Consider the following 288,358-nt stretch of genomic DNA (forward strand, 5'->3'; position numbering starts at 1 on the left):
ATATACTTACATTATTCGGACGATAATTGCAATTTTAAGGGGTGATGCACTTTCTCCGAACACCAGTGTATATACTCAGTACTACACCGTGCACTAATTACTGATGGACACCTTTCCCCAAAATTCTATTTTATTGCTTTTTATTTACATTTATTTTAATGCTTTTGTTTCTTGTTGTTTGTTAATTGTTGGCGCCTCAGCTTCTGTGGCCATAATGCACCTCTCATGGTTTTGTAATTTTTAAGTGTGGTCTCTTGCAATAGTAGTTCACATTAATGCCCAACTTTACTTGGAGATGAAGTTCAGTTGTGTTCATTTTTTTTTTATATCTGATTATATAAGCCTATTAATCTTAGGTAATGAAAGATTTCTTTCATTACCTAAGATCTTGTATATTACTTTCTTCACTTAATGTTTTCGAAAACAAAAGCATCTTGAATATTAGTTTTGGACTTAAAGGCTATTTTTCTTTGGTTTATAAAAGCTGAACAATCTACTAGTAAATGCTCAACTGTTTGTTGTACATGGCATTGATTACAATGAGGCGTTCTTCGGCTCTAAATAGATAGGAATGAGTAAGATGCGTGTCCTATCCTTAACCTGGCAAGGGTTACTTCTTCTCGGACCTGTCTTTCACTGGTTTTCCACTGTTTTAAAACTAGTTTAATTTGAAAAGGTTTATTATTGGTTTGTTTGTTCCATATTTTTTGCCATTGTTCCTTGCTATTCACTTTGATGCGATATCTGTAGTCTGTAAATGGTACTTTGGTTGATGGTATGATGCCTGTTGCCGTCTTTGCTGCATGGTCAGCTTGTTCATTTCCTTTAATTCCTGTATGTCCAGGAATCCAACAAAAGGTAACATTTTGTTTTCTTTTAATCAGTTTATTTAGGGTGACTTGAATTTGTCTCAAAGTTGGATGGAAATTCTTTGAGTCGCACTGTATTGCTTGTATTACACTGAGGGAGTCCGTAAAGATTAGACTATGGGTTAACCTTTGGTGCCATATTCGGTCCATTGCTAACTTCACTGCCTGTAGTTCAGCTGTAAAGATGCTACATTGTTGGGAGAACTTGGGTTATTGTAGTATCAGATAAAACTACTGCCGCACCTACTTGTATCAGTTTTCGATCCATCTGTATATATTTGTGTATAGTGTGGATATTTCTTTAGATAGGTATCATGTAGTTGTTGAAAGCTGTTTCCTGTTAGGGAATGTCTTCCCCAGTTATGGAAGTAGGTATCACAGACTGGTGATATTGTATCCCAAGGTCTTGGTACATTTTGTATGACAGCTATTTTTTTGAAATCAAGAGATCAAATTGGGAGTAGGTCCTTGACGCATATATTTGCTGTTGGATGAATTCTGTACATATTTTCCTATATTGGTGTATATAATGTTTTGCATACAGGATGATTTGGGATACACTTTATTTTAGCAGCATAAGATAAAAGTAGTACCTGTCTTCTGAGGTGGAGTGGTGGTTCATAGGCTTCAGCATAGAGACTTTGGATCGGAGAAGTACGATACACTCCTAGGGATATACGTAGTGCATTATGGTGTATAGGATCTAACCATCTTAAGGCACTGGGTCTTGCAGAGCTGTAAACTGGTGCTCCGTAATCCAGTCTGGATCTTATCAAGGTTCTATACAGATGTAACAAGGTGTACCTGTCTGCTCCCCACGTCGTTGCAGATATGACTCTCAGGATATTCAATTTCTTTACACAGTTTGTTCTAAGGCATTTGATCTAAAAAAGTCAGTTTCTTATCAAGGGTTAGTTCAAGAAAAGTTGTGCTGGATGATATTGGGATTAGTTGTTCTCCTAGCTTTAGTTCTGGGTCTGGGTGTAAGTTTCTTTTTCGACAGAAGTGTATTCCAACTGTCTTTTGTTTAGAGAGTCGGAAGCCATTGTTTTGGGTCCATGCTATTACTTTATTGATTGCAGTTGGCATTCTACTGTTCGCATATTTTGTGAGTGACAAGAAATGCTGAAATCAACATAAAGTGCTGCATCTATGGAACGCAGTATTTGTTTAGCTATTGAGTTGATTTTTATGGCAAACAGGGTAGCACTGAGTACTGATCCCTGTGGGCACTGCTTGTATAAAGACCTGCAATAATGTGGTTAATATCCTAACTTGGAAGGTTCATTATTGCAAAAAATTTCAGATATATATTGGAAAGTGTCCTCTCATTCCAAAATCATAAATTTTTTTGAGTATTCCATATCTCCATGCAGTGTCATTCGCCTTTTCTAGATCAAAACATATCAATACTAGATGTTGTTTTCTGCTTTAATCATTAAGTCTAAAGTGGACCTGTTCTTTCTGAAACCACATTGAGCTGTATTTAATAAGCTATGGGTTTCTAAAAACCACATTAGTCGAGCATTTACCATTTTTTCCAGTATTTTTCCAAGGCAGCTAGTTAAGGCTATTGGGCAATAGTGGTTTGGATTTGTGGGATCTTTATTTGGTTTTGGAAAGGCTAAGACTATTGCATGACGTCACTGCCTCGGAAAGGAATTTTCTAGGTATATCCTGTTATACAACAAGAGTAACAATATATGAATGATTTCCCATCTAATTGTTGTACCATTATGTATACTATTTCATCTGGATTCTGCTACACTCGTGCCTCATCTCTGAAATGGCTTTATTAAGTTCTCTGAGAGTGAAAGGTTTATTACAGGATTCTTTACTTTTACTGGAGAAATTTAATTTATATGTTTCTGTATTTGCCTTGTTTTTGGAAAGCTGGTTCATAGGAGTTGCTGCTTGATATTTTTTCAAATGTCCTACCAAGAGCATTGGCTGTCTTCAGGTTTTGATATATTTTTTCCATTCCATTTTATAAAAGGAGAAATTCTTTGGTATTTTATTTATCTTGTCCCAAACCTTCCTGCTGTCTGTTTTTCTAGTAACTGTAGATGCAAAACGAATCCAACATTCTTTTTTATTGATCTTAGTAATGTTTGCCCTTGCTTTTTTGAATTGAATCAGGTTAGTTGTGGTAGGGTATCTTCGGAAATTATTCCATGCTTCGATTTTCTCTCGTTTCCCTAGAGCACATTCATCGTTCCACCACGGCTTTGAATGTATAGGAAACTTTGAAGAGGTTTTTAGTGTTGTTAGTTTTGCAACCTGGAGGAGTTTATCAGTCACATATTTCACAGCAATGTCAATTGACACCTGATGGATTTGCTGTTCTTCTAACATAGCCAGCTGCTTATATCTTGCCCAGTTTGCCTTATCTAATCTCCACTTTAGAGTTCTTTCCGGTTGACAAGGGGTCGGTTCATTTAAAGTAATCTTTACCAGAAAATGATCACTATCTAGTGGATTACTGTGAGCTGCCCACTCCAGTAGATCTATTGCTGTGCTAGTTTCTGTGGATAGATGTATATATGTGGGTGTGCCGTTCATTTAAGAGTGTTAGGTTAAGCTTATCTAGTTTTTTTAGAATTTGACCTCTTTTATCTATGTTTACATCTCCCCATAGAGGATGATGGCCATTCATATCTCCCATGATACATAAAGGAAGGGGTAGTTGGACTATCAGGTCTTCAAGTTCCATATTACTTATATCTTGGTTTGGTGGCAGGTACATGGAGGCAACTGTTACATGAAAGTTTACTGCAATGACCTCTAAATTGGTCTGCAAGGGAACCTGTTGGGTAGGTATACTGGAATTTAGTAAGATTGCTACTCCACCATGTGCTGCATTGTTGGTAATCCTGTCCTTTCTGTATACATATATTAATGTTTTAGTATTATTTTATTTTGAGGTTTAAGATACGTTTCTTGCAAACAGACTAATCGGATTGTACTGCAATAGGAGATTGTGGATATCTTCAAAATTGCTGCGGAATCCTCTAGTTCCAATGTAAAAATGTATTCATTATTTGGTTTTGTTAGTATTTTCAGCTTGTTGGCTTAGGGTTCTCTGATTGTCTTCCTTTTTTAGGGAAGTATGGCTTTCCAGTATCCATCTCTTCTTCCTCTGCAAAAATTTCTAGTATCTTTCTTCTGTCTGATTCTTTTCTTCTACTTCCATGTTGTCCATTTTATTCCCATTTACTTCAGTGGTTCTGCTTTTTGTTTTGGTTTTGGTCAATGAGCAGTGAACATACCCAATCTGACGTGGACTTTTTTTGGTGGGATCGTTACTTCTGTCTGTGTTTCTATTGTTTTATAAGTTTGTGTTACTTGTGCATAAGATGGTCTATTTGTTCTTTTAGCTTCTTGATGCTACATTGTTTTCAACTTTATATTTCCGTATTCTCTTTTCTCTCTTCACATTCTTTCAAGTAGGCATTATGTTCTCCTCTGCAGTTGGGACATCTTGAATTTTGTGCTGTACATTTACAGTACAGCACAAAATGCTCATGACCTGCAAAATGCAGGTCACGAGAACATACCCAACAGTCTTGTTGGGTATGTTCTCGTGACCTGCATTTTGCACAGATAGCGAAACATCTGTATACTGCTTGAGAGTGTCCGTATTTCTGACACTTAAAACATTGGACAGGATTTGGTATGTATGGTCTCAGTGGGCAGTTTAGATATCCAGCTTTTAGTTTTTGGTGGTTTTGGAGTGTTGAAGGTCAGAATTATATTCCTCGTTTGGGATAATTTCTCTGTCTCTTTTAATTGTTATTCTTTTGACTTGTATAACCCCTTGATCTTTCAGCTGTTCTTTGATTTCATCTTCGGGAACGTTGAGGATAATTACTCCTCTCGAGGTATTCAGAGTGGAATGGGAGTAACTGTTATTGGAATATCACCAAAAGTTTTTGCTTTCATTAGATGTTCAGCTTGTTTTTGGTTTGTCATCTCTACTAGCAGATCCCCTGACTGTTTTAGGGGAACTAGCTATGCTTTCGAGAGTTTGCTGGATTTGAAATGGTGACAAACTTCCTATTGATTGTTCATTCTTGGAATGAATAATTAAGAACAGCGGTGCAACTAGAGGGAGAGTGTCTTTTATCGCTTAGCTGTACCTACTTCATCTAATTTACTGCTAGTTTTAGTAGCAGAAACATGGCCCTTGGCTGGAGGACTTTTCTGCCAAGATTTTTGGCCCCGCCACGGGGAGGCAGGGGCAGTGCCGCTAGGAGGCCAAGCGGTTAAAGTATTAGTTGGTTAGTGCTACAAAAATATATGGAAAAGGAAAAGAAAGGTGAATTTCCTTTCTGCGTTCTGACTTGTAGTTTTCAAGTACGGAACTGAAAAATAATGTTATTCACTTATCAAAAAGCACTCTAAGTCGCAGTAATGTCACTTGGCACCCGGGGCCTTTAATGCTTATATATATATTCCATGACCATTATTGGTCTCTTGGTCCTCTGTCGATATGGGGCATAATGGTGAGTTTTTTTGTTTTCTTTTAGTAGTAGTTCCCTTTTTGGTGATATTTCACGTCTTTCGGAACTGGTACCTTTTGGAGGGGGGGAGGTTACCGCTAAATTATTATATAATTGGCATTATTATTAATTGGATTTAAAGCTCTAAATTATTTGGGGACTTTCGGCTACGGTTTCTGTCTTTTTACCTTTATTTCCCCTTCCTGTTGATTTATTTTTTATGTTAACTTTCGTTCTACAGTTTTTTGCCATACTACTGGCTTATGTTTTATTTTTATATACTATATATATATATAATTACGAATAATAAAAATAAAAATAGAGAAGCTGTATGGTATGTGTGGGGGAAGAAAATTAAGATTTAGATGGATTAGAATTGCGATAATATGAATTATGGATCAGGGACACTGCAAGCGCAAAGGTACCCTACAACCATAATGTATACATAAAATTATTTTTATGTGTAGAAAATATAGTAAGTATACATTATAAGTATCGAATTTAACTAATGCTACTAATGAAAATACGGTGTACCCTGGGAGCGATATGTTGAACAAAGGGTGGAAGAAAGGAAAAGAAAATAAGTGTAACGATATAAAATGAAAAGAACCAAAATGCAAATTTTGAAAAAACAACGACCAAGGTAGAAATAGCATTGCAGTATCTTTCATAATTTTTGTGTCTTCTTCAGAGGTCATCCACCAAAATTATGAAAAGGACAGCAATACTCTTACTTCTGTTTCTGACATGTTCTGTATGTCAAAGAGCACGTGTAAGAAAACACGTGGTAAAATCTAAAAAGAATTTTGAATAAATAATTAAAATCAAGTTATGCAAAACTATTTTTTGCATAACTTGATTTTAATTATTTATTCAAAATTTGTATTCAAAATTCTTTTTAGATTTTACCACGTGTTTTCTTACATGTGCTCTTTGACATACAGAACATGTCAGAAACAGAAGTAAGAGTATTGCTGTCCTTTTCATAATTTTGGTGGATGACCTCTGAAGAAGACAAAAATTATGAAAGATACTGTAATGCTATTTCTACCTTGGTCGTTGTTTTTTCAAAATTTGCATTTTGGTTCTTTTCATTTTATATCGTTACACTTATTTTCTTTTCCTTTCTTCCACCCTTTGTTCAACATATATCGCTCCCAGGGTACACCGTATTTTCATTAGTAGCATTAGTTAAATTCGATACTTATATGTATACTTAACTATATTCTACACATAAAAATAATTTTATATATATATATATAGTAGTAATATACAACTGTTAAGCAGAAAAAGGAAATTAACCAAAGTTATCGTATGTCTAATGCTCCAAAATGCACAGTGCAGCAGTAAAGGAAGCAAAAGGATATAAATAATATGTTGTTTGTAAAATAGTGTCTGTGAAAATGGAAATGAAAAGTACACGGTGCTTGAACTAAGAGAAGTTTCGGGGATAGTGGAAGTGAAGTAGTGGTTAAACAGGTGAAAGAATTTGAAAAACCTGGGGAAAAAAAAAAAAATAATAATAAATAAATATATATTTATTTTAATAAAATTTACCTTAAACCAGTCTGTTGGTTGATACTAGAAATTATAGTGATAATGTGGGTAACTAGGGATTAAAACAGCAGGTAGGACTCATTGATAGAAATATGGAAAAGATGCAGATATTATTGTTTAGGCCATTTGAGCACAGGACTCCCTTTGACAGAACTGGTTGAACGTGCTTGTGGCCGGTGCTGGATCAGTTTAACAAGGTGAGGCAAAAAGAAACCAGATTTAACAAATTCCATTCCTCTTTTGTCTAGAATCTGTTCTCATATTTGTTGTATAACTGATGTAAGTCACTTACTTTAATGTAGAATAGAATTACAGTGGATTTTCTTAATTGTGAAGCTATTTACACAGCTGTTGAACCTGTAAATTTTACAAAATAGAGGATAGCAGGAGTTCTGTTCGTGGTGGCGGCATTTGTTGAGACCATAGCAGATACAGTAGATCTCTTGCATAGGCATAATCATTAACTGAAATTTTGGATAAACTACCTTACACTGTGTAATAATGCATTAGTTAATATTGCAGGTAGTCTATACCATCATTAAAATATGACATTGATTTTGTCAGTTTTGTACATATACATCAGGTAACAAGTTCGAAAAACCCTGTTTAATATCTTTTTAGCAGAGGTGCTTAATGTTCTCCACTATGGTTTGCAGAGAATATTTTAGCATTTCCTACACAATTTCCCAAAAATAGTTCCCTTGTGTGTGTGTGTGTGTGTGTGTGTATATATATGTCATTTCTTCATTTTATCAATTGGTAAAGAAATGTTATTTCAGATTTTGTTTCAACTGAAATATCTTAGAAAGTGAATTTAATCACAATAAGCCTGAATATTTCAAAGAACCAGAAAAATACAATGCAAAAGTGTTATGTTCTGTGAAAGGCATGTGGAAATTAATAATTAAATTTCAAAAGGTAAAAAAGTAGAAACTACTGTAACTATATCTGCAAAACAAATGGTTTAATTGATTGTTATCCAGAGGTGGAAAAGAGTACTTCCTATACAAAGTGGTGTTCACTAAATCAAGTCACTTTTGTAATCAAAGTGGCATAAAAAAAAAAAAAAAAATTTGGATTCTGCCTTGGGATTTCTGTTCTTAAGACAAGCTGATAATAAATAATTTTGTCTCAAGAATGGAATCCAAAACATTGGCATAAATTGCAATTTTATTCAGTTAATTGAACATGTGGCCACTTTAAGATACACCCACTTAATAGCAAGTAAGCTTGGCCTGCCCCCCAAGCCCTTTTAACAGCTTGCATTTGTCATAAAATGGGCTCAGTGTGGTGTTAAAAATTGTGCTACAGTGATGCTAGCTCACTTTCCTCCCAGTTATTGGATGGTTGTAGATCTCTACTCCAAAGACTTCCTTCCATCCCATCGGTACTCAATTAGATTGAGATCTGTTGACTGGGGAGGCCACTGCAGCAGACTGCATTTTGGAATAAGTTCTTTATAATTTTGGCCATGTGGCATGATGTATTATTCTGTTTAAAGTATCCATTAATAGATGGATATGCTGACTGCATGTTCCTGGTCAGAAGCAACTTCCAGGTTGACCACAAAGATAAAACATTCATTGGCTCAAAATAGCAGGACTGGGGATCCTTCAGACAAGGCTGCATTTTTCCATTTCTCCACTGACCAGTGTCTGCGTTTTTGAGTCTTGTTTTTTGTTGATAGAATAGAATTGGGTTCAAATATAGATTCTATGCCCCACCTACAACAAGGTACTGAGTTGTGTATTCAAAAATGTCACTTTTGTAATCAAAGTGGCTTTTTTATATATATATTGAACTGCTATCTGACAGACTGCAGCCTTTCTGTTACCAGGCACAGGTCTTGGGCACAGGATTGCCATTTCCTGGATGTTCTTTGGCAATTAGACCAGTCTTACTACACCCCAAAACAGTTGTGTAAAACCCCACTACGATTGCAGCTTCTGCAGAACTTATACCATATCATGTTCAAAGTCACTTTTTGTTTTTACCTTTTAAAATTTAAGCAAAAATGTTATTTTTTTATTTAAGGCTTTGATATTGCTTAAGTTAATTTATACAAGTCTTTATTTTAATATTCTGCTACGGGTGAAAAATTTTTTTGATACTACACAAAAATTTATAACTAAAACTTCCATTGTTTACTTGAAGCAAAATTTTCAATTATTGAAAGACAGTCTGATGTCTACAAGAATCTTGTGCGTGTTAGAGTAAAATGTTGTTCTGCATCTTATAGTATAGAGCAGGAATTAACTTTTTATATCACTGAAATGCACAAATTGCTTTTTTTGGAAATATGAAGCAGTTTCCTTTTCGTTGAGGAAAATTTTTAGATTTTCTGACAGTAATTGTACCTTAACTGTAAAATACTCTTTGTATATTTATCATTTAATGTGACCCAGTGTCGGTAAACATAAAATCACTTTCTGAAAAGCACAAAATAAAATAGGTCATTTCTGATGGATCATCCCTCATGCAGAAACCTGACACATTCCTGTTTCAGGAAGAAGGCAAAAAAGCAGAAAAATACTGCCAAGAATTTTCTTTTAAATGTGCTATTGTACTAATAGTTTTTATTATCATTCCATACTAAAATTTGTGAAGTTTCTATACTGTGATAGTATGTGTAACTAATGTTGCGAGTTCTTGTATAAGCTACGAAATCAAGTATTTACATCTGTTTGTAGGATGTATCATGTTATAAAAATAAAGTGTTGTTTGAAAGCTATTTATTTATTATAAAGGCTACATAAACATATCTACATTGGTCTGTTTTAGAATTTTATAATGCACTATCAGGAAAATACAAGCTTCTACTCCATCCAAACCATGTTGATTTATTTCCTTTTCCCAGAGATTATAGTAGAAATATCAAAGTCTTTGTCAGCAATATTAAGCATTAGTGCAGATGTATTTAGATATACTCTATTCTGAGATGCAGCAATCTGGAAATTAAAAAAATAACAATAAATAAATATGGTTACATAAAAATTTAGTTGCCAAGCATACTAAGATGTGGAAATTTATAATTACCTTTTAGAAAAAGTAAACTTAAAATTCAGCATGATTTGGACCATTAAAGAAAACTGCTAATCTAAAAGAGTGACTAGATCATGTGCAAGGGGAATTCAAAAGTTTTTGGTGATAAAAGGAACAGCCTAATTCCCTCCCCCCCTCAATTTTGAAGAGAGAGAGAGAGAGAGGAAACAACTGAAGGAAAAAAGTCTTTGTTCTCATCCCTGATAAAATTATATATACCTTTGAGATTTACATCCTTTTTATATCGGGGGAGGGGGGGGGGGCAAGTCTGGACTGTAAGGCGGGTGGTTTAACTCCTGCAATCTCTCAGAACAGCAACCTCTTCATAAGATATTGCCACAAAGAAGCAGGACAGCTTATGCTGATTTCCTTCTGTGGCCCTTTTAAATTTTAAAGAAGTGGCATAGGCACCTTGGCTGCTTGTTTTTATGCTGAATGCAGTCTATCTAAAAAAATTATTTTCTTATTCCATTATATGGTAGCAATGATGAGGAGCACGGAGTCCTTAAAGCGCCACTGCTTGGGGACTCTTGCTTTATTTCTGGATCTTAATGATGAAGCGGTTTCATAACCAGTTAAAGTTTGTAGGGGGGAAAACACTCATGCATGTATAAACTTTTGATGGGCTCTTAATCTGGCCTCCATTGTTTAAGGCAATTATATAACACTGCATCTGATTTACTCGCACATCTTGGAACAGATAACAAAATTGACTAATCTCCAAGTATCTCTTTAAAACATTATCTAGTAAACCAGTTCTTTGTTGCTTTTTTGACATGGCCATAAGAATAAAAGAATTTAACGAGTATGTTTCATTAATGCAATAATCTAGCTTAATATCCTCTTACAATACTGCCATGATAAAATCTTAAAATTGCAATAACAAGCTAATTTGTTACACTTCTACTGGCACTTTTCTTTTTACCACCAACCCACTGCACCAGTTCCTTTTAAATAGCACATGGAAGTTCATCATGGTGAGATTAACAAAGCTCAAGACTGAAAGTTTGCAAACTAATGAAATTTGTCCAATGCCAGCATTTTACATAGGTGGCCCATACTATATTTATATAGTACAGAGTAATTACTTCCTCTCTGGAAGAATCTTCCATGTTTTAGACAATCATCATTATTTTGGTTTAACTGATAAAGAGATAGATGGCAGGGCATTTCAATCCCCACCGACCTTTTTAAAGCATGTTTTGCAAGCTAAAACTGCTGTCTCAATTTCTCCAATGAATAGGGTTAAAATGACTAGAAGCACTTGAGGGTTAAACAATGGTAATTTAGATACCCATCCTTTGATATCTCAACGACTGTTGAAGAATGAGATGTAAATGCAAAACCTCATTAAAGTTAAATGTTTTGTAGAAAAGCTACTGAGATTAAAGAAAGGCAAGGCTCCAGGGTGGTTGATGGCATATATTCAGTTATAATTAAAAAAGCTAGATGTAAACATATAAATTGTTTGGGAAAGTTAATGACAGCATGATCAGACTCCAAGTTGACCCCCTGTACTGGAGAAATGCTAATGTATCCCCCACTCTACAAAGGTGGTTCTAAAGAGGCATTAGGTAATTATAGTCTAGTGAGTTTGACTTCTGTGGTAGGGAAGAACGGAATCTATGTTAAGGCCATGACTCAGGACCATCTCAACAAGAATAGTGTCCTGAACCGATCCCAGCATAGCTTCATTAAGGTGGGGGGAGAGGTCATGCTTGATCAATCTGGTAAATTATGAAATCATTAAACAGTTGGATGTCAGTAAGTTTTGACATCTTCCAAGTTATCATCTAGTGTACAGGTGTTCGAAACTGTGGGCATGTGCAGCCTGTAGCCAATCTTTGGGTGTTATGCATTGACCTGTATCTTGATTTTAGTAAAGCTTTTGACTTTGATTTCAAGCATCTTACAATTTCTCCGAGGTCATATAGTTTTTGAATTTCTATATTTTAGTGCTATCTCATGTTCGATAAACTTTGTAACTTATCCCAAGCTCCTGCAACTTACAGCTATCTGGCCTATCATATAGTGCATGTGTGAGCTAGTAGTGACCAGCTTGAAGACACTTTATAACAGATGAGGGCAAAGGGAGATACAAAATGCCCAGTGTAGATACAGATGGAAAAATGTATACTTCAGTAAATCTGTGGTTAACTCTATCATAAATAGCAACTTACTGACACACAAATGATAGATTCAACTCCACGTATATTCCTTAAAATAAGTTATTTTTTCCCCTGAGGCACATTCATTATATTTGTCTGATACTATACCAAGCATAATTTAAAACTGAAATTACACTATATGACAATAGTTGCTGTGATTTTGTTTGTCATTTGCTTACATTTAGCAAACTGAACTATTGTTTACATCATCACCACTAGCACACTGCCTTCAGAAATTCAGTGCTTAATGCTCATTGTAATGTATGTTTTAACGGAACTGCTCAACTACTAGATATGTACTGTATCTCTAAATCCCTGAGATTCCAGATTTTAAAAAGTTAACTGTGAAATATACAGAAATGTTGATGTAACACTGCCTATGACACATGCCTAATAAGAATAAAAAAGGTATACCATGACTATTACTGCACTAAACACAACAATACCAACTGTGCTAGCTTAAAAGTAAAATTATAGACGTTACTTACTGTTCTAGCAATATTCTGGGCAGCACGAATCTTTCTTAATTTGAGATATCCAGGATTCATCATGATTGCTTCTCCTAAGTAACTTTGTTAAGGATTTACGTTACATAAATGGCTGAACTGTTACTATGCTTCACTTAATCACTAAGGCAGTCCATATTAGAATATGCATTTCTCATAAAAATTCAAAAGTGAAACAATAATTACTACAATATTATAATTTATAATATAAAAAAGGAGGGGAAAAAAAAATTCAAATAAAAAGCAGTAAGGATTTTTTTTTTATTTATCATTATTGATCACTCGGGAGTGAAAGTCACCACCACATCAATGAGCTTTGAGCATATGATCAATTATACAGAGTTATATGTTAAATGAAGTCTAACTTTATAGTTTGCTCGGTATCGGTATAATGCATAAATTTATTTTTTCTGTGGTCAACACTATGCCTAATTTAAATTGTGTTCATAATCCCAATGGTTAAAATTATAAATAAGTTATAATAACATTCAAAAAACCACGTCCTAAAAGTGGAGTTACATGTGAATGCACTGCGTTATTTTTTCATTGGGTCAACAATGCCATAACATTTAAAATAATTTTATAAATGCAATTATATTTTTATTTTATAACAAGTGATTGTATAGACTGATTTTTAGACATCAAGATTTAAAGCTTATAACATGCTTGTTTATCATCAACTCTCTCTGAACATACCCCCTACCCAACCCACCCCTGGTTAAGCATGCTATGGTGCAACAAACACAGATACAAGAGCAGATCATTAACACACCTAATATCTTTTTCTAGTGTTTTTAGATCTTAAAATATGGATGGACAAAGCGGCAGCCATTTCCAGCAACAGTGTGTTCAAATCGGGTGATCAGTGGGCCACATCTATCCATTGAAAACTTGGCAGACTAAGGGGATTAGACAATTGATCAAAATAATGTCTAGAAGTGGCTCAGAAATCATGGACAAACCAAGAGCTGGAAGACCAACCCAACCTCTGTTACAAACAGCGAAAATGAAGAACTCATTGACCAGCTCATTCGAAATGACAGACAATGCAATATGTCAAAGGGAAGTGTTTTGACCATCATCAACAGACTGGGGTACAAAAAAAAAAAAAAAAAAAACTTCTCAGTGGGTGTCTAAGATGCTCATACAAGAGATGATGGCTGTGAGGAAAGAGATCTGTGAAGATCTTTTGGAGAGGTTTGGTGCTGGAAGTCCTGAGTGCTTTGGAGAGGGCTCTCATTATGACACACAAACCAAATGAGAGACCATGAAACGGGCACACCCAACATCACCTGTAAACAGAAAGCCAAAACTTTCCAAATCAACAGAACCCATGGCAATATTCTTCAGGGATCAAAATGGCATTTTTATCAATTCCTTGTAAAGTGGAACAACCATCAACAAAGAAAGCCAAAACAGTTGGAATCAAGTAGCAGGACATCATTTCACCAGAACAATGAAACTTTTAACCCTATAGCCCTGATCTTGCCCCATCACTTTTTCTTCGGTGGACTGAAGGTATACTTGCATGGTAAGGTGTTTGAGTGATATAGAACTGATTTCCAATATTAACTATTGGTGTAAACATCAGCCTCCTGATTTTAAGGAAGTGCATTCACTGCCTGGAAAGAACATGGAGAAAGTGCAAGTATGGCAGTTCTTACACTGTATGGTTACAATATCTGAGATAATGAAGATGCTACAGCTTATTACTTATTGATCTGCCCTTGTATAATTCCCAAAAGAGCTCTTTTGGGAATTATATTTTTGTTTTCTGAGCTTTAATCCATTTTGCAATTGATCAAAGTTCTCAGAGGTACTGTAACATACTGCTGAATAATAGATGATTTTGTTGTGATGTAAAGGGTCTAAGTAATTTTGTATCAACCTTTAAACCATAAGAAATTTAGTAAAATAATAGATGTTTATAGGTCTTTTCAATTTTAAAATTAATTTATCAGCACATAAAACCATGTATTATATAGAATTTGGCTTGTCAGTTTTTGAACTTTGTTTATCCCATATTTACACTTTACTCAACCATTTGATGTACTTAAATATAACTGTAATGTTAAAACAAATGTTTATTATGCTTGCCTGCTTTCAAAAAAAAATAAAATAAATATATATAGAAACACCATCAGATTACTAAAGAAGTCTTCATAGCTTCACCGGCCACTTTATAAACTACACCCCCCACCTAACCACCTATTTAACACCCCCCCCCACATAAAAGTGTAGTACTCTCTTTTACTAGAATGGCAAATACTTCAATGTACTCTATACTATAAAAAAAGAAAGTATTATTGATTTATGTCTGCGTTTACTGCACAAAGGTGTTATCTCCAACTAAGTACCAAGATTCACAGACAATACTTGCTCAGGTATGTGGCCAGTGGCTGCAGAAGCTATAAATCATCATTTGGTGTACAGTTTTATGGGTTGCATGCGAAAAACATCCTTAAAATATTCAGTAGTTGTTTAGAATGATTTGGCACGTGATTCATAAAATTACACAAAATTATCAAAAACATGTTTATCTCTAGATCTCAGGAATGCCTATTCTCCATTCTCTTAGAAACTACAAAAGTTTCCATGAGTAGTTCCCCCCTGGTAGAAAGTTGGTCAGGGGTGAAGATAATAATAATAGTTAAGGGTTCTAATTTATTTGAGGACACATGCAATGCCACTTAGTTCTAATTCTTGGTAAAATGTTTTACAAATTTCTGACGATAACTCCTAATATCTAAATTAAAATGAAACCTTTCAGAATTGTTTGTTTATTGACACCCCCCACAGGACAGGATTTTGGTTCTACAAGATAAATTACAAAGAGAAAAAATATATATATAATAAAATAATTGAAATTAGAAATTTCAAATTTATATGATAGTACTTAACTATTGTACTAACTACTTAATATAATAGTTAAATAACAAAAATTAAACTTAGCCAAATGTTATCATTAATACATGTTTTAAATGCACACTATCTGGAAAAATATAGATTTATCTGAGAATTTCTGCTTATAACAGCCTCATTGGAAACTACAGAATGAACCTAAAATATGGCTGCATTGAGCACGACTACCTGGTATTAAAGAAGGGGGGGGGGAGGAATTATTTCAGGTAACTTAAAATGCACAATTTTTTAATAAAAGGATATCATTTTTGCAGCCTCAGCTTCTCCCTCTGCCTGGACAATTTTTTGCTGCCTTTCTTGTTTAGCTTGTTCTACAACAAATGCCGCTCTCTGGGCTTCTTGTTGAGCTACCTATAAGTCAAAATTATCTAGTTACAACTGATATTATTTCTGAATTACATTTCAATTGTAGCACCATCATAATATTTTTAAAAATTGAAATCTTTTCTGTAAAGCATTTAAACATGTTTTTTATAATAAATCAAAATAATATATAACTGTTAAGACTAAGTGGCAGATGTTTGCTTTGATTAAAAAATAATTATTTTTTAAAACAAAATATTTTAAAGATTTTTTAAAAATTAAAAAAATAATAATAATAAAAAGTTTTTGTAGTTTTGATAAACATTTCAAAAAAAAAAAAAAAACCCCTAATGTATAATGCTAATAAAGTAATAATTATGTAATTGATGATGCTAAAAAATCAGCATCAGCAATTATGAAGAGGAATAATGGGCAACTACTATGAAGGGAGAGCTTTCTAATCAAGGTTCTATAGTAGAAATGAGTTACAATCAGTCAAGCCAAACAAGATCTCTTAAATTTCAAAATTAATCCTCAGTATGTTACTTCTTGTTTAGTAATATACTGAGGATTAATTTTTGAATTTGTGAGAGTAACATGACAGTGGGTGGGGAGAGTATTTCAACAGAACAATAAATAGAGAGAGAGAGAGAGAGACCTTGACAGTATCTCTGAATAAATAAAACACTACTAGCATAAATGCTTAGGAACAGACAGCTATTTTAAATATTAATATTACCTGTTTAGATTCTACAGCTGCTGTATATTCTTTACCAAAACTCAGTTCTGTAATGGAAACGTCATCTAAAATTATGTTGAAATCACGTGCCCTTTCCGTCAACTCTTTTCTCACCAACAATGATACTTGCTGACGCTGAGTAATAAGTTGAGAGGCATTAAATTTTGCCACTACACTCTTTAAAACCTGAGAAGAAAGGAAGGTATGTTCAGCAAAACTGGTTCAAATTTAGCAACTAAAGAAGTATATTATTAAAAATGGCTATTAAAATAATTTTCAAATTTTTAATTAAAAATTATACTGAATAAGTATAACAATACATTGATAAAAGGTCAAGCATTGGTGTACTCTAAGTGGAATTTAAAAAGAAAAAAAAAAAAAAAAAGACACCTGTCAGATGCCACATGACTGAATTTATGATGTGGATGGTGACCTGAGCTGAGTTTCACACAGAACACTTGTTCTGCATTCATATTGAATGCTTTAAGACTTTAAACACTGAAAATTGTATTAACTTACTTGGAGTTAAGCAGTAAAGAAAAGATTCTTTTGATTGCTAAAGTCAAGTAAGTAATTATCATAGTTCTCAGTGGTTGAGGTCATAAGTCTACTTTAGTTTCAGTTAATGTCTATATTTTTGAGATCCCAACAAAATTTGGTTTTAAAATTTACTAGAAAACTACCTAGTACTATTTGTAGAACAAGCTGATAATTCAGTCACTGGTAAAAGACTAAAGTGAGCACATGAAAGGATTGAATGAGGCAGAAGTATCACAACAATAACATTGAATTCTACTGCCTTTGACCAAAACTGGAGATTTATGAATAATGCCACCTACAATAATCTGCTGGAGGATTGTTTTCACCCAGTATTCTGAATAGGGAAGAATATTTTTTCCCCCCAATCTTGGAATACAGAATGCATTTGAATAATCCGGAATTTCTGTATGGTGTAAAAGGGCAGTGATCATAACCACTGAGGTGTAGTAATAGAGTTCCTGGACTGGTCGAACACAAAGTGACTGAGCTCAAAAATGGTTTTATTTTTATTCAAAGTAATCACCACCTGCTCAATGTACCATTACAGTATTCTAAAAGTTTCTAAAAAGAGTGTGAAGGTGTCCAAAAAGAAAATGTTTCATTCAGTGGTTACTTTTTTTCTTTGTCTTCAACTTGCTGAAATCTCTTTCCTTTTAGGGCAATTTTCACCTGGGGAAAGAGGAAGAAGTTTGCTGGTGCTAGATCAAGAGAGCAGGGTGGAAACAGTTGATCTGTACAATGCCACATTTCATCAGAAATATCTTTACAAGTGCGGAATGGGTGGGGTCATTGTTGTGCAACAAGGACCAATTGCCTTTCTCTAAAAATTTGATTGCACCTGGGAAATGCACTTCAATAGTCTACTGTACATAGAATGCAACGTTGACTCTTTCCCTGTGATAATTTTGAACTTCACTGCATGCTCTGATGCTTCATCTCTGGCTCTTACTGAAACACTCATTTCCAGTGACAATACAGTCGAGGAAATTAGGATTGTTTGACAAGACTGGACGAAGTTTTTGCATGATGACATTCTTTGTTGCTTCTACTCAACAGCGAGGCTATGCAGCACAAATTTTGCACAGACCTTCTTTTCCCCCAAATCTTTATGCAGAATTTGGTAAATTGTCTCCTTATTCATAATCTGACTCATCAGCCATCATTCTGACAGTCAAACAACAATCTTTTGCCACAATTTCCCAAAATTTTGCAACTCTGTCCTCATTTTGAGAGGTTGAGGATGTCCACTTCTTGGATCATCTTTCACATCCTCATGTCTGTCTTTGAACTGCTTATATCATTCAAACACACTGGTACAACTTAACATAGCCTCATAAACAGTTTTTAATGTTTCTGTTGCAGAATCACCTTGTACAGCCTCTGAACTACAATGTACCACTTCTGTTTATTTTTAAACTCGTCAAACATGGCTGCAACAGCACCAGTCCAGTAAGTTTATTGCCACACCCTGTATAATGCTATTAAACACAATGATCTCACAGAAAAATGAACTTTGCCCTTACCACAAGTTTCCTTGGTATTGCACTACTATTAAACAAACAGCATTGCCAAAAGATTAACTGCTATTTACTGAATATAATCAGATAATGTTATGTCAGCCTGTTTTCCCCAAGCCAAAACAGCATCAGTTATTTTATAATTTAGAAGCTTCACATACTGTATGGTAGTTCAGTGAAAACTTAATAATCACTGTTTTAACAGAGAATTGCAACTAGAGGCTATCTGATGATGAAACAGTAAGTTTAGGCAAGCTGTCTCATCTTTCAAATAAACAGAGATTACCATTTGACAATAACATGTTTAAAAGAGGTACAAGGTAGGGGCAAAGTTCAACCGTGTTATGCTGTGAGCATAACGCCATTGCATTATGAGGCAGTTTAAATCTTGAATGCAACAAAACATAAGAGAGGGTAAGGCAGTCCTACTTTTCACAATAGCTTAGGACTTCATTTATATAAATATAGTCCACTGGTCACCAACCTTTTTGAGAATGCAACCCATTTTTGACAATTCAGTAGGACTTCATGACTGAAGTCAATTCAAAGCTGGGATAGGGGATCCCCTCTGCTGAGAAAATTTTTTAAAAATTATAATATCAAGCATGCTAAATGAAGGGTATTTTTATTAAGCCAAAAAAAAAAAAAAAACCAAACTCTTAAGTGGATTGCGTTTAATATTTAAATCGAAAATTCAACTAGTTTTAGCAAATCGATGGGAAGCAAAACTATGCAAAATTTTAGCAAAACTATGCACATGATGCATTGCATCCTTTCCTCTCCTGCTATAATTAGCAAAGTAAACCCATACTTGATGTATTTACCAACATCTTTTTTTTTTTGCTGGTCATTTTTTAAAATAAAAGGTGAAATAAAATTTACAATACACTGCTATACTAATAATAAAAATATGCATAATTGCATGAAGCAAATGTCAGATTGCCTTTACTAATGAAAAATGCATGTACATGCTACTTCTATGCCATTACGGTTTAGCTAACAAAAAACAGTTGTACATGCATGTTGCAACTAGCAGCTCTACTCTAGTGTGTTTTATTAAATATATACTTTTGCAGCACTAAGCAAGTGTAATAGTGACCTATAGGTTGGGAGCCACTGATATAGCCTCATGATAATATATTGTACAAATGAAGTCATAAAATCAGAAACCATCTAACAATGGAAGTGGCAACTTTCAGAGGAGACAACATGAATGCTGGACCTTTTTTTTTTCCCCACGTTTGGGCAAAGGTGTGGTATTTGCGTGTCCCACCACTTAAAAGACTAAATATCCAAGCATTTAAGTACACATATACATATGTCCTATGATTATGCAATTGTAAAAACATTTAATATACAAATATTCTTTTACACATATTTCTATAAGTTTTATTAATGATCATCATTAACAATTGTGCAATAAATATAACATTGATGTGAAATTATGTATGCATTCTGCTTATCAATACAAATTCCTATTATAAGCAGTTCCTGGCTCAGAATATTTTATAAAAAAAAATTTGAGAGCTAGACTGGTAAGTGTCTACTGAGTTAAAAATGAAAGTGTTCTTATGTAGTTACCCTTCCAAGACTAACTGTGTAATGGTGTCTAACTTCAGTGATCAGATAATAAGAGTCTGTATATTCAGAAAAATGACAGACAGCCAATTACAACAACTCACAATGGTTTCATTTATGATGGCTACTACGATCACATGACAGCTTTGTTTCTTTTAAGCCTGACCCCATTCACATTTTGAAAAAACTCAAAAAGAATAAGAAAATCTAGGCTAAGTGAGAAAAATCAGTTTAAGATCTAGATGCCACCACCTATTGATGTACAGAGTGATTAAAGTAAGATTTTTTAAAATTTTTATTATGTTCATAATAAACTTTTTTCAAAATACTTCATTTTCATGCTACCGGTTACAGAACTGTCATTGTCATCATTCAAGACATTCCCTTCAACCAACAATAAGATCTGTGCTGTAACAGAGCCCATCACTGCAATAAGGCCTCTAAGGTTGGAATTATTCATACCACAAATTTAAACATATACACCAACCGTTTATAACTGATTTAATAGTAGAATAAAATAAAATAAAATGATACAAAAGACTGTAAAATAATATTTACAAAAATATGATTATTTACAAAAAACTAATTTACAACAAAAATAAAATAAAATAAGTAAATAAGTTAAAATGCATTAAAATATAAATTTAAAAGCGATAAAAACACTATTAAAGCTTTCGGAGGTGTCTGCCTCCTTCCTCAGCAATAATGAAATTTTTTAAGCAACACATCCTTAAGTACCAGGTTCACGGCACACGTGGATGACCAGGCGCATACTCGGTATTTCTTTCACTTGTACCAGAACCGGAAGTGGTCTGGGGACGTGGAAAACTAAAACGTTTATCTCTGGCAAAAACCACCGCCTCAAAAACGGGGTGAAGCCTAACTCCCCTGTTCATGCTATTGTTGCCAGAGGATCCAATCCACAGACTTTCCAGCCACTTGCGGTCCCAGATACGGACCGCAGAGCTCAATAAATCCGCCATTGCCGAGCACTATTGGGAAAAACAACACCAAATCTCCCCTGACAACGCTGTCATACTTGACCGGGCGCATAGATTCTGGGACTGCAAGTGGCTGGAAAGTCTGTGGATTGGATCCACAGGGGAGTTAGGCTTCACCCCCTTTTTGAGGCGGTGGTTTTTGCCAGAGATAAACGTTTTAGTTTTCCACGTCCCCAGACCACTTCCGGTTCTGGTACAAGTGAAAGGAATACCGAGTATGCACCTGGTCATCGACGTGTGCCGTGAACCTGGTACTTAAGGATGTGTCGTTTAAATTTCATTATTGCTGAGGAAGGAGGCAGACACCTCCGAAAGCTTTAATAGTGTTTTTATCGCTTTTAAATTTATATTTTAATGCATTTTAACTTATTTACTTATTTTATTTTATTTTTGTTGTAAATTAGTTTTTTGTAAATAATCATATTTTTGTAAATATTATTTTAGTCTTTTGTATCATTTTATTTTATTTTATTCTACTATTAAATCAGTTATAAATGGTTGGTGTATGTGTTTAAATTTGTGGTAGAGCCCATCACACTGCCTCTTTATTTAAAGTTGCCTTGATCCTTTGCGAGATAAGATCGCCACAATTGCAAAACAAAAAGAATTTGGCATCCAGCCCTGCTACTGTAAGACGGAACTGTAAAAAAAATAAATACCACAATTTTTTAGGAACAGTGGCAATCTGGTGTGCAGATTGCCACAGAGCAGAGCAGTACCACCAAAGATACACTGAAAAAGAAGAAAGTGAGAGGAGAGAAGGAGGGGGAAAAATAATATTTTAAATATTCATTTCAAGAAGATAAGTAAGTATATTAAACCACTTCAATATATATTATGTTTATGATAATACAGAGGTTTTTTGTGGACTGTGCACAGAGATGTGATGTAGGCTACCTTAATGATGAGTGGTAATGCATTGCTTGCAGGCATTTTTACTCTGAATGAACAACTGACTGTTTTATGGAATGTTACTCTGGAAAATGAACGTGCTGGCTTCTCTTAACCGCAAATTAGAAATAAAGTTTATATTTTTCATTTTCCTAACCTAACTAAGTGTAACAGTTAAGATAGGTTAGGGAAAATAAGAGGCCTCTTGTTTCTTAATTATTTTAGGGAACATTACCACTGAGCACACAATGGGAAAGCAGTTTGCTGACAGGATATTTGTATACTCTTTATGAAGGACGGAACATACAGACTGAATCCTTGCATAGAAGTTGGAGAAAAAACATTAAATTTGCAGTTGCTAAAACATCCAGCAACCAATTACAGCAAGTGAACCTCAAGAATTCTTTCTATTGGTTTCATATTATATAAAGGCATATTTTTAATAAAAAAGATAAACATGCTTTAATTTAATAAAATTATTTGAGTTTTTGTGTTCGACTTTATGTTCTTTATTAGTGCCTTTTAATGAACATTATCTGAAATATATTTTACATACCTCATTACAAATTGAAGGAAGTACTCTTTCGTCATAGTCTGTTCCTAACATACGGTAAATATGAGGCAAAGCTTCAGCATCTGGACGTGCCAAAACTCTCAATGAAATATTCACCATCTGTAAATCTTAAGAGAAACAGTTCCTAACCTTTTTGAGAAATATAACAGTTTATACTCAATTTATCAAGTAAAATCTATATAGAATCTATGTATAGTTAAAAATACTATTTTCTTAGGGGGGGGGGAGTCGTATTTGGCTTTACAGGTCCTACATTGCCTGTAGCCCAAGTTAATGAATGTGGTTCTTGAAATTTCCATTCATTCTTAAAAATAAGCATTAAGGGAAAATACTTTTAAATAAAGGCAGAGGCATATATAAAATAAGACTGAAGAAAAGAAACACATGTAAACCACTCTTCCACCAGAGAATATAATCCCCAATGACAGTATTGTCACTTGACTCATTTGGAGACCAGAAGAATTCTTAAAAGAATTATTCAATCAGGGTTATAGTTAGCCAATCTGAGGTGGAGGAAATAGAGCTTTCCATGTATGCTGCTCCAGGTTTTTCATGCCACAAACACTTTTACATAATACACGATAAAGATCATGTGTAGCACTATATACACTATGACCACAGTGATGTACCAAGGAACCTTACAAAATAAAACAACCCAGAGAATGCAATCTGGGTACCAATTTCATTTAGAGCTCTACTGGTCTTGTCCTGATACCAATTTTAATCCTATTGTTCGGTTTAGATGCATGGATTCTTCTATAGACAGCAAGTGTTTTTGTATACAGTAAAACTTGCCCTGCACATCATCATCTGCTGTATATAGAGAATAAAAACACTTTGCCACTCAAAAAGACAGAATACCAAAATATAATAGTGTATTTTATTGTACTTACCAATTGTGTGGAGTGGAGAGCATAACATTTTAGCATTGATGCATAGCGGCAACTAATATGTATCATGATTTTAATGATCACCACACAAATAGTTATTTACTGAAGTGAACAGTGACCACAAGTATTTCACTGTTCTAGGTCAGTTTCACTTCTGAAAAAAGTTTATGTTGGAACATAACTACCAGACATAAACAAAAGTATGAATCGCAGGGACTACTGCAGTTGCAGCTTTAACTGAAATGACTACATGATACAAACTACAATTTAAGTGAACTTGTTTTATAGTGTTTTGTGACAAGTAATTGTTAAATTAATATATACAGGGGTCCCCAGTATCCAAGTATTCATCATCCGAGTCCCTACAGTTACGAGGATTTGAAAATTAAAGAATTAAACTATATAGAATCTATGTATAGTCATGAGATAATTGACCAAGCATGAAGTTAAAGACATAACTAAATGCTACAACACAATTTTATCTGAAAAATACGACCCAACAAAAAAAAAAAAAAAAAAAAAACGAACAACTCTGAATTCATTCTTTATTCGTACAACTGAAAAATAGTGTAACTTCAATAAACTACTTAACCTTACGTTGCATAACATATTATAATAAAAAATGACAAATAATTTTATAATTTTTCAGTTCATCCATTTTTTACTATGTACAAGTACATAATAAACATTACTATATAATATTGGTGTAGATACACCATATCTACTCATCCTTCAGAATGCCAATTGCCAATGTACTGCACTACCTCAAATAAGTAAGGCTTCATTTGCAATACCATGGTACCTGCCCACCTACCGATGAAAAGCCAACTAGCTTTGAAACGGTGCTGTCTGGGTGGTGGCACCCACATAGAATAAGTAACAATAGTTTTCTCCAGTGCTTTTTTTGTAAAAAAATAGGTGCTGGTACTCATTCTTTGCTATGAGGAAAAATTGAAAATTAAAAGGATATGAAAAGTACTCTGAAAAATTTTTTTTCCTGATATTGTTACTTTAGTAGTAATGTTTTTAGTTAAGAACAACAAATTTAGTATATTAACACAGTTTATTAAGCATAAATTTATTATTCAAGTATATAAAAAAAATAATTAAATGCGAGTAAAATAAGTAAATAAATCGGTCAACTACTGAGTGCCAGGCACTCCGGATGAAAGGTCCGTAGTCGCGAATGGTCATTAGTGTAGTATCTCAAATAGAGAGCTTTGTGGTAACTGAAAAAAAGTTTCCAGTAACCCTGCTGGCCTAAAACCAAGTAACTAACAAAAACGTCTATTAGTGTTTCCAGTTGTTGTGAATGAAAAGGGTGGGAGAAACAACTCCGACTCCTTCCTGGAGAAGGGACTGGCAGGTAAGGGCCATGCAGGGCTCCGCACAGGTGCCTACCCACTACCGGCGCCTCGACACTGGCTCTGAGTATCTCCTTGCCGGGACAACTCCGGCTTTGACAATTTTTAAAAAATACTTTGTCTCAAAATTTATAAATGACCTTTATAGAATTATTAACTAACTATTTAGCAACCTTTTTGTCACCAAAAGGAGAGTTACTTAGTACAAAGAAGCTCGCTATTGAAGTACATTTTTTTTTTTTTTTTAAATTTTAACATAAAAGTAAATGATAGATTTCAATCAGAATAGTTTTCCCTTGATAAGCATCGAATAACGCATAGTTAATGTGATTTTTAAATTTTAGCGACGGAAATAGGGGGGGGGGGGAGACACAAAAATTACATTTTCCTGTTTGGCGCCACCATTTTTTATTTTAAAATTATATTTTAAACCTACTAGTTGAGCTCTTTCCAGCGGTGTATAATAAGCTATAGGTTGCCGACAACATTTTTGTCCCCCCAGATTTTACCCCTCCGTTTTTCAGACAAATTTTTGTCAACAACGATCAATATGGCATTATGTTGGCCCACATGATGTACAAACCCATGCAAAATTTCAAGTCAACAGGTTGAGTGGTTCCTGAGATACAATGCTGCGACAGACGGACAGACAGACAACCGAGTGACATTATAAGGGTCTTTCGTTAGACTACAGACCCTAAAAATAATAAGTAAAAATAAATAACATAAGTAAAATTAATTTCATAAAGTTTTTGTAGAATATTCCAAATTTTGATTAAGTTCTCATCCAGCACCCTGTGCCAATTTCTTTTCTTTCTCTTTGTGTGTTGTTGCTGAATGACATTTCCAAAGCAGCCACGAATTGACCTATTTTGCTGGATCGAAACGAGTCAGCGGGGGCCTGCAATTTTAAGAACCAGTAGTGAAGAAACTGTTTTTGTCGTTGTTGTTTGGTTTTTAGGAGCATTAGCAACTAAGGCCATATTGCTCCGGGATATGCGGTGGTCATTCCCTGACCCGTCCGCATCCACTGTATTTGGTGGTGATGGGCTCAAACCCCGGTCTAATCAAGAAGCATGTGCTAAGCACTGCTGCTCCTTCCCACCTGGCTACGGAGGCGCCACTGTTTTTGTCATCAACGAAGCTCTTGTTGGGCTGGCGATAAGATTCATTTGTGAAAATCCTCTTTCAGAGCACTGCTGCTCCTTCCCACCTGGCTACGGAGGCGCCACTGTTTTTGTCATCAACGAAGCTCTTGTTGGGCTGGCGATAAGATTCATTTGTGAAAATCCTCTTTCGCATTGACTCGATGAAATTGGTATCGTACTCGGAGCGTCCATCAAATGCAATTAGGTATTCCCGAAATCCACGAATCGTATATCTCTTTCATTTAACTGTAACCTAATTGACAATTTTCTAACTTCATTTTCACCAAATGGCAACAATTCTTGTTTAGAAGGTTTAAACCTTCTTTGTCCTCGTTTTCCTTCTCTTGTCATCGATGTTGTCATTAGTTCCTAAATCTGAATCTTTTCTTCTTTCTTTTTTTGAAACTGTCCAAAATGTCAGTGTCATTCGGATATTCAGGTACTGTGATCGTGTAAACAGAGATAGGTAAAATTTACGGAAAAATGTCGATAACGCACATCCGCCAAACAACAGATGATTATTTTTCAGGGTAAAAGAAAATCGCTCTCTCCTAATTCTCGAATGGGGCACTTACAATTGATTTACAGCTGTGTCCAACCTATGGTTCGCCCGGAAAGTCAACTTAAATTGGCATAAAGAAATCTAACTTTCAATTTTTTTTGAATATGGCCCCTGTATGGGAAAAGTTTGGACACCACTGCAATAGAAGGTGGACCAGAGGCCATTGGGAATACCCCCTGATCTGCTCACTGTTGACCAGCGCGACACCTTCTCCGTATGTGGGACAGGATTTATCAGGTACCACCAAGTTGTAGAATGGTAATTCCCCTTTAGCTCTCTTAATTCGCGCAGCACACTAATTGCCTAAATTGCCTGAAGGCCAGAAAAGCGAACAGTGCATACCGAGTTAATTCTCTCTGTTCACTGTATGAAAATTTTCTTCGCTCAATGGAAAGTATTTTAAACATTACTTCCAAGGGGAATTCAAAATGATTCGGTATAAAAGGACTTCGTTAAACAGAGGTCCGACTGAGTAATTTAGAATTATGAAAACGGTTATACAGTCTTATGTAGAAAATATCTTAACAATAGACAGTGAAAAATGCAAATTTAGTTAAATAATTTTAAGCCTATTTGAATAGTAGGTAAACGTGAAAAAAATTTACGGAATACTGTATTACAAATTCTAAATGGGAAGCATTCAAGGAAGTAATCTTGGAAGCTACTAGGCTTTTTGTTCCAACTAAGAAATATTGCTCTAGGTTCAGACCCAAATGGATATCAGATGAACTAATGAGACTCTTGGCAGAGAAGAAAAATGCATGGGATGCACATAAATTGTCAGACGACACAGAAGCCTATGGTAGATACAAGCTAGTCTGTAATCAAATCACAAGAGGTTAGACAAGCAAAGGCAGATTGCGAGAAATCTGTGGCAAAGGATACAAAGAAAAACAGCAAAGACTCTTCTTTACTTATATAAACTCTAAAAGGAAGGGGATGAATCAGATTGGTCCTGATATCAATGGTTTGACTGTAGATGATCATTTTCAGATAGCTGCCGAACTAAATGAGTATTTTGCATCTACATTCACACATGAATAGTTATTCAAGGAAGAGAGGGTCAGATGTTTATCAAACTCTAACAGGGAGTTAAATGATTTTGTAATAACTGAGAGCAAAGTGGAAGAGAAATTGTTGAAGTTAAACATAAGAAAGGCAGCTGGGGTGGATGGGATCTATCTGGTTATATTAAAGGAGGCATCAAAAGAAGTAAGCAAACCCTTAGCCATAATTATGAGAGCATCCTTAGACTCGGGGGAAGTCACCACAGACTGGAGATGTGCAAATGTATCTCCAATTCACAAAGGGTCACAAGAGTAATTACAGACCTGTTAGTTTGACTTCTGTTCCAGGGAAAATAATGGACTCACTGGTTAAAGAAGCATTGCAGGATCATTTAGACAAGACTGCAACAATAATTCAGACACAGCATGGGTTTGTCAAGGGGAAGTCTTGTCTAACCAATTTGATTGGATACTATGATGTGGTCACAGAGGAACTGGATGCAAAAAATAATTTTGATATCATATACAGTGAAACTTCCCTTTAAAGGACAGCCATGGGGAACGAAAATGTGTCCGTTAGAGAGAAGTGTCCGCTAACAAGAAGTCTGAGGGAGAAAAAAAAAAAAGAAAGAAAGAAAAATCGTTAAACGTTTAATGTAAAATTAAATTAAAATATATACAGGTTTTGAACAATATTTTTGTAAATAATATACAATTACATACACAAGAGATAAAGTAAAATCGTTAAACGTTTAATGTAAAATTAAATTAAATTATATACATATTTTGCACAATATTTTTTTGTAAATAATATACATACAATTGTGCTATGCATATTATGACTTTATCTTAAGAAAAATACATACAGTAATCACTTATTTTCTTCTGCACCTTCTTCCGGCTGATAATTTTGTTTTCAACATTTGTTTGAAGTGAAGAAACCATCGAAAGTCCCTTCAGTACCTTCTTCAGCGGCGAAAAACATTTTTAAACGATTGATTTGTATGAGCGCTTCTTCTATTTTCATCGGTGGTTCGTCGTTAATATGTTCTTCGACAGAATGACCTCCTTCCATTTCTTCATCCTCACGAGGAACTTCTAGAAAAATATCGATGATAATGTCGTTGATATCTAGAGCACCATCTTAAGTAGTGAGGTTCGAGTCTATATCTTTGTAGCCAGGGTCACTTGTAGCTGAAGTATCGTACATTATCAATAGATGTTGAAGTTCTTGTTCTTCTTGGTGCTCCACATTGCTGTTCACAACTTCAATTTTTGCGTTTGAGAAGCCACACTTTACAAAACAGTTCACGACAGTTTGTTTTCTAATTGTGTTTACTGAAGAGGAAATCCATTGAATCAGCATCTAGGATGCTGATTTTCTTTGCAAATCACTCGCACACGTTACATCGTTCATGTTTGCAATGAGATGTCTTAAAACACGTTTTCTGTAGTGAAGTTTAAAATTTTTTATTATCCCTTGATCCAAGGGCTGACACTCTGCAGATGTGTTTGGTGGCAGAAAAACGATTTGAATGTTGGACAATTCAATGTGCGGGTGAGATGCAGCATTATCCATGAAAAGAATAATTTTTCTGTTTTGACGAATCATGTTTTGGTTAAAGTGACTTATCCATTCGCTCATGATATCTCGTGTCATCCACGCTTTTTTATTAGACTTCCAGTCAACATCCAAAAGATTCAACTTTATGCCCTTGAAACAACGAGGATTTTGTGGGTTTCCTATAACAAGAGGTTGTTCAAAGTCTCCCAGCATATTTGTACACAATAGTACAGTCAAGCGTTACTTAGAAATTTTTCCGCCCTGGCACTTTTCATTTTTAAGACTCATTGTTTTTTCAGGAAGAGCTTTAAAAAAACAACCCTGTTTCGTCACAGTTGCAAATATCCCTAGCTTCAAAATCACTACATAAATCTTCCAATTTGACGGTCCACTCTGTTACAACCCTAGTATCAACAGATCCACCTTCACCACTTATGGTTTTCCAAGAAATTTTATGCCAAGTTTTGAACTTGTCTAGCCATCCCACAGAAGCTTTGAGCTCATTTACTCCCATAGATTTTGCAACCTCCAAAGCCTTTTCCCTAATAAATATGTACATTAATGGGAATTTTTTTAGCACATGCGCGACAAATTTGAAGTCCAACAGTTTTCAGGAATGATTTTTGAACCTGATCATTTACGTGTTGTCAAAATTGTTCGAGCAGTTCATTTTTTTTCTTTAGGATGTCGTCTTCTCGATTTTGAATTTTGCAGCGAGATTGCGAACACTTTATTTTTTTTGCCGATCATACGCATTAATGAGTTCGACTTTATCTTTTAAAGTTAAATGTTTACGAGAAGACATTGTGCACTTCACACGACACTGAACAAAACTGAAAACGGAAACTGAAAAGACGAAAGGCCGACAAAATCCCCTCCCCCGCACACACCGAATTCATCAGAAGTTTTACACGTGCCTTAAAATTCTTGAAAAAGGGTTTAGAACCGCGACGTAAACCTTGATAAAATTCAGAGAATTGGAAATAGAAAATAAACACACGATTGAGGCAATACGTGGAAGAAACGTTCCTAGAAAAAGGGCCGTGCGCTCGCCCGCTGTCCGTTATGGGGAGATCAAATTAAGTGCTAATCTAAACGAAACAGTGCAGATTGCCTGTCCGCGTCCGTTACAGAGAATGCCCGCTAGACAGAAGCTGCAAACACGTTAAAACCAATGGAGGTGAGTTGGGGAATTTGAAAATGTCCGTTGTAGAGATATGTCCGTTAACGAGAGGTGCCCGTCAGGAGAAGTTTCACTGTATATGGATTTCAGGAAAGCTTTTGATACTGTTGCACATGGAAGACTACTGTACAAACTGGAACAGTATGGCATTAAGGGTAAGTTGCTACAATGGATAAAAGGGATGGCTGAGTGGGAGAAGACAGAGTGGCGGTCAATGGGTACTGCTCTATGTGGACTAATGTTATTAGTGGTGTCCCTCAGGATTCAATGTTGGGCCCATTGTTGTTTTGTATATTTATCAATAATATTGATAAAGGTATATCAAGCTTAATATCAAAGTTTGCAGATAATACAAAGGCTGGCAGTGTTGTTAATAACAGTAATGACAGTATGCTGCTGCAACAGGATCTGGAAAAGTTGGGTAGATGGGCTGAGAAGTGGAAACTGAAGTTTGGGTAACAGTAACCCCAGAAAAATGTAACAACTATGTGGTGTTATACTCAGGGTAGTGGAGAATGAAAGACCTTGGGGTAATTGTGCTGTCAGATATGAAGTTTCCTGAGCAGTGCAGACAGGTTGGGGTCATGGGGTCTTGTCAATGATATACAGAAATTTTGCAAGCAGGGATAAGAAGGTGATTATCCCCTTGCATAAGGCAATGGTCAGGCCACACCTTGAGTACTGTGTACAGGTCTGGAAGCCTCATTTTAGGAAGGATGTAGAGTTGCTAGAATGATTGGTTGGTTGGTTTGGTTTTATTGGCGCATTAGCTACTAAGGCTATAATGCGCCAAGTGCTAGAATGAGTACAGAGAAGGGCAACAAGACTGGTGAAGGGAACAAAGGGGTGCTCTTATAAAGAAAGGCTTAAATTCTGCAAATTGCAGCTTTTGGAGACTACGCACCTGCAAGGCAATCTGACTGAGGTGTATAAGGCCTTGAATGGATCGAGCAGGTGTAATGCTGAGGGGATTCTTCTTGTTGCTCAGATTACAAACCTAGGGTGACAGATTCAAACTGAGGAAAGACAGTTGTAAAATAGATGTACGGAAGTTTGCCTTTAGCCTGCGGGTAGTTAATTGCTGGAACAAACTTCCATCTGCTATTGTGGAAGTTGATAGCTTAAATAAATTCAAGGCAGAAGTAGACAAACATTTGGAATGAATGGATCTGTGAAATGGGAAAGGGTTTTTTTTTTGGCTGATGCTTTATAAGCTTGCTTTCTTGCATCATGTGCCTCTACTAATGTAATGATTGCTGAATGTCAGTTTTTTCAAGACCACTTTATCCCCATAACTGAAATAAAGCAACAATGAAAACAAGCCTTTATTGGTTATTACATAGCATAGTAGAAGATAATTTACAGTGACTAAGTCTCTTGTGCAAAATCCAAAGTCTGGAAAATCTGGTTTACTGTAAAAGTCTGGTTTACTGTAAATAAAATTCTTTTAGAATTGCCTGTTATCAGCACCATAGGTTGCTAACCCATGACCCAGATGGCCTATCAGCTTTTGTTTAACGACTACCAAGTGGAAATAAATTTAAGCACACTTTTAAATTAAACAAAAACACATAAACAGAATTCACTGACAAATGATCAGATATTTCAGGATAAAAATATTTTTTTAGTCACAAAGGCAATGTAGCTAAACACCAACATAGAGAAATACAAATTTATGCATGTGTTTATTACAGAATTTACAAAATGCATGTAAATGTAAAAAACAGTACTTCTAAATATTTTATAATGAAAATATATAGAAACACTGGTTCCTTGTCAAAGTACAGCCACTCCCTAGTTTACGTAATACTCAACTTACAGAAATTCGACTTTATGCAAGCTTTTGCCGGATAGTGCAAACTTAACCATATCCCCGTCCGCTGGGGTACGTACCAGCCCCAACTGGGTTCAGCAAGTTAATTCTATAATTTTTACTCTAATTACAGAGCTGAAACTCGCTATAGTTGGAGCCAGAACTGTTTTCTTGACTTTTCCCACTTAAAATTTCAAAACCTTCTATTGAATTTCATGCAAATGACAAAAATGTGACATCAAGTATGCAATTTTTTAGGCCTTTTCAATTAATTTTTTTACCCCCGCCCTAACCAGCCTAGAGCTTATGAAACCCGACACTTGATTCGTTTCTTGGTGTAAAGCGCGCGAATTTCTTTTTACGGAGAGGAGCAGTTCTGATAAACAACTCCGCGTGAATACGAGCGAAGCGTGGGAGGTATATATCACGTTACCAGTACAAATACATCGAGACGGTAAGGGAGAAGTGTAAATAAACAAAAGACAAACAGGAGCTACTGTTTTTGACATAAGAGGCAATAAAGCCATACAGTACCAATAACAGTTTATGGAAGGTGAACAGATCGTATATCCTATCTTCAACATGTATTGCTCCTACGAACAGAAGATCAAGGAAATTCATCTGTTGGAAACGGGAAAAACTGGTGTAAAACTGATATTTCACTGCATTATACTGATATATCACAGATAACACTGCAATGCGCATTTGATAAAAAAAAAAAGTTCGCTTTATTGTAATTGTTTTTAGTAAACAATATCAGAACAGCAGTTTCCATCTTCTAACCAAATTTCGAGAAAATATTTCCACCCATAGCTACGTTATAAACTTCTAAACTGGTGCATCAAAAGAAAGAAAAACAAAATCATCCGCTATGAATTTCTTTCTTTCTTGAAATGTGTATTGTTCATATTTGTGAACTGTAATATTTGTAACAATACAAAGCTAACAGATTACAACTAACGGCTGCTCAAAAGTATCGTTAGAAGATATTTGCTTGTTACGCTTTGATGTCATAATGTTAGAAAGTAAAAATGTGAAATATTGTTCTCTAAAACAATTGCAGTTTCGGCATCCTAGGATGAAGCTGACTTAGAGCTGCAATGCTGTTTTTTTTTTTTTTATTATTATTATTTATTTTCTTTATTTATTTTTTGTTTTTGTATGGGCGGCTCCTAGAACAAAAGTTCATCTCGGCCTCGTTGCTCTGTTCAGTTTTTACGCATTGTCAGGGTAAGGCCAGTGTGTGTCGTGAAAAAAAATAAATAAAAAAAAATCATCCCGCTTAGGAATATCCCATGTTGGATGAAGACAGATGAAAAGGAAGGCAAGAGAGAGAGAAAAAAATTTTTCATCCCGCACTGGAGAAAGTGACAGGAAAGAAAAACTGTTTGTGAGCTTATGTGTGTGTTCTGTATTGTGATGTTGTATTTGGGCATTCTGGCTACCTGGAAGCAGCGATCACCTGGACAACTGCCTCCAGGTACTCGCCCCTAGCAGGAGGGCAAGATCTCCCCTACTAACTGCACGCCCTCCTCCCTGGGGAACGACTAGTAGTAGTAGTAGTAGTAGTAGTGGCATGTGATGCAAGAAAGCAAGTGTATGAGCTTATGCAGCATCAGCCAAAAAAAAAAAGTTCCCAGGGAGGAAAGAAAAACTTGTATAAGATAGAGAGGGAAGGAGAAAAGAGGAGAAGCACTATCCCGGCCCAGGGAAGCCCCAATCCAGGATGGATTGCTAGAACAACACAAGGAAAAAAATAATAATAATAAAATAAAATAAAATAAAATAAAATAAATGAAAGTTAGCGCTCTGGACCTTTGACGATCTCTTGGCCTTCTCCCCACCAAAAGGGTATTTTTTATTTCTCTCTCTCTCTCTCTCTCTCTCTCTCTCTCTCTCTCTCTCTCTCTCTCTCCAGGGGACTAGAAAGGGTGGACTCCCTCCCCTAAGGAGTTTTTTTTCCCCCAAGTGAAAGAAGGGAATTGGAAATTTCATGAAAATGAACCCTGTTTTTCTTCATTCGGTGAACGGCTACTCTGTCAGCGCAAGAGAAGTGAAATTACATTTGCGGCTCAGAATGGAATTCAAACATTGAAACACATGACATTTTATGGTGAATTTTTCGGGCGTTGTGTGATAATGAAAATTCAATTTTTCTCTGGAAATTTTTTGATGATATCAAATGCATATCAAGGAAATATTGAAGTATTCAATAACAATTACTTACAATTTCCCAATCCCTCACTACGAGTAACGGATTGTTCTCACAATCTGTTACTAGCTGCGCATTTTTTTCTTCGTTTGTACACCAGTGAGATGCATGTGAAGTCCCTTCGATATCAGTTTTCGAAGTTTATAACGCAGCTACGAATAGAAATACTTTCTTGAAATTTCGTAAGAAGATCAAATATACATCCATGAAACTGCTGTTCCGATTTAGTCCTCTAGAAACAATTACAATAAAGCGAACTTTTTTTTTTTTATGAAATGCGCATTGTAGTGATCAGTTTTACGACAGTTTTTTTCTTTCTGCTTCCAGTAGATGAATTTCCTTGATTTTTTTTTTTAGTAGATAATACACATTGAAGAAAGGAAATGCAATATTTTAGTTTTTCAAAACCAATTTGTTGCAATTCTTTCGTACAACAATTACGAAAAGTAATAAAGCTACTGTTGTGAGTGAGCCATGCAAATTAGTGTTCGCAAATAATGATGCTCAACTGTTTGTTTTCCACGAAAGTTGTTTACAGTTTCATTTTCTCCTTGGATCACCTTGGTAACGCTAATGACGTAAGCTTGACCAGTCAATTATCTCTCTGCGTGCGTTGATTCGTTTTAGCCAGAGGCGCCGAGCTGACGCGCGAATTTTGAACTAATGAAGTAACGCGTTTTATTTTCAAAGCTTGGATCTTGTTTTGCCGACATCAAAATTTAATAAATTGAAATGTGATCGTACATTTTTGCTGTTTTAGAGTGAATTAATAGTTTTTTCTGTGCGCTAAAGGTAGGAAATCAAAGAATATACTTCTGTCTATGTATTGAGAGTTTCAATTTGGAAAATTGAGTAGAAATTATGAAAATTATTAGTTTTCTTCGGGGGGAGCAACTTTCGAGTTAGGGTTAAAAATTAGACAAAAACAGGGCGGACCAGGCTCGGGTTAAAAAAAAATCATGGAAACGTATTTTGCATCCCGTATGAATAAATGGAGGTATCGTGAAAATATCGTAATGTGAACCCAATAACACTTTTTTGATAATTCGTTCCAAGACCTCGGAAGTTGAAATTTTCGCTATATAACTAAGCTATTTATCTCTCTAAAAGGTCATTTTTATAATGGAAATTGAACTACACTTTCATCGTTATCATATGTTCCGTTATAAGAATCAATTTTGAACGCATTTGTGATATTTTTCTAAATCACATTTCTGGAGGTCATTACGATAAAACAATAAAAACAATCTGCACCTTCCAGTTTATTGGGCTTTTCTGTTAGCACAATCTATTATAAATGGGTAGTAAACTCGATCTTATTGCATTTGCGATAACTGGAATTCTGTGGGTTTTTATGTTACGGTATTATGGTGAGATGAGTTCCCCTTCACTGAAATCTTAAATCATATAAAAAACATAAATAAATTTTCAGAATCTTCTCTTCATTCCTATTTACTTATTATAATGGTGAAGGGAAAGGGATCAGTGGAAAGTGTAAAGTGCAAAAAAAACAGCAAAGACTTCTTTACTTATATAAACTCTAAAAGGAAAGGTCCTGGCAGTGTTAGGAAACAAAACAAAATTGATTTAGAAATGAAATTACGAAGCAGGACAAAGTTCGTCATCTATTGCACAGAATTAGGTCTTGCTGCTTCAACAACGAATACTATATTAAGGGACAGCGCACATATAAAAGATCATGTTAAGGGATCAACAGTGATCACAAAACAGCATTCAGGTGTTATATCAAAGATGGAAAAGCTATTAATAATATGGATGGAAAATAAGATTCAGAAGCAAGTGCTGCTTCTGAGTCCAATGGCCATTCAAGCAAAAAGTATTTAAGATATATGGTGAACCCCAAGCCAAGTTCATGGCAAGCAATGGGTGGTTTACTAGGTCCAAGCATTGCACTGGTTTCCAAAACATTAAAGTATGCGGCAATGTCGCCAGTGCCAATTCTGCGGCTGCAGAAAAATTTTGTGGTGTTTTGGAAAAAACCCTGATTAAATCTCCACAGCCCCTCAACTTCTGCAGTGACGTACTTATCAGCTGGAGAGTTAATTCTGGCAACGATGCTCGAAAGGTAAAACTTGCTGACGTTATGCCACAAACATTTCAAAGAGAGGAGACCTCTCTTTGAAATGTTTGTGATTTTGTACACTTTTATAATTTTTCCTGCGCATGAGATAAAAAAATTGAATAATTCTATTTATATGTTCGTCGAACGTTTCTTTTTTGCTTCAAACAAATTTGCAAGTGCTGCATAAGCATTTAAGGAAATTCTGAATTATGTAGAGTTCTGCGAAACACAACCCTTACATAAGTCGGGGAGTGGCTGTATAAGGATTTAACTCCCATAAAGACACGAGGTTAAACTTCTCAATCAGTTATAAACCTCTATCTCAGCATTTCCCAAACTTTTTTAGTCACGGAATACTTTTCATCTCACAATATATTTATGGAACACTTACGAAACAGAAGTTTAGTGGGAGCCAAAGAACTGTTTGTTAATGTTTTATTACATACGACGCACTGTGCATCAGGAGCATCTTTATTTCCAACACAATGTAAAGCAGAAATTCAAATAACCATCACCATACTTTCGTTTTGGTCTTTTATTAGTTGGTTCCTGTTTTTTCACTTCGGATTTTTGGGGAACAAAACGCTGCGAGCTTTCATCCTCAATTTGAAGTGTGACAATACTGTGTTTGTTTTCATCGACCACAGTTGCACTACTAAAAGTACTTTGCTTTTTGTTTTAAAGTTCCTTTTTTCAACCACAAATCCATGGTCATTTATTTTAATAATAATAATATTTCGAAATACTGATAATTATAAAAAAAAAAAAAAAAATTATACAAGAAAGTGAGTTAAGTTATGATATCGGTTCGCTTCCCTCTCTTCTTCAACCCATGTACTCCAGGCCAAATTGCATATTAGATCACTACACTGCTACTTTTTCATAGATGCCATCAACTAAAGGCGCTGTCACCAAAAGATTCCTCCCTGATGTCAGGGCCTCCTACCCCCTCACACCTGTCTGGTTTTCACCAGGACTCTATGCTACCTACCTCCTCACTGGACATGGCTACTTCCAGAAAAAACTACATGACTTCAGAATTTCAGACTCACCCCGCTGCCACTGTGGAGGATCAGACGTGGGAGCACCTTGCCCACAGCTGTGAAATCTACGAGGACTTCAGGAGGATCCTAATAACAAAACTACACTTCAACTACCAAAATCAAGAACACCTCACCCTACAGAATCAAGAAACTTACCGAGCTCTGAGTCAATTTGCAATGGACTTATTTACCAGGCAGAAAGCGCTACCACCACCTTAGTATCCGAATCAATAGGTCATAACAACCATGACTGCCAATTGTTGCTACGCATCATTGAGCCATGGATGCTAATGCCTTGGACCAACTTGCACAAGACTTGACCAGCAGTGCAATAAAAGACAGGGTCCGCACATACCTTGACAAATTCCTCATCATCGATCCCTGGACAAACTTCTCTTGACCAGATGTGACACATCTCATCAAGAAGAGGCCTAGCATCGATCCCCGGACTTGACCATCAATCTTGGACTACCGGTTTTGACCACCCCCACTGTTCGTTCTGATGGACTACTGGACCAGCCTTCAGTCTGGATGCGACACAGACTCACCAAATGGAGTCCCAATGACGGCACCTGAACTAGACCTTACTGAACATGACCCATCCACCATAGTAGCACTCACACTGCTGGATTTCCAGTAAGTTGTTGGCTCCAACTGACTGGCCGTGCTAGCTGTACCTACCCTGAACTTGCGGGGTATATCTCTCTCTCTCATTTTTTTTTTTTTTCGGCTTCTTTCTTCTGTTTCCTGCCATTACTTCCCCCCCCCCATTTTTCTCTTACAGAATGATTTTTTTTTTTTTTTGTTGTGGGGTGGTGGTTTTCGTCCACCCACCACCCCACTCCTCTCTCTGGTGAGGCACTGGGCATGCCACACTGTCATCAGGGGCCATCTTCCCTATTGCCCCCTTTCTTCTGTTTCCTACTCTCCAGTCTTCTGCCTTCCTCCCTTACTTTTCTCTTGCACGTTTTTTTTTTTTTTTTATTTAGTTTATATATATATATATATGTGTGTGTGCGTGTGTGTGTATATATATATATTTATATATACACACACACGCATGCCCCACAGGTCTAAATCTAAAAACATCAAAATTACTGCCCAACCTATTTGGCCCTAGAACAAGTTATCAGTGAACAACCCTACGCTCTGTTAAAATTACAACCGTTGCTCAAGAAACAGCGATCATCTCATTCTCAAATCTGGTCCTAGCCACTGAAATCCCAGGAAAGTAGGTGGCAGGACCCGCCAGAGTACTCTAGCTACAGTGGTACACCCGGTCAGCCTCCCCGTGGCATGGTGTGGTAACGTCGGGTCCCACTAGGGGCTCAGCGGCTAATAGACCGGAGGAACAAAGGGCACAACACAATATACAGCACATGACCCCCACACACTTCAAATCTCTGGCCCCAATACAATGTACACCCGCGGAGATGGGAGAAATCCCAGGAGCCGTTAGACACTAACATACCTTATACCTCTACACATACTTCTCTATGCAAAAGCCCACCAAAATAAAGTGTTCCGCGGTCTATGTGATTATTAGTCTATGCTATTATATTAATAACCGGAAAAAAAATAATGTTAAAAATTATAATGATACAAAAGTGGTGTACGCTACAAATATGAAAAATTTATTTTTTTTTTTAAAATCATTAATTACAATTTTTCACAGAACACAGTTTGGGAAATGCTGCTCTATCTTATTGGGGGAAGGGGATCAAAATTTCTCTCAGTAAAAAAAAAAAAAAAAAAAAAAAAGCAATAAGTTACCTTTGCTTCCAGTTGGGGAAGAAATCTTCCTTGGTCTTGCCCGAATATCATAAATTATAGGATAGTTAAACCATGGTATTCTGAAAAGTACATAACACGTAATAATAAATACAAAGTTGACTGACATATGGTAAGTTTACTAAACCTAAAAAGTTATATTGTCAGAATGCAGCATAACTTTTTAGATTATACTGAAAGTTAAAACTGAAACTAAAGTTTCAGCTTAACTTTCTTTAACATCTAGGCAATAATGTAAATATTCATATTCAGATTTAATTTTTGACATTCATAAGATTTGACAAAAGACAGAAAATGTTTTAAATCCCATTCAGGGAGATTTTCTTCTTGATAATAATTTAAAGAATTGTACTGAATCGTCATGTCTCAGTATCCTACTCCTAAACATCACTGCTCCTTTTATGAAAACCCAAACACAAAAGTATTAGATCCTATAGTACCTAATACTATGCATGGGTTGAAGGTTGAGAATACGTGTTGACATTAGACTTGAATTTCTGTATACCATAATTTTCAGGAAATACACGTAAAGGAGAAATTTACCAACTTCTGTTTCAAAGAAAAGAAGTAGGAGGAATAAATGAGGAAGAGAAAAAATTAGTTCTCTGAGTTTGGAGTTGGATAGTAAATGGATGTTGACTGGTTGAGGCACATGTTCAGACTGGTTTGGAAGAGAGTGGGGAAATTACAGATGTCAATTGAGAACAGCACAATGGAAGTATCTATAGAAAAGGCACATGCAGCAGAAAATGAATATTTATGAAACAGAGTGGGGAGACTTTGTAAGAGATGAGTTTTAATTAACCTGACTATCCTCTTTTCAATAATCTAGGAGCTTGAGAGAGGAGGCTTTGGGAACACACTCTAAATGTGGGAATAATTCCAAGATAGGGCAGACTTGAGATTTGTACAGTCAGCAGTCTGTTTAGAAGAAAATTAATGTGTCATATTAATATATTTGTATTATATATGATGCAAGTAGAGTAATTCTACTCAGGTAGAAACAAGGCTGATGAGCTTGTAAACAAGTTATGGTAATTCAAAAAGATTTCTTCTTCTTCTGTGTGCCATCTCCTAACACACGTCGGCAACCACCACGGCAAATGTCTCTGGTAGTTCTGAACAGCTACTGTGTTCAGTCCTGTCCAATTCTTAATGTTATCAAGCCACAGTGTATGTCTTCTCCCAAGCTTTCTTCTTCCTTCCATTCTCCCCTCAATAATTAGCTGTGGAATTGCGTATGTTGTTGTTCCTCATCAGGTGTCCAAGACACTGTTTTTCTTTTCCTTTTGTCCTTCAGCAATTCACAGGTTTTTCCAATTCTCTGCAGGACATTCTCAATGGTCACTCTTGCTGTCCACGGTACCTTTAGCATTCTTCTGTATGTCCACATTTTAAATGCTTCTAGTTTTTTTGAGGTGTTAGTTTTCAGTGTCCCTGTCTCAGCACCATACAAAACTGACAAAACGTTAACATATCATCACAAGAAAATACTGCCTGGCCATTTCAATCCTTGCTTTTATTTCCACATCCAGTTTGTTTTTGTCATTGATCCAACAGCCTAGATATTTGATTTTTTGTCAATTCTCTCTATCAGCCTTCCGTGTAACGTGATGGGAGGTGTTGGCGTTGCCCCATTAAGGACCATGAGCTTAGTTTTGTTGATATTAATCCCAAGGCCCATTCTTTCACTTGCTTCACCTCCTTTTCATTTAGGCGATATGAAAGAGATTGTTTATGCATATGGGTATGGCACCTCCATCATTTCGACTACCCAGGTAGTATGAATGCATTGTTTATTCATATCTCATATTGTGAACACCTTCACAACAACTTCTTTCATACTCTTAGACATTCAGTCAAGAAATATTTTTCGATTAAACCACGCATACCATCAAGCATCTCTCATATTGTGGAGTTATACTTCATAACTTGGTTGTCACTATTGCAACAGGGTACCTGCCCACCCACTGATGATGAAGCCAACCAGCTTCGAAACGGTGCCGTCTTGGTGGTGGTGGTGTCCATATGAGAATAAGTAACAGTAGTCTTCTCTACTAGAGAAGTGTTACTTATTAGAAGTAGTGCAATAGGCAACTTGTTGTGAAGGTGTTCACAATATCAGATACGAATAAACGATGCCTTCATACTACTTGGGTAGTAGAAATGATGGAAGTGTCACATCAATGCATAAACCTTTTTCATAGTCTTAGACATTCAGTCAAGAAATATTTTTTGAATAAAATAAGTGAATTTGAATTGCTGGTTAGGACAAGTAACGCTGACATAATAGGGCTTACAGAAACGTGGTGCCACCCAGAGTAAACCCCCGCTATTCGCGGTCGCTGATTTAATATAAAATGAAACCTAAAAAAATGTGAATTTTAAAGCGCCGTGAACATTTTCCGCCATAAAAAAAAACATGGGCGTGGCTAAAATTATCTTTCCCGGTCAAAACAGTGCTCAGCGGGTGGGGGGAGAAGGGTGACAAAATCGTGAGCGTGGATGTTTCTCGCTAATCCTTGTTCAGTATGTGTTATGCACTTGTCATGGAAGGTTTCGTCGTTTGCTTTTAATTTATATGCTTATAAATTGAATAAATTTATCAATTTGTAAATTGATATGCTTACAAAAGTGATAAATCTACTGTTTTGCAGTGTAAAACAGACTTTTTCGAGCGTGTTAACGGAAGAAAGTGACTTTATTGTGGACAAGTTCTTTCTAACCCGTACAAAAATATGGCTACGAATAACAAGGGAAATGTGAAAAGATCAAAGGTGATGATATCAGCGAATAAAATTGAGTTATTAGACAAAATTTCTAATGGTGAAAGTGTCTCCTCAGTGGCAAAACATTATAAAATCAATGAGTCAACGGTACGATCAATCAAAAAATTTGAAGAAAAAATCCGCCGTAGTGTCCGTGAAAACGCGCTAATTGCTTCAAAAATTTGCTCTGTAACTCGCGATGTTAAATTAGAAAAAATGGAAAAGGCTTTAAATCTGTGGATAGAAGACCGAACTCATAATAAAATTCCGTTAAGTTCACTCATCATTCGTGAAAAGGCAAAACTCCTTTATCAACACTTTAGCGAAACTGGTGATAGCACTGGCGGGATAAGTTTTTTAGCTAGCAAAGGCGCTGGTTTGAAAGATTTGTTTGAAATTTCTAATAAATATTACATTTAATATTAAAGTGTTTCTTATTTTCATTTCGATGCCATATGCTTGCATTTCACTATGCACTGTCTATGTACATAGTCATATTATGAAGGTACATATAATACATACATAGACAAAATTTTAGACTAGTTTTTCTTATATATTTTATACTTTGGAACGGAACCCCTTTATTACTATGGGAGCCATAACTTAGTATTCGCATTTTCGATATTCGCGGCATTTCACAGGAACATAACCCCCACAAATAGCGGGGGTTTACTGTATAATGTATTTAGGAAGGATAGGGAAGATAGAAGAGGGTGGGGTCATGCTTCTTATCAAAAGCAGCCTGAGCGTGATGAAAGCTATCGCGGATTCAGACATTTTGCATGCTAGTATAGAATCTGGTGTGAGGTAGTTGGAATCAAAGGTATACTGAGAGTGGGAGTAATCTACAGGCAGGTGATTGTGAAGATTATGAGAGCCTCTACATGCAAATGAAATGGGCAAGTAAGCATGAATGTCTTATTATGGATGATTTTAATTTGCCTTTAATTGATTGGAGCAAATGGGAAGGAAACTCCATATGGGAGACAAAATTTTTAAATCAACTGATGATGATTGCCATTTGTATCAACATGTCAGGGAAAGTACTAAGGAAAAGAATAATCTAGACCTCGTCATCACCCATGAATCGGATGACATAATAGGGCTGACAGTACAGGAACCAGTAGTAGGAAGTGATCAGAGTTCTACGGTGGACGATGAAGAGAGAGAGATGTATCAGTAGTTAAAGGCAAAGGAATAGGTTATAATTTCAGGAAAGGAAATTATGACGGCTTAAGAAGCTACATGGCCTCTATTAATGGGTAGACATCTCACAGAGAGCGAATACAATTGAATTATGGTATACCTTTAAAACATTAATTGCAGAAGCCTTGAACGCTTATATACTATTAAAAAAAATCACGAGGAGAATTCCAAGTTGGATGAATAATGAAGTTGCCAGCTCAGTTTTTCTGCTCAAATTACTTGAGCAGAAAAAGGCAGCATGGAAAAGTTACAGAGCAATAAAAAGTACTAAAGCCTATCATAGCTACAAATTGATCTGTAATAGTGCCACAGAAAAGGTTAGGCTGGCAAAGGCAGATTATGAGAATTCGCTGGCAAAGAGCAAAGGAGAGGGATAAGGAATTCTTCACATATATCAGAGCTTCCCAACCTTTTTTGACTCGTGAACCCCTTTCAATGTAATATTTTTTATCGCAAACCCCTTTCAACATAATATTTTTAATGTGAACCACTAAGAATATATTTCTCTGAAATCGTATAATATTTCTGAATTTTTATTATAAAATATTTCCAGTACTAAGTTTTTATAAATGACATTGCATAATATTATTTATACTTTGTAAAGCAGTTATTAATCAGACCAAACTATATTTCAAACAGGGTAAGAGTAGAAAACTTGTTTCTTGTCCAAATAGTAGCCGAGCATTCTGGTCTCTTGCCAAAGATATTGGCCTCAATTTTTGCCCATCTATGTTCCCACCTCTGACAAAACCAGATGGTGCTGTTGCCACAACAGCCAAAGATAAAGCTGACCTGCTAGCATCCTGTTTTTTTTCCAACTCATGTATTGATGATCTTGGTAAATCACCTCAAACCATTCCATTCAATGCCTCCTGTGGTCTTCTTCAAAAGGATTTTGATGAATATGATGCTAACAAAACCTCAGGTCCTGATGGTATTTCTCCACTTGTTCTCAAAATCTGTGCCCCTGAACTTACTCCTGTTTTGTGTCATCTTTTTTCACTTTGTTATTCCAAAGGTGTTTTTCCTTCTGCTTGGAAATTTGCTCATATCCAGCCAGTTCCTAAAAAGGGTGACAAATCCCTTCCATTCAATTATCATCCCATTGCGATTACTTCTAGTCTTTCCAAAGTAATGGAGAAATCAATTAACTACCAACTCTTAAAAACTACCTGGAAATCTTTCATCTGATCAAGATTGCCAGTATGGATTCTGCCAGTGTTGTTCCACTGGTGATATTCTGGCTTATGTTACACACCTATGGACAAATTCAATGGAAAAGTTTGGTGAAACCCAAGCCATTGCTCTTGACACTTCAAAAGCTTTTGATCATGCTTGGCATAAAGGTCTTCTAAATAAGCTTCCATCCCATGGTTTGCCAGCTGTTCTTCATAGCTGGGTATCCAGTTTTCTCTCTGATCACTCACTGCGGGCGATGGTAGATGGCACTCTGTCTTTTAACTTCTCCAACTAATGCTGGTGTTCCCCAAGGTTCAGTTCTTTCTCCCAATCTTTTCCTCTTATATATTAATGACCTTCTCCCATTGACTGGAAATCCTATCCATAGTTTTGCTCATGTAGCACATTGCATTCCACCTTCCAGTTTGAGAAACATTGCTCTGCTCAAACAGTTTCAACTTCGAGTATCCACTGACAAATCCTTAAATGCTGATCTCTAGTGGGGCAAAGATAACTTAATTTCAATCCTTCTAAAACTCAGTCCTGTCTTATATCTCGGAAAAAAGGATTCTTCTGCTCCTATGCTTATCTTTGACACTCCGACTTCTAGGCAAGATCTTGGGGATTACCCTGACTTCTAATCTCTCTTGGCATAAAGCATTACAAATATTGCTTCCTCTGCATCTAATAAACTAGGTTTTCTCTTTTGCTATTGGCATTATTTTTTTACCAAATAGCTGTTGACTGTAGAAATCGCAAATCTGCCCTACAATGGAATATTGTTCCCACATCTGGACCTCTCTCAAGTTTTTATATTCCATTCAAAAGAGGACAGTTAGGTGAATTAATGTCTCATCTCTAACAGAGTTTCTTCACTCTGTCTCATAGACTTTGTTTCTGCTGTATGCCTTTTCTATAGATACTTGCATAGGCATTGTTCTTCTGAATTGGCTTCTATAATTCCCGCTCTCTCTTTCAAAGAAGTCCGAAAACATGCCGCACCAGTTAACATCCTTTTATTGTCCAACTTCAAAATCACAGAACAAACTTCTTTCATACGTATTTTCTGAAAGTTACAATCTACAGAAATTCAAGTCTAGTGTCAACAAGTATCTTTTTTCAACCTTCAACCCATGCACAGTACTAAGTACTATAGGTTCTAAAAAAAAAAAAAAAAAAAAAAAAAAGTACCTATACATAACAATGATCCTTGAGAATGAAAAAAAAAAAAAAAATTAGTATGGAAAACATTCATTTAACATGATATGCTATAATATAGCAAACTAATTATAAGGAATTGTGGGAGACGGGGTTTTTTTCTTTGACAATACTTTTTATTTAGTTTTATTTTACTTTATTGTTTATTATTAATTATATTTTGTAGTTTACAATAATATACCTATGTAAATCTAAGCAGGGGTGTTCACGTGTTGTTGTGGCAGACCCCAGGGTTTCCACCATTAGCCTGTAAATCTTAGCAGACGCCATTACAGAATTTTTAGTGCGAACCCCGAAACACTTTTACAAACCTCTGGGGGTTCGCAAACCGCTGGTTGGGAACCACTGACATATATAAATGCAAAGAAGAGAAGGACAAACCAGATCGAACCTTTATGTAATGGATGTGGGACAGTATTATATTATTATTATTAGCTATATGGTGCAAGGAAGCCTGAGGCTTATGCTGCACCAGCCAAAAAAAAAATTCCCCAGTTACCCTGAGCTCAGGACCCTGGGTGTGCCAAAGCCATACTCACCAGATGTGAGCCCGGTGGAAGTTGCAGATGAACCCAACAGTTACTTTGCATCGATATTAACAGAAGAAAAACCCTTTACATCAATGAGAAATTATGGGAGTGTAGTTTTAAAAAAAAATGTAATTAATGACGTTGAAATTTCACATTTATTTAATGAAAAACCTTTCAAGCCTACAGGTCAGTAAGGCTCCTTTGCCTTTGCTGGCTAAAGGCAAATTTCCACACATCTATTTATTCTACAACTGTCTTACCTCAATTTGAATTTATGTCCCATTGGGTGATTAATCTGGGCAAGAGGAAGAATCCCATCAGCATTGAGCTTGCTCAAACCATTCAATGCCTTATACACCTCAATCAGATTCCCTTGCAGGTGCCTGGTCTCCAGACTGCAATTTGCAGAGCTTAAACCTTTCTTCTTAAGAGAAACCCTTTCTTCCATTCACCAATCTCATTGCCCTTCTCTGTACTTGTTCCAGCAGCTCTAAAATGAGGTCTGCTGACCTGTATACAGTACTCAAGGTGTGGCCTGACCATTGCCTTATACAAGGGGATAATCGCCTTATCCCTGCTAGAAAAATTCCTGTATATCATTGACAAGACACCATGAGCTAGTCTTGCAGACTCTGAACTGCACAGAAAACATATCTGACTGCAGAATTACCCCCAGGTCTGCAAGAGTAGCTTATGGGGTCTATTTACACTTAGGGTAGTACCACACAGTTGATATGTCACTCTGGGGTTACTGCTACCCATATACAGTACTTTAATTTGTCAATGTTAAACTTCAGTTGCCACCTCTCAAGCCGATCTGCACATTTTTTCTAGATCCTGTTGCAGTAGCGTACCGTCATTAGGGTCATTAACAACCCTGACAATTTTCGTATCGTCTGCAAACTTGGATATTAAACCTAATATACTTTCATCAATATCATTAATAAATAAAGAAAACAACAATGGGCCCAACACCGAACCCTGGGGGACTCCACTAATAACATTAGTCCACAAATAGCAGTGTCCATTGATTACCACTCCGTCTTCTGCCACTCAACCATTCCTTTATCCATAGCAGCAATTTGCCCTTAATGCCATACTGCTCCAATCTGTACAGTAGTCTCATGTCATTACTTGATAAAATATCAGCAGAAGAATGCACAGGTGTATTGTTTAACAACAACAATGCCTTAATGTTTCCTTTTAAATGATTTGACTTCTTTTATAAAGTGATTGTGAAACTGTTTTGAAAAAATCTGACACTGTACCATTAAATTCTTGTTAGGAAAAATCTTTCTGCCTAAATAAAATGCATAAAAATAAAACAGAAGGTAGTTTGAATTATAGAGGATCCAAATTAGTGAGGTTTTACTGTATATTAAGAGCTAACAAAAATGTACAATGCAACCTCAATTTATCTTTTACTCACTATCTCAACTAAGATGTCGTCAATTCACACTTATCAAAAACTAGTCCGCCTGAACTGCAATAATCTATAAAACAGTATATAGAGATATAGTTTTTCCATTTCTCATCTATAATTCTGTAAATAATGCATTTCAGGTACCACAGGAGAACTAATCTGATATATTTCTGTGAGAGTAATAACAAGATTCTGTTAAACCCACAGCTTTTCTAACCATTTGAACAATATTTTTCAAAATATTACTGAAACAGATAAGCTGCTAAAAAATTCCTGAATATCAAGCAGAAAAATCAGAGCACACCAGATGTGTATAAATAATCCACTAGAAATACAACTTTACACAAAGATAATAAAAGTAAATCCTCTTTGCAGAATTGTTATGAAGTGGTTACCACACATTTTAAAGATTAATGTAAAATTGTGAATTCAGCAGAAAAAATTAGAAAAATACAACACCAACAAAATACCATACTTACCTAAAATGCAAGCCTTCAGCATAAATTGCATTTTTTATTCCCCCAATACGACTAAAGATAATTGACCTATGACCACCATCCACTAAAAAAGAAAAAAACTTCCTCAATTCCATTATACTTAAGAAAAATTGATAGAACAGTGCTATTTTCAATTTGTCATTCTGTGTTCAAATAAAAATCTTTAAAACAACAACAAAAAAAAAAAAAGTGCTGATTAGGTAACATAAGAGTCTAAGAAATAAGAAACTAGTGCACTTGGAATATTCAAGATAAAGTAAACTTATTCTGTGAGAAAATGTATTAGGGAAGGTTAGTCCAAAAAAATATTAGGTTAACTCCAGATACATATAACTATAACGACAAGTAGATGAGGTTTCATGAAATCAGATGACCCCCCCCCCCAGATGCCCACTTTCCACACAATGTAATAAACGAAGTGTCTCTCTCTCTCTCTCTCTCTCGACAAGAATATGCCACTGTGCCCTAAACCACATTAAAAAATGTGATCTCCAAAGCCTGCAAATAGCCTAACTATTGCTTTATATATATAGGAATAACCACCGCTTTGTCTCTATTGGAAAAATTCCCCTATATCTATCATTAACGGAATCCCAATTGTAGCCTATCTACAATTTTCAAAAATCTACATATCGATTATATAGTTAATCCCTAGTTCTTTTCATTACCAATTATCTCGAGTTTGGTCCTACCTACAGGGTACTTTATTCTATGATTACTCTAACCTTACTTGTGCATATATCCATTCTGATATTCCCTGTCAGAGACTTGGTAAATTAGAATCTCCCCTTTTCAATCTCCTCTGGCTTAAAAACTCTACCTCATTGTGTCAAATTCATCTGTTGTTTCTACCATTCTGCCAACTCCACTAATCACTTGGAACTATTTGACTTCCTCTCTTTGCAACTTGACTTTCTCCAGTCCAACTTTCCTAGCAGTGAGGTAATTTTCCTTGGTGATTTTAATGTTCACAACTCCATCAGGCTTCCGTTTTCTAGTCACACAGACGCAGCTGGTCGAGATGCTGAGACTTTTGCAACGATTGTTCATTTACCTACCAAAATACTGGACAATCCTAACCATACAGCCACTTCAGCCAAGGATAAAGCTGACCTGCTAGCATCCTATTTTTCTTCCAACTCTTGTATTAATGATCTTGGTAAACCACCTTCCACCATTCCCAGCACACTCCATTCAATACCTCCTGTGGTCTTCAGTCAAAAGGATGTCAGAAGGATTTTTACAAATCTTGAAGCTAAGAAAGCCCCGAGTCTTGATGGTATTTCTCCACTTGTTCTCAAAATGTATGCTCCTGAACTCATTCCTGGTCTTTGCTGCCATTTTTCACTTTCTTATTCCAAAGGTTTTTTTCTTATGCTTGGAAATTTGCTCATATCCAACCAGTTCCTAAAAAGGATGACAAATCTCTCCCATCCAATTATCGTCCCATTGCAATTACTTCTACTGTTTCTAAAGTAATGGAGAAATCAATTAACCGCCCACTAAAACTATCTATAAACCTTCCACCTGATCAACGATCGGCAGTATGGATTCCGTCAGTGTCGATCCACTGGTGATATTCTGGCTTATGTTACCCATAGACGGGCAAATTCAATACAAAAGTTCGGTGAAACACAAGCAGTTGCTCTTGACATCTCAAAGGCTTTCAATCATGTTTGGCATAAGTCTTCTAAACAAGCTTCCATCTTAGGGTTCACCAACTGTTCTCTGTCTTCTAACTTCTCCACTAATGCGGGTGTCCCCTAAGGTTCAGTTCTTTCCCCCACTCTTTTCCTCTTGTATATTAATGATCTCCTTCCATTGACCGGAAATCATATCCATAGTTTTGCTGATGATAGCACATTGCGTTCCACTTTCTAGTTTGAGAAACCTTGCCCTGCTCAATCAGCTTCAACTTCTCGAAAATCTGCTACCAATTCCTTAAATGCCGATCTTCACGTAATTATCCAGTGGGGCAAAGACAGCTTAGTCAATTTCAATCCTTCTAAAACTCAGTCCTGTCTTATATCTCGCAAAAAATGATTCCTCTGTTCCTATGTTTATCTTTGGTGACACTCCAAGTTCTTGGCAAGATGATATATCTCTTTTGGAGATTACCCTGACTTCTAATCTCTCTTGGCACAAGCACATTTCAAATATTGTTTCCTCTGCATCTAAAAAACTTGGTTTCTCTTTCGCTCTCAGCGTTACTTTTCTTCCAAACAGCTGTTCACTCTATACAAATTACATATTCGCCCTACCATGGAATATTATTCCCACATCTGGGGTGGTGCCCCCAAAACCTCTCTCAGACTTTAGATTCCATTCAGAAGAGGACATTTAAGTTAATTAATGACTCGTCTCTAACAGAGTCTCTCCACTCTATCTCATAGACATTCTGTTTCTGCTGCATGCCTTTTCTACAGCTATTTCCATGGGCACTGTTCTTCTGAATTGGCTTCTGTAATTCCCCTTCTCGCTTTCAAAATAGTCCGAACACGTGCTGCCAGCAGCCAACATCCATTTACTGTCCAACTTCAAACTCACAGAATCGACTTTTCATCTTTCTTATTTATTCGTTCAGCTGCCGTTTTCTGGAACAACCTTCCTTCATACGTATTTCCTGAAAATTAGTCTACGGAAGTTCAAGTCTGAAGTCAACAAATATCTTCTTTCGTCTTCTCAACTTCCAACCCATGCACGGTACCAAGCTATAGGTTATACGGAGGTATTATGGAGGCTCTCTGTAATACCTCTCGTATTTGGGGTTTTCATAATTAAAAAAAAAATAAATAAAATAATAAAAAAATCCAAATGTAAACATTTTCCAGTGTTAAACCTTGGCAGGCACTTCTCATTCCATCCAAATAATTTATCTAGTTTCTGTCAGTAGCGTACAGCAGTTATTGTCATTAATTGCCCTACCACCTTTGTATCATCAGCAAACTAAGACATTGAACTTTAAATGTATACATCAATATTATTAACAAATATTAAAAACAGTAAAGTCCAGCACAACACCAACAACAGTAAAAATTAAAAACAGCAAAGAGAATGATTTATACTATTTCTCCTACTACTTGACCATCCATCTATCCATAATAGCTACTTGCCCCTAATACTACATTACTCCAATTTACACAATTTATATAAATATCAAAGGTTTTACTCAAATCTAAGTAAACTTGGTCAATATTATTCTTTGCATCCAATTCACTAGTGACAGTAGCTAGTTAAATCAGCCAGAAATGATCTCCCCTTTTAGCATGATGTGATTCTCTTATAATTCTATTCCTGTCTAGATGACTCTGCATTACATCTTGATAATGACTTAGTCAGGACTACATGGCAAGAAGTTAAACTCACAAGTGGGTAAGTCTGACTTTTAAATTAGGTAGTTTCTCCTTTGTGAGTAGGACAGCCATTTGCAAATTTCCAACCTAGAGAGAGAGAGATGTCACCTGAATCCAAATCTGCTCTTATTATAACAGCAAAAGAACTGATAACCTTTTTTGCTGCTTTCTTCAATATAATTGGAAATCTCGTGAGCTTCCACTGCCTTGTTCACTTTTAATTGTAGCAACTTTACTTGTTTCCATTTCAGTTATCACAAATCATTCAAACCCCATTCCTTAAGTTTAAAGACTTCCTCTCATGTTAATGTGGCTGCAAATATTTAGTGTATTAGCAGAGAGTTCACCAATACCATTGCCATAAATATAAAGCAGACTAATATGGTTGACTTCTTTTTTAGCTAATGTAAGCAAAGAATTCCTTAGTTTTGCATTCTTAGCTAAAGGCTTCTTCATAATCATTCTTAGCACATCTGACCTGTTGAATAACTTTATTACAGACTAATTTATTGACTGTAGGATTCAGGGTCCCCTCAATTTTCAATTCATCCCATGTATCTTTCTTCTCTGATGCTATAGTCATCAGTTCTTTTTCATCCATTTTAGTCTGTACCTTAGGCAAGATCTTTGTGTTCCTATAAAAGACTTGGATGCTACCAGAATAACTTCCCCAAACATTTCCCATTTAGCATTTGAACTTGTTAAAATTTCCATTTGGCCTGACTGAAAAATAGTTAGAAAGTGTCACACATTATTGCTTCAAGTTTCTTAATGCTCAATGAATAAAATCCTTACTGATAACCATATTGAGAATTCTTTCCCTTGTGACATTTCTCTAACATGGAATATTTAATAAGCAGTTCCAGTCAATATCTAGAAAATTAAAGTTTACCATAATAAGGCATTCTGATTAAACTGGCCTGCTAAGTTGTTTGTAAAGATGTTCATTATCACAGTCATCTGATCTATTAACATACTCCTACTTGTGTGTGTGTGTGTGGTTTTTCATTGCTTACACAAAACAGCAGACTGACAATGTAGTTATCTGCTGAATATTTTCAAAAGTTCAAAAAGTTAGGTTTTGCTTGTTTGGGGCTGAATAATAGTGGGGTGTGGGGGAAGGAGCCCCCCAGGAGGGGAAAAAAGTCACCTGATGAGCTATCTAAGTGGCTGATTAGAAATATGTAATTTCCTACATTCAGTTTTTGTTTGCCTCCATTGTGTGTAGATGCCTTCGTGCCATAGCCAAGTGGTCATGTGTGCAGGTGCATAAGTACATGTGCCTTGAGTGGCCCGGGTTCAAGCCTGTGACTGCTGAATACGGTGCTGTTTCTTGTATTATCTCTACCTTATAAACTCCTCTGACCGTGTGGTCGTCCCGGAGTATAAACAGAAAATTTATTTTCCCCAATGTCATATCAGAGATATACAGGCCAGCAGTTGATGACAGTGATTGATTGAGGACATTGCACTGGTTGAGTGTTTTTCTCTTTTTCACGTGAAATTGCCCAGTAATGTATGGGCAAAAAAGCAAGGATTAGGGGACGATAGCCACCAGCAAAAAAATGGGGGGGGGGAAAGCAGCCATTTCTGTTGTTGACTGGCATCAGCAATTCTCGTTGTTAATGCTCTAGTAATGTTCGGGCATAAAAGCAAGGGTTAGGGGACAGCAGCCCCTCCCCCTTGTTTTTCAAATTTTGCTTGGGAAATCGTCTAGTAATGTATGGCCACAAAAGTAGGGGTGTACATACAGCAGCAATTCTCATTGTTAATGCTTGTGAAATCCTCTAGTAATGTACAGGTGAGAAGAATCAGTGGTTGTGTGTGGTATGAATATTTGTTACTTGTTTTTAAAAACACTGCAATTTTTGCTGTTTCTTTTTCTTCATTTTAGTTCCAACATATTGTGATCCTGAATAACGTGCATTTTTGTTAATTGTTTTTTAAAAAAATTGCCATTCCTTTTTCTTCGTGTCAGCTTGGACATGTTGCAACATCACATGACATCTGCCTGTAAATGTGCAGTTGAGGAGAACAGGGGAAAAGCAGTGAGTGGGCGAGTCACCACCTGTCAATCACTGCTTTCCCCCTCTTCTCCTTGCTGCCATATTGAAGAGTGCACCTATCTCTGAATCTTTACCTAGTACCCTAATACATATAGAGGCTATTACTTATTTTCAAAATATATGGGTATATAGTTTCCTTCTTTCATGTATTCACACAAGATATAATAACATATATATAGGAATTTTGCTAGCAGGGAGAAGGAGGTGATTGTCCCTCTGTACAAGGCAATGGTCAGGCCACACCTTGAGTACTGCGTACAGGTCTGGAAGCCTCATTTTAGGAAGGATGTAGATTTACTTGAGCATGTACAGAGAAGGGCAACAAGATTGGTGAGGGGAATCTTACCAAGAGAGGCTTAAGTTCTGCAAATTGCAGTGGCTGGAGACTAGGCACCTGTGCAGTGATCTGATTGAGGTGTATAAGGCCTTCAATGGGTTGAGCATGCTGAATTCTGATGGGATCCTTCCACTTGTTCAGATTACGAACCTAAGGGGGCATAAATTCAAATTAAGAAAGGACAGATGTAGAATATATGTGTGGAAATTTGCCTTTAGCCAGCGGGTGGTTAATTGCTGGAACAAACTTCCATCTGTTGTTGTGGAAGTTGATAGGTTGAATAAATTTAAGGAGGAACTGGACAGGCATTTGGAGGGAATGGTGTGATTTTTTTTTTTTTTTTTTGGCTGATGCTGCATAAGCTCATACACTTGCTTTCTTGCATCACATGCCACTACTACTACTACATACCCCAGGGGGCTCACATTTGGTGGGTATAGGCTTGGCACACCCAGGGTCCTGAGCTGGATATCATCATTCTTCTCTTTCTTGGTGATTCCCTTCTATTTCTCACTCTTGTTTTCTCTCTCCCTCTCTTTCTCTCAGGGTAATTCAAAATAAAAAAATTTTTTTTTGGCTGGTGCAGCACCATACGACTAATATATATATTTTTTTTTTTTTTTTTATCCTCGCCTTTCCCCATTATTATATGGGGTCAGCATTTTTGTTTTGGCATGCAATTTTTTACGATCGGATGCCCTTCCTGGACCAACCCTCACCCTTTATCCGGGCTGGGAACCATATGGCTAATAATAATAACAGATTAAAATATTTGACTGTAAAAGAATTTAGGTCAAAATTTCTATACTTTTCATTTGTTAATAGAGATCACAAAACAGTATACAATATTGCCTTAACTAAATGAAGATATAGTTGACCAGGTGGATACTTTGAATAACTAAAAATTTGGTTAATGCAAAATATTATTAGATTAAGAAATCTTAAAAAAAATTTATATTTTATTTAATTTAAAAAACAACATAAGATTTTCCTGTGGTAGCCAAGAGTATTCACAGTGTTATATTTCCCACTGTTTTTATATGATAGTGAGGGGTAAAAAAGTTCCATCAAGGTATTAAAATTTTCTTTACAAAATCTTTTCTTTATTTAAAGAAATAAATTTAAATTTATTCTCTAGACAACTGAGGCCAGAAGGGTACACAGAATCAAGCTACCATTAACATGGTAGCCAGATTTTCAGTGCTACGGCCACAATGAGCTGTTTTGTGGTGTTACACAGGCTAAAACCTGCAGCCCTATTGATTGCAGCCAGCCTGTGGTTCACCATCATGTATGGTGGTGAAAGTTACTTTTTTTTTTTTTTTAATTGTAAAGGATGCAAAATAATATGTTGAGGGGAAAAAAATTAATTTGAACAATTATGTAAACTGGAATTCACATCTGGTGAGTATGGGCTTGGCACACCCAGGGTCCTAAGCTGGATATCATCATTCTTCTCTGTCTTGGTGATACCTTTCTACTTTCTTTCTCTCTCTCTCAGGATAACTGAGGAATTTTTTTTTTTGGCTGGTGCAGCATAAGCCTCAGGCTTCCTTGCACATATGGCTAATAATAATAATAATTATTATTATTATTATATAGGCAACCTCTGTATAACACAGTACTTCTACAACATGGTTTCGCTCTAACACAACTGATAAATTGCGACATATTGAGAAATCCTTCTATTTTATTTTTTTGGGAAATTCCCATGTTACATTCTGTACCATTGAACTTGTGGAAAAATCTAGATTTCAAAGTTTTATTACTATTGGATAGCACACCAAGCCATCTAAAAGATTTAAGTCATCCAAACTTTGAAGTTGTGTTCCTACCGCCACAGTTGTACTGGGTTAATACAGCTTCTTTCATTCAGTCGCTAGATAAAGGCATATCCACCTTTAAAACTCATTACATCAGAAAATTGTTACAATGGATTTTGCAAAAAAGTTTATTCAGAACCTATTGAAGTAATGGAGGCACGGAAACATTTCTCAATTGTCAACTGTATCAGAATCATAACTTTATTGCTGAAAGAAATAAAGCCATCAACATTAAATGCATGTGGAAAAATGTATGGCCAGAGTCAGCTCATTCAGGAAACATGATCGAAAGGGCAGAAAACATAATCAGTGAGATAGCAGAACTTGCTATGTCGGTAGGAGAGGAAGGTTTTGATGATATGACTACTGAAGCCCTTGTGGGTAGCACAGTTGATTGAATTGCCCTCCTCCCCACACCAGCTGGAAAAGACCTGAGTTCGAATTCAGTCGATGAAGGCAGGAAGTTTTATGGGTCTTTTTCACAATGTGGCTGAGTTAGTCAGGCTTGGGTGAGGGTAGCATGGTTTTCCCCCCCTGGAAACTGGTTTTTCATCCAGCAAAACAGAAAATTGACCTCAGGACACATGCAATTTATTGACAATATACACAGAGTAACATGGCCTTAGATGGCAATGCTCCTAAAAAAATAAAAAGATATAATTACTGAAGATGTTCAAGGATTACTGGTAGAAAAAGAGGCCGGCATAGCGGATTTCGTACAAATGGCATCAGAGGTAAAACCAAATCATTTCAGATGATGATAGCGCAGATGAAAATTCTAAACTTCCAAATTTTATACTAAAAAGCATAGGGGAAGGCATAAAATTAGCCGAGCAATTAGAATCTTATTTTTTGAATGCAGATTCTTGAATGAAAGGAGTCCAAAGTTCAAAGGGGAGCTTCAAAAATGCTTAGTTCTATACGATAAAATTCACAAAGATTTATCAAGCAAAAGCAAACAAATCTAGATTACTGATTTTTTAAAGAGAGCAGAAGATGCAAAATCTAGAACGGTGTATTTTTGTTAGTTTTGATAACATTTTGTTAACGAAAAAAATAGTGTATTTTTGTTAGCTTTTGAAACGTAACCACCCCTTTTGTACTTTTTCTTAGTCCCGTATAACACGGTTTCGCACAACACATTTTATAGGAACATAATAACCATGTTATACGAGGGTTACCTGTAATTATATAATAATCAGTATAATAATAGTATATATTATTATAATTATAATTAATTATAATATAAAACATTATTATTAAAATATACAATAATAATAATATTATTATATAAAAATTATTATAATAAATATAATGATATCTCCTGCAATCTTGGAAAAAATCAAGCAGGACGTGAGCGATCAACTAAAAATGATAAAGAATACGGAACCAGAGGAGGAAGAACATACCACCACCGAACCAGAGGAAGAGCAAGAAAAAATACAACTCACAGCAGCTGGAGTGGAAAGAGACAAGGTCATGATATCCAGCATAGAGGACGAGTGAAAGAAGGCCCTAACAGAATTCGAAGGAATGGACCCCACAAAGACACACGTGATACCGAAGCAGAGGCCCAATAGAACCTTGTGGAGAGTCACAGACCACCTCAATCGACAAACAATACCGCATTACTTTGACAACAATGGTGCAACACTGGAGGCCATCCACATAGCCGTGTATAGCCGAGTCTGGGTGCGAGGTTAGCCTGTGCAGACATTGCTCCTTAAAGCTCTTCAAACAGAGAAGTTTTTCCTGATTTATTTTCTGCTTTATTAGTTTAAATTGTCATATTAACTTATTTTCTAGAGTAGCTTTATATTCCTAGTTACGATACTTAGTTTAAAGTTTAACTTAGACAGAGATTTCGTAGATATTACTTAGTATCGGTAACGGTATCAAATCCACGTGTCACAAATTGAACGAGAGGTCTTTTAACCAAATTTAGTCGATTTATTAACCAATTGTTATATCAAATTATCTTCTATAAGTAGATTATAGACCTAGTCAGGATCCTTAGTTTATTCTAAATTGAGATAGCGAGATTTCGAAGCTAATCAATACTTACGAGTCCGTAGAAATACCGTTCGTAAATTCCCGCCATTTTTACACGATAGCATAAGCTTAGTGTAGTATACTGCATAATATAATATTGTCAATTAATCAGTAAATCTATTAATCTTGATAAACTTTATTGTCAATTAAATTGTATTTTTAACTCTATAAATATATATAACGACTTAATCGTAACAAATAATTAATACATAACTATAGTGGTACACGTGATACGGAAGTTGTATAAAGGGAACACTAGATACCGAAAAAAAAAAAAAAAAAAAAATATATATATATATATATATATATAACATAACTGTTTTGGGATATAACTTAAGGATTTAATTTTTGTTTTAAATTTTATTGAATTAAATTGGAATCATGACTCTGACCAGAGCAGCAAAGCAAAAAGCTCAAGCTAATGGGAGTGCTGTGGTTCAGGGGAGAACTGGGGGGGACAGTTGCCCTCTGAATCACAGTCTATTAAAATGCACTGTTTGCTTGATGTTTGCGGAGCAGTCGGGTACGGGACATGATACTGCCAAGGGGGATGTCTCTGTGTGTGCACGATGTAAGGAGTGCAAGGAAATCAGGCGACAACTCAGCGTTGTTATGGGCCTTTATGAGACCTTGAAGGACAGGGTGGATGCCCTCGAAGGAAATAAATTGAGGGGCCCATCAAGCTCTCAGCTGCCCACATCAACGCCAGAGCTTGCACTTGGTCATCAGGCAACACAGGGGCAGCCCCCTAGGCAGAATGCGCTGGTCCCACAGGAACTAGTAGTTGTTGGTGACTCTATTGTCAGGGAAACGGGGAACATGCTTTGTAAAAAGGATAGGTGGAATAGGACCAGGGTATGTCTGCCAGGGGCAAAGGTTGATGACGTTGTAGAGCGGATATCATCTTTTAAGGGCACAAAAGGTGATATAGTTGTACACGTTGGCACTAATGATATTAAGAGTAGGAGACCGGCGGAATTACTTAGCAAGTACAGGTCACTGTTGAAAAAAAGCCGTGAATTAGGGTTGAACTTGAAAGTGTCTGCAATTCTGCCCAGGCACAATAGGAGGGAGTATATGATGAGAGCCTTGTCGATCAATTCGGCCCTGGAGGGATTGTGCAAGGCTCAAGGGGTAGAATTTTTTTCAGCCTGGACTGTACTTGTTAACAGGAGAGATTGCTTCTACAGGGATGGAATACACTTAAATAGAAAGGGTGCAAGAATTTTTGCTGATGCTGTCGAGGCAGTGTTAGGTGGGTCGGAAAACTGCTAGTTGGGGGGGATACAAGGACTAATAGATTAACAGTAGCCACTGGCAGAGGTGGAAGTGATTCTTGCACTGCTTCTATTCAAATGAGCAGAAGTCTGAAAAACAAGATGCAGGATATTTCAGAGACTGCTGGTAGTCATTGCGTTACAAGTAAACACATGGGTTGTGTTAGGGTAGCTAAGAATAGAAACAGGTGCATGTATACCTGCGTGTACACCAATGCTAGGAGTTTGGTAAATAAATTTGATGAATTTGAGGTATTGCTCAAAACATCAAAGGCAGATATTGTTGGGATATCAGAGACGTGGTGTCACACAGATATAAGTAATGCGGAACTGGAATTTGGGGAATACAATGTATATAGAAAGGATAGACAGGACAGGAGGGGAGGAGGGGTTATGCTATTAATTAAGAAACACATAAAGTCAAAGGAAGTGAAGCCAGTTGACATCGATGGACAGGGCAGTGTCGAGTCAGTTTGGTGTGACATAAGCATAGGGAAATCAAAATTGAGAGTAGGAGTGTGCTATAGGCCTAATGACTCTGATGAGTATAATAATATATTGTACAGGGAAATAGAGTGGGCCAGTAAATCAGAGAGTCTTATAATGGGGGATTTTAATTTCCCAGATATTGACTGGAATTTGTGGGTTGGTCACTCGCACACTAGCAAGGCTTTTGTGGATTTATTGGATGATTGTTTTCTACATCAGCATGTTCGAGAGGCAACAAGAGGGAGCAATACTCTTGATCTGATTATCAGTAGTGATTCTTCATGCATCAAGAACCTGCAGATAAATGAACCACTAGGTGGCAGTGATCACAGTGTGTTGAAGTGGGATTTACTCAAGGAGGTAACTACCATCAGAGGTAAAGGGAAGGGTTTTTGTTTTCGTAAAGGCGACTATGATGGTCTGAGACAGTATTTAAATTCTATACAGTGGGACCAACTGATGATGTTACCAACAGCAAACTCAAAATGGGAAGCATTCAAGGAACTAATCTTGGTGGCTACCAGGCTTTACATACCAACTAAGAAATATTGTTCAAGGTTTAGGCCTAAATGGTTGTCAGATGGACTAATGAGACATGTGGCAGAGAAGAAAAATGCATGGGATACATACAAATTAATGGGTGACATGGAAGCCTATGATAGATATAAGTTGGTCTGTAACCAAGTCACAAAGGAGATTAGGCAGGCAAAGGCAGACTACGAAAAATCCTTGGCAAAGGATGCAAAGAAAAACAGAAAGGAGTTCTTTACATACTTGAACTCGAGAAGGAAAGGGATGAATCAGATTGGTCCACTGGATATTGATGGTTCAACAGTTGAGGATCCTGCTCAGGTGGCTAACAATCTAAACGAGTATTTTGCATCTACATTCACGCATGAGGAGTTATTCAGGAAGGAGAATGATGTAGGTAAAGTAAACATTGGCAGTGAGCTGGATGATTTTGTAATAACTGAGAGGAAAGTGGAGGAGAGATTGTTGAGGATAAACATAAAAAAGGCACCTGGGGTGGATGGGATCTATCCAGTTATATTAAAGGAGGCAGCAAAGGAAGTATGCAAACCCCTAGCCATAATTATGAGAGCTTCTTTGGACTCAGGGGAGGTACCCATAGACTGGAGATGTGCAAATGTAACCCCAATTCACAAAGGAGGATCAAAGGCTGACACAAGTAATTATAGACCTGTTAGTTTAACTTCTGTTCCAGGTAAATTAATGGAGGCACTGGTTAAAGAAGCACTGCAGGATCATCTAGACAAGAATTCAGTTATAGCTCAGACGCAGCATGGTTTTGTTAAGGGCAGGTCTTGCCTGACCAATTTGATTGGATACTATGATGTAGTCACAAAAGAACTGGATGCAGGGAATAACTTTGATATTATATATTTGGATCTTAGAAAGGCTTTTGATACTGTTGCACATGGAAGACTGCTGCACAAATTAGAGCAGTGTGGCATTGGAGGCAAATTGCTGCTTTGGATAAGGGGATGGTTGAGTGGCAGAAGACAGAGAGTGGTAATCAATGGACACTGCTCAACGTGGACTAATGTTATTAGTGGAGTTCCTCAAGGTTCAGTGTTGGGTCCATTGTTGTTTTCGGTGTTTATGAATGATATTGATGATGGGATATCAAGTTTAATGTCTAAGTTTGCAGATGATACAAAGGTTGGCAGGGTCGTTAAGGACACTAAGGACACTACTGACGCTATGCTGCTGCAACAGGATCTGGAAAGGTTGAACAGATGGGCTGAGAGGTGGCAAATGAAGTTTAACATTGACAAATGTAAAGTACTACATATGGGTAACAGTAACCCCAGAGCAATGTATCAACTCTGCGGTACTACACTGACAGTGGTGGAGAATGAAAAGGACCTGGGGGTAATTGTGCAGGCAGATATGAAGTTCTCTGAGCAGTGCAGACGAGCTGCAAGAGTAGCTCATGGTGTCTTGTCAATGATATACAGGAATTTTTCTAGCAGGGATAAGGAGGTGATTATTCCCTTGTATAAGGCAATGGTTAGGCCACATCTTGAGTACTGTATACAGGTCTGGAGGCCTCATTTCAAGAAGGATGTAGAGCTGCTGGAACGGGTACAGAGAAGGGCAACAAGATTGGTAAATGGAACAAAGGGTTGCTCTTACGAAGAAAGGCTTAAGTTTTGCAAATTACAGAGTCTGGAGACTAGGCACCGGCGAGGTGATCTGATAGAGGTGTATAAGGCTTTGAATGGTTTGAGCATGCTCAATGCCAATGGGATTCTTCATCTTTCTCAGAATAATCACCTCAGAGGGCATAAATTCAAATTGAGGAAGGACGGATGTCGGATAGATGTGCGGAAATTTGCCTTTGGCCAGCGGGTGGTTGGTTGGTGGAACCGACTTCCATCACTTGTTGTTGAAGTTGATAGCCTAAACAAATTTAAAGCTCAACTGGACAGGTATTTCGAACGAACGGAGGGGTGAAATGGGAGAGGGTTTTTTTTTTTTTTTTTTGGCTGATGCTGAATAAGCTTGCTTTCTTGCATCATATGCCTCTACTAATGCTAATGCTAATGTATTGTGCTAGAGAGCAACCCTTTGTTCCATTCACTAATCTTATTGCCTTTCTCTGTACTCATTCCAACAGCTCTACATCCTTCTTGAAATATCCTATGGGATATTTCAAGCTTCACCTCCTTGGATTTTGTGTTTCTTAACTAATAGCATAACCCCTCCTCCCTTCCTATCCTGTCTATCCTTTCTGTACACACTGTATTCCCCAAATTCCAGTTCTGCATTGCTTATATCTGTGTGACGCCAAGTCTCTGATATCCCAACAGATATCTGCCTTTGATGTTTTGAGCAATACCTCAAATTCATCAAATTTATTTACCAAACTCCTAGCATTGGTGTACACGCAAGTATACACTTGCGTGTACACTGCAAGTATACACTTGTGTATGCACCTGTTCCTATTCTTAGCTACCCTAACACAACTCATGTGTTTACTTGTACCGCAATGACTCCCAGCAGTCTCTGAAATATCCTGCATCTTGTTTTTCAAGCTACTGCTCATTCCAATAGAAGCAGTGCAAGAATCACTTTCACCTCTGCCAGTGGCTACTGTTAATCTATTAGTTCTTGTATCCCCACAAGCTAGCAGTTTTCCGACCCACCTAACACTGCCTTGATAGCATCAGCAATAATGATAGTAGAATCAAAGTGTGGGTATGCAGAGGCATGTGACAACTTGCTGCCCTCTGTAATTGTTAGCAAGGATACGAGGCACAAAGTTGGCTGAAACATGTTTCATTCCCAAATCTTGTATTAAAATTGATAGTATTTCCCATAGGATATATCAATTTCACTAGCAACTAGATGGATAGTTTAATGTCAATCACATCTAATCGATCATGAAAACAAGCAACTCAATCATTGGTTTTTTGAAGTTGTAGATGGTCAGAGTGAGGATTAAACTTCAACAGACAACCAATCCTCTTTAAATATTGCAAACCACTATAAAGTCTTTGTCTCAAAAAATTCTTAAAAAACCTTCTCAAGATGCTGTTTTTAACAATTTTTTGGGTTTCTGTTATACTTTTCCTTATTTGAAACAAAATTTGATGCAAATTTGCTGCTGAGTAATGTAAGTTCACTCAATTTAAAATGCAACAAAACACATTCTATTCAATGCATACTAATTCAGACTGACTGCAGAATAAATAGGTTATTCAAGCATTACCATGTGAAAAAGTGACTGAGTGTCTCACACCTCAAAGCTATACTGCACAAGACAAAACATTTTGCAGTTCATATAAATACAAATTTGTGTCCAATGTTTAAAAATTAGTCAAACTTAGTATGGGCTTGGCACACCCAGGGTTCTGAGCTGGATATTATCATTCTTCTCTTTCTTGATGATTCCCTTCTATTTGACTGTTGTTCCCCGCCCCCCTCTCTCAGGGTAATTCTGAAAAAAAAATTTTTTTTTTTTTTGGCTGGTGCAACATATGCCTCAGGCTTCCTTCCACCATATAGCTAATAATAAAAGACTGGTAGAACTCTTTATAAGTATCTTTCACTTATAATAATGATTGGATATTTACTGTATTTTCCATTAAAATGCACATTTTACCCCCTGGAAATGTTGTCTAAAATTCTCCTACATCATATATACCAAAGTGCATACAGTATGTTTTATTTATAGTTTTGGCTAAAGAAAGTATGATCAAAATACCTAGGTGGCTCTAGATCTAGCCATTTCTGTACACAGACAGCTCAAATCATGCATAACGGACAAAAGAGAAAGGTGGTTGCTGAATTAAATGTGTAATTGGCTGTGAATCCAGAAGACCTTAGCTGCAGTAACTGGACATTACATTAACAAACCACATTCACTACTGGCTGATACATATATGTGTGAAGGGGTTTTTAATCCACCTGGATAAAAAAACCATGTAACTTTAAGAACCAATTTCTTCCAGGTTCCAACATGGTATCATCCAGAAGAAAAACCAGATATTTTTGTCAAGCAACCTTCACCAGAAGTAGACTAATTCAGCCACAGTGAGAGGAAGTGCACAAATGTCTCTGCTCATCCCAAATCTGGATTGACTCAATCCTGTGATTTCTGAATCTGGTGCATTAAGGTTGGAGGTCAAGTTGGCAGCTTTATGTCAAAATAATTTCTTATATTTTGTAGTAGTAGTAATGGCAAATGATGCAAGAAAGCAAACTTATATAGCCTCTGCCAAAAAAATAAATAAATAAATAAAATAACCCTATACAGTTCACTCATTCTTCAAGAATTTGTCTAGTACTTCTTTGAATTTTTTCAACCCATCCATTCCCACAATAGATGGAAATGTGTACCAACAATCAACCACTTGCTGGCAGATGGCAAACTTCCACACATCCATCCTGCAAACATCATTGCTCAACTTGAAGAATTTATGCCCCCAACCCAAATCGTGTGTAGTCTCAGCAAGTGGAAGAATGTCTAACATTCAGCTTACTCAATCCATTCAAGGATTTAAACACGTCAATCAGATCTCCCTGCAGGTGCCTAGTCTTGATACTGTAATTTGCAGAATTGAGGTCTTTCTAGATAAGAGCACCCTTTTATTCCCTTCACCTTGACAAAACCATGCTGTGATTGCAGTATAATTGCATGCCTGTCCAAATGGTCCTGAATTACTTCTTTAACTGGTGATTCCATGAGTAATTAACAGGTCTCTAATTACTCATGTTGCCTTTTGATCCCTTTCATGAACTGAGTATATATTTGCTCTTCTCTAGTCCATAGGGACCTCTCCTGAATCCAAGGATGCTCTCATAATTATGGCTAAGGGTTTGCTTACCTCCTTTGTTGCCTCACTTAATATAACTGAACAGATTCCATCTTTCCCAGGTCCTTTTTTATGTTCATCTTGAACAATTTCTCCTTCACTTTCCTTTCAGTTATCACAAAGTCATTTAGCTCCTTGTTAGAGTTTGATAAACTTCTGTCATCCCCTTCTCTAAAAAATCCCTCGTGTGTGAATGTAGATGCAAAATATGTATTCAATTTGTGTGCAACCTGAGCAGGGTCATCAACAATTAACCCATAGACATCAAGTCGCCCAATGTGATTCAACCCATTCTTTCTGCTGTTAATCTAAGCATAGAAGTCTTTGCATTCTTTGTGACTTGATTACAGACTAATTTATATATACTATAGGCATTTGCTGCTCTATCGCCTCATAATTTATATATATACCATGCACTTTTCTTCAATGTCTCAATAATTAATCTGGCATCCATTTAGTTCTAAGCCTTGAACGGTATTTCTTCGTGGGTATGAAAAGCTTAGAAGCTTCTTTGATTACTTCCCATTTAGAATTTGCTGTTGGTAACATCATCAGTTGGTCCCACTCAATGGTATTTAAAACCTGAGATCCCTGTAGTCACCCTTATGAAAGCAAGTATCTGTCCCTTTATCCTTCACAATAGTTGTCTAATTAAATTACACATTAGTACAGTGGTATCGCTGCCATCCAGTGGATCTTTTACCTGGAAATTCTTAATACATGAAGAATCACTGCTGATAACCAGATCAAGACTATTGCTTTCTCTTGTTGCCTCTCTAACATGCTGCTATAGAAAATAGTCATCCAAGAAATCCATAAGTCTTGCTAGTCTGAGTGACAAACCCAAAAATCCCAGTAAACACCTGGAAAGTTAAAATCACCCACGAGACACTGATTTGCTGACCAACTCTTATCTCTGTATAGCCGTTTGGTATACTTATTACAGTCATTAGGCCTATAATACACTTCTAATTTCAATTTTGTAATCCCAGTGCTTATATCACACCAAACTGAATCAACATTGCACTCATCACCCATGTCAACTATGCACTGCCTTAGATTTAATATGCTTCTTAACAAAGAGCATAACCCCTCTACCTCTCCTGTCTGTCCTTCCTGTATACACTGTACTCCCCATATTCAAATCCAGCATCACTTTTGTCTGCATTTGATGACTTAAGACTTCAAATTCATCAAATTTATTTACAATGCTCCTACTCTTAGTTACTCTAACACAGCCCATGTATTTAATTGTTCCATGATGACCTACAGCAGGGTCTGAAGTTGTAGACACCTAGCTTTCCAAGCTGCTGCATGTACCACTAGTAGCAGTGCAAGAATCACTTTCAACTCTGCCTGCGGTTCTAGTTAAGCTACTAGTCTGTATTCCTCCAAACTAGCAGGTTTCCAACCCACCTATCACTGCCTCTATAGCATCAGCAAATATTCTTGCACCCTTCCTATTCAAGTGTATCTCATCTCTGTAAAAACAGTCTCTCCTGTTAACATGTACGGACCAAGCTGAGAAAAATTCTACCCCATGAGCCTTGCACATTCTCTCCATGACCGAAATGATTGACAAGGAGCTTAATATGTACTCCCTCCTATCATGTCTGGACAGAATTGCATGCACTTTCAAATTCAATCCTAACTCACGACTTTTCCCCAAATTACCCTGTACTTGTTAAGTAAGTCCTCAGATCTCCTACTCTTAAACATCATTAGTGCCAACAAGTTCAACAATATCACCTTTTGTGCCCTTAAAAGATATCTTCTCTACGTCATCTACTTTTGCCCCTGGCAGACATACACTGGTCCTATTCCATCTATCCTTCTTGCACAACATATTTTCCATTTCCCTGACAATAGAGTCACCAATAATAATCATCTCCTTTTCAGACCAGCACATTCTGCCTTGGAGATTGCCTGATGCACAAGTGTGAGCTCTGGCATTCAGTTGGGTAGCTGACAACTTGATGCTCTCCCATTTTAATTCCTTTGAGGGCATCTACCATACTCTTTAAATTCTCATAAATGCCCATCAGAATGCTGAGTTGCTGGCTAATTTCTTCACACACTCTGCACCCAGCACACACATAAAGACATCCCCCTTGGCTGGATCATGTCCTGTTCCAGAAAGCTCTGGACATAATTCACAAGTTGCACATTTTGTTAGGCTGTGTTATGTTGAAGAATCGTCTCCTTCGGTTCTCCTGAGCCACAGCACTCTTGTTACTTTGTGCCAGTTGCTTTGCTATTCAAACTTAATTCTTTGCTATTCTATTCTAAAATTATTTAAATATAATTTTATTTATTAACAACAAAAATTAATAAATTTAAAAAGCTGGAAGAATTTACAGCAACTAAACAATTTTATTAAGTTTGGGAGTCTGTGGAAAAATTTTCAAATTAATATCACTAAAGTTTGAGAACTGTTGCTTTAAAGCATTCATGCACAAGAAGTGGACCAACTGGATAACACCGAATCACAGAAAACCACGTTATCTGCAAAAGTAAAGACGTGATGATCTGAATGATGAGTAAAAGCTTCTTTCTACACTGGCATTTTGATTAGTAAGCACTTGAATTTGTCTGTCAAATATATGTAATAAAATACTTTTTCCCCAAAATTTGGCTTCTAAAATGTTCGTGTATCTTATCATCCAGTAAAATTACAGGAATTAGTTTTTGTTTTTATAATAAAAACATCCTTATTAAATCTGAACATATTTTTGGAAAATAACAGAAAATAGTTTCCATCATCACCATCAGCCATTTTCAATCCACTGCAGGATGAAGGCCTCTCCAGCAACTTTCCAGTTCCTTCTGTTTTGTGCAATGGTCATCCACCCACAAACTCATGAATTTCATTTGTCCATCTCTGTCGTTGTCTTCCAGGTTTTCTTCTAGCTCCTCTTGGGTACCATTCTGTTATTTTCTTAGTCCATCTCTCATCGTCTTCGAGCTATGTGTCCTGCCCAAGACTATTTTAGTTCTTTTGTTTTATTAAGAACGTCCCTTAGTTGAGTTTGCTGCCTAATCCATGTGTTTCCTTATCAAATAGTCTGATTCCCAATATAATTCGTTCCATTCTTTACTGTGTAGTTCTCAGCTTCTCTTCCATTCTTTTGGTGAATGCCAAGTTTCACCCATAAGTTCATTGTTTTACGCTTCAGACAAATTGGGATATTGCTCCTCAGTATTGACTATATTTCCTGAATGCTACCCATCCAAAATTTATTCTTCTCTTGACTTCCAGCCATTTATCATTCTTACAGCTATGACTTGTCCCAGGTAAGTATATGACTCCACCTTTTCAATTACTACTCCTTTTCCTCTAATTCTTTGGGATTGTGGGTTATGACCACAATGTCATCTGCAAATCATAAATGGTTTAGGTACTCTCCATTCACATTGACTCCTTTCTGTGACCAGTCTAATCTTCTGAAAGCTTCCTCAAGGGGCTACCCAGTAAACAACTTCGGAGATATGGTCTCCTTGTCGAACGCCTCAATTTTAAATTTGCTACTGTCTTTGTCTAGTCTAATAAAAAAAAAGGTAGCATTCTCATATATTTTCTTCAGAATCATAATATATGGGGTATCTATGCCTTGTCTTTCCAGTGCCCGAAACATTGCCTTATGCTGTATGGCAGGGGTGGCCAACTTAATTTGTGATGCAATCTACTTTATTTCTTCAAAATGTGATGCAATCTACCATTTCAAGAATTTCATTGCACATGGGTAAAAAAGTTAATCAACATATATTGAAAAATGTTGCTTATAAATTTTAAAATTAAATATAATTCAGAATTCTTATTTTAAATTCATATGTATTTAAATTTTTACTTTATGTGAAGTTTGTGTCTCCGTGTCATCTGCAAAATCTTTCAAAATCTGGAATATCTGTGTAAGCTTTCAAAATCTGGGATATCTTCTGTCCATAAGAGTAGAGCCATTCTTTGCCTTTGTTTGTTTCAAATAAGAAAAGGCCGATTCACATAGATATGTGGAACAAAACAGGAATTTAAAAGTTCACTGCATTTTTTTACATTTGGGGACTTTTCTTGGCAAACATATTTCCAAAGGTCTTTTTTGATGATCTGGCTTTTAGGAAGATATCGTTTCGCAATGTAATAATTTCATTTTCAGCTAATATTTTCTCCATGTGAAAAATCTCAGCGATTTTTCTGCAATTTGTTTCATATCTAAGTTGACATTAAATGGATAAGAAATATATTGAATTTTTTTCCTTTGAGATCCTTTAGCCATTGCCAAAAATTGATATTGATATGCAGAAAAACTACTAATCATGTCACCCACATTTTTATTTTTTCCTTGTAATTCCAAATTCAGATCACTTAATTTACTGGTAAAATCTGTCTAAAAAGCCAGATCAAACAACCACTCTGTACCTTGTAGCTGCCGATAATTATCTCTCCCTTGATCAACAATTTTTTTTAATTTCATTCAGCAAATTTCGGAATCTCTGTAGAAACTTACTCCGACTCAACCTTCTCACATCTGTGTGTAATATCAGATCTGGTTCTTTTTCATCCAGTTGCATTTTGAAAAGCCTCCTTTGATTAGATTGTCCTCTGTTGGAATTCACAATTTTGAAAGCTATGTCCATAACACTTTTAGTGTTTAAGCTTTTGCTGGTTAAGACTTGTTGGTGGATGATACAGTGGTAACTCAAAATATCGAAATTCATCACCCTTTTGGGTCAATTTTGGCTGTGCGTTGACAAGAATAGTCACGTGGTTCAACAGATTTGTAATAAGCGTATGCAGTGGGGCGCATAATAATAACATTTAGATTTTGACTAATCTACTTTTTAATACATATTTAAAATTCGTTGTGATTGACCGAAATTAAAGCCACGATCAACTGGTAGATCGCAATTGACTTGTTGGCCACCCCTGCTATATGGAGTCAATTGCCTTTTCATAATCCACAAATGCCAGGCATAATGGTGTTTTATATTCATTTGCTTTCTCCATTAGCTGTGATATTATGTGAAGGTGATCCATGGTTGAGAATCCTGTCCTAAAGCCAGCTTGCTCTTTCGGTTGATTATCAAGCGATTCAGAAGCCTATGGCAGATATAAGCTAGTCTGTAATCAGGTGACAAAGGAGGTTAGGCAGGCGAAGGCAGATTACGAGAAATCCTTGGCAAAAGATGCTAAGAAAAACAGCAAGGATTTCTTTACTTATATAAACTCTAAAAGGAAGGGGATGAATATGATTGGCCCACTTGACACTGATGGTTCCACTGTTGATGATCCTGCTCAGATAGCAAACAAACTGAATGAGTATTTTGCATCTACATTCACACATGGGGAATTATTAAGGTTTGAAAATGGCAGAAGGTTATCAAATTGTAGCAGGATACTTAATGATTTTGGAATAACTGAAAGCAAAGTGGAGGAGAAATTGTTGAAGTTAAACATAAGAAAAGCACCTGGGGTGGATGGGATCTATCCAGTTATATTAAAGGAGGCGGCAAAGCAACTAAGCAAACCCTTAGCCATAATTATGAGAGCATCCTTGGACTCAGGGGAGGTTCCCACGGACTGGAGATGTGCAAATGTATCCCCAATTCACAAAGGGGGATCGAAGGGTGACACGAGTAATTACAGACCAGTTAGTTTAACTTCTGTTCCGGGTAAAATAATGGAGTCACTGGTTAAAGATGCATTGCAGGATCATCTAGACAAGACTGCAGCAATAATTCAGACACAGCATGGGTTTGTTAAGGGAAAGTCTTGTCTGACAAATTTGATAGGATATTATGATGTGGTTACAAAGGAACTGGATGCAAAAAATAATTTTGATATCATATATTTGGATTTCAGGAAAGCTTTTGACACTGTTGCGCATGGAAGACTATTGTACAAATTGGAGCAGAATGGTATTAAGGGTAAGTTGCTACAATGGATAAAAGGATGGTTAAGTGGGAGAAGACAGAGGGTGGTAATCAATGGGTGCTGCTCTTCTTGGACTAATGTTATTAGTGGAGTCCCACAGGGTTCGGTGTTAGGTCCACTGTTGTTTTGTATATTTATCAGTGATATTGATGAAGGTATATCAGGCTTAATGTCAAAGTTTGCAGATGATACAAAGGTTGGCAGGGTTGTTAATGACAGTAATGGCAGTGTGCTACTGCAACAGGATCTAGATAATTTGGGCAGATGGGCTAAGAAGTGGCAACTGAAGTTTAACCTTGACAAATGCAAAGTACTGCATATGGGTAGAAGTAACCCCAGAGAAACGTACCAACTGTGTGGTACTACACTTAAGGTGGTAGAAAATGAAAAAGATCTGGGAGTAATTGTGCAGTCAGATATGATGTTTTCTGAGCAATGCAGACAGGCTGCCAGGGCAGGTCATGGGGTTTTGTCAATGATATATAGGAATTTTGCTAGCAGGGAAAAGGAGGTGATTATCCCTCTGTATAAGGCAATGGTCAGGCCACGCCTTGAGTACTGCGTACAGGTCTTGATACCTCATTTTAGGAAGGACGTAGATTTACTTGAGCGTGTACAGAGAACGGCAACAAGATTGGTGAGGGGAATGAAGGGATCCTCTTACCAAGAGAGGCTTAAGTTCTGCAAATTGCAGTGGCTGGAGACTAGGCACCTGCGCAGTGATCTGATTGAAGTGTATAAGGCCTTGAATGGTTGAGCACGCTGAATTCTAATGGGATCCTTCCACTTGTTCAGATTACAAACCTAAGGGGGCATAAATTCAAATTAAGAAAAGACAGATGTAGAATAGATGTACGGAAATTTGCCTTTAGCCAGCGGGTGGTTAATTGCTGGAACAAACTTCCATCTGTCGTTGTGGAAGTTGATAGGTTGAATAAATTTAAGGAGGAACTGGACAGGCATTTGGAGGGAATGGTGTGATTTTTTTTTTGGCTGGCTGATGCTGCATAAGCTCATACACTTGCTTTCTTGCATCACATGCCACTACTACTACTACTACTACCCTTGTGAACAACTTGTAGATGTGGGATAACAAGCTAATTGGTCTATAATTTCCAATTTCTGATTTATCTCCTTTCTTATGCAGCAAAACTGTGATTGCATTATTCCACTCCTTAGACATCACACCTTTTTCTAATGATTTTGTGAAGAGTCTTGCCAGTTTTTGTGTCATGTCTCTTCCTCCCAATTTTAACAACTCTACGGTAACTTCATCTTCCCCCAGGACTTTCTGATTCTTCATTTTCTTCAACGCGTGTTCTACCTCACCAGGAAAGATATCGGGTATGTTGTATGTGTTACTAATTTGCGATCCATCTTTCCCACTGCTGGCATCATTCCCTCACTCCTTGTATAATTCTCTGTAGTAGTCTAGTCTTCCATTTGAATTATGCCTTCTCTGCTATTTATAAGTATACCAATGCTATTTTGTTTCAGTATCATTTGTCTTTCTGTATTACTGCTCATGGCTGCTGATTTAAGTTCTTTGTTTTCCCTTAATGCTTGTTCTACATTTCTTGTGTTAAATCTTCTTATGTTCTCTCTGAGTCTCTTTCTAATGGCTTTGCAAAACTCAGTATACTCAATTTTGTCCTTGTCAGTGTTTATCTTGCTCTTCATTTGTCATCTTCGGTTCATCATGACAAGTGTTTCTTGACTAATTTTTTCTTCTTTGGATTTCTTTTTACTTATAGGTTTCTTGGGCTTTATCACTTTCAGAAAGTTGTAATATTCCTCGTCAATATCTTGGTCCTGAGCAGTCTGCAGAAGCTCAAGCTTCTTGTTAATTTCCAGTACATACTGCTTTTTCTCCTCTTCTGTTATCTCAAAGACCTTCGTATTATTTACTCGAGTCAGTTTTTTCCCTTCTTTTCTTACATCTATATCAAGTGTGCATCTTAGTATTCTGTGATCACTTCCAACATTATTATTATTAGCCATATGGTGCAAGGAAGCCTGGGGCTTATGCTGCACCAGCCAAAAAAAAATTCCCGAGTTACCCTGAGAGAGAGAGAGATTGGTTGATTTAAAATTTTAATAGCGCATTAGCAGCAGTGGCTATTATGCGCCAGAGAGAGAGAGACTATGTTCAGGACAATAACATCATTCATATATCTTCTGTTAGTGAGGACGAAGTCGATTTCATTAGTTGTTAATCCATTTGGGCTCTTCCATGTCCACTTTCTGTTCACCCTTTTCTTGAAAAAAGTCCATAGATATAGATCCTCTTATTTCCAAAAATTTATCCCGCCCCCAAAGCCAGGCTCTTCTCTGAAAATACAGGACAGGTCGGGAAGGAGCCTTTCTTTCCGACTGCTGATTCGCAGGCTTCCTGGGGTTTGCCGATCCCAATATTTTTAAAAAGAAAAAAAACCCAAACCTATAGTTTTCAAGAAAACAAAAATTACTAATGTATAGCAAAGAAAGAGTATTACTTTTACAGCAAAAATATTCCAAATATCTTAAATCATAATTTGTTTTTCCAACTCGAGATATATATACTTTTCGCATAATTTTTTTTTTTTTTTTGATAATGGCGAACAGAAAATATCATACCTGTATAAATGGACTGACTCAGCCCATATGCAAGACCACCTGCCGCAACCAGAAGTTTCAGTCCAGTAGTAATTCCACCACCCCCGCCTCCACCTTTAACGAATCGCCCTACTAAATCTTTAAAACTATCAGCCATAACTATAACAAAGACAAACCAAACGCTTTCATACACATGGACTTAACGACTTTCACACATCATACCCCATGAAACATGCTGTGTAGATCAGCGTCCCCTATCGCGCATAAAATTATAGTCTAGTCTCCTAGCCTATAAGGAGCCAATGTTTTAAGGAATCACATATTTAATAAGGAATTACTCATCACGTAGGGTGTATTGCAGCAAGATTTATTACTTTCCATATACGTACCGTTAAAGACTGTTTACGAGCTAGTTTTTTCACAGCTTAATGAGTGAATTGTTGGTAGTAACTATTTCATCCCAGTACAGCTCATAAATGGTCTTCACTCACAATGAATACATTTAACCTGTGCATAAAGACACACCTTTAACGATTCCTACAAAAAAAACCAGCCCAATTCCCATGGATGGCATATTCAGCCAGGTTAATTCCTGGTAAATTCGCTGTCTTGTCTACATGAACATTTGGATTATCATGCACACACGCACACAAAATGTCCGTTCATTGTACCGCTGCGTTTGAACGTTACCTCATTTGACCAAACAATCACGCATCCTTGTCTACCTTTCCTTTAACTCATCACAAAACTAAACTCAGAGACCGAGATCATCTGCATTCATATCGTGTGGCAATTTTAGCTTTTTTGAAAATCCGGTTTATACTTGCTTTGTTGATATCAGTCTCACTCGCAGCTGTTGCAGATTTTTGTGGTGATTATGCAAATCGTCTTAAGTTATCTCGAATGCAATACATGAAATTGTTCTTCCTAATAGTGGTTTTATGAAAAGTTTACGTCTCCAGTCGTAATTCGGATTTTCAATCCTTTAAATTCAAACCTTCACCGCTTAGCTAATACCAATGTGTGGGATCACAAAACGTAAGCATAAAGGCCACTACTACCGAGATCTGTATAATTCCTTAAGGTAACAGCATTACGCTATTATTATTATTATTATTATTATTATTATTATTAGTTATATGGTGCAAAGAAGCTGGAGCTTTTGCTGCACAAGCAAAAAAAAAAAAAAAAAACCAATTTACCCAGAGAGAGAAGTAGAAGGAAGTCACCAAGAAAGAGAAGAATGATGATATCCAGCTTAGGAGCCTAAGTGTGCCAAGCCCATACTCACCAGATGTGAGCCCCTGGGGTTGTCTTACGGAATTATTTACCATTTTCGAAATCAGTTGAATGCAATCATTTTTACAGCTTAAATTTTCTACTGTCAATAATTGCACAACACAAATATTTTGTAACCTTTCCTCTCTCAAAGTAAACCAAATTTATGTGAAATAACTGACTAAAATCTATCCGGTGAAAATGTACGAGATGCAAACCAAAAGTTACCGAACTGGCCGCATAAATCGCTAACGTGTATTGTAGCAGTGCGCCGTTAGATACCGCTGAACTAATTCCATGTGTGTTAGCGTGGCGCGTTTCTGTTGAGTGTCTTGAGATTTTGTAGCTGAGTAAAGAAAAAATGAAAAAAACTGTCATATTAAGGCAGCTCGATAATCATTTCATCTATCCGTCTATATTATGTAAGTAAATTGAGCATGTAACAGCAGCAATCGTGTCTGTAAATTGAGCATGTAACAGCAGCAATCGTGTCTGTAAATTGAACATGTAACAGCAGCAATCGTGTCTGTAAATTGAACATGTAACAGCAGCAATCGTGTCTGTAAATTGAGCATGTAACAGCAGCAATCGTGTCTGTAAATTGAGCATGTAACAGATAGAGGAACCATTGCAGATGTTCAAATTGACCATTTGCTGAACGAAAAACCAGAGTTTACGGGAGAGAAAACTTTGCTGTCTCGCCTGAGACAGACTAAATCAGCCACTGAGTGAAAAGTTCATGAAAGTTCTTCGAGCCATTGACGGAATTCGAACCTGGGCCTTTTCCACCAGGTGTTGGGAGGATGGTGGCTATAACCACTGTGCTACCCACAAAGATGGACGTAAGGAACAGCAAATTTTCATAAAATTTTGTCATAAACTTGGGAAAACATTTTATTTATTATTATTATTATTATTAGCTATATGGTGCAAGAAAGCCTGAGGCTTATGCTGCACCAGCCAAAAAAAATCCCTGAGTTACCCTGAGAGAGAGAGAGAGAGAGAGAGAGAGAGAGAGAGAGAGAGAGAGAGAGAGAGAGAGAGAGAGAAAGCTAGAAGGGAATCACCAAGAAAGAGAAGAATGATGATATCCAGCTCAGGACCCTGGGTGTGCCAAGCTCATACTCACCAGATGTGAGCCGGAGACGTACGAAATGCTCAAACATTTGGTGATGATAACATGGATAAAACACTAAGTTTTCACAGTATTCGCATTTTTCCCAAAGTGGCCAAACTTCGGTTGAGTATTTCAAGCACTCAAGTCTCCCATCATCAAACTGGACAAGAAAATGTTGAAAAAGTGCATCCATGAGGGCAGGAGGTGTATGATTAACGATATTTCTGACATTCTAAGCCGATAATAGTGCTTGCCCACGCATTTCAGCTGAAAATTGAAACATAGAGCACATTGCAGCAAAATTTGTGCGCCATTTGCCGAATAATGAACAGAAACAGAACCAACTTTCTGTATGGAAGCATCCACAAACTTCATTCACATGCTCATAACAGAGGATGAAAACTGACTTAATAGTTATTACCCAGAAACAAAGCAGAAATACTCCCAGTGGTAAAGTCCATCATGCCAATCTCCAGAAAATGCAAGGCAAGTCAGATCAAATATCAAGTGCATGCTGTTTTTTTCAGCAATGAGGGAATTGTTCATCAGGAGTTCCTTCCTCCATGCAAAACTATAAATCACTAGTTCTACCCTAAAGCAGTTGACAAAGGGTGTCAGGAGATGCCTAAATGCTGCATTCAGCATCATGACAATGCACCAGTCCACACAGCTCTGTTTGTTCAGCAGTTGTTAACCAGAAACAAAATGCCAATGGTCTCACATCCTACTGCACTGGGTCCCCTGTGACTTCTTAAAATAAAAAAAAAATAAATTTTCCGTTTATACTCCAGTACAACCAAATGGTCAGAAGAATTCACAAGATAGACAGAATACAAGAAACAGCACCATATTCAGCAGTCACAGGCTTAAACCCTGGACACTCAAGGCATGTGTACTTATGCACCCATGTGCTTGACCACTCAGCTACGCTTTCTTGTTCTCCAAAATGAAAATCCAATTAAAAGGATGAAGAAACAAAGTAATTCAAGCGACAGCATTACAAAATAGGAGTTACAGGGATGTTTCAAAAAGTGGGAGAAATACTTGGAGCAATGTATGAACTCTGGGAAGGGGACAATGTTAACATGTAATTAACATAAAGCTAAATAAATTTTATTTCCCTAGTCCAGAAACTTTTGGCTTGCACCTTGCATAAATAAAACAATCATTGTATTCTAAAAGCATACAGGTCTTTTACAATGACATTTGTACTACACTGAAGTCAATTGACAAAATATTGTTGCATTTAACTTTCTTAGTACAAGCCCTGGTCTAATTAGGAAAAAAAAAAGTGAAAGTGTAGTCAGGTTCTGGTTGACTTTTGGCTGTTTTCTTCATTAAATTGAAAGGGAAATCAAAAATTGTAGAAATTGCATCCTCCTTTCAGCCAAATGCTTCTAAACGTTTTACAACCAAAGCATTCTGCTTTAAAATGTTTAGAACAAACTTTAGAATATACCAAGCTTTAACAAAGAACAGGAGATGCAGAAGCCAGCAAGGAGCTGCTTGATGCCACTGTATTGCAGTGTGCTATGATCCTATGAGATCATCTCACTCTGGTTGTTGGCGGATCCATTTTTGCAGCACGATTAGTGCTTGTTGAGCTAGGTTGTCACCTACTTTGGAATCTCCAACTACAAGGCCAGCACTCTGCCCATAAATACATGGACTCATTATTCATATGCAGGTCATATGCTTTGGAGTGGTTGATCATGCAAATATGCCTATCTGAAGTCTAGTGAGGGACATCCCACATGATCTTACTCCCAGGAATTTGGCCCAGGATCCAAGGTTTTATTTTTATCTGGTGTTCTTTGAGCCAAAGTGCTAGCTTCCTCTTGCTGACCTATGTAGCATCCTTCAGCTATGTGGATTTCTCCTTTGCCAGTGAGTTGATATTTAAGGTGGTGTTTCAAGGACTCGGAAGCAATGAACTTTGTTTTAACACGCCTTTTTTGTTAATCTTTTTATCACTGATCTCTGCAAAAATGGCATCACTTCAAATTGTTCCTGGGCTAAGCCAGAGTATTTGCTGGTGGTTCTGATGAGATGACAGGGCAGCTTACTTAAACTGATTCAGGACTTTACCTGTTGCGAGATGAAGGATTTAGAATAGCCATTGTTCGTAAATATTATTATTATCATTAGCTATATGGTGCAAGGAAGCCTGAGGCTTATGCTGCACCAGCTAAAAAAAAAATATTTCCAAGTTACCCTAAGAGAGAGTCAGAAGTAGAAGGGAATCACCAAGAAAGAGAATGATATCCAGCTCAAGACCCTGGGTGTGCCAAGCCCATACTCACCAGATGTGAGCCCCTGGGGTTAATATGGTCTTCATGATGGCAGTTTGCTCTGAAGGGCTATGCCATTACAAACTGAAGGCCCTAATCAAGGATTTTAGAATACTGGATTAGGCAATCACGTCTGATTTCAATGCTTTTTCCCCCCTTCAGGTCTTGAATATTCTTGATTTTGGATTATCCTTAGGGTGTCAAGAATGACTAAAGATAGTATTTCCATTATTCATATGGCATGGATTGCCCTGAACATTCTCTGCTGCTGATGGTGGGCCTGGCAACACGTAGGTCTGCCAGGCCCACCATCAGCAGCCAAATATAAATGGCAGTTCACAATTGGCTTTAAGTTGGATGGTCTCTGGGTTTTTCCTTTTCAGAGAGGAGTGTTTGAGTTTGATTCTGACTGTTTTGGACTGTTCATGTGCAATTGTTCCAGATTCTGGAGTATACTTCTTGGTCTTCCAACAGAAAGTCAGAATAATTTCTGATTATATACTGGGGCATAACCAGAAATTCATATTGGTCAGGGGAGAAAAAGTTTTTCTGTTAATAAAAAAATCTGTGATTACTTGCTATATTATGTATCACACATAAAAAAGCCAACCATTTCCACTTACAAAACTAAGCAATTTTGCTTTGAGTACCTTAAAGTGGATAGTAATAAAACTAAGCAGACACTGATAATAATCAGAAATAATGTACCAATTTCTTGGGGGTCAAACTACACCCTCCTTCCAATTGCACATGGTTTATACCCATGCAAGCAATCTTACTTAAGTAGTGGGACATTAATAAATAAATATTTTATTGTAGAGCACTAACATAGCCAATTATAAAAAAAAGAGGTTGCAGGAGCATAATTGAAAATTGATATGCCATTCAGAAAAGAGATCAGTGAATCAGAATGCAGATGGTGGGAGCACCCTAGGGCAGGGCTTAATACATTACAAATTTCAGTTTTTCAACATTCTGAAGAGCTGTATTAAACATGGTACACAAGAGGAAAGAAGATGGAAGAGGTTAGCTATCAAACATGCTTGGGGTGTCATTAAAATTAGGTTCCACTTTTTTTTTTTTTTTTTGCTTTGCTTAAATGCCTGTTATAACATAGCCAGTTTTCCAAGTTAGTCAAAAGCAGAAATTTTCTTCTAATTGGTTGTAATGATCAAGGCATTTTATGCATCCACATTCAGTGTCACAATGCAAAAATTGCCTACACTACTTTTTTTGGATATATGATAGATAATTTTAGCTTCCAGAGTCATTCTAAAAATTTATCGCTCAGCTTATGAAAGTGGCTTTTTTAGCATTACTCAGATTTACTTAGGATTGAACAGATAAATAATAGGGATAATTTTTTCTTGAGACCATTTCTTTCTTAAAGTCAAGAGTTATTAAAAATGTAACCACTATGCTTTAAAAATTAATTTCAGACTGAAAATGCCAGCTGAACTACAAAAGTTAAGACACTGGCATAGGAATTATTAAAAACAAGCTTTAAAAAGTTAATTGGAAACATGAGACATTCTGAACAAAAATAAGATGACATTGAGGGTAAAAGTTAAAAGAATTTAAGTTACCTTAAATTCTTTTAACTTTACCTTTTACTTTTAACTGATTTTTGAACTGAACTTTCTATCATGCTGGGAGGAGGAGGGGGGGGGTCATTCCTACAGTTAAAATGAGAGAGAAGACAAGAGATATGTGAAAGCATTTTATTAACTGGAACTTTTTACTTGTTTCTTTACTCTTTCATTAGGATTGACACACATATTTGTCATGGCAAGATCACAGATTCTTTTGATACATCCTGAGTGCAAGTGATATCAGAACATTAATTAAATAACTTTTCACAACTTAAGGTTATAGTAACTCACCTATGAATGTCTGCTTAAATTTCCATGTGACAGGATAAAAAAAACATAATAATAAATAAAAATACAAATGTGTTTAAAGTTTTTTTTTTTTCCTTCTTTGTTTTCATTCTTTTAATTTTATGTCCCATCTCAGGTGTTTTTAGACCTGACATGCTTGGTTGAAATGCATTTCAGAAAAATGTCTTTTTAATGTTTACCTAGCCTTCACATTTTTATCTTTTTTTATTTTTAATCCTTTCATGTGGGAATTAAATAAGTAGACATTCAGAAGTTACTTAAAGCTGTTTTTTGCTATACACCTTGGTATTCACTTTATACACATTCCACCTTTTCAGTCAATTCATCTTTGGGGCTCATTGCCTTTACTGGCAAATAGTTTCACAGTTAGATTAAAGTTTGAGGCCCAACATCCCAGATAATATTTTGGGTGACCTCATAACTCTACAAAAGTTAAAAATTCATTAATAAAATAAAATAAATATTATTATCTACAGCCCCAAATGGGATGCAAACTAATACACAAATAGGTATTCCTCGTTTCCTCCAGTCAGTCATTCTGATATAAACCAGAAGCAGCTTTTGCTTTTTATAAGCACCACTTTCATTATATATGTTCCTATTTTAGTCATTTTATTAATAACAATGCATAAAATAAAAACACTATTAGTTATTATATTAGGAGTTATTATCTTTGTAACAACCCAACTTGCTTTTCTGTTAAAAAAAAAATTACAAATCAGATTGATTCTTTGATATTTAACACAGACCATATTTACTACAAAGAATTCAACTGTTGCAACTCACTGCGACAATACTGAAAACAGTTATAAATTTATTTCTCTTTGGATAATTAAATATGTACAATTGAAAAATAATAAAATCCTAACCATTCAGATCTCACTCTTGCCTCTATTCTGCTAATTATATGAACCATAATCTTTAATTATAATAGTTGGTCACCTTATTTTAAGCACAAGTTTAGACTAAGGTGACCTATACTGTACCCGATTAATCTGTACCCAAGTAGTATTAATAGTCCCTAGATAGCAAAATTCTGAGACAGGAGTCCTTAACTCTCCTCTCAGAATTCTGCTACTTGTTATAACAGACAACTATACCTATTATACTGCAGTATTTCATGTTTTCTTCAAGGAAAAGAGTACAGTGTGAAAAATAAGCATTTGTAATTTTTGCTTTTACAAGCTTCATCTCTCTATAATCTAAAACTTATACTTTATAATGGTCACTGTTATACAGAATATATTTGGAATTATGTCCATTTGTGTGACATGTTGCAAAATCTAAATAGTTATGTCATGTCATGTCAATCTGGTAAACTTGTAAATTTCTTGCAATTCATTAAAGGTTTTTTGTTTAGGTGAGGCACTACAGCAAGTTATCATTCTAAAATTTTTAACAGCCTAAATAGACTTGTCTGAAACTTTCAGAGTGTTATATTTCCATGCTGTTAGTAGATGAAACATAATATAATTGTGGAGAAAGCCAACATATTTGTTGTTTAGAAACCTTTTAACATAACGTTTTTGAAATTGAGTGTAGTCTATTTTATAATATTTCAATTTAAGTATAAAATATGTTGTTTCACTTACTTTAATTATAAAATACAAATCAATGTGAAATTTGATAATTACCTGAAATTAATTAACAATTACTTTCAAATTATTTTATCTAAATCTTATAGTTGCAACTGTCAGTAAAGAAACAACAAAACCTAAACAATGTAGAATAGTGATATAACTGCTTTTGGATCTTATTAAATGGTGTGAAAAACACAACCTAGCACTTTATCATAAACAAAACAAAAATTTTATTTGTATTTTTTTACAGTAAAATATTTTAAAAACAATAAAAACCGTCAAAAAATTAGAAGGGAATTCCACAGATCACTTATCCTTAGTATATAAGATCCTACTTGCAATGGTTCCACTTTTATATATCACCAGAACAAAATATTTTAAATACACAATAGCAGAATAATCATGGTAACTTAATACAGTGCCATTCATAAACATGATACCAAATATCATATAAGTAAACCAGACACACATAGTAATGGAACTGTAAGGTGGGGAAGGAATTTAAATTAAAATTTTTAATTTGAAGATTATACATTGATTATGTTACAAGAAATGTGATATGTATAAGTTTTACATCTGTATGTTTAAAAATGGAGAATTAACCTCACTTGAGTACAGATTATGCAAAATTAAAAGTAGATGTATAGGCTCAAAAATATTTCCAAGACTGGAAAAGAAAACTATTTTTAAAATTTTATGAATAAAGTCTTGTATAACATAACAAATAGAGCATAGATATTGCAGAAAATGAAGCCATATCGAAATATCCTAACCTGCGGTTGACTTTGTTTTAGCAAGAATCTGCTTTTAAAGTGCCCGAGTTCTGAGAACAGGTATATTCATACACAACATACTTGAAATTCTCAAAATATGAAAATTTAAGGTAAATAACATAAGCACCATAATATTTTAAAGTTGAAATAACATATTTACACAAATAACAGACAAACAAACAAACAAACATATATTTATACAATATAAAGTATATTTAGGTCCCTCCAGTAATTATCACTGATGAAAATTTCCAAAGAGCTGGATAATTTTTAAAACTATTTTCTGCAATAATTCCTGTTCTTTTGAAATTCAGCTATTGATGGGGCTTAAAGCAGAAAGGTAATAAGTGTATATTTTGTATCATGCCAAATATTTTTATTACTTATATACAAAAACTGAAGAAGCTGCTGAGAAAAATAAGAACTAGCTCCTATTGCACTTCCTGAATTTCTTCCCATTTCCTTCTGAAACAATGAAGATAATGATACTAATAATGCAGAATGAATAATACATATGGATAATACATAATGAATAATACATAAGTTCAAGAGCTACTGCTGATATTATGAATTCCCCATATTAAAACTTTATCAATGAACTCAGTTCACACTATGCACATGATGGGGCATAAACTCAAATTGAGGAAGGATGACTAAAGATTGGATGTGCAGAAATTCACCTTCATCCAGAGGGTGGTTGATTGTTGCAACAAAACCTCATCTGGTGTTGTAGAGGTGATCAGTTTGAAGAAATTCAAGGAAAAACTAGATAAATGGTTAGGGATGGATGAAAGGAGAAGTATAGGTTTCCCCCCCCCTCCTGGTCTGTATAAACTGGCATTCTAGCATCATTTGCTACTACTACTAATAAATAATAACTAAAAACTGAGAGGCAACAAAACATAATGTCCTCCAAGACTAGAGAACAATTAGATATTGTAACTAGAGAAACTGTATAAACAATCACGCCACATTTAAAATAAAAAAATAACCATCCCCACCAGATTTCTGTTAAACAGCATTCCATATATGGGGAGGGGGGTAACTACTTCAACTATTCACATTAAATAAATCAGCATTTTTAGTACCATTATTGAATTTTTTCAGAAATGAATTTACACATAATGAAAATATCAGGGCTCATAAGATGTTTACATTTATACACATTGCAACAATTTTTTTTTTGTTTCAAATTTAAAGTATATGAAACAGAAGAAAAAAAAATATTTACAGCGGCATGTAACTATTTTTAAAAAATCTAATACAGTGAAGGAATATTTACATATTTAGGTAACTGTATTGGTTAGTACTTGATATTTTATATGTGCATTATTAGCATCAATAGAAAAAAATCCCCAACAGATTAGCGAGCCTTTTTCCTCCTGTGGCGAGGGGTTCCACTGTTTGTACTAGGAGAACTAGAAGCTCCAACTACAATATGGCCTTCTTGTATCTCTTGTCTAGTGGCATCCGGAACTTGCTGAAGCTTTTCCTGAGCTTCTAAATAAAACATTAAGTCTCGTACCTGGTCCCGCAGGTCTTGCAATTCCTTAAAATAATTTTAATATAATATTTAAAGAAACAATATGAATTATAAATTTTAACTCAAAAATAAATTTTTCAAACCCTTCAGCAATTAGGTTATGTTTAATAGATTAAGAATGTAATTAAATAATTTTTTTATTGCATAATTATGTATTCTATACTGTAATAAAAGTCAGTGCCAGCCAGGTAAGAAATAGAATAAAGGTATTAATAAAACATTAGAATCACTATGAAATAATTGCACACAACTATTTTGAAAAATTATGAATTCAGGACTAATTAAAACTGTCCTGAATTCATAATTTTACAGTTATTAATAACCACATTGTTTACACATAGTTGGACAAATCTGGATAATTCTAAGCCCAGAATTTTTTTCCCCAATGCAGATCTAAAATTAGACAGGGTTTAATATTTAAGTTTCAGGACTGAGTCCACTGCATACATGTCCATGGTGCAATGTCATTTGCACACAGTTGTTTTAGAGCTGATGTGTCATTCAAGGCATTATCATTATGTTAAGCTGATGGAATAAAGAGTGAACATTAAATTTAATGTTTAAAGCTGAGGAAAATGGCAACTGAAACCTACAAACTGCCCAATCAAGTGTATTGGTAATAATGCTTTAATACTCATGTTTTGGTAACAATGCTCTAATGTACATATGTTTTTCACTGGTTCTACGTGTAATACATCTTACTTTTGGTTTTTCAAAGAAATGTCTAGTTACAGTAAGTCTTGCCAATTAGTAATTAAAAATTTTATTATTAAACTTCAGTGATTACATCAAAGAATACAAAATTAGTGAAAGTAGTTTTTCCAACTAATAGCCAGCATAATGTTATGGCATTATAAGATATCATTAAAAGAGTGGAAACAGTGCTTCCTCAACTGTGCATGACTATTGTGTTAACAAATCAACAAATTTATTATATATAAAAAAAGCCAATGATAAAATCAGGGCAGATGCAGTTTTAAGCATAAAATTATAAGAGTAGAGGATTGATCTTATCTGGATTACTAGTAAGTTAACAATATAGTTGCAGTATTTTAATTTGAATAACCAATATTGCTAATTATTTTTTTAATAATTAACAATGATAATCATTTTTATTTATATTATATAAAAATTATATATTCTCGCATTTTCCAACTTATCAAGAATGGGAACCCCCCTCTCCTCATGTAGGAGTTTGCCAGTCCAGTTTCATGTATACTTGTATATGGCAGAGAAGAAAAATGCATGGGATACATATAAATTAATGGGTGACATGGAAGCCTATGATAGATAAGTTGGTCTGTAACTAAGTCACAAAGGAGATTAGGCAGGCAAAGGCAGATTATGAGAAATCCTTGGCAAAGGATGCAAAGAGTTTTTTACCTATGTAAACTCTAGAAGGAAAGGGATGAATCAGATTGGTCCACTGGATATTGATGGTTCAACAGTTGAGGATCCTGCTCAGGTGGCTAACAAATTAAACGAGTATTTTGCATCTATATTCACACATGAGGAGTTATTCAGGAAGGGGAATGCCAGAGGTGAAGTAAACTCTGGCAGTGAGCTAGATGATTTTGTAATAACTGAGAGGAAAGTGGAGGAGAAATTGTTGAGGATAAAAAAGGCACCTGGGGTGGATGAGATCTATCCAGTTATATTAAAGGAGGCAGCAAAGGAAGTAAGCATACCCTTAGCCATAACTATGAGAGCTTCTTTGGACTCGGGGGAGGTACCCATAGACTGGAGATGTGCAAATGTGACCCCAATTCACAAAGGAGGATCAAAGGCTGACACAAGTAATTATAGACCTGTGAGAGTAACTTCTGTTCCAGGAAAATTAATGGAGGCACTGGTTAAAGAAGCACTGCAGGATCATCTAGCCAAGACTTCAGTTATAGCTCGGACACAGCATGGTTTTGTTAAGGGAAAGTCTTACCAGACCAATTTGATTGGATACTATGATGCAGTCACAAAAGAACTGGATGCAGGGAATAACTTTGATATTATATACTTGGATCTTAGAAAGGCTTTTGATACTGTTGCACATGGAAGACTGCTGCGCAAATTGGAGCAGTGTGGCATTAGAAGCAAATTGCTGCTATGGATAAAGGGATGGTTGAGGGGGAGAAGACAGAGAGTGGTAATCAATGGACACTGCTCATCGTGGACTAACGTTATTAGTGGAGTCCCTCAGGGTTCAGTGTTGGGTCCATTATTGTTTTCTGTATTTATAATGATATTGATGATGGTATATCAAGCTTAATGTACAAGTTTGCAGACGATACAAAGGTTGGCAGGGTTGTTAAGGACACTACTGATGCTATGCTGCTGCAACAGGATCTGGAAAGGTTGAACATATGGGCTGAGAGGTGGCAAATGAAGTTTAACACTGACAAATGTAAAGTACTACATCTGGGAAACAGCAACCCCAGAGCAACGTATCAACTGAGTGGTACTACACTGACAGTGGTAAGAATGAAAAGAACCTGGGGGTAATTGTGCAGGCAGATATGAAGTTCTCTGAGCAGTGCAGATGGGCTGCAAGAGTAGCTCATGGTGTTTTGTCAATGATATACAGGAATTTTTCTAGCAGAGATAAGGAGGTGATTATTCCCTTGTATAAGGCAATGGTCAGGCCACACCTTGAGTACTGTATACAGGTCTGGAGGCCTCAGTTCAAGAAGGATGTAGAGCTGTTGGAACGAGTACAGAGACGGCAACAAGATTAGTGAATGGAACAAAGGGTTGCTCTTATGAAGAAAGGCTTAAGTTTTGCAAATTACAGTGTGTCTGGAGACTAGGCAATCTGATAGAGGTGTATAAAGCCCTGAATGGTTTGAGCATGCTCAATGCCGATGGGATTCTTCCTCTTGCTCAGAATAATCACCTGAGAGGGCATAAATTCAGATTGAGGAAAGACAGATGTAGGATAGATGTGCGGAAATTTGCATTTAGCCAGCGGTTAGTTGGTTGGTGGAACAGACTTCCATCCCTTGTTGTGGAAGTTGATAGCCTAAATAAATTTAAGGCTCAGCTGGACAGGTATTTCAAATGAACGGAGGGGTGAAATGGAAGTGTTTCTTTTTGTTTTTTTTTTTGGCTGATGCTGCATAAGCTTGCTTTCTTGCATCATATGCCTCTACTAATGCTAATACTTGATTTTAAAATTAAGTGTACATATGACTGGGTTATTTTGTTATTTTTTGTTATTTGGTTTTTTTTTAGGAGCATTAGCAACTAAGGCCATATTGCTCTGGGGATATGCGGTGGTCATTCCCTGACCTTTCTGCATCCTCCGTATTTGGTGGGCACGGGCTCGAACCCCGATCTAATCAAGAAGCGTGTGCTACGCACTGCTGCTCCTGCCCACCTGGCTACGGAGGTGCCTATGACTGGGTGGTCAAGTGGAAGTACACAGGTATGCCCATGGATGAACAAGATTGCTAAATATGATGACAGTTTTGCATGCTCTCTCTCTCACGAACGTGAACTTCTCTTGACTTTATGTGGCTGTCCCAGAGCACTAACAGAAATTATATTTATTTGTTTATTTTCATTATGTTTTGGATCCAATAATTATATTTCATTCTAGAAAGTTTAATGGTTAACATGTACCTCCGGCCCAACCAAGCTTCTTGTATTGGTTTAATAGAATCAGCTACAGAATTAATATGTTTAATCATTAGTCTGGTGTTCTACAATTAGGAACATTGTTAATGATAATGAGGAGATCGGGTTTTTGTAATCCAGTATTGTAAGTCAGGTTTCAAAGTTAATGAATTTTTTTCTAATCCATTTTACCTGCTCTGCATATAATTTTAAGTCATTATGTTATCATAATATCACAACAGCCACAAATCAAAATCAATAAATCCCAGGCACTATAATAAATAAAAAAAAAAAAAATAAAAAATCCTATTTTAGGATACTGTTACCATTTTGCGAATGCCATAATTAATAAAAAATTTGAAAAAAATCTCTTACCTTATCCTTCAGATCTTTCATATCCTTCAACTGTTTTTCAGTTTCTTTTAATTTTTGCTGCCAACACTGTTGATTTTGTCTCAAGCACTTGTTTATCTAAAATACAATTACATTAAATAAATATTTATTTATTTAAAGATTTTAAAATATCTTGTATATTAATGACCTTAAAAATGCAACTTCAAAATGATGCAGATATCTGGGGAAAGGAATAAAATAGCTTTATAGGCTAACAGCATTATACTGAAACTTATACCCTAAACTTTTGTGGAGTTTTTATCCTTAATGCTAGATGAATACTGTAGTTATGAAAAGATACAAAATAGTACTGTCATATTAGTGTTTAATAATAATGTTCAGCATTACTAATTTTATTTTGCTTCATAGTTCAGTTGTCCTACTAGAGAGTTTCAGGAATTTTGCTATTTGCCTGTAGTTTTTTCCATTGATAAAACTAAATCTGTAGAGGAAACTGACTAATAATAATAGGTTATTCAAAGATCAATAGTAGATACACAAACATACACAATGCACTCTTCAGTTTAATATGGTCACAAACAGCGAAAGGTTTTTTTGAATTTAAACTTTAAAGAGTTTCACAATGGATTACACATATTCTCTCCCTGCAGAAAGAATAAATTAGTATATTACATTATATACACAAACTGACTGTTATTAAACAGTGAACAAGGTACTGTTTTATAATGTATATTAAATGAATGTACATTACAATCATTTAATGTACACGCACATTAAATGAATGTAACATACACTTAATTTGTTGTAATTTACATTACAACAAATTAAGTGTCACAAAATAAATAACTTTCTTCATTTATATGGTAGATTTTTTCCCTCCACAGTAGTATCTGACACCTGATAAATTTTTAAAAAAATAATACTAATAGGAAAAAAAACAGCTTGAAGTGGTTGAACCCATGTTTAGCCAACTCCACCATCTCTTCCATCATGCAGTATAACTGACGTCTTTTCAGGTTATGATGAATATCATTGCGCAATTCAATCTTCCTAATTTTCGAAGGTATAGTTCTAAAACAGCATTTGCAGGCTAGCTGCTAGATATTCCACCAGACTGAACCTATTGGTTACGCTTTATTTATTTTTATATATATATATGTATATATATATATATATCTGATAATTAAAATAAATATGATATTTAAAATAAAAACATCAGCCAGTAGTACGGCAATAATGCAGAGCGAAAGGAAACGCAAAAATTATTTTTATTGCTTTTGCCTAACTTTTACCTCACATAATATAAATTAGTGGTAGTAGTGGGTTGATATGCTAAATAAGCAGCGCCTGTGCCGCCATCTATTCTTTTCCTTTCTATTATATAAGCTGGTTAAGCTTGCATTATGTCAGTGGTGTGGCTCTGATCAAGAGTGTTCTCTGTTCTATAGTTTATTTTTCGCTGCATAAGGACCACCGCCATGCAAATCCTCTGCATTGGTTGATCTATCGGAGAATGGAAGGGTGGTTTGGTTCTTCGATATTTCTGCCTTTGCGATGATTTGTATGACGATTGAAATGCAGCGATTCCATGACCATTATTGGCCTCGTGGTCCTCTGTCGATATGGGGCATGATGGTCAGTCTATTATTTTGATATTTTAGTTTTTTGGTAGTTTCTTTAACCCTTTTTTGGTGATATTTCACGTTTTTTGGAACTGGTACCTTCAAGGGGGGTACCGCTAAATTATTTATAATTGGCATTATTCTAAATTTATATACATTTTATTAATTGGGTTTAATGACTTAATTGACTAAATTTTACAGGGGATTATCGACTACCTATTATTTCTACTTTTCCTTCCCTGTTTGTTTATTTTATTTTATTATTTTGCGTTTCCTTTCGCTCTGCATTATTGCCGTACTACTGGCTGATGTTTTTATTTTAAATATCATATTTATTTTAATTATCAGATATAATTAGGCATCATGTAGAGGATGTGCATTTGCTGCCTCTAATGATAGTTATATAGCCATATTTATTTATTTTTATTGCTTTTGCCTAACTTTTACCTCACATAATATATATATATATATATATAGAAAATTATTTTTAATGTTATGTGTAAATCTTTAATTTAACTTAAGCTAATAATGAAAATACCGTGTACCCTGTGAGCGATGTATGTTGAATAAAGGGGGAAGAACGGAAAAGAAAGTGTAACGTTATAAACAAAGTGCGAATTTTGAAAAAAATGCAAAATTTGAAAAGAACAACCAAGGTAGAAATAGCAGATTTTTGAAAAGAACGACCAAAGTAGAAATAGCATTGCAGTATCTTTCATAATTTCTGTGTCTTCTTCAGAGGTCATCCACCTAAATTATGAAAAAGAACAGCAATACTCTTACTTCTGTTTCTGACATGTTCTGTATGTCAAAAAACACGTGTACGCGGACACGTGGTAAAAATCTGCTATTTCTACCTTGGTCGTTCTTTTCAAATTTTGCATTTTTTCAAAATTCGCACTTTGTTTATAACGTTACACTTTCTTTTCCGTTCTTCCCCCTTTATTCAACATACATCGCTCACAGGGTACACGGTATTTTCATTATTAGCTTAAGTTAAATTAAAGATTTACACATAACATTAAAAATAATTTTCTATATACATTATGGTTGTAGGGTACCTTTGCTCTTGCAGTGTCCCTGATCCATAATTCATATTATCGATATTTCATTTTATCTCTATTCAAATTCAAATCCATTTTCTTTCTTTACTTAATTTTAATTTTTTATTCATAATTATATATATATATGTATATATATATATATATATACAGGGTGATTCACTACCAATGCAACAAACTTGCAGGAGGTGTAGGGGGCACAAAGACGAATCGGAATCACCTAGCATTGCAGGGTCCGAAATGCCTTCGTCATGTGGTAGAGGACGTTGAACGGGAGGTCGCGTGAACAGCGATCCCGCTGGAAGTCAGCATTTGCAAACCGTTTCTGTTGAAGAAACCAAGTAGCAAAAGTCCTCCGGAGTGGATAATCCGCAGGCTCCAATGATTGGACGCGTTGCAGATGGTATGAACTCATTTGGTTTGTTGACAGTACCCTCCATACAGTGGATTGGGAAATACTCAATTGTTGGTCTGTCGCTCGAGTACTCGTACTCTGATTGCCTTCTGCAAGATGTAGGACATTCTCCTCATTGTCTGGCGTCCTCGTCGTTCGCTCTCGATTCATGGTACCTCTCGTGAAACAACCAGTCTCACGTAACCTTCTGTGCACACATGCGAAAATCGTATGATGAGGAGCATGCCTGTGCGGGAAATGTTCCTGGTACAAGCGCAGAGCGGCGCGCCCGTTACAGTCCGCAGCTCCATACGCGAGGTGCACGTCGGCCAGTTCAACGTTTGAATACTCATCCATCCTACTGCCTCTGGAACCGGTTCGCAAATGCTCACTTCCGGCGGGATCGCTGTTCACGCGACCTCCCGTTCAACGTCCTCTACCGCTTGATGAAGGCATTTCGGACCCTGCAATGCTATGTGATTCCGATTCGTCTTTGTGCCCCCTACACTTCCTGCAAGTTTGTCGCACTGGTAGTGAATCACCCTGTATATAGGTCTTGCCACTGAAATCCTCGGAAAATAGGTGGCAGGGCCTGCCAGAGTACTTAAATAATCTACTGGGTGCACGACTTGCCTCCTCGTGGAAAAATGGGCAATGGTGGGTCCCAATAGGGGCCCACACTTTACAGATAAATGGTCAGAGAAACAACAGAACATAACAATACACAACAAACCACTCCCCACCCACTTTTTAAATCTCTGGCCTCCACAGAGTTCCATGTCACAAAGAATACCATGCAGAGATGGGGGAACCCGTGGTGCTTTCAGATCAGCTAGTGTATAACCTGCTGCCTCTACTATTACAGATAGTGACTGGAGGAAGTCCAAGTAATGTGTATGCAGGGGGGATTGTTGAGGCCACGTTATGTCAAGGAGCTGGGTATATTCTTGCTATGTGTATGCCATACCAAAAATTTCATTACTTCACTCAGCATGTCTTCTCCATCTTTTCTTACCTGAACATATCATGAATTGTAAAATTAATAGTAAAAACTGATCTGCAAAAAGCTCTAAACCTCCCAAACACTTATTCGTTCATTTTACAAATAATCACGGTCTCAGTTCTAATCTCAATGATGTCCATTTCCACTTACAGTCTGCCAAACCCTAAGTCATTTTTCTGACAGAATCCCAGTTATCAGTAAATTCAACCACTGCTCATCTCAGTTGTCCGAATTATTCACTGTATAATTCCTTTCACTTCAAAGGTGGTACTTGTGCATATGTCTGCTCTGATATTCCCTTTCAGAGACGTAGTAATTTGGAATCTCCTCTAGCTTAAAATCTCTCCACCCCACTCTCTTAAATTCATCTGTTGCCTCTATCGTTCTCCCAACTCCAACTAATCATTTGGAACTCTTTGACTTCCTCTCTTTGAAACTTGAATTTCTCCAGTCCAACTTTCCTAACAGTAAGGTAATTTTCCTTTGGGATTTTAATGTTCACAACTCCAGCTGGCTTGTTTTCTAGTCACACTGATCCAGCTAGTTGAGATGCTGAGGCTTTTGCAATTACTAATGACCTCGCACAGATTTTTCATTTACCTGCCAGAATACGAGACAATCCTAAACACATAGTCAACAAGCTTGATCTTTTTCTCATAAACAATCCTTCAAAGTACACGGTCGAGGTGAGTGGTCCTATATACACCTTAGATCACAACTTGGTGATGGTCTCTCCTCCAATGGAGCCTTTCTCTCATGGCCATTCTCAATCTCGTGTGGTTTGGCATTACAAGAATGCAAAATGGGATGATCCGAGGGATTACTTTTCTTCTTTTTCTCGGTTGGATTACTGCTTCAAATCTTCTGAAGTCGTTTGCTCAGATTGTGTTAGTAAAATTATTCTTGTAGGGATGAAATCCTTTATTCCACCCTTCACCTGAAAATCTCATCCTTTATCTAAACCTTGGTTTTCCAGTAAATGTGCTAAGACTGTTCAAGATAAAAATGTTACATATCACAATTGGCTTGTATCTAAATCTCCAGGTTCATTTTTCTGCACGTCAAAGCTTGCAACAATTGTAAAGCAGTGATTAATCAGTCCAAACTAGATTTCGAACAGGCTAAGAGTAGAAAACATGCTTCTTGTCCAAAAGGTAGTCGAGCATTCTGGTCTCTTGCCAAAGCCACTGGCGCAACTTTAGCCCATCTTTATTCCCACTTCTGTCAAAATCAGATGGTTCTACTGCTACTTCAGGCAAAGATATAGCTGACCCGCTAGCATCCTACTTTTCTCCTAACTCATATATTGATGATCTTGGTAAATCACCTCCTACCATTCCCAGTACACTCCATTCAATACCTCCTGTGGTCTTCTGTTAGAAGGATTTTGAACAGTCTTGATGCTAAGAAAGTGCATGGTGCTGATGGTATTTTTCCACTTGTTCTCAAAACCTGTGCTCTTTAACTTACTCCTGTTCCGTGTCACCTCTGCCAATTTCTTATTCCAAAGATGTTTTCCCTTCTGCTTGAAATTTGCTCATATTCAGCCAGTTCTTAAAAAGGAAGATAAATCCCTCTCATCCAATTATCATCCTATTGCACTTACTTCTACTTTTTTAAAGTAATGGAGAATTCAATTAATTGCCAACTCAAACTGTCTAGAAACCTTCCATCTGATCAACAATCACCAGTACAGATTCTGCCAGTGACAATCCACTGGTGGTATTCTGGCTTATGTTTCACATCTATGGACAAATTCAATGGAAAATTTTGATGAAATTAAAGCAATTGCTCTTGACATTTCAAAGGCTTTTGATCGTGTTTTGCATAAGGCTCTTCTAAATAAGCTTCCATCTAATGGTTTATCAACTGTTTTTTGTAACTGAGTATCTAGTTTTCTCTCTGGTAGATGGCTCTGTCTTCTAACTTCTCCACTAATGCTGGTGTTCCCTAAGATTCAGTTCTTTCTCCCACCCTTTTCCTCTTGTATATTTATGGCCTGCTTCCATTTACTGGAAATCCTATACATAGTTTTACCGATGACAGCACATTGCATTCCGCCTTCCAGTTTGAGAAACTTTTCCCTACACAAACAGTTTCAACTTCTCGAATATCCACTGCCAATTCCTTAAATGCCGATCTCCAGTGGGGCAAAGACAACTTAGTTGATTTCAATCCTTCTAAACCTCAGTCCTGTCTTATATCTCGCAAAAAAGGATTCTTCTGCTCCTATGCTTATCTTCAATGACAGTGATTTATAGGCAAGATCACATATCTCTGGGCATTACCCTGACTTGGCATAAGCACATTACAAATATTGTTTCCTCCGCATCTAAAAAACTAGGTTTTCTCTTTTGCTCTCAGTGTTACTTTTCTTCCAAACAGCTCTTCAACTCTGTACAAATTGCAAATCCACCCTACCATGGAATATCATTCTCACAACTGGGGGAGTGCCCCAAAACCTCTCTCGGCCTTTTAGATTCCATTCAAAGAAGGGCACTTCGGTTAATTAATAACTCATCTCTAACAGTCTCTGTCTCATAGATGTACTGTTTCTGCTGCATGCCTTTTCTATAGATACTTTCATGGGCACTGTTCTTCTGAATTGGCTTCTATAATTCCTGCTCTCCTTTCCAAAGTAGTCTGAACAAGTGCCACACCAATCAGCATCCTTTTTACTGTCCAACTTTAAACTCCAGAACCAACTTTTCTTTTTTGTTTATTCATTCAACTTCCATTTTCTGAAACAACCTTCTTTCATAGGTATTTCCTGAAAATTACAATCTACAGAAATTCGAGTCTAATGTCAACACATATCTTCTTTCATCTTCTCAACCCATGCACAGTACTAAGTGCTATAGGTTCTATGCCTCTTGTGTTTGGAATTTTCATTAAAAAAAAAAAAAGAAAAAAAAAAAAAATCTTGGGTACGCCGCACATTTCAAAAAATATTTAAAAGGAAATAATTAGGAGAATTAACAGCTTATAAGTGGATAAATCATACAAAACCAGATGATATTGCTACTGTCAAAGACAGAAATTGAAAATGTATATTGAGCACACCTGAGCAGAGATGCCCTATGGCAGCTTCCAAATCCACATTGATAAATTAAAGTCATATATGTGCGCAACTGAAAAACAACTAAAATCTGGCAGAAAAGTGAACTTATCAGAAATCTGTGAAGTACTATAAATCTGATAAAACCCAAAAATTTGGCAGGTACACACACACACATCCCACCTAAAAATACTAAGTAAAATCCATTACTTATGCCTACTTCTACTTGGACTGTCTTCAGGAATTTCATTTCCCTCTTTAAAGCTTATCAATTCACTAATATTGATCTTTTCCTGTTTGTTGCTGACAAGCAATATGATGGGAGTTCAAGGAAGATTTGTATTCATCCAGATGTAGTTCTGATAGAAGGTTGAAACAAACACCATGTTTTACACTTTTTCAACACAGTCACTAGACAAAATAACACATTTTTTACAACTCTCAATACACTTCTGGAAGCCAGTTTTGTAGAAGTCCTCTGATTGTCATTCAAACCACAACTCAGCAGCAGAAATCACCTCATCACCAGCAGCAAAGTGCCTTCCATGAAGAAAGAACTTCAAGGCAAGAAAGAGGAAAAAATCAGAGGGTGCAAGGTCAGGGGAATAAGCAAGATGCAGCAAAAATTTCAGTTTTTCCTAGCACATCGACAACATTTCACATGCAACCTGTGCCCTTTCCTTCTTCTGATATAGTAATAGCCATATAGCACAAGAAAGCCACAGGTTTTTTCTGCACTGACCAAAAAAAAAAAAAAGTAGATAAGAAATTACAAATTATGTGCTTCCCTCCTTACATAAGTACCTATCCAGTGGACCTTTGAATTTATTCACACTATCAGCCTCAACTACCTGCAAAGGCAACCTGTTTCAGCAATCAGCAACTCACTGGCTAAAAGAAAATTTCCTACATTCTAGTCTAAACCTCTTCCACTGTAATTTGAATTTATGAAATTTCCCCCTTCATTCAATTTACTAACTCCTCTTAGAGCTTTATAAACCTCAATCACGTAAACTTTGAGGTGCCTGGCTGCCAAGCTCTGTAGCCAACATAATCGTAATCTTTCCTCATAAAGATGTACTTTTGCCAAACTCACCATATGAGAGTTGCCTGTCTTTAGATCCTTTCAAGAAGCTTAATGTTTTTTTTTTTTTTTTTTTCAGATGAGATCTCCATAATTGAACACAGTATTCCAATGTGGTTGTACAATTGCCTTATACAGTAGGATTATAGTATTATAACTTCCCTATCTCTACAGGATAATATTGTGATTTTAAATGTTTCTCACCAACCACGTATTAAAATAAGACATGGAAACTGGAATATTAAAAAACTGTGTGTTTACTTCTATATATTTACAATTAAAATAACTTTATAACTAAAAAGGATAAAATACATAAAATATATATATATATATACATCGAATAAATAAAATACATTAAAATACCGGGTTAAGAGCGATAAAACCGACCGTAGCTTTCGAAGGCTCCTGCCTTCTTCTTCAGCGGTAGCTTCCTTGTACTGCGGTGCATCTTAAGTACCAGCAGGTTCATGGTCTAAATCACGTGTTTCATCGCCATGTGTTCTATTCTCCTGTGTACTGGGACTGGAAGTGGCTCGGGAGCGCATCATATGAAATCGTTCATCCTTTCTGAGGATCGTAGCCTCAAAGAGGGGATAAATCTGCAAACCTTTGTCTCTATTGATGTTCTCTGTCGAACTAATCTGCAAACTCTCGAGCCACTTGTGGTCCCAGAACCTATGCGCCGATCAGTGATGATAGCTTCATCCGGGGAGATCTGGTGTTGCTTCTCCCAAAGATGCTCGGCCACGGCGGACTTACCATAATCTGCATTCCTTATTGCCTTAGTGTGCTCCCCCAGCCATTCTTTGAGACGGCACTTTGCTTCCCCTACATAACATTCCCCACAATCCAGGCATTTAATACTATAAACGACCCCACTAGCATTCTCTTTTTGAATGGGGTCTTTTACTTTTGACACGATTGTGTGCAGCTTCCTGCCTGGAATCTGCACACAACGCGTCTGATAATTTCTTAGTACCCTAGTTATATGCTCAGTTAAGCCCGGATAGTAGGGAATGTATGCAGTGGCTATTGGAGTGAAGGGTTCACCCCTCTGATTTTCTCCAATATACTTTTTATAATCCTCTGGGGTTAGCCACACTTTGTAAGATCCGCCATGACACGTTCATATTCTTCTTTCCTATCCTCGGAGGTACTACAGTGCAATTTTGCCCTGTCTATTAACGCTCTGACCACACTGTTCCTATGATGATTGGTCTTAGCAGAATTATAGTGCGAGTACTGGCCTTTACACCTTGGTTTCCTATAGACTTTAGTTTTTGGAACCAATACATCTAGGAATGGCAAAATTCCTTCTTCCTCTACCTCCGAGGTAAATTGTATGAATGGGGAGAAGCCATTTAAAAAATTCACCACTTCATTTTCACTCCCCTTTTGAATAATTGAGAATGTATCATCCACATATCTCTTCCATGGGCACATAGGGAGATCTCGACCATTAAATATTCTAGCCTTGAGCTCCTCCATAGCTAGATTACCTATAACTGAACTAATGGGGGAGCCCATGGCTGTACCGTTAACCTGCTTATACATGATATTACCAAAAATCATGGTGGTGCTTGAGAGGCATAGTTCTATACTTTTACAAATATCTTCTAAGTTTAATTGTGTTTTACTACTCAAGGTGGTATCATTCTGTAAGGCCATGTGTGCAAAAAGTGCCCCATGGTCGATAGGAATACACGTAAAAAGCGATGTCACATTGAAAGATATCATAGTTTCATTTTCTTCTGTGTGCTGACTTCTTATGAAGCACACAAAATATTTACTATCTTTGACGCTGAATTCGGAAGTTCCTACTAATGGAGACAGAATTTTGGCCAGGAAACCAGACAAGGCATATGTGGGACTATCACTAAATGAAACTATAGGTCTAAGTGCTACACCCACTTTGTGTATTTTTTTGTAAGCCATAAAATCTCGGTATTTTGCTCCCTGTAGCGTGTAATGTCAAATAATGTTCTTTGGAAATTTTGTTGGACTTTAGCCAACTCTGGGCTTTTTGAATGACCTTATAAGTTGTTTGATCATTCAATAGATCTAACGCTTTACTTAGATATGCCTCTTTATCAAGGACCGCCGTTAGCCTTCCTTTGTCTGCCGGTAAGACCACAATACTGTCATCTTGTTTGAGGCTCCTAAGTGCTAATTTCTGTTTCACACTAAGATTAGCGGGGGCTCTCTTGGCTTGACTCAGAATGGATGCTGTTTTAGCTCGAATTTCATTTGCCCTATCTTCGGGTAACTTAATTATCGCTCTTTCCACACCCATCGCTATTTCTGCAATGGGTATTTTAGGCAGACTCATAGCAAATTTTGGTCCTAAATTTAAAACCTCTATCCGTTCTTTGGTTAGTTGCTTGCTGCTCATGTTCACTATAAAATCAAGTCTGGAAACCCATCTAGCAGACACTTTACTCATATACAACTGTTGATAGATGATGTTCTCTACAGGATAATGTTTGATAAATCATCAATAGAATACCGTGTGCTTTCCTGGCCACCTGCTTACAGTGCTCAGAAAACTTCACATCTGCTTGTATTATAACTTCCAGATCCCTTTCTTCCTCTACTGTTTTTTTTTTTGATTCAGTTCTACCAAGCACATAATTTATTCTGGGGCTGCTATTCCCCAAATGCAAGATTTTTCATTTTTCTGCATTAAATCATAGCTGCCACTTTTTTGACCATTCTTGCAGCCTGTTCAAGTTATCCTGAAGGAGTGCCTTGGTACTGATCATTAACTACTCTTCCAATCTTTACATCTGCAAATTTTAACATAAAGCCTTCTATCCTATCATCGATGTTATTTATGAAAATTAGAAACAATACTGGTCCAAGCACCGATCCTTGGGGACCCCACTTCTGATTTTACACCAATCTGAAGGATATCCATGAATTACAACCCTCTGCCTTCTGCTCTGCAGTCACCCAGCAATCCATCTTAGAATTTTTCCAGTAATTCCAACATATTCCAGCTTATACAGTAATCTCTCATGAAAGACTGAGTAAACTACCCTTCTAAAATCCAAATAAACTGTCTATTTTGAAATTGTTCGCTACATGCAGCCTAAGAGTAACTGTGTCAAAACAGCCCACTAAGTGAATTAAACATGATCTTCTCCTAACAAAACTATGTTGTGTGTTATTCAGAATGCCATATCTATTTAAATGTCCCTGGATTGCAATCTTAATCAGTGAAAGTCTGGAAACCCATCTAGCAGACACTTTACTCATATACAACTGTTGATGGATGATGTTCTCCACAGACCATACACTAATTTGCAGCTCTGCAGCTAGTTCTTTGATGCTTATACAGTGATCTTCCAGAATTAATGCCATAATCTTTGCAATACTCTTGTCTGTTACAGCAGTTGCTGGGTATCCTGGGAATTTTTCATCATTCATTGGGGTTGTTCTGTATTTGAACTGTTTATACCAATGTTTACCAACACTGGACAGTCTTCTCCATAAACAGCAACCATTTTTTCATGATTGTTTTGGGTGTTTTTTCTTGAATAAAGAGGAACTGCATCACTGATCTGTATTCCACTTTATCCATTGTGACACTTCATTAGATTCAGCAATAAAAAAAAAAACTGTCAGATCGAAACCAAAATTTGTGTAGTTGCTATAGAGACTTCAAAGTATCAAACAAAAAAAACTTCATCTTTCTATCACAACTACTTCTGGGTGAATACAAATTTTTTATTTTTTTTTAATATATGAAAGATATTGTAATAACTTTAACTCAAAGCATAATAGGAACCACATCACAAAAAAATAATGTCACTAACTTTGTCCCTCCATACTGGTATTATTTCCCTCTCACTATAACCATGGTCACAAAAAGAACATTTTGAAATTTTACAGTTTCTGTTTGGACAGGTTGGAGTTTCTAAATCAGACCCACAAAAATCCTTCCATAGCTTTAGCTACTCTGAAGTGAATGCTCAAGAATCTGAGATAACTAAAAAGTTGAGCCTAACTAAAAAAGTCAGCGGCTACAACATCTAAATGTCTTGTGTCTAATTAACTACCAAAACTACCGAAATTGAAAGTTTTAAAATAAAATATAACTTTTTTTTCACAAGTTTCTGACTTGACAATGTCAACTAAAAAATGAAAAAAAAATCCAGAATGATGCAGTCACTGAATAGCTTCATAAGAAATTTTAACATCCAAGAACATACATAAAGCTATATGTTAGGTGATGCCTTCACATGCAATGACGAAGAAGAAGAAGTAGGTATTCAAATTCCATCTCAGCTTAGAAGATTATAAAGTGTCTGGAAGGCCTTCCACCGTTAGAACAGCTAAAACTGTCAACTAAATCCAAGATGATAATAAAAGACAAAAGACAACACCCACTATACAGCTAGTATGTTTAAAGTATCAAAGGAAAGTAGCATATAGTTTTTTTTTTTTTTCATGTAAACCCCAAACACGAGAGGTATTAGAACCTATAGTACTTAGTACCGTGCTTGGGTTGGTTTGTTGTTTGTTATTTGGTTTTTAGGAGCATTAGCAACTAAGGCCATGTTGCTCCGGGACATGCGGTGGTCATTCCCTGACCTTTCCGCATTCTCCGTATTTGGTGGTGACGGGCTCGAACCCCGGTCTAATCAAGAAGCGTGTGCTATGCACTGCTGCTCCTTCCCACCTGGCTAAGGAGGCGCCAAGCTTGGGTTGGAGGTTGAGAAGACAAAAGAAGATATTTGTTGACATTGGACTTGAACTTCTGTAGACTGTAATTTTCAGGAAATACGTATGAAGGAAGGTTGTTCCAGAAAACGGCAGTTGAATGAATAAACGAGGAAGATGAAAAGTAGGTTCTGTGAGTTTGAAGTTGGACAGTAAATGGATGTTGGCGGCACGTGTTCCGACAGTTTTGAAAGAGAGAGCGGGAATTATAGAAGCCAATTCAGAAGAACAGTGCCCATGGAAGTATCTGTAGGAGAGGCATGCAGCAGAAACAGTACGTCTATGAGACAGCGAGTGGAGAGACTGTTAGAGATGAATCTTTAATTAACATAACTGCCCTCTTCTGAATGGAATTAAGAAGCCTGAGAGAGAGAGGTTTTGGAGCCACCACCCAAGATGTGGGAACAATATACAGAGTGAGCAGCTGTTTGGAAGAAAAGTAATGCCGAGAGCAAAAGAGAAAACTAAGTTTTTTAGATGCGGAGGAAGCAATATTTGTATCGTGCTTGTGCCAAGAGAGATTAGAAGTCAGGGTAATCCCCAAAAGAGATATCATTTTGCCTAGAAATTGGAGTGTCACTAAAGATAAGCATAGGAGCAGAAGAATCCTTTTTGAGAGATATAAGACAAGACTGAGTTTTAGAAGGGTTGAAATAAACTAAGTTGTCTTTGCCCCACTGGAGAATTACCTGAAGATCGGCATTTAAGGAATTGGTAGCAGATTTTCGAGAAGTTTAAGCTGATTGAGCAGGACAAGGTTTCTCAAAATGGAAAGTGGAATGCAATGTGCTATCATTGGCAAAACTATGGATAGGATTTCCAGTCAAAGGAAGAAGGTCATTAGTATACAAGAGGAAAAGAGTGGGGGAAAGAACTGAACTTGGGGGACACTGGTGTTAGTGGAGAAGTTATAAGACAGAGAGCCATCTTCCATCACCCTCAGTGAGCGATCAGAGAGAAAACTGGATAACTAAATACTAAAAACAGTTGGCAAACCATAAGATGGAAGCTTGTTTAGAAGACCTTTATGCCAAACACAATCGAAAGCTTTTGAGATGTCAAGAGCAACTACTTGTGTTTCACCGAACCTTTCCATTGAATTAGTCCATAAATGGGTAACATAAGTCAGAATATCACCAGTGGATCAACACTGACGGAATCCATACTGGCGATTGTTGATCAGACGGAAGGTTTTTAGGTAGTTTAAGAGTTGGTGGTTAATTGATTTCTCCATTACTTTAGAAAGAGTAGAAGTAATTGCAATGGGACGATAATTGGATGGGAAAGATTTGTCACTCTTTTTAGGAACTGGCTGGATATGAGCAAATTTCCAAGCAGAAGGAAAAACACCTTTGGAATAAGAAAGTGAAAAAAGAATAGGAGTAAGTCAGGAGCACAGGTTTTGAGAACAAGTGGAGAAATACCATTGGGACCTGGCGCTGTTTGTTTGTTTGTTATTTGGTTTTTAGGAGCATTAGCAACTAAGGCCATATTGCTCCGGGGATATGCAGTGGTCATTCCCTGACCTTTCCGCATACTCTGTATTTGGTGGTGATGGGCTCAAACCCCGGTCTAATCAAGAAGCCTGTGCTATGCACTGCTGCTCTTTCCTACCTGGCTACGGAGGCGTCCGGAGCTTTCTTAGCATTGAGATTTGTCAAAATCCTTCTGACATCTTTTTGACGGAAGACCACAGGAGGCATTAAATGGGGCGTGTTGGGAATGGTGGGAGGTGTTTTACCAAGATCATTAACACATGAGTTGGAAGAAAAATGGGATGCTAGCAGGTCAGCTTTATCCTTGGCTGAAGTGACAACAGAACCATCTGGTTTGGACAGAGATGGAAGAACAGATGGGCAAAAGTTGCGGCCAATAGCTTTAGCAAGAAACCAGAATGCTCGGCTACCATTAGGGCAAGAAGCAAGTTTTCTACTCTTAGCCTGTTCAAACTCTAGTTTGGACTGATTAATAACTGCTTTACAATTGTTGCGAGCTTTGGTGTAGGCAGAAAATGAAATTGAAGAATTAGAAACAAGCCAATTATGATATGCAACATTCTTCTCTTGAACAGCCTTAGCACATTTATTGGAAAACCAAGGTTTAGATAAAGGACGAGATTTTAAAGTGGAGTGTGGAATAAAGGATTCCATTCCTGCAAGACTAATTTCACTGACACGATCTAAGCAAATGTTGACATCAGAAGTTTTTAAACAGTAATCCGACCAAGGAAAAGAAGAAAAGAAGTCTCGCAGGTCATCCCATTTTGCATTCTTGTAATGCCAAACAACACGAGGTTCGGAATAACCATGAGATGAAGGTTCCATTGGAGAAGAGACAATCACCAAGTTGTGATCTGAAGTGCCTAAAGGACCTCTCACTTCGACCATGTACTTAGAAAGGTTGTTTGTGAGAAAAAGATCAAGCGTATTGACTGTATGATTAGGATTGTCCGGTATTCTTGTAGGTAAATGAACAATCTGTGCAAGGTCATTAGTAACTGCAAAAACCTCAGCATCTCAACCAGCTGGGTCGGTGTGACTAGAAAATGGAAGCCAGCTGAAGTTGTGAACATTAAAATCACCAAGGAAAATTACCTCACTGTTAGGAAAGTTGGACTGGAGAAAGTCAAGATGCAAAGAGAGGAAGTCAAAGAGCTCCAAGTGATTAGTGGAGTTGGGAGAACAGTAGAGACAACAGATGAATCTGACACAATGAGGTAGAGAGATTTTAAGCCAGAGAAGATCAAAGAGAGGAGATTCCAAATTGCCATTGTCTCTGACAGGGAACATCAAAACGGACATATGCACAAGTACCACCTTTGATACGAAAGGAATCATACAGCAAATAATTTGGGCATCTGAGATGAGCAGTAGTTGAATCAACTGATAGCTGAGATTCTGTCAGAAAAAGTAAATGGGGTTTGGCAGATTGCAAGTGGAAACGGACATCCTTGAGATTAGAATTGAGGCCACGTATATTTGTGAAATGAATTAGGAAGTGCTTGGGAGGTTTAGATCTTTTTGCAGATATGCTTGCTCTATTAGTTTGACAATTCATGGTGTATTCAATAGTAATAAAAAGTGGGTGGGACATGCTGTATGAAGTAATGAAATTTTTGGATATTGCGTACACATGGTAAGAATATACCCAGATCCTTGACATAACGTGGCCTCGACAATGCTCCTCACATACACACTACTCGGACTCCCTCCAGTCACTATCTGGCAGATTAGAGGTAGCAAGATTATACACTAGCTGATCCGGAAGCCTCTTGGAGAGTTACCAATAGGTTCGGTCCGGCGTACTAACTAGCGGCCGGCCTGTGAACACCGTTTTAGAGCTGTACCCTCGAAATGTAAGGAATATCGGATCTCGCTACGATGTTCATCATAATCTCAAAAGTCATCAATCATACTGCATGATGGAAGAGGTAGGGAAGGGTTGACCAGAACTTAGCTCTAGAGACTAAACATGGGTTCCACCACTTCAAGCCTCCAATAAGCAAAGTGGTGGTATTGCACTGGTTGATGAGAGTCATCTACCACCTAGTACGGCCTGGTAACATAGAGGGGTGGTGTTCCTCCATGTGGTGTGGGAGCCACACCTTGACCACTGCTTACGTTGGTTCACACTTGGGTGGTCACCAACCATGTACTTGTGCATGGAGGTTATACCCAGGATTACTAACAGTCCCACCATCGTGAAGGTGCAAGCAGAGGATTTGGCTGTCACAGACCATCCGGACTTCGCTGAAATTGAAAGTCAAGTCCACTTGACTTGAGTGTCACCCAAATATCAGTTCCCTCAATGTTTTAGACTCCCAGGGAGCAAATACAGCTTGTCTGGCATATCTGAGAGAATGTCTGTGACAACCTCAAGGACCTAGTGTCCAAGGAATCAAGAAAGTTCCTGTACATTGGGCTTCAAGGGCAGACAAAGAATTTTACAGTGACTTTTGTGATTATAGATTAGACCTGACATCACTACTTCTAACCTGAAAGGAAAATAAGTCTAAGCAATTGGAAGCACCCTTCATTTCCCACACCAAAGGAAGCAAAATCCATTCCTTCAGCTGATAAGGTAATGGCATTAATCTTCTAGGGTTCTGAGGTTTGTTGTTAGTGGGTTATTCAGAAAAGGGCCAGACCATCTCAGAGGAATATTACTTACTCTTCACTTTTGCAAAAGTTATGCAAACAATAAAGGCTAGGTGCACATAAAACTTAAAAATAAAGTTGTGCAATGATTTTTTTGCAGTTTTATCCTTGAGAAAACCATTAATGGCACACTGACTGGGGGTTTAAACATCTTGAATTATCCATCTTATTTATCTGATTTAGCACCAATCTTTCATCTTTTCTTGAAAAGATGAAATTTTGTGTGGACTCATTATCACACAGATCCAGGTGTCATGGCTGTCATCAATAATTTTTTCCAAGGCCACTGACAAAACTTTCTTTCAGGATGGATTAAAGCTTTGAAGAAATAGTGGCAGAAATATATCAATAAGAAAACAATTGTCTAGAAAAATAACAGCCATTTATCTTTCTTACTCGCTTCTCTTTGTAGTTAGGATTATATAACTGTTTCAGAATTAAGACATATTTGTAGATTTTTATGCTGTTTGAATTGATTATGTCATAAGTAAATTTGTTAGCAGATCATGGGAATGTATATTGTTATTCACTTCAGTGTTAGCACTGCTTTGTTAATTAGCAACAGAAAGCACAAAAGTTTCTTAGTTTCACATTCTTCTATAATACACTAAACTGATTTGATGTGTTTAACTGAATATTGTTCAAAAAAAAAAAAAAAAATTGCAACTTTTAGACTGACATATTTGTAAACATTAGTACAGCCACTATCATCAGCTCATTCAGAAAAAGAAGTTAAATGAGAAATAATGATTTGTGTCTGCATTATTTACATCACATCATATTTCACTGTAAACAAAATATTAGTGAAGGTATAGGATGCTATTCCAAAGCAGGGATCAAAATAGCATGACAAAGGAATACTAATCTGGGTGCTCTTGTCAAATGGCCTCAATTAGAAACTTTGTGCTGAATGGTGAACAATTCAATGTATTATGAGTGAAAATACTAATACTAACCAACAAAATTGTGGTCAAGAATTCTTAAAATAATCCATCCAAAATATAAGAGCACACTAGTTAGTTTTATGGCACATCAACATCTTAAGCCAATTGCACAAGTGTTTTGTGTCTTTAAAAGTTGTGTGCTCACTGGCTGACCTGCATGTTGTTGAGGCTGAAAAACCTGAAACAACTTAAGAGAGAAAAATTGTACTGCCTCTGCCTGAGATCAGCTAACTACATCCTGAATGGAGGACTTTAAGAATTCCTCTGCCTTCCAATGGGATTCAAAATCATACCTTCCTAAATGAGAATACTGCACTCAATCCTTTATGACAAAGTAGTGGTTTCCCCACTATACTTTTACCAAAGATGAGGAGTGCACTACACCTAACCTATAAATTGTACTTAGTGCAATTTGGAGGACAGGGTTTGTGTGGTGGGGAGATAAATGGTACTTGATTGGCTTTACAAGTATGAGTTACTCTCTGTTCTGGAACTCTTATTTTTCTCTGCTCAGTCCAATCAATCTATCTCATATGACTGAGGGATGTGACAGAAAATTAAGCGGAAAGAAAATGTTTTTTTGCGAGTTCTTTTGAACTAGATGTAGTTTTTGTTTTTTTTTAATTATCATTATTGTGTATAAAATTATGTCATGTGTTTATGGGCTGAAAAAACTCAGCTAACTACAGCCCTGACTGAAGAAACTTAACAATTCCTCCTCTGGATTTATAACATAAAACCAGACTATACTGGAGAGAAAGAGAAAGGAAAAGGGAAGGAAATGGAAATTTACCTAATATGATTTTGGCACACCGTGGACCTCTGTAAGCATGGGACAATGAAAATCCTCTACCATATGGTGTCACACAGAAATCATATACAATGTAATATAGCTTTTTAGCACAGGCTCAGTGGCACCACAACCATGATCATCCAAATTGGTTTATGCCAACTTCAGGCATAAACTTTGGGCTGCTAACAGGCTCACCAGCATGAAGTATAAAAGAATCTCACTGTGCAAGACTTACTGAAATTCTTCAAAAATGACTTAAAAAAAATGAGTGTCATTTGAATACCTAATTTCATCAGAATTTTAGATTTTGAGTGGTATCTTGGATTAATATGACATATCTCTGGAGACATGTATATCCATGACACCCCATGAAACAAAGAGGTAAATGAAAAGAAGTAAATGCATAAAGGTAAAAAAAATAATATTTTACAATTTTCTTAAATGTGTTTAAATTTAGTTAATTATCATTAACAAAGCATGCAATAAGAAGTTCATATAGCTATAGCATACCTCTCTTTCTTCTTTTAATTCTGTTGTAGATTTGGTATATTTTGTAGTAAGCTGAAATGGCAATTCATTTAAATTTTTATTAAAAATTATGTAAAATTTCATAAAAGAGGAAAATGATTAAAAAATATATATATATGAATGAAAGCAAGTAATAATAAATAAAATACCAAGCTACCTTATTGTGTGCACATTAATGAAACATCCTGCATATACTTGTATATACAAGGTAATTCAATTAAAAGGCATCAAGGTCTATTTGCTTATTTTTAAGTTTATGCTATTTGTCGTGTGGACCTTTTTTTGGGCTAAATGAATTTTTGAATTTGATGTTAAAATTGGACTAAATATTACCATTTAGATTTTATGATTTATAAATTAAAATTTTGCCTAATCAACTGCTTTTTTCTCAATGCGAAAGTTGTTCTCTGTCTTTGATTTAGTCTAAAAGTGCCATCTCTGTACTTCAGAAATGAATGTAAACCAATTTTATTTGAAACAAAAATATAAACAAATATAATGGTTGTAGCATGGGGAGATGTGATGCAAATGAACTTGTAGCCAGCTGTTCACAGCTAAATGCATATACTGAAGAGCGAACATCTCAACACCATTGCATTTATTTTTTCTCCATCTTTAAATAAAATTGGTGTTTACATTCATTTTAGAAGATATGAGATGATGGTTTTAAACTAAAATGAAGATGGGAAACAACTTTCCCATTGAGACAAAAGCAGTTGATTAGACAAAATTTTAATTTAGAAATAGTAAAATCCTAAGGGTAATACTTAGTCCAATTTTAACATCAAATTCAAAAAATTCAGCCCAAATATGACAAAAAAGGTCAAGGTAACAAATAGCATAAAGCTAAAAATAAGCAAGATAAACTCCAGTGCATTTTAATTTAAACATTGAAGGTATACTCTTATATATGTACGTATTTATTCACTTTAATGACATATGAAGTACTATTATATTGTTAATTGCAAATGCTGATAAAAGTGATTTAAAATTTTAAATTTAGATTTCTTTTATGCACATATTCTTTAATAGCAGGTTTCTGCATAAGTTTATTTATATAATTAGCAAATACAGTTGTGCTCCCGTATCTGCTGATTTGATATCCACTAATTCAGTTACCTGCGGCAACCATGGGAAAAAAACGAAAAAACACATACTACTCACGTGTCCAATATGATGCTTCCCTTTATTTTTTATAACATTGCATATGGTTTGGTCACCAACACTATAATGGAGGCACCGTTTTCAAACTTTTGAATAATTTCAAGTTTTTTTTTTTTAATTTGAAAGCACAACTCTTACGTTTGCCCATCATTTTTGCAATTTTTAAACAAAAAAAAAAAAAAAAAATTCCGACATCCCTGACATAAATAACAAAACAAAATTTGTCCTTTTGCGGTGCGACAGACAGAACACAACAATCGACGTGATGCACTAAATCAAACTAAACATTTGGTCTCTTTTTTTTTTTTTTTTTTTTTGTTTTGTTTTGAGTGGTAGGTGTGAAGACAGCAAGGGTTGCAAGTAATAGGCACACTAATCTCCCAATGATGACTTATAATGCTGGTTCTTGTCACTTATTTACGACTTGCAAAATAGCTGTTTATACCTATTCTAATTATTACTTGAATTTTATGATTTCTGTTTTTTTATTTATTTTTTTTTTATTTGGAGTCTTGAAGTGTCCCGGTTAATTCAATCCCGGTAAATCGAGAGTCTGCTACACTTTATTATTATCATATTTAATGTTGGCAATGTCTTACAGTGTGTTTAATTTATCAATTAAACTTTATTATACATATGTATGTACAAGAAAATCACGTTATATATGGGGTCAGCAAGTGTTTGCTTATATCAGCGGTTTCAGTCATCCACAGTAGGTCTTGGAATGTATCCCCCGCAGATCTTACTGTACAGAGGTTGTAATTAATATTCAGTATCAGCATATAACTGCTAAATGCTTTGGTCTTTCTAATAGAAGATGTTGGTATAGTACAGTTCATTATAATTATTCTTAATTAATTTGAAATGCATTGAAACACAAATATTTTCCGTTTGCTACTGAATGCAAATAAATGGATGATTCATAAATTCCTAAGTTTAGATGAGTCACTGAATATGTTATAACAAGTCTCAACTCACTATGATGCCACAATTTCATGACACAAAGTCAATACTCCAAACTTTTTGATCACATATCACATGCAGCGATATTACAGTATGAAAATCAAGTACAATATTATAAAAAAGATTAAGCTCAGAATACAAATATCACCATTAAATAGAATATTTAATTTTTTTCATTTGCATAGGATGACAGCTTTATATTGTACATATTTACAGCCACTAGATGTTGGACAGATGTTGGACTGAATATATATATATTCAGTGCTTTTTTTTGTAAAAAAATATGTGCCGGTACTCATTCTTTGATATCAGGAAAAATTGAAAATTAAAAGGATATGAAAAGTACTCTAAAAATTTTTTTTCCCCCTGATATTGTTACTTTAGTAGTAGTAATGTTTTTAGAATAAGAACAACAAATTAAGTATATAAAAACAGTTTATCAAGCACAAATTTATTATTCAAGTATATAAAAAAAATAAGTAAAATGTGAGTAAAATAAGTAAAAAAATAATAACACAAGTAAAAAAATAATTTCATAATAAAGTTTTTGTAGAATATTCCAAATTTTTATTAAGTTCCCATCCGACACCCTATACCGACTTATTTTCTTCCTCTTTGTGTGTTGGTTGCTGAATGATGTTTCCGAATCAAGAATCGACATATTTTGCTGGATTGGATCAGTGGTGAGCCTACAATTTTAAGAAACAGTAGTAAAGAAACTGTTGTTGTCATCAATGAAGTGCTGCCGATCAGATTCATTTGTGAAAATCCTCATTCACATTCACTCGATGAAATTGGTATCGTACTCAGAGCGTCCATCAAATGCTTCAATTCTTCTGAAACCTTCTTATCAATTAGGTATACCTGAAATCCACGAATTGCATCTCTTTCAATTTAACTGTAACCTAATTGACAATTTTCTAACTTCATTTTCACCAAATGCCAACATTTCACGTTTAGAAAGTTTAATACCTTCATTGTCCTCGTTTTCCTTCTCTCGTCATCGGTATTGTCACTAGTTCTTAAATTTGAATTTTTTTTCTTTTCTTTTCTTTTTCTTTCTTTTTTTTTGAAACTGTCCAAAATGTCGGTCTCATTCGGATATTCAGATACCATGACCATGTTAAACAGAGATAGGGAAAATTTACGGAAAAATGTGGATAACGCACTTCTGCAAAATAACAGATGATGATCTGTCGGGGTAAAAGAAAGTCGGGGTAAAAGAAAAAAGAAAATTTTCTAATTCTCGAATGGGGTGCTTACAGTTGATTCACAGAGGTGTCCAACCTATGGCCCATGAGGAAAGTGAACTAAAACAGCATTTTAAATTTTGTTAATTATCAAAAAAATTTTCTTATTAAATGTTTTGTTCAGTAAATGTAATTATGTATTGTAAATAATAAAATGGAAAATGTAACACACTAAAGAAATCTAACTTAGAAATTTTTTGAATGTGGCCCCTGTATGGGAAAAGGTTGGACACCACAACAGTAGAAGGTGGGCCAGAGCCCATTGGGAATACACCTTGACCTGCTCACTCTTGACTAGTGTACTTCTCCGTATGTGGTACAGGTTTTACCAGGTACTACTAAGTTGTAGAATGGTAATCCCTTTAGCTCCCTTAATTCGCACAGCAGCACTAATTGCTTAAATTGCCAGAAATGTGAACAGTGCGTACCGAGTTAATTCTCTCCTAATCCGTTCGCTATATGAAAATTTTCTTCGCTCAATGGAAACTATTTTAAATGTAACTTCCGAGGGGAATTCAAAATAATTCGCTATAAAAGGACTTTGTTAAACAGAGGTCTGACTGAGTAATTCAGTATTATAAAAATGGTTATACAGTTTTATATAGAAAATATCTTAACAATAGACAGTAAAAAATGAAAATTTACATAATATTACAAATTTTGAAGTGAACTGCATCCAAATGTCACACATCACTGTTAATAAAGGTGCCAGTACACCATACCATTGCATATCATCCCAAAAAAAGCATGGTATATGTTGGCGCCTCCATAGCCAGGTGGGAAGGAGCAGCAGTGCGTAGCACACGCTTCTTGATTAGACCGGGGTTCGCGCCCGTGACCACCAAATACGGAGGATGCGGAAAGGTCAGGGAATGACCACCGCATATCCCAGAGCAATATGGCCTTTGTTGCTAATGCTCCAAAAAACAAAATATATAATATATATGCATACATGCCTGTATATATGTCAACGCTAGACAGACATATATACAGGAATATTATAGATACTCAGAATTATAAAAATGGTTATACAGTTTTATATAGAAAATATCTTAACAATAGACAGTAAAAAATGCAAATTTACGTAATATTACAAATTTTGAAGTGCACTGCATTCAAATGTCTCTTAGCACATTTGCTTAGTGTTATGTAACCTCGATTTGTGTACATATTTGAAATCATCATTTTAATGTTTCCTTTTCAGAATTAGTTGTTACCAATCCTGCATACACCTTCCAGGCAACCAATCACACTGTTTTGAGCTGATTCTATGGAATAATAAGCTTATTTATAACCAGCGGGTGGTTGAATGCTGGAACAAACTTCCATCTTTCGTTGTAGAAGTTGATAGCTTAAACAGATTCAAGGCAGAACTAGACAAACATTTGGAGCAAGTGGATGGGTGAAATGAGAAAGGGTGTGATTTTTTTTGGCTGATGCTACATAAGCTTGCTTTCTTGCATCATGTGCCCTCAATTAATGCTATTTGAATGACAATATATAGAGCAGTGCAGACAGGCTGCCATGAGCTTCTCTGGCAGCCTGTCTGCACTGCTCTGAAAATTTCATATTTGACTGCACAATTACCCCCAGGTATTTTTTATTCTCTACTACACAGAGTATTTACTTGCTATTAATGACATACAAAAGTACTATTATGTTGTTGATTGCAAATGCTATGCTGCTAAAAGCAAATATCATCAGTTATAGAATTTTGGTAGTTAAAAGTTGAATGTTAACTTTAGTTCATTATACAGTAGTGAAAAAAATATATTTCTGGACACTCTTGAAGTCTACATTTGGCCCAAAAAACAAACTGGATAGCTTTACTGTAGATGAGCTTCAATGGGTCTCACAGAAAATGAAACATTTCCATTAATTTAAAACTGAATGTGATGGAAATGTAATGGAGGCATACACTGCCCAACTTGCAAAAGTAATTTTTAAATGCGGCATGTGTAAGTGAAGGAACATTTATTACACAGAGCTAATATTTCCAGTCTTCTTATCATTGGAGAAGTAGCTTTTAAGATGGTCTACAAATATTTAAGATGTTTATCCCTATGTTCAAATAAACAACAAAAAAAAAATAAATAAATAAAATAAAACCAAAACAGGCAATTTTCAAGGTATTACTCGAATATCAAGTTGAGTATATTAATTCCATTTGTAGAATGAACAAGAGAGATTTTGAGAATGTGCAGAAATTACCTGATTTACTTTTTTATCCTGAGATTGTCTTTCACGAGTGACACGAGAAAGTTTCTCTTCCAGTTGTTTCCTCTCTTCAACAGCCTGTTTAGTTTTTTCTTTTAATTCTTCAATCTGTAAAGAAAAAAAAATTATTACAAATAAAGGGAATTTAAAACAGAAACTGGAGATTAAACAACAGTGTCTTTGGTGAAACTCCTTGCTTTTATTTCCCAATTCTAACAAAAAGAAGTCAGCAGTTTAAATAATTGTGAGGTGTGCGAGTGGGCAAACTCTTAAAGAGTACCTCCGATTTCTTTTCCTCTGTTGCAACTTTTTTTTTGTTAGTGTATCATCAATCACTGCTATAAAAAAAAAATCTATATTTCTACTTTAAATTTACTTAAAATTTCTTAGTTTCAACTAAAGCATTGGTTTTTTTTGGGTTAAAAATAAAAACACGTTCAGGAGACAGTTACTGGAGTTTTTAATTTTTTAAACAAATCAGGTTTACTCTAAAAAAAAAAAAAATGTGGGTTTAAACAAGTGTAATTAAAAATAAAACTTTTAAATACACTAAAGTAAACTTTATGTTCTCTGTGCCCATCATACAGTCAAGAATAGTTTCTGCAGTCGAATATGACTAAATTATTGAACAATTTCTTGGTGATCAGCAATTTATTTTTACTATTTGAGTGCCTCTATCACAAAAATGTCTTTATAACAGGCCGCATTGTGATATTATCAAGTTTCACAAAAACTAGCTTACAGACCATGTAAGACTGCCAACAGTTTGACTTCAGAAATTACTAAACTGCTATGTGGTTAAATATTAACCATACTGTTTCGGTGAATGTTTAAAAATGTCTCTGATCTTAACAACAAATTTCTTAGCTAGAGTCATAGCATGAATGAATGCCAATGGCTTATCAACAGTAACATGAATAAGTGGGGAATATTAGTAACATGCAATACAAATGATCACTATTGCTATCCAACTCTGCTATATCCAGTGAGCATATGTGTCAATACAATAAAAAAACATAGTACAAATCAATCCTTCTGGACTATCGGACATCTACTCCATATTTTTCTCCAGGCTACCTTGTTTCACATTACATAATTAGCCATAGTACAGTAAGTTCTCTTTCCTCTAATACTCACTTGACAGCATCAATCTGCCTTTCTCTTGATCAGCCTCTAAGCCTATTACTGTTTGCTTTTGCTTCAGATATCTGATTAACCAATCAACCTTCTCTTAACCTTTCTGCATGCCCATACTCTCTCACATTTATTTTGTTTGTTTTTGACTGAATATTTGTTACCCCAAGATTTTTTTCTTATTTCTTCACTTGTAATATAGTCATGCCATTGCTTCCATCTAGTAATTCCATTTCTTACCAAGAAATGGAATTACTTACAATAATTTCTTACCAAGCTGAGAGCTGGGTAAGAAATTAAGGAATAGGTTAAAACAGCTGATTTTTGTATTTTGGCTAATTTCTGTTTTGTGTCAAGTGAATTTATTTAACTAGCTTCCCATACTTTTTCATGCCAAATTACCTATATCTAATTTTGTCAGAGATTCTTGAAGATGTTGCACATAACTATTTAATAGTACAATAATAATGATCACCTGCATATAACAATAATGCAATTTTTCATATCTCATTCTAAATTTTTTCGTTAACTTATTTTATTGAACAGTACAGAGTGAATAACAAAAAACATGGTGATGAGAAGCAGCCCTTCCCCATTCCAAGTTTAACCTTAAATTATTTTCCAATTCTTCCTCCAATCTTCACCATATTTCAAACTTATTTCTCTTAACACGTTTGCTGCCACCTAAATGTAAAAGAATTCATTCAATGTGCTGTAATTTTTTAAATTCTGAAAAAAAAAAAAAAAACAACATTCTGACATCCGCAGCATTCTGCAAATTTGTACATAATGGTTGAAAATTAAAAGTGTGGAATTCATTACTAAAAAGTGAACACTTACTTTTGTGCTGGGTTTAAAAATCAGAACAAATCTTAAAATTTTATAAAAAAAAAGTTTATTCATGTACATAAACTAACATCAGCACAAGCAGAAAACAAATAGAACTGTGTGCCAAGTCTATTAACAAAAGCCAAGCTTTACTGTAAAGCATTCAATAAGTGTGCCAATACTGAGTAGTAGTTAATCTCATGTGCTTTTATATGCATTATGGCACAGCAGATATGCATTGCTGCAGCAAACATGTTAAAGGATTATCCTTGCTATCATATATCTGTAAAATTTGAGAGTGTTGATTTCTAGATACAGTGCATTCCGGTTAATTGGGCCACCGGTTAATTGGGGCAGCCGCTTATTTGGGGCAAATTATGAAGAACAGAAACAAAACAAATATTTAGTCTGAATTTGTTCCGCTTATTTGGGCCAACTCGCCGCTTAATTGGGGCAATGAAGGTCTTGATTGAACAATAAACTATATTTAGATGGCATGCACAAACATCTAAATATAGTTTATTAGGCCTGACGTAGCCCAGTGGTCAGGAGCGAGAGTGCATCGCACGCATTCTTTGAGTGGACCGGGGTTCAAGCCCGTGACTACTAAATACGATAATTGGCGATTTATTGTAAACTCTACTGACTTGGTTGTCGTGCCGGAGTATAAACAGAATTTTTTTATTGAACAATAAACTAATTTAGATGGTTCGTAACAAAGAGGTCACGTGGGCAGCAGTGGAATCAGTTATTGCGAAGTCGTGCTGTACAGTGGTTGTTTTACATTTGTTCTGTGTTGTGGTAATCGGATTCTGAAGAAATTTTGCTGAAGAATAGATTAAAAACTGTACCAAACAGTGCACTGATTTTGGTTTCCCCCTCCCCTTTTTTTCAGTACATTTAAGACCCCTGTCAAGATGCCACGTAAAGATTTGTCACTTTCAGAAAAAATCGCTATTCTTGACAAGATAAAAAGTCAACCTCCTAACATCAGTCATCGTCAGCTAGCGGAGATAATAAAGGTGCCAAAATCTACGATTTCACGACTGCTACAGCAACAAGAAAAACTTAGAGAGGAGTGGACATTGCACATGGATTTAAAGAAAACATCTCATAAGCGAAAGAGGGAAGGCAAAGATCCAGACGTCGAAGATGCTTTGAATCAATGGTTTTCCACTGCGGCCCTATGCTAAAACGCAAGTCAGAAGAGTTGGCCAAAAAGCTAGGTCACGTAAATTTCAAAGCGACGGATGGTTGGTTGTCTCGATGGAAGTGTAGACATGACATTAGTTACAAAAAAGCACATGGCGAGAAGGACAGTGCTGATGCTACGAGTGCTGAGCAATGGAAATGTGAAAAACTGCCAGAGTTGCTTAAAAAATTTAGTGCAGATGACATTTACAATGCCGATGAAACAGGTCTATATTATCGTGCTACGCCGGATGGTTCCCTCGGCTATCAACACATAACACTGTCTGGTTCAAAGAAAGCAATGGATCGTGTAACAGTGTTGTGCTGCTCAAACATGTCAGGAAATGATAAACTCAAACTTTTGGTTATTGGTAAAAGTGCCAAACCTCGTTGTTTCAAGGGGCTTACAATAAGCAGTTTGCCAGTTTCGTATTATGCCAATAAGAAGGCGTGGATACCACATATATTTTTACGCAATGGCTGATGAACTGGGACGCGGAACTGCAACGGAAGTCCAGAAAAATTCTGTTGATATTGGACAACTGCACCGCACACTCTAATGTAGCTGGTTTAAAAAATATTGAACTGGAATTTTTACCCCCTAACACCACATCCCTGATACAGCCTATGGACGCGGGAATTATAAAAAATTTGAAGACCTATTATCGCGGAAAGCTGGTTAATCACATCCTTGAAGCAATTGAGGAAAATCTGCTGACATCATCTTCGAAATCAATAGAGGTTAGTGCAAAAGTTTCGAAGTTAAAAGCTGTACAATTTATCGCCGATAGTTGGCGAGTAATAACCAGTAAAACAATTCGGAATTGTTTTGCTAAATGTGGTTTCGCGACTAATTGTGATTCAGACGCGATAAGCTGTACAGAAAATGAACTGGCTTTGGAACTGCAACAGGTCCAAAATTGTGAAGAATTTTTAACGATTGACGATAACCTTCAATGCCACGATGAAAATGAAGATTATGAGGAAACGATTATTGAACAAATTGCGGCAAAACACTCAGAGACACCAAAAGACCAAGAAAATGATGACGATGATATACCTAAGTGAGTGACTAACCAGGATGCCAGGAAATGTATCGCTAAATTGAGATGTTATTTCATGCAGGAAGGCAATGAAGGCAGTCCTTTATCAGCATTAGATACCTGCGCCGACTTTGTTCAATTGCAGTCCATAAAGAGGACACGTCAGGGTACACTTCATAATTTTTTCAAAGTAAGAACCCTTAAGTAATGTGTAACCTTTGCCTGACACGGACATTATTCTGTACTGTATCTTCATTTTACACATGTACATACGTACATTTTGTTTGCTTTTAGCTTTAGTTATTTTTAAATAAATGTTTGTACCAATATAACTTAAATACAGTGTGCTTTCTTTAAATACCACATTCCCTTTATTTTATTCATACCTTTTTTGCCTCCGTTAGAATGTGCTTTTCAGCTCATTAAAATTTCGCTTAATTGGGCCAAAGTGATCTGTCCCGATGTGTCCCAATTAACCGGAATCGACTGTACTTTCATATGCTTTTCAAGATCAATAAATCCTAAATACAGGCTATTTTTACATTCCCATGGCTTTTTTTTAAATAATCTGTCTTATTACAAATATTTGTTCCTGACATGTCCTGTTTGCATAAACCCTGATAGGTTCTTGTTATATTCCCATGATTTTTTTTAATACAGTCGAATGTCGTTAATACAAAGTTCAAGGGACCTAAATTTTCACGTTTTGTAATAACGAGGTCCCCCAAAAGTGTCAAAATTTTACCGGTTTTTTTTTGGACATACATATATCCAAGAATAATAATAAATAATAATGTCAAAAATAAATGAAAAATAAAATAAAATAATAAAAACGAAAGCCTTGTCTAACAATACAGTAATAGGAATAACACATTTTTTAAAGCTTTTATTTTATTTATAAGATAAACTAAGAGAAAAGAATTAATGGAAATGAAAATATTGTACAGTATATATTTATATATACAATATTTTAGCGTCACAGCAAAAAAAATTACAATCGTAATATATAAGGAGACATACAAACCATTAACTTTTTAATAAATTAATCCAATTTAAAGAAAGAATCCAATGTTGTTTGCACAGCCATATATTTTTTTCCTATACTCATTTTTGACTACAGCACAGACATTATCAAATGCAATAGTTATTTCTTTATCAATGTTACTGCGTGCCGACGCATTTTCTATTGTGCTCAATGCATTTTGGGCATCTTTTTTAGATGGCCATGTGTGTGCTTCTTCACTTTCTTCATTCTTCAACTTCATCATCCACCTTCACAAACTCTTCAAATTTGCCAACAAAATCCATATGCTCCTTCCGATTCCTCCAATCCTCAACGTTGCTATCACATTTGTCTACTGGACCAAGTTTTTTGATGATATTCTCTCCAAAGCCACTCCTTCTGAAGCAGTTGATTATTACCACTTGATGCAAGCAATATGAAGATTATAGACAGCACCCAAGACATTTCCAATTTTGGCTGCAAATTATTCCCTTCTTCTATGTTGCAGATCAAGTACCTTATCAGGTGGGCTCTATATGCTCTCTTGATGTTATAAATAATACCTTGATCTAAAACAACAGCCATGTATTTGTCATCTTAAGTGTCTCAGCAGAATGTGTTGTGTACAACGACCTAGAATCATCAAAATGTTCTTTTTTTCTGAAGCCATTCTTCTGTCCACTTTTGATAACTAAGCCTGAAAAATTCTGACCGTAAGCCAAGCACTTCTATTGGCCTCATAATCACAGAAAAGTTGGTTAAGTTCTTTAAAACATCTGGCTTGGAAAACTTATCAATCACAAGTGGGCGATTGATAAGTTTTGTAGTTTCGTACTGCCATCTGAATTGCAGCATAACAGAACAGTGAGTCTTTGTTTACTTAATTTTCCACCATGACAAAACACTCCTTGAACAGCAAATATTTTGTTTGGCAGCAAATTATAAAATAAACCTGTTTCATCAAGGTTAAAAATATCCTTTGCCTCATATTTTTCAAGAATGGACTGTACAGAACACAACCAGTATATAGCCTTTTCTTTGTTGACTAATCCAGACTCACTGCAAACATTTTGCTAAACCAAGTTATTCCTGTTTTTAAATCTTGGGAGCTAGCCACTGCTGCATTTGAAGTCATTAATTTCATGTTACTGAGCTTGATAATTTGCCTCTTCTTGCAAAATCAGACTTGATATCGGCAAATTAGATGCAAGCATTTGTTGGTACCACTCAAAGTTTTGTTTCAAGCTCCTCGTGTTTTGCAATATGAATTCATTTCCTGTTTTTTATTGCTGCTCCAGTGTCACACACTTCCAAGTTTTTTTTTGGTTTTTCAGTATTGTAGATAAAGTAGTTAAAGGGATGTTGTATTCCATTGCAATGTTCGTTTTACTTCAATCCATCCTATCAGCCTCTTAGATAATTTTCAGTTTAATTTCTAGACTTAATTCCATCAATTTACATTTTGTCACCATAACGCTGCTAGATGAGATTCAATATAAACAAACTATAAATTAGCATTAGTAGAGCCATATGATGCAAGGAAGCAAGCTTATGCAGCATCAGCCAAAAAAAAACAAAAAAACTTCCACTTCACCCCTCCATTTGTTCGAAATACCTGTCCAGCTGAGCCTTAAGTTTATTTAGGCTATCAACTTCAACAACAAGGGATGGAAGTCTGTTCCACCAACTACCCGCTGGCTAAAGGCAAATTTCTGCACGTCTATCCTACATCTGTCTTTCCTCAATTTGAATTTATGCCCTCTCAGGTGATTATTCTGAGCTAGAGGAAGAATCCCATCAGCATTGAGCATGCTCAAACCATTCAAAGCTTTATACACCTCTATCAGATCACCTCGCCAGTGCCTAGTCTCCAGACACTGTAATTTGCAAAACTTAAGCCTTTCTTCGTAAGAACAACCCTTTGTTCCATTCACTAATCTTGTTGCCCTCCTCTGTACTCGTTCCAGCAGCTCTACATCCTTCTTGAAATGAGGCCTCCACACCTGTATACAGTACTCAAGGTGTGGCCTGACCACTGCCTTATACAAGGGAATAATCACATCCCTGTCCCTGCTAGAAAAATTCCTGTATATCATTGACAAGACACCATGAGCTACTCTTGCAGCTCGTCTGCACTGCTCAGAGAACTTCATATCTGCCTGCACAATTACCCCCAGGTCCTTTTCATTCTCTACCACTGTCAGTGTAGTATCACAGTTGATACGTTGCTCTGGGGTTGCTGTTTCCCATGTGTAGTACTTTACATTTGTCAATGTTAAACTTCATTTGCCACCTCTCAGCTCATCTGCTCAACCTTTCCAGATCCTGTTGCAGCAGCATAGTGTCAGTAGTGTCCTTGACAACCCTGCCTACCTTTGTATCGTCTGCAAACTTGGACATTATACTTGATATACCATCATCAATATTATTTATAAATACAGAAAACAATAATGGACCCAATACTGAACCCTGAGGGACTCCACTAATAACATTAGTCCACGATGAGCAGTGTCCATTGATTACCACTCTGTCTTCTCCCCCTCAACCACCCCTTTATCCATAGCAGCAATTTGCCTCCAATGTCACACTGCTCCAATTTGTGTAGCAGTCTTCCATGTGCAACAGTATCAAAAGCCTTTCTAAGATCCAAGTATATAATATCAAAGCTATTCCCGGCATCCAGTTCTTTTGTGACTGCATCATAGTATCCAATCAAATTGATCAGGCAAGACCTCCCCTTAACAAAACCATGCTGTGTCCGAACTATAACTGAAGTCTTGTCTAGATGATCCTGCAGTGCTTCTTTAACCAGTGCCTCCATTAACTTTCCTGGAACAGAAGTTAAACTCACAGGTCTATAATTACTTGTGTCAGCCTTTGATCCTCCTTTGTGAATTGGGGTCACATTTGCACATCTCCAGTCTATGGGTACCTCCCCTGAGTCCAAGAAAGCGCTCATAATTATGGCTAAGGGTTTGCTTACTTCCTTTGCTGCCTCCTTTAATATAACTGGATAGATCCCATCCACCCCAGGTGCCTTTCTTGTGTTTATCTTCAACAATTTCTCCTACAATTTACTCTCAGTTATTACAAGATTATCTAGCTTACTGACAGAGTTGAATACACCTCTGGCATTCCCCTCGCTGAATAACTCCTCATGTGTGAATGTCGATGCAAAACATTCATTTAGTTTGTTAGCTACCTGAGCAGGATCATCAACAGTTGAACCATCGATATCAAGTGAACCAATCTGATTCATCCCCTTCCTTCTGGAGTTTACATAAGTAAAGAACTCTTTGCTGTGTTTCTTTGCATCCCTTGCCAAGGATTTCTCGTAATCTGCCTTCCTCTGCCTAACCTCCTTTGTAACTTGGTTGCATATCAACTTGTATCTATCAGTTGATCCCACTGTATAGAATTTAAATACTGTCTCAGACCATCGTAGTCACCTTTACGAAAGCAATAACCCTTCCCTTTACCCCTGATGGTAGTTACCTCTTTGAGTAAATCCCACTTCAGCACACTGTGATCACTGCCACCTAGTGGTTCCTTTATCTGCAGATTCTTAATGCATGAAGAATCACTACTGATAATCAAATCAAGAGTACTCCCTCTAGTTGCCTCCCGAACATGCTGATGAATTAATTTAAAAAGTTCCAAAAAAGACATCAGATCAGATAAAATGGAACAAAATATAGATTATACTACAGCAAAAGACTCTTTGAACTGGTGTAACAATTGAACTGACCTTGATTTCATGGAGAGCAAGGGAGTGTATGTAAACAACTTAGAAAAACTGTTTGTATTCTTTTATTAATTTAACAGCTAACAAGTCATTGCCATCCTTTGGGAAGCAGGAAACCAGGTAGCTAGAGGCAATAATTGGATAGCTGTGTCAAGATTTGTATTAAACATACAAAATAACAATATTTATTTCTCACAGGGGGAAAATGAATATATTTACAAAGAAAAGCCTACCCTTTCACAGGGGAATATATGTGCCTCATATAAACGAGTACTTTGTATAAACCTAGTTTGTATAAATGAGATTTTTTGGTAATTTGTCTTATTGCAAATATTTGTTCCTGAAATGCACTGTTTGACATAAATCTTGACTTTTCTTCTCCAGATTATGTTCTACAATACTTCTAACCCTTAAGCTGCTTGTTGTATAGATTTTATCTATTACAACACCAGACAAATTGTACCAATATATAAAAAGAAAAAATAAAGCTGAATGTGTAAATTACAGATGAATTTCACTTTGTATCATCTCCTTCTTAACTCAACAAGCAGTAGGATTAATGGGAAAAGAAAAAGAAGGCAAATGTGAAATACCTCTGTAATTTACACTTTAACTTTATTTAGACTACAATTTGACTTTTAGTTTTTTATATATTGGTATAATCTGCCTTACTCCAATCATTTGGAATTTGTGCTTTGGATAATATAATGTATAATGCGATCAAATTTTCTCCTCCAGGTTTCAACGTTTCAGATTTAATTTCACCTATACTTGCCACCTTTCATATGTGGTATTTTCCATAACCTTTTTTTAGCAAAAGAGATCCTAAATTTATCCCATTTCAATCTTTTCCTCTTCTTTAGTGATGTCCTCAGCTCTTTTGTTTAACAATTTATCAATGTCTTTACTTTGCAATTCTAAAATGTTCCCATCTTTGTCTTAATCTTGCTCTTTTCATTTCTGATTACTGTAGATATAGGTTTTCATCTATTCTGTGATTTTTAACCAAACATCAAAACATTTGTGCATCTTTCCAATATTTTTTTTTTCCATATCTTTTCCAAAATCAACCCAAGATTTTTATTTAACCCTTTCCCATATATCTTAGCCCTCTTGAATAACAGTCTTTCTGTCAAAGGTACTGTATGTTTTAGCATTGACCACACTGCCCACTCCACTTTTGGATGTAAATTGATTTAAGCCCTATGGACCAGATCTAGTAATAGCTCAAGACAAATGTGAAATTTTGAAAAAAAAAAAAAAAAATACCACTTTGCCAGTGGTGTTTCTCAGTAACTACCTTTTTGGGGGGTCTGACTACAAAGCATTGAATGAAGAATAATATGAATTCGATCTTTTACTAAAAGATAATGAAGAAGGGCTCAGCAATCAAGGTCATGTCATTCCACAGCATTAAATGGTTTTTAACCAGAATGGGTATAAATACTTCCAGGTACCGCCTAACAGTTTAAACAAAAGAATCTTTGATATGCATAAAGTCAACGCAAAAGTTTATTTACAAGCATATTTCAAAATTTAAATTTTTTTGTTTCAAATCATAGATATGCTACATAAAAAATAACATGCATATCACATATCCATGAGAGAGAGAGAGAGAGAGAGAGAGAGAGAGAGAGAGAGAGAGAGAGAGAGACTCCATACCTGTCTATGAGCATCTTGCTCCAATCTTGATAGGCGATTTTCAAAAAAATGACGTTGAGCTTCTAGTTGACTGGTTAAAAGATAGGTATACTAGAAAAAATCAAACTTATAATTATGCGCATTACAAGCAATGTAAAATACAGGATAGTCATAACAGATTAATGTAAAAATAAGAAAATATTTCAATGTAAACATATTAAAATGGCTCAAAATGTCATTCTTTGAATTGATAACAGTCCTAATTTAAGTAACAAAATTATGAATAGCAGAGAAAAACTGATCTTAAGACATTTATTATTTCTATTTTGATTGTCCTCTTTAGCTGTGACATTTTTTAGGCCATGTTTGTAGATGCAAACTTTTAGATAACCCACTTTTAGCCCAGTAATCATTATGGTTCAAATCCAGGCTGCAAGGATTTGATACTGTTTCGAAAGCTCTATATTTCATTCACCAAAATGTCCTCTTATAAGTTTTAAGTCTGGAATGACATTTTCAAACATACCCACATATTTATTTTCATTTGTGGATACAGTAATGAAGTTCCCTAACAAATTATTCAAAAAATAATCCAAATATGGTAGTGGATGTGAAACCACACCATACTGTTACGTTCTCATTGTGCAATGGTTTTTCAGTCACTGAGTGTGGCTTTCCTTCAGACCATATAATAGTCATGCATATTAACAGCACAATAAGGGTAAAAACAGACTTCGTCAAATTATAAAATGCAATATAGTAACTTTTTATCATATTCAAGTTAGATAATACATGTGTGTGAAATTCAGGTAGGCTTCTGGTTGGAGGACAACAATTCTTGAATTATTTTAAACTCATAAGGGAGCAGTTTTGGGATCTTGATCACTTCTCTTAAGTGTGAGGTTGGAGATAATTTATTTACAGTTCAATTAATCTCAACAACAGTTTCTGCCTGTACTGAGGGACTCCCTTTTTGTTTTTAATCAGTAATACATCAGATGTGTACAAACTTTGATATCAATGTTGTTCAGGACTGAACTAAGCAAAAACTTTTATTTTACTTTGTTCTTGGTTCTCATCTACAGGTTTTAAGAGCATTATTACCACTAGGGGAATTATGCTACGTATAGGAGAAATGCAATATACGAGAACCATTCTGCTATGAATTTCACTTTTCCTTCCATTTGCCATAAGCAAATCAGCATGCAATGTTTACTTTTAACAATGTATTTTTAATAAATAATGACATGTTTCTTATTTGCATATTTTACCTTTCCTCTCAAGCCCTGCGATAAAGCTTAGTAATTGTGTTTTCCTGTATGTAAATTAATATGTTTATACCAAAACATTTATACATTTTTAAATTATGTTACTTTATGTACACTTTGTGCAAAAGAATCTTACTAATAATGATTCCTCAATAAATATCAAAAACTTAATTATAACAAATAACATAGGAAAAAATTGTCCTTGGTGCACATAAATAAATAAATGGTCAGAATTTGAAGATGACTCCTATATTTCAAATGCTAAAAAATATGGGGAAGGGGGAAAATTGAGAAAGAGAGAATTTTAGATTGGAATAAATGCAATATATCTGCTCAAAAGGTAATTCATAATTGTATAACATAAGTTTGTAAAACGTCTGACAGCAGCTTGTATATGCCATATAAATTTTCATTATTGGTATAATGGCCAAATCACATTACCGTTTTTTCTAAGGTAAAAAAAGGTTTAATTCAGATATGTAAGTGAATATCACCAAAGTGGTTTAATTCTTGATAATGAATGGAAATAAACACATACATTGAAATCTTTAATGATTACTTTGAAAGGCTTTCAAGATTTTTAACTAAAATACCTTAAATTTATAATTTTGAAATGAAAGTTGTAAGTTACTATGATTGTTTTAAACTTTTGGCCATTAAAGTGGAAATAACAACATAATCTGATAACACTGGGGTGATTAATATCTATATAAAAAAGACACTGAAGTAATAATATATAATAGATTTCAACTGGAAAGTCTAAATACTCACCTCTAACTGAATGGAATCCAATTTTTCTTCCTGTTCAACCTATAGATATATAAATTTTTATAAAACATTCAGCATTAAATCACAATAAATTATATTAATTGTAGTTTAAAAAATATAATATATATAATTTAAGAAATTATATAATATTATCGGAAAAATTTTGATAAATATGCTGAAGTTTAATATAACAGAACAGGTATCAAACCATTTATTCTGGTAAATATAGAATATGAAACAAGCTGGTTTTCAGTTTTATGAACAATGTATATTTCCTATTACTGTACTGTTGGAAAATTGCACTCGTAGAAAAATGACAAGAAGAAACAAAGTTGCTTGTGACTGCATTCAGATACCTTTAATGCAATATACACTTTCTGTTTTATTTAACAAAATATTAAACATCAAATACAGTATGTTTTAAAAAAATGTAAACAAAACTAACAATTATGGCTATATAAACAGTACATAACCTTAAGAAAGCAACATCTATAATATACCACTTGTAAGTTTATAAATAAAAAAAAGTACATAATTTTTATGAAATTATATACAGGTAACCCTTGTATAACACGGTAGTTCGGTTCCTACAAAACCTTCTGTAATGTGAAACCGTGTTATACTGGACTAAGAACCAGTACAAAAAGGGGGATTACGTTCCAAAAGCTAACAAAAATACACCATTTTTTTTATAACTATCGGAAAATTAATTTTTATAGTAGTAATAACTGAACAAACGTCTTACCTTACAAACTGTGATACTTATATGTCAGATAATGTAGGTTCATTTAATTTTCTTCCTCTTCATTGATGCTAAGCACAATCTCTTCTGCATCATCTAGATTTCTTGTACCTTCTGCTCTCTTCAAAAGTCACAAATTGCATGCTTCGAAGTCAATTTTTTTATGGTCTCAAACAAGCACAAGTTCAATAGCACAGAACCTGACCCAGGGACTCTCAACAAAATACAGTGGACCCTCACTTAGATATAAAGCACAAATTCAACTTTATTACCTTACCAATTAACAAAGTTAAATGATAGGTGAAAATTGGAAGAATATTTTCCAGTTAGCAAAATAAAAATAAATTTACACTTATGTACATAGCTTAATTAATATGTACTGTGATATGCACATACTAACTAATTGATGTTTCTGTTCATTGATTTTTTTTTTTTTTTTTTTTGGTTGTAAAATTTAAAACAGTAAAAATAATAAGCACAAGTGAGATACGGAATAATGAGTTTCTGAACATTTATTTATGTTTTTTATATGAATGAATATTCTATGGAAGGAGAACCACATTTCAACATAATAACATGAAACCCACAGAATTCCAACTATCGGTACTATAGCAAATGCAAGATCGAGTTTACTACCCGTTTATAATAGATTACTCTAACAGAAAAGCCCAATAAACCAGAAACTCCAAAATTGTTTTTATTGTTTTATGGTAGTGACCTGCAGAAATGTACTTTAGAAAAATATCATGAAGACAATGACTAGTGAGTCAACAGCAGGGATCCACAAAAATGAACGGAAATGTTGAAAATTACATCTAACATAATAGCAGGGTTTTCCCAGCACAAAAGTTAGCATTAGCATTAGCATTAGTAGAGGCATTTGATGCAAGAAAGCAAGCTTATGCAGCATCAGCCAAAAAAAAAAAAAAAAAAAAAAAAAAAAACCCACTTCCACTTCACCCCTCTGTTCTTTATTCCAGATCCTGTTCAAAATACCTGTCCAGCTGAGCCTTAAACATATTTAGGCTATCAACCTCCAATACAAGGGATGGAAGTCTGTTCCACCAACCAACCACCCGCTGGCTAAAGGCAAATTTCTGCACGTCTATCCTACATCTGTCTTTCCTCAATTTGAATTTATGCCCTCTCAGGTGATTATTCTGAGCTAGAGGAAGAATCCCATCAGCATTGAGCATGCTCAAACCATTCAAGGCTTTATACACCTCTATCAGATCACCTCGCTGTTGCCTAGTCTCCAGACACTGTAATTTGCAAAACTTAAGCCTTTCTTCGTAAGAGCACCCTTTGTTCCATTCACTAATCTTGTTGCCCTTCTCTGTACTCGTTCCAGCAGCTCTACATCCTTCTTGAAATGAGGCCTCCAGACCTGCATACAGTACTCTAGGTGTGGCCTGACCATTGCCTTATACAAGGGAATAATCACCTCCTTATCCCTGCTGGAAAAATTCCTGTATATCATTGAGAATACTCCATGAGCTACTCTTGCTGCCCGTCTGCACTGCTCAGAGAACTTCATATCTGCCTGCACAACCACCCCCAAGTCCCTTTAATTCTCTACCACTGTCAGTGTAGTACCACAGAGTTGATACGTTGCTCTGGGGTTGCTGTTTCCCATGTGTAGTACTTTACATTTGTCAATGTTAAACTTCATTTGCCACCTCTCAGCCCATCTGCTCAACCTTTCCAGATCCTGTTGCAGCAGCATAGTGTCAGTAGTGTCCTTGACAACCCTGCCAACCTTTGTATCGTCTGCAAACTTGGACATTAAGCTTGATATACCATCATCAATATCATTTATAAATACAGAAAACAATAATGGACCCAATACTGAACCCTGAGGGACTCCACTAATAACATTAGTCCACGATGAGCAGTATCCATTGATTACCACTCTCTGTCTTCTCCCCCTCAACCACCCCTTTATCCATAGCAGCAATTTGCCTCCAATGCCACACTGCTCCAATTTGTGCAGCAGTCTTCCATGTGCAACAGTATCAAAAGCCTTTCTAAGATCCAAGTATATAATATCAAAGCTATTTCCTGCATCCAGTTCTTTTGTGACTGCATCATAGTATCCAATCAAATTGGTCAGGCAAGACTTCCCCTTAACAAAACCATGCTGTGTCCGAGCTATAACTGAAGTCTTGTCTAAATGATCCTGCAGTGCTTCTTTAACCAGTGCCTCCATTAATTTTCCTGGAACAGAAGTTAAGCTCACAGGTCTATAATTACTTGTGTCAGCCTTTGATCCTCCTTTGTGAATTGGGGTCACATTTGCACATTTCCAGTCTATGGGTATCTCTCCTGAGTCCAAGGAAGCTCTCATAATTATGGCTAAGGGTTTGCTTACTTCCTTTGCTGCCTCCTTTAATATAACTGGATAGATCCCATCCACCCCGGGTGCCTTTCTTGTGTTTATCTTCAACAGTTTCTCCTCCACTTTACTCCCAGTTATTTCAAGATTCTGTAGCTTACTGCTAGAGTTGAACACACCTCTGGCATTCCCCTCGCTGAATAACTCCTCATGTGTGAATGTCGATGCAAAATATTCATTTAGTTTGTTAGCTACCTGAGCAGGATCATCAACAGTTGACCCATCAATATCAAGTGGACCAATCTGATTCATCCCCTTCCTTCTAGAGTTTACATAAGTAAAGAACTCTTTGCTGTTTTTCTTTGCATCCCTTGCCAAGGATTTCTCGTAATCTGCCTTCCCCTGCCTAACCTCCTTTGTAACTTGGTTGCATATCAACTTGTATCTATCATAGGCTTCTGTGTCATGTGTTAATTTGTAAGTATCCCATGCATTTTTCTTCTCTGCCATATGCCTCATTAGTTCATCTGACATCCATTTTGGCCTAAACCCTGAACAATATTTCTTAGTTGGTATGTAAAGCCTAGTAGCTTCCAAGATAAGTTCTTTGAATGCTTCCCATTTTGAATTTGCTGTTGGTAACATCATCAGTTGGTCCCACTGTATAGAATTTAAATACTGTCTCAGTCCATCATAGTCACCTTTACGAAAGCAATAACCCTTCCCTTTACCCCTAATGGTAGTTACCTCTTTGAGTAAATCCCCACTTCAGCACACTGTGATCACTGCCACCTAGTGGTTCATTTACCTGCAGATTCTTAATGCATGAAGAATCACTACTGATAATCAAATCAAGAGTATTACTCCCTCTAGTTGCCTCCCGAACATGCTGATGTAGAAAACAATCATCCAATAAATCCACAAAAGCCTTGCTAGTGTGTGCTTGACCAGCCCCCAAATTCCAGTCAATATCTGGGAAATTAAAATCTCCCATTATAAGACTCTCTGATTTACTGGCCCACTCTATTTCCCTGTACAGTTTCTTATTATACTCATCAGAGTCATTAGGCCTATAGCACACTCCTACTCTCAATTTTGATCTCCCAATGCTTATGTCACACCAAACTGACTCAACACTGCACTGTCCAGCGATGTCAACTGGCTTCACTTCCTTGGTTTTTATGTGTTTCTTAACTAATAGCATAACCCCTCCCCCTTCCTATCCTGTCTATCGACGTTGTACTCCACAAATTCCAGTTCTGCATCCCTTATATCTGTGTGACACCACGTCTCTGATATCCCAACAATATCTGCCTTTGATGTTTTGAGCAATACCTCAAATTCATCAAATTTATTTACTAGACTCCTAGCATTGGTGTACAAGCAAGTATACCTGCACCTGTTTCTATTCTTAGCTATCCTAACACAACCCATGTGTTTACTTGTACCGCAATGGCTCCCAGCAGTCTCTGAAATATCATGCATCTTGTTTTTCAGGCTTCTGCTCATTCTAATAGAAGCAGTGCAAGAATCTCTTTCACCTCTGCCAGTGGCTACTGTCAATCTATTGGTCTTTGTCTCCCCCCAAGCTAGCAGTTTTCCGACCCACCTAACACTGCCTCGATAGCATCAGCAAATATTCTTGCACCCTTTCTATTTAAGTGTATCCCATCCCTGTAGAAGCAATCTCTCCTGTTAACAAGTACAGTCCAGGCTGAAAAAAATTCTACCCCTTGAGCCTTGCACAATCTTTCCAGGGCCGAATTGATCGACAAGGCTCTCATCACATACTCCCTCCTATCGTGTCTGGGCAGAATTGCAGACACTTTCAAATTCAACCCTAATTCTCGGCTTTTGTTCAACAGTGACTTGTACTTGTTAAGTAATTCTGCCGGTCTCCTAAGTTCAAAAATACTGTTATGTGAGATTTCCCACAATTCTCAAACCACGTCAAAAAGTACCGTGTTGTGTGAGAATTGCCGCAATTTATCAATCGTGATAGAGTGAAACCATGCTGTAGAAGTACCGTGTTATATGGGGGTTACCTGTACAGCATTTATTGTATTTTTATACAAGTACTAAAAAGTCACATAAAACCTCACACGAATATTTAGTAATAATATAATTTACTAAGAGATATGTAATTATCATATAATTTATAAACCATAAAATCGACTTTGTATACTGACTAATTAGTCAAATATAATTGACAAATAAAATATATGCGTGGATCAAATAAATATATTAAGACAACTGATTTACATTTTTTCTAAAGGGTATATAGTCTATACAAATGTAGCTTGTTTATCGCATTCAGTTATATTACACAGCAGGCTATGACATCCATAATTACTCCATGCAGACAGGTGTAAACAAGAAAGAATCCTTTAAACTTTGTGGGAGCCATTGCTGATTTTTATTGGTTTTACAGTGCATCAGCATCAAGGGCTGTATTATGTCTGTACAAGTATGTTCATGAGATTATTTTCATGTTATGTGGACAGAAAAACACAGAATAACTCATGAGAGAAACCCATGAGTTATTCTATGTTTAATTGTACTCCCTTTGCCTGACATTAGCTAACTACGGCTGCACTTGAAGAGTCTCTGAGAGGATCCAAACTGAGATCCCTCCAGATAAGTGACTAAACCATCCATTGTGAACATTAAAATGAATACATGGGACTAGGTAAGGACAACTTATGGTACCATTAATGATCATACTAAAAAACAAATCAGGTTTTTTTACCCTTCTACACTATACTTTTCCTTTAATGTATGGTGTTCTTGGGGCTGCTAAAATGGTTAATGTTTGTATTCATTGTTGAAATGATTAATTGTAAACCCTTGTGACCTTAGTGGCTGTTTCAGAGTATAAACAGAAATTTTTAATTTTAAGATGTCTAAATTATATTTTTTACACCACTCCCTGAATGTACACTGGAGGAATTCTTAAAGGCATGTTCAGTTGAGGAAAAATTCAATTTTACAAGTGGTAAAACTACAATACTGTCATTGAAAACAGATTTCTTTTCAAGGAGGAAAATAAATGTATGGAATGGCACAATCTCTGATCCATTAAAATGAATATCCATTATGGCAATCCTGGAGTATAAACAGAATATTTATTTAATTTGTGTTACTGACAGATTTGCACCATCTTGGGTGGTGAGTTGTGCATTTACACTGCTGAGGGTGAGCATTACTTGTCTTTCATATTTTTATGATTTTATTTTATTTTGAACATTTGAATTTGATGTCTTGGTACTGATGTAGCTGAATTCACACCTTGCCAAGTACAACCTTAACTGTAATATTCATTTGTTGTTTGTGTTTCATGGTAACAGTATCCCATCTTCTATTATGGTCTTGGAGACATAACCATGTTTTTATACATATAGTAAAGTTAAACTAATTTCTTTCAGAAACAGCCAGTTTTAAGAGTTGGCTAATGCATTGAGTGCAAGAAAAATGGCTTCATAGCTTATAAAAAAATGTGATAACACCTTTGATATCTTTATTGTATTGGTAACGGTTACAAATATAAAAATCCCTACTAAGCCTGTAAAAGGCCAGGGTTTTCACATTAACAATGAATAGGAGTACTGACAATTGAGTAAAAAATGCAGAAAATTAATAATAAAGGATGGAATGTGCATGAATGCTCAATGTATACTATTTCGATCTAAGTGATGGTATTCAAAATTAAATGGAGTTACCTTGAATCATTGTGGATTATAAAACCACAAAGAAGATCTTGCCATGGCAACTTTATCATATGGAATGTATATATTGTTTTTGACATACAAGCACACCGAGTGGCCACTTTATTAGGCATACCTATCCTTTTCATGAAATGCAGCATTCCTTTGGCAATAGTGTCACGTGTTCATACCATGTGATATGAGGCAGGTGGGCAAATATACAAAGATGCTGTATGCAAGCAATTCAGTGCAGGGATGAGCAAGACAAAATATTTAAGTGACTATGAACATGACATGGTAGTCAGCACCAGACATGCCGATATGAGCACCTTGGAAACTGCAACCCTGCTGGAGTTTTCATGTTTAAAACAATGTCTCAGGTATACCAAGATTAGTCCAATCCCAACTATGTCTCGGCAGTATCAAGATTAGCCCAATCTCAACTGTGTTTTGGGTGTATCACGAGAAGTCCAATAATCAAATAGCAATACTGTGGTTGGAAACAGCTAACTCATGTGAGAGGCCAACAGAAGCCAACAAATCTTGTGTAGGATAACAGAAAGACAATAATCAGTCAGATTACAACTCAGTACAACAGCAGTAACTAAAGAAACATTTCAGAATGTACAACTTGGCATACCTTATTATGGATGGAGTATCACAGTAGAACTAGGTTCCACTCCTGTCAAAAAAAAAAACCAAGGCACAGTTAAGGGGGGGCTAAGGAACACCAATACTGGATAGCAGAGGACTTGAAAAACACTGCTTGGTCTGAAAAACCCCTACCATGTGTCAACAATGCAAACTTCTGGTGGTGTAATGGTTTCGTGGTCACATTGGGTACCCTGATATGAGTGAAGAAACATTCGAATGCCACAGGTCATCTAAAAATTGTTTCTGCCCAGGTATTCCAGAACTAGTTCCAGGAACAAGGGACTAAATTCAGTCTACTGTGGTGGCTTCTCCAGTCATAAAATCATCAGGATGATTTCAGATCTCTACTCCAAATCATCCTGATTGGATAATTACAGAATAAAGATCCACAATCATTCAATTTTCAAAAACTGTGGGTCAGCGCAGACCAGTGTCCTAGTGGCACATCTGGTTGAGTCCGTGTCATGAAGAAATCAGGCTATTCTGAGGGTCAAAGGGGGAGGGAGGGACCTACTTGCTATTAGGTAAGTGTATCCAATAAAGTGGCCACTCAGTGTATAACAAGGATTTCACTTGTCATGGTGCATTAACAACAGCAGCCATGAATGTAGCCCATCTGTATCTATATCTTGATATTGATTTGAAATAAAACTCCAATTACACATAAATTACTAACTAACAAAACCACAAACAAACAAAAAACACAACACAAGAATAAAGAAAATGAAGAATGCAATTTGAATGAAGCATAATGCACCTTAAAGCTCCATTCTTATGTATCAATAAATTTTATTCTTTACTGTAGGTTATTGCAAAAGCAGCATTTTAACGTAGCCATCTACCAAAGTAGTTAAATTAATTAATTAAATTGGCATCGTTTTGGTTATATCTCATATTGTGAATGCCTCACAATGAGTTACCATGGTATTGTACTACCTCGAATAAATAACACTTCACCAGTGGAGAAGACTACTGTTATTTATTCTCAGTGGATACCACCACACATAGGTGGTGGTATTCTGTTATTTACTACTGTTATTTATTCTCAGTGGATACCACCACACATAGGTGGTGGTATTCTGTTATTTACTACTGTTATTTATTCTCAGTGGATACCACCACACATAGGTGGTGGTATTGTTATTTACTACTGTTATTTATTCTCAGTGGATACCACCACCTATGTGTGGTGATATCCGCTGAGAATAAATAACAATAGTCTTCTCCACTGGTGAAGTGTTATTTATTCGAGGTAGTACAATACCATGGCAACTCATTGTGAAGGCATTCACAATATGAGATATAACCAAAACGATGCCAATTTAATTAATTAATTTAACTACTTTGGTAGATGGCTACGTTAAAATGATGCTTTTGCAATAACCTACATATTAGTCATTCTACCTTGTAGCATGAGGCCTCTGCCCTTAAATATTTTATACTTTCTTTAATATTTAAAAAAAACAAAAGAGAGAGTAAAAAACATACCCAACAAGGCTCTAATTCAACTGGCTTTCCATCTGCTTTGTTCTGTACAAGGCGATGTACATAATTATCTCCTGCATAATCCCAAACTCTATTATTTCCTAGCTGCATAGCATAAGTATGCTGAGTCTCCAAGTAATGCCTGTGATATACAATTATATTATAACATTTATTTTAAGAAATAAAAATAAGATCACTATCTGACAGTTTATACAAGGCAATGAAAACAGTAATACAAATGAAGATTTAAATATTTACTGTGCTACCTTACTGATCTGAAGACTTCAGTAAGTAGCACTGCAACGTTTTGCATTTTATGATAATCACCATATTGAAGATTACTGTGTGTATATTAACTCATTCACATGTGACTTTTTGAATGTGTGTGGGCTCTAAGGGGTAAATGCTAGCGGTGGTTCTGTTCATGGCATTTTTAAAATTTGTAAAAATGGAAACGTTTGTACATAAATACCTTTAAATATTAATTTGTTCTTATTTTGCCTTGGCTGCCTAACATTTATGTGGCAGAACACATTTTTTTTTTATGCTGTAATATCCTCTAAATTTACTTAGAGGTACCACTTGATTCAATTTCGTGAACTTCCAGATCTGAATTTCATTTACATCTGGATCTAGATCAGAGAGAGTTTTGGCTTTTGTAAGCCCAAATCAGACAAACAATAGCTGACAGATGCAATCTACTCTGATTTTAATATAAGCCACACAGTGCAAAGAAGCTACATGCTTTTCTGCACTAGCTAAGAAATGAATTAATTATTAATATCTTTAATTATTATGAATTATGCTGTAACACTGTCTAAATAATAATAAATTAATAAAAAATAAAATATTTGAACCTCCCTCTTGTAGGTTTGTATTCAGCTAACCTCTGAATTACACTAAGCTGTGAGCCTTAATCACCAATGGAGGCAATTTATTCCAGTAATTACAACTCGCTGGTTAATAAACAAAACTCCTGTAATCCTTTTTAAACCTTTTCCCTTATAAATTGCATTTATGGTTCCTAGTTCTGGAATCACTATAACAGTGAAAATTTTGCCCTCATCTATTTTACTTTCTCCTCTCAAAGCCTTACACACCTGAATCAAGTCTCCTCTAAGGTTACTAATTTCTGCAGCCCACATATTTGAAATCCTCATATGGAGGAAGCACAAATTCATTTTTTTGAATAAACTTTATTATAAGTTTAAATTTTTGCCACATGTGCAATGAGGTTTCTATTTTTCAAGTAATTCTATCTGTATGTTTAGCATACCCTTCAATGCACATATCAGAAATTTCTTGAATGCCGAACTGGAAAAGGTGGTCTGATGCAATGGACTTCACCACTTAACAGACAATAATGCCTTTGAATTTTTTTTAAGAAGTTATGTTAAAGATATGGGTTATAAAATACTGGCTCCATGATATTGTGAATGATGTTGATAATAGATAACCAGTGTAATTGCCAATTATCAACAATTCAATGTTTGAAAGTACAGTACACTTTCAGAGTAACAGTACCTTAAGAATTCAAGGTGCCGTTATTTTGATTTTTCTGTTATCTAGAAAGTTTTTAAATATATTTTTAATATATTTAATGCAGAAATAATGAGGCTAAATAAGAAATAGAGATATTAAGAATGCAATTTTATTAACTGCACAAAAAAAAAAACATAAACATGTTGACGATCCAATGTTATATTCTGTCATTAATACACTCCTACTTACACCTGTTCTATTTTCTGTTATTATATCAAGTTTGTCACTAAGCTTTAATGTTCTTTTTTTTTTTTTTTTTCTTCTCTATATGAGGTTTATTAACTTTAGGAGCCATAGTGAGGGGTTTTTAATTTAAAATAAATGTAAGACAGCAGTATAATCAATGATATCAGTACAGAATTCACTTTCAAATCGGCGAATTTAAACAAAAAAGTAATCACGACTTGCCGTTTTCTTTTTTTCAGCACTGCAAAATATCTGCACTGTATGTAAACATCCGATTTCATTGTGATCTGACAGATGCAGTCTACTGTATCTGGTATAAGATTTTATATCACCTAGATGCATTATAATGTGATGGAGGGTGCTCATATAGAAGCAGCAGAACAATGTATAAAAAAACTTAAATGTTCTGCTACGTGTGCTAAACTGCAAATCTATATTTCATTCTGATATTTTTATTATTGTTAAAAAAAAAGCTGTAAAAATAATTTATGGACATCCTGTATGCCAGGAGTGAGTGAAATACAGCCTGCAGGCTCAAATTAATTTCAGGAACAAAAAACATTAATATTATTTTTATTATTGAGCCTCGTTGCTGTCTTTTACTAATTAAAATATATTATACTAATATGAAACAAAGCTTCATATTTCAAAAGTCCATAAAAATAATTATTGCAGTACAGTCAGTTCTGCTATAATGCGCATTTTGGCAATGTGAATTTGCTCCTATGCAACTTATATATTAAGGAACAATGTGAGTATAACACAATTTTCATGTTGGCTCATGCGCAGTTTTGTCTGCAAATAACACCAGGTGAACGTAAAACCCTGATCAAGGTGAATGTAGCGACCTGCACAGCAATGCATACAAGTTTACGAAGCTTAAAAAAATATCAAACATGTGAGAGTTGTAGCTCCCATTTACTGTAGATGTATTGGTCAGGGAGAGAGTTGTCATTTGCTGTATTCACAAGATATTGCTGGCCGACTAATGTTTTCAGGAGCTCACATTTTTCAGTTCAAACAGAAATTTCATGAGATGCGATAGTGTGAGCAAAGGAGCACATACAGTTTGTTTGTTATTTGGAGCATTAGCAACTAAGGCCATATTGTGAGCAAAGGAGCACATTTCTGGGGATCACTACCATAAAACAATAAAAACAATTTGCAGTTTTCAGTTTATTGAGCATTCCTGCTAGTGGAATCTGTTATAAACTCAATCTAATTGCATTTGCAATAATACCGATAGCTAGAATTCTGTGGGTTTTTACATTATTATGGTGAAACGTGTTTTCCCTTCCATGAAATCTTCAATCATATTTTTATGGATGTGGTTCAAGGTTTATTTATGTTTTATAACACGTTGACTGCCGAGTCGGCCATATAAGTCTGACACCATTATGTTTTTCAGGTGCATCAGACATATATCGCAGATGTTTTTGTTTTGTTATTTGGTTTTTAGGAGCATTAGCAACTAAGGCCATATTGCTCTGGGGATATGCGGTGGTCATTCCCTGACCTTTCCGCATCCTCCGTATTTGGTGGTCATAGGCTCGAACCCTGGTCTAATCAAGAAGTGTGTGCTACGCACTGCTGCTCCTGCCCACTGGAGGCGCCATATATTGCTGACACCCTCTGTTTCAGTGGGAGCTGCGTCGGCTGTATAACGCTGACGATTGTTGGAAATTTACATTATTTTTGAAAAGTATGGCCTCCAGTGATACATGTGATGAAATTTGCATGGCACTATGAGAAAAAATAAGTGAGTAACTGGTCATTATTTAAAAATTCTTTATTATTACGAATTTTATAATTACAAAATTATGAAGATTTATGGTGTTGTCCAAAACACTACAAACACATGAGAGAATGATGAATACAGTCTGGGCAATACGCCAAAACTCTTTTCCCCGTTCTGCTAGCAACTGATCTTCCTTCTGACTCTTTCAATTTTGCGTAACAAAAAATGCACATTCTTCTAACTTTCCTGTTGTTTGTGTAGAATTTTGTCATTAGTATATGAGTGTTACCACGTTAACTACCTCCTCCCAAAAGCTTCTTATTTTTATTTGTTTTTGCGTGGCACACTTGTATACCACATACACATTGGCAACTGATATTTCAAATATATATTCTATCACTAATTTCCGGTACCACTTTACCTTTCTTAGCATTGTGGCATACAAACCCATTTGATCTGACAGATCAATACCTGCTTTTCCCTTATCATACGCTAGAATAGGAATTTTTTTTTTTTTTTGGCTTCTTTCCGTCATCCTTTACTGGTGGAGGGTCCATCAACCATTTCTGGGGCATGCTTTGTTGTTAGTAGTCTCACATCTTGAACATCTTGCCACTTTAGAACAATAATTCCATTTTTTTCTTCCTTGATGATCATCTGCCCTTTATTTAGCTTTGAGTACACGACTTCTTTGGGCATAAATTTTTTACTCGCTTGTAATGTACCAACAACATGAGTTTTTTGATGAAGAAACGATAATACCAAATAGTAGCTGGTATAAAAATTGTCTACATACAAGGTGCGACCTTCATTTAGAAGTCCTTGCGATAACTCTTCAGACCTTTGCAACTAAATTTTACATGATTTTACATGATTTTTAGATTTATCTGAATAGATCTTGCTTCACCAGGTATATCCTTCAGTGGAACATAACTTGAACAGCTTGAATCCATACCTGTGCGCTTTATTTGGTATACACTGTCAGAATATCAGCCTGACCCTCCAAGGAATAAGAGTTTCGTCAATGACACAATCTTGGCCGGGGAAAAATATTTTCTGATATTACAGCTGCAAAACATCAATCAGGTGTTGTATCTTACGGAGCCTGTCCCCCGGAATAGCAGTTTCATTGTCTGAAAAGTGAATGAGGCACAACAATTAAAACCTTTTGCGAGACATAATTTTTGTTACTAAGTTATTTTTATAGATATATTTGTTTGACCAGTAAGATGCAATACTCCGAAATCTTACTAGTCCCATCCACATAAGAATCCCAAAAAACTTGCTCATCTCATCAGCGGTTGTTGGAATCCACTTTTTTAGACGACTCTGCCACGAAGCTCAGGTACTCTGAATTTTCTGTTCAGCATACCTGTTTGTTTCTGTTACAATAAGATTTATTACTTCATCCAAAAGTGATGAAAATGCTTCAGAATGAGTAATGTTTCTTGATATGTCTATTTGCAGTTCTGATTTGCCTGTAAAATCAATTCTTTTTTTGGCATCCTTCGTACTCAGTCCATTCAATAGCTTCATTTGTTTCAGTCCTTTAATCTCAGGTTCTTCGGTCTTTTCAAATTGCTCATCAGTGTTTTCTTCTGCCATCCAGTCTTGAAGCACTTCTTCAACATTTTCCGGTATTTCAGTACCTCCTTCATTTGAAGAAATATCCCAGTCAGGATCTTTTACTGAATCGTCAGAGTCAAAATCTTCTTTTTCATCTTCAGAACTACTACTAAGATTTTCTGCAATTTTTAGATTTTTTTTTTTGTTTACAACACACTTGTACAAACTTGAGGAGAAACACAACACAATAATAATGGGGATAATACAGTGCGCTAACAACTTGTTTTCACAAAATCTCTAACAATACTGACAAACTTATTGCACGTTTGAGAGTTTATTTTATCGCAATTAGTTTTATTGCAGCGTGCGGGCAATAAACTAATCCCAAACAACCTTCATATGTATGCCGTAATATCATCACGTGTATGTGGCCAACACGGCTTCTCAAGAAATAAAGTAACCTAATGGAACATGTTGGCCACATATATGCAACACAAAAAAAAAAGAGACACTTTTTTGATATTTTAAGAAAAAAAAATGGCATAACACTGACATTACAATATTCATTTTAGAATTACTAATCAAATTATTTAGTAAATAATTTGATTTTTTGAAATTTTGAAATTTTTTGAAATTTGAATAATTTGAAATTTTTTTTCATTAAACTAGCTTGGCAGTCAAAGTGTTAACATAGGTAAATTTTCATAATCTTCTCTTCATTACTGTATTTTAAGCTACCTATTTTTAATGCGTGAAATTGATACTGCATATCTCACTTGTGCAATTTGTGTGTGCTGTGTTTGTCATTATTGATTGCTTATCTTTTTTACTGTTCAAAAAAAAAAAAAAAAAAAAACTCAGTGAACAGAAATATCAATTAGTACGTATTTACTAATTACTGTAATATTTATTTATTTATTAGAAATTTAAGATGTTTAAACCTGTGTTAGCAATTTTATTGGATTTCTAACTTTTTTTAGTGTTTTACTTAGTACACTGAACATTTTTTTTTTTTTTAGTGCTCTGCTGCTATACCTATTTTCCTCGTAAGCCCTGTTGTTTTTAATGCATGAAATACCATAACGCGGAGATTTTTAGGAACACATACACTGCATTATAGCAGAACTGACTGTATTTAGTTTTGTTGCTTTAGTTTAGGTTCTGGACAACAACAGAATAGCAAAGTAAATGTAAGCACTTTCAACATTTTCATAAATCTTATTTTACGAGGGCTGTTTGATAAAGAAGGATCATAATTTTTCATGAACAACCATACTTCTTGCCATTTCTAGCTGAGCAGCAGAATTTAAGACCAAACCAAGCTGCACCACATAGCAACTGTGCAGATGACTCATGAGCAGACTGTGACCTTGGCAGTTGGTAAAGTTTATGCCTGTTCAGTTTTGCCTATGTAACAATGGACGTGACATATGAGGAATAGTATGCTGCTCTCAAATTTTGTTTCTGTCTCAAGAAAACATCAGCTGAAGCATATGAAATTTTAAAAAAAGCTTATGGTAAATCTATGCTTCCAAAAAGCATAGATTTACCGCTTGCAGGTGGTTTAGAATGTTTAAAGATGGACATGATTCAATCACAAAAATCAGTAGTCCTGGAGCTCCAACCACTGCTGTTACCACAGAAAGTATAAACACTGTTTTCTGAAATTGCGAGGGAATTTCATCATATAACAGTAAGGCACCTGGCAGAGATGTTGAGATTATCAGTAGGGAGTATGCATGGTATTCTCCATGACCATTTGCAAGTGACATTTGTTTTTGTGTGCTGGGTTTCATGACTAATCACATCTGAGCAACAGCAAGTTCACATGGAGGTTTGTCAAGAGCTGCAATGGATGGTTACTAAAGATGGTGAGGTTCTGCACAGGGTGATGGCTTCATCTCTCGACCCAAAGAGTAAACAACAAAGCTCTGTGTGGAAGTCTACATCATCACCAACACCAAAAAAAAAAAAAAAAAGAAAAAGTAAAAGTTGTGGCTACTGCAGGAAAGGTCATGGTCATCACTTTTATTGACATTCAAGGAAGGAATAGTTTACCAGCACGTTGTGCCATGTCATTCGATTGTTATAAGACTTTACTACAGAACTGTACTTCACACATTGCGGGATCACATTCGTCACAAACAATCACAACTGCACACAGGTGGGTGGATGCTGCATTGTGACACCTCACATTGCTCATACCGCCATCGAGTACTTAGCCAGCATTGATGTCAAATGTGTTCCTCATCCACCCTACAGCTGTTACCTTGCAACCCCACAATTTTTTTATTTCCAAAGTTAAAGGAGGAGCTGTTAGAAAAACTTTTCCGGTTGTCAGAAGAAGTTGTAAAGACATCGGAGGCAATTCTCAAATGCATGTCAAAAATTGGTTTCCACCATGTTTTTGAAGAATGGCAGAAATGTTGGAGTAAGTGCATTTCATCAAATGGGGCCTACTTTGAAAAGGACCATCAAAATATGGATGATTAATAAATGTATGTTGTGAAAGAAAGAAAAAAAAATTTAGTATCATTCATTCTTTATTGAACAGCCCTAGTACATATAGTAAGAGGGGCTGCACCAATATAGGCACTTGCTAGTTTGATAGCATCGGCCAATTTTTAATGTCATTAATGATAAAAAATAAATAAAAAAATACACATTTAAATGCAGCCCACAAATACTTTTTTTCTCCAGAATTGGTCCTGGTGTCAAAAAGGTTGCTCACAGCTATTGTACTCTAAATAACTTAGACTTTTTATATGTGCTTTTTGTATACTTACTTATAAGCATGACCTTCAACATATCTTCCACATCCAACATGACCACATATCAAACAGATCCACAAATTCTACAATAAAAAATTAATATATACATATATATATATATATATATAGATAGAGAGCGAGAGAGAAACTATACAGTAGAAAATAAAGCAACAACTTAAGCAAAACAGGAAAAGCATACGATACTGTATCTGTACATGGCAGCAGTAATAGTGTATCAAAAATATATATAAAAAGATACAAGAAACTGTAAACAACAGATGTGATTACATCTAAAAAAAAAAAAAAAAAAAAAAGGAATTCAAACATATGCAAAGGTAAATCAAGTAAAACCAATTTGTGTGTAAAATTAACACCCCATGTCAGAACATGCCAAGATCATCATATCTATTGTGTTGCTAGACACATGTCTACATGTTTTAAGCCAGTTGCCTGCAATCAGTCTGTTTCATATAGTTAAGGTGTAATCATGTCAATTTGACTTATCATTTTCACTATTAGTGAATATACTGTGATCTGATTTTTTGCGATCAGATGGGTCAAGCATTCCCAGATTCACAGAAGAATGTTAGAGCAACATGGAGAAAAGTGTATTATTAAAAGAAAGATATATGAATGTGTGGAAAGGTTTAGCGGCATTAATCATTGTCCATCAAAGTGGCATTAATCATTGTCTATCAGAAGTTTATTATTACTGAACAACCTGAACAGTCATTCAGGCTGTCCAACAACTTTCTTGACCACTTGTTCTGCCATTTCTAAACTTTTTCTTGGCTAATACATTTTTTTTTTTTCATATTGCACTAACATTCAGGAGTACTGAGAAGTCAGCAAGTTGGTCGGCTGCCCTGGTTCCAGATATTATGGAGGAGGCCCAAAAAAAGCATTTTCCCTAGGGCCTAGGCTAGACATCAATGCCACTGCTAACATTTCTTCCATAAATATGGGATGGTTTGACTCATTTTGATTACAAAAATCTGATAACAGCACATTGTTCATTAATGGTGGAATGGAAAGTGCAGCCAATATAATTACACCTCAATTGTATAAAACAGATTGATCGTGCAACTGATGACACACATATAGACTTGTCTAACAATGTAATAAGTATGATGATCCTGTGAACATGTTCTGACATGTTGTGTTAGTTTCACATACAAATTGCCTACACTTTCTTATTTAACTTCATATATACAGTAAACCCCCACTATTCGCGGGGATTACGTTCCTGAGAAATTCCACGAATACCGAAAACGCGAATACTGAGTTATGGCTCCCATAGTAATAAAGGGGTTCCGTTCCAAAGTATGAAATATATAAGAAAAACTAGTCTAAAATTGTCTATGTATGTATTATATGTACCTTCATAATATGACTATGTACATAGACAGTACATAGTGAAATGCAAGCATATGGCATCGAAATGAAAATAAGGAACAATTTAATATTAAATATAATATTTATTAGAAATTTCAAACAAATCTTTCAAACCAGCACCTTTGCTAGCAAAAAAACTTATCCCACCAGTGCTATCACCAGTTTCGCTAGTGTTGATAAAGGAGTTTTGCCTTTTCACGGATGATGAGTGAACTTAACGGAATTTTATTTTGAGTTCGGTCTTCTATCCACAGATTTAAAGCCTTTTCCATTTTTTCTAATTTAACATCACGAGTTACAGAACAAATTTTTGAAGCAATTAGCGCGTTTTCACGGACACTCCGGTGGATTTTTTCTTCCGATTTTTTTATTGATCATATCGTCGACTCATTGATTTTATAATGTTTTGCCACTGAGGAGACACTTTCACCATTAGAAATTTTGTCTAATAACTCAATTTTATTCACTAATGTCATCACCTTCTTTGATATTTTCACATTTCCCTTGTTATTCATAGCCATATTTTTGTACGGGTTAGAAAGGACTTGTCCACAATAAAGTAGCTTTCTTCAGTTAACACGCTCGAAAAAGTCTGTTTTACACTGCAAAACGGTAGATTTATTACTTTTGTAAGCATATCAATTTATAAATTGATAAATTTATTCAATTTATAAGCATATAAATTAAAAGAAAACGACGAAACCTTCTATGACAAGCGCATAACACATACTGAACGAGAATTAGCGAGAAACATCCACGCTTGCGATTTTGTCACCCCTCTCTCCCACCCACTGAGCGCTGTTTTGACCGGGAAAGATAATTTTAGCCACGCCCACGTTTTTTTATGGCGGAAACTGTTCACGGCGCTTTAAAATTCACATTTTTTTAGGTTTCATTTTATATTAAATCAGCGACCGCGAATACAGACACCGCGAATAGCGGGGGTTTACTGTATTTTAAGTTAGAAAAACCAATCTATAATTGCTTTACTTTTGACCACAGATTTTCATAAAATAAATGCGAATCCATGGTTTATGGATTCGCATATATTTTTGTGTGTTTTAATATATATTTATATAATTTTTTTTGAAACTCTGGTGCCCAGTAAATAGATACATACATTGTTTCACTGCAAGCTAAACAAAAAATTTATATTAACTCATACATATAGGGTATTTCAGAAATATTTGAAAAAAATATAATTCTGGGATATATTCATCTAAAACAAGAAATAATACGAAATAAGAAAGTCATATATGTATACACATGTCTGTCATGGACAGATCCATGTTTATATGAATAACAGTTTGTTTTTTTTTAATGAAAACCCCAAACACAAGAGGTATTAGAACCAATAGTACTTAGTACTGTGCATGGGTTGGAGGTTGAGAAGACGAAAGAGGATATTTGTTGATATTAGACTTGAACTTCTGTAGACTGTAATTTTCAGTAAATACATATGAAGGAAGGTTGTTCCAGAAAAACGGCAGTTGAATGAATAAACGAGGAAGATGAAAAGTTGGTTCTGTGAGTTTGAAGTTGGACAGTAAATGGATGTTGGCGGCACATGTTCGGACTGTTTTGAAAGAGAGAAGGGGAATTATAGAAGCCAATTCAGAAGAACAATGCCCATGGAAGTATCTGTAGAAAAGGCATGCAGCAGAAACAGTACATCTATGAGAGAGAGAGTGCAGAGACCCTGTTAGAGATGAGTCATTAATTAACCTAACTGCCCTCTTCTGAATGGAATCTAGAAGCTTGAAAAAGGTTTTGGGGGCATCACCCCAGATGTGGGAACAATATTCCATGGTAGAGTGAATTTGCAATTTGTACACAGTGAACAGCTGTTTGGAAGAAAAGTAAAAAGAGAGCGAAAGAGAAAATCAAATTTTTTAGATGCAGCGAAAGCAATATTTGTAATGTGTTTGTGACAAGAGAGATTAGAAGTCAGAGTAATCCACAAAATATCATCTTGCCTAGAAATTGAAGTGTCACCAAAGATAAGCATAGGAGCAGAAGAATCCTTTTTTGCGAGATATAAGATGGGACTGAATTTTAGAAGGATTGAGATCAGAAGAACAATGCCCATGGAAGTATCTTTGCCCTACTGGAGAATTACCTGGAGATCGGCATTTAAGGAATTGGTAGCGGATATTCGAGAAGTTGAAGCTGATTGAGCAGAGCAAGTTTTCTCAAACTGGAAAGTGGAATGAAATGTGCAATCATCAGCAAAACTATGGATAGGATTTCCAGTCAATAGAAGAAAGTCATTAATATACAAGGGGAAAAGGGTGGGGGAAAGAACTGAACCCTGGGGGACACCGGCATTAGTGGAGAAGTTAGAAGACAGAGAGCCATCTACCATCACCACCCTCAGTGAGCAGTCAGAGAGAAAACTGGATAACCAATTACAAAAAACAGTTGGAAAACCATAAAATGGAAGCTTGTTTAGAAGACTTTTATGCCAAAGACGATCAAAAGCCTTTGAGATGTTAAGAGCAACTGTTTGTGCTTCACCGAATTTTTCCATTGAATTTGTCCATAAATGGGTAACATACGCCAGAATATCACCAGTGGATCGACACTGACAGAATCCATAATAGCGATCATTGATCAGATGGCAGATTTTTAGGTAGTTTTAAGAGTTCGCAGTTAATTGATTTCTCCATTATTTTAGAAACAGTAGAAGTAATTGCAATGGGACGATAATTAGATGGGAGGGATTTGTGAAGATTATTTTACTGTAGTTAGCCAACCAAGTTTTTCATGAGAAAGACTATAAATGTAACTACGAATGTAACTGTAGATTGACAGTAATATGTTTAAATCAGATAATGGTAAGAATTTATGATTTGTGGGCTGGCAAGTGCAATTTAATTAATGTTTTGTTTTCTGATACCAATTTGGCATTTAACACAGTACAGATTTTATCTCTAGTGTCTTTGCTAGGGTATGTATGTATGTCTATTTGATAGAGTCATTGTTATACGGTTTTTAAGCACATCCATGATTTAGATCATATTGCAGTGTTTTTTTTTTGTCTGTACAAGTTCACAGGCCAATTTGCATGTTGTGCACTCATGAGTAAAAATGCCACGCCCTCTGCCTGCTTAAAGAGTCCTTTGTTGGGTAGTTTGAAGCTTATTCTGTCTATAAGACAACCGGCCTTTTTTAATGATGGTGGGTTTATATGTTTGTATTGAAAAATACTTAGGTGATGGAATTCCACAAAAGAAGTTGTCGTTATCCTTTTTTACAGTGATTCTGTTTTCAATTTTAAATTATCAATCCAGCTTTGCTGCTTATGCCCATGATGTGATTTTTCAATGCCAGTCTGTTTTGATCATAAGGCAAGCCTAATTTATGTTCAAATGGAAATACAGTTCAAATCCTTCAGTTTGTTAAGTATTTGAGTTTCTCGTCTACATGAAAACTAGTTGTACAATTTCTTTGCAATCACATAATCACTACTGTTTTTCTATCAAAATTCAAAATACTAAATTGAATAAGGCTGAGAGGGTTAAATTATTAGTAGTATTAGATGCAAATGTATTCTTTAAGTACCATGCAGCATAGTTGAAAAATTCCATTCTGAAGGCTCCTGGGTATCTGAAAATTGATTTGGTGAAAAATTGTGATAGGCACATTTTGTCTATTTTTTATTATATACAAGGTTCTAGCCAAAAGTATGGATTGGTTGCAGGGAACACTAACCACAAGTAATACAGCAGTGCACCGTTAGATACCGCTAAACTAATTCATTGTCAGTTAGTGTGAATTGTTTCGCACCAACAGGACATTGTGCTTTTGTGTAATTGGTACTTAATTGTGTTTCTGTTGAGTGTGTATTGCAATTTTTGTAGCTGAGTAAGAGGGCAGACATAAAGGAACAGCTAATTTGCATCAAATTTAATCACAAACCTGAGAAAACAGCTTCAGACTTCAGAGACTTACAAAATGTGAATTACTCAACCAAAGAGTGAAAAAGGCCCATAAAAGTTCCTTGCATCATTGACGGGATTCGAACCCAAGCCTTTTCCATCAAGTGTGGAGAGGACAGTGATTATAATCACTGCACTACCTGCAAAGACAGATGTTAAGGAACAGTAAACTTGAAGCAAATTTTGTCATAAACTTGGTAAAACAGCTTTGGAGCCTTACAAAATGCTTAAATAAGCATTTGGTGATGATGCTATCAGTAGAACACAAACTTCAATAGTATTTGCGTTTCCAAGGAGGCAACACTTCGAGGATTTTGAGCACTCGAGCTATCTATTGTCAAGCTGGACTGCTGAAAATGTTGAAAAAGTGCATCAGGTCATCCATAACTAGTTGAAAATTAACAATATTTCTCACATTCTAGACCTATTGTATTGTCACATGATGATGCATTTTAATTGAAGATTAAAAATAAATAAATAAATAACTGGATTTATGGTTATCACCCAGAAGCAGCAGTCCTCCCGGTGGAAAAGTCTAAACGTGAGGCAGATTACTGCAAAATATGTACATTTGCTGAGTGATGAACAGAAACAGAATTAGCCTTCTGCATACAGGGACCTGCACGCACAGGCTAGAATGGACAGATGCTTCCTTTCCAAGATCATAACAGGGGATGAAAGCCGGGTTTATGATTATGATACAGAAACAAAGCAGCAGTCCTGCGAAGTGGAAGTCTATCATCTCCATATCCAAAAAAGGCAAGGCAAGGCAGGTAGGTAAGGTCAGATCAAATGTCAAGGGCATGCTAATTGCTTTCTTTGACAATAAAGGAATTGTTCATCAGGAGTTACTTCAACTAGGCCAAACTGTAAATCACCAGTTTTATATTGGAGTCTTAAGGTGTTTGAAGGAGGATGTCAGGAGAAAACACCCAGGTAAATGGCATACTCAGGATTGGCTTCTGCATCACAAAAATGTGGCAGACCACATGGCTTTGTTTGTTCAGCAACTTTTAGCCAAGAACAAAATGGAAATAATTCCACACCCACCTTATCCTCCCAACCTGGCCTCATGCGATTTCTTTCTGTTACCCAAAATGAAAATCCAATTAGAAGGATGAAGATTCAAAGACATCATGAAAAACTGCAGAAAGTGTTGATTGTTTGTTATTTGGTTTTTAGGAGCATTAGCAACTAAGGCCATATTGCTCCGGGATATGCGGTGGTCATTCCCTGACCTTTCCGCATCTTCCGTATTTGGTTGTGACGGGCTCGAACCCCGGGCTAATCAAGAAGCGTGTGCTACGCACTGCTGCTCCTTCCCACCTGGCTACGGAGGCAGCAGAAAGTGTTGAACGGCATCACGAAAGAGCAGTTCTAGAGATACTTCAAACAGTAGGAGAAGCACTGGGATCGATTTAAAAACTCTGGTGGGGAGGGAGAACTATTTTGATCAGGACAATGGGACAGTGGACAATAAATCCCCTGTCCCAATCTTTTGGCTTGCACCTTGTATGTTAGATCCATTGCTACATATGCTGCTTCTGTATGGACCTTTTCCACAAAGTTAGCTATTTAGAAAGTGAGAGGTGCTAAAGTTTCAAGTTTTAAAATGGTTCAATTGTAAATCGGAATATGAGAACGTTGTCTCCAATAAACAACTGCATGTATACTTGAATCATAATGATATCATATGGCATATTAGTGCTTTGCATCATTTCTGTATGCAGTCAGTTACATACTGAAATCAGCATAGGGGCATCATTATACATCTCATATTTATGAATTTGTTCTTAACAAGTTGTCTGTCCCTTATACTTTGAATAAGTAATGCTTCCACAATTGAGAAGTCTGCTGTTACCTATTCTCATGTGAGTACCACCACCACCCAGGCAGCCACTTTGGGACTAGTTGATCGCACCTGGCAGTGTGGGATCAACTAGTCCCCAAGGCATAAGCAGTGACAACCCAGCTGAGTTATTCACACAGAGATGTAAAGTGGTGTTATTCAGAGATGCAAAACATGGACAAATTGCACTGAAATAGAAGTTAATGCTTTGCATCATTTCTGTAGTTAGTCACAAACTGAAGTCTGCATAAGGGGCATCACTATGCAACACCTTACACTGTGAAATCCATCTCAATAAGTGCCTGTCTCTCATAGTTCGAATAAGTAACACTTCCCCAACAGAACAGCTAGCTGTTCTGTTGGGGAAACTGAGGAAACAGCTAGTTGTTACCTCATAGATTTGGAATTTCTAGGAAGTAATTAGAGATGCAAAATGAGTTTTAAAATTCTGTAATTATGATTAAATCTCATTAAATGCTGAGGTCACAACTAACACTGCACCTAACTTTAAACAACTTGATTTTTAAGAAATATTGTCGCTTAGCCCAGGGATTAAAAATTGGTGGCCTGAAAAATAAAAATGAATGTCTAAAATACTGCATAATCTCTTTGATAAACTAATCCAAGTTACAAGTTGAAAGAAAACAAAATAATTCCAAAAATAAAAAAGTGAACTTAAAATTTAATGACTGATATAAGTTTTTACAAATTCTTCAAGTTATGAAAAAATTACTGCATTAAATACAGTAGACTCCTGATTATCTGGGGTGGTTGGGAAATAAATTTTCCAAGGATAACCTGCAAAAATGAAAGAAAACTCATGTGACAAAAATGTCAATTTATTTCCATACATACTGTACTCATATTTATCAAAGTATACTACATGAGAAGATTTAAAAAAATAAAAGTTAATATGAACATGTAATTTTTTGAAAAGGATTTAAATGAAGTTTGCTTTTTCCCTTCCTGTGAATGGTACTACATAAATTTCAAAGCATCATCTTGTGAACAAGAGCAAGTGGGTTTGTTGTTCCATGTAGTCAAGTAGAGACTCATTAAATGTGATAATTTACTGCCTTTTTCATGTTTATTAATGATGTTTTTGTTCAATAGAAAGAATACCCCTTTACCATTTTAATATGATGGGTGCACAGAGATGCAAACAAAAAAAAAAAAAAAAACTCAGAGAGGAATGTTAAAATTAACATTAATGCTAAAAAGTAGTAGCATGAATTACTGAAATGTGACTAGAGTGGGTTAGGGCAGAAAGCAAAGGTAGACAAGCAGCTTCTGGTAAATTCAAGGAACATTGCAAAATGTAAGAAAATAATCATGTGTACAGATTTCATGAATTTATTTTTGCTATCCAACTTTGACTGACTTAGAATTCTGTAGGCTGCAGAAATTCCAGTTAATATGTCCCTGGATAATTGAGAGTCTACTATATTTGCCAAACTTTACTTACCTATACATAATTCACCAATACATAAGGTGAGATACATATTCAATAAAGACTTTGCTAATTTTAAATATAGTTAAAATTTAATACTGCCACATACACCATATTTATTTTAAAAAACAAAAACCTCTTCCTCATAATCAACTTCAATAAAATTCAGGGAGAGCAAAAACTATGAAAAATAAAATTATATGTATTACTTACCTCTTGAGAGCCACACCCAAAGCACCTATTATCTGGGAGTAATTCAGGGGTCTGACAATATCGACACACAGGACAGCTGTAATTATTTTATATTTATTTAGCAATTTAAAATTTAATCCATATTAAAAGTAGCAATTTAATTAAAGAAAACTTTTAAATGTAAACAATGTGCAAGTAATTTTCACATAGAGGTATAAGTATATTCTATAAAAAATACATTAAATGAATAAGAGTGCTGACAGATAGCTAACTTAAAGCAGCAGATCTACATTGTAGTGCAACAGCATAAAAATGTAGAAGCAATGAGGAATGACACAGGTGTGCAATTACTACCTTACATTTCAGACGTTTTTCACAACTTAATGCTGTGTTCAATGCTACATTATACCACTGTATAAGGCAATTGTAAGACCACATGTGGAATACTATGTTCTGTGACTGCACTTGAGATACTTGAATGAGGAAAGCCTTTAAATATGCAAGCTAAAGAGCTTGGAAACAGACACTTTGGAAGGTGGGGGCACCTGACTGAAGTCTATAAGGCTCTAAGAAGGTGATTATCCTTTTGTATAAGGCAATGGTCAGGCATGCCTTGAGTACTGCATACAGGTCTGGAGGCCTCATTTTAGGAAGGATGTAGATTTGCTTGAGCGTGTACAGAGAAGGGCAACAAGATTGGTGAGGGGAATGAAGGGGTCCTCTTACCAAGAGAGGCTTAAGTCCTGAAAATTGCAGCAGCTGGAGACTAGGCACCTGCGAGGTGATCTGATTGAGGTGTATAAGGTCTTGAATGGGTTGAGCACGCTGAATTCTGATGGGATTTTTCCACCTGCTCAGATTATGAACCTAAGGGGGTATAAATTCAAATTGAGGAAAGAGTTGTAGAATAAATGTGTGGAAATTTGCGTTTAGCCAGTGGGTGGTTAACTGCTGAAACAAACTTCTGTCTGTCGTTGTGGAAGTTGATAACTTAAATAAATTCAAGGAGGAACTGGACAAACTTTTAGAGGGAATGGTTGTGTTAATTTTTTTTTTTTTTTTTTTTTTTTTGGCTGATGCTACATAAGCTCATAATGCTTGCTTTCTTGCATCACATGCCTCTATTACTACGAGGGGACAGTAAAGTGAATTACAGCAAAATTTTCATTGGTATTAATGATTCCAGAACTAGGAGCCATAAATTCAAATTATAGAGAGAGATTCAGACAGGATTGCAGGAAGTTTTCTCTTAGCCAGCAAGCTGCTAATTATTGGAATAAGTTACCTCCATAGTTTAATGAGGCTGATAGCTTGGGGAAATTCAAAGGTCAACTAAAGAGTTACTTACACAAGGAAAGAAACACACGGGGATTTATTTTCTCTTTTTATTTTTATTACTATTTTTTTTGGAAAGTGCAACAAAAAACCCTGTGGCTTCTTTGCACTATATGGTAAAAAATAAAAAAAATAAATAAAATACACAGGACAATGACAAGGGGTGGGAGGTTACACCGAAAGCATACAGAGTTGTAAGGATGCATACAGCTGAGAGTGCTGATGGCCATGGTTAGGTTTTAAAACACTAATCTTCTGAGTGAAGAAAAAACAGCTAGGAAGACATCTACATTTCTGACCAAATTACATCTGCCTTTAACAGGAAGGGTTCAGTGAGACAAAGAACACACACACACACACACACACACACACACACACACACACACACACACACACACACACACACACACACACACACACACACACACACACACACACAAAACAGTTGAAGGAAAAAAAAAAACTGAAAATTTTTCTGTCGTTTATATGCATTACCTTTGCAATTTTTATTATATTTAGTCCTCAGCAATTAAGCCACAGGAAATTCTACCAGAAACATATAGGGAAATTTCCTAATTCTTATTTATTGCATTTAATAGATTAGCATTGTCCACATAAACAGAATCACCATACTCTCAGCACCATATTTTTTTCTTTGCTTAGCTTCGCTGTCTGCTATGTAGACTTTCTGAATTTTCAAATTCATCTTTAAGTTGAGAAAAATATCTTTAATGCATGACAGTAGTTCATAATTATATCAAAACCTATTTTGTATTCAAATTCTTATATCCTTCTCAAATCAACTTGAATACGAATAAGGGGAACCATGTATTCTATTAACATACCAGCTTTAATTCATGAAAATACCAAAAGATGATATATTACATAGTGGTTTTGTCTAGAGATCAGTGGGTCTCATAGTATAATCTACAGGTTTTGTCTGAAGTGATCTATGAGATGTTACTAGAAAGTTTCAGGATTGGCCATAGTAAGTTACTACTGTCAGGAGAAATGACAAAGTTGACAGTGTACAACTATCATTTTTCTTCATTTATTGTTAGAGAAATTACAAGGAAAGCTGCAGCAAACACTGCTTTAAATTAAAGTGGTTTTTGCTTCAAAAATATAAAAATGTCAGGAAAATTTATAGAACAGCATGTGAACCCAAAATATATAGATATTCTTTTTATCTATTGAAAGTTAAATTGTTATTTTCAATATTGTTGAAAGAATTGAAAGTTACAAATTGTTACTCCTACTGAAAGTTACAAATTGTTACAAGACGTTTATGGGGAGTCTGCAGTGTTGAGAGGACAGGCTTTCAAGTGGCATAAACAATTTTCTGAAGGAAAAGAAAAACTCCCATGGCAATTATGAATTTGTTTGGCTGATGAAAGTGGAAACCAATGAAAATGTTGAAAAAAAGTGTAGGAACTTGGTTGTGCCAATGGACAAATGGCTATCAGAATGATAACAGAACAATTTAGGGTGGATAAAGAAAGTTTTCTTCAATTTTAACCATCTTAAAATGAAGGTCAATGCAAATATGGTGCCAAAAATACTTGATTGGTGACCAATAACAAGAAAAGGGTTTACGGTGGTCTTCTGAACAAAAAATGAATATTTCATTATGATCCCAAGAAGAAGGAGGCAGAGCAAACTGGAAAGACAGTGAGAAGATGAACAAATCCAGGTTCAACACCATGCTCATAATTTTGTTTGGCCAAACAAAAAAAAATATATATATATACAGGGTGTCTCAAAAATATTGGTACAAACGTTTAGGGGAGGTAGGTAACATCTAAAGGAATGTGAATCACATAGGAACCCATAACCAGAAACGTCACCGTAAGTCAGTAGACGGCGCGGTAGTTGCCGCACGAAGAGCATGCATCGATATACAAACTGTGAGCTGGCAGACACGCACCTAGCGTACGGATTAGCAGAGGACACTGGACGAGCCACTCAACGAATTTATGGAGAACACTTCCCAGACAGACACGTACCAGACCACCGTTTGTTTGCACATGTGCATCAAAATTTGTGCGATTATGGGTCATTTAGAGGTAACAGGAGTAGTGCGGGCAGACCATGTTCGACACAAACTCCCACTATGGAAGAAAGTGTGTTGAATTTCGTCCAGAATCATCCTACTACTAGCACACGTGCCGTTGCCTCTGCCTTAAGAGTCTCATTGCAGTGTACAGCGTGTCTGGCACGACGATTCCTTACACCCCCTTTCATCTCCAAAGGGTTCAGTTACTGCTCCCCCAAGATCATCCTGCACGTGTGGCTTTTGTGGGGTGGTTTCTCCAAGAAAGTGTTCAAGACTTGAATTTTCCAGCCTATGTTTTGTTCATGGATGAGGCTCATTCAATCAGCGCAATGCTCATGTGTGAGCTCACGACAACCCACACAACATCGCTTCGCAATAAATGTGTGGGAAGGTATGGTCGGCCCATGCCTGTTACCATCTCACATGAACTCCGCTAAATATCGGATCTTTCTTGAACAAGTTCTACCACGGTTACTTGACGATGTTCCAGCAAATGTGAGACGCAACATTTGGTTTCAACATGACGGGGCGCCTGCTCATTATGGAAGGTGTGTTCGTGAACAGGCGTTTTGGGCGTCGATGTATTGGCCGTGGTGGACCCGTTGCCTGGCCCCCCCCTGCGCTCACCTGATTTATCGAGCCTTGATTTCTTTCTGTGGGGGGGCCCCCTCAAATCTATCGTGTATGAATCGCCTGTGGAGACGGAAATGGATCTCGTGGCAAGACTCGTCTGTGCTGCTGCTGCTGCTGTCAAAGAAACTCCAGGTGTGTTCGACCGTGTCCGCCAATCCATGCTGTGTCGGTGTCACGCTCATGGTGGAACCTTCGAGCATCTGTTGTAACATCATGAAATGCACCCATCTCGTACTCCATTGTTAATATTATGTTTGCCACTAATTACTGTCTTCTGTCATTTCTGCTGTTTGTGCCTCTTTTCTTTCTTTACTACTTTCCCGTGACGTTTCCGGTTATGGGTTCCTATGCGATTCACATTCCTTTAGATGTTACCTACCTCCCCTAAACGTTTGTACCAATATTTTTGAGACACCCTGTATATATACAGTATATTGTCCTTTAATTCTCCAGGGGAACCTTTTTTTTTTTTTTTCTTTTGTTAGTTGTTGGCGCATCAGCTTCTGTGGCCATAATGCACCTCCCAAAGTTTTTGCATTTTACTCCGATCCGAGCCCGAGGTGGAATTCGAACCCGTGCCCTTTGAGTTGCCTTGCAGGCACTTTACCCATCTGGCTAGCCCGGTCAGCACCAGGGGAAACTATCAATCAGAAATTTTACCTCCAAGTTCTGAAGAAAAGGTTAAATTACATAAAAGGTGTGAATTGTAGCTGGATAAGCAGGTGCATCACAGCAATGTACCGGCCCCCACCACATTACTTGTGAGGCAATTTATTAAAAAGACAGATCCTTCAAGTAAAATCCTCCTCCCTACTCTCCAATTTGGCTCTATGTGACTTTTTATTCCGAATTATCAAATTTTGTTGAAAGGATTTTGGGTTTTTGGAAGAAGTCCACCAGCACACATCAAGGATGCTAAAATCACATCACTCCAGAAATGCATCCAGTCATGACAGAAGAGAAATGCTTCACATAAGGGTTGCTGACTACACTGAATGGGACAAAATAAAATAATTGTAAGTTCAATGTTAACTTACTTAAAAAGTCATTCCTGGAACCATCTAACTACACTTTGTATGTAACAAATGTATATTTTTTGTATTATTAAATATTAGCTTACAATTTTTAAAAATTTCCATATTATTCAATGTGCGCACCTTAATGTCTTTGTTATTTTACCATTCTCTCACAGATATTGATTTGACATTATTTCTAAGAAATGAACAAAGTGGTTGTTAAATTTGCTCTTTGATAATGTGAATTATTCATGAAAATATGATTGAAGTTCTATTCTATCCTATGAAGATGGAAAGATGAAAATTTATCAGCAATGACCACTCAAACTAGGAAATGACAATAATTAAATACAGTAGGCCCCCGTTATAATGCGGTTCACTTTACGCTGATTTTCTATAACGCTGTTCTTATATTATAACCCATATCTGACTATAACGCTGTCACAGATTACTATAACGCTTTTTTACAGATCGCATTTTTGGCATATTTAATGAAATCGTTTATTTTGATGGAGTCGACAGCTTGAAAATGAATACCAAAACAGCATTAAAACGTTTCCCAGGCCGACTTGAGAATTTTCCCACGCTCTAAAATTTTCTCGCATGCTAATTTAATTGCAGTACAGTGACTTGTTACGTAGTTCCGAGATCAACATTTTAAAAAATGATCAAGTATATTGCTTATAATATTTGCGTTGTAACATTGTATTGTAATTAATGCAGCCAACGCAGTTACATTTTCGAAGAGTTAATAATGGCCGATAAGAATAAAAAAGCAACAACGTCTGGACGCAGTACGAAGACTATAAATGTAAGGAAAAGACTGAATTTTAAAATTAAAAATTGAACGTTTTGAAGCGAATCGATTCCGGTCAACCACAAGCGGATGTGTGCCATAATTTAGGACTTGCAAGTTTAACTGTAAGAACAATTTTAGCAAGTTTAACTGTAAGAACAATTTTAGCAGTGGGAAAGATAGCTGTTCCACTGCAAGCAACTAGGGCTAGGCCGGCTATTAGGATTGAAATGGAAAGACTAACTAATTTTATTGAAGATAATATCCAATGCAGAATTCAGTTAAGTTAAATATTATTAAAAAGAGAGAGAGATTAGCCAATATGATGATCTGAAGAAAACTCACTTAAAAAAAAAAAAAAAATGTGGAACCATTTAAAACTAGTAAGAGCTGGTTGAATAGATTTAAAATCCAGGGAGAAGCTGCAAGTGCAGATCAAGGAGCCAAAACTTTCAAAAAAGAACCTTGTTAAAATTATTGAAGAGGGGTATTACATGTTATACTTCTCAACAAGTTTATAACATAGATGAAGCAGGACTTTTGTGGAAATGAATGCCTAAAAGAAGTTTCATATTGAAAGAAAAAAAAAACATGCCAGGTTTCAAAGCGGCGAAGGATCGGGTGACTATTGTTGGGTGGTAAAGCTGCGGGGAGTTAAATTAATACCCCTTTTAGTTTATTTGGAAGAGGGCCAAAGTTCAACCCAAAATCGACACATTTTTCATTTTCATAAATTAAATTAAATCAATTAAAATCAATTAAATTCATGATTTTAATTGGAATTTTAAGTTTAATTTTGATACATAAGTAGTTACCACATAATTATATACGTATGTAATGCAGAATACTTTACATGTACAAATATTTGAATATTAAATATTTTGACCGACATTTGTGCATCGTTTTACTACCGTTTATTATTCATTAGGAAATATCCTACGGCACTGATCTCAACTTACAAATACATATGTTGCCTTATGGAAAAGCGGTGCTTGCTTAGCGCTCTGTTTATCTGGAACGAATTATCAGCGTTAAGCGGGGGTCACCTGTAGTATAACTGCCTTTGTTATTATCAATTATAAATTTATTGTGAATTACTGCCATCAATCACTTTCTAATATAAATTAAGAAGAAAGGATATTATAGAACCTGAACAGCTTCCTATTTACTATCCATGTCAATTATTTTGGAATATATGTTTTAAACCCTTTGCTTTTCTTTCAGATAGAAAAAAACCAAGCTCACACAATTAAAAAAAAAAGTTCCCACTCAGAGTTAAAAACATATCCTCTCCCTCTTTTCCCCTTAAATTTACCCCAAGCAAAAGTTGACTAATACTACATTATGATGTAAGGTTATGAACTAAAATTTTATTGTATTATGTACAAACCTTGCTTAAAATTAGCTTAGAAAGACCTGGAAGGACTTTTTATGATCCAAATGCTTGGGATCATTTCATGCGAAACTTTTTTTAACACATTTCACATGTAGAAAGGGCATATCCAACTTCTTATGAGCCTTATGTTCCATTCATTAATGAAAATAATAGATAAAAGCCTTTTAAAGGGCTTTTATGAGTCAAGTGCTTTGGATCATTTCCTATGAAAATTTTTCAAACATTTCACAGGCAGAAAGGGTATATTCATCTTAATGACCTTATGTTCTATTAATGTATTAAAAAAAAAAAAAAAAAAAACCCAGCTAAAAGAACAGTGAAATAGACCAACATAAAGAAAAACAAAAATTTTAATTTTCTGGAATTAAGGGTGATGAATCTCTGCACTGCAATTATCAGGGCAACTTGCAGTAAATGCAAACTTTATTGTATAGTGCTACAATAGTGCTGGAATTTTATTTTTGTTATTTTTTTTTTTTTACTCTTTGGTCTGTACAAATTTTAGTTAGCCTTGGTTTGGATAAAAAAAAAAATATAAGGCATTTTCTCCAGCTCAACTCAGAAATATTTTTTATAACTTAACTGTTACACAATTTTGATGAACATACAATTCTATATTCATATAAGTCAACAGAATAATTTTCATCTTTATTTTTTTTTCTCATGTGGATATTCATTTCTTTTCACTTGTAAAAGTGACCTGATATTTACCTAGTGTCTCCCCATTTCGCTAAGCAACTACCATGAAATGAATGATTGCAAAGAATTGTAAGGATTCCTTCCACGGATTCATCCTAAAATTGAAAAGAAAATACTATTTTGTATATATAACAACTCAAAGTAAACCATTCAACAAGTAATAAAAATAAATATATGACATTTATTGTATTATGCATGGCACCACTATAGTATAAGCTCATGTATAAGCATGGCTTCCCACCACATTTTCGGGAAAATTTAACTTGACGTGATTATACAAGTCACAAATAAAACCTCTCCCTTAAAAATAAAGAAATTTTGTATTTTCACTTCTTTTTCTTTATTTTCTTCTCAGAAGTGCATTGTTTTCTATTTTGTCCAAAAGAACTCTGCACTTTTGGACAAAATGCCAGAACTAGGTTTACTGCTATTTTTTACATATAGTAAAAATCCAGCAGTTCAGCATTTGATCATCTAGAAAATTCAGTAATACAGCATTTGGGTAGAATAGCCAGCATATTACATAATTAGTCCCTTTCTTCCCCCCCCCCACTGAAAGCTGATGTGCAGGACAGAGATTTCATTTCCGAGCAATAAAAATCCTTGCTACAATCCAACTTTGAAGGGAGACAGTAACGTAGTGCATACAGCTCTATAGAATTAAGGCACAGATATGTTTACTAGAGGGTTATAGCCTAGATTGTCTGTTGCTGTTCATGAGCTAAAGTGACACTTGGATAATTAGCAATGCGGAATTCAAAATGGCTGCTTAGTCTTACAATTCTTACATGAAATGTTAGGGTGACGTAACACATTTCAATCATCACATTTGTATACAATATCAAAACAGCAACTTAAAGATTTTCATTCATGACAGCAGTAGAGCAATATACCAACATATATCTTATGAAGCTTTATTCATATGTATGACTTTTGTTAACTCGGGGGGAGAGGGTACCCTACAATTTATCATCTCAAGTTTTTAATTGCCGTTGCATCGATACACTAGTAATAATTAAGCAAAGAACCTTTGGAGGTCAGGCACAGGACATATGAGGTATGATCAAAAAGTTCTGGCACTAAACTAAAATATACATATAAATATACACACAGACATACGGAGTCCAGTCACAATATTATGACCACCACCCAATGCAGACATCACACACGTCTAGCAAATCATACACCGCAAGCATATAAAGGCTTGATGTTTGGCATCCATGAACACAGTAACATCCTCTGTCATGGGCAAAGCACGCGATCTTATCAGACCTGGAAAAAGGCATGATCATCGGCTATCAGGCCAGGGGTGCCAGCATTTCTGAAATTGAAATTTCTGAAAAAGTTTTTAACATTGACAAATGTAAAGTACTGCATTTGGGAAGCAGTAACTCCAGAGTAACGTATCAACTGTGTGGTACTATGCTGACAGTGGTAGAGAATGAAAAGGACCAGGGGATAATTGTGCAGTCAGATATGAAGTTTTCTGAGCAGTGTAGATGGTCTGCAAAGGTAGCTCATGGTGTCTAGTCAATAATATGCAGGAATTTTTCTAGCAGGGATAAGGAGGTGATTATCCCCTTGTATAAGGCAATGGTCAGGCCACACCTTGATTATTGTATACAGGTCTGGAGGCCTCGTTTTAAGAAGGATGTAGAGATGCTGGAACGAATACAGAGAAGGGTGACAAGATTAGTGAATAGAACAAAGGGTTGCTCTTACAAAGAAAGGCTTAAGTTCAGCAAATTACAGTGTCTGGAGACTAGGCACCTGTGAGGTGATCTGACTGAGGTGTATAAAGCCTTGAATGGTTTGAGCATGCTCAATGCTGATGAGATTCTTTCACTTGCTCAGAATAATCGCCTGAGAGGGCATAAATTCAAACTGAGGAAAGACAGTTGTAGGATAGATGTGCAAAAGTTTGCCTTTAGCCAGTGGGTGGTTGATTGCTGGAACAAACTTCCATCTGTTGTAGTAGAAGTTGATAGCTTAAATAGATTCAAAGCAGAACTAGACAAACATTTGGAGCGAGTGGTTGAGTGCAATGAGAAGGGTTTTTTGGCTGATGCTATATAAGCTTGCTTTCTTGCATCATGTGCCTTTACTAATGCTAATGTTAGATGCAAAACATACAAATTCTAATTAATGGTAATGTTAATCTGAGCAAGCAGAAGTATCCCATCAACATTGAGCCTGCTCAAACCATTCAAGGCCTTATACACCTCAATCAGATCACCTCGCAAGTGCCTAGTCTCCAGATGCTGCAATTTGCAGAACTTAAGCCTCTCTTGGTAAGAGAATCCCTTCATTCCCCTCACCAATCGTGTTGCCCTTCTCTGTATTCGTTCTAACAACTCTACATATTTCCTAAAACAAGGCGTCCAGACCTGTACGCAGTAGTCAAGGTGTGGCCTGACCATTGCTTTATACAAAGGGATAATCACCTCCTTGTCTTTGCTAGCAAAATTCCTATATACCATTGACGAAACTCCATGACCTGATCTGGCAGCCCATCCACACTGCTCAGAGAACTTCATATCTGACTGAACAATTACCCCCCAGGTCTTTTTTATTCTTCACCTCTCTGAGTGTAGTACCACATAGTTGGTACATTTCTCTTGGGTTACTGCTACCCATATGCAATAGGATAGTTTGAAATGCAGCAGGATAGTTTGCCACCAGTGTGCATAAATTCCTCAACAAAGCATTTTGAGGCAAACAGGCAGCTACTGTTGCTTGAAAATATTACCTTTCCCCTTCACTGTTTGCTCCAAAGCCCTGGAAGAGGGGAGGTTCATTAAACAGAAAGTGGCTCAGCAATGTTATTTTATCACATAATACCTGTGAGCCACTATGTGTTATGCATTTGGTACTCTGGAAATGCTGCATCAATTGTATTAATGGAAATGCATATCACATTTCACTTTTATGGGAGAAGGAGGTGATGGGACTTTTTGAACACCCTGTACAAAACTAGGTGGTAAGCCATTCTGCTGGCTAAAAGAAAATTTTCTTATAGCCAGTCTACAACAATCATTCATTAATCCTGCCTGCAATATAAAAGCGATATCTCCAGTAAAGCCTTAAATACCTCAATCAGGTTCCCATAGATGTTTTAGCTCAAGACTTTACACCTCACAGCACTAAAGTTTCTCTATAGTACTTATGCTAATAACTAACCCTGTTCCTCTTCACTGTACCTTTTCTAGCAGGTTTACATCCTTCCTGAAATGGGTTTTCCAAACTTGTATACAATATGCATGATGTAGCCTAACCAATACCTTATATAGTGTACCAATTACATTTTTTGTTCCTACTAGCAAAATTCCTGTATATAACACACCATTCCCTGTCCTGGCAGCCTATTTGTACCACTGAAAAAGCTTTGTGATGGGCCATACAATTATACCTAAGTGTTTCTCTTTATCAACTATTTGAATTCATTGCTTTCCAAGTGATAAGATAATCTTGAAGTACTATTACCAAAAGCAGAACCTTACATGCTGTAAATGTAAGGTACCACATTAGGTAAGAGTAATCCCAGTAAAGAGTAATCGGAAAAGAAACAAACTCAAGGTAGTCGATACAAATAAAAAGTAAAGTAAGATATGTTTATCTTGAGGTAAGTAATTTAAAGAAAAAATTAAATTTCAAAAGTTGAAATTCGAAATTATTAAAGCCCTCAAGTAAAACTTATATATACATATAATGGAACAATTACTTGTGGGTAAGTTTGGTGAAAAATAAATGGTAATTTATCCTAAAATGAATAAAATTATTACTTGCATATTCCATTTAGAAAATTGTATTTCACTAAATAGAGCGAAAAATCTAAATAAGTAACATACCATTCTTTCTAAACACACTGGACATGTTGGCAATTCTGTATGTCCAGGTAAAGGAAAACAGGCCTCCTGGATAAACAAAAGAATAGAGGTTTTAATAATGGATTAACTGTTTAATGAGTAATCAATTTTTAGGAATAAAAATGTTCAGTACACAATGAGTAAATTTAGATACAAGATCAAGAGAACAGCAACTGTATCATACTTTCAATAAGCAAAACATGTATTATTTAGTTACAATAGGTGCTCAACTCATCCATAACTAAAGTCAACATCACTGAATGCAGGTTTCTTAAACATAGAAAATCATATATTTTCTTACATGTGATTTTCTGAGCAGCCAAACTCAGCCTAATACTATACATGAAACAGAATGAATTATATTTAATTACATCTGAATGGAACATGTAGAGCTGCCTGCAATTTTAATGAGCTTGGAAATAAAATAGTGATGTATGCTTTACTCTCATAAAACTCTCACTTTTGTGACATATTGAGCCCACAGCATTTGTACCTATGTCCATATACCACAGCATCATTTTTTCACTTCATGATCATAGAATGAACCTCTCCTTCCCTACACTCCTTCACTGTTTATTTGCACAAAAACATTTATGGAGATGGCTTTCAAAATATAACTGAAGGGAGGGAATAAAAAGTAAAAAATGTGAGAAAAATTACTAACTGAAAAGATTAAAATTTTCAGACACATTAAAATGTAGCAGAAAATGTGCAGCATTAGCAAGAAAATATTCTGTGTACAAATTCAGCAACTGTACCATCCACTAATGTCAAAAAAAAATTTCCAGAAAGCATGTAAGCATAGCAGGAAACAGTGCTAAAATGTTGCATATCTCTAAAAAGAATCTATACATGAAAAAAATTTTAAAAAGTGCACAACCATTTTACTTCCAGCTTTCAGTTCCCATTTCATCTACACCTACTGTCTTTCCTACTTCAGCAACAGAAACAGTATCCATAATTTCTTCCATTTAAATCTTTTCCTCTTCTTAAGTGATGTCTTCTACTTTATTATTTAGCAATTCATCAATTTACTTCATGCTTCTAAAGCATCCTTCTCTTTTGTTGCAACTTAGCCAAAATCATTTTTGATAACCATGGTTATAACAATCTAAAATTTTTAACTAAATGGTTTCTTTGTGGCTTTCAAAGATATCTATCCTCTTTCACATATATCTTAAGCCTTATACACTTTTCTTTATATTCCAGCAACAATTTAATTTCCCTAATACTGTTGCTAAAAGATGTATTGCAATCAACCGTTTCATGGAGAGAAGTGTAAAATCTCAAGAAGGTTTGGAGCAACTCTAGGCATCTTAAAATGAATTATCCAGGATTAAGCAAATAAAAATATCTTTATTCAAGCCTAAAATTTGGACCAACTATTCTCAACATCCTAGTAATAGCTCTTAAATATGATTGTTTATCTTCAAAAAATTTAACATCCTCCCTCTCACCATGATAAACAAAACTAGTAAATGTTTTTCTAAAGAGAGGAAAAACCTCCAGGAGAAAATTTTTTGACTGAAATGTAATAATATATACATTTTATAAAGGGGTATCGCTTAAATAAATGCAGTAAATTGGAGGATGTGTTCTATTAACAAAACAATGAAAAAATGCTACACAAACAAGAGTCTAGAAATATTTCATTACCAAACTAGAGCCATCCAAAAATTTTCTCCGCAACAGTACGATAGAACTTAATTTCAAAAATACCTTATGCCAGGGACATGTTTTCAAGTACTTAGAGTTGGGAGTATAAAGGATGTGAATGACTAATTGCTTTTTATCACTACCACCTTCTCCAGTCAACAACAAAACACAGACACCATGTTTACAATGACAGTGAGTTGACCATGCCATGTTTTTTTTTATTATTCCTTTGTTAGTTGTTGGCGCATCGCTTCTGTGGCCATAATGCACCTCCCAAAGTTTTTGTTTTTTGCAGTTCTCTGATCCAAGCCAGAGGCAGGATTCGAACCCACAACCTTTGGGTTTGCCCGGCAGGCACTTTACCCACTGGGCTAGCCCAGGCGGCGACCATGCCATATACACTAGTATGTGATACCACTGTAAACAGGCATTCTTTTACAGTGTGCTGTGCATACAGTCAAGTACTCCTTTTACAGTTCCACAGTTGCTTTGTAAGTCTGTGCTTAAAATGAATGACTACACATTCTGGCAGTACACAGATATGCATCTGATTCTCGGTGAAGCCTTTGGTAATGGTGCAGCAGGGTTATCTCAGGGTAGACTATCAAATCCAATACATTTCATGCAGCTGATTACACCAGGGAAACCAGTACTGCTTGCCCAGATGACGGAAAAGTATATGAACAGCTGATGTGGAAGAGCATATACTGAAATTTTTGAATAGCTCTAGTTTGTTAACAAAGCATTTCTGGACCCAGGCTCGTATAACATTTGTTTATTGTTTTGGCCCAGAGAACACATTCTCCAATGCACTGAACTTATTTAAGGGAAAATATTCTGAACAGTCAAGTGTTATGATTTGGTTGGCATTTTGAATAATTGATGATGTGATCTGATCAGCCATCTGTTCAAATTTTTGTCAATTTGAATAGACTGCATTTGTTATATGCTGGTGTTTTGAACTGATGGCACTGTCACATGTGGGAAATAATGAGCATTAACATTCAATTCAGTGAAAACTGAGGCTTTAATTTTGCTGCTTAAAGATTCCACTGTATTAGAGGTCCATTTCTTATACTTTCTGACTGTAAGTAACTATTAACTATATGGAGTAACTCACATACACAGTTTGTAAATGTATCAATGCACAGAGGACAATCTAGTTTTAAGGTGAGGAGCAGACTGCATGCAAGTTTTAAACACTAAGTATAATAATCTCATCCAAACGTTACTTAAATTGCTACTGCTTCTTGTATCTGTTAAGGCAAATGAGAATTTATACAACCTGCATAAGGACAATCTCATTTCACCTCTCCCACAGACTGTAACAGTGCCCTTAGATGCTGTCATAAAATATAATCTGATTCAGTTTTTTCCTACCTAACAGGACTTCAGTTTTTATTTATGAAAATAAGTAAATGAGGTACGTCTGTTGCAGCATTGGTTCAGAATGCTGCAACAGACATACCCCAAGGCAGCCCATTATCTGTATTTGTATTTTCTGCAATTTTTTTTTAAATTTAATTATCTTTTTTTTTTTCATATACAGATAGGTTTTTTTCTAATCATTTTAGCATACAGAGAGAACCTGAATTTGCTCTTAATAAGGTTAATGACTTTATTCGCCTTCCTGATCAAAATCTAAATATATTATTTTTCTTGTCTTTTTCTTGGTAAATGGATCTGTTACATCTGTTTATTAGTTCTCTGCATCTTCTTCCAATAAATCAAGTGTTGATTCTTATGGAGTCCTTTCCAATTCTAAGTTGTTTTACACCAAGCACCCTAAGATGAAAAATTCTCTTATATTTTGGTTGTTAAAAACTGATGTTAATGACCCATTTGTAATTAATAAATATTTTTTGTTGACCAGTTCTAATGCTTTTACCTTTAAATAGTCCTGTCATGTGAATCATTATATGAATGAATATCAAAGATGAACAGAATGTGCTCTTTATCTCATTCTCAAATATATAAAAAGTTAGAATATCCTCTAGTGTCCCTATCCAGCAATAATTATAGTGTACAAGTGAGCATACACCCTTATTAATCTTTACCAAAGAACAGATGACTATTATAGATCTGGAAAAGGAAGAATTCTCCAGGGACATCATGGAATAAAAATGTTTTGCAGCAGCTACGGAACAGGACTGCAAAATTAAAATCATGCTTTCTGATTAAAACAGTGGACAGTGTTAATCAACTTTCACTAAATTTGGATTTATGATAAATAGATGAATCTTAGAGGAAGGATGCTGTGTTAGCATTAGTATATGATGCAAGAAAGCAAGCTTATACAGCATCAGCAAAAAAAAAAAAAAAAAAACACTTCCCATTTCACCTATCCATTTGTCCAGTTCTTCCTTGAATTTATTTAAGCTATCAATTTCCACAACGACAGATGGAAGTTTGTTCCAGCAATCAACTACTCACTGGCTAAAGGCAAATTTCCACACATCTATTCTACAACTGTCTTCCTTCAATTTGAATTTATGCCCTCTCAGGTTTGTAATCTGAGCAAGAGGAAGAATCCCATCTGAATTGAGCGTGCTCAACCCATTCATGGCCTTATACACCTCAATCCTTATACACCTCAATTTAGTCTCCAGATGCTGCAATTTACAGAACTTTAGCCTTTAAGAGGCCCCCTTCATTCCCCTCACCAATCTTGTTACACTTCTCTGTAATTGCTCAAGCAACTCTATATCCTTTCTAAAATAAGGCCTCCAGACCTGTATGCGGTACTCAAGGCATGGTCTGACCATTGCCTTATACAAAGGGATAATCACCTTTTCTCTACTAGAAAAATTCCTGTATAGCATTGACAATACCCGATTACCTGCTCTGGCAGCCTGTCTGCACTGCTCAAGTAAACTTCATATCTGACTGCACAATTACTCCCAGGTCTTTTTTCGTTTTCTACCACCCCAAGTGTAGCACCACACACAGTTGGTACACTGCTCTGGGGTAACTTCTACCCATATGCAGTACTTTGCATTTGTCAATGTTAAACTTCAGTTGCCACTTCTCAGCCCATCTGCTCAACTTTTATTGATCCTGTTGCAGTAGCACACTGCCATTACTGTCATTAACAACCCTGCCAACCATTGTATCATCTGCAAACTTCGACACTAAGCCTGATATACTTTCATCAATATCATTAATAAATATACAAAACAACAGTGGGCCCAACACCGAACCCTGGGGGATTCCACTAATAACATTAGTCAATGAAGAGCAGTGTCCATTGATTACCACTCTGTCTTCTCCCACTCAACCACCCTTTTATCCATTGTAGCAAATTGCCCTTAATACCATACTGCTCCAATTTTTACAGTAATCTTCCATGTGGAACAATATCAAAAGCTTTCCTGAAATCCAAGTATATGATATCAAAATTATTTTTTGCATCCATTTCCTTTGTAAAGATATCATAGTATCCAATCAGATTTGTCAGACAAAACTTCCCCTTAACAAACCTATGCTGTAGTCTGAATTATTACTGCAGTCTTATCTAGATGTTCCTGCAATGCTTCTTTAACAAGTCACTCTCTTATTTTCCCTGGAACAGAAGTTAAACTAACAGGTCTGTAATTACTCGTGTCACCCTTTGATCCCCTTTTGTGAATTGGGGACACATCTCGAGTCCATGGGGACTTCCCCCGAGTCCAAGGATGCTCTCATAATTATGGCTAAGGGTTTGTTTAGTTCCCTTGCCACCTCCTTTAGTATAACTGGATAGATCCCATCCACCCCAGTTGCCTTCCTTATGTTTAACTTCAACCTGTAGTGGACAAGCGAGAGCCCATTGTTGAAATGATCATTTATTTTACAAATGAAATCCTGAATTCAATTATTGAGTATACAGAGCCTGAACTATGGTAGGGCGAGTGGAGCCCCATCTCCAGCATTTTAATAGTGCAATGGACCAGTAATGTGTTTTAAAATTGCTTCATTTTGATTTAATTACAATCGGACCTCTGTTTAACGAACTTCTTTATAGCAAATTTTTTAAATTCCACTTGGTGATTACATTTAAAACAGTTTCTGTAGAGTGAAGAAAATTTCCATATAACGAACGAATTATTTGTATGTATTGTTCCCACCTCTGGCAATTAGAAAGAGCAAATCAAAGGTTAAAGGGATTATCGTTCTGTAATTTTAGTGGTGCCCATAAAATCAATGCAGCCACCTATCCCACCTACCGGTAAGTTGCGCTAGTCAATAAGCTTTCCATAGCCAGTCAGAAGATTAAGGAGTATTCCCGACACGGATAATAGCCTCTGGTAAACCACCTGTGTTGTGGTTCCTCTTTTCCTGAAACTAGTCATCTGTTTTTCGGAGAAGTGAGTGATCCACACCTTTCAGTAAATTTCTCCCACCTAAGTTTACATGGTCACAGTAGCTGAATGTCCGAGTGATTCCGACAGTTTGGACAGTATTCAAAGAACTAGTGATAGTAGCGAAGTTGGCGGGATGGGGCAACTAAAATATTAAATAAACTTTCCGAAGATGAAATGTTGGCAAATTTTGAAACTGTGTCGAGGCCTTCACTGTGAAAATTTCACTGTGAAAAAAATGTTCCAAAACATAATGGCATATAAGCAATAATAATAATAATAATAATAAAAAAAAACCCTGTATGCATTATACAGTCGATTCCGGTTATTTGGGACACATCGGGACTAGTGCATTTTGGCCCGATTAAGCGGCTGCCCCAATTATCCGAAGTTTCACGAATAGTTAAAAATACAATTTACTCCCCCCCCCTTTACAATTAGTTCACTGTACAATCAAATCACGTTACGACGAACTCAAAATAGTAAAGTGCCGTTCACTATACGATGTGCAGTAAGCGCCGGTCATTATGATCACGTTTGTGAATTGAATTTTAATTCTATTAAACAGCGATTCTAATTAGCGAAAATAGGAGGAATATTATCCACAGGCTATAAAAGTAAAGATATATTAAGCACAAATTTACCCTTTATTACCTTACCAATTAAAAAATTAAATGATACGTGAAAATCGGAAGAATATACGTGATAATCGGAATAATTAATACGTACTGTAATATGTACATACTAACTAAACTAGTTGACATTTCTGTTCACTGACATTTGTTGGTGGGGGCTGAAATTTAAAACAGTAAAAAGATAAGCAATCAATAACAAAGAACAGGGCACACACAAATTGCAAGTAACACAACACGCGCAAGTGAGAACGGAGTAACAAATTAGGAAGCTTTAAAAATAGGAATGAAGAGAAGATTCTGAAAATTATTTTTTTTATATGATTGAAGATTCCATGGAAGTGTAAACACATTTTACCATAATAACCCACAGAATTCCAGCTGCCGGTATTATCGCAAATTCAATAAGATCGAGTTTACTGTCCGTTTATGATAGATTGCACTAACAGAAAAGCCCAATAAACAGGTGGCTGCTAATTGTTTTTATTGTTTTATGGTTGTGACCTCCAGAAATCCGACCGAACTACGTGGTACGGTCGGAGACAATCGTAGGGTAATCTCCAGTGCTGAGGTCTCCTGCCCCGATTAAACGGCATTTTGTCCCAATTAAGCGAAGTAAACCCTGGTTATTTTCTCCATCGGTTTTTGTTTTTTAAGATTTGCCCCAAATAAACGGCTGCCCCGATTAACCGGTGGCCCAAATAACCGGAATCCACTGTATTACCAATCTCCAAAAAACCAGCGCGACTGATCGAGGATGATTGCTAAAGAACTCGAAGTGGAAATTATAAAGGTCGGTTGTGTGTGTTCAGGCCCAGATGGGCAGCTTGTAGCTTGCGGACGACAACTACGGTTTGGAGGAATTATCCCGCTTTGTGCAGCCATTTTGAATCAGAAGTTAAATATTTGGGATTATTAAACCGACTTTTAAGTCTGGAATTTCTTAACGATTTAGCACTAATGATCGACACCTGCAGGAGCTCTCTTACCTTCCAGAAGATTTACAAAGTCACAGCATCACTATAGTAAAAGCATATAAATTAATTATTCGAACTATCAATGCTATTGTTAATTTGAAAAATTCTGAAGGAAATTATGAAGCTAAAGTTGAGAGCATGTTGAGTCAAAAGAATTTGAAGGAATCAAAATCGAAAGTAAGGATACATTTAAAAAATTACCTCGTGACAAGTTATTAAACTGCATTATTTTATCCTTAAAGGATCGGTTATTGATGCAACAGAACGTATTTAGTAACTTTAAATTAAATAAAGAAAATAATGATAACATTGTGGATGGGAATTGAAATTTTAAACATATGTTACCTGAAATCATGGAATAACCTTCATCTCCATGGCATGAAAAACGAATAAGAAATTTAAGTTTTCTAATAAAATATGAAATAAAAATTAATAATTTTAGAGATTTTGTCGAAGACAGTTTTTATCTTTAAATTCGAGTGAAATTCCCTTTTCAATTAAAAAAGCCAGAAATATCCTTGAAACCACTGTGATTAGCGGTGCCAAAACTGAGCGAGCTTTCATCGTAATGAATAATATTGTGACAATAAAAATAACATCTTTGACAATTAAACATGTTGCAGATATGATGACCATACATCTAATTTCTATATGGAAAACCATTGCTTCAATCTGATCCAGACCGTTAGGTCAAACCTTTCCTCCGTAACCATCACTCAGTTATTGAGCAAAGCAGATCGACAGCAAACATTAATAAAATAAATTCTATATGGCGATTTTTAGAATAAACTTTTCTTGAATATTTGTGTAATAATTTTTTTCTTGCAATCTGTGATTTTTGTGTACCTTTTCTAGAACAGTTTGTTTTTTATGTAGTATTTGTTTTTATATTCTAGAATGTTTTGTGATAGTTTATTTGTGATATGAGAAATATTTTCATGTTATTTTTTTATTCGCAATATTAAAATTTTATCACGGGGGAAAAAAAAAAAAAAAAAATGTATCCATTATATTTCCTTAGAAAATAATAAAAAAAATTGCGCGTCTGCCGAGCATGTGCAGTAGATGGTTTTATGTGAAACATCCTTCGCGTTTGTTTTAGATGTTTTGATTTGTATACATTAATTGCGAAATAAGAGTTTTTGTATTGTAAATATTTTATTGATCATTCACAAATTTCCATAATTTCTGGATATATGGATATATGATAACTAAAGTAAGAGACGTATACTTGCTACTGCAACATATCTAAATGTCTCTGAAAACAGCATCAAATTGAGGTACCCGATCTTTTAGTTGAAACGACATACGCAGCTCTTCGGGGCACCTAACAATGAATGTAACAATAATGCGAGACGAAAAAAGAAATTGTTGATAAATTTTTGTATTGTTGTAGTCATATTACAGATACTTGTATTGTTGCAGTCATATGGCAGATGCTTGTACTGTTGTAGATATATGGCAAATACTTGCAATCATACTTACTGCAGTAGTAACTGCAGGAAGTATGATTGTGACGTCATACTATTCAAAAATTCTAAAAAGTTAGAACTCGAGATATTGTACTGGTCACAAAAAATGCTTCACGCGTTCTAATCATACTACTAGTGAGTGCTCCACACAGACTAGCGGTGTGAGACTGGGAAGTGCCTCTGGCAGACACCGTGGATGACGTTACTTCCATGACCAATCAGATTTACTCAGTAGGTACCCCCCACCCAAAGGATGTTTCACATCAAAAAGTTGGCAAAAGTGTGAGCCCATTGTTAAAATATTCACAGCTCACCACTAACTGCAACAATTTCTCTTCCACTCTGCTGTGTTATTAAAAAATCATTAAGCTCCCCGTTAGAGTTTAAGCTTCTGTCCTCCACTTCCCTAGAGAATTCCATATGTGTGAATGTAGACACAAAATACTCATTCAGTTTGTCAGCAATCTGAGCAGGATCATCACCAGTTGAACCAACCATCGATATCAAGTGGACAAAATCTGATTGATCCCTTTCCTTCTAGAGTTTATATAAGTAAAGAAGCCCTTGCAATTTTTCTTAGCATCCTTTGCCAAAGGTTTCTTGTAATATGCCTTCGCTTGCCTAACCTCGTTTGTGACTTGATTACAGACTAGTTTATATCTACCATAGGCTTGTGTCCCCTGATATTTATATGCATCCCATGCATTTTTCTTCTCCGCCATGAGTGTCATTAGTTCATCTGACATCTAATTAGGCCTAAACCTCGAACAGTATTTCCTAATCGGTATGAAAAGCCTAGTAACTTTCACGATTAATTCCTTGAATGCTTCCCATTTAGAATTTACTGTTGGTATAACATCATCAGTTGGTCCCACTGTAGTCGCCTTTGTGAAGGCAAAAACTCTTCTCTTTACCCCTGATAGTAGTTATATCTTTAAGTAAATCCCACATCAGTACACTGTGATCACTGCCACCTAGTGGTTCCTTTATCTGCAAATTCTTAATGCAAGAATAATCACTGCTGATAACCATATCAAGAGTATTACTCTCTCTGGTTGCCTCTCGAACATGCTGCTGCAGAAAGTATACATGATCCTGTTCTTATTCTTAGTTAACCTAACACAGTCCATGTATTCACTTGTTTCATGATGACTCCTAGCAGTCCTTGAAATCTCCAGCACCTTGCTTTCTAGGTTGCTGCTCATTCTAATAGAAGCAGTGCAAGAATCACTTTCACTTCTGCCTGCGGCTACTGTTAATCTTGCAGCTTGTGAATCTCCCCAAGCTAGCAGTTTTCCAACCCACCTAACACTCCCTTAATAGTATGAGAAAATCTTGTGTCATGCATTAAGGATTTTTATTTTCACGTTGGAAGATTTTAATGTTCATATGAACTTTTATATGAGCTGAGCTATTATTTTATATACATATATATATATACAGTCGATTCCGGTTATTTGGGACACATCGGGACTAGTGCATTTTGGCCCGATTAAGCGGCTGCCCCAATTATCCGAAGTTTCGCGTAAATAGTTAAAAATACAATGTACTCCCCCCCCTTTACAATTGGTTCACTGTTCAATCACATCACGTTACGATGACGTCACCATTGTAAAGTACCGTTCACTATACGATGTGTAATAAGCGCCGGTCATTGTGATCACGTTTGTGAATTGAATTTTAATTCTATTAAACAGCGATTGTAATTAGCGAAAATAGGAGGAATATTATCCATAGGCTATAAAAGTAAAAATATATTAAGTACAAATTTACCCTTTATTACCTTATCAATTAAAAAATTAAATGATACGTGAAATTCGGAAGAATATACGTGATAATCGGAATAATTAATACGTACTGTAATATGTACATACTAAATAAACTAGTTGACATTTCTGTTCAATGTCATTTGTGGGTAGGGGTTAATAATTAAAACAGTAAAAAGATAAGCAATCAATAACAAAGAACACTGCACACACACAAATTGCAAGTAATACAATATGCACAAGTGAGAACGGAGTAACAAATTATGAAGTATTTGCAAGTATAAGCTTCTAAATCCTAAATGTATAGGCCATGGGAAATTAAGATAACCGAGATAAGGCTAGCTTAAAGACCAGTATTGTATTAACAATAATACCTATATGTAAAAAACACCAGTATTTAAGAAAATCGAACTATTGGAAACGAATATACACTGGCACGTATAATGTTCAATTGGTCAACATGGCGAAAAACAATGGCATTAACGATGCACAAAAGATGGATTAAACCACAATAGAATGATAATACAAAAGAATAATTATATATATATATATATATAATTATATATATATATATATATATAAGTAAGCCAATTAATATTAAATTAAATATTAAGTTGAATTAAATAGTAAGTTGAATTAATATACAGTGGATTCTGGTTATTTGGGCCACCGGTTAATCGGGGCAACCGTTTATTTGGGGCAAATCTTAAAAAACAGAACCCAATCGAGAAAATAGCCAGGATTTACTTCGCTTAATTGGGAGAAAATGCCGTTTAATCGGGGCAGAAGACCGCAGCACTGAAGATTACCCTACGGTTGTCCCCAACTGTATCACATAGTTCGGTCGAATTTCTGGAGGTCACAACCATAAAACAATAAAACAATTAGCAGTCACCTGTTTATTGGGCTTTTGTATTAGTGAAATCTATCATAAACTGATAGTAAACTCTATCTTATTGAATTTGCGATAATACCGACAGCTGGAATTCTGTGGGTTATTATGGTGAAATGTGTTTACACTTCTATGGAATCTTCAATCATATAAAAAAAAATAATTATCAGGCTCTTCTCTTCATTCCTATTTTTATAATTAGGAATTATGCCTTACCTCGGACTGTACCGGCACAGTCCGAGGTAAGGCATAAAACAAATGTAAAAATAATGTAAATACACATGTAAATAAAGGAATTTAATCCACTAGTTAATACAAACCACAGAAAGTTAACACAAATTCATCGAACCAACAACAAACCACCATAATAGGCATTCGCTTGAAAATCGGGGTCTTCGGCCAATGCGCCATCAGCACACAGTGAAATGTTAATGCGACCGCGCCATAAAAATAGCCATCCATAAAAACAAATTAAAGGCGGTAAATTCCCTTTTCGACTCTACGACCTCCACTGAACACATCAAGTAAGTAGTAGTATTGCAATATAAAATACTTACCCATTGGGCTTTGTGTATTCTATCACAGTTGCTGTAGAGATTATAAAAAATTAATTTAATTCATAATTAATACTAATTTAACTAACAACAATTAAGAAGAATAATATAAGTTCAAAAAAAAAAAAAAAAAAAAGAACCTTAGAATCTAGAATTAAATAAAATAGCAAAGCTGTGATAGATACAAACAGAAACGAGTAAGTAAAAAATGCATTACATCGAATGGGCCATCAATCCACTCAAAGCCCCCGATGAAGTAGGGGATTGACATCCACGTGATGTAATACAAAAATGTATAAAAATGTATAAATAAGATTATATAGTTATAAAATAGTATTGATAATTGCCTATTGTTACAGATTTAAAATAAAAAAAAAAAAATTTTCATCAATAATTATCATGAAAATTTCTTTAGCAATACGCAATATGCTTCTAAATCCTAAATGTATAGGCCATGAGAAATTAAGATAACCAAGATAAGGCTAGCTTAAAGACCAGTATTGTATTAACAATAATACCTATATGTAAAAAACATCAGTATTTAAGAAAATCGAACTATTGGAAACATATATATATATATATATATATTAAATGTAATTTTAAAATAAAAGTTTCAATGGATGAAAAAAAGGTTTCAGATGATGAAAAAGTTTCAGTTGAAAAATTAATAAGTTAGGTATGACAGATGCACCTAAAAGTGCAAAGCAGCATTAGAGGATGCAAAAGTATATATAAGAATGTATGAATAGATATATTAGATAAAGCATGCATAGATGAAGGTGAAAATTACACAAAGTGTCAGTGACTAGAAGGGTAAGGATAGTAGAAACAGAAGTATAGTAAATTTGTAAAAGGTGAAAGAATGTTAACAGCCTAAAAGTTATGTATGATGAATTAAGAAACTTATGGGCTGAATTACAAAGCCAATAGGAGGTGAGTGAACTGTAAAGTAAAATTATTAATAATAAGGTAAAATACAAATAAAATAAAAATAAAATAAGATAAAATAAAAAGTTGTCATCAGATATGGGTAGGCAAATTTAGATAAAAGTCGAATACAGGTAAGGCAAATATACAGAATCTGATGTCAGCTGAAGTATATATTGATACATGGTCAGGTATGTCATCAAAGAATTACACCTGACCATGTATCAGGAACTGCGTTTCTATACTTGTCCATAGTAGTAGAAGAAACGTAAAGTCCAAAAAGCAAAATAATGAAATTAGCACATTCTTATACAGTGTGGACAAAGTAGTCCCAGCGCAGTGTCAATTATTAAGGTAAAAATAAGGATCAAGCTAGAATAAAATACAGTTAACTGTTTTCAGAGTGGAAAAAGATGTTTTTAAAAATATGTACAGTTTTATGTAGGATTTTACTGTTGTAAATTTGTGGAAATTAGAAGAAGAATTAAATAATTTGGAACAAGCACATGGTATAGGGTGAGATATTAAATTGAGGATAGGAAAGGGAAAAAGAAATAGTTAAATAAATAAAGACGAGGGGTTGTGAAGCCCAACCTTACAGTAAGGGCTCTGGCTTTGTAAAAAAAAAAAAAAAAAATATATATATATATATATACAAAAACGTAATTATCAGTGTATTTGTGTGTTTGGTAGGGGAGTTGAGCTATCAGGTGTAATAACCATGGAAGAATTGAGAAAACCTGTATGCTAAAAAACAAATTACCTGAAATAAATGCAATCAATATGTAAGTCGGCAGCGAAAATCGTAGGAGCCACCGCAATAAGCCAGGTCTCTGTTATATATTTATATATATTTATATATATATATATATATATATATATATATATATATATATATATATATAATGTGATGTAAAAGTTAGGCAAAAGTAATAAAAATAAATAAATATGAATATGAAGCTATCATTAGAGGCAGCAAATGCACATCCTCCACATGAAGCCTAATTATATCTGATAATTAAAATAAATGATATTTAAAATAAAAAACATCAGCCAGTAGTACGGCAAAAATGCAGAGCGAAACGAAACGCAAAATAATATAAAATAAACAAACAGGGAAGGGAAAGTAGAGATAATAAGACAAAAAGGTAGTCGATAATCCCCTGTATAATTTAGTCATTAAACCCAATTAATAAAAACGATGTAAATTTAAAATAATGCCAATTATATATAATTTAGCGGTACCCCCCTCGAAGGTACCAGTTCCAAAAGACGTGAAATATCACCAAAAAGGGGTTAAAGAAACTACAAAAATTAAAATATCAAAATAATAGACTGACCATCATGCCCCATATCGACAGAGGACCACGAGGCCAATAATGGTCACGGAATCGCTGCATTTCAATCGTCATACAAATCATCGCAAAGGCGGAAATATCGAAGAACCAAACCACCCCTCCATTCTCCGATAGATCAACCAATGCAGAGGATTTGCTTGGCGGTGGTCCTTATGCAGCAAAAAATAATCTATAGAACAGACAGCACTCTTGATCAGAGCCACACCACTGACATAATGCAAGCTTAACCAGCTTATATAATAGAAAGGAAAAGAATAGATGGCGGCACAGGCGCTGCTTATTTAGCATATCAACCCACTACTACCTCTAATTTATATAATGTGATGTAAAAGTTAGGCAAAAGTAATCAAAATAAATAAATATGAATATCACATTTTGATGATGATATTTTGATATTTTAATTTTTGTAGTTTCTTTAACCCCTTTTTGGTGATATTTCACGTCTTTTGGAACTGGTACCTTCGAGGGGGGTACCCGCTAAATTATATATAATTGGCATTATTTTAAATTTACATCGTTTTTATTAATTGGGTTTAATGACTAAATTACACAGGGGATTATCGACTACCTTTTTGTCTTATTATCTCTACTTTCCCTTCCCTGTTTGTTTATTTTATATTATTTTGCGTTTCGTTTTGCTCTGCATTTTTGCCGTACTACTGGCTGATGTTTTTTATTTTAAATATCATTTATTTTAATTATCAGATAATATATATATATATATATATATATATATTAACTGCTACTTTAGCTAAAGAGCTTAACAACGGTACAACATACAGGAAAGAGGAAACAAACAGTAAACAGACTGATTGCTATGAATAAAACTTAACTACACTAGCACTAAATTTCCATACGTGCATTGGATCCCAAAATTTCATAAGTCCCCTGTCGCATTTAGGTTTATAACTTCTTGCAGAGATAGTTATGTAAAAATACCACATAAAAAGCTAGAATCTTTGTTAAAAATTGTATTGGAAAATGTGAGTGATTCTAAGATTGTTTTAAATAATAGTATGGTATTGGATTACCTGAATACAAATTCAACAGGTATTAGACATGTCGGCACGTATGACTTTAAAAATCTTTTCACTAGTATATCACATAATTTAAAAATGGTATTCGGTGAATATTATAATACATATAATAGGATTATATCTTGTGATAAGTATTACTGGGACAATTTAATAGACTTATGTTTATTTAATTGTTATATCATCAATGGTAGTACAGTATATATATATATATACAGCATACGGGTACAGCTATGGGAGCGTGCAGTGCATGTATCGTAGCCAATCTGTATTTGCATCACTATGAAAGTAAATTTAATAAAAATACAATACTTTATAGATATGCTGATGACCTTATTGCTATTAATGAGCCTAATTTTTTACAAGAAATTTGTATTTTTTTATCCTACAGAATTGGAGCTTGAGTGTACAGATAAACAGAGTATGTTGGCAGCCACATTTCTAGATATAGATTTGGAAATTACTAATGAGAAAGTAAAAACGGAAGTATACGACAAATGTAGAGATTTTAAATTTGAGACAGTTAACCTCACGCAATGGCATTCAAACATCTCCCATAGAATTCATAGTAATATAATTTTATCGCAAGGATTAAGATTAATTAGAATATGCAATAGTCTCAAAAAGATTTTAGTTTCACTTAAAGAATTTATTAATAAGCTTAGAAAAAATGCTTTCCCTCTTAAATTTATATTTAAGCATCTGTATAGAGCTGCTTTTATTGCTATGAAATTATGGCATGAAAATATTAGCCCTCATTCTGTGGGTAGAAAGTTGGGGAAATACTAATGAGATGTCTTCCTTTTAGCTTATGTATATATAAGTACATATTAGGCACTTCCCACAGAATTGTTGATCTATGTCTTACACTCTGAAAAAGTTGTACCCACAGTTGTTCTATGGGAAGGAATTAATTTTTATTTTATATTTTGCATTGATATTTAGAATTAATTTCTAGTTTAAGTTTCTTTTTCACCATTGGTTTCTGTTGCTTATGTTTCATTTCATGTCTGGTTTATGTAGCTACTTTTTTTTTTTTTTTTTTTCGGCATTTCATTTTGGTTCAGAGGTTGCTGTTGTCCACATTTTTAATTGGAGGATGCATGATCCATAATCTAATTTGACAGTAGAGGGAGCTTTGAAATTTCTTTCATTTCCTGCAGCAGCCTCGGTCTATCCATGTTTTTGTAAGCTCTGATGCATTGGTAAAGATTGCTTTGTTCTTTAAGATGGTCTTGCGGTGCTTGATACAGGCAATTTCAATTATTATGTCTTTTAATTTTAACCTTAACTCTAAATATAATGCATTAAATTTAATTATACTTGTACATGCTTCTTTACCCAATATTCATTAGGTAAAGAAGCATGTACAAATATAATTAAATATTCCCCGTTCCTGGTAAGGGACAGGGCTTTATACCCCCGGTAATTTTCTGAAGTAGGTTGCAGTTTTTGCCTTTATCTATATACTATCTAACTCTTATATGTTGCAGTTTTTGCCTTTATCTATATACTATCTAACTCTTATATCATATGCCTCAAAATCTATTAGAGCAATTCAAGGGAGATTGAGGTGTTATTTCTATCCTTGTAGTCTATTCCTTTTGCCTAGTTTTTGGTCTATGCCTTTGCTTTGCTTTTCACCTGTGCATTTTGCTTAAGAAACTGAAACACTTGTGTATATATATTTTAATAATGTTTATGTTTTTGGCTATCTGTAGGGCTAGCAGTTATTTTTGCTAGTCTGCCATTATTTTTCATATAACGTAATTTCAGATAACTTATAATAATATGTCCTTCTTATATAAACTCAAAAATTGCTACTTTGCTTAAGCTAGTTTAAACTTAATGCTATTATTTATACTATATTTAGTATATCATAGTATGGTTAGGCTGGCATATAACTAGCAGAAACAGATAGCTATGTTGTTATTGATGGCATATATTGAGAGGCACTAGCCTCATGATGACGTACCTTTCAATGTAAGCCTAATTCATTAATAACTGTTAAAATTTGGTAATTTTCTGTATTTTGATATTTTAGATTTTGAAATTACTGGATTTTGTTTGATTTCGCTATATATAGAGACTGATAGGGTCCTTTGTAGGTTACGGTTATTCACCTCCATTTTAAGCTATATCTATTGAATTTAATAAATTTTTGTGTGTGTATATATATATATATATATATGTGAAATCTGAATTGCTGCAGAAATTAACTTGCTTCAATATGCTAAGCAAATCCTCTTGAACTCTAATATATATAAAATCATAGGGAAACCATAGGAATGAACACAGATCCTAACTTGAATTTTATCCTATTCATCTTCTGCTAAACCTCTAGCTTTTGTTGCTGTTATGGGGCTATTGCAATCTCACACTCTATAAAATCAGGCTAACAACAAAAACTTGAAGTTATACTGGGGGTGCTTCACTTCTATTTAAATTATGCACACTTCAATCTGACAATGAATGGAAATAAAAGACTTGGTCAATGTAAGTAATTTACTTCTCTCCATAGATTTTTATATGAACTTGAAAAAGACTTAACTGCTATATTTAAAACTCTAATAAAAAGTGATCTGCTTAACATTTAACTTGTTAAAATTCTAAGGATCAAAAAAAATTACCTCTGATTCTTTTATAGTTTCTACTTTTGCTACAAAAACTAAATGACATACTTCTGGCTCAATGGTATTAAATCTAACACCATTAAAACTTTTGTAAAATTCATCTGCTGTTTGCTGAAAAAAAAAAAAAAAAAAAAAGAAGTTAATTGCAAATGTACACTTCTTTTGTATATAAGATAGAAATAATGAAATAATTATTATCAATTCCTTATTATCATGATGTATGTAATGAATTACAGTGAGAAGTGAGCCACAAAACTAACTTTCATTGGCTTCAATGAGTGAACAACCATAACAATATTTTTGGGAGAGCACAACTCGAAGTGTGAAGGATAATGAAAATCATAACTCATGCCCAAGACATTATCCACTATACAGCTTTACTAAAGCAATATAAAAAATTAATATACCTAATAATGTTTTTTTTTTTTTTTGGTAGTTATTGGCGCATCGGCTTCTGTGGCTATAATGCATCTCCCAAGGTTTTTTCAGTACTTTGATCCAAGCTCGAGGTGGGATTCGAACCCGCGACCTTTGGGTTGCCAGGTAGGCACTTTGTCCACCCGGCTAGCCCGGTCGGCACCTAATAATGTATGAAATATGTTGAAAGGATGCATTTTTCATTGTTAACAAGTGAACGTGAAACAACTTTACAATAAAGTATTTATCTTTTTAGAGGTTGCATGGTGTGTTGATTTAAATGAATGAAAATATTAAAAGTAAATATTAAAAAATTATAATGAAAAAGGATAAATTTTTAAAAAATTTTCCCTAACAATATCTGGACATCCCTATTAATGACTTTATTCATTTTCCTGATCATTCTCGCAATTGGTCCAAATCTACACATTGTTTGGGTGTTCCATGCAGAATTAAAGGTTTGTAGACAATCGCAGGGATTCACAAACAAGTAGAAGGCACAGCAAGAGTGCACTCATGCAGTTTCAAAGAGGCTTAATCATGAGATGCCACATTCACAATTTGTCAATGCATGCAACAGCCATACATATGAAACACACAAATGTCAATCATAGCTGATGTAATAGTTAAATGTTTAATATAAATGGAGAACTTTTAATATTTGTTGTTTTCACTTCTCCACTTATATCTTAATTGTAAATAGTAGACAGTAGCTGGTTAGAGCAGTACTAGTTTTTCTTTGCCAATTCGAATAAGCTATGTGGCCTTTGATGTAAATAGATATTTAAATCATGTGATCAGTGTAATATCAGCCATCTCTAATCTTGACAGTTTCTTGGAATCATTTTATTAATTACTGTTCACCCAATCCACACAATTTGTTTCTAAATAAATATATAGATACACACTGAATGGAGAGAAATCATGGGATACCTACCTAATAACAGGTAGGCCCACCTTTTGCCCAGATAAGAGCAGTCACACTGTGAGGCATTGACTCCACTAATTTACAAAAGCCTTCCACAAGTATTTGTATTCATGCTTGCTGCAGCGCTGTCCATAATTTCATCACATTCCTGGGTGGAAGATCCACAGCATCCCAAAGATGCTCCACAGGGTTCATGTCCAATGAACGGGGAGGCCATTCCATGGCAGAAAATCTGCAGAATGCTCTTCGAACCACGTTCTAGTCACCTCTGTGGGAAGGTGCACTGTCCTGCTGGAAGAGTCCACTGCCCTGTGGGTGCAAGATGACAATGAAGGGATGCATATGGTCTGCAAGGATGGACACGTAATCTGGACCATTCAGAGATGCATCTAGACATACCAGGTCCCAACGTGTACCAGTTGAATACACCCCAGACCACTACTAACCATCCTTCAAGGAACTGAACAGTTCCTTGTTGACATGATGGGTGCATAGCTTCGTGTGGTTTCCACCAGATATGCACCCCCCTGTCCACTCAAAATAACTGGAAACAGGACTCACTGGACCAGGAGACCTGTCTCCAATCATCCAAGGTCCAGTGCCGATATTCTTTCACCCAGTTGAGGTGTAGTCTTGTGTTGTGGTGTTAGCAATGGGACTCTGGTGAGTCGGCAGCTCCTATAACCTATTGAGGCTAATGATTGCCTGATTGTCTTGGTGGAGACGTTTCTGGCACTTCCCTCGTTGAAGTCGGTGGTATTTGTGCCACTGTTACTCTCCGGTTGGCTGAAACAATGCAATACAGACATTGACAGTCACGTTCACTCACCACCTTTCTCTGCCCACATTGCTGTCACGATGAGATGTTATTTCAGAAATGGCATATTCCCAATACACTCTTGATACTGTAGAATGGGGATAATGCAAATTCTGTACCACATCTGCGATAGAGTGACCCATGCGTCAGGCACCCACTATCATCCCTCTTTCAAAGTCTGTTAACTCACGACGTTTATCCATACTGATATCGAATCACCATTTATGTGAATGCAGTGTACCTACATACCTGCCAAGCGGTGGGTTTGTCCACTAGCGAGAGTGGTGACGGCGTTGCATTGCCCAGAAACCGAGTATCCCATGAATTCTGTCCTTTCAGTGTTTGTAACATATGGTTTCTTGTAACTAGTGTTTTTTCATAATTCATTTAATTTTCTTTGATTCATAAATTTTAATTTTAAATTTTAAAATTTTTAATTTTTCCTCATAATTCACACAATTGCTTTAATTTAAAAATAGTGAAGCATTTATATAACTAGTTCTTACAATCACCTTATTTTTCCTTCCTCTAGACTTGAAAATGATATCCATAAGGATTTCAAAATATCATCAAAATTGGCCTCTAAATAGTTGGGTTACTGGAAAATTTTCTTTCCAGCTTGTTTCAATAAACTTGATCATTTTTTCTTTCAAAATTTACACAGAATATGGTGTTGTTTAATCTCTTATTAGAATTAATCCTTTCTTCTGTTTACACTGAAACTCTTTACTTGCTTTTCTTTGAATAAAAGTGGTGCTGACAAAACAGATTTAATTAGTTAAACATACTAAACATGACAAGCTTAGAAATGCTTTAAAAACTCCAGTGCCTTAAATGTAAAAAGAAATTAAGTAAAACACGTGAAGGCCAACAAAAAGATCATAGCAGTTTACGTTTATACTGTTTAATGTGACTTTTGGATAGCAAAAATATAATTTTTATTGCAAAGTAAAATTGAAAAGTCATACCTGATTTCTAAATTTCATTAAAACCATATACTGATTAGGTTTAGCATCTCGAATGATTCTCATATGTTCTATATCCTCACTGAAAAATTAAAGTGAATATATATATTTTTTCCAATTGCTTTATTTACACTAATCCTCATATGCTCTATATCTTCACTGAAAAACTAACACAAATATATATTTTTTTCAATTTAGAGTAGGACCCACTTCTTTATTCTGTATTGTCACAGATAACATAGGTAAATAGAATTCAATACTCATTTTCCAATTCTAATAACTGGAGCTAACATAGCAGAAGGCAAAAAACAAAATAATGTGATTATCTATAATAGTTGTGTACAACTTAAGGCACTATTCTGTCAGATGCATAGGGTTCATTAAAAAAAAAAAAGTGAGTAAGTTATAACCATGATTTAATGCAATAGGCTGTTATGCAGGACATGCATTATATAAAGTAATTTTTATTACAGAAATGATTTGGCACTAACCACAGATTTCAATACAACAGTATGTGGTAGTACAGTCTGGTGGTGCTAATGGAATGGCCCTGAAATTTCCCACAAATCTACCTGCCATGATGCACTATACTAAAGTATAAAGTGATCCACTAAGATGAAACAAAAATCTGCAAGCAAACACAATGCACTGCAATACTCTGAACAGATATCCCACTGAAGAATATAGAAAAATAGTTTCTACAAACAAAAGGAAAACATTTAATTCAGTCATCTAGCATACTCCTAACAAAATGGACAAAGGTGAACAACGGCTGGCGTAAAGTCTGGAAATTATTAGTTATTGACATCAGCAGTTATCAAGTAATTATCAACACCATTCAATTCCATTACTCAAACGAAATCAGCACTGGCTGGTTTATATTATCCTATCTAACAATCTTTCTGTTTGTAATATGGCACAACGACATAAGTCAGAATAGTTTACAACTAATCATTTGACAATTGATATTATTATCATAAACTATATTTAATAGTTATTTGTGCTCGAAACACAGTTGCCTCCTCAAATGTGCATGCTACCGTAATTGTATGCTGACCAATTTGGCTGTTTTTCTTAAAACAAGAAAAACATAGTCAACCAAACAGAAAAACAAGACAACAAAAAATGAATAATTGCATGCTGTTCTTCAGTGGTATATGTTAAAAAAATATCTTTCCTCTTGCAATGTGTGCAAGGGGTCAGATATTTTTGTGCAAAGAGCAACGCGTCAGAAGAATTTTTCAAAAAAATGGTTTCTCATTAGAACAGGCATTCCCTTACTTTTTAACATACTTTCCTAGGCTCAACAAGTCTTGGAATTTTATATTAAATACTGCTGTAAATTTCTAATACAATAATGAGGCATTGACTTTTGTAGTATGGCATGCAGTGCTTGAATCAAGGATTTTACTTTCTATGTATCTGCCATTATTGCCCATTTGTTAGTCCAATCAGTGCACTGCCACAATTTCCAGAACTTCAGCAAATTATATATGGATAATCAGATTATATATGTATTAAAAAAAAAAAAAAAAAAAATTTCTATTTTATCAATTTTAATGAAAGCTGGAATGGCTTTAACAATGTTCTTAAGAGAACCAAATTTAAAATTTCATTAAAATCCTTTCAGTGGGAGTTGAACTGCTACACATGGACAGAAAAAAAAAAAAAAAACAGGTACTTTACATATTTGCAAATTATCCTAAAAAATTAAGAAAAAAAAATCATATCTTTAATGCTCAGTTTACATATTCAAAAAAATTGTACATTGCTTTTAACTGTCACTCAAGATATACAATTATATAGATGTTTATGCTTGCTTTATTAAAAATTGTCAACAATTCCTAGAATATTTCCTTTTATTTCAAAAGACTTGCACACAACTTAACAGCACTCCATTGCAACTAATTATAGTTAGCTTAGAATGGACAGTTTGGAATTGCACAAAACTTTTTCTTTCTTCTTCTTCTGTTTACTGTTTATCAATACCTGCTATCAAAATGTGTTTACAATATGCTAACAGAATTGGTATGGCTATACCTCCACCTTATGCTGGTACACTATGCAAATTGGATTTGAGCATAATCATTCAAGAAGTGAAAGAGTACCAATAAATGAGGTAATTTTGAAACTGCAGGCACTTAAATTTCATAAGCTACTTGGTTGAGATGAAGACACATTTAAAGCTTCTGAAGGGTGGCTCTGGAGATGGAAGGCTTGTCATGGATATCCTAGGTTGGTCTGGTAGGTAGGCAAATCTGCATTTGGCGACATTACAGCAGTAGCACAAATGTTTTCTGAATTTCTGCTTAACTTGAGTCAAGATGGCGAATTCACAGATGGAACAGTTATACAACTGTGATGAAACAATGCTGTACTATAAACTTCTCCCTGACAAGTCACTGGATATTAAAAAGGCACCCAACAAAGTTGGCTTGAAAACTAACAAAGAGAGAATTACTGTGCACAAACAAGACTGGAAATAACAAGCTGAAGCCACTGTTGTGCATCAGTAAAAGTCAAAGTCCCTGGCATTTTAAGCATACCAACATGAAATCACTACCAGTGAATTTATAAAAAATAGCTCCAACACTTGAATGAGTGATATTTTTGCTTCATGGTTTGAAAGTGAGTTTGTATCATTGGTGAGACAACACTTGCTTTCCAAAAAAGCTTTAAGAAAAGGCTCTGTTACTGTTGGATTACTACCTGGCTCATCCTTTTGACTAATGTCCTGAAATTGAAAGACAGCAAGATCGGGGCATTATTTGAGCCTTCAAAGCCTACTATGCGGTGAGCTACTTGATGGTGTTGTAAACTCAGAAATTCAAGTTCCGGAATTTCTGAAAACATTAACACTGAAAGATGTTGCATACAATATTGCATTAGTGTGGGAGAAAGTAAACTCAACAGCAATTAAAACTGCTGGAAAAAACATATTGGAAGAGATGAGATAACTAAATAATAACATCAAATTAGCAGCATTTTCAAAACAAGAAGCAAAGGCTGCTTGTAACGTACTTGGTGGCAGTGCTGAAGTGAATGACCTGTCTGTTTGGATTAAGGTGACTGTGGAAACTCCACATCCACCTTAATCCAAACCATTTGTGACCTAAGCGAGGAAGAAATCATAACCTGAATTCTGTGAAGAGTGAGAAGACAATTGACAAATGGAAGGCCAATGACATAGAGCGCGACTCAGACGATGACTCATGTAAGAAAAATGAACAGAAATTAACAAAGTGCTTAAAAATATTAATGAGGTGAGGGTGTGGTCAGAACATCAGAGTGACAGTGAACATCTCCAGTTATTGCATCTGACCACTATTAAGAATTATGTACTGAAAAAAAAGAAAAAAAAAATTGTCATTAGTTCTGGCAAACTAAATTACACGACTATTTCAGAAAAAATGTATAAAATGTAAGTCCATAACAGAATTTTGTATTAGTAGAATGTTTGTTGTTTTTTTATTTGGTTTTTAAGAGCATTAGCAACTAAGGCCATATTGCTCCAGGATATGTGGTGGTCATTCCCTGACCTTTCCGCATCCTCCATATTTGGTGGCGACGGGCTCGAACCCCGGTCTAATCAAGAAGCGTATGCTACGCACTGCTGCTCCTTCTCACCTGGCTATGGAGGCGGCAAAACTTTAGTAGAATGTAAAGGGAATGATATAATCTTTAATCCTTTGTCTTTTAGTCTGTATACTCATAAAACATTGGTAAAAAAAGTATTTATTTATTAAGTAAAGTGAATTTATGTTAAAAAAAAAAAAAAAAAAACGGGAAAAAAAATGGTAAAATTTTTTTGGCTATAACGCACTTTGCTTATAATGCGGGTATTAAAGTTGTCACCCAACACCCGCGTTATATTGAAGTTGCACTGTATTTCGATTTTTAAAATTGTTTTATTTTAACTATTTTACTTTTTTAAATTTTTTAATTAAAATATTTTAAATAAGTCAAAGACAACACAATTTTATTTATTTATTTAACAAATTTATTACATATATAGCCAAATATGTTTTTATATTTGCATAAATATCCTGAACATCAAACTTGGGTGATAACTAACTAAACATCATGGATAAGATTCTAGAAAACTGAATGGACTTGAACTATTCTGCAACATTTGAAATTTAGTACTATTCAGTATTATAGAAGTTATTTTTCTTACTTATTTGAAGATTTTTTTTTTTTTTTTTTTTCAATATTGTAAACACAAATGACTACTGTTCATAGTATATCTATAAAATTGGGAGATTCTTCTAACACTCAATTACAATGTACATAATTTCATCACAGAATAGGAAACAGATATCACAAAGAAAAGAAGCAAAAAATAAATAAAATTATAAAACTTACTTGACTGGAGCAGTAAATTGCAGCAAATCATGAGTGGTCATAGCACCTGGAACAGCCAAAATACAAACCATTTCACTTCTTTCTGCTTCTTCTGCAAGGGGTGTTCTCTGACTAAAATATATTAGGAACCATTTAGAATTCTGAATATATATCCCTGAACCAATATTCAAAGAGAACAAAAAAATACTTGTATATCTTACAAATTAATATCACATGTACTTTCTGTTTATCTTAAATACACAAAGCTAAGTATTTAAATCTAAATACCTGTATGCTTTAACAGGACTTTCAATAAGTTTTTATTATCTATTCTTCATATTCAAATGTTAGCAATGAAGTTGTAGAACATAAAACAGAGTTACATTCCTGGGATCTATCAGAAACTCCCCCCCTAAGATTTTGCCTGTGGATAAAATGGGAAGAAATAGGATAGCTTCATTTTACTGTGTAAATAATACAGTAGCTAAAGGTTATATGATATACAAAATATTTAATAATAAAGAAAATACAAACATCTGAGATGATACCATATCACAAAAAATTAATGAAAAGGGAAAATAATATTGCATATTTATTGTCATCATCACTATCAACAAGATTTTAAATAAATTTCACATATTGTCATGTGGTCTTAATACAGTTACAGAAAAATAAACAAAACCCACTAAGGAAAAGCAAAATTGAACCGACTCAATTTAAAATCATACCTTTAAATTTTTCTTTACACCTTTAAATTTTCTAGGCTCAGATCAATGTAGTCAATAAGTAGATGCAATTAGTAACAGAAAAGAAAGTAGCATGGAATGAATATAAATTACCAAGAAACACTGACACTCTGGCAAGTCTAAATTAATCTATAATAAAGTTACTTAGGGTAAGACATGCTAAAGCAGACCATGAAAAGACTGACAAAGATGTCCACAAAAATGGGATAAACAGTGCTGGCCCACTGGTGACTCTAAAGCAGTTGGATGGTAGAAAATAGAGAAGACTATTCTTCTCTATTGGGGAAATGTTACTTGTTCAAAGCAAAACTTGTAAAGGTTTTCACAATATGAGATGTTATGTAATGATGCCATACACAACTTCGGTTGGTTCAACTGTGTAAGGACATAGTAGCAGTAGTAGAGGCATGTGATGCAAGAAAGCAAGCTTTTGTACCATTAGCAAAAAAAAAAAAAAACCCAATTTCACATAGTCATTCCCTCTAAAAGTCTGTCCAGTTTCGCCTTCAATTTATTTAAACTATCAACTTCCACGAAAAATGGAAGTTTGTTCTAGCAATCGACTATCCGCTGGCTAAGGCAAATTTCTGCACGTGTATTCTACAACTGTCTTTTCTCAATATGGATTTATGCCCTCTCAGGTTCATAATCTGAACAAGAGGAAGAATACCATCAGAATTGAGCTTGCTCAACCCATTCAAAGCCTTATACACTTCAATCAGATCACCTCACAGGTGCCTAGTCTCCAGCTGCTGCAATTTATAGAACTTAAGCCTTTCTTGGTAAGAGGACCCCTTCATTTCCGCTCACCAATCTTGTTGCCCCTCTCTGTACTCACTCGAGAAACTCTACATCCCTCCTAAAATGAGACCTCCAGACCTGTACTCAGTACTCAAGGTGTGGCCTGACCATTGCCTTATACAAAAGGATAATCACCTTTTCCCTACTAGCAAAATTCCTGTATATTATTGACAACACTCCATGACCTGCGGCACTGCTCAGAAAACTTCATATCTGACTGCACAATTACTTCCAGGTCTTTTTCATTTTATACCATCCTAAGTTGTTTCTCTGGGGTTACTTCTACCTATATGCAGTACTTGGTATTTGTCAATGTTAAACTTCAGTTGTCACTTCTCTGCCCATCTGCACAACTTTTCTAGATCCTGTTGCAGTAGCACACTCCTATTACTGTCATTAACAACCCTGGCAACCTTGGTATCATCTGCAAACTTCAACATTAATCCTAATATACCTTCATCAATATCATTGATAAATATACAAAACAACAGTGGGCCCAACACCAAACCCTGGGGGAATCCACTAATAACATTAGTCCATGAAGAGTAGCATCCACTGATTACCACTCTGTCTTCTCCTACTCAACCACCCTTTTATTAAATGTAGCAACTTGCCCTTAATACCATACCGCTCCAATTTGCACAGTAATCTTCCATGTGCAACATAATCAAAAGCTTTTCTGAAATTCAAGTAAATGATATCAAAATTATTTTTTGCATCCAGTTCCTTTGTAACCACATCATATTATCCAATCAAATTTGTAAGACAAGGATTCCCTTAACAAACCCATGCTGTGTCTGAATTATTACTGCAGTCATGTCTAGATGATCCTGCAATGTTTCTCTAACCACTGACTCCATTATTTTCCTCAGAACAGAAGTTAAACTATCAGATCTGTAATTACTCATATTTAGCCTTTGATCCCCCTTTGTGAATTGTAGATATATTTCCACATCTCCAGTCCATGGGGACTTCCCCCGAGTCCAAGACTGCTCTCATAATTATGGCTAAGAGTTTGCTTACTTCCTTTGCCACCTCCTTTAACATAACTGGATGGATCCCGTCCACCCCAGTTGCCTTTCTTATGTTTAACTTCAACAATTCTCTTCCACTTTGCTCTCAGTTATAACAAAATCATTAAGCTCCCTGTTAGAGCTTAATAAACTTCTGTCCTCCACTTCCCCACAGAATTCCTCATACGGCAATGTAGATGCAAAATACTCATTCAGTTTGCCAGCTATCTGAGCAGGATCATCAACAGTCAACCCAACGATATCAAGTGGATCAATCTGATTCATACCCTTCCTTCTAGAGTTTTAAGTAAAAAAGTCCCTGCTGTTTTTCTTAGAAGCCTTTGCCACAGATTTCTCGCAATCTGCCTTCGTTAGTCTAACCTCCTTTGTGACTTGATTACAGACTTGATTATGTCTACCATAGGTTTTTGTATTTAATATATATGCATAATTTATATGCATATATATTAAATAATGCATCCCATGCATTTTTCTTCTCTGACGCAAGTTTCATTAGTTAATCTGACATCTATTTAGGCCTAAACCTGTAACAGTATTTCTTAATTGGTATGAAAAGCCTAGTAGCTTCCACAATTAATTCCTTGAATGCTTCCTATTTAGAATTTGATGTTGGTAACATCATCAGTTGGTACAATTGTACAGAATTTAAAAACTGTCTGAGACCACTGTAGTAACCTTTACGAAAGCAAAAACCCTTCCCTTTACCCTGATGATAGTTATATCTTTAAGTAAATCCCACATCAGTACATTACTACCTAGTGGTTACTTTATCTACAAATTCTTAATGCATGAATAATCACTGCTGATAACCAGATCAAAAGTATTATTCTCTCTGGTTGCTTCTTGAACATGCTGCTGCAGAAAAAAATCATCCGATAAATCCACAAAAGTGTTGCTAGTGTGCGAGTGACCAATCCACAAGTTCCAGTCAATATTTGGGAAGGTAAAATCCCCCATTATAAGACATTCTGATTTACTGGCCCACTCTATTTCCCTGTACAACTGTTCATTGTACTCATTAGGCCTATAATAAACTCCAATTCTCATTTTTGCTTTCCCAGTGTTTATGTCATGCCAAACTGACTCAATATTGCACTGTCCATCTATGTCAACTGAATACACTTCCTTAGATTTTATGTTTCATAACTAACAGCGTAACCCCTCCTCCCTTCCTATCCTTCTGTACACTCTGTACTCTGCAAATTCCAATTCTGTGTTCCCTATATCTGTGTGACACCAAGTCTGATATCCCAACAATATCTGCCTTTGATGTCTTGACCAGCACTTCAAATTCATCAAATTTATTTACTATACTCCTAGCATTGGTTCTTAATCTTAGTTACTCTAACACAGCCCATGTATTTATTTGTTCCATGATGATTCCCAACCAGTCCCTGAAACCCTCAGGGTTTCAGGGATTGGTTGCACTGCTTCTATTATTCTAATAGATGCAGTGCAAGAATCACTTTCACCTCATTTAGTCTGTGAATCCTCCTCCCAAGCTAGCAGTTTTCTGACACACCTAACACTGCCTCAATAGCATCAACAAACATTCTTGCACCCCTTCTATTTAAGTGTATCCCATCCCTGTAGAAGCAGTCTCTGCTGTTAACAAGCACAGATCATGCTGAGAAAAATTCTACCCTATGAGCCTTGCACAATCTCTCCAGGGCTGAACAAGGCTCTCATCATGTACTCCCTCCTATCGTGTCTGGGCAGAATTGCAGACACTTTCAAATTTAATCCTAACTCATGACTTTTTTCAACATTGACCTGTATTTGTTAAGTTAATCTGATCGTATGAATCAGAGTTGTACTACTCAATATGTTCTACATTGATAATAATATTAGTGAAATAATAAGAGGAGTTTACCTCAATATAGTGCGTAGAACACTTCCGTTTATTGCTGGAGAGACAGGAAGTGAATGAAATAGTCAATAAGAGTTTAAAAATTAATTAGATCGTATGAATCAGAGTTGTACTACTCAATATGTTCTACATTGATAATAATATTAGTGAAATAATAAGAGGAGTTTACCTCAATATAGTGGGTAGAACACTTCCGTTTACTGCTGAAGAGACAGGAAGTGAATGAAATAGTCAATAAGAGTTTAAAAATTAATTAGATTGTATGAATCAGAGTTGTACTACTCAATATGTTCTACGTTGATAATAATATTAGTGAAATAATAAGAGGAGTTTACCTCAATATTTACTAATGACATTAAGAGTAGGAGATCTGTAGATCTCCTACTCTTAATGCCATTAGTGAGTGCCAATGTGTACAATATCACCCTTTGTGCCCTTAAAAGATGATATCTGCTCTACGTCATCAACTTTTGCTCCTGGCAGACATACCCTGATCCTATTCCACCTATCCTTTTTACACAATATATTACCCGTCTCCTTGCCAATGGAGTCACCTACAATAACTAGCTCCTGTGGAATCAGCGCATTCTGCCTTGGAGATTGCCGCTGTGTTGCCTGATGCACAAGAGTGAGCTCTAGCATTGAGTTGGGCAGCTGAGAGCTTGATGGATCCCCCACTTTAATACCTTTGAGGGCATCTACCTGACTCTTCAAACTCTCCTAGGTGCCCATGAGAATGCTGAGTTGGCAACTAGCACACACAAAGACATCCTCCTTGGCTAGATCATGTCCTGTTCCAGAAAGGTCTACAAACATTTCACAAGTTGCACATGTTTTAGGCTGTGATGCATTGGAGAACTGTCCCCTTCAGTTCTCCCATGAGTCACAGCACTCCTGCTACTTTATACCCGTTTCTTTGCTGCTCTAGTCTGGGGCATGATATCCAATTGAATATTATCAATTAACAATGAAAATTAATAAATTTAATTAATTAATTATCAATATTACACTATCTAATAGATTCCTAAATACAGTGATACGTATTGTGCTATCTAGTTTTACATTAGAGCTACCTATTTACCACAATTAAAAATTTGAATTCCATACCACTCACTCTATACTATAACAATGGTGGCAAGATTTGAACGAAACAATGGTTTTAAGTACATTAAGTAGTAACCATGATGGTTATCTCTATCTAAATTAAAAATAAAAATAATGAGCATAACTAGGACATGATGCAAACTCACTCGCTTATAAGTCAGTTGAATTTTTCCACAGTCTGTGGCTTTTTAGTCCTAAATTTCTTGTCACCTAATAATATTCATAACAGTGAATTCATAGCCTTATTTTTTAAATTAAGTTTTTATGCATTATACTGATATTACAAAGAAACAGCATGGCTGAAATTTGCTCATCTTTTCTTCATGCTTTATGTAGATGGGATCATGATTTCATTATATTCGTGCGATAATTTTGTTTCTTACAGTTAAATATTAAATGTGTCAATTTGTCTGAGTGAAATTAGGGAAAGCAAAAAAAATTAGAAAAAGTTTTCAGATAACTGATATTTGAATAACTAGAATTCTAACTATACTTACATCAGTAAATATGAAAATATGAATTGAAAATCATAAATTGAGAGATCACACATAACTGCAGATGATGCAAGCAAAACATATACATATAACATGCTTTACTGATATATTTACCTGAAATTACAACACAATTTAACTTGGATTAAAAGAAAATTTCTCTTACTTTTCTTTATAAAGATGCAAGATTCCTTTTGTCACTTCAACAAAATGATTTCCAGAAAAGAATGGTATTTGTGACGATAATAATGGCCTTGTTCGTCTTTCTGTACTACAAATACTACTTTCAGAAAGAGCAGGAGAGTTTTCTTTATGTTTTACCTTATCACCCTCATAAGAAGATGAGGGTTCCTTATTACTAAATTGTTCCCCATCATTGCTCACTGAAAATGCTTCTTTAGTATTCAGCCTATTGCTTTCATGCTCAGAAGTTACTGATTCTTTACTAATTTTATTGAAATTATTATTAGAGGAAATTTCTTTCAGGCTTCCTTGGCATGCTTTTTCATTTACAGCTGAAAATTCATTCTTAACTGCAGCATTACCCTGTGTAAGATCTTTAGAACATGTATTTTTTTCTTGTTCTACAGAAATTTTTTTTTCATCAGATGAGTTTAATTCTGGCTTTATTTTATTACTCTTTTTATTTTCAGGATGTAATATAGACTGCCAATTTTGATTTGTGTTAGTACATGCATCTTTACTCTGGGGTACTGATGAATTTTGCCTCTGAGAATTTTCTGATGGAGGACACTGTTGAGATTCTAGTTCTTGATTACATAACTGGTTTTCTAAATTTTTTTCAATGTTACTTGTTCCACATTTATTGTTTTCTAATTGACTTTCAGTATGCATAACTGAAAGCTGATGGTTAGATTCAGTTACTGATACAGCAGGACCAGATGAATGTTCCTGTACACTTCCAGCAGGGTGGCTTTGTTCAAATTTATCTAAAATTATAAAAAATATTTTTATAATTTTTTATAATAACAAATAAAGCCAAAACATTTAAAAATTTAAATAAAAAAATTTTAAATATATAAAGAATGCTTTTTTAAATTAATATTACATTTCTTCAGTTTAAGCAACAATTTAACTGAAATTAGATCATTAACATATGTAGCAGGACCTGATGCAGCAGGACCAGATGAATGTTCCTGTACACTTCCAGCAGGGTGGCTTTGTTCAAATTTATCTAAAATTATAAAAAATATTTTTATAATTTTTTATAATAACAAATAAAGCCAAAACATTTAAAAATTTAAATAAAAAAATTTTAAATATATAAAGAATGCTTTTTTAAATTAATATTACATTTCTTCAGTTTAAGCAACAATTTAACTGAAATTAGATCATTAACATATGTAGAATCATAAACATTATATCACCTATTATTGACTACATTCTTGCATATCCTTTCCTGAAGGTATTGATAACAAAAAATTAGAGGTCCTGCAAAAGGATCTCTCTATCTGACAATTGCCCAAACTGCCCAACTGTCCATATTTAAGAAAAATATTCATCTTGCATCATAACATCCTTAACTAAATATATATATCCATGAAAGATAAGATAATGGCTGGTTTGGACTTGGTCAGTTTGCAGAAGCAAGGTGATACAGGGAGGTAGACAAAACTTATTTCAATGGGGGATGGGAAGAGCACACACACGTACACTGTTCACTGTAATGAGCTTTATTCATATTGTATATGCCAGGATTATGCAAGCCATATAAGCATACGAAGTACTACCCAAAAGTTCTCAAAATTTGAATGTTGCACGGGAACTACTTCTAGTACAGACTTGTGGCCCTAGGTAACACTGCATGCATCCTTTGTGAATCAGTGTGCCATGTGGCGTCAGGCTGGACAGAGTTATTGAATATTTATGCACAGTTCTTTGGTGGTGTGTTTTGCGTAGTTTGCAATTATTGTGATGGCGGATGTGAGAGAGCAACATATCTGCATCAAGTTTTGTTTCCTTCTTAACGATACAGCAGCAGAAACCCATAAGAAGTTGAAAAAAGCTTTTGGTGACACTGCTTTTGGCCAGACGCAGATCTATTATTGGTTTAACCGTTTTAAAAATGGTCGAATGTTAGTTGATGACGACGTTCACTCGGGGCATCCATCATCGAGCACCACCCCGGAAAATGTTGCATAAATTCAGGCAGTGATCCATGAAGACTGTAGGCATACCATCCACGACATTTGTGGCATTGTAGGACTATCGTATGGCACGTGTCAGTGGATTTTGTCAGACGAGTTGAACATGAGAAGGATTGCAGCCAAGTTCATGCCACGGTTACTGAGTGAAGACCAAAAGCAGCATCGCATGGAAGTTAGCAGAGATCTTCAAGAACGGGCCAGGAGTGATCAAAACTTTCTTTTTACGGTCATCACTGGTGATGAGAGTTAGGTATATGGGTATGACCCAGAAACCAAGCAACAATCATTCCAGTGGAAGAGCCTATCTTCGCCCCAACCGAAGAAAGCCTGACAAGTGAGGCTTTCATGTGAAGTCCATGCTGATCTGTTTTTTGGACATTGATGGGATTATCCAAAAGGAATTTGTCCCTCCTGGCCATACCATCAGTGCAAAGTTCTACTGTCATGTCCTGGGGCAGTTAAGGGAAGTCGTCAGGAGGAAACGTCCAGAGAAGTGTGCACAAAGAACTGGGTCCTTCATCATGACAACGTGCCACCTCGCACATCTCTCACTGTGGCACAGTTTTTGGAATCCAACAACGTGACAATCATCCCCCTATTCTCCAGACTTAACCCTTGCAACTTCTTCCTCTTCCCAAGAATGAAAATCAAGCCGAAGGGTCAAAAATTTGACAGCGTAGAGGATATCCAAACGGAATAGCAGACAGTGCTGAACACTATGGCAAAGGAGGATTTTCAGGATGCATTCAAATCATAGGAGAAGCACTGGGATCAGTGTTTACACTTTCAAGGGGACTACTTCGAAGGTGATGGTGTGAATAAGACCCAGGGTGAGTTTAATTTTTTTATAAATACATTTCAGGAACTTTTGAGTAGCACCTCATATATCAAGTTTTGTGTACATACCTGGAAAACACTTTCTTACAAATTCCAATATCTGATGTTTGCTTATTCAAATTGTCAATTCTGGCACATGCAGCATGGAAACACTTTGATGAAGGGTATACACATCTACCTTTTTTAGCTTCCAAAAACTGCGACCGCATAAATGAACCACCGAATGAATCAAAAATAACTGCATGAAGTGCGATTAGAAAGCAGTGGCCAATGCAGGTTTTTAGCTAGAAGCACAACACAACACAAGGGTACATTACTTTTCAATAAACTGTCTCTCTTTCTAAATACACAATTCCCAATCAATAAGCTTTGGAAAATTCACCATTGCCAATATGCTCAGCATACTGGTAAACAGAAGAACCTGAGAGCAGGTGCAATTTTCAAACTTCCGACCATATGGACCTCCATTTTGGGGAAGAGCCAAAAGTCTGAAGTAAGACTTTGAGTAAGAAGGTTGCTCAATATTCAATATGGTTGTCAGTTAAAAATGTTGATACTTGCCAGAAGTGACAGGGAGGTGCATGGTCAAGATGCAAGATGAATCCAATTCTTGAATGTGAGCATTTTTGGACAACTGCTAGTTGGAGATGCTTCTGTAGAAAATCTATGTATGCATTACCAGTAACTGTGGTACTTTCAGGAAAAAGGTATGCAAGAATAAGTCAATGTCCTTGGACCACCAAAATGTGCATCATCATCAGCACCATATGGCCCAATTTAAAATTATTCATGTAATACCTCACAGTCCATTCCCCACCATGCGGTCTGCTTAGACAGTTATCTTGCTTTAAACCAAGTAATAATTACTTGGTTTAAAGCAAGATATGAATAAACAAATGAATGAACTGCTGTGATTTATTTACAGTATTACTGTATGCAAGACATTGTTTATAAAAGAATGAATATATAATTCAATAAAGTAAATAACAAACATCTCAATAATGAATAAAACTCTTAATCCTACTCTTACATTAAGTTAATACGGGGACTTTGTTTAAATTTGTATCACTTTAACACATTCTAAATGAAATATAACAATGCTTGGATAATATACAAAAACATGATGATAGTTATGTGCACTCAGCACGATTATCACTATGAGCAAAGTAACAGTTTATAATGCTTCCTTCTTGTAGTCAATACAGCTTTAATTTACTGCAGGATAGTTGAAAAGCCAATTTTCTCAATCCTGAATCTACTTTATAAATAATTGGAATACATATACTTGCAGATTTACAAGTTTTCACTTGAAAGCAATATAGAGTCTCTTACTAAAAAGACAGAAAACTAAATCAAAACTCATGTACATTACCTGCATTTGATTTTACTCATGAAGAGATATTCTCCCTGAAGACTTGAGTATTCAACTCTATGACTTGGGCTTATTAGAGACAAATACCATCATCCATGGTTCTGCCTAAGTTCCTAATATATTTTTTAAATTATATAGCATCACCTAAAAAAAAAAAAAAAGAGATGAATTTGCTATATATTTAAAAACCCGAGACACTGCCAGATGTCCTGACAAGGTTATCGCCTTCAGTTTACAGTGAGAGCAGAATGTCTCTTCATGACCAAAAATGAATGCAGGTTATGTGCACAAATTTTGATTTCATTTCAACTGCTGTGCTGAAATACCCCTGCAATAATATAGGTATTGAGGCAGCAATATTTCCTACTGTCAATCATTCTGATTAGCTTCAATGAGTTAAATAAGCAAACAAACTTCTGGCAGACAAGTCATCCACCATTCCTCTATACTGAGAAGAATATCCAAAATTAATTCCCAAGGAATAAATACTGACAAATAGATTAAGTATATATGGGTCAGAGTTAAAATTTACAATAGTTATTCATATAAAACCAAGGAGGTGTTGCCAATTTCTCTCATAATATACCATTATGAGAGATATATATAAAAATTCCATTATCAATAAAATAAATATCATGTTTACCAGAGTAAAATGATATGAAACTGTCACACCCAGTTGAGAGCTTCATTTTTTTTTTTCGTTAATATTAATGCAGATATGGTGTGATATTAATTTTAAAAAAATTTGAGAGCCAATATTTTATGGAAGGAACCAAATTTGTCTTCAATACTTAAAGTACAACACTTGAATAGGTGTGTATTTTTACTTTACCTTTTTACTTTAATAAAAGTGAGAGAAAATAGCAAAAGAATTTGGTTTTAGGTATAGAAGTATAACCAATTTATAATTAATCTGTCCAGTACAATCGTGTTTTAACTTGTGGTAAATTGGCATTACTTATTTCCAGTCTTTCTCTTTAATTAATGCAATCTTATAAGTGGTGTCTGCTGTCATAGTTGCCATTTCCTAAACTATTTGTTATGAATGTGTAACTAGCAAATTTTTCTTTTGGCTGGTGCAGCATAAGCCTCAGGCTTCCTTGCACCATATGGCTAATAATAATGAATGTATTAGTAAAAAAAATCAGGCTATTCCCATAAAATAAAATATTTACATGAGATGAATAATTCTCAGATCAATAAGGTGCTGAAAACTGTATTTGCAAAGGCTGTTTAAATTGGTCAAAGACATTCAAGTAGGACTCTGAATCAATTTTTGGATCAATAATTCAAAATTCTACATTTCTGGAATCATAATTTATGTTGTAACTTTATAGAATAACAGCATAATTTATGATCAATTGTACTTATTAACAGAATAAAATAAAACTACCAAATAAAATTAAATGCAAAATAATAATGCGCATAAAACTGCATGATAATAAGTAACAATAATAAAATTAGAAATAAAAAATGGTAAAATGGGACACATGGATAGCAAAACATACCAACATCAGTAAGAGTTTCAACAGTAATTTCACGAAGTTCACGAGATCCTCTATAGTTCCTTTGCAAATTTTCATCCTTTTTATCATTTTCTTCCACATCTTTTTTGACTTCTTTTTCTACCTGTGATCCTTGATATGATTCCAATAAAGACATATTCCTCTTCAGTTTTGAAGCTTAAAAAAATAAATTAAAAATATAATATGAATTTCCAATGATGGGCTTTAAAAATAAATACATTATATGCATTTACAAATCTACAGCTGGGAAAAAAAAAAAAAAAACTGTGGGAGAAACAGAACTCAGAAACCGTGTCCTTCATAACACAGGTGATTGAAGTTTAGCATTGTGGTTTAAAGTGCAGTGTCCTCGTCCTTCATGACACTGATAATCAAAGTTCAGCACTGCATTTTAAAGTTCAGAGTGTCTTTCTGAAGGTAGCTCCAAGGATGAACAATATCAAGATTAAGTGGCCACCAATTTGCCAATCCCAGTCTCACACAAATATATTATAAAAAATGGTACAAGCCATTTAACTTGTTGGCAGACATGTAAATCATAAGTAAAATTACTTTCAAAGGTCAATAAACAAATTTCAATAAACATTTCATATTTTAATTAAAGAAATTCTAGAAAAACTTATTTTGAAAAAGAGATGCATAGGTTTTAGAGCATGAGAAACAAAAAATAACAAGTTAGCTAATGTACACAGTGCATTAGCATTTCAGGCGCATTAGACTTTTATTTCTTAAATTAATTTAATTTTTTCTCTTTCTGTGATTATTAGAAGTGAAAAGTAAACTAATTATCTTGTTATCAATTAATTACTAATTGAGCATCTAAAAATACATAACACTGTTTTCACACTTCATTGTACTTACCTCCTAATATAATATTCATTTGATATTTTGTAATATTTTATAATGAACAGTACATGAAATGCAACACTTATTTCAGGCTCTGTGATTTAATAAATTAAACAATTAAAGTATACTCTCAAACCTTTAATTTACTTATTTCTTCCTGGATTTTAATATTTTTGCCGTGATTAATATAATAAGTCAATAGTGATATATATGCAAAAAAATAAATAATAATTGACAGATTTCTATTGGTCTAATTTTAATGAAATTTGGGATAGCTTGACATATTCTAAAAAACAGTCCAATATAAAATTTCAAGAAAATCCATCTGCTGGAAGTCAAGTTATTTGATGCAGTTGTATAGAGAGAGATGGACCAAACATTGTGAAGACAACAGGCACTATATGCTAATGTGCCAAAAACAGTGGGAACCATTTTGATCTGTCTTTTTTATTACACAGGTTAATGGCAAGACTTAGAAAGTCCCTCATGAAATGAAATAATTAAATTCTCCAGCAATTTTATAGTATGCAAACAAAAATGCATAAATACTGATATATTTCTTGTGTGTTTACATTCACAACTAATGATTGTTGAGCAGATAACTTTCCTGTTGTGAGAAGGAAGTATGGAGAGAGAGAAAAAAAAAAACTGATTTATTAAAAATCTCTTTGTGGTTGTGATCTCAGGGCTGGGGTTCTGACCATACAATAAGTAGAAACAGATGCTTCCTTTTCAACATAATGTACAATAAAGACTAAGCTTTTCATCATCTGAGGGCTGCATTGGTATACTTTTTCTTTTGCAAGTCCCTGCTATTTCTGCAAGAATCAACCATTCAACATCAATTTTTCTTAGAAACAGTTAATTTTCTTGACTAATCCTGACCACAAAAATAAAGGAGAGATTGCACTTGTTTTCATGAAAGGAAGTAAAACTGAAATTATGAGAAGTCTTTGGTTAGAATTGTGAAGAAAAGTAGCAAAGAAACCTTTGCTAATATCAACACTAAAGGAAAGGGAAGAACCATGCTGATCCTCTGGATATGAATAGCATAACTATTGATGATTTTATACAGGTTGTTAACAAACTGAATAAATATTTTTCATTTACATTCATACGTGAAGATGTTTTTAGGTACAAGGATACTAGAAAATATCTAACTCTAATTGGAAGCTAAATGATTTTTTGTGATAACTGAGGAGAGTGGAAGAGGAATTGTTGAAGCTAAAAGTAAGGACGGGACGAGATCTATTAAAAGTAGAAGCAAAAAAAGTAAGCAAACCTTTAGCCATTATCGTGAGAGGGAAGTAACTATAGAATGGAGATGTGCAAATGTCTCTTCTATTCACAGAGTGGGAAAAAGGGCAAACTGAGTAATTAGAGACCTGTAAATTTGATAACATCTGTGCCAACAAAAGGCGATATTGTTGTACATGTTGTTGCTAATGCAATTAAGGTAGAAGATCTGAGGCCTTACTTAACAAGTACAGGGCAATTTTGAGAAAAGTCAGGAGTTAGGGTTAAATTTGAAAGTGTGCAATTATGCTGAGATACAGCAGGCAAGACATGATTAGAGAGCTGAGTAAATCAATTCAGCCTTGGAGACATTGTGCAAGGCTATGGGATAAAACTTTTCTCAACGGAGTCCGTGATTGTCAACAGAAGAGACTGCTAGAAAGGGTGCAAGAATATTTGCCGATGCTATTGAGGCAGTGTTAGGTGGGTCGGAAAACTGCTAGGTTGGGGAATATACTGACTAATAGATTAATAGGCAGAAGTGAAAGTTATCCTTGTACTGCTTCTACTGAAACATGCAGCAGCCTGGAAAGCAAAGTACCAGGGAGTTCAAGGGCTGCTGTGGGTCATCGTGGAAAAGGAAATACACAGGTTGTGTTAGGATAACTAAGAGTAAGAACAGGTGCATGTATATTTGCATGTTAACCAATGCAGAGACAGTGTCACTCAGATATAATGCATTTCAATATGGAGAGTACAATGCATACAGAAAGGACAGGCAAAACAGAAAAGGGGAAGGGGTTATACTCTGAGTTAAGAACCACATAAAATGTAAGACAGTGCATCCACAGATGATCAGTGCAATGTTGAATCAGTTTGGTGTGACATAAGCACTGGAAAAACAAAAATAAGAGTAAAAGTGTATTATAAGCTGAATGACTGTGATGAGTGCAACAAACAACTGTACAGAGAAATAGTGGGCCAGTAAATCAGAATGTCTTATAAAAGTGAATTTTAACTTTACAGATACTGACTGGAACTTGTGGATTGGTCACTCACACACTAGCAACACTTTTGTGGATTTATTGGATACTGTTTCTAGAGCAGCATGTTAGAGAGGCAACAAGAGAGAGCAATACTCTTGATCTGGTTCAGCAGTGATTCTTCATGCATTAAAAATCTGCAGATAAAAGATTCACTAGGTAGCAGTGATCAGTGTATTGATGTGGAATTTACTTAAAGATGTAACTACCATCGAGGGTAATGGAAAGGGTTTACAGTGGTCTCAGATAGTTTTTAAATTCTATACAGTGGGACCAACTAATGATGTTACCAACAAGTTCTAAATAGGAAGCATTCAGAGAAATAATTATAGAAGTTACTTGGCTTTTCATATCAACTAAGAAATACTGTTCAAGGCCTAAATGGATGACAGATGAACTACAGAGACGTATGGCAGAGAAGAAAAAAGCATGGGATGCATATAAATTATCAGATGATACAGAAGCCTATGGCAGGTATAAACTAGTCTGCAACCAAGTCACAAAGAAGGTTAGGTGAGCCAAGACAAATTATGAAAAGTCTCTGGCAAACAATACCATGAAAAGCAACAAAGACTTCTTTACTTATGTTAAACAGTAGAAGGAAGGAGTTGAATCACATTGGTCCAGTTGATGTTGATTGTTTAACTGTTGATGATCTTGTTCAGGTTGCTGGCAGGCTGAATAGGTATTTTGCATCTACATTCGAGCATGAGGGATTCTTTAGGGAGGGGGATGCCAGACTTTTGGCAAACTTTAACAGGCAGCTAAATGATTTTGTAAAAACTGATGGGAGTGGAAGAGAAATTGTTGAAGTTAAACATAAAAAAGGCACCTGGGGGGGATAAGATCTATTCAATCATATTAAGGGAGGCAGCAAAGGAGGTGAGCAAACTCTTAGCCATAATTATGAAAGCATCCTTGGACTCGGGGGAGGTTCCCAAGTACTGGAGACGTGCAAATGTATCCCTAATTCACAAAAGGTGACACGAGTAATTATAGACCTATTAGTTAAAATTCTGTTCTGAGGAAAATAACTGAATCACTGGTTAAAGAAGCACTGCATGATTATCTGCACAAGACTGCAGTTATAGTTCAGACACAGCATGGGTCTGAACTATAACTGCAGTCTTGTTTTTAAGGGGAAGTCTTTTTTTCTGACCAATTTGATTGGATACTACACTGTGGTCACAAAGGAACTGTATGCAAAAAATAATTTTGATATCATATACAGGAACTCCCTGACTTATGTAATACCCGACTTATGCAAATTCTACTTTACGTAAGTTTTTGCTGGCTGGTGCAAACTGCAAAAAATATGGAAACATATTTTGCATCTGTAGGGATAAATGGAGCTTTTGTAAAAATATTGTAATGTGAACCCAACAACATTTTAATTTTTTTTTTTGTAATTCGTTCCAAGTCCTTGGAAGTTGAAAATTTCGCTATATTACTAAGCTATTTCTTTCTAAAAGGTCATATTTATAATGGAAATTGCACTAAATTTTCATCGTTATCATATGTTCCATTATAAGAATCAATTTTGAACGCCTTTGTGATATTTTTCTAAAACACACTTCTGGAGGTCACAACCAAAAAACAATAAAAACAATTTGCACTTTCCGGTTTATTGGGATTTTCTGTTGGCGCAATGTATTATAAATGGTAGTAAATTCGATCTTATTGTATTTGCGATAATCCCGATAACTGGAATTCTGTGGGTTTTTACGTTATGGTGAAATGTGTTACTCTGAAATCTTCAATCATATAAAAAACAAATTTTCAGAAACTTCTCTTCATTCCTATTTACTTATTACAATGGTGAAGGGAAAGGGACCAACAGAAAGTGCAAGTGCTGGGAGTGCCAGGAAATGAAACAAAATTGTTTTAGAAATTAAGATTTTAGAAATTAGAAATTAAGAAGTATGAAGCAGGACAAAGTTTGTCATCTACTGCAAGGGAATTAGGTCTCACAGCTTCAACAGTGAATGCTATTTCAAAGGATGGTGTGCATATAAAAGAACATGTCAAAGGATCGACGCACTTAAGATCAACAGTGATCACAAAACAGTGTTCAGGTGCTATATCAAAGATGGAACAGCTATTAATAATATGGATAGAAAATCAGATTCAGAAGCAAGTGCCCCTGAGTCCAATGGCCATTCAAGCAAAAGCAAGAAGTATTTATGAAGATATTAAGGATAGGTACGGCGAACCCCAAGCCAAGTTCGTGGCAAGCGACGGGTGGTTTAATAGGTTCAAGCATTATGCTGGTTTCCAAAACATTTAAGTACGTGGTGAAGTTGCCAGTGCTGATTCTGCAGCTGCAGAGAAATTTTGTGATATGTTGGAAAATATTATTGACGAAGGCATCTGTTCAACGCAGCAAATTTTTAACATTGACAAGACTGCTCTGCATTGGAAAAAAATGCCAGATCGAACATACATTGCCAAAAAGGAAAAGACAATGCCAGGTTTCAAGGCTTCAAAAGATAGGGCCACGCTCTTGCTTGGGGCTAATGAAATGGGAGATTACAGATTAAAACCACTGCTTGTGTACCATTCTGGAAATTCTCATGCATTTAAGGGCATCAATAAAGCCACCCTACCCGTGCATTTCCAATTGAACCAGAGAGCATGGATAACAATATCTCTCTTTGAGGATCGGTTTAAATGCTGCTTCATTCCTGAGGGTGAAAAATATTGTAAAGACAATGACGTTCCTTTCAAGATTTTGCTTCTATTAGATAATGCTCCCGGACATCCTACACATCTAGATGATTTTAATTTGAACGTGAGAGTCATATTTCTACTGCCAAACATGACTTCACTCATCCAACCTACGGATTGGGGTGTTATTTCGAATTTAAAAGCATACTATTTACGCACATTTGCTCAGGCATTGTCTGCAGTAGACAGTGAGAAAAATTTTACATCAAGAGACTTTTGGAAATCTTACAATATTTATCACGTCATCTTAAACATTAATAAGGCTTGGGCAGAAATTATTAAAGTTGTTTAAATGGGGTGTGGAAGAAAATATGCCCACGGCATGTAAAAGGCTTTGAAAAAGATGAATCACATGAAGAGGTTACAGATAAGATTGTAAAGGTTGCTTGTTATTGTTTTGTTATTTGGTTTTTAGGAGCATTAGCAACTAAGGCCATATTGCTCCGGGATATGCGGTGGTCATTCCCTGACCTTTCCGCATCCTTCATATTTGGTGGTTACAGGCTCGAACCCCAGTCTAATCAAGAAGCGTGTTCTACGCACTGCCCTTCCCACCTGGCTATGGAGGCGCCTGTAAAGGTTGCAGAGCTACTTCAGTTGGAGGCTGTTGCCAAAGACATGGAGGAATTAATAGAGGAAGAAGAGAAGGAATTATCTAAAGAAGAACTTATTGACTTGCAGGCAGCGATAGTGAAAGAAGAAAATGGTGACACAAAGCCCAAGAAGAACCAAACGAGGAGCCGAGATGCTTCATTACCAGAGAGATGGCAATGGCAAGGTTTTCTTTTAAGAATCGTTTGACAGCAAATGATTCTTAAAAGTTAACAGAAGGGTGAATGATATGCTTGCTTGCTACAAAGAAATCTACGATGAAAAGAAAAAAAGCCACCACCCAGTCATCCATTAATATGGTCTTTCATAAGGTTGAGCGGCAGATCCCTTCTAAATCTCAACAGCCCTCAACCTCTGCAGCAGCATATTTATCAGCTGAAGATGACAATTCTGGAAACGATGCTCGAGAGGTGAAACTTACAGACATTATGCCTGTCTCCTGTCTCCTCTCTTTTTTTTGTAATTTTATAATTTTTAAATTTTTTTATATTGCATGCTTTTGTAATTTTTCCTGCGCATGAGATAAAAAATTGCATAAATACGATAAATAATTCTATTCGCATGTTCGTCAAACATTTCTTTTTTGATTCAATCAGTTCAGTGAGCACAGTTGCAAGTGCTGCACAAGCATGGGGGAAATTCCGACTTATGTAAAATCCAACTTACGTAGAGTTCTGCGGAATGCAACCCCTACGTTAATCAGAGAGTGGATGTACTTAGATTTTAGGAAAGCTTTTGATACTGTTGCACATAAGACTGTTGTATAAATTGGAGCAGTGTGGCATTAAGGGCAAGTTTCTGCTATGGATAAAGAGGGTTGAGTGGGAGAAGATAGAGTGCTAATCAATGGGCACTGCTCTTCATGGACTAATAAGATTAGTCCACGAAGGAATCCTACAGGTGCTGGGCCCATTGTTGCTTTCTGTATTTATTAATGATATTGGAGAGGGTATATCACACGTAATTTCTAAGTTTGCAGATGATACAAAGAAGATTGGCAGGATATTTACTGACAGCAATGCAGGTATGCTGCTGTTATTGCAACAGCAGCATAGAAAAATATTATATCTGGACTGAGAAATGACAATTGAAGTTTAACATTGACAAATGCAAGAAACTGCATATGGGTAGCAGTAGTCCAGAGTCACTATACTCAGGATAGTGGAAAATGAAAAGGGCCAGGAGGTAATTGTGTGGTCTGATATGAAGTTCTCTGATCAGTGCAGACAGGCTACCAGAACAACTCACGGGGTTTTGTCAGTGATAAACAGGAATTTGGCTAGTAGGGATAAGGAGGTGATTATCCTATAGTATAAGGCAACGGTCGGGCTACATCTCGAGTACAGCATACAGGTCTGGTGGCCTCATTTCAGGAAGGATGTAGAGCTCTTGGAACGGGTACAAATATGGGCAACAAGATTAGCGAAGGGAACAAAGGGGTGCTCCTACCAAGAAAGGCTTCAGTTCTGCAAATTACAGTGTCTAGAGATCAGGCACCTGTGAGGTAATCTGACTGAGGTGTTTAAGGCTTTGAATGGCTCGAACAAACTCAATGCTGCCAGGATTCTTCCTCTTGCTCAGACTATGCACATCAGGGGGCATAAATTCAATTTGAGGAAGGATAGTTGCAAAACAGATGTGCAGAAGGCAGTTGATTGTTGGAACAAGCTTCCATCCATTGCTGTGGAGGTGAATAGTTTGAATAAATTCAAGAACTAGACAAATTATTAGAGGGAATGGATAGGTGAAATGGTAAATTTTTTTTGGCTAATGCTGCATAAGCTTGATTTCTTGCATAATTTGCTGCTATTAATAATACTAAAGAAAATAACAGATTTAGTTAGCATTAGTAGAGGCATATGATGCAAGAAAGCAAGCTTATTCAGCATCAGCCAAAAAAAAAAAAAAAAAAAAAAAAAAACACAACACTCCCATTTCACCCCTCCGTTTGTTCGAAATACCTGTCCAGTTGAGCCTTAAATTTGTTTAGGCTATCAATTTCAACAAGTGATGGAAGTCGGTTCCACCAACCAACCACCCGCTGGCCAAAGGCAAATTTCCGCACATCTATCCGACATCCGTCCTTGCTCAATTTGAATTTATGCCCTCTGAGGTGATTATTCTGAGCAAGATGAAGAATCCCATTGGCATTGAGCATGCTCAAACCATTCAAAGCCTTATACACTTCTATCAGATCACCTCGCCGGTGCCTAGTCTCCAGACTCTGTAATTTGCATATCTTCAGCCTTTCTTCGTAAGAGCAACCCTTTGTTCCATTCACTAATCTTGTTGCCCTTCTCTGTACCCGTTCCAGCAGCTCTACATCCTTCTTGAAATGAGGCCTCCAGACCTGTATACAGTACTCAAGATGTGGCCTAACCATTGCCTTATACAAGGGAATAATCACCTCCTTATCCCTGCTAGAAAAATTCCTGTATATCATTGACAAGACACCATGAGCTACTCTTGCAGCTCGCCTGCACTGCTCACAGAACTTCATATCTGCCTGCACCATTACCCCCAGGTCCTTTTCATTCTCCACCACTGTCAGTGTAGTACCGCAGAGTTGATACGTTGCTCTAGGGTTACTGTTTCCCATATGTAGTACTTTACATTTGTCAATATTAAACTTCATTTGCCACCTCTCAGCCCATCTGTTCAACCTTTCCAGATCCTGTTGCAGCAGCATAGCGTCAGTAGTGTCCTTAACAACCCTGCCAACCTTTGTATCATCTGCAAACTTGGACATTAAACTTGATATACCATCATTAATATCATTCATAAACACCGAAAACAACAACGGACCCAACACTGAACCCTGAGGAACTCCACTAATAACATTAGTCCACGTTGAGCAGTGTCCATTGATTACCACTCTCTGTCTTCTGCCACACAACCATCCCCTTATCCATAGCAGCAATTTGCCTCCAATGCCACACTGCTCCAATTTGTGCAGCAGTCTTCCATGTGCAACAGTATCAAAAGCCTTTCTAAGATCCAAATATATAATATCAAAGTTATTCCCTGCATCCAGTTCTTTTGTGACTACATCATAGTATCCAATCAAATTGGTCAGGCAAGACCTGCCCTTAACAAAACCATGCTGCGTCTGAGCTATAACTGAATTCTTGTCTAGATGATCCTGCAGTGCTTCTTTAACCAGTGCCTCCATTAATTTACCTGGAACAGAAGTTAAACTAACAGGTCTATAATTACTTGTGTCAGCCTTTGATCCTCCTTTGTGAATTGGGGTTACATTTGCACATCTCCAGTCTATGGGTACCTCCCCTGAGTCCAAAGAAGCTCTCATAATTATGGCTAGGGGTTTGCTTACTTCCTTTGCTGCCTCCTTTAATATAACTGGATAGATCCCATCCACCCCAGGTGCCTTTTTTATGTTTATCCTCAACAATCTCTCCTCCACTTTCCTCTCAGTTATTACAAAATCATCTAGCTCACTGCCAATGTTTACTTTACCTATGTCATTCTCCTTCCTGAATAACTCCTCATGCGTGAATGTAGATGAAAAATACTCATTTAGATTGTTAGCCACCTGAGCAGGATAATCAACAGTTGAACCATCAATATCCAGTGGACCAATCTGATTCATCCCTTTCCTTCTTGAGTTTAAATAGGTAAAGAACTCTTTTCTGTTTTTCTTTGCATCCTTTGCCAAGGATTTTTCGTAGTCTGCCTTTGCCTGCCTAATCTCCTTTGTGACTTGGTTACAGACCAACTTATATCTATCATAGGCTTCCAAGTCACCCATTAATTTGTATGTATCCCATGGATTTTTCTTCTCTGCCACATGTCTCATTAGTTCATCTGACAACCATTTAGGCCTAAACCTTGAACAATATTTCTTAGTTGGTATGTAAAGCCTGGTAGCTTCCATGATTAGTTCCTTGAATGCTTCCCATTTTGAGTTTGCTGTTGGTAACATCATCAGTTGGTCCCACTGTATAGAATTTAAATACTGTCTCAGACCATCATAGTCGCCTTTACGAAAACAAAAACCCTCCCCTTTACCTCTGATGGTAATTACCTCCTTGAGTAAATCCCACTTCAACACACTGTGATCACTGCCACCTAGTGGTTCATTTATCTGCAGATTCTTAATGCATGAAGAATCACTACTGATAATCAGATCAAGAGTATTGCTCCCTCTTGTTGCCTCACGAACATGCTGATGTAGAAAAGAAATCATCCAATAAATCCACAAAAGCCTTGCTAGTGTGTGAGTGACCAACCCACAAATTCCAGTCAATATCTGGGAAATTAAAATCCCCCATTATAAGACTCTCTGATTTACTGGCCCACTCTATTTCCCTGTACAATATCTTATTATACTCATCAGAGTCATTAGGCCTATAGCACACTCCTACTCTCAATTTTGATTTCCCTATGCTTATGTCAATACCAAACTGACTCGACACTGCCCTGTCCATCGATGTCGACTGGCTTCACTTCCTTGGATTTTATGTGTTTCTTAACTAATAGCATAACCCCTCCCCCTTCCTATCCTGTCTATCGACGTTGTACTCCACAAATTCCAGTTCTGCATCCCTTATATCTGTGTGACACCACGTCTCTGATATCCCAACAATATCTGCCTTTGATGTTTTGAGCAATACCTCAAATTCATCAAATTTATTTACCAAACTCCTGGCATTGGTGTACATGCAGGTAAACATGCACCTGTTTCTATTCTTAGCTACCCTAACACAACCCATGTGTTTACTTGTACTGCAATGACTCCCAGCAGTCTCTGAAATATCCTGCATCTTGTTTTTCAGGCTTCTGCTCATTTCAATAGAAGCAGTGCAAGAATCACTTCCACCTCTGCCAGTGGCTACTGTTAATCTATTAGTCCTTGTATCCCCCCAAACTAGCAGTTTTCCGACCCACCTAACACTGCCTCGACAGCATCAGCAAAAATTCTTGCACCCTTTCTATTTAAGTGTATCCCATCCCTGTAGAAGCAATCTCTCCTGTTAACAAGTACAGTCCAGGATGAAAAAAATTCTACCCCTTGAGCCTTGCACAATCCCTCCAGGGCCGAATTGATCGACAAGGCTCTCATCATATACTCCCTCCTATCGTGTCTGGGCAGAATTGCAGACACTTTCAAATTCAACCCTAATTCACAGCTTGTTAAAGAAGTGATGAGAATCTCCTAAACTTAAAGTTATATGGCAATCACAGCATGGATTTGTTCAGATTAAAACTTTCTGACCAATCTGATTAGCTATGAGGTAGTTACTAAGGAACTAGAAAAAAGAAACTCTGCCATCATATATATACATTTTAGTAAAGCTTTTGATACTGTTTCAAATGAATGGCTGCAACAGAATGTAGAAGAGTGTAGCACTAAGGACAAATTACTGTTATTAATGTTATTATTGTGTGACACTGCCAATGTTGTTGGTAGAGTCCCTCAAAGTTTGGTGTTAGTTCCCTTATTGTTTTTAATTTTTATTAACAATACTGATGAAGGCACATCAAGTGTAATGACTAAGTTTGCTGATGACACAAAGGTAGGCAGGATGGTTAATAATAGTAATTGGGGTATGGTACTCACAAGACCTGGATAAATTAGGCAGATGGGCTGAGAAGTGGCAAGTGAGGTTTAACATTAATAAATGAAAGGAAATATATTCGGATAACATTAATTACAGAATAGCTTACCGTATGAGTGGTGCCAAACTCAAAGGCAAACACAGAAATGCATGGAACAGGACTCAAAGTTTGAATTGATAATCAAAAATGACCATCTTGGCATTTCTGAAAACTTGTTAAACTTGGAAGTTTAACAAGTGGATCATTTTTGGACCCAATTTAAAATAGTAAAGTTAACAAATTTATCAGTTGCATTCTGACCCAATTCAAGCACTGGTTATGAGCGACAGCTAACAATGTGGTTCTGTAATTACAGCATTTTGACATCAATGACCATCATCTAAACCTGGTGAACATTAATATCTGACATTCCTTTTTGTATTGGTACTATTTGTAGTCTGTAACACTGCTGTTCATTCTGCACAATTTACAGTGCTATTCTGCTACCCCTCATGAGGCACTTTATAGGATTTTTTGGGGTGTGTCAATCCTTTCTGCATTGCCTGATTATTGTCCTATTTTAACTTTCAGCTTTTTGCAATCATTATCTCTTTCCTGTCTAGAAGCATTGAATGTGAATGCCTGAGTAACACAGAGTCGCAAAGTATCATCAACTGACTCTGGATAAATTTTGAGAAATCATATCAGTACAAAAAAATGGGTAGGTCAAAGCCATTCCACCATCATCTTTTTAAACAGATGATTGCTAGTCGGTATTAAATGCTCATCAAAACCAACAGTAGAATGTCTCGAAATTGCAACATTACATTCTACTGACTGCAAGTTACTGTAGAACTGCGACTCAAAAAACATTATGGTTCAATTAATGGAAGTAAGTAAGTTGTTTTCCCAAACAAGATGTTAGTCACTAAGGAAAAGCAACCAGACAATCAGGAAAGATTGGAAACTAGGCATCTGAGTTGGGGAAGATTTCAATGAATTGCAGTATCAAGTCCTTATGGGTCCCAAAATGAACAAATAAAATAAAACAAAACAAACAAAGTAAAATGAGCAAGGATGGCAGTATATTCTCAACAGCAGGAGAGATAAGAAAAAGAGCAAATAAACTAAAGGAAAAGTGAGAATCTGGATCTGAGCAAGAATGCTTTGTGTCAATGAATGAATGACCAAAATTATAAATTACCTCTCAAGATCAATGAAAATGAGAGCTTAGAAAATATATGAAGGAACTGGAGAGGTACTTTTATTAAGCAAAAAGACACTATAATTTGGAGAAGTAATTTTTTTTTAATCTATTTTTTATTTTTGGTTGATGCATCAAAAGCCTGGCTTTCTTACATCATTTTACCATTATAAACTAACTGTAGATTAAGCTTGAAACCCAATTCTTGACAAGTCCAGTCCTTATCTGATGAGAATGTGAAACTTGAAATAACTCTTCCCATCCCTTGTGCAACAACATCAGTTTCACATGTATGAAAGAAGGTTGAACTGCACCCTCTTCTACATGGGGAGGTATATGTGTTGGTAGCCAATATGAACATATACAATGGGCATTCAATAAATTATCTACCTAAGGTACTTCCATAGTTATATTTCAATGATTCGTGATTTATCAAGTTCCTACATATCTCAACTTGAATCATACTAATTTTGATTCGACTATGTTTTTAGGTTGTGCTGCTGTAATAGAAAGAAGGAAGACACCTGTACCAAATTATGGATTTGCTGAAATTGGAGCATCATTCAGTCATCAAGTTTCTCACCAAAGAAGGAAATGGACCAAAGGCCATTCTTGAAAGGATGGTGGCTGTGCATGGCAACCGTGCACCTTCAGAGTACCAGGTGAAATTCTGTTCAAAACAATTCAAGTGGGGTAGAAAATCCATCGAAGATGATCCACATCCAGGAAGGCCTGTGACAGTGACAACTCCAGAAATGTGCCAAGCTGTGGAAACCCTTGTGCTGAATGACAAACGTTTAAAGGTGTCTCAAATCTCTAGGGAATATGACACATCTGAGGAAAGTTATAACCATTCTCCTTGGAACATTTGGAGATGACTAAAGTCAGTGCAAGATGGGTCCCCAGATTTCTGACCCCTGTGCAGAAGCAATTCAGAGTACGGTGTTGTGAGGAGAATTTAGGGCTTTATGGAAGGGATCCTGAAACTTTCATCTCCAGAATTGTTATGGGTGATGAAACGTGAGTTCATCACTGGGATCCTGAGACCAAGCAAGAATCAATGCAATGGAAGCACAAGGGTTCTTCCCCACACAACCTTCAGCTGGCAAGGTTATAGCCACCATTTTTTGAGATGCCGAGGGAATTTTGTGCATTCACTACTTGGAACACAAGCAGACAGTCACTGGGGAAGTCATATGCATCCCTACTGTACAACCTAAAGGATGTCACATAAAGGAAAAATTCCATGGAAAATTTTCCAGAGGTGTGCTGCTTCTTCAGGACAATACACCAGTGCATAGGTCACATGCTGTTGCTGCTTCTTAGAGAATGTCACTTTACAGAACTTACCCATCCACCTTACAGTTCGGATCTGGGCATCAAGAAAAATATATATGGACATCACTTTGCTGATGATAATGAACCGAAGTCTGCTGTTTCTGCATTCTTTGATAGACAGGGGACAAAGAATTTTATTTGTATGGTATTTCCTTATTGGCAACGAAATAGAAGAAGTGTATTGAAGTTCAGGGGAGTTACATTAAAAAATAAAAAAAAAGATTTTTTCCTTTATGTCATTTCCTTCATAAGTAAGTAAATTTATTGAACACCCCTTGTATCATCAGGAATATATTCCTGACTGCTCAGACATATATACAGATGAAATCCTAAGACCAATAATCTTCAATTATTTTCATGAATGATAATGCTGTATTTTGCTGAATATGGCTGGCTTATGCACTTAATGAGAGGGATAGTGAATACGTGGATTTGTCACCTTACATGCTTGACCTTAAGTTGAATAGCTATTTGACAGGTATAGTTGAATAGTATATTTATCCTTTGCTATGCAGAGGACAAATATACTGCTTCTCAACTTGTATCCACTGTGATATTCCATCAGCTAGAGAATGCTTAAAAGGTAGACGAAACTCACAAAGATTTCCTGAATAAACTAATCAGCGTGATGTTTTTGACGTAAAAAACTTATCTGGTAGAACACATTGCACACTTTTCTAGGAATTCAACTTCATGATGTCTGTGTCAATGAATGGGCATAAGGACCATGCCTGTGTAAATGAATGGACATAAGGATGTCCTATGAAAGTCATTACTAATTATACAGTGTGTCTTTCCTTACTGTAATTTATTCATTATTAAAGTTATTTGGGTTTTATAAAGTAAACCTTTTGCAGCCTATTTTTCCTTCAGTAAACTGAAACTTAGGCTAATACAATATTTTAAGAAACGACAATGACTTTTGTTACAGAATAGGGTTGATCAAGATATCCTGATTAAAGTAGTTTATTTTGTTGCTGCTAGATATAATATACATCCTGAAAGTTTTTGAAGATTGCTACAATCCAAATACCTCCCCCATTCTGTATTCTATTTAAGCATATATGAAGTAAAAAACACACTTGAGCATCAAGCTTTTGCACCTTTAATCAAAGACTTTGGGAAAATTCCACCTTCAAAATACTTTCTTTCCACTACCACACACTTCTAACATGTCACACCACTGATATAACAATCCTACAGGCCATTGTCTGAAAAAAATACCTCTTTCACAATATACTTCATTACCTCGACAGACCAATGATGACACCAATTCAGCATAGTGTGGACATGTGGTTCTATGAATATCATGAACAATCAATACAAGGTGGTACATGCCTGTATATATGGTAAGAAAGTTTATCAGAATCTACATCTACTGAAAAATGATCAATAAAGACACCTTTGTGTTTTTTGATCTCAAAGCAAAATTTTAATCACTGGTTTGGAGAGAAACCTTTTCAAGGGGCTTACATTTGGTGAGTATGGACTTGGCACACCCAGGGTCCTTAGCTGGATATCATAATTTTTCTCTTCTTGGTGATTCCCTTCTACTTCTGACACTTGCTCGCTTGCTCTTTTTCTTTCTCTCTCTCTCTCTCTCTCTCTCTCAGGGTAACTTAGATTTTTTTTTTTTTTTTTTGGCTGGTGCAGCAAAAGCCTCAAGGCTTCCTTGCACCATATGGCTAATTATAATAATAATATGACTGAAGAAATTTTTGGTAAACAAGTCAGAGAACAAAATGGCACTTGAGTGTTCTCCAACAGCCAGGAAACTGTCTAATATAAAGTTTATACCAGAGAATTACTAGAAGATAGTACAGTAAAACATCATCCAGGAAACTGTCTAATATAAAGTTTATACCAGAGAATTACTAGAAGATAGTACAGTACAGTATCCGTGGTATTTGGGGATGCTAGAGCCCAAATAATTGAAAAATACGGTAAATCAAAATTACGTTTTTATTTGTTTAAATAACTTCCAAAACACATAAAAACATAAGATATATGTATATAACAGCAAAATATTTTATTCGTTTTGATAGAAAGTCTGTGATTTTTGATTGTTGTTTTTTTGTAGCATTACTTTTTATTTTTCTTATGTGTCCACGAATTTGAAAAATTTCAATATAATCTACATCATCTTGACTTTCCATGAATTTAAGTAATGTCTCTGCAGCTGTTAGGGCTTCATTACAACTTACTTTGCAAGCTGGCTGTAATTCCTCATCATCATCTCGTCAGGTTCTGCCGTAGGTTCCTGCACACTTTTGGAAGTCATCGTCAGTAACTTTTTCACAGCTAGGTTCATTTTTGTCTATTTTAACCATTGATTAACACTTGCCTCGTCTAAGTCTTTGCATCCTTCAATATTTTGAACTGGGTTTAAAATATCAGGAATGATTTCTACAGTATTATTTGAGTCTCCCACTTCCAAGTTATTTTCGGTGATTACAAAGTCGTCGGGCAATATTTTTTTTAACAATTTTATGATTGTTTCGCTTTTAACTTCCACCCATGCAGTAGAAATGTTATAGATGACATCTTTAATTGTTAGTGACTTCCTTTATCACAGAAGAAAAGAAGGTTCTTTTCTTCTGTGATCAAGTCCATCATCAAGGCCTTTCTATACAATCAATTCATGCTCTCAATCACCCCCTGGTCCATAGGTTGTATCAATGGTGTTACGTTGGGTGGAAGATAAATGGTGACAGTATCACCATTTTCTGCAGATAGTTTTTCCAATGGAGGATAGGATGGAGTGTTATCTAATAACAAAATTGCTTTGTGGGGGAGACCTTTACGAGACATCAATTTTTTTAACGTAAGGAACAAATTTAGCTCTCAACCACTTTTCAAATATATCCCTAGTCATCCATGCAGATTGGTGATTATAATAGCCTATTAGTATATTAGTCGTGTCCTTTAAACTTCTAGGAGATTTTGATTTTCCCACTATGGTTAATTTTAATTTGCCATCCCCTGAAGCGTTTGTGCAACATAAAATTGTTATCCTGTCTTTGCTAATTTTATATCCTGGTGCATTTCTTTTTGTACAGACACCAATGTGTGACTGGGCATTGCTCGCCAATAAAGTCCCATCTCATCTGTATTGTAAATATTGGAGTTCCTTCAGATCTTCGTTGTAAAAACCACTTAACCATTACACTTTCACTTTAACCATTTAGAAACAAATTTATCTATACCGGGCTGGTTTTTAATGATGTCCCGTACAGTTTGCTGGCCAATTCCAAATTCGTCTGCAAGCTTTGAAACACTTTCACCCTTTTCACATCTTTTAATAATTTCCAGTTTATTTTCCACTGTTAAAACAACTCGTTTTCTTTTACCTGACATTTTTAGGGGTTGAAATGCGAGATAAATATTATGTACAACACATGGCTGTTATGTTATTTGTTATTTGGTTTTTAGGAGCATTAGCAACTAAGGCCATATTGCTCCAGAATATGCGGTGGTCATTCCCTGAATGACCTTTCCGCATCCTCCGTATTTGGTGGTGACGGGCTCGAACCCCGGTCTAATCAAGAAGCGTGTGCTACGCACTGCTGCTCCTTCCCACCTGGCTACGGAGGTGCCCACAACACATGGCAAGCACAGGAACAAGCTTTCGTGATGTTTAGTAGACAAATGCATATAGGTTACATTTGTGTTATTTGGCATTAGAAATGCAGCATCTGTGGGTGTAAAAACATCTGACGTGATTTATCAGGCAGCAAAACAAGAGACGTGACAGTGATTTCCTGGGTACTTTAAAAATCCACTCGCACAGATAAATAATATTCTTGAAATGTTTGTTAAAAATAAAACTACATACATATAGAGGACCATGGTTAATCCAACCCCACGGATAATTGAGCCCCAGATAACTGACGTTTTACTGTAGTACCAATTAAGACCTTGTAGGGAGTATATCACCTATGTGCTGCTATAAAAATGAAACATCAAGACAGATAAAGCATTGCACATAAAGATGTAATATAAATCTGTGGTCATAAGACTGATCCTAAACTGCCACTCTAATTGTTGTTATTATGAGTTTCTAGCACAAGAGATACTTGGGCCATTTTGTGTAATTACTCTAATCATCCTATCAGTGTAAAACTGTATTACAGAGAAAACTAAGATTTTCAGGGGCTCAGACTGTTTGCCCCACCTACTCAGAAATGAAATGACAATAATAAAATACTTTCTCAACAGAAGCAGTTATTCTGAACAGTTCACAGACCATATAATGAAGAGAAACTCAAACTTCAGAAATCTCCCTCATCATGATAACTTATTATACCATCCACAGTTATGGAGCCAGAAGAGCAAGGTTCATAAAAAAGGTCAATGTAATGTACCAAGGATGACAAAAAATTAAGAGCATTAACAATTCCAATCCCTTCTCCCACAACCTCAACATGGCCATTAAAACTAAGGGTATCATTTAGGAAGTCACATGCAACTCAGCCTGCATATTTTTTTATTTAATTTATTATTTAAAGAAGGTCCAAGCAGCTCTACCTTGTTGGTGTGAGAATACCATACCAGCAAAACCAATCAGTGTAGTGGTGTACATATACAGGTGACCCCCACTTAACGCTGATAATTCGTTCCAGAAAAACAGAGCGCTAAGTGAATCTGCGCTAAGTGAGTGCCGCATTCCCATAAGGTAACATATGTATTTGTGAGTTGCTGTCGGTGCCATAGGATATTTCCTAATCGATAATAAACGGTAGTGAAAAGATGTACAATGTCGGTCAAAATATTTAATATTCAAATATTTGTACATATAAAATATTCTGCATTACATACGTATATAATTATGTGTAACTACTTATGTATCAAAATTAAACTTAAAATTCCAATTAAAATCATGAATTTAATTGATCTAAATTGATTTAATTTAATTGATGAATTTAATCATGAAAAATGTGTCTATTTTGGTTGAACTTTGGCCCCTTACCACCCAACTTATTGTTGGGCGTTACCACCCAACAATAAAGTCAACCGATCCTTCGCCGCTTTGAAACCTGGCATGTTTTCTTCTTCTTCTTCTTTCAATATGAAACTTCTTTTAGGCATTCTTTTCCACAAAAGTCCTGCTTCATCTATGTTAAAAACTTGTTGAGAAATATAACACATAATAGCCCTCTTCAATAATTTTAACAAGTTCTTTTTGGAAAGTTTCGGCTCCTTGATCTGCACTTGCGGCTTCTCCCTGGATTTTAAATCTATTCAACCAGCCCTTACCAGTTTTAAATGGTTCCACATTTTTTTTTTTTTTTTTTTTTAGGTGAGTTTTTTTCAGATAATCATATTGGCTAATCTCTCTCTCTCTCTCTCTCTCTCTTTTTTTTTTTTATAATATTTAACTTAACTGAATTCTGCATTGGATATTATTTTCAATAAAATTAGTTAGTCTTTCCATTTCAATCCTAATAGCCGGCCTAGCCCTAGTTGCTTGCAGTGGAACAGCTAACTTTCCCGCTGCTAAAATTAATTCTTTATTTTTTTATAATTGTTCTTACAGTTAAACTGGCAAGTCCTAAATTATGGCACACATCTGCTTGTCGTTGACTGGAATCGATTCGCTTCAAAATGTCTAATTTAATTTTCAAATTCAGTAGTATTTTTCTTACATTTATAGTCTTCGTACTGCGCCCAGACGTTGTTGCTTTTTCATTCTTATTGGCCATTATTAACTCTTCGAAAATGTAACTGCGTTGGTTGCAATAATTACGATACCATGTTCAAGTAAACTGTCTGTTACGCACAACGTGTAATGTTGTACTGAGTGATGACTATACTTCGGATAAATGCATATAATGCAAATATTACAAGCAATATACAGTACTTGATCATTTTTTAAAATGTTGATCTCAGAACTACGTAACAAGTCACTGTACTGCAATTAAATTAGCGTGTGAGAAAATTTGACTGACCATGGGAAACGTTTTAATCCTGTTTTGCTATTCATTTTCAAGCTATCGACTCCATCAAATATGCCAAAAATTCAATCTGTAAAAGAGTGTTGTAGTGATCTGTGACAGTGTTACAGTCAGATATGGGTTATAATATAAGAACAGCATTATAGCGAATCAGTGTAAACCGAACCGCGTTATAACGGGGGCCTGCTGTAGTGTATTGGAGTGTTGAATGATTAGCCTATTATTCCAGATTGGTACAGAAACTGTGGCAACCTGGTTTCCATCCTTGCCCTGTGGAGGCAGGTCACAACCTACAAATAATTACATTCTTCAGATGAGACAAACTTATACTTAACGTTAATCCATCTGGTATGGTGTCTGAATATACAAAGTGAATTTTAAAAAGCAGCTAGAATAATGGCAGCAAAATAGAAGCCAACAATGTAGTCTATCATACACAACAGCAAAAAAAAAAAAAGGCATTCAATTAACCTGTAAACACCAACCATATTAGCAAAAAAAGGAACAAAAAAAAAAAAAAAAAGTGAATTCTTAGAAGCATTACAGAATAACTGCACCCATAACAGAGATCCTTACAGCAGCAACAGCCAGTCAACATCATAACATGTTAAAACCAGCCAATGAGGGTTTTCTTTACCTAAAAACCTATGACTGTCACTGCTCACTTCTGTTATTTTTACAATGTTACCTTTCATGGGTAAAACTCCAGATTATGATACACCTCCAGAGGAAGTGGCTTCTTTTGCTTGAATTCATCCCGAATTACTGCCATAAACCAACATAACCTTTTTTCACTAGCCAAAAATGAAAGTCTGTTTAAAACCCCACACTTCTTTTGCTAATCAGTCCTGAAATTGGCCATGCTCGCAACGTGGTGACAAGGTGTACCCATAATCTGGAGTTCAGCCCCTTTCATGTTTCAACCATGCTTTACCTATGTAAGCTCCTTTATAAATATAAACTAATGCTTATTCTAACCTCTAAAGCAGGCATGTCACATAGCAGGTTTTCCTTAATCATTGGTTGTCATGTATTGTCAACTTTTACAGAGGAGCAGTGTTAAAAAGTGAAAATAACAGCAAATAGTGATACTAAAAGGAGATATACCAATACGAAATTTAAACGAAATTCATAAACTATATGAATCTTTGTAAATATTACTGGTCGTGAATTAGCATATTTTTGTGAAAGGCAGAATAATCAAAAATAGTTTTTTTAGTAATGATATGCCGGTGTGCTCTGTGCATAATAATGCAGTTCATAAGCATCCTAATAGCAGCTGGTGTGATTTGTGAGCCCCTGAAAAAACACTGGTGTTGCCCACAAGTACTTGAGTTTGACACCCTTGCTCTAAAGACTATTAAAATGATGAAATATAAACAATCTCCTTTATTTGAAACTGCTGCTTTTTTTTTTTTTTTCAAAGATATACTGAATGATGTAACTGAAAAATAGTGTAAATGAATATGCACTATATGCCTGTTTGCATAATACCTTTTTGACTCAAGAAAGGGGGATATTGTTGTTGTTACAACTGTTGCAATTTTAAAAAGAAAAAATATATATATTTTGTAATTTTATCTCTTTATATTGTTAAAATCTGGAATAGTATTGCACAATTTTAAACTAATTCTAGCCTTTTCTTCCCAAAAAGAATTGATGAACATTAAATAATAATGGACTGACTGGAGTGCCGTTTACTCATTGCCTACTTGACAGTTAAACAAACATTTTGAGGAGTTTGGCTGGGTTATTTAAGATAAGCATCAAGGCAACTAAAGCTACAATGTGTCAATACCAGACAGGAATGACAATGCAACATGGGGAAGATTTATGTGTCTCATCAGTATATTTGCATTTACATGAAAGGAAAAATTCTGTGTATCCATCTGAGAGTGAGTAAGCTGGTGACTTTTTTTTTTTTTTTTTTTATGTGAACCCCAAACACGAGAGGTATTAGAACCTATAGTACTTAGTACCATGCTTGGGTTAAGTGGTTTTAGTGAGTGGTTTTAGTTTTTATGCCACATGAGTACTTCCATCTAAGAGTGGCTAACTAGAACCCTAAGCTGACTAATTAGTTTCTTGGAATTTCTTGCTGCACCGATTACTTTGATCATAGTGCCAACAGATGAGTACTTGTTGTTGTTGTTATTTGGTTTTTAGGAGCATTGGCAACTAAGACCATATTGCTCCGGGAATATGCGGTGGTCATTCCCTGACCTTTCCGCATCCTCCGTATTTGGTGGCTCACGGGCTCGAACCCCGGTCTAATCAAGGAGCATGTGCTACGCACTGCTGCTCCTGCCCACCTGGCTACGGAGGCGCCCAGGAGCATTAGCAACTAAGGCCATATTGCTCTGGGGATATGCGGTGGTCATTCCCTGACCTTTCCGCATCCTCCGTATTCGGTGGTCACGGGCTCGAACCCTGGTCTAATCAAGAAGCGTGTGCTGCACACTGCTGCTCCTGCCCACCTGGCTACAGAGGCGCCTAATGTGTAGAGAGAGAAAGCATTATTTGAGAAGTTCTACAGTCCAAAATGGAAAATAAACCTGGGAGCAATTCCAAAATCGTAGCAGGGCACTGTATCCACAACACTCCTAAGGGATCCTCCGTTAAAGAATAGTGATTCTGTCACTTGTCAGTCATTTGGAGAGGTCTGGTTTTGAAATCTATCAATAAGTGGAGCATTTCCTAAAGGTCTCTTCACTCAGAGGAAGTACGGCCTTGCCCCCCCCCCCTCCCCATGAATGCACGACATACAAATTGGCCCATGAATACACAAAAAAACAATACGGTCTAAGTCACTAATGCTCCTAAAAAAACAACTCCCAAGAACCTGTCTCCTCGGTAAACGATGCATGCTGCAAAGAAATAACACCGGGGGATCACCATCAATAGCTTGCACTGCTAGTAATGAGGTGGTCACTGGCTAAAATATATGGCTGCAGAAAGGAACTATTTTTATGATAGCAGTCTTTACACTGAAACAGTTTAGATGTGAGGGATTTTAATTCTGTTAGGCTATTTAAAATAATTAGATGATGTCGTGTAAATACAAAGTCTTTAGCGCTTTAATGCAACGAATGTATTATTGCCTGTCTCGGATTTTTCATAAAGCTATTTCAACAAATGTAAGCTTGCTATTAAAGTATCTGTTGAAACCACTCGCAATTCATGATTTGAATATCTATGATAAAGAGAAAAAAATCAGCGAAATGTTTCAACAGTGCAGGGCATTGGAACGAAACCAAGAAAAATTTACAAGAATTTTGGGGGAGGGGGGGGATGTCAGCCGACTTTCATGATGAAAACAGACTTTAGAAAAAATGAGAAAAAAGCGTTCTGCTACATTTACATTCACTACATACCAGTGAAATGAATATGTGGTAGAAGAGGATAGCCAGTCGCTATTTCGAAACGAAGGGCAACAAGAGAAACAGACATACTCTATGTCATCGTGAATATTTTCTCGATTTCAGAGAACAATTTCAGCCATTGCATTAACAAAAGTTTACACGTACCAAACCATCAAAACAAACTTCACCACTGTTTACGCCATATTATTCGTAATAGAATAAATGACACTACGCGAAGGGCATGTAGCCCAAAACTCGCAAAATTGACATTGGGGGGGGGGGCTCTATAAATGTGGCATCTTCGAAAATACTTTCGGAGATTGGAAAAATATTTTTATACCAGTTAATCCCATGAGAGTATGTAACCGATTTGAAAATATATAACCTTTTCTGAGTTTATTTTTCCACCACGACTGAGTTTGTCGGCCACGAAAGAAGCAGCATGTTTTTCTTAATCGTATTTTTCACTGCTAGAAAACACCAATGGGAAAAGACCAAACTATTATTTTATTTTTAGGCCACCCGAATAATTAAATTGATCTGCCCTGCTGTGTGTCTTATGTATGTTAATTGCGCGTGTTCTTTGGTCGATTTATCTGTTTTGCTGGACGAAAAACCTTGCTATCTATGCCGGAGACCAACTAACTCAGCCACACAGTGTGAAAAAACTCATTAAAGTTCCTCGCATCATCGACGGGATTCGAACCCGGGCCTTTTCCACCAGGTGTGAGGAGGACGATAGCGATACCACTGTTCTACCACACGCAGACATGAGAACAGACATCGTTCTCCACACCCACACCTCCAAGAAGACTCCATCAAAACGAAAAAAACAAAAGAAGAGTGATTTTCTCTAGCGGCTTGATTCGCAGTCCCTCCAATTAATTAAAGTTCTGATTGTGCTAGGATTTCAGTGTCTTTCAGTGTGCTACGAGTTTATTAGCATTAGCATTAGTAGAGGCATATGATGCAAGAAAGCAAGCCTATACAAAAAAAAAAAAATCCCCATTTTACCCATCCATTTGCTCCAAAAGTTTGTCCACTTTTTCCTTGAATTTATTTAGGCTATCAATTTCCACAACGACACATGGAAGTTTGTTCCAGTAATCAAGTACCCACTGGCTAAAGGTAAATTTCCGCACATCTTTTCGATAACTGTCTTTCCTCGATTTCAGTTTATGCCTCCTTAGGTTTGTAATCTCAGGAAGAATCCCATCAGCAATGAGCCTGTTCAATCCATTCAAGGCCTTATACACCTCAATCAGATCACCTCGCAGGCGCCTAGTCTCCACACGCTGTAATTTGCAGAGCTTAAGCCTTTCTTCGTGAGAGCACCACTTTGTTCCCCTCACCAGTCTTGTTGCTGTTATCTGTACTTGTTCTAGCAACTCTATATCCTTCCAGAAATGAGGCTTCCAGACCTGTATACAGTATTCAAGATGTGGCCTGAACAATGCCTTATACAAGGGCAATGGTCAGGCCACACCTTATACAGTCATATAAACAAAGAATACTTATCAATTATACTGGCTGCTCTTCGTGGCCTTAGCTGCCTCGGTATTTTATTTTGGTTAAATTTATTTGAGGATCCATTCTACACTGACTTTATCGAATTCCAAGCTGTCTATGAATTGCAGTATTAACACAATCACCAGTAATGTTAATTTTAATGAAAGGAGAGTCAAAAGAACACGAGTTTCGACTGGCTAAATTTTAAATAGAAGCAGTAATGGGTGTATATTTAGCGACTGGTATGCTAATTTTTCTCTTCAAAAAGGGGACACATTAGTTCTACACTATGCAAAGAATAATAGCGAGCAGTACAGACAATGATCTTCACAATCATTGATTGTACTGATCTTCACAGTACGGGTAATGGATCATTGAAGTTACATAGTGCAATGCAGTTTTGTTTGAGTTTTTTTTTTTCAACGGAGGACATTTTTCCTGCACGATTCGCAAGCCAGGAAAGTAAAAATCAATCATGAGTCATTCTCCAAGATGTGATCAAAAGTTTGAGAACTGGCGTATCTTGAAATTGCAGTGTCGTAGCGAGTTGGGACTTACAGCAAGATGTTCGACGCCCTATCTATTCATAGTAAAGCATAACTCTCCCGTTTTTTTATAGTCAGTCTGCAGCACCTGTTTTCCGTGTTTTAATCGCATTTTTTTTTTAAGGAAAAGTACAACAGAAACCCAAGAAATGGACACTGTTTTTAATATTTCTAAATAGAACAGAACATTCTGTAGCAATTATTCGCTGATGGCGAACATTGTCGGAGAAGTGAACTTCAGAGAATAAGCTCTTGCACTGTGATAATGCCCTGAACACTCGTAGCTGTTTGTTTAAGAATTTCTTACAAAGCCTTCGATTACTGCGGTTCTCCACTTGCTCACCAAACTTACTCCCGTGATGTTTTTTTTTTTTTTTTTTTGTTAATCATATCCTAAAGCCTCCTTGAAAGGTCTCAGATTTGAGACAAGTTAGGAAATTAGTGAGATCGCGACAACAGGGGAAATAGTAGCAGTTCCAAAAGAATCCTGTCAGGAACACTTCCAGAAGTTGAAGAAGTCGGAAACGGTATATATTGTGTTAAGAAGATCCATCTGAATAGCAGGCAAGCTTCGTCATTTCCCAAATATTAGTTCAGGCACCGAATGGTTTGATCATCCATGACATAGGTCTGCCTGAAGTGGGTTCCAAAGTGTGCCTAGGTAATGAAATGTTTGCATATGGGATTGTGTTTGCACCATATAAGGCGATGCAAAGTGTAGATTATTTGTGTATTATGCGCAATCGTTCCTAGCAGCAGTAGTAGTGGCATGTGATGCAAGAAAACAAGTGTATGAGCTTATGCAGCATCAGCCAGAAAAAAAATATATATTTACAAAACAATTCCCTCTAAATGTTTGTCCAAGTACTTCTTAAATTTATTTAACCTATCAACTTCCACAACGACAGATGGAAGTTTATTCCAGCAATTAACCACCCGCTGGTTAAAGGCAAATTTCCGCACACCTATTCTACATCTGTCTTTCCTCAAATTGAATTTATGCCCACTTAGGTTCGTAATCTGAACAAGAGGAAGAATCGCATCAGAATTCAACATGCTCAACCCATTCAAGGGCTTATACACCTCAATCAGATCACCTCACAGGTACCTAGTCTCCAGCCGCTGCAATTTGCAGAACTTAAGCCTCTCTTGGTAAGAGGATCCCTTCATTCTCCTCACCAATCTTGTTTCCCTTCTCTGTACACGCTCAAGCAAATCTACACATCCTTCCTGAAACGAGGCCTCCAGAAGACCTGTATGCAGTACTCAAGGCGTGGCCTGACCATTACCTTATACAGAGGGACAATCACCTCCTTTTGTCTGAATTATTGCTGCAGTCTTGTCTAGATGATCCTGCAATGCATCTTTAACATGTGACTCCATTATTATACCCGGAACGGAAGTTAAACTAACTGGTCTGTAATTACTCGTGTGGCCCTTCGATCCTCCTTTGTGGATTGGGGATATATTTGCACATCTCCAATTCGTGGGGACCTCCCCTGAATCCAAGGATGCTCTCATAATTATTGCCAAGGGTTTGCTTACTTCCTTTGCCGCCTCCTTTAACATAATAGGATAAATCCCATCCACCCCAGGTGCCTTTCTTATGTTTAACTTCAACAATTTCTCCTACACTTTGTTCTCAGTTATTAGAAAATCATTAAGCACCCTGCTACAATTTGATAACCTTCTGGCATTTTCAAAACTTAATAACTCCTCATGTGTGAATGTAGATGCAAAATACTCATTCAGTTTGTTTGCTATCTGAGCAGGATCATCAACAGTCAAACCATCGATATCAAATGGGCCAATCAGATACATTCCCTTCCATTTAGGGTTTATATATGTAAAGAAATCCTTGCTGTTTTTCTTAGCATCCTTTGCCGAAGATTTCTCGTAATCTGCCTTCGCCTGCCTAACCTCCTTTGTGACTTGATTACAGACTAGCATATATCTGTCATAGGCTTCTGTGTCACCTGATAATTTATACGCCTCCCATGCAATTTTCTTCAATGCCACGAGTTTCATTAGTTCATTTGACAACCATTTAGGCGTAAACTTTAAACAATATTTCTTAATAAGTATGAAACTTTGTAGCTTCGAAATTTAATTAATTCAATGCTTCCCACTTAGAATTTGCTGTTGGTAACATCATCAGTTGATCCCATTGTACAGAATTTAAAAACTGTACATTGGGATCAACTGATGATGTTACCAACAGCAAATTGTCATAAGTAAATCCCACATCAGTACACTGTGATCACTGCCACCTAGTGGTTGCTTTATCTGCAAATTCTTAATACACGAATGATCACTGCTGATTACCACATCAAGAGTATTACCCTCTCTGGTTGCCTCTCGAACATGCTGCTGCAGAAAACATTCATCCAATAAATCCACAAAAGTCTTACTAGTGTGCAAGTGACCAACCCACAAGTTCCGGTCAATAAATGGGAAGTTAAAATCCTCCATTATAAGACATTCTGATTTACTCTCCAACTCTATTTCTCTATACAATTGTTCATTGTACTCATTCGAGCCATTAGGCTTATACCACACTCCTACTCTTATTTTTGCTTTTGCAGTGCTTATGTCACAAAAAACTGACTCAATAGTGCACTGTTCATCTATATGAATTGGCTGCACTTCTTTTGATTTTATGTTTTTCTTAATTAACAGCATAACACCTCCTCCCTTTCTGTACACATTGTACTCCCCAACTTCCAATTCTGTATTCCTAATATCTGTGTGACACCACGTGTCTGCTATCCCAACAATATCTGCCTTTGATGTCTTCACCAACACTTTTAATTCATCAAATTTATTTACTATACTTCTAGCATTGGTATACATGCTCCTATTCTTATTACCCTAACACATCCCATATACCTGTTTTACGATTACTGCCATCAGTCCCTGAAACCCCAACACTCCTTGCTCCAGGCCACTGTTTCTTCTAATAGAAGTAGTGCAAGAATCATCTTCATCTCTGACTGCGGCTACTTTTAACCTTTTAGTCTGTGATCTCCCCCAAGCTAGCAGTTTTCCTACCATCTAACGCTGCCTCGATAGCATCAGCAAATATTCCTGCACCCTTTCTATTTAAGTGTATCCCATCCCTGTAGAAGTTGTCTTTCCTGTTAACAAGTACAGACCACACTGAAAAAAATTCTACCCCTTGCTATTTCCTTCCAGGGCCGAATTGTTTGACAAAGCTCTCATCATGTACTTCCTCCTATCGTGTCTGGGGAGAATTAGACACTTTCGAATTTAACCCTCACTCACGACTTTTTTGCAACATTGACCTGTACTTGTTAAGTAAATCTGCAGATCTCCTACTGTTAATGTCATTGGTGCCAACGTGTACAACAATATCACGCTTTGTGCCCTTAAAAGATGATATATGCTTCACAACATCAACTTTTGCCCCTGGCAGACATACCCTGGTCATATTCCATCTATCCTTTTTACACAATATGTTCCCCATCTCCCTGACAATAGAGTCACCAACAATAACTAACTCCTGTGGGACCAGCGCATTCTGCCTTCGAGATTGCCTGATGCCCAGGAGTGAGCTCTGGCGTTGAGTTGGGCAGCTGAGAACTTGATGGGGCCCTCATATTAATTTCTTCGAGGGCATATACTCTACACCTCATTCTCTCATAGACGCCCATTAGTACGTATTTCTATTATGTCCTGCTTTTTGCAACCGAAACCACCATGGCTACTACGATACCAACAACAAATTTAACTAAACAAGGTTAACACTCTATAACCAGGAACCCTTTCAAGAAAACTAAAACGTAAATTATTTTATGTTTATATTTCTTTTAGTAGGTGGCAGTCTTAGTGATCTGGTGAAGGGGATTTCCTAGTGTTATTTTAATATCATTTCGGGAAACAGTGCTCTCGTAGGTAGCACAATTGGTATAATTACCCTCCTCTTCACACCGGATGGAAAAGACCTAAGTTTGAATCCCGTCAATAACAAATTTTTATGGGCCTATTTCGCAACGTGGCTCAGTTAGCTGGTCTCAGGAGAGGGTATCATTGGTTTTTCTTCTTGAAACTCGGGTTTTCGTCCATCAAACTGACCACAGAATACACGCAATTCACATTTATTATGTATGGCACAATATAGCCTAAGTCGGTGATGCGCTTAGACTTTACAACCAACAACCATTAGAAACAGTTGCGTCTTATCCTCGCGAGGTTTTGTGCCCCTATACTTTTTTTTTAGTGTAATCGTGGTAGCACAGTGGTTATAAGCACCATCTTCCTCACACCATGCCGAAAAGGCACAGGTTCGAATCCTGTCAATGACACGACGACCGTTTATGGGCTTTTTCACTTCGCGGATGTTAGTCGATCTCAGGCGATGGTGACAAGAATTTTTGTCTTTGGAAATTAAGGCTACCAGCAAAACAAGCATACCGACCAGTGAACACCCAATTTATAGACATAATACAAATGGGTGAATGAGGTTGGTCTCTGGTAACCTTAACGTGACATTTGTAGTTTCCTTAGTTCTTCTTCTTTGTTAATCTAGTTTTTCATTGGTTTCCAATTTGGCAGTAAGCACCTCTAACTTCTATTTAATAGCAATATTTATAGGTATAAGAGTAATTTAAGACTTTCTTAGTTAATTATACGATTTTTAATTCATTTTTTGATTTAAAATTCAATTGGCTTAAACCGTAATGTTCAGAGTGTTTGAAATTATCCTTGGATATATTGTAGCACCTAAACAAATTCTTATTTGTGGGATTGAATAGCATTCTTGAACCTCTGATTCCCACAGTAATCCTAACTGAAAGTACTGTTAAGTATGTTTGTTTATTTGTTGTAGGGTTTTAGGCACATCAGCAACTTAGGCTATGTTGCTCAGCATATATTATTTATTTGTTGTAGGGTTTTAGGCACATCAGCAACTTAGGCTATGTTGCTCAGCATATATTATCTGTAAATTGCACGTGTTCTGTGGTTGCTTTTCTGCTTGCTGGACGAAAAACCAGAGTTTCTAAGATCAACAACATGGGTAAAACTCCAGATCTTGGGATACTAGTCCATATTTCGACAAAAGGACAGAAATAAAGCAGTGACTGGCAAGTGCCACTCACTGCTTTCCCCGTCCAATTTCCTCCTAGGGTGTTATTACCCGTCACTTGCCGCCGTTTTTAAATCGGGAACTCGTTTTCCGATTTTAAAACAGCGGGATGGGGGGAATAAGCACTTTACCTAAACTAAACACTCCCCTTCCTCGACGACACAAAACAATCAGAAAGAGAACGCCTTCACAATAATCACAGAACTCGACACTACAATCACTCCGTTCTACGACCACTGCGCGGAGAAAAGTGGTACCCAAATAATGGATTTTAGCCAAAAATGTCATCCCCGAGACAGACTAACTCAGCCACTTTTTGAAGGCCCATAAAAGTTCCTCGCATCCTCGATGGGATTCAAACTGAGGTCTTTTCTACCCGGTGTATTCTGCCAACTGTGCTACTCAAGAGGGCTGTTCATGTATGGCTTTATGTAAATGGGTTATATTCTTCATTCAGACAACATCAACGTGCCACAGTAATGCAGAGTAGCTTGAATGATGCAGCAGCTTTAAATAAAGATATGTCCACAAATTCTGCTTTCGTTGGAAGAAAGTCAGAACAGCAACTTACTAAATGAAGATAGTTTAAAAGTCCTGACGAATTAAGTGTTACGAAGCTAGAGAAATAAATTAGGTCTTGTTTCTCTAGACAACGTTCATTTCTCAAAACATTGTCTTGAATTGTTAAAAAAAATTTTTTAGTAAAAACGAAAGTTTATCGAAATTTGTCTTTGTTCGGATTTAGCTCAACATAACTTTTTTCTTATAGTTAGTTATACATTAACTCCAATTGCTTTGGCGCTTAAGGTATAACTAAAGGGAGACAAATTCCAAAAAAGCAGTTTAAAAATTTGAAATAAAAAAAAAAAAGTAGATAAATAAATGAAATAAAAATGCAGTTATTTCAATTCCTGTACGTGTAAGTTGCATACGATTGAAATTATTTTGCTACCTTTCTGAGAATTTGTCTCAAAATCTTTTATAAAGATAATTTAGTAAAATTCTTTTGCGACGCCAGTCCCATTGTGCATCACTAACCATAGTTCAGTTAAACACAACAGCCCTAGCTTCTTTTTGATTTTAACTCATTTTATCCTCGCTTATGTTCCATGGTTATAACTTATTTTACTCTGTATCCTTTATATTTTTGTCGATTTTAGTATGTTGTTTTCTTTTGACTTGTTACTTTTTTGTAAGGTATTCATATCAAAATTTCGATAACACAACTCAGCAACAATAAATCAAACACTCACTGAAATCTTTCCCAGTTCTTGTGAAAGATTTCAGTGATTGATTTCATCGTACATCTGCTCTTGGAGTTCGAAGCACGCCATTCTCTGGTTCACTATGGTGCCAGTTGCTCATAGTTATTCTGTGTAAGCTCAAAAATATTTTTGCTATTAATCATTTGGAGTCACCCCTACCAGTAGAACACTGCCTAGCGGACGATAAGTTTGATTAAATTAACCCCGGGGGCTCACATCTGGTGAGTATGGGCTTGGCACACCCAGGGTCCTGAGCTGGATATCATCATTCTTCTCTTTCTTGGTGATTCCCTTCTCTCTCTCTCTCTCTCAGGGTAACTCGGGGGCTTTTTTTTCCACTGGTGCAGCATAAGCCTCAGGCTTCCTTGCATCATATGGCTAATAATAATAATAATAATACTAATAATAAATGCAGTATAGCGATTTCGACACTTGTCACTCGTTTGGAGAGGTCTGTGTTTGGTCCTGTCATAAACACAAAGATTTAAGGCCTCTTGAATCGAGGCTGCACTTAGCCAAGCTCAAGCTGAGAGAGAATTGTTTATCTAGCGGGTTATTCTGGTGATTTTTCAGCCACACAACTTACAGATCGGCCCGTGAATGCATGCCACCCACATAATGCACAATGGACCTTAGTTGCTAATGCACCAAAAACAACTGTAGGAAAGCGATGAGTGTAGATTCAAATTTACTATGTATTTAATATCTATATGTAATTAAGCCACAGCCAGATTCATCTTCAAAGTAAAAATGTAACTAAATATATACAATCTGCGACTTCTTTCAGTCATTCCGAGTGAAAAATGTTTTATCAATGAGTCAAATTCTAAATGGTTGTATAGCTGTGTGCTGTTTGAATAAAAAAAAAAAAAACTATAGGTTTTCAGTGTTAAAAAAAAAAAGCAGATACATACCTAGCAAATTGCTTATTTTTGCTAGGTTAGGGCAACCAGATACTGATTGCCACAACTTGGACTGAATTTTAAAATCTAAAAAATAGGACATTGAGACCTTCGCTATGTTTAGGTAATATGCGTATGTGCTTTAAAAAAAAAAGCAGAAATATTAAAAGAAAAAAAATATGGTTTTATACATCGTAATGTAATTACTTGAGTAAGTAGTAATACAATAAAATAAATCAAGGACCAAAGGCTTCACTGAATCGTATTGATCTTTATTCAAATCATAGTTTGATCAATAAAATTCTTTAAACGTTAAATTTAAAAAAAAAAGTTTTTACAACTAGAAGAAAATTTTCTGGTGGAAGAGGGAGAAAAATTGTCCTCCTGTCCTTGCCCACCCTTTGCACATGGAATGAAAAGAAACTTGAAAGAAATAGAATCGTATGAATTTTATTTAGTTTATTAACAATACAAAAAAAAAATTACTTGCGATTACTACAAGCATCAAACTGAAATTCACACCAATATATCATGAGGGAGAGATTCCACAGGAAAGAAGAAACCATCAATGTACCACATGTTACTTGATTGAACTGTCAAACGAAAAAAAACTCACTTCACAGAGCTACTGATACATTTCTAAGACGTCTTCTTTTATAAAACGCAGTATAATTCGTTGTTCCCCAATGATTAAGAAACACTTTTCCTTGATTAATGGATTCGGTCAGACAATCTAATGCTTTCGTTGTGATAATCACATCGTTGTACCATCGACACACTTCAGGATGAATGTGCAATCTGTAGCTCGGTGAATGAGATGAACATTGGGCCAAAAAGCTCAACTTGAAATAGACCATGTGAGCCGATGGATTCACAAAATTAGCATAATTGTTTTCCTCAGTGATCTGCCTCTTTGGGTATTTAATGTAATATTTCCTACCTCGCGACTTGTATGGGTCTGAAGAGATAGTTGCATTTTTCATAAGATATCGTGCTCTGTCCTGCAAGTGGCGGGCAGTATATGAACGTTTCTTCCGGTCCGACCTCATGTTCCTTGCATTCCCTTCGGTAACAGAAAAATCTATATCAGAAAAAAAAAAAATTCACATTCTAAACTAAAACATATCTATAAGGGCAGTCCCAGGTAGCGGCTAAAGGTACTTACTACCCCCAAATATGTATTTTTTTTACTATTACATAGATTCCCCAAAACACTGCTTTATCCCACTTTATAAAATCCTGAGACAGCCCCTGATTATCTACAATTGTGTACATAAATACAGGAAACATTGTCCAAAAGTGACCACAGATAAGTGAAACTAGGTGGTAGATGACTTTCATCAACCGGTGAAATACCACCACTTTGCTTATTGGAGGCTTGAAGTGGTGAAACCCATGTTTAGTCTCTAGAGCAAAGTTTCCGGCATCCCCCTCCCCTCACTTCTCCTTCAACCCATGCACGGTACTAAGTACTATAGGTTTTGATACCTTTCGTGTTTGGGGTTCTCAAAAAAAAAAAAAAAGTTCTACTCAACCATGTATGTACTTGTCTGAGGTGGCACTTGGACTAAGGTCATCTCCATCGTGTACTCTGTATTCAAGTAGAATATCTACAAATAGGCCTGCAGTATATTGTGCTTGTGTAAAAATGTTTTTAAAAAAGGCCATTTTACCACCAGGAAGTAGACGCACCTGGGGATCAGCGCTTCTTGGTAGCCGTCTCTGGCACGAGGAGCCGCGTCTGTGTCTACTTCTCTAACTGTGCATTTAAGCACCAACACACCGCACCATCGGATGTAGTGCAATACCGATGGGTGCCATCTTCCCCACTTTTAGGCTGCCCACACCTGGAAGTTCCCCCCCCCCCAAAAAAAAAAAAACAGGTATTTGTCCCCAAGGACTTGATGGAGACAACCCACATCAGTTACATTGCCTGATGCCAGCAAAAAAAAAAACGCGAATCAGAGGCGAAAAAATTAAATAAACAAAAAAAAAAATTAATAAAAAAAAAATAATAAATTTCCCCACCCAGACTTGACAAACAATTCGGCTTCGGCATCAGTTACTTTCTGATGCTAGCAAAAAAAAAAAAAAGTAGCAAGCAAGTGCGGGGGGGGAGTGCACAGGAACATACTGTAATTAACATTCATTACTGCTATTAAAATAACCCTGAAAACTCTTCTGGCAAAATCTTGAAATAAATTAAAACGTTCAAGATTTAACAGCAACTGTTTCTGTTCCTCTATAAAAGCTCAGGCAACATTTCTGAGAGCTGTTCTAAACTGTTCATAAATTAAACACTCATACAACACATGTTCCCAAAGCATGACAAGAACAATAAGGATCCGATTCTAAACCTAATTCAAATAATTTAGCTCTCAAAGAGCCAAGTCCTGTATCAAGAAAGATGTTTCCATACTTATATTAAACTATGCATTCAATTTATTATTAAAATTGAACTTAACGCTAGGTATAAATAATATGGTGGCAGCACCAGTATAGCTGCAATTCCAGCGTTCTTGCCAATTCAATTAATTTACACAATTTGTTTATTTGCCAATTTTCTTTCAATCATGAAGAAATGAAGTCTGCATACCTTTTGTAGTAAAGTAACTGAAAGCTCTAAAAATAACATACATATCAAGAGAAATACATCCCCACCCGCAATAACTTACAGGGCGTTCGTAGACACCGTTTTACATACACTCAGAACAGTAAGTAACAGATCTTTGCAGTGAATTGATTTTATTTCTAAATTTAACAGTACTAGTACGTTTGAACCAGACAGATGCTGCATAGCTCACAGTTGGTAAAAAATATTAATTAAAATATAAATTAATCACTTTTGCCTAACCCCATTCCTTTCTGGTAATTATTAGCCATATGGTGCAAGGAAGCCTGAGGCTTATGCTGCACTAGGCAAAAAAAAAATCTAAATTACCCTGAGAGAGAGTAGAAGGGAATCACCAAGAAAGAAGAATGATGATATCCAGCTCAGGACCCTGGGTGTGCCAAGCGCATACTCACCAAATGTGAGCCCCCGGGGGTAATTCTAACAGTCGAAGCAGTAAAGTTTAATTTTACTACTTACGTGTTCGATATGAGCAGTGAATGTGAAATTATCTAACATAATCCACAGGTATTTAATCTTAGGGACCAAATGAATCTGTTTATTAGCAATCAATACTCGAGGCGGTCTGTTATAATCAAGCTTCCCTTTGGTAAGCATCGTAACTGTCTTGTCTGGAGAAATTAAGTTCATTATCCATTGCCCACCTAATCAGACTATTTACCACAATCTCAATTTTACTTTCAACATCCCGTCAAGATTTACCTTCGACGCATAACACCAAACCCACCCATGACCAGCCATATTTCCGAACTTCCCTTACGTGACCTTTTACACCCGAACCATATTAACCGTCGTTCTCTTAACCTGCATGGTTGACCTAGCGGTATGATAGTTTTGCCATTACCACATACAATGTAGTACAGGTAGTTCTCGACTTAACAAGTTAATTCGTTCCTAGCGTCGCTCGTAAAGCGAAAATTTTCCATAGACATAAGCTTAAAAATAGGGGTTACGTTCTCAACAATGAAATTAGTTAGCTAATTAGTTTGTTTAAACAATGATTGATTTATCAAAAGAAATGAAAACGTAGCCTGCAAAAATCAAGCAAATTATAATAATTATTTACGACTTACAAACGTTAAAGAATGTTTATTCTTCGTCATCAACTAAATGCACACTCGTTGATCACTCATTATTGGCTTGGCACTCGTTGGTTTGTAGCACAAGGAGTCGTCGTCTTCAGAAATGCTTCGGGTAAGAGGCGTTTATTTCCAAGATAATCTCTTTTCTCTATAAATTTCAATAGCATGCATAAGCATTTTTTAACGGAACGCACAAATTGCAACTAACACGATTCGCATGGAGCAACAAGTTTAAGAAGCTTAAAAAAATGAATGAAGAGAAGATTCTGAAATTGTTTTTTATACGATTCAAGATTTCAGTAAAGGGGAAACACATTTCACCATAATAACGTAAAAAAAACCACACAATTCCAGCCATCGGTATTTTCGCAAACGCAAAAAGATCGAGCTTACTACCCGTTTATAATTGCTTGAAGTAACAGAAAAACCCAATAAACCGGAAAGTGAAAGTTGTTTTATGGTCGTGATCTCCAGAAATGTGTTTTAGAAAAATATCACAAAGGCGTTTAAAATTGATTCTTATAACGAGAACATATGATAACGATGAAAGAGTAGTGCATTTTAATCATACATGTTGTCTAAGTCTACCCCTTTTATTGCCGTCGTCTTTCGTATTTTACGAAGTTGGTGTATTGCCTTAAAGTGCATTTTAAATTTAATTATTTCCTTGTTTTAAAAATTTACACTGGGACATTATTACATTACATAGTAGACTGTAAAGAGAACGGTAAGTGTATTCAGTAGTCCGTTACATAGGTCATGAAAGCAAATCGTAGACATGGGAGGCTTTACGTAGTTAATCCATTCGTTGTTACCTGTTTAATACTACACTGAAAATTGGTTTTTCTGTAAACAATGCCTCAAAATGAAAGCGAGTTTACTACAAGAAATTGGAAATTCCCTGATCAATTCCATGAACAATTTATCTAAAATTCTTGTTCAGACGAACGCATTCATGGAAACTGTGGTCAATGTACATTTGTGAAAAAAAAAAAAGTACAAAACTCGGCTCGTCAGAGGTGCTCACATACCACCCTTCGTACACCTGTATACATATTTGTGACCACCCCAGCAACAGGTATTCATACCACCCAGGGCCGGATTTTCCATTAGGAACCATCGGCACAGTACCTAGAGCCTACGAAGGAACGGAAAATTTAAAAAATAACAGTGCTTCACTTTTTTTCACTTTGACTAACAAAAACGAGCTGAGAAAACATGTGCAATCAATCGAGTCTAGGAGCTTCAATTCAATATGCATACGCTATCTAGCTGTTTATTTGTTTTTTTTTTGGGAGATTAGCAACTAAGGCCATATTGTTTCGGGGATATGCGGTGGTCATTCCTGACCTTTCCACATCCTCCGTATTTGGTGGTCACGGGCTCGAACCCCGGTCTAATCAAAAAGCGTGTGCTACGCACTGCTGCGTAGGCCCACCTAGCTAGGGAGGCACCCCACGCTATCTAGCGACTGTTCTCGAAACTAGAAGAATCAAAGTGATGGTCGTTCCCTCAACTGAGGTGGTTTATCATTTATTATAATTGAAACTTGAGTCACGTTAACTGACGTGAGTCGCAGTCAGTGTTAAAATAGAATTTTTAACCCATTTTTTAGCGCATTTTGGAATAAAAGTGCCTAGGGCCCACGAACACCAAAATCCAGCCTTGATACCACCCCCTAAGATTATTCCAAAAGCATTTTCTCATATGCTGTTAAATGAAAAAACCATTTATGATCTTTTGAATTTTGTAACGAAGTATTGCTTTCCCGAAATGTCTAAAGAATATTTTTTTAAATCTAAAAATTCAAGAAAAGGATTAACCCTCAAAGCACCCTCTATAGTAACCGTTGTTTTTTTTTTTTGGAACGAGAGTAAAGTTCTTTACTTGTGAATCATTCTAATGGCTGAAACCGGAACTTTCCTATTTTTAACTGAACCTATAGGGAATCTTAAGCCTTCTCTGACACGTTAGCAAACAATCGGAAAACCGAATGCTTCATTAAGTTCAGATCCCAAGACGATTCCTAAAAACTGGGTCCACAAGAACATTCTGTCCGAGCACACCGTGTGCTAATGTGGACGGCTGTCGCCAGTTTTCATACGAACAATACTCTTTAAAGAGAGACGTCTTCGACAGTTATCTAAAGTATTTATACTGCAGTGAAATAATTAAGATGGAGTGGAGCAATGAAATAAGTTTATTCGAACTGTATAAGGGCTGCAGGCACCATATTCTGAGCAAGTTTTAGAACAGGTGGACAGGGCCGTGCAAAGGTACTTAGGGATCCGGGTGAAAAAGGGGCCTCGTTTATTTGTGTTGAGACTTTGATGGCTCTCCCGACTGGGGGGGGGGGGGGAAGTGGCACATCCAACGCACTCCGATTTGCACGGCCCTGCTGGTGGATCACGAACAACCACTCACTTCTTTCGAATGTTCCTTGTGTATAAACCCTTCGTTCCTGTCCCTGGTAATGTAACATGAACGTCTTGTTCGTTACAACATAATGCTCAAACATGCAGCATTGGCTGCATGTGTTATTAATATAATTAAATATAAAAAATAGCGAAATGCTTAAAGTTAGAATTCTAGAATAAGAATTCTATAACTTTATACTTTTAAAGTAATTATTTATAACACACAACCCACATGCCAAGGTTGACTGGACTGACAGGGCCGTTTGTCCAATGAGGGTATAGCAGAGAACTAGTGGTCACCCTTCCGTTACCTATAATTAGTGTTGGGTAAAATAGCGAATAAGAATAAAAGTGCTTACTTTATAGCAAATTAAAAATAAATACTTTAAAATGACACTTATAAGAATAAATTCACTTATTTCAGCAAGTTAATTATTCTGTCATTTTTATAGTATTGTTCAAAATAATTTATTACTGGGCCCAAGGGGAAAAAACTGCAAATAGTGATGCTTAAAACACTAATTTGGACTTTTTCATTAAAAATTTGTAGTTGTCACACCTACAAATTAGAAAAATAATAATACTCGCCAATTACAATTAGAGATTTTTTTTCTGTAATCCCAAACCATCCGTTTATTAAAATGCCGCTATTGTAGCATTTTATTGTACTCAGGGCCGGATTTAAACTTTTTGTAACCCTGAGCTGTATCACGTACGAGGCCCTTCTCTCGCAGTTCACCTGTGACAATATTACGAAAGAATGCTTTTAAGATGCAGCGAGGCCATAAGCTGTTGCACGTTCAGTTTATATCTAAATCCGGCCTTGGTTGTACTTAACTTTTTTCCTCTCTCTATATATATCCATCCAGATGTATTTGAAGGTTAGCTAATTCCCGACTTTCGTCATAATAAAATGTGAATAAAATGATATTCCGCAGTAATACATTCCCAGAATACAAATAAACAATTAACTGTACAAATGGTACATGTCACCGCAGTACAGTATATGGTATTAGGGGAAGCAGGTTATAAGAAATGTGCAATAATTCATTCGAAGTTCAAATAAAAATAACGCCTCTTTCAACGAATAACAATTAATTTGAATAAAGAATAATTTATTCTAATTTTTATTTGAAAAAAAAAAAATGTATTCGAATAATGGCCCCCGCACCTAGTTTGTTTTGTCGGTCACTTCCTTAACTGATGCCGGCCCTGTTCTCTTTGAGTACATAACACTGCAAATAGTGATACTTAAACACATACTATAATATGAATATACGACATTATACCATTACAGTGAACATGCATGTTCACTGCAATTTGGCATTAAAATCACTTATACACAAAGAATATAATATCTTTTTTGCAAACATCTTGTGCCATAAAATATAGTTGCGGAACCCCCAAGGGGACAAGAACTGCAAATAGTGATGCTAAAAATACTAATTTGGGCTTTTTTTTTTTTTTTTTTTTGTTGTTAATAAAAAGAGAGTAAAGCTGTAGCATTTACTATGGTTTCAAGTAACCAGTTACACCAAGATAACGTACTCAATGCCTGCCAAATTAAGACAATTGTATTATTTATTTAGGCGAAAATTCTGTTCTCACCTCGGAAATGCGTACACTTAACAAAATATTGGAAATGAATTAACTTCCAATGAGTTGCCACCACTAAATTTCCAGAAAAAGATTCAATGAACAATTAGTCAATATCTTTAACTAGCTATTTGTAAGAAACTGTTAAACTCATTTTGGGATCTTTAACTTTATAAATATTAATTGGCATATTCAACTAGTAACTTCAAATATTGGCTTAGGAATCAACTAAAACGAAATTAACCTTTTCACGAAATATTATTGCTACCACATTCGGTTCCACGAACAACACCTACACCAAAATTCTCTAAACTTCTCTTTCGTTTAAGTAACGACTAATCATAAAAAATTGCTCCACCTTGCGGTATGTTATACTAATATACAATCGAAAAGGTTTCGTACAAGTACAGTAATTATTTTATTTGAATACTCTAGTATGGCCAGTGAGTGGCAAGTGGGGTTTATAACTTCATTGTAACTCAAGGGCTGACTGGACCACGGGGAGTAGAGAAGCAATCGCCACTGGAGCCAACAGCCAATTTGTATCATTCATCAATAATCATGGCTTCATAAGTGTTTCATTGTGGCCAAAACTCAGTTTTCCTCTGAGCTACGACCACGGGGCAGTAGGATAACTTATTGCCCTGTGGAAAGTAATCACGTGCGCATTCACAACAAATCAAATCAAATATTAGGGTCATCCGTAATTCATTACATAAACCAGTATTTGCGTCTGTAAATTGCGTGTTTTCTGGTTAGCCTGTTGCTGGACGAAAAAACCCCTGTTTCTGGGGGGAAACGCGTTCACAACACTTACAATAAAATACAGTAATAACAAATCAGGGCTAGCGGAAAACGTTTAGTCTGATAAGCAGGGAAAAGGTGCGTAAACGTCTGGGGGAACCGAAATTCAAAATTTTTATTATAATAATATTAAATAAAAGTATCTCAAGGGCACCAAATACATTTTTGCTCAGGGGCGTCAAAAACCCTAGGGCTGCATCTATAATAAATAAATAAAATAAAATAAAAAATAAAAAATGTATAATCAATTAAAACAAACCAAAAATAAAATAAAAATGAAAGTTGCTGTTATCGGGTTTTAAGCGCATCAGCAACTAAGATCATGTTGTTCCATGTATATTGTATGTAAATTGCGTGTGTTCTAAGGTCGATTTTCCGTTCGCTGGACGAAAAAGCCGACTTTCCGGGAGAAAAAAATATGAGATCGGGGGCGAGCCGTCGCCAGGGTGAAAGGGTGCACTGCACCCAGGCGTCCACGTTCAAAGGGACGCGTAAAAACCTGAAACTTACATACACATGAAAAAAAATTTAAAGGGGGCGCCAAATTCGAACTTAGGTCTTTTCCATCCGGTGTGGGGAGGACGGCGATCCTACCAACTGTGCTACACATGAGGCACGAGGTCAAAAATGGAAGGTAAGAGGTGGAGAAGCAATATATGAAAATAAAAGAAATAAGTATTATAGAAAATACACACTTACACTGCGTTGTGAAGCAGTGCAAGTGGTAATTAATTAATTAATTAATTGGTTTTCGCTAATTAATTGCTTTTCAATCATACGCATTTTTTAACGGACAGTCCGCCCCTAGACTCAAAAAATACACAGGGAATTGCAAAATTTGAAGCACTACCCATTTATAAACAATATAAACTATAAGAACAAAATATCGCAACGGACCACTAGTCGCACTTTGTTGCGAATGGGCTACAACAGCCGACGGCCACATCGCGTATCTTCGTTATCAATGAAGAACAAGAGAGCACGCCTCCCGTGAGCACAGCAACTCCAGCACTGGACTATTGAGGGTTGGAAAACAGTTGCTTGGTCTGACGAGTCGAAGTTCGTGGTGCATCATGTTGATGGAAGGCTCAGAATTTGGAGAAAAAAACATGAATCCATGTACCCGTCATGTCTGACGACTACTGTGCAAAGTATTGGGGGTATTGTTATGGTGTGGGGAATGTTTTCTTGGCACACGGTGGGTCCATTGATACCCATAGATTCACGTCTATATGCCACATCGTACTTAAACATCGTTACTGACCAATGCATCCGTTCATGTTGACAGTTTATCTTCAGTCAGATGGTTACTTCCAGCAGGATAATGCGCTGGTGCACAAAGCCCGAATCACTATGGAATGGTTCCAGGAACATGACAATGACTTTTCTTTGCTGCAGTGGCGCGCCCAGTCCGCGGATCTCAATTCTATTGAACATCTTTGGGACGAGCTGGAAAGGGCTGTTCGCTGCAGGCCTACTCCTCCGACGAATTTCAAGGAACTGCGTGATACACTCATGTACTCCATTCCTGCACAACGTTTTCAGCAACTTGTTCAATCCATGCCTAGACAAATTCAGGCTGTTTTGAAGGCTAAAGAAGGCTTAACACGCTACTAGGTAGGCGTACCTAATAATGCGGCAGCAGAGTGGGCGCCGAAAACTCTTTTTGCCCGGGGCGCGAAAATACCTTGGTCCAGCACTTCACCGTCCCAGTCAAAACAGAAGCCTGTAGTCTGAATTCCTATTTATACCCCTTTTGTACATATGTCAAGGCTGGATATAGAAGACAGGATTAGATAGAATCATTGTGTATTTCCCTAATTTACAGAGGCGCCTCCGTAGCCAGGTGGGAAGGTGCAGCAGTGTGTAGCATACGCTTCTTGATTAGACCGGGATTCGAGCCCGTCACCACCAAATACGAAGGATATGGAAAGGTCAGGGAATGACCACCGCATATTCCCGGAGCAATATGGCCTTAGTTGCTAATGCTCCTAAAAACCAAACAACAACAACAACAACAACAACAACCTAATTTACAAGTTGCAAGAGGTTTAATAGTTAGATAGAGATTATTCCTATACCACGAATTAGTGAATAAAAAACTGCGTCTCCGAAAGGTCAAGGCCAACTAATTTGGTTACAGTACGATAAATAGTCCACAATTGCTTTTCCCTTGAATCCTTGCTTTTCCACATGCAGGGCCGGATTTAAACTTGTTGTGGCCCTAAGCTATAACATGTATGAGATCCTTCTCTCTTACTGTTCACCTGTGACAATATTAAAAAAGACTTTTTTAAGATGGAGCGAGACCACTTATAATGCGAGGTCCTAAGCTGTAGCTTGTTTAGCTTATATGTAAATCCAGCCCTGTCCACATGGTATGGTTGTTATTTTTGTTGTTTTATGTGTACTAGCGATTTAGACCGCTTAATATTGCGCTTAATATATTATGCCTGAAATTTACATCAGTCCATTGTGGGCGATTTCTCTGTTTGCTGGACGAAAAACACAAGTTTCTGGAGGTTTTGTTTTGTTCTTCGTTTTAGAAGTATCAGTGACTTGTCACTTAGCCCATATTGCGCTATATTATGTCTCTAAATCGCATGTGTTCTCTGGTCGATTTACCTGTTTGCTGGACGAAAAACCTGAGTTTCCGGGAGAAAACCATGCTATCCATGTCTGAGACCAACTAACTCAGCCACCTTGTGAAATTTTGTTTGTTTGATTATGATTTTGTTGGGGCATTAGCGTGTAAGGCTATTATGCGCCAGGAGATAATAATACCAATTGAAAACCTTGTGAAAAAGGCCCATAAAAATTCCTTGCATCATCGATGGGATTGAAACTTAGGTCTTTTCAACCCTGTGTGGGGAGGACGAGTCTACCAAATGTGCTATCCACGAGTTTCTCAGAAAACAAAAAAAAAAATTGTGTGCCAAGCATGCATAGCGGAAGTTAAGCAAAATTTCTTTGGAATCTTTTGAAACGTTTATTATTTCAATGTTACAGTGGTTTAATATCTTACAATTGTTTTACAAGTTTATTACAAAGTTTTTACAGATCTCTCCTTTGTACTCAATGGAGGTGGTTTTGGTTGTTGTTTGTTGTTTTGTTTGTTATTTGGTTTTTAGGAGCATTAGCAACTAAGGCCATATTGCTCCGGGAATATGCGGTGGTCATTCCCTGACCTTTGTGCATCCTCCGTATTTGGTGGTGATGGGCTCGAACCCCAGTCTAATCAGTGGTTTTGGTGGTCGCATTGCACATATTGAGCATTAGAGCTCTGGTTCATTCTATCAAAAACTATTAGTCTTCAGCATGTTGCATTATAAATTTTTTATCCCGTCGAAATTTTTATGAAATACGGCAGAGAATGACCAAAGAAATATTTTGGTTTTTAAATTTTTAAAATCAGACTGCTAGGAGCTGAGATACAGCGATTTAAAACACAAACACGACACACGTGCAAGTTACACTGTGGCCATGAGGTAATGATTGCATCATGTGTCGCAGCTATGTACGGCACCGCGTGTGGAGGGCAGTGATTATATCAACTGTTTTACCTCCAAGAGTGACATGGTAAGGAAGAAGAGCAATTGCAGTCACTGTGCTAGCTATGGCAGGGCGAGCCACAAGCATGCTTAACTAAACAGTGCCCCGCACCCAAATGGTCTGAATCAGTGGTTTCAAACCTTTTTTTAATAACGGCACCCCTAAGTAATATATTTTATTTTGCGGCACCCCTACTCAAATTTCTGCCTGTTAGATCTGATTCTCTCTCTCTCTCTACATATATATATATAATATTAAAAAATATATATATTATATGATATTTATTATAATAATATAATTATAAAAAGTACATTTCATAATACAAATTATATATGTACAGTATATAATTTCATTCTTTATATAGAGGTACTAAGTAAGCATCAATTATAGATCACCACAAAATGAAAAAGATACTGTACACCTTTTTATAATGAAATAAATATATAAATTAAAAAATAATAATAAGTTTAAGTAACTTAAACCCAAATTACGTGGCACCCCTGGAATGTTGTTATGGCACCCCAGTTGAAAACCACTGGTCTGAATAATAATATCATCAGTTTCTTTTCTGCATTTCTGTCAAAGAGCCTGTCACCGTCTTAATGTCAAGTTACAAAAACACTAAAAAAAAAAAAATTACAAAAACACTAAAAAAAAAAAAATTACAAAAACACCCATTATAACTTTTGCACAGGACCCCAAAAGTAATTCTTGAAGGGCCCCACAAATTTTGTGGCCTACCCAGGCCACAGGAACCCTTATCATTGTCTTGAAATCTTCCATCTGACTGACAATCCAAAGTATAGATTCCATTGGTATAGATCACTGTACTGTGATTCCACAGTATAGATCACATCTTGACATGTCACTCATCTGTGGGAAAAGTCCAATGATCAGCTTATTAGAAACAAAAACGGATACTCAAGACATTTCTGAGGATTTTTGAATAAGTTTGGCATAAGGCTTTTTATGCATTCTTTGATCAAAAATAAAATGGATTCTGATTATTACAATTGGCTAGTCCATTTCCTTTCTAACTGCTTTCTATTAGTAAATGGCTGCACCTTGTAACTTTTCCACTAATGATATTTTCTTTTGATTACTCTCCTTGTACATTAGATCAGGGCTGGATTTTGGTGTTTGTAGGCCCTAGGCACTTTCATTTATTATAGTTGAAACTTGAGTCACGTTATTCCGAAAGTTTTATTCCGAAATTTTTAGAAAATTTCGGAATAAAACTTTCAGGATAACGTGACTCAAGCTTCAACTATAATAAAGGATAAACCCCCTCAATTGATTGGACAACCATCGCTTCAATTCTTCTAGTTTCAAGAACAGTCGCTAAATAGCATGTGTATTGAATTGAAGCTTCTAGAGTTGATTGCACCCATGTTTTCTCAGCTCATTTTTCATTAGTCACAGTGAAAAGTTTGAACTGTTGTTTTTTTTTAATTTTTCCCTTCCTTCATAGGCCCTAGGCACTGTGCCCAGCCCTGCATTAGATAATCTTCCATTGAATTCCTATCTGGTTTTACTAATAACAGTACATGTCTAACTTTCCAGTTTGACAAACACTGCTCTCTGAATTTCTTACATATACCTTACCATTTCCTTGATTGCTAATCCAGGTAATTGTCTAGCAGAGACTTCATTTAAGCAGTTTCTCTATAAAAACTGGCACTTTGTGTCTGATGCAGTTATCTCAATTGAAACATTTGTATCAGGCATGTGGATTAAGAGGTCTAATAGTTCTAATAGTAATAGTTCATATAATACAAATCAGATTTCCTGAAATTTAGAGTAGGAATAGCGGAAACACAATGGCACTCAGACATAAGTGATACTAAATTTGAATATGGGAAGTACAATGTATATAGGAAGGACAGACAGGACAGGAGAACTGGAGGGGTTTTGCTGTTAGTTAAGAAGAATATATTAAATAAAGGAAGGATATATAAAATACATGAAGATATTAAATCTAAGGCAGTGCATCCAGTTGAGATGGGTGATGAGTGCAATGTTGAGTCATTTTTATATGATATCAGCACTGGGAAAACAAAATTGAGAGTAGGAATGTTGCAAGCTAATGACGTGATCAGAGGCAAGCTGTGCCAGGGGTGCACTGCACCCAGGTACCAATGTTCTGGGGGTGCCTGAAAACCTGAAACTTACATACACATATGAAGAAAATTTTAAAGGGGTGGGTGCCAAATTGCAATTTGCATCTGGCCACCACATTCCCCAGGAACTCTCCTGACTGTGATTAGTATACCAAACAGCTGTGCAGAGAAATAGAGTGGTCCAGTAAATCAGAATGTCTCATAATGGGAGATTTTAACTTTCCAGATGTTGGATGGAATTTGAGGGTTGGTCACTCCCACACCATCAAGATTTTTGTGGATTTCTTGAATTACTGTTTTCTACAGCAGCATGTTATAGAGCCAACAAAAGAAAGATATACTCTTGATCTGGTTATCAGTAGTGATTCTTCATGAATTAAGTATCTTCAGTAAAAGACCCACTAGGTGGCAGTGATCACACAGTACTAATGTGGAATTTAATTAAATACATAACTACTGTCAAGGGTAAAGGGAAAGACTTTTGCTTTCATAAGGGCGACTACAGTGGTCTCAGAGATTTTAAATTGCAGGAAGTGAGACCAACTGATGAAGTTACCAACAGCAAATTCTAAACAGGAAGTATTCAGGGAAGTAATCAAAGAAGCTACTAGGCTTTTCACACCAACAAAGAAATACTGTTCAAGGCTTAGACCTAAATGGATGTCAGATGAACTATTGAGAGAAGAAAAGTGCATGGAATGCATATAAATTATCAACTAATACAGAAGCCTATGGTAGATATAAGCTAGTCTGTAATCAAGTCACAAAGGAGGTTAGGCAAGCTAAGGCTGATTATGAGAAGTCTCTGGCTAAGAATGCCAAGAAAAACAGCAAAGACTTCTATGCTAATATTAACAGTAGAAGGAAGGGGTTGAATCACATTGGGCCACAATGTCGATGGGTTAACTGTTGATGGCCCTGCTCAGGTTGTGGACAAATTGAATAAGTATTTTGTATCTACATTCACACACACGAGGCATTCTTTAGGGCAGGGAATGCCAGAAGTTTATCAAACTATAACGAGGAGCTAAATGACTTTGTGATAATTGAAAGGAAAGTGGAGGAGAAATTGTTGAAGATGGACATAAAAAAGGCAACTAGGGTGGATGGTATCTATCCAATTACATTAAAGGAGGTAAGAAAACTCTCAGTTATAATTATGAGAGCATCCTTGGATTCAGGGGAGGTCTCTATGGACTGGAGATGTGTGAATGTACTCCAATTCATAAAGGGGGATCAAAAGGCGATGTGACTATTACAGACATGTTAGCTTAACGTCTATTCCAGGGAAAGTAATGGAATAACTGGTAGTGGAGTAACTAGGGTTGATGGCACCCAGGACAAATAAAAAAATGGCACCCCTTTAAAACTGTTCTTTTGGAATTTTTGCTTTTAACCATAAAAAGCATCCCCCAAATGGCCCTCAGGCATGTGCCTCACCTTAGTTATGCCTCTACTCACTGGTTAAAGAACTAATGCAGGACAATCTGAACAGGCATGCAATTATACTGCAATCACACCATGGATTTGTTAAGGGACAGTCTTGTCTAACCAACCTGATAGGTTACTATGATACAGTGACTAAGGAACTGGATGAAAAAAATAATTTTGACATCATATACTTGGATTTCAGGATGGCTTTTGATACTGTTGTGCATAAAAGACTGCTCTTTCAGTGACCTGTGACCTATGTGGTCATGCCAGGGTATAAACTGGGATATCATTTTTTGGGTCTACTGGCTGCTGCACATAAAATGATGAATACTGTGTCCAACACTGATGTTCTGAAAATTAATACCCTACTTTGGGTAAATTTAATGAAAACGTTTGTTATATACAACTCAATGCTCCACATCACAGGGAATAACATCAGAGCACTGAGTCATTGGGATGAACTGAACACAAATTAGGGGAAAGCCAAGACCTTCAAAACCACCCCTTCGTAAGTGGAGCTCACAAGTACTCTATGGGTAATGTGGTTTTGGCACATCTCTCTTTTGGAGAGGTTTGGGGTTCAGAAAACCTATTTGAGACAGGAGGAATTCTCTAAGGCCAATGTGGCCATAACAAATTCCTATTTAATTGTGGCTGTAGTTAGCTCAGATGGAGTAGGGTTTCCTAATTTATTATTTTTATCCTGCACATAATACAAATCAGCTTTGGAGCACAGATATTAATGGGATGTAAAAATAAGAACAATAACAATGGAGTACAATTACCCTCACTTCCTCCATGATGCACTGAAGCAGCCCTTACCGCTAAAGGTGAGCATGTGTGTTAAGTATTAAAGCAACTAAGGCTATGAGGCCTCGTTTCTGAAAGTTCTCGTATTTGTTGTTGATTTGCCTGTTTCTGTGAGAAAAACTATGCAACACTCACTCGAGACCAAGAGCCACGTGAAAAAAAAAAGTCCCTAACAATTCCTTGCCATTGACAGGATTCAAACCTGGGCATTTCCCACCTAGTGTCAGGCGAGTGATTATAACCACTGTGCTACCCATGAGTGTCCATTTATATGTATTGAGCACTAACCAGTGGTGGGATTCAGCCGGTTCGCACCGGTTCGGCAGAACCGATACCTAATTTTTTTGTTGAGTTCGGCGAACCGGTTGTTAAAATGGCACTTGTGATCAGGGTTCTCTCTAAGGTGGGCGCCTGGTATCTATGCCATTTATTAATTCAGCAAGAAATTTTCGTTTAATATCGATAAAATGAAGAAAATGTATGTTCTGACTGATGTTGATCAATGGTATAAGCATAGTGCTTTGTTTATAAAAGTTTATGATATGACCACACGTGGACAGAACCAGTAAAAATATTCAAATATATTGGCACATATCCGCTCCTGCTCTATAATATATTAAAATAAAACATTTTTAAAATTTTTTTGCAGTAGCCCTTAAAAGGATGAAAAGGCAACATAGTTTGACAGATTTTTTTCAATAAGAAACCAAAATCAGAATTTGTTGTATTAGAATTGGCCTTGGATTCAGTTACATCACCAACAATTTTCGTTGAACTAGTTGAATTGGAAAAACAAGATGCAGAGACAATACGTTCTTCAGTTATGGAAAGTTTAAATAATGTTGGGCTTACTAAGAACTACCTAGAAAAAAATTTAATAGGATTTTGCTCCGATGGTGCCAGCGTTATGCTTGGAAGAAAATCTTGAGTGAGCACTAGGATTGCAAAAGAGTTTCCAAACATAATAATATGGCACTGTTTAAATCATCGCCTCCATCTTGTTTTAGATGATTCGATAAAGGAAACAAAGCAAGTAAATCATTTTAAAATATTTATTGATAAGATATATACTATTTTTCATCAATCCAATAAGAACCAAATTGAACTTTCCAAAATATCCGAACAACTTGGAATTGAAATTATAAAGATTGGTAGAGTTTTGGGACCAAGATGGGCTGCCTGTGGTTTAAGGTCAACCCTAGCTGTGTGGCCCGCTTATCCAGCGCTACATCACTATTTTTATTCAAATAAAAAGTACTTAGGTATGGCTGCCCGTCTTGAAAATATATATTTTATAACTGATTTGGCATTGATTGATATTTTAAATGAAATTTCTCTTCTTTCAAATGCACTGCAAGCAAGAAATATAGACATAATAAAGGCTGAAAAACTCGTGATAAGATCTATTAAAGCATTTCAAATGCTTGGAAAGGAAAAGGGTCCATAAGAAAAAAAAGTTGATGAATTAATTACTTCAGAAACCTTCAAAAATATAAAATTTGTAGAAAATCATCGATTTGTCTTGGGCTTCCTCGGGAAATACTTTTAGAAAACAACGTAACGAATTTGAAAAAAAAAAGACTAATGGATTGTAAACATTTAAAAGCAAGTTGTAGCTAATTTCAAGATAGGAATAAATTACAATTTCTCAATTTTTTGGAGCCAGATTACTGGAATATTGAAGAAGTACTAGTTCCATGGAAAGCAGCTGAAGAACAATTGCTCGTATTTAATGACATTTTTAATTACCAAATTGATATTAATGATTATCGAGATTTCTTGGAAAACGTTTTAAAAAATTCTCAGAATTATGCAATTTCAGAATTATCCTGAAAGTGTTCAAAGAGCTAAAAATATTATCAGAACAATTGCCGTAAGTTCAGCAGAAGCGGAAAGGGGTTTTTCAAAGATGAACATAATATGTTCAGAGAAGAGAAGTCGCCTAACTGTTTCTAATATATCAAACACAATGACTATTAGTCTAATTGGTCTACCTCTAAAGGAATGGGATCCTACTCCTACAGTGGTTAAGGATAAATCACTCAGCCGATGATGCTCGGATAAAAGCGAAGAAAATTGCAAGCGAGGACGCCAATCAAGAAACAATATGGAAATATCTTAAATAACAGTTTTATTGTTTTTTGTCAGGTATTATTTAATATTTTTTCATTAATATTTTAAAACTCTTTCTTATAACATAATCTAGTTTTGTGGACCTCTTTTATTGTTCTTATTTAAGTATTAACTGCATGAAATAATAAACTACCTTTCGGTATATAGTTTTTTTATACTTAGAATGGTCATTAGGGCAGCGAACCGGTTGTTAAATTATTTGAATCCCACCACTGGCACTAACCATACCAAACCAACTATCCAGGATCCCCTTATCCACAATAGTGGTAGACCTAGCACATGGTAGTTTTCATTTGTGACACAGGATATTATTGTGCAAAATAATGTTGAAAAGTTGGACTCTTTGCCTAGTGTCCAGATAATGCCACTGAATACCCGTGGGGATGGAGTGTCAGATTAGATTATGGTCAAAATGGTCTTATTCGAAGGTAACACTGACAGTTGCTTTGGGAGGAATAAAAACAAATTCCAGATAACACTCATTGTAAGTTGGTAGAAAGTATGCTCAGTACGGCTGAAGCTGTCATACAGGCCAAAAGTTAGTAAAAGCTCTTTCTGCAACTACCCATGTGTGCCGAGTACTCTGATCATATAGTGTATTTATTGAAAGTTGCAACCTATAAATAATAAAATTAACAAATGTCTTACTTCTTCTCAACCTTCAACACCTGTATGATATTAGAGCTTTTATGGTATTAGAGCATATATTACAGATGCTGACTACAGCATGTATGATGCTATAACTTTAATTGGTTCTGGTAACCTTTCTGTTGGAACCAGAAATTCAGAAATACAACTAATTCCACTCCTTATAAGTTTGTTTCTTTTCTGTGCCAATGTACTAAGGCTATGTGGCACCAGTCTACTTCATAAATTGCATTTTCCCATGGCTAATTTGTTTTGCTGATTGAAATACTAGTTTCTTGAACCAGGGGGATAGAATACCATATTAACCCCAGGGGCTCACATCTGGTGAGTATGGGCTTGGCACACCCAGGGTCCTGAGCTGGATATCACCATTCTTTTCTTTCTTGGTAATTCCCTTCTACTTTTCTCTCTCTCTCACACTCTCTCTCAGGGTAACTTGGGAATTTTTTTTTTTTTTTTTTGCTGGTGCAGCATAAGCCTCAGGCTTCCTTGTGCCATATAGCTAATAATAATAATAATAATAATAATAATAATAATAACTCACCTTAGACAGTAACTCTGCCAGCATGAAAAAAGAAAAAAGCCTGTCTCAGTGGAACACTTGATTGAACCCAGGCCTTTCTCATATATACAGTTCTGCTCACAAGGACAACTTATAGCATCACCACTGTGTGTCTCAGGTGTATGAAAGCAACAGCTGATATTCACTGCACATTTTTCTCTTTGAACACTCTTCTGAATTTTAAAAAGTTTTATACTCAAGATCAGTTATATGGCAAGAGAATAGCTGCAATGGTTGTCATGGGGATCGACAGAATACTTAGCCATAATTAGGTAGTCCTTTAAATACGTGTTATTTTTTATTTAATTACTTTTAATGAAACAAGTGGTGCAGTAAAAAAAATAAATTGAATCAGTGATATAGATGAGACATGCAATAAATTAGAATGATCATAAGAACAACTCACTTATAACACATTCAGGAAATACATTATTAGTTTATAGTTATACATTTAATTATTAATTAAGGCTGTACAATCCCCTTGTTTATCTTCAAGAGCATGTAATATTGCCTGTCCTTCATGATGTGTATGGGTATTAGTACTGCAAAAAAGCAAACTTATAACAGCATCAACTAAAAAAAACAACAAAAAAATCTCATGACAGCATCTACCAAAAAAAAACAAAAAACACACACCTCATTTCATTTGTCTATCCCTTCTAATAATTTATAAAATTAATTTCTCTATAAATTTATTCTTTCCACTTCCAGAACACCAGATGGAAGTTTTTTACAATTATTTCTTTGGTAGCTTACAGCAATTTTTTATACATCTACTCTACAACCATCCTTTTTCAATTTTATGTCCCACGTGTTATCCAAGAAAGAGTATGGATACCACCAGCATTTAGTTTACTTGATCCATATTTGGTTCTCACCACTGCTAGCACTGAAGCTCTGAGGACAAAAGATCTGGTAGTATTAAGGGCTGAATATTCTTATACACAACAGTAGGATTATGCATTTAAAATAGCAAAGATATTAATTGTATAATTTCACTGTTTGTGTTAGCAAAACAATTTAGTTTGGTTAATATGTTCTTGCAGGTGTCATCAGTGGACAGCATCATTGATCTCACGTTGTGTGGAAGAGGCTGAGGTCTGATTCACATTGTATATACCACAGTTATAACTGGGACAATGGAAAATTGAGCTTTTTTTTTTTTTTTTTTTTCTAGATAAAAACTAAAATCAGATTGCCTCCTTGCATTGAATATAAAATAACATACAGGGGTCTTAGGGCCCTTGGGAATTTTAGCGCCCTCTGTAATGTTCATCTCGATTCCTGGATCACCTACATTGCTGTTTATAGTGATGACTTTCAGGATGACCATTACTCTCTCCAGAGATATAGATTCTCTGTATAAGTGTTCTTAGCTTGCTATATCTTTTCTTTCCTGTTGCACTTTTTTCCCTATCTTTTCATGACACTGGCTACAGTTCATTTTGGAAGGTTTAAACAGATTGAAATAGCACACAATTAGAATGACTGATATGATAACCAAACATCTGTTCTATAAACCCACAGGATAAAGAAGAGGTAGTTTTATAGGGAAACTGACATCCTGCACTATATATACAGCAATGGTTTAAGCATTATATAAAGCAATGGTTAAGACATCCTGCATTATATAAAAGCCATACACTTTACTGTATCCAGATTTGGAAATTTAATTTTATGAAGGGCACAAATCTGCTGGAAAGGAGCAGGGAAGAACAAGATTAGTAGGCGGCACAAAAGGATTTTCTAACAAATACTTGAGTTCTGTAAATTGTAGCATCTGGAAACTAAGAACCTTTCTGGAGACCTGAGGTGTTTATGGCTTAAAAGAGGCAGGCAAATAAATTCTGATGGCAGGACTCTTTCCATATGGGCCCATTCACCATGAGCCAGGGCTCCCAGATGACAAGGCAAATTAAAAAGTGGACTTGTTATTTTTTGATATGCACAACATTATTAAAGGAGCTGCAAGGATTTTAACTGATGAGTCCATATATAAAGATGGCATCTTCACTCTTTTCAGGACAAATTTATGAAAAAGGCTACAATATAGATGTACAGAAATTTGCCTTCAGTCAGAGATTAATTGAATGTTGGAATGAACTTCCATAGTTTTCTGGAAGTAGATAGTTTAATTGCATAAATTAAAAGAATTTGGAAGGGCTATAGCCTAAACTTATGAGAAATTCACTTAATGCCAAGGTTAGTGCAATAGCATCATGCTTTTACGTAAGTGAAAAATGATGCCATTTTCACTTACATGAAAATGGCATTGTTTTTATCATACCTCTTGTTGTGAATACCTTCACAAGTTGGCTGATATTGCACTACCTTGAATAAGCAATGCTTCACCAGTGGAGACAACTATTGTTACTTATTCTCAATGGATACCACTACCCAGATGGCCATTTCAAGGCTATTTGGCCTATCATCGGTGGGTGGGTAGGTACCCTGGTGTTGGTTGTGCAATATCAGGCAACTCATTATGAAGGTATTCACAATATGAGATATGATAAAAACAATGCTATTTTCACCAGTTTGGCGAGTCACATACGTAAAAACATGATGCTATTTCACTAACCTTTGCATTAAGTGAATAAATTATTAAAAGGAATCAACAGTGATTTTTTTTTTTAAAGCTGATATATATGCTTGCTTCCTTACATTGTCAATAACGATGCAGGTTGCTATTAGTACTTTTGCTCAACATATTTCACTTTATTAGTATTGTACAGATTCCCAAATACTTTGTAGAGCAATGAGATATAAACTCAGCTTCTAGGAAACTAAAAAGTTCTAACTTTGCTTCAAGGAAAGCATGTAATTGTAGCTAGTGCAATGTCTTCCTTGGACATCTAAAATGAACAGTATGATCTCAAAGTGAACATTTTCGCTTTGTAGTAATTAGTATATGCGAAATATCCAGAGTTATTTACAAAATAAGTGTTGTGAAGAAGTTAATGATAAATATGTAATTTCTCTTGCAGAAAGTTCTGCCACATTCCAACATTGTGAAACAACAGTTCTTACAAGCATATATTTCAATAAAGTATTCCACATGTAAGATAAGTGGCCAGACATATGTAAACTCTTCTAGCCTTGGCCATAACAAGAATAAATGAAAATTTATTTTTGATATGCAACCTACTCAAGGAACCTGCTCATGCAACCAAGAGAAGAAAAAAGCATTGTATACCAATTGTGATTTAGAATGATTTTACTTTCACATTCAGCTGACTAAAAATAGATGACTTTTTCCATTGGAATACCTACTAAATTAAGAATTCAGAACACCCCTTAATCTTGTCATCACAGATTTAAATATGTAAACTAAATAAGGTAAGTTAACACTGTTCAGCTCATTTGCAGGTAGACTTTCAGCTCTCTCAAATGGCAAACTAGTAACAATAGTTTACTCCAAATGCACTAAGCCTTTTAGGGTGTGAGAAGCCAAAGCAGGGCCCCTTAAAATGGGGGGCATTGGATGCACTCCACCAGGGATCTGATCTGAGGATGCCATCAAAGTTTCAACATAAACGAGGCCCCTTAACCCCTTTTGCACCCGGGCCCCCAAGCACCTTTGCAGGGCCTTGAGCAAATGTCACTACCACATAGAAAATAATGCTGAAGCCTTTGAATATGACCGTAAGCTAATGACACTAATGACAGTATGCTGCTGCAACAGGATCTAGAAAAGTTGAGCAGATGGGCTGAGAGGTGGCAAATGATGTTTAACATTGACAAATGTAAAGTACTACATATGGGAAGCAGTAACCCCAGAGTGACGTATCAACTCTGTAGTACTACACTGACAGTGGTAGAGAACAAAAAGGACCTGGGGGTAATTGTGCAGGCAGATATGAAGTTTTCTGAGCAGTGCAGATGGTCTGCAAGAGTAGCTCATGGTGTCTTGTCAATGATATACAGGAATTTTTCTAGCAGGGATAAGGTGATTATTCCCTTGTATAAGGCAATGATCAGGCCACACCTTGAGTACTGTATACAGGTCTGGAGGCCTCATTTTAAGAAGGATGTAGAGCTGTTGGAACGAGTACAGAGAAGGGCAACAAGATTAGTGAATGGAACAAAGGGTTGCTCTTACGAAGAAAGGCTTAAATTTTGCAAATTAGTGTTTGGAGACTAGGCACCTGCGAGGTGATCTGATTGAGGTGTATAAAGCCTTGAATGGTTTGAGCATGCTCAATGCTGCTGATGGGATTGTTCCTTTCACTCAGAATAATCACCTGAGAGGGAATAAATTCAAATTAAGGAAAGACAAATTAAAGATAGATGTTCGGAAGTGTGCTTTTAGCCAGCGGGTAGTTGGTTGGTGGAACAGACTTCCATCCTTTGTTGTGGAAGTTGATAGCCTAAATAAATTTAAGGCTGAGCTGGACAGGTATTTGGAACGAACAGAGGGGTGAAATTGGAGTGTTTTTTTTTTTTTTTTTTTTGGCTGATGCTGCATAAGCTTGCTTTCTTGCATCATATGCCTCTACTAATACTAATATTAGTCGAAAGTAAACTGCTTTACAACATAAAACAGCATTTATTGTGATGGATATTATTCCATCTGTTCAGAATCAAATATATATTTATACAAAATTAACTAAGCAAGTAAAGATAATATATAAATTAAATCATCAAGATGAACTTCATTTTTAGAAATACAGAGTAAGACAATCAGAATTATATCCCAGTTACACCATTATATACTTAAACATATGTCACCTCTAAAGTCTTTTTGTGTGTTCATATCTTTCATTTAACCTCATTGGTATACAAAAGACAATATATCTATCCTTAGAGTTTCCCTAACTTGTTTGTATGCCAAGTACAAAAACTCAGTTGGCTAGGTGCCTTTAACTTCTATGTTAGATGTGGAATTAGCATTAGCATTAGCATTAGCATTAGCAGAGGCATTTGATGCAAGAAAGCAAGCTTATGCAGCATCAGCCAAAAAAAAAAAAAAAAAAAAAAAAAAAAAAAAAAGTAACATAAATAAATAAAAATAACCACTTCCACTTCACCCCTCTGTTCGTTCGAAATACCTGTCCAGCTGAGCCTTAAACTTATTTAGGCTATCAACTTCCACGACAAGGGATGGAAGTCTGTTCCACCCACCAACCACCCGCTGGCTAAAGGCAAATTTCCGCACATCTATCCTACATCTGTCTTTCCTCAATTTGAATTTATGCCCTCTCAGGTGATTTTTCTGAGCTAGAGGAAGAATCCCATCAGCATTGAGCATGCTCAAACCATTCAAGGCTTTGTACACCTCTATCAGATCACCCCGCTGGTACCTAGTTTCCAGACACTGTAATTTGCAAAACTTAAGCCTTTCTTCGTAAGAGAACCCCTTTGTCCCATTCACCAATCTAGTTGCCCTTCTCTGTACTCGTTCCAGCAGCTCTACATCCTTCCTGAAATGAGGCCTCCAGGCCTGTATACAGTACTCTAGGTGTGGCCTGACCATTGCCTTATACAAGGGAATAATCACCTCCTTATCCCTGCTAGAAAAATTCCTATATATCATTGACAATACACCATGAGCTACTCTTGCAGCTCGTCTGCACTGCTCAGAGAACTTCATATCTGCCTGCACCACCACCCCCAGGTCCCTTTCATTCTCTACCACTGTCAGTGTAGTACCACAGAGTTGATACGTTGCTCTGGGGTTGCTGTTTCCCATATGTAGTACTTTACATTTGTCAATGTTAAACTTCATTTGCCACCTCGAAGCCCATCTGCTCAACCTTTCCAAATCCTGTTGCAGCAGCATAGTGTCAGTAGTGTCCTTGACAACCCTGCCAACCTTCGTATCGTCTGCAAACTTGGACATTAAGCCTGATATACCATCATCAATATCATTTATAAATACAGAAAACAATAAAGGCCCCAATACTGAACCCTGAGGGACTCCACTAATAACATTAGTCCACGATGAGCAGTGTCCATTGATTACCACTCTCTGTCTTCTCCCCCTCAACCACCCCTTTATCCATAGCAGCAACTTGCCTCCAATGCCACACTGCTCCAATTTGTGCAGCAGTCTTCCATGTGCAACAGTATCAAAAGCCTTTCTAAGATCCAAGTATATAATATCAAAGTTATTCCCTGCATCCAGTTCTTTTGTGACTGCATCATAGTATCCAATCAAATTGGTCAGGCAAGACTTCCCCTTAACAAAACCATGCTGTGTCCTAGCTATAACTGAAGTCTTGTCTAGATGATCCTGCAGTGCTTCTTTCACCAGTGCCTCCATTAATTTTCCGGGAACAGAAGTTAAACTCACAGGTCTATAATTACTTGTGTCAGCCTTTGATCCCCCTTTGTGAATTGGGGTCACATTTGCACATCTCCAGTCAATGGGTACCTCCCCTGAGTCCAAGGAAGCTCTCATAATTATGGCTAAGGGTTTGCTTACCTCCTTTGCTGCCTCCTTTAATATAACTGGATAGATCCCATCCACCCCAGGTGCCTTTCTTGTGTTTATCTTCAACAATTTCTCCTCCACTTTGCTCTCAGTTATTACAAGATTCTCTAGCTTACTGCTAGAGTTGAATACACCTCTGGCATTCCCCTCGCTGAATAACTCCTCATGTGTGAATGTCGATGCAAAATATTCATTTAGTTTGTTAGCTACCCGAGCAGGGTCATCAACAGTTGACCCATCGATCTCAAGTGGACCAATCTGATTCATCCCCTTCCTTCTAGAGTTTACATAAGTAAAGAACTCTTTGCTGTTTTTCTTCGCATCCCTTGCCAAGGATCTCTCGTAATCTGCCTTCGCCTGCCTAACCTCCTTTGTAACTTGGTTACAGATCAACTTGTATCTATCATAGGCTTCCATGTCACCCATTAATTTATATGTATCCCATGCATTTTTCTTCTCTGCCACATGTCTCATTAGTTCATCTGACAACCATTTAGGCCTAAACCTTGAACAATATTTCTTAGTTGGTATGTAAAGCCTAGTAGCTTCCACAATAAGTTCTTTGAATGCTTCCCATTTTGAATTTGCTGTTGGCAATATCATCAGTTGATCCCACTGTATAGAATTTAAATACTGTCTCAGTCCATTGTAGTCGCCTTTACGAAAGCAATACCCCTTCCCTTTACCCCTAATGGTAGTTACCTCTTTGAGTAACTCCCACTTCAGCACACTGTGATCACTGCCACCAAGTGGTTCATTTATCTGCAGATTCTTAATGCATGAAGAATCACTACTGATAATCAAATCAAGAGTATTACTCCCTCTAGTTGCCTCCCGAACATGCTGATGTAGAAAACAATCATCCAATAAATCCACAAAAGCCTTGCTACTGTGTGAGTGACCAGCCCCCAAATTCCAGTCAATATCTGGGAAATTAAAATCCCCCATTATAAGACTCTCTGATTTACTGGCCCACTCTATTTCTCCGAACAGTTTCTTATTATACTCATCAGAGTCATTAGGCCTATAGCACACTCCTACTCTCAATTTTGATCTCCCAATGCTTATGTCACACCAAACTGACTCGACACTGCACTGTCCAGCGATGTCGACTGGCTTCACTTCCTTGGATTTTATGTGTTTTTTAACTAATAGCATAACCCCTCCTCCCTTCCTATCCTGTCTATCCTTTCTGTAGACATTGTACTCCCCAAATTCCAGTCCTGCATTTCTTATATCTGTGTGACACCACGTCTCTGAAATCCCCACAATATCTGCCTTTGATGTTTTGAGCAATACCTCAAATTCATCAAATTTATTTACTAAACTCCTAGCATTGGTGTACACACAAGTATACATGCACCTGTTCTTTTTCTTAGCTACCCTAACACAACCCATGTGTTTACTTGTACCCCAATGATTCCCAGCAGTCTCTGAAATATCCTGCATCTTATTTTCCAGGCTGCGGCTCATTCCAATGAATGAATGATGCCACATACTTAACAAGGATGACACTAGCATCTATATTACACACTTGACACTGTTTTCAGAATTGGTTTTCATGCACCTACTAAACTGCTCTAATTCTTAGTTCACAGACATGTGCATTTATATATAAGCAAAATAATTACTCTGCAGTAACATCTTACAGATATTTATTGCAGTTTCAACAGAACAGTATATAGTGAAGAAACAGACCTGTTTTACAAAATGATCCGTCATGCCCATGATATCAGAATGATTCAACTATCATGGAGTTGTGATTTTATGATCATGCCTAGTTGTATTGTTATTTTACCCAATGTATATATATATTCAGTACACCGACTAGCTGATGAAGGGACACCTCACCCTGAAAGCTTCTATTTTATTGCTTTTTATTTATATATATGTATATATATATATATATATTTTTTTTTTTAATGCTTTTACATATGTAACACTTTTTTTTATATCTATTTTAGTACTGTATTTATGTATATATCTATTTATTTTAATGAAGTTTAACTTAAACCAGTCTGTCAGTCGTTACCAGAAATTGTAGATCCAACTATGTTCAATTGCATGTTCACTGAGATAAATGCTACCACTTTTTGGATTACTTTATTCTTGGCATATGCATATATAAGTTAACATGGTTTCTGTAATGTATTATCATGTTTATCATCAGCTGTGTATGTGCAGCAGCACTTTTAGTTCCACAGATTATTATTGTTTTTAGGAATATAAGTGTACCACAGAAAATTTTGATTTGCAAGTGTTCCACAACTTTTTGTTGTGGAACACTTGCAAATAATGCATGGTACAAATTAAATAAAAAATCAACAATAAAATATTAATTGAATATCTGCAAAACTTCTGAAATCCTTTTACAGAAGCCCAGAATTTCACAGAACACACTTTGAAAACTGATCTATATAGTTCTGAACTTTAGATATTCCTCAATTTATATTAAAATAGTCTGTTTATGTATTACTCTGTGTTATGTTTTACTGTCTGTGGACACTATTTTATATTTTAGGGTGTGAGAAGGTGTGTTCCCCAGAACTCTTCAATGACAGTGACAGAGCTTAGGCTCACTTTAGAACCAACTACATTATCCATGAATACCTAGAGTTGCTAATGTCATTTTTACTTGAATATCTTGAGTAACATCACCAAGAAGTCAGATTCATTATTCATTAAAAACTCCAACTGCAATTTTATGACATTCAACACAAGGTTGCTAACTGAAGCTACCTATTGTCTGATGAAGCCAAATAGTTCAGAATACAGTTACAACAGTGTCTTTCTTTGAGTTTTTAATAATGTATTCACCTTCTTGCCGACGATAATGAATTAAAAATGATATTGGTATCATTAGAGACCATATTGTGAATAACACAGTTGTTTCTAAAATGGGTTAAGCTCAATATCCCCACACTGCAATGACAGAAAAACACAACAAAGAGTTGTGTTATTTTTGCAAACTATTTCAATACTTGCATTGAAACAGTTTGAGGAAAACCTCATCCCAGCTTTTTCTTCCCTTTTTCAGTAAAAATAAATAAAAACACAAATACCATAAAATCTCTTTCATTAAAGTAAAATATTGTGTATTGTGTGTAAAACAATCCACTTTTTTGAACACTTCTAATAATTTTTTTTCCAGAAATCTTGCAGAAAGAACCTTATGCTTCTTTTTATATCTATTTTAGTACTGTATTTATGTATATATCTATTTATTTATTTTAATAAAGTTTAACTTAAACCCATCTGTAGGTTGTTACCAGAAATTGTAGTGATCCAATTATGTTCAATTGCATGTTCACTGAGATAAATGCTATCACTTTTTGGATTACTTTATTTAATTACCCATATTGAAAACCTACAATCCAGAGAAGCCTAATAAATGGATTAATTCTGAAATTAACATTTAAATGAAGACAAAATTTCCCTTAACATATGGTATATAGTTTCATCTTTATAATGCAGAGTAACTAACAAACAATTATATATGAATATTAATATAAGACAGTCTTTATTTTAATCCATAACTAAGCCAAATTTCCATTAAACTGATGTGACCAATTAAAGGTTGAAGAAGACTAATTATTAGAAGTAATAATGAAAAAAAGTATGGTTCATTAAGATAACAAATTTTATCCACTAAAAACTTCTAATAATTTTTAACTCCGAAAAAAAGCCCTTGGATCCCATGCAGCTAGTCAACATCTTTGGATGCTTGACAGGTTTAAAATAAAAATCAACCAAGGTTACCTGCTGGAGCATACTAAGTTCCAGAAACTTGGTAAAAGTGAATAATTACTTTCTGTACCTTGCTAAACAAATTACGATTAAAGCTACCAAATCCAGAAACCTTGTGACCTGATCCATGCTGAAATTTTCCTGCGTGGATCAGGTGTTGAGGCTGCTGGAATTGGAGGTTCTTGGAATTTTCTGGATTTTTGGCACTCATATGAGTAATATTATTACAGTAGAAAGGTACAGTAAATATTGTATAGTAAGTGAAAAATTCAGTTATTTCCCTTTAATAGGAGAAAACCAAAAATAGTTTCACGCATCATGTCCAAGTCCCAATGGTGAGCATCTTTGACAATACCTTTCCCACAAATGACAAATAACCTGTGTATATATTCGGAGAGGCCAGAATCCTCTGGGCTATGTAATTTTCTTTTCAATGCATATGGGAAAATGGAAATGGATAAAAGTTGCTATGTCAATATTGTATACAAATGACATTCAAAAAGTTCTAGATACATTCAATAAACAGAAGATGTGGTTAGTGAAATATTACCTCAGCCTAATACTCCATGTATGTTACATTCAAGAATCAATGAGTCACTAATCTTATTTGTGAATAGCAACTAAACAATCCTGTGACCTAACAAATTTCTCAATGTTACTTGAGTATGGTAAAAACTTGGGGCTCTAAAGTGAAATTTCCATTATGTACGATCAGTTTTAATGCACAGCTTTAGCCAATCTGTAAATCAAATTTGCCAATTTTTTGGTCATTTGCAGGATACGTTCATATTCCCAAATACATCTAGAAAATGGGTGGTTCTGGATAATGGACTGCCATTTATGAGAGCTTCAACTCAAATTTGAACAGTGGAGAGGGGACAAAAAAAAGGATATCAACGGCATTTTGTAAATTTAAAAAAAAATTTAAAAAATTTTTTTATTAATTTTTACAAATAAAATACAGTAAAGCTTTAATAATTTGAAATGATTTAATTTGAAATATTAGTTATTTCATTTTTTTTTGCCCCATGGGCATCCCATTCTATAAAAAAAAAAAAGAATTCAATAATTCAAAATAATTTTGATGTCTCTTCAGCCTCAAATTAAAGTTCTACACTGTATATATTTTTTAATAAAGCAACTGAATTTTATAATATTATAAATATGCATTCTGAGTCAAGTATACTTATTTAGGGTATGCCCAGGTGTGGTTGTGGACAGAGAAGCCCTTCAACTCTTATTTAATGATTCTGGGCAGAAATTCTGTAACATTTGCAAATAAAAACTTATGTGGACATGAAAAAATTGAAAACAAATATATTAAAACATATATTTATTTTAAAAAAAATTACATACTCAGGGAAAGAAGTGAAACAGAAGCAAATAAACAGTAATAAGTATAAGACACTGTTTTAACATAAACAATGTTACACAAATAGAAATACAAATGGAATGGGTAGTAAAATAATACATATAAAATAAAACAAAAGCAAAGGGAAACTTAATTCTCACAATGTTAACAAATTCAATACATCAGAATTCCTCCTCTCCTTCAGCTTCTGCCCCTTCAGTTGAGTCTAAACCAACTTCCTCATAATCTTTTTCTAAAGCAGCTAAATCTTCTCGTGCCTCTGAAAATTCACCTTCTTCCATCCCTTCTCCAACATACCAATGCACAAAAGCTCTTTTTGCATACATGAGATCAAATTTGTGGTCAAGACGGGCCCAGGCCTCAGCAATTGCAGTTGTATTTGACAGCATACACACAGCACGCTGAACTTTAGCTAGATCACCTCCAGGAACAACAGTTGGAGGCTGATAATTGATTCCAACCTAAGAAAAGCAAATTTAAAAATTAAGTCATTTTTTACAGCCCTCTAGAAAAGATTTAAGATAAATAAGTAGGAAAAAATCTAGTGGCATCCATTTTTTTATGAGCACAAAAAAGTTTATAATTTCAAACTGACAAAAAAAAAAAAAAAATCCAACCACAGCAATATTAATTAATGATTAATACGGAGAGCACCAATTTGTGTCTGGATTAGTGACTGAGTATTAAACCTGGATCCAACATTATGATTCAGAAGCCAAGCAAGAATCCCTTAGTATAAACATAAGAGGGTTCTCTGAAGAAGTTGGAAGACTCAGACATCTTCAGCATGGCAGAATTAAACCAGAGCAGTCATATGGCCGCATTGACAGTGAAACTATTATACTTTTTTTTTTATTTATTTATTATTATTTTTTTTATTTTATAGTGATTTAAACATTTAAACTGTTCAAGCACATTATCCTTCCTGGAGTATTGTGATATTTGGTCCTCATCCCGGTAATAGTTCTTATATTATATTTAGCAAGTTAAAGTTAAATTAGCATATTACCTATGTAAAGGAATCATACTGAATTCCATTGTGGATATTGCAGTTCATGATTTCAAAATAATTATGACACCATTTGTGCAGCCAATCTAAGTCATTTAAAACAATATGGTGTAGTTCTGGTCATAAGCAGGCTTTGTTGTTAAGGAAAATTAGAAACAGAGGTGACCCAAACACGAATTCCTGAGGGAATCCAGTTGTTACACTGGCCTACCCTGAGGTATATCCATTTATGGCTACTCTCTGTCTCCTGTCTTTTGGCCAGCCCTTAATCCAAAAACCTGGCAGCCTCAGGGACTGAGAGGTGCCAGATTTTAGAGAGGGGTGCATAGTGGCTGATCAGTTTTGGAGAAGCACATTTAAATAAATATCAAGCACAAACAAGTGAACATAATTACATCTACAAACATTTACATGTATAATGACTGTCTTGTCCTTTCATCTTTTCTTTTGCTCACAGCAGGATTTAAATTATGAATAATATATCGGTCTGAATTCTCACAGCAGACCAAATTTGTCTTTGTATCGGCAGCACTAGTATTGCACTGCTTTCGACAGATAGGATGGCTGTAGAATAGCCATGCAGAAATTTGCCTTCAGCCAGAGGATAGTTGATTGTTGGAACAAACCTCCATTTGGTGTTGTAAAAGTAGGCAGTTTGAATAAATTCAAGGCAGAACTAGATACTAGAGGGATGGACAGGTGATATGGAAAGTGTTTTTTTTTTTTTTTTTTTTGGCTGATGCTGTATAAGCTTCTTTTCTTGCATCATTTACCACTAATAATATTAATACTAATAGTTTTAGCAATATTACAACTTTCAAAATTAATTTCATATACCACATGGTAGCACAAGTAAAACAACTTCTTTACAACTATTTTGTGTGAGTGCTGTTACTAGAGACCACCTGCTATCTAATGAGACCAGTTAGTCCTGAAACAGGTTGTCATTGCAGCCTAATCTTTTAAATAAATGACCAATTAACTATCAGCAAGTAATGTGTTTGAAAGTAGTGCAATATCAGGACAACTCATTGCAAAAACAAGTTTGTTCTGCTGGGAGAATTAAAACTATTGCATTATCTAAGCAGTTTAAATCCTGCTGGTTGCAAAAACAGGTTAAAGGACAAGATAGTCTATTTTATAAAGAAAGAAATGTCACTTTTTTTTTGCATAGTCTTAAAGACAAATGCAACAGTTAAGTAACTGCTGAATTGACTTCTTAATATTTACAGATTGTAAAATGTTGATATTTTTGTAAAGTATGCTGTATATTAATGTATTCTGGGATTCTAAGGTGCCAGATTTTACAGTATTTACTGAAAGGTCAAAGTGTTTCTTATATCCAACTGTTTGGCTTCATAATGATTAACTAGATTGGTTAAACAAGACATTCCCTTCATGAACCCATGCTGTGATCCATTAAGGACATTTCTACCAAGATGGTTTCCATACTGTATTCTTAAGCAAACTCTATGATCTTACCACACCGAAGTCAAACTCACTGGTTCACTGCCCATCACACCTTTCACATCTCCTCTGTGGATTGGGGAGATGTCAGTGCTTCTCCAGTACAAGTGGATCATTCCAAAGTTTTACAATGATCTTAGTAACATCCTCAATGGGATGATGTGCAACCTTTTTTGGAATAATAGGATTTATGCTGTACAGTCCAGGAGCTTAACTTTTGCTAAGCTTCAACAGTTAACCCATATACTATACTCTGTGATTGATATACAAAGTATCACTTAATCTGTAGAAGTTTGACTCCTTGTCACTGATTCCCTCATTCAATTGGCTTTTCAGCCATAGAGATCATTGCAAAGTACTATTCAACTCATCGGCAACTTCTGCTGGGTTTTCTATATGACTTCCAGTTTGATCAAGTAAGAGGGGCCTATCATATTCACTTTCTTCTTTTTTTGTATTTATGTATCACAAGAACTCTTTGTCTCCATTTTTATTCACTTCGAGTGATTTCTGCTACTCAGCTTCCACCTATCTTACCCCATTTTTTTTTTTTTTTTTAAATATACATTTATATTCTTATTTAAATTCGCAAATTTTGAAGCAGTAAGTGCTCGAAATCCCACAGCACCCTAAGTCCAAATGAGCCACTGGCATTGTCAGTATAACTGAATTATTAGCAATCTAATATTCAACTGAAAGCAACAACAAGCCTGTAAACTGTCCTTCACTTATCCTCTTTTTTTATTATTACTTTCAGTTTTGAGAAATCTCTTTAATATGTTGCTTCGTCACAGCACGTAGTTAAAACAATTCTTAAAATGGCAAATATCTTTCAAATTATTTTTACTGATAAATGTCAATGTGGCCAAAGTTGTAAGATTAGATAAACAGACCTTTGGAATCATTGTGAATTCATCATAGAGTTCACCATTATTAACAGCACAATCATCAGGGCCTGCAGTACCCACAAGGCAACTGCCTAGGTTGCCAATAATAGAGAGCACCACAAATTCTGAACAAAGCTAGATAAAATTATCTAATTTAAGTAAAAATATGTAAACTTAATGAAGGGAGGAATGTCGATAATAGAGAGAATTTCTAAAGATCAGTCAAGGTCATTCACTAGCTATTCCACAACACATTTTTGCTATAATCCCACCCCTTCTCATCAACAAACTGTTAATCTAAGAAACACACTACTTACTTAGTGTGGGAGTTGGTATGGAATTATGTAGGTGAAAGGTATACAGAATGAGAAAGAAAAGGGCCTCTAATGAATAACCTTCAACCATAAAAAGAATTTCCCTTCACTATAGGAATGGTGAAAATTATTTAAAAAAAGAAAAGAAAAAAAGACACCTATGTTGAGGAAGAGCTAATCAAAGCTTATTGGGAAGCACATCTGACGGATTGCTGAATACGCTTCTGTTTCCCATCCTCCCCATTAAATTCTAAAGTACAGTTCAAAGTTTGGCTACAACTAAAACCAGAAGCTGTATCAGTGAACAAATTGATTTAGAAATCATAATTAACTTGAACAAAGTTAATTGGAAGATACAATAATAAAGACTAAATGTCTTATTAATTAAAAAATTACAAAACATGATTCTGTATGGTTGCGTATTTAGCTAGACATTTTTACTATAAATAACTAGTTATTCTTACCTTGAAACCAGTAGGACACCAATCAACAAACTGAATGGTTCTTTTGGTTTTAATTGCTGCAATTGCTGCATTAACATCTTTTGGTACTACATCCCCTCGATATAACAGGCAGCAAGCCATATATTTACCATGACGAGGATCACATTTTACCATCTGATTTGCTGGTTCAAAACAAGAATTAGTTATTTCAGCTACAGTCAGTTGTTCATGGTAAGCCTTTTCTGCAGAAATCACAGGTGCATAGGTGACCAATGGAAAGTGGATTCTTGGATATGGTACCAAATTGGTTTGAAATTCTGTAAGATCTACATTCAAGGCACCATCAAAGCGCAAAGAAGCAGTGATAGATGACACTATTTGTCCAAATAAGCGATTCAAATTGGTGTAAGTTGGTCGTTCAATATCCAGGTTTCTTCTACAGACATCATATATGGCTTCATTGTCAACCATAAATGCACAATCTGAGTGTTCCAAAGTTGTATGTGTTGTCAAAATGGAATTGTAGGGTTCCACAACTGCAGTTGAAACCTAAAGCACATAATGAAAAAAATTATTTTAATATTCAGCGTAAGGATTAAAAAACAATCAGTGAGTAAGTATAACAAAGGAAAAACAGAGGATATAAATGTAAAATTTTGCATTCAAAGCACTAATGAATAGCTGCCACTTGTTTGACCATCATGAAGCTCATTCCCGTTTTTCTTAAGAGGTACTGGTCATTAGCTTCCCTTTGATTTTACATTTCATCTGCAAATTTTAAATTCATTCACTGAATCCCTTTATCAATGTCACATAAGAATCTAAATATCAGAAATAAGAGTGGCCCAAGCATCAATATTAGAGGGGCCCTACCTCTAAACCCTTAGCTATAATTATGAGAGCATTCTTGGATTCAGGGAAGGTCCCTATGAACTGGGGATGTGCAATTCATAAAGGGGGATCAAAAGGCAATATGAGTAATTACAGACTGGTTAGCTTAACATATATTCTAGGGAAAATAACAGTCACTGGTTAAAGCAGTATTGCAGGACCATCTGGACAGGCATGCAATTATATTGCAATCACAGCATGGATTTGTTATGGGGCAGTCTTGTCTAACCAATCTGATAGGTTACTATGATGCAGTAACCAGGGAACTGGATACAAAAAAGAGTTTTGAAATCATATATATGAATTTGGATTTCAGGAAGGCTTTTGATACTGTTGCACATAAAAGACTGCTGTATAAACTGGAGCAATGTGACATTAAGGGCAAGTTATTGCTATGGATAAAGGGATGGTTGAGTGGAAGAAGACAGTGGTTATCAATGGACACTGATCATCATGGACTAATGTTATTAGTAAAGTCCCCCAGGGTTCAGTGCTGAGCCCATTGTTATTTTCAGCATTTATTAATGATATTGATGAAGGCATATCAGACTTAATGTCTAAGTTTACAGATGATACAAAGGTTGGCAGAGTGGTTAAAGAAAATAATGACAGTATGCTACTGTAACAAGATCTAGAAAAATTAGGTCGATGGGCTGAGAAATGGCAGTTGAAGTATAACATTGACAAATGCAAGGTACTACATATGGGCAGCAGTAATCTCAGAGTAACTTATTAATTATGTGGTACTACAGTCAGGGTAGTGGAAAACGAAAAAGACCTAGAGTAATTGTGCAATCTGTGCAATCTTATATGAAAATCTTTGAGCAGTGCAGACATGCTGCCAGGATAACTCATGGGGTTTTGTCAATGACATACAGAAACTTTGCTACCAGGGATAAGGAGGCAATTATCTCCTTATACAAGAACCTGGTGAGGCTGCATCCAGGTCTGGAAGGCTCACTTTAGGAAGGATGAGATCTGCTGGAATGGGTGTCGAGAAGGGCAACTAGACAGGTCAAGGGAACAAAAGGGTACTTTTACCTAGAAAGGCTTCATTTCTGCAAATTGCAGTGTTTTGAGACTAAGCACCTGCAGAGAGATCTGAATGAGGTGTTAAAGGCCTTGAATGGATTTAGTAAGCTAAATGTTAATGGCATTCTTCTTCTTGCTGTGACTACACACATGAGGGGGCATAAATTCAAGTTGAGAAAGGATGGTTAATTGTTGGAACAGGCTTTAATCTTTTGTTGTGGAAGTGGATGGTTTGAATAAATTCAAGAAAGGACTAAACAAATTCTTTGAGCATATGGATGGGTGAAGTGTATGGCTTTTTTATTTTTTGGCTGATGCCATATAAAAGCTTGCTTTCTTGCATCATTTTCCACCACCACCACTACTAAACACCCCCCCCCAAATAATCTCGCGGGGCATATGCACCTCTGCTCCCCCCCCCTGACTGGACACAATCTTAAAATCACAGCTCCGGTACTGGTGAAGCTGTATTACACATGCACTTGTTGTACTGCAGAATGGCAGGCTCCATAAACGGGTGTATATGAACTCCTCTGGATCAGAGATGATTGAGCAGGGAGGCCATCATGAATTTTTTTCAAGTAGAATACACTTTTTTCTTTTTAGATTACCATACTTCCCATCATATAAGACACCCATCACCATAATTTCTTGTAACAACCAACAAACTGGTTAAATTTGACTCTATTAAAATAAAATAAAATATAATATAAAATATATACATAAAGCATTAAAATGGATATAAAATAAGATAAAAGTGTTAAAATACAATAAAGGAATAAAATAGTAGCTTTTGGGGAAAGGTGATCATTTATCAGCTAATTAGTTTATGGTGTACTGAGTGTATATATATATATATATATATATATATATATATACACTAGTTAATATAACAGAAGATGACTGGATACAGTACCGTATCCAGGTATCATTGAAAGGGGTGGCATGATGACCAGGTTTTTGAGGTTTTTTTTTAGATAGACCTAGGAACACTTATACATACGGTTAAGCAGGGCATATGCACCTCTGCTCCCCCCCTGACTGGACACAATCATAAAATCACAGCTCCGGTACTGGTGAAGCTGTATTACACATGCACTTGTTGTACTGCAGAATGGCAGGCTCCATAAACGGGTGTATATGAACTCCTCTATTGTGATTCATAGTACGATGCAACTTACAATGTGGAGTGTCACAAGCGTTGGTGGTAATCATGTGAGTGGTCGACAGTTTCAGTGTTGCGACGGGGATCAGGGTGGCTTGAGGCACTCTGCATTGTCAGCTGCAGTTGTACTATGAATCGCAATAAGGGATGTATGTGGCATATACATGCCATATACACGCCAACATGGAGTCTACTATTCTGCAGTGCGACGAGCGCTGGCATACATTACTCATGCATATTACAGTCTCACTGGCACCAGAGTTCTGATTTTATAATCATGTTCAGCCACCTTCTGTTATATCAACCAGTGTATATACAGGATGTCTCAAAAATACACGGCATAACTTCAGGAATGAGTTCCTCATATGTAGACAATAAAAATATTTTATATCAACATAGTTCTGGAAATGCTTGGTTCCCGAGTTATTAACCGGAATGTCTTATCTCCCGCAGGTGATTTCCTTCATCACAAGGTACTGACAGAATCTGGTGGTTTTCCATTCCGACCATGTACTCAAATCAGGAGCAAGCGGATATGCACTTTATGTGCGGTTTGGTGGACAGCAATGCTCTGGAGGCTCATCATTTGTACCACGAAAGGTTCCCAGAACAAAGATGTCCAGACAGGAAAACGTTTGAAGGTATCCATGGCTGCCTTTGTGAACATGGGACCTTTATACCTCATGCTGCCAACAGAGGACAACCAAGATCTATGACTCCTGAAGTAGAGGAGGAGATTTTGGATGTTGTGCATGCCACTCCTGGAATCGGCACATGCAGAACAGCAATGCAACTGGCTGTTCAACCTTCGACTATTTGGAGAGTGTTGCGAGAATACCAACTGTATCCTTACCATCTGCAACGGGTACAGGCCTTGTCACCAGCAGATTACCCTGCACGAGTAATGTTCTGCCAGTGGTATTCAGGCAGAAGGTGGACATTTTGAACAATTACTATAAGGTGATGTGAACAGTTAAGTGTCATAGACAGACCTTCAAAACTTGGAAACCAAGCATTTCCGGAACTATGTTGATATAAAATATTTTGGCAAAGGTAAAGAAAGCCTGCACGAGAAGCACACAAAAGTTTTATGAAATTTACTGGTAAAAGTACTTTGCCGTAACAGCATTTATATTGTTGCTCGCTCAGTAAACATACAGTGGGTGGTATCAGTCAGGAGTAGAAATTGAATCCCATGGGAGACTGAAACCCTCCCGAAGTGGAGGGGATAACCTGACCTTTTTTCTTTAGAATCACTGGTGGACTAGTGGATAAATTGTTTATTAAGAAAAAAAAAAAAAAAAAAAAAAAGGCAAAGGAAGCCGACACAAGAAGCACGGCAAACTTCGAAAAAGTTTACCAGTGAAACTATGTTACAAACATTTTTTACGACGCCAGAACTTCCAATATGACTCTGTTCATGATTCAATTAATGATTCTAAAGGAAAAGGGTCAGATTACCCCCCCCCCACTTCGGGAGGGTTTCAAGCTCCCGTGGGATTTGACTTCTACTCCAGACCGATAACACCCACTGTCTGTTTACCGAGTGAGCAACAATACAAATGCCATTACAGCAAAGTACTTTTACTGGTAAATTTCATCGAACTTTTGCGTGCTTCTCGTGCAGGCTTTCTTTACCTTAGCCAATATTTTTATTGTCTACATATGAGGAACCCATTCCTGAAGTTATGCCGTATATTTTTGGGACACCCTGTATACTTGGTACACTGTACACTAACTAGCTGATGAAGTGGCATCAGTTAGTTAGTGTACACCTCGCCTCGAAAGCTACTATTTTATTTCTTTATTGCATTTGAATGCTTTTATCTTATTTTATATCTGTTTTAGTGCTTTATATATGTTATATTGTACTATATTTTATTTTAATAAAGTCTAACTTAACCAGTTTGTCAGTTCTTACAAAAAATTATAGTGATTTATATAGCCCAACACCCAAGGCCTGTTTTCTAATACACCCATAATTTAGCAAAGAATATTTAGAAAAAAAATAACATTTTTGAGGAACTAATTTATTTTGTTGCACGTATTACATTACCTCTAATTCTTTTTGAACAAAAGCATTTTATTACACATATGCCTATTTTTATAATACCATACATACTAAGATGAACTCAAAATATTTTAATCATTTCAAAATTCAATTACGAAAATATTATTGTAATTCATCTTTAAAACCCAGAAATCCATCACTGCTGTTATTCTCATTATGATGAGGATGGTCACTGCTGCTGTCTGATAGTGAACTGTCATTCTCATCAAACAGAATAATACCTTTTGTGCTGCCCAATGCATTACTAATGCCATACTTCTTAAATAACTTCAAAACTGTCTTGGTTTTCACTCAATTCCAAGAATTTTTTACCCACTGGCATACCTAAGAAATTGTTAGTCTCTTCATATGACCAGTAAGTCTAGTCTAAGTTGTGTTGTGGTGCCTTTATCCATTTAGTCCATTCTTCTTTCATGAAAGCTTTAAAAGGCTTGTTAATAGAAACAGTAGCGTAGCTACCCTTTTTCGGGCCCGGAGGCAAAGAATACGTTCGGGCCCCTACTTAATTAATGAAAATTGCAAAAACAGGAGTAAAAAATATAAACACGAGAAGATTAAAAAAAATTGAAACCATCATAATTCCTCCTCTGCCTCTGTAGACACTGTAATAAATATAATGAATACATTTTTGAAGGTACTGTATAAATGATGTATTAAAAAATAAATATCGAATTTATATCAAACCCTATTTTTTATTATTGTAAAACAAAACCCAATAGCTAATTACAGATTAAGATCAACAGAAATACATACAAAATGATCGGTGAAAAAAATTTACTGTACATCTACGAAGTAAATAAAGCTAACTAGGTAGTAAGCAATCTTTATTCACATTAACAAAAATTCAAGCCTTTAAGTAAATGAATATCTATAAAGAATAAGATTTGAATTAAAATATGCATGAACATAAAACCTCAGTAACAATAATAAATATATACATGACATGTATTACATGCAGATATAAATGACAAAAAAAAAAAAACCATAATAAAATATACAGAAACATAAATAAACACCGCAGGAAAAAAATACACACACACACACACATATAATAGTTTTGGAGTAATTTTAAAACAAATCATTGTAATAAGTAACCAACTGTATATGTTAAATCTAGTCTATATACACAAAAAAGTTTTATAACAAATATTTTAAACTTTAATGAAAATTTTGTCTCCTAGCCTTTTTAGTCAAAAAAAATATCTATAATTTCGATGAAATCGACAGAATTCACTACACCGTTTTCTATGTTTAGGATGGACTAATCGCTAAGTTGATCTTGGCCTATTGTGTTCCTTATATATGTTTTAATTTTGAAAAACTCCTTTCAGCACCAGCCACAATAACCAGCATGGTCAAGAATATAAAACATGCCGTTATAATGTCTGTAACAAATGCAGATAACAATGTGTTTTTAATTAAAATAAGGTTGCAAAAGTCCCGAATTGAATTAATTTTTGAAATTTCTTGTCCTAAAGATGATCTTAAATTTAATAGCTGCTGGAAAGTCATCAGAAATATCTTTATTGTATCGGTTTTGAAATTCTACAGCCGATCGTTGCAGAGCTTCATCACTAAAAGATAAGAGTGTTTCTGGTTGCAAAATTTTAAAACTATCTACATTTTTTGTATTAAGAAATCTAGATTTTAATTGATGTATCACAATGTCTATTGTTGCATAGTATATATCAACTTTAAACCGTCTTTCAGAATCTTGAAGTCGTTCGTATTGAGCTAAATCTTTTTTAAGTAAATTTTCACTAAAAATTTGTTCACTGCAAAGTCACAATTTTCTGCATTTTCAAATCAAACAGATTAACATTTTATTTGACATGGATGCTCTGAAATTCCACTGTTCCTTTTATAATTGAAAACAAAGTCACATTCTGCATTACTATAAGAAACAATGAGGAAGAGTAAAACAGTTTCAGATATCTATCAGACTTCCATCTGTTCCACCAATACTGGCTAACCTAGCCAATTCTATATCAGTGCTATCTTCTCTTAAGGTAATGGATGAAATGTGAATATCAACTGTTTGGCAAGATATTTGTACAGTGCATATACCAATATCTTTCCAAACAGCAAACAGCTGCAAATGACATATAAATATGGAGACTGCAATTTAATGTGAATAAAAACTAGAGAAAATAACTTGTACCACACATATAGATGAAATGAAAATCAAAACTAATTCAGTAGGTAATCACAAGTGTCAATACAGATGACTGCTTGTCCAGCTGTTTTGGTTTTAGACTACTGCAACCAGAAGTCCTATATCTGCATTTTCTTTTTTTGTTTTTGGTCATGCTAATTATAGTTTTTAAATTTCCTTCCATGGCATTAAATTCCCTTCAAAATTTTTCAGTTGAAAAAGCTTTTAGAAAAAATATATGCACAGAACCTGTTGATACATTTACTGTACTCTGTATATTATGAATATCAGAAAATTATACTGTTCGTGCCTTGCTACTCGTATTCAAAAGCCCAAATGCACATCTGAAAACATACAACAAACTTGACTGAATCCATAAAAAAACAGGATGTTTCCCCATAACACTAATAAATGGATGCTTTTTCCCATAGATAAAAAAATAAAAAAAAAACTATAAAAGTTGGTTGCAAACATATTTTCATGTGCGATACTACACTGAGTGAACAGAAATCGTGGGATACCTACCTAGTAACGAGTAGGCCCACCTTTCACCCAGATAAGGGCAGTCACACAGTGAGACAAGTCCACTAGTTCACAAAAGCGTTAGAATAATTGCTGATATAACGCTAGCACTATCGTTTGAATCTACATTCTGTTTCTGATTCAATAGATCCCATCGTACAATACTATCCGCAAAAAATGAGTAAATATTTTCAATTATGTCATAAAATAAAGAGACGTCAGTTACTTTTTTCACAGCATCATTAATTACTAAGTTTAAGTTATATGCCGTGCAATGAACATAGTAAGCATTTGGAACTTTTTGTAATATTCTTGATTGCACTCCGCTATATGCCCCACTCATTGTTGCGGCACCATCATATCCTTGACCTCGGCAGTTCTGTAAATCTAGCCCTTTAGATTCTATACAGTAAATAATGTCACTTTCAATTTTGCTAGCTGATTGATCTTTTATAGTATAAAATCCCAAAAATCGCTCATTTATAATGATTTCTGATGGTATATCATTTTCTGTTTTCACAGTAACATTACAAAATATTTGACTCATCTGATCAGTTTTTGTGACATCCTGGGTAGTGTCCATGATTACGGAGAAAAACGGCGCAGACTTTATTTCAACAATAATAACATTTTTGACTTTCTCAGATAAAAGACAAATAATTTCATTTTCAATAGTTGGACTCAAATACGTTGACCGGTAATTACGTTTTGAAATTAATTCCATTAATATGGGATCATAGTTTGATAGAAGCTCAGTTATAGACAAAATATTCCACTTTTTATATTTTTATCATTCAGATTTTCTCGGTGACCTCTAAATGCCATGCTGCAACTGCTTTAATAGTAATGTAACATGAATAATGCATTTAAAAACTTGTCTCCAGAAATTTTTTTCTTTAGTTATACTGGTTACTAAATCGGTATCAATTGTTTTATTTGTGTGCCAAAGATCATATGTTATACAAGCAGAAATGTGAACAGAGGAAGCTTCGTGTCTTTTAATTTTATTAGATAAATTTTTCCAGTCAGATATGCCGTTTATCCAAGATTTTTTTAAATCTGCATTAGAGTGATCTCCAAATAACCAACATGGTTCACAATACACAAAATCTGATTTTTGAGAATAACATAGCCATGTAACTTGTACTTCAAGACCAGCTTTTATTGTTTTTACTATAATAAAATTCAGAAAATGACTTCAACCTATTATTTTGTACAGTAATCGGAAAGGGACTTTTAGGTTGGCATGGACCTGAAGCTATTATCATACGTTTGTCTGCATCAGAAATATTTTCTGAAAAATTTTCATGGTCTGTTGGATACTGTTGCAAAATAACTGAGGGATCTAATCTTGAACCTTCGTAAACAAATGAGTTTGTTTCTTGACTTACTGCTTCATTTTCCATAACTTGATGGTCTTGATCATAATTTGTTTTTGCCAGATCCAATGAAGCAGGGCGATCTTCACTCAATTCAGCTGGTACATTACGGGGATTGGCCTCCTCACCAACCAAAACCGACCGATGTATACACACAAATACAGACCCAAACACCCCCCACCTCCTTGGGGATGTTGGGTCTGTATTGGGAGAGTACAGTTCTTTAATCACCAGTTTTTTCTAGACAAGACTGCAGTAATAGTGAAGACAGCATAGGTTTGTTAAAGGAAGATCTTGTCTGACAAATCTGATTGGATACTATGATGTGGTCACAAAGGAACTAAATGCCAAAAATAATTTTGATATCATATACTTGGATTTCAAGAAAGCTTTTGATACTGTTGCACATGAAAGACTGCTGTACAAATTGGAGAGGTATGGCATTAAGGATAAGTTGCTACAATGGATAAAGGGATAGTTGAGTGGGAGACGAGAGAGTGTTAATCGATGGACACGTGGACTAATGTTATTAATGGAGTCCCCCAGGGCTGGGCCCATTGGTGTTTTGTGTATTTATCAATGATATTGATGAAGGTATATTAGGCATAATGTCCAAGTTTGCAGATGATACAAAGGTTGGCAGGGTTGTTAATGACAGTAAAGACAGTATGCTACTCCAACTTGATCTAGATAAGTTGGGCAAATGGGCTGAGAAGTGGCAACTGAAGTTTAACATTGACAAATGCAAAGTACTGCATATGGGTAGCAATAACCCAAGAGAAATGTACCAACTGTGTGGTACTACACTCAGGGAAGTGGAAAGTGAAAAAGACCTGGAGGTAATTGTGCAGTCAAATATGAAGTTCGCTGATCAGTGCAGACAGGCTGCCAGGGCAGGTCATGGAGTCTTGTCAATGATATATAGGAATTTTGCTCGCAGGGCAGGGAGGTGATTATTCCACTATACAAGGCAATGGTCAGGCCACACCTAGAGTACTGTGTACAGGTCTGGAGGCCTCATTTTAGGAAGGATGTAGAATTGCTAGAAAGAAGGGCAACAAGATTGGTGAGGGGAACAAAAGGGTGCTCTTACCAAGAAAGGCTTAAGCTCTGCAAATTGAAGTGCCTGGAGAGTAGGCACCTGCGAGGTGATCTGATTGAGGTGTATAAGGCTTTGAATGGGATGAGCAAGCTGAATGCTGATGGGATTCTTCCTCTTGGTCAAATTAAGAACCTGAGGGGGGCATAGATTCAAATTGAGGAAAGACAGTTGTAGAATAGATGTGCGGAAATTTGCCCTTTAGCCAGCAGGTAGTTGGTTGGTGGAACAGACTTCCATCTTTTGTTGTGGAAATTGATAGCTTAAATAAATTTAAGGCTGAGCTGGACAGGCATTTGGAACAAATGGAGGGGTGAAATGGGAGGGGTTTTTTTTTGGCTGATGCTGCATAAGCTTGCTTTCTTGCATCATATGCCTTTACTAATGCTAATGCTAATTACTATTTTGCTTGTATATATTTCTTATTTCCAGTTTAGGACCTTACAAATATTTAAAACAGGTGTCAGAAAATGGTCTATCTCAATGTGTAGAAATAAAAACAATGTATAATATAATTTTCTGGAGAACAGCACAGCAGAAATCTCACTAATTACTTGCCTGATTTAGGAATACTTCAAATTTTTATATACCTAACTAATGTGTTTTTTAATAATAAAAAATTATAATAATTCTACAGCCAGTGTATTTTTTTAAAGATAGATACAATTGACAAAATGTGATAGGTCAGTCTTGTAATCTGGTTTATTTTTAAATTAGCTCATATGGTGGGCTATTTATGGTAGGTGTGGAGTGATGCAGTAAGAAAATTTATGGTTCTGAGATCAACTCTTTACCACGTAACTAATTCAAGGAAATTAAAAAGCATGCATAAATGTGCATATATGTCTTCATTTTTATTATTATTTTTTTTTTTGTTCTGTTAATTGCAATAGTATTAATTTCTACCATTTTTCAATGCAGTTGTATAGTATTTTGAATGTACTGTATGTACATATAGTATTTTTAGCTACAGTTCATTTAAAGGGAAATGAGACTCAAGCTGTGATAGTGAGAACCCAGTGTTTAGCCCTAGGTCCCAAGAATGCTTAAACAGGCACTGATTTTAATTAACTATATTATAGATTAATCAGGCTTTTGTGGTATACTAGCTGTTGATGAAATTTCCCAGGAGTTGTGTACAGAAACAATAGTGAGTAAGAAGTTTATTTCGGGATGTACAAGTGTTAATAATGATATAATCACTTGAAAAGCGTGAATCTCACTGTAGTAAAATAATAATTTCAGCACCATGGCTCTTTCTATAACTCAGTTCCACACTTTTAGTCCGCCTCATGCACCCCTCCCCCTCCAAAGATATACAGGCCCATGGCACTGTTCTACTCTAGTTACACTTAATCCACATTATATCAAGCTTTTACTATATAAGTGGACTCCGTAGCTGAGTGGTCAGGAGTAGGAGTGCAGTAGCACACGCTCTTTGAGTAGACCGGGGTTCAAGCTGCTGACTGTTAAATACGGTTTATCTACCAACTTGCACTGGACCAGTATGGCAGATTATGGTCCATTTCTCTCAACATGAATCATTGAGGAGGCTTCCATCTTGCAGTGGGTTGATAATGGCTGCAGTTTACTTTTTTTTTTTACCATATAAAGACTATGATAGCATAATGAAAAATTATATATATATTAAAAAATTACAATTACTGTACCCTAAATTATCACTAATCTGATTCAAATGTTGAATCAGATTGTTAGTATATCTGTAAATGTTTACATTTTTCAGTTAAGCAGTTATGAACATTTTAAATAATTTCAATCATAAATACTGTAAATAAATTCACCACACAATACGCATACTATTACACAGAAAAACTACTCACCAGTTATAGGAATTTGGGGGATAATTTTTCAATCCAGAATCCTCAAATTCTTAATACAGAAACTAAGAAAAAATTCTTATAAAAGGTACTGTGAATTATGGGTGGATGAACACAGCACCTTATATTGCAAAATAGCAGTAAAAAAAAAAAAAAAAAAAATATATATATATATATATATATATATATATATATATAAATAAATGAAAAAAAAAAGTTAATATCCCACAGTCTGCCAAAAAACAAAACCACAATGAAAAGTCTCACCTGTGGTGCAGGGTATATAGCAAATTCCAATTTTGATTTCTTTCCATAGTCTACAGATAGTCTTTCCATAAGCAAGGAAGCAAATCCAGATCCTGTACCTCCGCCAAAACTGTGAAAAATCAAAAATCCTTGTAGACCAGTGCACATATCAGCTAATTTTCTTGTACGATCAAGCACCAGATCTACTATTTCTTTGCCAATAGTGTAGTGGCCACGGGCATAATTGTTGGCAGCATCTTCTTTGCCTGTAATTAGCTGCTCTGGATGGAAGAGTTGTCGATATGTTCCTGTACGCACCTCATCTACAACAGTTGGCTCTAAATCAATATATACAGCCCGAGGAACATGTTTTCCAGCACCAGTTTCGCTGAAGAATGTGTTGAAGGAGTCATCTCCTCCACCAATTGTTTTATCACTAGGCATCTGGCCATCAGGTTGGATACCATGTTCCAAACAATATAACTCCCAACAAGCATTGCCAATCTGGACTCCAGCTTGACCAACATGGATACTTATACATTCACGCATCTTAAAATGTGTTTTACAGAATATTCACTAACCCTAAAAATACAAAAAATTAAAAAAAACCAAAGGATTAGCAAGAATTATATACATATGCAATTGCTATTTATAAGTAAAATTGACTGAATTTAATATTTTATTAAAATATCCAGACATTTTAGATTACCATATTTTCCAGACAAAAAGATTTACTGAACCACAAGATGCACCTCATTTTAAAAGGAAATTTTCAGAAAAATCATTTTATTGTGTACGTTTGAAACAAATTCACAACTGCTTGTTAAACAAAATATTGGCATAAAACAAAGTTTTTACTCTTTCTAGAAAAGCCTAAAACTCATTATTGCTACTATCATCTGCATGACAAAGGGTACATTGTCAGTACCATCAAGAGTATTGCTGATTCCACATTTTTTGAAAAACTTGCTGATTGTCTCGTGTTTCACTAATCTCATTCATACACTTATGAAACTGTTGGTTGATTCATATGTCCTGTTGTTACCTACAAGAACAGACCAATTCCTACAGAACTGTGTATGAATGCTTTAAAGGGTTTGTGAATGGAGTTGTCTAAGACCTCCTGGAACCACAGCTCTGTGTTTAATTCAGCAGCTGCCCTTTTTTGTTGGCTCCATTAAGTGTGATCTAAACTAGTGACATACTAAAGGGACTAATGTTTACAGAAAGCCAACTAGACATTTTGTTCATACTGTACTTTCTTTAGTCTCAGCTGGAGAGAAAAACATCACTGTATGCACCTAGTGTACCATCAGCCTATAAGATGCAGAAGAATTTTAGGTGACATCTTCAAGGAAAAAGGTGTGCTTTATGGGCTGGAAAATACAGTATATATCACCAATTACATTATGGATTATGCATCATTCATTAAAGAAGCATTCTACATAAAGTGGGAAAATTAATAACAGCCTCTTTAATCTCCAATTATTATTAATGATTATATAGTATTAAGTATGAAGCATACATGCACTTAAATTTTAATATTTATTAAAACAAACTCACAAACAATCCAAATCATCTACATGCACCACCTAAACTAGAGCTCACAATACAGGTCAAAATCTCAATACCGGTATTTCGATATTTTTAATTTATGAAACCGGGATACCGGTATTCCAAAAAAAAAAAAAAAAAAAAAAACCATTTTTCGTAATAAATTTTGATGACAATTAGGCACAATAAAGTAAGGAAAAAACAAGTAATTCACGTTTTAAATCAAACAATTGTATTTATTGTAATAAAACGTGAATTTTAAATTCACGTTTTATTACAATAAATATTTTTGCAAAAATTATTAAACATACAATTATTCTAAAAACAAAAAAAATAAGAACCACACTACCTGTCCAAATAAAGTGAGCTCTTAAGAAACTCAATAGTGTTATCGTTTAAAATGGATCTAAATTTGATACATATTTAATTAGCGGCAAAAAACGTCCTTCTGGATTCTGTGCTGGTTGGTACTTTGTACTGAGATAGTCGTAGACGAGTTGCAGTTTAACCCCTCCATTCCCCCATCTTCAAAAAATTTTATTTCCATTTTATCAAAAATAAAAAATATTTCCTTTTTGACTTTTCATGGCACTATATCCATATTAACAAAAGAAAGGAACTGACAGTTAAGCTTAGTGAGGAAACCAAATCTAAATTTTGGGGGTAAGGTTATTTATTATTTTTATTTCCTGTACCTTAGTATTGTCATCAGTGGATACAGGAAAAAAAAATGACCAGAATCTTGGTATTGTAAGCCCTAACCTGAACCATGTAATAGGAGCAGTAACTGAAATCAACAGTTATTATTCATTGCTCCATCAGTTATTATATTGTTTTATAATGGATTAGCTAAAGTACTTTTGATTATTGCACACAGGTTGATTGGTTTGGGTTGTGATTTTTTTTTTTTTTTTTTAGCAACTAAGGAGCATTAGCAACTAAGGCCATATTGCTCCGGGATATGCGGTGGTCATTCCCTGACCTTTCCGCATCCTCCGTATTTGGTGGTGACGGGCTCGAACCCCGGTATAATCAAGAAGCGTGTGTTATGCACTGCTGCTCCTTCCCAACTGGCTACAGAGGCGCCTCACACAGGTTGCAATAATCAAAATTATTGTGTAGGTTTGTAGTAATTACTCTACTTTAACTGTGTATTATCATTGAATAACACAACAGGTAAACCCTGTGATAATGAGAGAGAGAGAGAGACTGATTACAAAATACAAAAACTTTTATGTATCTCCTTTTTTTTTATTAGTCCACATTTTCTTTGTTTACTGTAGTGCTAAAGTAGCATACTGCTTTCTTTCAACCTAGGTGTCAAGGAAGGGTAACTTTCTGTCTATTTCTTTCTTTAAAGTGAAGTGTTTGGTACAGTTTACTTGATGGCAATGCTGGAGAATTCTAATGATAAATTTTCTTGAAGAATCAGGAACACAGAAACATCATTCACATAACACTTCCATGCAATGATGAAGGTGGTAATCTGTCATAATAATATTTCAATGTGTTTTGTAAACAGATTGGCAATGATTGTTCCAACAGGCAATACCTGATGTGCTGATATCTATCTATAAGGTCTATGATTGTAATAGAGAGTGGTACTATAGAGGCACGTTTCAAACAGTCAACAAATATCTGTGAAGTGATGATGGAATTTTACAGAACTGTCTAATTACATGCAAAATATGAGGTGCAATTCTTTTCATACTATCCTGATGTGGAACACTCTGAAGAAGAAGCAGCAGCAGTAATTTTCAATTTTTTAAGTAAATTTTCACTAAAAATTTGTTCACTGCAAAGTCACAATTTTCTGCATTTTCAAATCAAACAGATTAACATTTTATTTGACATGGATGCTCTGAAATTCCACTGTTCCTTTTAAAATTGAAAACAAATTCACACTCTGCATTACTATAAGAAACAATGAGGAAGAGTAAAACAGTTTCAGATATCTATCAGACTTCCATCTGTTCCACCAATACTGGCTAACCTAGCCAATTCTATATCAGTGCTATCTTCTCTTAAGGTAATGGATGAAATGTGAATATCAACTGTTTGGCAAGATATTTGTACAGTGCATATACCAATATCTTTCCAAACAGCAAACAGCTGCAAATGACATAAATATGGAGACTGCAATTTAATGTGAATAAAAACTAGAGAAAATAACTTGTACCACACATATAGATGAAATGAAAATCAAAACTAATTCAGTAGGTAATCACAAGTGTCAATACAGATGACTGCTTGTCCAGCTGTTTTGGTTTTAGACTACTGCAACCAGAAGTCCTATATCTGCATTTTCTTTTTTTGTTTTTGGTCATGCTAATTATAGTTTTTAAATTTCCTTCCATGGCATTAAATTCCCTTCAAAATTTTTCAGTTGAAAAAGCTTTTAGAAAAAATATATGCACAGAACCTGTTGATACATTTACTGTACTCTGTATATTATGAATATCAGAAAATTATACTGTTCGTGCCTTGCTACTCGTATTCAAAAGCACAAATGCACATCTGAAAACATACAACAAACTTGACTGAATCCATAAAAAAACAGGATGTTTTCCCATAACACTAATAAATGGATGCTTTTTCCCATAGATAAAAAAATAAAAAAAAACTATAAAAGTTGGTTGTAAACATATTTTCATGTGCTACACTACACTGAGTGAACAGAAATCGTGGGATACCTACCTAGTAACGATTAGGCCCACCTTTCACCCAGATAAGGGCAGTCACACAGTGAGACAAGTCCACTAGTTCACAAAAGCGTTCCATAGGTATTTCCATCCATGCTTGCTGCACTGTTGTCCATAAATTCGCATTCTTGAGTGGAGGATTCAAAGCTCTAACGGACCTTATCACAGCATCCCAAACATGCTCTACAGGGTTCGTGTCTGGTGAACGGGGAGGACATTCCATGGTAGTAAAGTCTGTGCAATGCTCTTCAAACTATGTTCTAGTCACCATGGTTCTATGGGGAGGTGCATTGTCCTGCTGGAAGAGTCCATTGACTTGTGAGTGCACGATGACTATGAAGGGATGCAGATGTTCTGTAAGGATGGTCACATAACCTGGACCATTCAGAGATACATCTAGACGTATCAGAGGTCCCAATTTCTGCCAGTTGAACACATCCCAGACCATTACTGACCATCCACCTGCCTGAACAGTTCCTTATTGGCATGACAGTTGCATGCCAACAGCTTGGTGCGGTATCTACCAGATACACACCCTCCCACCCGCTCGAAATAACTGGAAACGGGACTCATCAGACCAGGAGACCCCTCTCCAATCATCCAAGGTTCAGTGCCAATATTCTTTCACCCAGTTGAGGTGTTGAGTCTGTGTCGTGGTGTTAGCAATGGGACTCTTATGGGTCAGTGGCTCCCATAACCTATTGCGGCTAATGATTGCCTGATGGAGACATTTCTGGCACCTCCCTTACTGAAGTCGGCGGTGATTTGTGCCACTGTTACTCTCCGGTTGGCTGAAAACAATGCGAGATAATATTGAAGGCCACGTTCATCCACCACCTTTCTCTACCCAAGTCGCTCCTTCTACTAACTATTCTTTTTTTTTTTTTCTCTAACCTCTGTTCTGCACTGTTTCCGGGTCCTACTCTAGAACTAGGAGCAGCCTTGGCTCACCTTTTCTTCTTTCTCACTCTGTGCAGGATAGATAACCACTCTCCCATTTTTTTTTTTTTTTTTTTTCCCATTCTCTCTCTGCTGGCACCCGATTTACATCTTCCTCTTCACTGTAGCCAGGGTGTGGGATTAAAATTATTTATTTATTCTTTAATTATTTTTTATTTATTTATTTTCATTTACTTAGCTACATTCCCCCCCCCCCCTCTAACCTGCGTTATGCACTGGTTCCGGGTCCTGCCCTGGAACTAGGAGCAGCCTTGGCTCACCTTTTCTTCTTTCTCACTCTGTTATTTTTTTTTTTTTGGTTTTTTTTTTTTTTTTTTTTTAGGAGCATTAGCAACTAAGGCCATATTGCTCCGGGATATGCGGTGGTCATTCCCTAACCTTTCCGCATCCTCCGTATTTGGTGGTGACGGGCTCGAACCCCGGTCTAATCAAGAAGCGTGTGCTACGCGCTGCTGCTCCTTCCCACCTGGCTACGGAGGCGCCTTCTCTCACTCTGTGCAGGATAGATAACCACTCTCCCATTTTTTTTTTTTTTCTCCTTACTCTCTCTCTGCTGGCACCCCGACTTACATCCTCTTCACTGTGGGATTAAAATTATTTATTTATTCTGTAATTATTATTATTATTTTATTTTATTTTTTTTTCACTTACTTAGCTTCATTCCCCCCCCCCTTCTCTAACCTGCATTCTGCACTGGTTCCGGGTCCTGCCCTGGAACTAGGAGCAGCCTTGGCTCACTTTTTCTTCTTTCTCACTCTGTGCAGGATAGATAACCACTCTCCAATTTTTTTTTTTTTTCTCTTACTCTCTCTCTGCTGGCATCCCGACTTACATCTTCCTCTTCGCTGTGGGATTAAAATTATTTATTTATTCTGCAATTATTATTATTTTTTCATTTATTTAGCATCATTTTTTTTTTTTTTTTTTTACTCGAGCACTAAGTTTGGTTTTTAGGAGCATTAGCAACTAAGGCCATATTGCTCCGGGATATGCGATGGTCATTCCCTGACCTTTCCGCATCCTCCGTATTTGGTGGTGACGAGCTCGAACCTCGGTCTAATCAAGAAGCGTGTGCTACGCACTGTTGCTCCTTCCCACCTGGCTACGGAGGCGCCTTACTCGAGCGCTGTTTTGACACCTGGGATGTGGGCTATCATTGGTGCCAGACAGCTCTCTCTCTTTTTTTTTTTTTATCACAGGGAATTTATTTTATTTATTTAATATATTTTCTTTTTCACTACGGGGAATTATTATAATTATTTATTTGTTTATTATTAATTTTTTTTTTTTTTTGCACCACGGGAAATATATTTTGGTTTTGTTTTTAGTTTATTTATTTATTTACTTTTTATTTATTAATTTTTATTTTATTTTTTATTTTTTTCCCTCTCTGGAGTGGGCCCCCATAGAAATCTGGCCCACCTTTTGGCAACATCAGGTGGTTCAGAGTCTCGTATCGAGACAGTACGTGCTCCATTGGGACTGGCCCACCTTCCCGTGGTGTGGACGAGTACCCGGAATCATCTGTCCAGGTGACTGATGCTTCTGGGTAGCCAAGAGGCCAGAACAGAACAAA

General features: G+C 35.9%; 3 protein-coding genes and 1 non-coding gene across 5 annotated transcripts in view; all 4 read right to left on the minus strand.

Annotated features, from left to right (window-relative positions):
* Positions 1-9,645: 9,645 nt before the first annotated feature.
* On the minus strand, positions 9,646-73,682 carry Phb2 (prohibitin 2). The gene is made up of 8 exons (XM_090371544.1): positions 73,478-73,682; positions 48,173-48,254; positions 39,352-39,431; positions 22,692-22,816; positions 16,609-16,794; positions 15,810-15,917; positions 12,627-12,704; positions 9,646-9,876 (listed from the first exon to the last, which is right to left on the minus strand). The coding sequence occupies exons 1-8, from the start codon at positions 73,611-73,613 to the stop codon at positions 9,769-9,771; spliced, it is 903 nt and encodes a 300-aa protein (XP_090227670.1). The 5' UTR covers positions 73,614-73,682; the 3' UTR covers positions 9,646-9,768.
* LOC150086721 (small nucleolar RNA U85) lies at positions 14,780-15,071 on the minus strand. The gene has a single exon (XR_016546907.1). It is a non-coding gene; the product is annotated as a small nucleolar RNA U85 (small nucleolar RNA).
* Positions 73,683-83,547: 9,865 nt separating the features above from the next.
* On the minus strand, positions 83,548-224,552 carry LOC150086722 (BRCA1-associated protein). 2 transcript variants are annotated; one of them, XM_090372711.1, is made up of 18 exons: positions 224,388-224,552; positions 200,477-200,650; positions 195,721-195,786; positions 194,758-195,541; positions 188,567-188,677; positions 184,205-184,283; positions 181,072-181,185; positions 162,816-162,881; positions 158,980-159,062; positions 151,058-151,133; positions 142,225-142,292; positions 134,410-134,548; positions 125,490-125,528; positions 123,472-123,561; positions 112,860-112,973; positions 107,254-107,304; positions 87,924-88,019; positions 83,548-83,945 (listed from the first exon to the last, which is right to left on the minus strand). In XM_090372711.1, the coding sequence occupies exons 1-18, from the start codon at positions 224,461-224,463 to the stop codon at positions 83,760-83,762; spliced, it is 2,412 nt and encodes an 803-aa protein (XP_090228837.1). In that variant the 5' UTR covers positions 224,464-224,552; the 3' UTR covers positions 83,548-83,759. The 2 variants fall into 2 exon arrangements, with proteins under 2 accessions (XP_090228837.1, XP_090228838.1); XM_090372712.1 differs by lacking the exon at positions 195,721-195,786 and having other exon boundaries at positions 83,549-83,945.
* Positions 224,553-265,136: 40,584 nt separating this feature from the next.
* LOC150086723 (tubulin alpha-3 chain-like) overlaps positions 265,137-288,358 on the minus strand; it is a 24,699-nt gene continuing 1,477 nt past the window's right edge. The window contains exons 2-4 of the mRNA XM_090372714.1: positions 281,588-282,148; positions 269,190-269,717; positions 265,137-265,509 (exon numbers count right to left, since the gene is read on the minus strand). Of these exons, the coding sequence (XP_090228840.1) occupies positions 265,210-265,509; positions 269,190-269,717; positions 281,588-282,115 (1,356 nt within the window). The 5' untranslated portion in view covers positions 282,116-282,148 and the 3' untranslated portion in view covers positions 265,137-265,209. The remainder of the gene's footprint in view (positions 265,510-269,189; positions 269,718-281,587; positions 282,149-288,358) is intronic.

This window comes from Mastigoproctus giganteus, chromosome 4 (genome assembly GCF_048544385.1).
Source record: "Mastigoproctus giganteus isolate SK-2022 chromosome 4, ASM4854438v1, whole genome shotgun sequence".
In the NCBI taxonomy this organism is placed as follows: Eukaryota; Metazoa; Arthropoda; class Arachnida; order Uropygi; family Thelyphonidae; genus Mastigoproctus; species Mastigoproctus giganteus.

Excerpts from the sequence above, each read along its gene's own strand:
- Phb2 (XM_090371544.1), bottom strand. The coding sequence starts at position 73,613 with ATGGCTGATAGTTTTAAAGATTTAGTAGGGCGATTCGTTAAAGGTGGA. Across the intron at positions 48,255-73,477 it reads GAGTCAGTCCATTTATACAG|TGGATGGTGGTCATAGGTCA; the intron begins GTATGATATTTT and ends TTTCTTTTTTAG. Across the intron at positions 22,817-39,351 it reads TTCCCCAACTGGAAGCAAAG|ATTTACAGATGGTGAATATT; the intron begins GTAACTTATTGC and ends GTTTCTCTTAAG.
- LOC150086722 (XM_090372711.1), bottom strand. The coding sequence starts at position 224,463 with ATGTCTGTTTCTCTTGTTGCCCTTCGTTTCGAAATAGCGACTGGCTAT. Across the intron at positions 188,678-194,757 it reads TTGCATCTTTATAAAGAAAA|TCAGAGAACACCCCTTGCAG; the intron begins GTAAGAGAAATT and ends AATATATTTTAG. Across the intron at positions 107,305-112,859 it reads AGGATAAAAAAGTAAATCAG|CTTACTACAAAATATACCAA; the intron begins GTAATTTCTGCA and ends TTGCCATTTCAG.